General features: G+C 41.0%; 1 protein-coding gene, 1 long non-coding RNA gene and 1 pseudogene across 4 annotated transcripts; 1 reads left to right on the forward strand and 2 right to left on the reverse strand.

Moving 5' to 3' along the window:
- Positions 1-21,179: 21,179 nt before the first annotated feature.
- WDR44 (WD repeat domain 44) lies at positions 21,180-123,391 on the reverse strand. Of its 3 annotated transcripts, XM_036304952.1 has the most exons (21): positions 122,921-123,391; positions 90,413-90,576; positions 86,731-86,764; positions 78,939-79,004; positions 70,263-70,899; positions 69,578-69,705; positions 68,349-68,444; positions 66,050-66,186; positions 64,433-64,516; positions 58,678-58,784; positions 58,000-58,151; positions 55,381-55,519; positions 54,034-54,098; positions 37,224-37,337; positions 33,212-33,334; positions 28,911-29,102; positions 28,281-28,382; positions 27,960-28,075; positions 25,635-25,762; positions 25,114-25,236; positions 21,180-22,820 (listed from the first exon to the last, which is right to left on the reverse strand). In XM_036304952.1, the coding sequence occupies exons 2-21, from the start codon at positions 90,445-90,447 to the stop codon at positions 22,726-22,728; spliced, it is 2,673 nt and encodes an 890-aa protein (XP_036160845.1). In that variant the 5' UTR covers positions 90,448-90,576; positions 122,921-123,391; the 3' UTR covers positions 21,180-22,725. The 3 variants fall into 3 exon arrangements, with proteins under 3 accessions (XP_036160845.1, XP_036160844.1, XP_036160846.1); XM_036304951.1 differs by lacking the exon at positions 90,413-90,576; XM_036304953.1 differs by lacking the exons at positions 90,413-90,576; positions 122,921-123,391 and adding an exon at positions 86,951-86,970.
- On the reverse strand, positions 90,876-93,403 carry LOC118653942 (annotated as a pseudogene).
- On the forward strand, positions 122,318-125,279 carry LOC118653943. Its single transcript, XR_004966930.1, has 2 exons — positions 122,318-122,520; positions 125,034-125,279. It is a non-coding gene; the product is annotated as an uncharacterized LOC118653943 (long non-coding RNA).
- Positions 125,280-261,169: the final 135,890 nt, after the last annotated feature.

Raw genomic sequence — 261,169 nt, forward strand, 5'->3', positions numbered from 1 at the left:
CTGGGCTCTCTATTCTATTCCATTGATCTATATGTCTGTTCTTGTGCCAGTACCAGGCAGTTTTGAGAACAGTGGCTTTGTAATACAGCTTGATAACTGGTATTGAGATCCCACCTACTTTGTTCTTCTTTCTCAGGATTGCTGCAGCTATTCGGGGTCTTTTTTATTCCAGATGAATTTTTGGAGAGTTCGTTCTAGGTCTGTGAAATATGTCATTGGTATTTTAATGGGAAGTGCGTATAATTTATAGATTGCTTTGGGTAGTATGGACATTTTAATGATGTTGATTCTACCAATCCAAGAACATGGTATGTTCTTCCATCTGTTTATGTCTTCCTCTATCTCTTTTTTCAGCGTCCTGTAGTTTTCTGAGTAGAGGTCTTTTACCTCTTTAGCTAGGTTTATTCCTAGGTAGCTTAATTTTTTTGGTGCGATGGTAAATGGGATTGTTTTTTTAGTCTCTCTTTCTGTAAGTTCACTATTGGTGTATAGAAATGCCATAGATTTCGTGGCATTAATTTTGTATACTGCTACATTGCCAAATTCATGTATTAAGTCTAGTAGTTTTTTGATGGAGTCTCTAGGGTTTCGTATGTATAATATCATGTCATCTGCAAATAAAGACAGTTTTACTTCTTCTTTTCCAATTTGGATGCCTTTTATTTCTTCTTCTTGTCTAATTGCAATGGCTAATACTTCCAGTACTATGTTGAACAGGAGTGGTGAGAGTGGGAATCCCTGTCTTGTTCCTGTTCTTAAGGGAAATGGTTTTAGTTTTTGTCCATTGAGTATGATGTTGGCTGTGGGTTTGTCATATATGGCTTTTATTATGTTGAGATATGATCCTTCTATTCCCACCTTGCTGAGAGTTTTTATCAGAAATGGGTGTTGGATTTTGTCAAATGCTTTTTCTGCATCAATTGATATGACCATGTGGCTTTTTTCATTTAATTTGTTTATGTGATGTATCACGTTTATTGATTTGCGGATATTGTACCATCCTTGCATCCTGGGATAAATCCTACTTGATCATGGTGTATGATCTTTCTGATGTACTGCTGGATCCGATTTACTAAGATTTTATTGAGGATTTTGGCATCTATGTTTATGAGGGATATTGGCCTGTAATTCTCTTTCATTGTGTTTTCTTTCCCTGGTTTTGGTATTAGGGTGATGCTGGCTTCATAGAATGAGCTTGGAAGTGTTCCTTCCTCTTGAATTTTTTGTAGTAGTCTGAGGAGGATAGGTTTTAGTTCTTCCTTGAATGTTTGGTAAAACTCCCCTGTGAAGCCGTCTGGTCCTGGGTTTTTGTTTGCTGGAAGCTTTTTGATGACTGCTTCAATTTCTTCCATAGTTATTGGCCTATTGAGATTTTTAGATTCTTCCTGATTAAGTTTTGGAATGTTGTATTTTTCTAGGCATATGTCCATTTCCTCCAGGTTGTCTAGTTTGTTGGAGTAGACTTGTCCGTAGTATTTTTTAACAATCATTTGTATCTCTGTGGGATCTGTTGTTATTTTGCCTCTATCATTTCTGATTTTGTTTATTTGGGTCCTCTCTCTTTGCTTCTTGGTGAGCCTGGCTAGAGGTTCATCAATCTTGTTTATCCTTTCAAAGAACCAACTCTTGGTTTCATTAATTTTATGTATTGTTTTTCTTTTGGTCTCTACGCCATTTATTTCTGCTCTAATCTTTATTATCTCCTTCCTTCTGCTCACTCTGGGCTTTTCTAGTTGCTCTCTTTCTAATTCTTTGAGATGTAGAGTTAGATGATTTACTACCATTTTTTTTGTTTGTTTGTTTTTTGAGGTAGGCCTGTAGGGCTATAAACTTCCCTCTCAGGACTGCTTTCATTGTGTCTCATAGGTTTTGGATTGTTGTGTTTTCATTATCATTAGTTTCCAGGATGTTTTTAATTTCTTCTTTGATCTCATTGGCAACCCAATCAATACTTAATAACATGCTATTCAGCTTCCAAGAGTTTGAGTATTTTGGGTTGTATTTATTGTAGTTTATTTCTAATATTATGCCATCGTGGTCTGAGAAGATGCTTGGTATGATTTCATTCTTCTTCAATTTGGGGAGACTTTGCTTGTGACCCAATATGTGGTCTATTTTTGAAAATGTCCCATGTGCACTTGAGAAGAACATATATTCCGTGGCTTTGGGGTGAAATGTTATGAAGATGTCGATTAAGTCCATCTGATCTAGTGAGTCATTTAGGATTGCTGTTTCTTTGCTGATTTTTTGTCTAGAGGATTTATCCAGGGATGTCAGTGGTGTATGAAAGTCCCCTACTATGATTGTATTGTTGTCGATCTCTCCCTTGATATCTTCCAGGAGTTTTTTTTTTATGTATTTGGGTGCTCCTGCATTGGGTGCATATATGTTTATCAGGGTTATATCCTCTTATTGTATCAATCCCTTTAGTATTATGAAGTGGCCTTCCTTATCTCTTGTTATGGCCTTCACTTTGATGTCTATTTTGTCTGATATAAGTATTGCTACCTCAGCTTTTTTTTCATTTCCACTTGCCTGAAAGACATTTTTCCATCCCTTCACTTTCAGTCTGTGTGAGTCCCTTATTCTGAGGTGGGTCTCTTGTAGACAGCATATATATGGTTCATGTTGTTTTATCCATTCAGCCACTCGATGTCTTTTGATTGGAGCATTTAGTCCATTTACGTTTAAAGTTATTATTGAAAGGTACTTCTTTGTAGCCATTTCTTTTTTTGTGTGGCTGATTTCTTTCTGAGCTTTTTATTTCTTATTTTTACACCAGTCCCTTTAGCATTTCTTGCATTGCTGGCTTGGTGGTGATAAACTCCCTTAACCTTTTTTTGTCTGTGAATCTTCTTATTTCCCCTTCAATTTTGAATGATAGCCTTGCTGGATAGAGTATTCTTGGATTCTGTCCTTTGCTTTGCATCACTTTGTAAATTTCCATCCATTCTTTTCTGGCATGATGTGTTTCTGTTGAGAAATCATTTGATAATCTAATGGGAGATCCCTTGTATGTAACTTTCCGTCTCTCTCTTGCAGCCTTTAAGATTCTCCTCTTGTCCTGAACATTTGCCATGGTAATTATGATGTGTCTTGATGTGGGTCTTTTTGGGTTCACCTTGTTTGGGACTCTCAGTGCTTGTGTGACTTTTTTCTTCCCCACCTCAGGGAAGTTTTCTGATATTTCTTCCAACAAGGTTTTCTAACCCTTGTTCCTCTTTCTGTTATTCTGGCACCCCTATTATTCGTATGCTGTTTCATTTCATGTTGTCCCATAGCTCCCTTAGGCTCTCCTCCTGTCTTTTAATTTTTTTTCCAATTGCAGTTCAGTTTGGGTGTGTTTTGTTTCCCTGACTTCTAATTCTCTAATTCAGTCCTCCGCTTCTCCTAGTCTACTGTTGAAACTTTTGATGGTGTTTTTTTATTGCAGCTATATCACTCTTCATTTCTTCTTGGTTCTTACATAAGTTATTGATTTTTTCATCCATTTCTTTTTGATTCTTACATAAGTTGTTGATTTTTTCATTTGTTTCTTCTTGATTCTTGCATAAGTTGTTGATTTTTTCCTCCATCCGGTTTATGCACTCTAGGACCCTTAATCTGAATTCTTTTTCTGACATGTTGCATGCTACTGTTTCACTTAGCTGCTTTTCTGGGGAGTCCTCCTTTTCTTTCCTTTCGGGGTTTCTTTGTCTACCCATGTTTGATCTCACTGACAGATCTAGATGTTGAGTTGTTCAGGGGCTGCTCCTTGGGTGGCTGTGGCTCCTCGGGCTGCGGTTGCTCCTCAGGCAGTTGTGGTAGCAGTTGCTCCTCAGTTGGCAGCAGCTCCTCTGGTGGGTGCTGTTCACAGCCGTTGTGGCTCCTCTGGCTGGTGGAGGGAGGCTTCTCACACAGCTGCTGTTCCTCAGACAGAGGGTGTGCTGATCACGAGGCTGGTGTTCCTTGGATGGGGGCGGGCTACACACGCAGCTGCTATTCCTTGAACTGGGGCGGACTGCTCATGTGGCTTCTGTTCCTTGAATGGGGCCTGGCTGCATGCTGCTGTTGTTCCTCTGATGTGGTGGGCTGCTTGTGTGGCTACTGCTCCTTGGACTGGGATAGGTTGATTGCAAGTCTGCTGCTCCTTGGATGGCAGTAGGCTACTTGCGTGGCTGCTGCTCTTTGGACGGGAGTGAGCTGTACGCGTTGCTGCTCCTCCTCTCCAGGTGTCTGGTTATGTGGCTTGCTCTCTGGCGCTTTAGCCAGGCAGGGTAAAATTCACCTTAACAAGACATGACTCAAGGAGAACAAAGCATGAATGTACTCATGACATCGATATCCCCAATGTATTTGACAATCTGCGAAAAGAGAATTATGGGAGAGAAAGGAGAGTACAAATGATATCTGAGAGAGAGAGAGAGAGAGAGAGAGAGAGAGAGAGAGAGAGAGAAGATAGAGAAAAGAAAAAGGAGAATATATATATATATATATATATATATATATAGAGAGAGAGAGAGAGAGAGAGAGAGAGAGAGACAGAGAGAGAGAGACAGAGAGAGAACACCACAGAACCAATAGATAAACCAAACAAATATAAACACCAAACACCCAGTAAAGAGGGTGAGGGCAGAGTCTGTAGAGGCTGAGCTGATATACATGAAATAAGGTTAAGAATTGGATAAATATGGGGAGAACCTCACTTCAGTATAGCGGAGGTAGAAGAGGGATGAGTGTATAAGAAGAGACAGAAAGGGAACAAAATAATATATTTACAAAAAAATTGATTTTAAAAAATGGTATAAAAATAGAAAATAACAAGTAAAAATAATATAAAATTGAATGATGAAAAATTAATGTGAAAAGAAGTAGAACATAAAGCAACAAACAAAAAAGGGAAACAATGAAAAAAGCTAATAAAATAATAATAGAAAAATAAAAATGAAAAATTGAAATGTCATTCCTTTGGCTGGCTTAAGATCCCAGTTTTCTGGAGTGTCTGTGATTTTTTTTTAATATATTTTATTGATTTTTTTACAGAGAAGAAGGGAGAGAGATAGAGAGAGTTAGAAACATTGATCAGCTGCCTCCTGCACATCCCCCACTGGGGATGTGCCCACAACCAAGGCACATGCCCTTGACCGGAATCGAACCTGGGACCTTTCAGTCCGCAGGCCGATGCTCCATCCACTGAGCCAAACTGGTTTCGGCATGTGATTTTTTTTTTTTTTGCATGTTTCTCTTTTATTAGATTAGATATGTGTAACTCAATCTATCAAAAAAAATCCACATTATTAACTAGTACAACCAGTATACAATGGCCTAAAAACTGATTGCTGAAGGGAAAATAAAAACCAACTAAGCTAATTAGGCAGTGAGATCACCAGTTAGAGGTGGAAGGACTTGAACTATTCTTGTGTCCAATATCTTGTTTTGCACATAGGGAAAAAGAAGTCTAGAAAGGGGAAAGCTACTTGCCCAAAGTTAGAAAGCTAATGGCAGAGCCAGAATACATGCTACTCTTTTGCATGTCCCATCATTTTTAAAAAATATATATTTTATTTGATTTCAGAGAGAGAGGGAGAGGGAAAGATAGAAACATCAACGATGAGAGAGAATCATTGATCGGCTGCCTCCTGCACACCCACACTGCGGATCAAGCCTGCAACAAGGCATGTACCCTGACTGGGAACCGAACTGTAATCTCCTGGTTCATAGGTTGATGCTCAACCACTGAGCCATGCTGGCAGGGCATGCCCCATCATTTTAAAGATATCCTTGAAAACTTTGCTATTAAAAATAAATTTAGGAGAAGCAAGATGGCGGCATAGGTTAACGCCGGAGTTTGCTGCCTTGAACAACTACTTCAAAAGTGAAACTAAAAAAACGGAACGGACATCACCCAGAACCACAGGAACACTGGCTGAGTGGAAGTCCTACAACTAGGAGGAAAGAGAAATGCATACGGACACTCAGAGGAGGCGCAGTGCTGAAGTCAAATTCTGAGGTGCGGAGTGCGCGGAGCGGGCTGGCGGCGGAGGGCGCGGTTGGCGTTTTCAATCGGGAGGGAGTCGCAGACTCTGAGCTCCAGATACAGGCGAGTCTTTAGGGACCCAGACTCAAACGGGAGAAGCGGGACTGTCTGGCTTCTGTCAGAGCGAGTGCAGCTTTCTCTCCGAGGTTTGCAGCGGGTGCTGGGACTCAGAGAGGCAGAGCCCCTGGGGACAGGACTGAGAGCCGCCATAACTGCTCTCTCTGGCCCACCCTGTTGATCCTGTGCGACCCGCCCCGCCCAAGCCCTGCACAGAGGCATTTGCCGGATAGCCTCAGGCAAAGGCTAGATTAGCACCTCCCTAGAGGACAGAAGTTCTCTCACTGCTGACACAGCTGATTCTCATAGCCACTTGGCCTGGAGGTCAAACCCTCCCTGGTATTAGCTACAACAATCAAGGTTTAACTATAAGACTGTGCACAAAGACCACTAGGGGGTGCACCAAGGAAGCATAACAAAATGCGGAGACAAAGAAACAGGACAAAATTGTCAATGGAAGATATAGAGTTCAGAACCACACTTTTAAGGTCTCTCAAGAATTGTTTAGAAGCCGCCGATAAACTTAATGAGATCTACAAGAAAACTAATGAGACCCTCGATGTTATATTGGGGAACCAACTAGAAATTAAGCATACACGGACTGAAATAACGAATATTATACAGACTCCCGACAGCAGACCAGAGGAGTGCAAGAATCAAGTCAATGATTTGAAATGCGAGGAAGCAAAAAACACCCAACCGGAGGGGCGGAATGAAAAAAGAATCCAAAAATGCGAGGATAGTGTAAGGAGCCTCTGGGACAGCTTCAAGCGTACCAACATCAGAATTATAGGGGTGCCAGAAGATGAGAGAGAGCAAGATATTGAAAACCTATTTGAAGAAATAATGACAGAAAACTTCCCCCACCTGGTGAAAGAAATGGACTTACAGGTCCAAGAAGCATGGAGAACCCCAAACAAAAGGAATCCAAAGAGGACCACACCAAGACACATCATAATTAAAATGCCAAGAGCAAAAGATAAAGAGAGAATCTTAAAAACAGCAAGAGAAAGAAACTCAGTTACCTACAAGGGTATACCCATATGACTGTCAGCTGATTTCTCAACAGAAACTTTGCAGGCCAGAAGGGAGTGGCAAGAAATATTCAAAGTGATGAATACCAAGAACCTACAACCAAGATTACTTTATCCAGCAAAGCTATCATTCAGAATTGAAGGTCAGATAAAGAGCTTCACAGATAAGGAAAAGCTAAAGGCGTTCATCACCATCAAACCAGGATTATATGAAATGCTGAAAGGTATCCTTTAAGAAGAGGAAGAGGAAGAAAAAGGTAAAGATACAAATTATGAACAACAAATATGCATCTATCAACAAGTGAATCTAAGAATCAAGTGAATAAATAATCTGATGAACAGAATGAACTGGTGATTATAATAGAATCAGGGACATAGAAAGGGAATGGACTGACTATTCTTGGGGGGGAAAGGGGTGTGGGAGATGCGGGAAGAGACTGGACAAAAATCGTGCACCTATGGATGAGGACAGTGGGTGGGGAGTGAGGGCGGAGGGTGGGGCGGGAACTGGGAGGAGGGGAGTTATGGGGGGGAAAAAAGAGGAACAAATGTAATAATCTGAACAATAAAGATTTAATTAAAAAAATAAAAATAAAAATAAATTTAGCCCATTTTCATGCAGAAGAATTGATTTAAATTTTGTAATACTTTGTTATCCAATATATATATTTTCAGAACTTCACTTTTAGAAATGAATGGGGGGCAGTCAGTAGTTATTCCAAAAACCATATATCCCACCCCATTCCCAATTTTATTTTTAAATAACAGCTTATATTTCATATACCATAAGATTCATACCATAACTTGACAGCTACCCTCATACCTTTTTTATTTTAAATATATTTTATTGATTTCTTACAGAGAAGAGGGGAGAGGGATAGAGAGTTAGAAACATCGATGAGAGAGAAACATTGATTGGCTGCCTCCTGCACACTCCCTACTGGGGATGTGTCTGCAACCAAGGTACATGCCCTTGACCGGAATCGAACCTGGGACCCTTGAGGCTGCAGGCCAACGCTCTATCCATTGAGCCAAACTGGTTACGGTCCTCATACCTTTTATTTATTTACTAGAGGCCCGGTGCACAAAAATTTGTGCACTCGGGGGTGGGCGTCCCTCAGCCCAGCCTGTACCCTCTCACAGTCTGGGACCCCTTGGGGGATGACCACCTGCTGGCTTAGGCCTGCTCCCCGGGAGATTGGGCCTAAGCTGGCAATCAGACATCCCTCTGGCAGCCCGGAAGCCCTCGGGGGATGTCCACTTGCCAGTGGGGGGCAGACCTAAGCTGCAGTCGGACATCGTTAGTGGTGCTGAGGAGGCAGGAGAGGCTCCCACCATCACCGCTGTACTGGCAGCCATCAGCCTGGCTTGTGGCTGAGCAGAGCTCCCCCATGTGGGAGCACATCGACTACCAGAGGGCAGCTCCTGCATTGAGCGTCTGCCCCCTGGTGGTCAGTGTGTGTCATAGTGACCAGTCATTCCCAGTCCTTCTGCTGTTAGGGTCAGTTTGCGTATTACCCTTTTACTATACAGGATAGAAGCCTGGTGCACAGGTGGGGACCAGCTGGTTTGCCCTGAAGGGTGTTCTGGATCAGGGTGGGGGTCCTGCTTGGGTGCCTGGCCAGCCTGGGTGAGGGGCTGATGGCTGTTTGCAGCTGGTCACACCCCCTTCAGGGTGGGGGTCCCCACTAGGGTGCCTGGCCAGCCTGGATGAGGGGCTGAGGCCCGTTATCAGGCTGGCCGGTGACTGAAGTGCCCAGCCTCTCCTTTTTTTCTTTTTCTTTTCATTCTGGGATTTATTTACCTTCTATAATTGAAACTTTGTTGCCGTCACTGGAGCTGAGAGCCAGCTCCTACTCACTCCAGCTCTGAGGCCACGGCCTGCTAAAAGCAGGTATCTGGGGTTTGTTTAGCTTCTATAATTGAAACTTTGTGGCTTTCAGAGCTCAGAGCCAGGTTGCGGCAGGCAGGGAACCTTGGCTTCCTCCATCACTGGAGCAAGCAAGCCTCCTGCTCGCTTCAGCTGTGTGGCTGCCAGCCGCCATCTTGGTTGAGTTAATTTGCATATCACACTGTTTAGCCCATCGGAGGCATAGCGAAGGTACGGTCAATTACCATGTTTGTCTATTATTAGATAGGATTTTTAACCTTCACCCGAGGACACGTTTTTATTGATATTACAGAGAGAGGAAGGGACAGGGAGAAAGAGAAATATTGATGTAATAGAGAAATATCCATCAGTTGTCTCCTGTATGTGTTCCGAAAGGGAATCAAACCCATAATCTTTTGGTGTACAGGATGATGCTCCATCCAACCGAGCCACCTAGCCAGGGAAAGTGTACTTATCTTTAACTACAGCTGCTCCAACCCAGGATTCTCAAATTTTAGTTCTTAGCAGAATTGCTTGATAAGTTTGTAAATATGCAAATTCCTGGGCCTGACTTCTTTGATTCTGATTCAGGAGGTCTGAGGTGAGGCCCAGGACTGCATTTAAAGCACACCTGCTCCCCTCACCCCATTTGATGCTAGAGCCATGGTCAGCAAACTGCGGCTCGCGAGCCACATGCGGCTCTTTGGCCCCTTGAGTGTGGCTCTTCCTAAGCCTTAGGAGTACCCTAATTAAGTTAATAACAATGTACCTACCTATATAGTTTAACTTTAAAAAATTTGGCTCTCAAAAGAAATTTCAAGCCGAAACCGGTTTGGCTCAGTGGATCGAGCGTTGGCCTGCGGACTGAAAGGTCCCAGGTTCGATTCCGGTCAAGGGTATGTACCTGGGTTGCAGGCACTTCCCCAGTGGGGGATGTGCAGGAGGCAGCTGATCGATGTTTCTATCTCATCGATGTTTCTAACTATCTCTCTCCCTTCCTCTCTGTAAAAAATCAATAAAATATATTTTTAAAAAAAGGAAAGAAATTTTAATCATTGTACTGTTGCTATTTGGCTCTGTTGACTAATGAGTTTGCTGACCACTGTGAGGACAGTTTGCCTCTGGCCTGCAGGTATACACACATGCCCAACCACCTGTGGCTTTTTTTTCTTATCTCAGGCTGGAGGGCAGGCCTCTAAATGAGGCTAATGTAGCTGCCTAACAGGTGCTGGGTGGCCAAACAGATTGCTCATGTGTGAAGATTAGTCCACAGGCCAAAGGAGGGTTGTTTCTTTCAAGAATGGTTGCAGGCCAGGTGTGCTGGTACCAGCTTATAACACCTGTGAGGGTCAGTCATTAAATTAGCAAGCTATTTGTTAGTCATAATTAAAAATGATAATAAAGACAAAGTATAATAAAGACAACACATCACTTCCTAATTATTTCTCTACATTTTACTATCATTTATGATCTTGAGATGATTTATGTCTGTTGTGGTGGCAATGTTACATAACAGTGTACTACTGTGCGTCTCTTCTCAAGCCCACATCAGATGATGTCATACTGGTAGCTTGAAATTGGCTATGGTGAGAGTATTTACAAGATGAAAATGGCAAATGCTAGAAACTGGGGCTCTCCCTTGGAGAGCTGACTGTTAAACATTTACCAGCACACCCATCTCTGGTTGCTGGGCTTTAGCAAATCCATGGCCTTACTTGTCCGCTTTTGCCCAAATGAGTTAGCTGCTTGAACTTCCATCCCTAGCTCAGGGATTTTAAAACTTTAGGATCCAAAACAATCTACTAGAAAGTTTTTAAAAATCAATTATTGGCTCCTCCCCCCCTCCCAGAGATTCTGATTCAGTGGAACCTGGGAGTCTGCATGTTTAACAAGCTCCCAGGTGCTTCTGAAGACGGTGGAACAATCAGACCACAAATAGAGAAGTGCTGTTCCATCAGACTGAAGGGAGAGGACCTTGAAAAGGGAGAAACAAAATGTCCTGTTCTTGACATTAATGCATGAGAGCAGAATGCTTTCATGTAATTGTTTACATTTATAAGCTTAAAATAAATATGTTCCCTAATGGAGATGCCTGAAAGCCTGGCTGAGTGAACCCAGCCTCTACATGGTTTATTCCTTTGATTTACTGAATGTCCATGTGAGAGTAAAAATCAAACAAAGGAAGCCACACAATTTCCAATTTCTCTTCTATTACTCCAACCTTTTTCACATTGTACTGTGCACTGCAGCAGACTCAGATTGAGCATTTGTTGAGCACCTTATACTTGCAAGGCCCTGTGATCAGCTGTCATACACATTCTATGGGTCAATCCATAATAATCAACAATGAAGTGAAATGAATCTCTTCTGCCTTCTGTATCTATTTCACTTTCACCCTCCGGGGTGGGGGTGGGGGGGTGGGGGGGCGGATTTGAAGGCTTTCCACCACCTTCCACTATTGCCACCTGTGTCAATCCCAACTGCTACTGTGTCTGCGGTTTGTCAGCGCTCCTCCTTCCTTACACTTTGGGGTTTGTTCTTGCCACACACACCTTCATTAAGAGCAAGTGTGCCTTTATTTTTTGCTTCCCCCCAGACTCACCTTTTAGAAGACTCCTGATTATGGACTCTGACTTACCAAAGCGAGATTCAATTTAAGTTCTCATTGGCCATTATTTTAATAGTTAAATTTTACTCATATTCAACATTTTTAGAAAATAATTCTGATTTGCACTGCTTTAGTAAACACTTTTTTTGTAAATAATTTAGGTTAGTTTCATGGCTCACTAAAATATGTGAAATTTGCCCTAACCGGTTTGGCTCAGTGGATAGAGCGTCGGCCTGGAGACTGAAAGGTCCCAGGTTCGATTCCGGTCAAGGGCATGGACCTTGGTTGCGGGCACATCCCCAGTAGAAGGTGTGCAGGAGGCAGCTGATCGATGTTTCTCTCTCATCGATGTTTCTAACTCTCTATCCCTCTCCCTTCGTCTCTGAAAAAAATCAATAAAATATATTAAAAAAACAAAATATGTGAAATTTGTTTGGGGGTTCAGCAGATTAATACAGTTCATTCTTGCTTTTTGGTTCCCTCTCTGGTCTGGTCCCAGGAGAAGCAAAGTACTACCATCTGCTGCAATATTCCTCCCTACTCTCCACAACTAGGGATGGTGAAAATCTAAGGTCTTTGTTCTCCTAGCAATTTTAAGTTAAGCTTTTGCTCTTCTTATCCATGTAATGAATAAAAGCACTGTAATGATTTAAATGTTGAGTACCACCTAGAGGAGACAATATTTACTGATCCAGCAGATGAATGTATTTGGGGAAAAAACATTAGGGAAAATGCTTCTCAATATTCTGATTTGGGGAAAGGTCAGTTGAAATTAGAAATTCTAAGGGTGGAACTCAGTCACTGACTGTGCCATTCTGATGCCACCGATCAGAAGTTATAATGTCAGCATGAACATAAAGATATTATCAAGACAAAGCCTGATCTGTCCTGGCAGTTGGGTGAGACAAGTGATAGGCCTGGCCCTATTGGGGTTCCTAATTGCCATGGGCCCAATATAGTCAGCTTCAGGAGCAGGTGACGTTTCTGAAATGTAGTTTAGGGATGCTCTGACTGGGACCACTAGTGCTTGCCTCTGGTAGTTTTGGTTATTGTTGGAGTTGGCCTGTGAGTTACCAGTTTATTATCATCAACCTTGAACATACTACAGGTAAGTAACCTTGGCATAACCTTTAACAGTGATTTAGCTAGGAATACCCTACACATAAAAGTGAGGTCTGTGGAGTTTGTTTTGGGGTCTTCCTAGCTCCCATATCTGCTTCTCTTTCTTCCTTAATGGCACCTTTCAACATCTTTCCAGTGCCCTATTTTTTAAAAATATACATTTTTATTGATTTCAGGGAGGAAGGGAGAGGGAGAGGGAGAAACATCAATGATGAGAGAGAATCATTGATCGGCTGCCTCCTGCCCCCCACATTGGGGACTGAGCCTGCAACCTGGGCATGTGCCCTTGACTGAAATTGAACCTGGGACCCTTCAGTTCACAGGCTGATGCTCTATCCACTGAGCCAAACCAGCGAGTTTTCTTTATACTCAACTATTAAAATACTAGAGGCCTGGTGTATGAATTTGTGCATGGATGGGGTCCAGCCAGCCTGCCCCAATGGGGGCCCATCAGGCCAGGCTGACAGGGGAGAGGGTCCACGGGTAGTTGGTCTGCTGGCCCTGCCCCCAATCAGGGTGGGGGGGCCAATTGGGGACTGGGCTGGCTAAGGGGAGGGGCTGTGGCAGGTTGGGGGGCAATCAGGGCCCCAATCAGGCTGGTTGGCCGCTGTAGTGCATGTCATAGTGACCAGTTGTTCCGGTCACTTGGCTTTTATATATATACTAGAGGCCCAGTGAACAAAAATTTGTGCACTCAGTGTGGGGGGGGGTCCCTTAGCCCAGCCTGTACCCTCTCGCAGTCTGGGACCCCTCAGGGGATGACCACCTGCTGGCTTAGGCCCGCTCCCCGGGGGATTGGGCCTAAGCTGGCAGTCAGACATCCCTCTGGCAGCCCGGGAGCTCTCGGGGGATGCCCACTTGCCAGCGGGGAGCAGGCCTCAGCTGCAGTCGGACATCCTTAGCGCTGCTGAGGAGGTGGGAGAGGCTCCCACCACCACCGCTGTACTGGCAGCCGGCAGCCTGGCTTGTGGCTGAGCAGAGATCCCCCCTTGGGAGTGCACTGACCACCAAGGGGCAGCTCCTGCATTGAGCATCTGCCTCTGGTGGTCAGTGTGTGTCATAGTGACCAGTCATTCCCAGTTGTTCTGCTGTTAGGGTCAATTTGCATATTACCCTTTTATAATATAGGAGTGCCTGGCCAGCCTGGGTGAGGGGCTGATGGCTGTTTTCAGGCTGGCCACAGCCCCTTCAGGGTGGGGGTCCCCCCTGGTGTGCCTGGCCAGCCTGGGTGAGGGGCTGATGGCTGTTTGCAGGCTGGCCACAGCCACTTCAGGGTGTAGGGTCCTGCTGGGGTGCCTGGCCAGTCTGAATGAGGGGCTGAAGGCCATTTTCAGGCTGGCTAAGCCGCCCAGTGGGGACCCTCACCCAATGAGGGTGTGGCCAGCTTGGGTGAGGGGCTGATGGCTGTTTGCAGGCTGGCCACGCCCCCAGCCATCCAAGCTCCCAGTGGAGGCTGGCTGGAAGCAGGTATCTGGGATTTATTTCTCTTCTATAATTGAAACTTTGTTGCCATGAGCAGAGGCCACAGCCGGCTCAGGGCAGGCGGGAAGTTTGGCTTCCTCCATCACCAGGGCAACCAAGCCTCCTGCTTGCTCCAGCTCCGTGGCTGCCAGTCGCCATCTTGGTTGGGTTAATTTGCATATAGTCGCTCTGATTGGCTGGTGGGCATGGCTTGGGCCGTAGCGAAGGTACGGTCAATTAGCATCTCTTTTATTAGTGTAGATAGTAGAGGCCTGGTGCACAAAATTTGTGCATGGTGGGGGGGGGTAGGTCCTTCAGCCTTGCTTGCACCCTCTCACAGTTTGGGATGCTTGCCTGCCAGCCTTCCTGATTGCCCATCACCACTCTGCCTGACCACCCCAACTGCTCACCTGCCTGCCTGATTGCCCCTAACTGCTCGCCTACCTGCCTGATCGTCCCTGCCTTGACCCCGCCACCACAGCTTCGTCCGGAAGGATGTCTGGAATGATGTACAGAAGGTTGTTTGGCTATCCGGTCAAATTAGCATATTACAATTTTATTATAGTTGCCTTGCTCCAAGCTGTAAGGACCTGCTTGTCATAGAGATAGAAAAGTTTTAATTTTTACTCTTGATTATGGCAATTAACTAACACAGATGGCCACCAAAAAGGTGACTTACCAAAGGGTGTATAGCAAACGGTGCTGTTAAGTCCTCTTCCGCAAAAACATGCATGTTGTGCATTGTATCTGCCTGACTACACAAAAGAGTGAAGTTTCTGTCTGTCTTTGCAATCATATGAGCAAATTGTCTGAGACCCCAGCCCAGTCTGGTTTGGTGCTCACAGGATAATAGAGGTCTTTTTTTTTTTCCTTTGCTTCATTGGTGGAGATTTCCTAGAAGTTGCAGGATATCTTCCTTTTAATTTTTCCTCAACACTCTGACTTTATGTCTCTCACCTTTGCTTTCCCTCCATCCCCCACCCGCAATAGTAACTTGCTCCAGGCTCACTTTGCTCCAGTGTCTCTAGGAGATCACACAATACGTCTGCCACCAGAACTATGATTCCTGGTGCTCCCCGTGCTCTAGGCTTCCGCTTCTGGTCCTGGGGCTGCAGAAACCAAAAGGGCTCTCCCACTCTGCTCTACGGCCAGGCTTGGCATCCTGTGCTCTCTGGCCAGCTCTGTGGCTCCAGCCAGTACGGCCATCTTTGTCGTGTTAATTTTCATATTCTCTCCTTATTGGCTGTGGGCGCCATCTTTATCATGGAGTGATGGTTAATTTGCATATTATTCTTTTATTAGATAGATGTCAAGTGATAAGGAAAATGAACCAATACCAGTTTAATTAGTCTTTCCCAAGGTGAAAAACTTTCAAGATTCAAACAAATGAAGCTATGGATGTATAAAAAAGGAAGAGTTGATACATCTGGGTGTGGTGGTTGGCCTTATAGACATGTGGGGAAAGGTGAGTGATCCAACTCTGTTACTCAAACCCTTTCTCCTGGGAGTCAATTCTATTGCCAGGAATCTCATCTCTGGAAGTGAGCTCCCAGGGTTGACTTCAACAGAGTTCGCATGACTATGACTTTGCAGGAGACATAAACTACGAGTGTTTTGCAAATCACAAGTCCTCTCTTATATTTGTTGAGTGAATAAATGAACAAGAAATTGAGTAAATCCTTAGCTACAATGCCTCTGAAGAAATGCTGACAAGCATATGGACCATTAGAATTAGAAGGAATCTTAATCTAAATTAAACACTTGATGTTTGCAAAGTGAGTGAAACCTCAGTGCAGCAACAGGACAGAACTGTAAAATTGCTGCAGGATAGTGCTAAGCATCTGAAAGCAAGATAGAAAGCTGCCTACTGAAGAATGTCATTGCTTATTTACTAAATAAGTATGGCTATGTACATTATCAAATTCCAATAGATTTTATTAGAAAGATAAGTTAAGTAAATATATTAAAAAGGTAATGTGAGTGGGGGAAAAGGCACTGATTTAAGTAATTATGGAAAAGGATTTTGACTGGAAACTATGACACCAAAGACAAAGAACATAAACACTGTACTCTAGTTGGCAAAGTTGTTTCTCAGGTAGGTACCAGTTCAATTCTGAAACTGCTGAATATGTTATGCTGGGATTGAACAAATAAATGGATTATAAGTGGTGGGAATCAGGTTTCTACTATTGGATGTTACTGATAAGCAAGAGGAAGCTAGCATGAACCATGTGTTAATGGCTAGAGTTAGTAGCATTAGTACCTCTAATTTAATATATAATTACATAGAAATATTTACAGGTATGTATATACAGAGATTAAATACAGCCCCGGCTGGTGTTTCTAAGTGGCTAGAGCAGCCGTGGGCAAACTACGGCCCGCGGGCTGGATCCGGCCCGTTTGAAATGAATAAAACTAAAAAAAAAAAAAGACCGTACCCTTTTATGTAATGATGTTTACTTTGAATTTATATTAGTTCACACAAACACTCCATCCATGCTTTTGTTCCGGCCCTCCGGTCCAGTTTAAGAACCCATTGTGGCCCTCGAGTCAAAAAGTTTGCCCACCCCTGGTAGAGCATCAGCCTGTGAACCGAAGGGTAGAGGGTACGATTCCTGGTCAAGGGCATGTACTTGGGTTTTGTTTGCTTCCAGGCCCTGGTCTGGGCATGTGCACAGGCAACCAATCAAAGTATCTCTCACATCAATGTTTCTCTCTCTCTCCTCCTCTCCCGCTTCCACTTTCTCCCAATGGAAAAAATGTCCTTGGTGAGGATTAACAAAAACAAATCAAAACAAAATAGAGATTAAAAAATACACATGGATTTTCTTGCTCTATCAGCTAAGAGAGCCAAGGAGAAATGACACCTCAGTAGCAACAAGTACACCTGGTTTCTAGTACCATTCTCCAATAAAGGAACGAGGGCTAAATGGCAGATTCTAGGGCTGGGGCAGTTGAAGTGACAGAGTAAGGAAGTGCTCAAAAAAAAAAAATGAGGGCATGTCAAAGGGATATAAAAGAACTCCCAATGGCTATGGCTGGGACAAGTTGAATAACAAAATAAATGCAGTTTTGGATTTATACCTCCAAGTATAAAATAAATACCCTTAAGTCCATGCTGACATAAATGGTTGAATTTATAAATGAGGGAGAAGAGACTTGTCTTCTGTATAAAACAATCCCAAATAATTTATATAGATACTTGCCCTTAAGGGGGTGGGCCTTAACTCTTCCCCACCTCTTGAGTTTTAGTGATTCACTTCCAAAGAGGAGATTTATGTGAAAGGATAAAAAAAGTTATTTTATAGTGGAGAAACCTGACAAACACTACCTCAGCCAGGTGATGTCAAGTTGATTATGTATCTTTGATGTGATGTAATGAAAAGTGCAATTCGCCTCTGTGGTCTTCCTCCCAAAAGTCCAGAATCCTGGTCTAATGATGAGAAAAATATCAAACTCAAATTGAGGGACATTCAACAAAATACCTGACCAGTAATCCTCGAAACTGTCTAGGTCAGTGGTCGGCAAACTGCAGCTCGTGAGCCACATGCGGCTCTTTTGGCCCCTTGAGTGTGGCTCTTCCACAAAATACCGACTTCTGCGCATGGACCATGAAGTTTCAATCGCACTGTACATGCGCGCCCGCACATGGTATTTTGTGGAAGAGCCACACTCAAGGGGCCAAAGAGCAGCATGTGGCTCGCGAGCCACAGTTTGCTGACCACTGGTCTAGGTCATCAAAAGCATGGAAAATCCGAGAAACCGTCATAGCTGAGAGGAGACATGATGAGCACATGTAATGTCATATCCTGGATGGGATCCCAGAACAGAAAAGACATTAGGTACAAACTAGTGAAATCTGAATAAAGTACGGCATTAGGTAATAGTAATGTACCAATGTTAGTTTCTTGATGTGAAAAAGGTACCACATTAATGTTAAAGGTACCACAACAGGGGGAAGTGGTGCTGGTGATGTGAACACTTTGAAAACTTTTGTGAAAATCTAAAATGATTCAAAAATAAAAAATTTATTTAAATTAAGAAAGCATAATCTGTAATACTTTCAACAATAAAGATACATTTTAAAAAAGAAAGCATAATGTGCTTACATGCAATATGGGATCCTGGATTGGATCTTAGAACTGAAAAAGGACACTAGTGGAAAAACTGGTGCAATCTGAATAAAGTCTGGAGTTTACTTAATAGTAATGTACTAGTGTTGGTTTCTTAGTTTGACGAATGTACCATGGTAATGTAAGATATTAACATTAGTGAAAACTGGGTAAAGAGTATGTGGTAATTCTGTATTGTCTTCGCAATTTTTCTGTAAATCTAGTTATTTCAAAATTAAGAAATTTATCTTTATTATTGAAAGTATTACAAAGGCCTCCCTTTCCCCCCACTGACCCCTTATATCCCACCCCCACCACCCACCACCCACCCCAGCCTTTCCTCTGAGATTCCTCAGTCTGTTCCATGTTTCAATGTCTCTGGATCTATTTTGTTCATCAGTTTATTTTGTTCTTAGATTCCACATAAGTGAGATCATGTGATACTTGTCTTTCTTTGACTGGCTTATTTCACTTAGCATAATGCTCTCCAGGTTTATTTTTAAACATGTAATGGAAGGTAGCTGGATGTACAAGCTGCTTGGACCACCCTAGATAACCTACATGATGGCATTTGATTTGTTTGGGACTCTGCAGTGGCTCTCTCCCCTCATCTTAATCCAACCTCCCATACCTGTTGTATTGATCTGAATGTATTTCATGTGCATGAATCTACACGAGAACAGTGGCTGTGGTTAACAGGGGTTGTCTGGGTTCCCCAGGAGACTAGATTACTCAAATTTAGAGGACAAAATAAAATTTTTCAAGCTTCAGAAATAAAGGGAACAGAGTGCAGTTGTGGAGAAAGAGTCTGTTAAACAAGAGCTCAAAACAGAAGACAGTAAGGATTTTGGAGGAAATAAGACAATGGTTTTAGGCTGGGAGGAGGGCAGGAGACAAGGGGAAATGTTGACAGGGTGGGTGCTCTATTTTCTCTGCCTTACTTATGGCTTACTCATGAACTTTTACCCATATTACCCTTGCTACTTGTAATATTAGATGAACAAAGATTGGATTTAGAATCAAGTGGCTGCCATGAGTTACTAGGAAGGGTAGAGCAGATAGGGGTTAGGGGCAAGAAGGGGCATTTCTAAAGGCCATAGCCACAAGACAGTTCCAAGCTCTCTTATTTCTGTGGCCATCTTCTCCACCAGACTGTAAGCCGCTTCTGGGATAAGGATGTGGCCTTATTCTTCTCTAGTCCCAGCAGTGCTCTGTACACAGTAGGTGTTCAATAAACATCTGCTTAATAAATAAGGCAGGATGCTAGAAACCAGTGAAGTTGGAAATGTTTTTCCTTTGAAAACTTACGGGGAAATAGTAAATCCCCAAAATGTCTTTAACTTGAATCCCCACAATAATGACGGTACTTAAAAATATTCTGATAATTTGATTTTTTCACATCAGTGGGAGAGATCTGGCCTCTCTCAAAAATGGAATTTTGGGGGTGGATATATTAATGTTTAACATATATTTCAAAGAATAAAAAAGTCACTGCCAGCTGTATAATTTGAGGACCAGAGAAAATGGTATGCTAAATTATGCTGAGTCATTCATACTTCATTTCCAATTGAGGTAAATAAGACAAGAAAAAAACACACCATGATTCTTCAAAGAAATTTTAATGAAAATTGGTTTTAAACTTTTTCATCTAGCACAGTGGTTCTCAGCTTTTTACACAAGTCAACGATAAAATTTTAACCAAAGGAGAAATTGGAAAATAAGGTAATATGATTATTTTTTTCAAAAGCTAGGTTTATTCACTTTAATAAATCATTTTCTTGCTCTAAGATGGTAAGACTGTACTTGACTTTTTATTAGTACTAAAATGTTCTCTCTTTTTTGAACAAGTGAAAGTAGACGGTGGCAGTTTAAAAACTGTTGAGCTGGCAAAAAATCCAGTGCCCTGTGTCAATCCCTAAAATGCTATTTGTTCATGAAATCCCAATATCTAGAAAGTGCTTACACACACAGACACACACACACACACACCATCTAGTAGGGGACTCAGGGATTCAGAAGAGGCAGTTAAAAATGTATGTTTGTTGATTACTACAGCCATTGTGTAGGCACTAAACTTTATACATACACAATTTCTCAGTAAATCTTTACAATTTCAGTTAGGTATTCTCATATTACAGTTAAGGAAATGGAAATTAATATAGGATAAATAGCTTGCCCAAGGAATGTGCTAATAGAGGGAATCAAATCAAGTTTATCTGATTCTAGAATCTGCACTCCTTTCTAGAATACCACATCATTTATTAGAGTGAGTCTCTAATATTCATTTTTGGGAAGAATATTGTTCAGTTTTTCTTTGTATACATCTTGATGCTACCTTTCAACTTCACTTTCTGACTTGTAACTTTGTAGTGTATTTATATAGTGATGACAAACACTTTAAGACTCAACTTAAAAGTGTCAGTATTATTCTCTTAAGCTGGCATCCCAATTATTTTTTGCCTTTTTGTTCAAGAAACCACATAAAACCTATCTGGAAATAGTCATCTGGCAACACCCCAGTTATCTGCAGTTGAAATGACCAGCACCACAGCAGACTACAAGTCCTCCTCAGGAAGAAGTCAGTGAAAGTTGAGCTGCCTCAAAGACCTATGGACATCAAGTTCTTTGAAACTCTAGACCAGTGGTTCTCAACCTTCCTAATGCCGCAACCCTTTAATACAGTTCCTCATGTTGTGGTGACCCCCAACCATAAAATTATTTTCATTTGTACTTCATAACTGTAATTTTGCTACTGTTATGAATCGTAATGTAAATATCTGATATGCAGGATGTATTTTCATTGTTACAAATTGAACATAATTAAAGCATAGTGATTAATCACAAAAACAACATGTAATTATATATGTATTTTCTGATGGTCTTAGGCGACCCCTGTGAAAGAGTTGTTTGACCCCCAAAGGGGTCGCGACCCACAGGTTGAGAACCGCTGCTCTAGACCAATCCAGACCATGAGACCAAAAAAAAAAAAAGACTGGTCAGAAAGCCAATGGCATTACTACTCTATCTGTTGGGTAAAATACAGAAGAGTGAGCAGACAGAGATGAGAACAGGGGAGTAAGGAGAACAGAGAGGAGGGGGAAAGAGAGTACAGCATTGATAAGAGGAAGAAATCAGCACAGGGGTAAAACCTAGGCAAACAATATTCAATTTGTAACTAGAAAATCCAGACCACTCCAAGACCATGCTGATTAACAAGGATATGATCATGGCTCTCCAGCTTCTTGCTTACATACTGAAAACAAATGTAGTAAAAACATTTAAGCATACAGATAAACTCAGCAATGTTCATTTTAGAACCAGAATTAAATTTTCTTTTTTTCTCAGAGGTATGTAGCTAATGCACTATAATTTAGGGGTTTAAAATCTGGCCTTCTGCTTGCTAAAAATAAAATTATAAAACAAGACTTTGTCTTGCATTTCTCAAATTATCAATGTCATCTGAAAATAAAGTCACATTTTTAGCAGGTGTTGGTGACCAACTTTTAATAAACTATTTAATTTTCAGAAACATATGCTAATCATCAATGACATGATCAGGGTACCATTGCCCTAGATGTTATTTCCTTGGTACATTATATCAATATTTACAAAGGCTTTCAAGTTCAATAACACAAAACAAAACAGCTTAGTTTTTAAAACTACAATGTTTTAAAAAAATGTAAACAGTTCAATTTTACATTATTGTAAAAAAGAAGACTCACTCCTTAATGCGGCTTAATTTTTTTTAAGTGAGCAAAGCCTGGTGCTCATGGATAAAGAATGAAAAAAAATCTTTACATAGAAACATTGTGCTCCAGTGTGGCAAAAAAATTATATATATATACATACAAAGAAAAGAATTGTTAAGTCCACAATTTAGACCACAAACAAAATCTTGTCTCCAAATTGAGAAATTTATAAAAACCATTTACACATGGTTGTTGACCTACTGAAAACCTATATAACATTTTTAAAACAATAACTCAGTCAAAAGATACCACTTTTCTTAAAAATGAAATTTTGTGCAAAAGAAATTGTTTAAGCTAGAAATAAGACTCCTTTCCCAGTAAGAGGCCAAAAGAGTCATTGAAATAATTTAACTTTGTTAAGATTTAGTGCATGTAACCAAAAGGCACACACATGGGATTAATATATTAATATATTTTCATGCAAAAACCTGTGCATGTTCACAATTATATAACAAAAACACAAATATAACAAATGTAAAGCCTAATATTTGGCAATGTTATTCTAGCCACATTCCTTTCTAGTCTATCAGTCCAGGGTTTACTAGATCATTAACACTGCCTCTCAAAAAATATATTATATTTGAACATCTTCCCACAAAAATTAAAAAAAGGATGTTAGCCTAAAACACTATAATTTTTTTCAATTCTGATACATATAGAAAGTTACTGATGTATTTATTTAAATGGCATTTCAAATTAAGATACATTTTTCCTTTTGTTAATAAATACTTTGATTGCTCCAGTGAAGTCAGCAGAGAGAAGAACTTCTGTATTATCTGTCTTCATAATACCTTAAAAACATAAAAAAATATTTTTAGTTGATTTAAAAGGATTATTAAGTCTGCTGTTAACAATTGTCACATGCCCATGACCTTTGGGGTAGAAGATCCTCTCTCTGCCTCTTCTATCTCTTTCCTGGCTCAATCCTGTAATCCTTTCTTCCTCCTGTGCCTCTCCTCTCTGAGGTTCACTTCCACTTACCTGGTCTTTCCCTGACTTGTAGATTACAGTCCCTTGGGACCTGGAGGCCTGTATTTACTCCCAGGTAGCCTAGGCCTCTAAGTTGTCTAATGTGTCATTTTGTGGCAGGAGACTAGAGTGCTGGCTGGGCAAGTCTATTGCTAACAGGGTTCTCTAATGAGGCAGATGGCAAGGTTTATTACACAGAACACACTGCCATGAAATGAAGTACATATGATCGATTTGTGAATGCTGACAGTGCCTTTTCCCTTTACAGTCCACACTGAAGAGCTATGTAACTAGCAATGGTGAATGGGAAAAATGCTTACCTCTTGTACTACCTGTTATATTTAACAAAATTCAGTGTAAACTACTTCTATTATGCATAGACAACATTTGTGGATTTAAGGACTGAATAGTAAGGAAGAAAATAATACAAACTTTAACTGGAAAGCTGTGTACAGGATGAGTTATACAAAATGGTTTCACTTAGATTTGCTAAGAACATATCCTAAGCCTTTGAACATTCCTTCCTATCCTCGAGGCATATCTCAAAGTAGTGCTATGCAGCAGGAGCAGCAGCAAAGGACTTAGGGATATGAGAAAGGCTAGAGAAAAAAATAATTCATCATATACGATAATAATGAAGATGATAATGGTAATGCTGACTACATGCCAGGCTTTTGGTAGGCACTTTATATATGTTATTTTCAACTCTTATCACAACTTTGTAAACTGGGTATTTTCACCATTTTACACATGAGGAAAATTGAAGCTTACATTGCCAATTATATCGGGAATAAAGAGAGAGCAATCAGATATAATTTATCATATCATATCCTGGGTTTAAGAATTTATTCTTAGAATATACATTTATAGGTAAAAAACCAAACACAAATCTAACCATGACCCATTAAAAGTTGTGTCTCTTTATAAAGAAGTTCAAAGAATAGTACTTTTCATTTTTCTTCAAATTGTTTTAAAAGCTAGAATTTTCTGGGAAATGTGTAGGGGACATGTATAGATTGTTAAAAGATAACTGGGGGAAAAGAAAAGGAAAAAAAAACCCAATGACTTAAGTTAGATTTAGAAAAAAATAAAATGAAAAGAAGTATTTCCAAACAGGCACTTAGTAAAGGTTTAATAATTCTGTCATTTTATTTTTAGATCCTGTAATTTAAAAAAGTGCTAAACTGAAGTTCAGCTTTGCTATCAAAATTTTTCTTAACAGACAGAAAAAATAGTATATTTAGTATAGTGTGCAGGGCAAATAACACCATAGGGGAAATAAGTTTTAAGCATTCCAATACTTTTAGAAGCACCTTTTGTACACTGTATTGCTGTGGCTTTACAACTTTCTAAAAGGCCTGGTTGTAGTCTCTAAAGTGAGAAAACACATTTACTGAACTCTTCTGCAAGTGATTTTAATCATACAAACTTGTTTTCATTAACAACTGGTCCAAATTTACATGGTTTTATACTCTTAAGGACCATTTTTTACATAATTGGCACTCAGTATTACATGGTGGCTTCTTTTCACTTCCTAATCTGAGCATTTTATAGAGCTAGAATTAGTACTTGTTCTGAAAGCATATGCTACAAATTGCAAGAAATTACAGGCTTGTAAATAGCTACCTAAGAGAAACTATAAATTTGTGGCAAGTAGAAAAAAACACTGCTTTCATTTTGGTTTAATTCATTTATTCAGCAAATGTTTATTAAGCAGCTACTATATACAGGCAAGCACTGTGTTAGGCACTGGCACTACAACAAATAAGACATATAAACTCTCTGTCCTCACAGAAATGAGTCTAGTAGAAGAAAACATAATAAAATTTGTATTTATATGTTTTTGTTTACGTTTCTCCAAGGAAAATAGCTGCCCACAGAAGAAATTAAGAACTTTCAAATTTTTCATTTTTAATTCCCAAGTGAATTTAAAAAGAAGTAAAACTTGCAAGAACTATGTTACTGAAATGTTCACAAATCGGTATCTTAAAATCATGTTGTAAACAAAAATATTCTTCACAGTTATGAAAACCTCACAATACCCAATATTAGGTCAATTAGGTTACAAAATGCTGACTAGATAAAAAGTAGAACAAATACAATATGAGTACCTACCAGAGGGTATAGTATCTAAAACTTCAGCATCTTCACTTTCTGACTTTTCAGATTGCACATCCAAAGACAACATCAAACTTGGGTTAGGGGCAAAGATGGCTGATGTAACAACTGCATTATGTGCTGGGGAGAAAAATTTACTTCAGGATAACTAATAAATCCAATTCTAAACATCAAGACAGAGAGTAAAATATGCAAAAATACAATAGTGTATGTTACATGCAAATATCTTTTAAAACTAACATATAAGTAACTATGAACTATTTAAAACCCAAATATATTTTCTAAAGAAAATACCATATACAAGTTCTGAGATCCCATGCTTCTCAAATTTTACACAAGTATAAGTTCTTTCTTGGCATGGAAATATCCAACAAAGCCAAACACAAAGCAAAAGCACATATATCAGCCCCTTTGAAATAATGTCTATATAAATTTGCTTCTAGTACATTGCACTTTAAATTTATTCATTTTAACTTTATTCACTTATAAAAGACACATAAGAGTAGGCATTTACTTACCTTTAATACCTTCCCAAAAGTCATTACGATCTCTCCTGACTGAAGTAAACTTGCTTAGGTCATGGTAAGTACTCCAGATATAAACATATTTATCTTCTGAGCCACTAACGAGGTAACTAAAATCATGGCTAAAATTTGGAGAAGAAAAACAAACACCTCAGTAATTTTTTTAGGTCTCCCTCTATCAGAACGTCCTACTTTAAAACACATAAGAAAACACCCAGAAGAATTTTGTTGAACTATAGACTCCTATTCTCACTCTAGAGGTGATGACAGTGTAGGTTTGATATGGGGGCCAGAAGCATTAGTATTTTCACCAAAGCTCTAGGTTACTGTGCTACTGGCTAACCCACACTAGGAGGAAAGCCTCAAGAGATGAAAGAGAGAACCAGAGTATTTTACCAATTAACTTACTGGGTAATTACAATAGTCCCCCTTTTCCACAGAGGATATATTCCAAGACCGTCTGTGGTTGCCTGAAACAACACATAGTACCAAACCCTATATATCCTATGTTTTTCCTATACATATGGTCATGCACCAAATAACAATGCTTTGGTCAATGATGGTCCTCATATACCATGGTGGCCCTTTAGATTATAATGGAGTGGAAGATTTCCTATCACCTAGTGACATCATAGCTATTGCAGTGCCTTCATGCAATACATTACTCATGTGTTTGTGATGTTAGTATAAAGAAACCAACTGTCCTGCCAGACATATAAAAGTATAGCACATACAACTATGTAGAGTTCCTAATACTTGATAGTGATGATAAACAACATCACTGAGTTATTATTTACTATACTATACATTATAACATAATTTTAGAGTGTACTCTTTCTATTTAAAATAAAAACAGTATGCCATTTTACACTGGTAGCAGCTTCTTATATCTTGAGTTTATGGAGTTTCTTGATTCCATCATTTTCTTGTGGGCTTGATTTAATATCAAGTTTTATAAATTTAGTGTAGCCTAAGTGTGCAGTGTTTGTAAAGTCTACAGTAATGTCCTAGGCCTTCACATTCACTTACCACTCACTCACTGACTTACCCAGAGCAACTTTCAGTCCTGCAAGCTCCATTCATGGTAAGTGCCTATATAGGTATAGCATTTTTTAATCTTTTACACCATATTTTTACTGTACCATTTCTATGTTTAGATACACAAATACTTACCATTGTGTTATAATTGCTTACATTCCAGTATAGTAACATGCTGTACAGGTTTGTGACCCAGGGGCAATAGGTTATACCATATGGCCTAGTTGTGTAGTGGCTATATCATCTAGGTTTGCGTAAGTGAACTCAACGATGTTCCACAAGAAAATTGCCTAACAACGCATTTCTTAGAATGTATCCCTATTGTTAAGCAGTGCATGACTACAGATACCTATGATAAAGTTTAGTTTATAAATTAGGCATAGTAAAAGATAAACAACAATAGTAAAACAGAACAATTATAACAACGTATTGTAATAAGTTATGTGAATGTGATCCCTCTCTCTCTCTCTCTCTCTCTCTCTCTCTCTCTCTCTCTCTCTCTCTCTCTCTCAATGTTATTGTGTATACACAGCATGGATATGCTGAGGAAAGAAATGATTCATGTTTTTGGTGGGAAGGCACACGATTTTATCATGTTACCCTCAATGATTTACTATTTAAAACTTATTATTTCTGTAACTTTTAATATTTTTGGATCATGGTTCACCATGGGTACCTGAAACTGCGGAAAGCAAAACCATGGATAAAGGGGGGACTACTGTAGCTGGTAATTACAGAAGCAATAAGAACTTCTAAGAAAAGGAATAAAGGAAAGAGGGTTAAAAAGAGGCAGGTAATTCAAGAGAGCTTCCAGAGCCTTAAGAGTTCAAATGATAATGATATGTAAAGGTATAAATATAGAACACTGTATTTCAGGCTGTTAAAAGCTTTATTAGCTTCTGTACCTAAAAGGATCAAGATCATGAGTGGGGTGGGTGGTAAACTACCTCTAAAAAAACCCTCACATAAAAGTACAAAAGCACAAATTCTAGAGCTGGGAGTCTTCTAATTCTGGCTCTGCACTGACTAGTGCCGACTTTAGGCAAATTACTTAATTTACTGGGTTTTGGTTTCTTCGTCTGCAGATTAGGGGCAATTCTAACTCTAAATACCATACCGGTGGATTGTAAGTATTGTATGAGGATAGCATGAGATACCAGTTATAAAAGTGCAAAGAAACTAAAAACATAATATAGACATAAGGCCTAGTAGATCAATGGAAAACGGGAATGCGGGATAAATATTCTGATCTCTTTTGGGAATTTCTCATTGCCAATTTACCTGAAACTTGCTTTGATCTGGCTGCTGCTGTTGACATAACCCTTATACTTCATGGAAAGTGACAAATCTCTAAGATCATATAGTCTGATTCTGGAGTCATTTGAGGTTACCAGTATCTAAAAATAAATCAAGGGAAAAGTTAAATATATAATCTTTTAATCTAAGTTAAGCTATAATTTATAAAAAGGGTATATACACATACACAACTAGAAAAAGCAGTATCCCACAAGAAAGGGAATATATTCATAGCCAAGATATTAAGAACTAACTTTCAAGAACCTATACATAGTATGGAAAGAGATGGTTTTGAATACTTAGTACCTTATTTTCTCCTGGTAAAGGCTCAATGCCGGTAATTTTTCTTCCAACCTTGTTGCGTCCTCTAGTAGATCGTACATGTATTTGTGTGTGGTATTTCAAATGCTAAAAAGAAATGACATATTTAAAAGATCAGAAATAGAAGGAACCTCAAAGGTCATCTGAAAACTCACAGACATGGTAATATGTGCCCCAATCCTATATAATAAAACCCTAATATGCAAATCGAGTGAATGGTCACTATGATGCACACTGACCACCAGGGGGCTGATGGTCAATGCAGGAGCTGCCCCCTGGTGGTCAGTGCGCTCCCACAGAAGCCAGGCTCACAGCTGGCGAGCACAGTGGTGGTGGCCAAGAGCCTCTCCTGCCTCCATGGCAGTGCTAAGGACCCCTGGGGGGATGTCTGCCTGCTGGCTTAGGCCCAGGGAGACGTCCCAGACTGTGAGAGGGCAAGGGCTGGGCTGAAAGACTCCCCTCACCCCCACCCCCAATGCACAAATGTTGTGTACCAGGCCTCTAGTTTACAGATAAGGCAGTTAAAGTGCAGAGGGGATACAGCAACTTATTCAAAACCACAAAAGTGTTTTACTAATTATTCAATTACATAATTTATACAAGATAGTCATTTACCTCTGTATCATAGAAAATGCACCTGCCATCATATGTCCCAATCACTGCATATTTGCCATTCTGACAGAAATTTGCAGCTGTGATCAATTTTGTTTGACCATCTACTTCATTCCACAAAGCCACTTTTTTGTCAGGTATGTTCCAAAGGCGGAGCTTTCCATCCAATGAACCACTCAGAAAATACCTGTCATCCTAAAAATGTGACAAAATTTTAGAAAGCTTCATTCTACCACATCAAGAAAACTCATTAAATCAATTCATTAACTCTATTAGAAATGTTTAAAATATGTAGATTTCATTTTAAAAGTATTATTCAAGTACACATTACTTTATTCACTAAAAATCACAATTAGGCCTGGCTGGCATGGCTCAGTGATTGAGCATCAACCTATGGACCAGGAGGTTGTGGTTGGATTCCCAGTTGGGGCACATGCCTAGGTTGTGGGCTTGACCCCCGGTGTGGGACGTGCAGGAGGCAGTTAATCAATGATTCTCTCTCATCATTGATGTTTCTCTCTCTCTCCCTCTTCCTTCCTCTCTGAAATCAATAAGAATATATTAAAAAAAACAATGAGAAAACACAGTATTTTCCTGGACAGTGTGGCTCAGTTGGTTGGAGCACCAAAAGGTTGCAGGTTTGATTCCTTGTTGAGGTGTGTAGGGGAGGTAACCGATCAATGTTTCTCTCTCACATTGATGTTTCTCTCTCTCTCTCTCTGTCTCTCTCTCTCTCAAGAAAAAAAAGGAAGAAAAAAGAAAACACAGTATTTCATTTTAGAGCAGTGGTTCTCAACCTTGGCTGCACATTAGAATCACTTGGGAATCTTTTTAAAATCCTGATTTCTGGGCCTCATCCGGAAATTCTGTTTCTTTGTTATGGAGTGGGGCCACAACATTAGTAACAAAGAAACAGAATTTCCGGAGGATGAGGCCCAGACATCAGGATTTTAAAAAGATTCCTAGGTGATTCTAATGTGCAGCCAAGGTTGAGAACCACTGTTTTAGAGAAATGACATTGTGATCACTTTATCATATCCTTAAACTGCTTTTCTCAAAGTATGGATATTCATAGATAATATGTTGAAATGTATAGTGTGTAGGAGAAGGGTTCTATGATGAAATTTGAAAAACTCCGGGTTACAGAAAATTAAACAAGATTCTTAGTTCCAAAAAGGGGATAAAGTAGATAGCATTTTCCAGCTTATTTAACCATGGACTTTTTTGTGGAGAGTTGGTATAGGGTCAGGATAGGAACATTTAGCAGGGCTATTACCTTCAAGAAACATGCTTTGGGAAAAACCATCCTATAATGATACATTTGTCCATAGCCTTCTCTGGGACACATGTTAACAATTGGACAAAAGAGTAATGCCAGTTAGCCCACAGAACCAGCCAATTTTTGGTGCTCTGACACCATGTCACCAGCGAATCACTTCACTAATCAAATTTTCAATCAAATTCTCAGTTTTAAACCAGGGGTTCTAAATTAGGGGCAATATGGCCCCATAGGGAACATATAGCAGTGTCTTAAAACATTCTTTAAAAATATTTTTTATTGATTCCAGAGAGAGAGAGAGAGGAAGGCGGAGGAAGAGGGGAAGGGACATAGAGAAACATCAATCAGTGCCTCCTTCACGCACCCTGATAGGGGATTAAGTCCACAAACGGTGCACATGCCCTAACTGGGAATTGAGCCAGCGACCCTTCAGTGCATGGGATGACACTCAACCCACTGAGCCATACCGACCAGGGTTGAAGACACTTTTGATGGTCACAACTTAGGGGTGGGTGGGTGGGGTGCTACTGACATCTAGTTGGTAGAGGCCAGCAATGCTGCTAAACATCCTAGAATGCACAAAATAGCCTTCCCTCCATCTAAAACAAAGAATTATCCAGCTCAAAATGTAAACAGTGTCAAGGTTGAAAAATCCTGCTCTAAAATAAAACCAGGCATATTATTAAGCTGGCCTAATTTTTGGTAACATAAGAATTAAAGATAGCCCTAGCCTATGTGTGGTTCAGTTGGTTGGAGGGTCATCATGTACACCAAAAGGTGGCAGGTTCAGGTCCTGGTCAGGGCACCGGGTGGGAGGCAACCAATCAATCTTTCTCTCTCACATTCATGTTTCTCTCTCTTTCTCTCTCTCTCTCTCTCTCTCTCTCTCTCTCTCCCTCCCTCCCTCCCTCCCTCCCTCCTTCCCTCTCTCTAAAATCAGATAAAACAATTGGGATGCCAAAACAAAAAAACAGATTCTCTTCTCCCCTCAAGATGATTCTTCTTACCCAACTCTGAAGCCTGTCAAGGATAATCTACACAGGTTGGTTATTTTATGGCTATGGTATAGTAGGCTTGACTCAATGTCTACTAGTAGAAAAGCTTGGCCTTACAATTCAGAATTTTATTTACATCCATCCATGCATCCATCCATCCATCCGTGTATATGTGCATATGTACCTCCATTTTGCTATTTCTTTTACAACTCCACTATCTTCCTTCCAGATAACATTTAATAGAGTTATACTTCCTAAGAAAATGTCAATATCACCCCATTCTTCCCTAGAGTCTCCTAAAAACTCTTTAGGTCAGTAGACTTTTTAGAAATAGGGCTTTTCAGTTTCTAAAATAAAAGAAATAAAAGTATAGAAAAATTACTGATTAAAGAGAAACCTTAATAATAATGTACTACATAGATAAGTTCTCTCTTTCCGCTGATATATTATAGTTAGAGGTACAGGAAAGGATTTTGCTCACAGTTGCTGAGAGGGGTAAATCCATCCTTTTATTGTACTATTGGGTGACAGGTGGGGGTGTTATTCGAAAGAAGCCTCAACACGCTAGATGGTTATAACTGATAAGGTATTTACATAGATTTAACATTTTTAATTTTCAAAAGTTCTTAACTAAGTCTTTTAAAGGTTCAGAATTACTACTGCCTATGTTATAAGCTTGCCCAGGGACGGAAATTATATTGAGGGAAACAAAAATAGTCACTCTTCTCTCTTAATCTGGGGAAAAGAGGAAGAAATGTGAATATAATTAAAACATTGCATTAAAAAAACAACAGTGTGATCCTGGAAGGTGTGGCTCAGTTGGTTAGAACATCGTCCTGAGCACCAAAGGGTTGTGGGTTTGATTCTTGGTCAGGGCACATAGACGGGTTGTGGGTTTGATCCATGGTGGGGGTGTGTATGAAATGCAACAGACTGATGTTTCTTTCTCTCCCTCTCCCTTCCTCTCTCTCTCTAGAATCAAGGAAAAACATATCCTTAGGTGAGGATTAGAAAAAAGAAAGACAACAGAGTGGTGATGGCCAGAGGGAGGGAGGGCTGGTTGGGCAAAAGGGGGGGAATGAGGGACATCTGTAATAATGTCAACAATAAAAATACAGTAAAAAACGACAAAGGATGCTTAACATCCTATATAATAAAAGCCTAATATGCTAAATGTCCAGTTGTCCGTTCAACCAATCAAAGTGTAATATGCTAATGATATGCTAAGGCCACTCAACTACTTGCTATGACGTGCACTGACCACTAGGGGGCAGATGCTCTGACTGGTAGGTTAGTTTGCTGCTGGGGTCCGGCTGATAGGGACTGAGTGAGACTGGCTGGACAAGCCCTGGAGCCCTCCCGTGGTCCCTCCCCGCTGGCCAACTTCCCGTCCCTCCCTGGCCCCGATCGTGCACTGGTGGGGTCCCTTGGCCTCGCCTGCGCCCTCTCACAATCTGGGACCCCTCGGGGGATGTCAGAGAGCCGGTTTCGGCCCGATCCCACAGGCCAGGCTGAGGGACCCCACTGGTGCACAAATTCATGCCCCGGGCCTCTAGTATAGAGATAAGGACATGATTGGAAATTTAATCATACATCAACAAAGGAGAGGGAAAGTAATCATACATCAACTAGGGTCAGCTTAAGGACTCCATCTTTTTCACCTAGCTAGTGAAGCAGAATCAACATGTGACTTCCTTATGCTTATAGAATACAAAGAACTAAAACTAATTTAGTTTTATGTATGTGATGGCTCTATCCTATATGGGTAATCTGCAATTCCATGTTAGTAGACTTTTCTCCTTTAGTTGAAATCATATGAATTACTTTCTTTCCAGAGGAAAGATAGTAAAGGATTTTCTACATTGAAAATGATGCCAATTAAACTACTACTACAACCCCACAAGACTGGCTAATACATTATTTGATTGATCAGTCAAGCAGATTGACTAATACACTAATTACCCTCCAGAGAAGCCTGGTTCCCTCACCTTCCTTATAGTATAACAAAACATGTATAAACAATTACTTACTCTTGGATGAAAAGCTATGGCAGTAACAAAATCTATATGCTGAAAACAGCAAAGGCATTCTCTTCTGGAAATGTGCCATAACCTGACTGTTTTATCCATCGAAGAAGAGAGCAGAAAGTAGTTCTACGGAAAAATTGCCATTGATTATTTTATCACCATATGAGAAAAACTATGTATACAATAAAAATGAACTTTTAGTTTTTATGTACCACAATAGTTTTATTAGTATTGTTATACACAGCATCAGAAATAACAAAAGATTATCTAATTCATTTGGAAGATCCCATTTTTTGGAAATAGGTAAATATTATATTTCTTAGATTCTAAGACTTTTTCACATTACGTATTCTGGAATTGTATTGGAACTTAGCTATGAATATAAGGCATCTACTCATTTAATTGTCACTTCAGTTCAGTTACTTTCACATTGACAATACAGATGAATTTTAACTCACATGGATTCTCTGTCATTTAAAATGCCTTAAAAATATTACCCTATAATGCAGCATGAAATGAAAAGTTATTGTGTACCTGTCACACTGTAGGCAAGAAAATTAGAGAACAGAAACTGTCAAATGTTTCAGAATAGATCACAGAATTTTCAAAGCTAGAAGAGGCTAACATAATTGATTTAGACATTGTGAAGGCCCATCATCCAGGAACCAAACATCTATCTGTCAAAGGCTTCCAGCTATCAGAGCTCATTAATTTCTAAACACAATCTATTTAAGAGGAGATCAACAAGTCACACTGAATGTGAAAACCCCATTGAGATCCTAATATTCTTTGGTATGCATAAATGTGTTAAACAAATTAAAATAATGATGACAGTTAATGAGTACTTACAATGTGCTAAACATTGTTCTTAGCACTATAATGCAACCCTACAAAGTAGTTATATTATTATTCTCTTTTACAAATGAGAACACTGAGGCAAAGAGGTTAAATAATTTGTATACACAACATGTCAGTGGCAGAGTGGGTAGTCTGGCTCTAGGTCCGGGCTCTGACCACTACACTATTCTGTAGAGTGCTTGAGTAGAACACATGTTATGGAAAACAACCAGATACTTTGTCACTTATTTAAAGCAATGAAATAATCTTACATCTTTAAATGTAGAAAGACTAAGCATAAATATTGATTTGGATATGTAAATGTATTGATACATATATGCTATTTGGGCTAGTTTATAAGGTATACATTTTATGTGGTTTACCTAGTTTCATATAGATGGTGTATATTGACATTAAAAAACAGAATTTTGCAAAAGAAAAAAAAACCTTTAAAAATATATATAAAAAACAGAAAACAATAGAAAAAAACCAAGAATTTTGAAAGATTTATAATAATTTTAAAACATATAATAACAGTCCCAGCTGGTGTGGTTCAGTTGGCTGGGCATTGTCCCATGCACTGAAAGGTTGCTGGTACCATTCCTAGTCAGGGCACATGCCTGGGTTGTGGGCTCCATCCCTGGTGGAGGGCAGGCAGGAGGCAGTGGATTGATGTTTTGTTCTCACATCCATTTCTTTCTCTCTTTCTTTCTCTCTCTCTCAAATCAACTTAAAGAGTCTTAAAAAAATCTAATAACAATTATTTTTATTTTCAATATCTACTTAGTTCCAGGAAAGTTTTGAAGAGTATGTGCAGTTTAAATTATATTTCCTATTAATAACAACTATATAAAAACTGAACTTATTAGCCCTAGCTGGTTTTCTCAGTGGTTAGTGTCAGCCTGAGGACTGAAGGATCTTGGGTTCGATTCTGGTCAAGGGCACATACTGAGGTTGCAGGCTTGATCCCCGGCTCTGTTTGGGGCATGTGCAGGAGACAACCCAACTGATGTCTCTTTCTCACATTGATGTTTCTCTCTGTCTCTCTCCTCCCTTCTACTCTCTCTAAAAATCAATGGGAAAAATATCCCAGGGCGAGGATCAACAACAACAAAACAATAAAAGCAAAAACAAAACAACAAAAAAACTATGGTCTGTTGTTCACTAAAACTAACTTTATTCGCCCTAGCTGGTTTTGCTTAGTGGTTAGAGCATCAGCCTGGGGACTGAAGAGTCCCAGGTTCGATTCTAGTCAAGGGCATACGATTGGGTTTTGAGCTTGATCCCCAGCAGGGGGTGTGCAGGAGGCAGCTGATCAATGATTCTCTTTCATCATTGATGTTTCTCTCTCTCCCTCCCCCTTCCTCTCTGAAATCAATAAAAATGTATTTTTTTTAAAAGATTGACCCTTAAAAAAAACAACTAACTTTAGTCAATGCTTGCAATAGTCCATTGCTTGAAGTATATGAAAACATGAAGATAACCCTAGAAGTGAAGATGCTGAAGACATGTTAAGATTAGCTCTAATATGCCAAGAGATTTCTGTTCAATAAATACTTACTGAATAAGTAAAGTTAAATAATTTTATTAAACTAAGTATAGTTTTGGGAGTAAAAGAAATTAGATTCAAATCTAAGTTCTAACCACAACTAATTTTGTGATCTTGGATAGGCCAGAGGCCCAGTCTTCTAATCTACAAAATGAACTATTGTCTACCTCACAGTTACATTATAAGAACTAATAAGGTAATTCTTGTTACCTAGTACAAAATAAGTCTTCAAAAAAAGAAAACTCACTGTAAACACCAATTATGCTAGATATTGAAGAAAAACAATAGTAAAATAAGATCTGGTTCCTACTCTTGAGGGGCTTAGAATCTAGTTAAGTGAAAAAGAAAGTTTACTCGCCTCCCCCAACAATTGTGTGAGCCAGTTCCTTAAAATAAACCTCCTTATGTATGCACGTGCTCTTGGTTGTATTACTCTGGAGAACCCTGACTGATACAGTGGTCAGTGCAGAACTAATGTCTTCCAGTTAGTGTGACATTTCAGAAAAAAAATATTTGTTTGCTTTAATGAAGTAAAATGAGTGCAAGATTCCCAGTTATGTGCTTTGTATTTTTTGCTCCAGATGAATATGATTATCAGATTAAGAACATTTTAAATTTCCATCTTCTGACAACTCGGTCAGATTTCACACAGGGTAGGAAAGGAGTACAAAGACACAATTAGGGCCCAGTTTAAAACCAGACGACAAGGTGAGGCTCAACCTTGTTCCAGGAGGTTAGAGAAAGACATTACAACTGATGGGTTATGAAAAGCATCCAGACATCTAAACAAGTATGACAGGGACAGCAATTCATAAATAGGTGTGTTTCGAAGCTGGAGCTCAGAGAAAACCTGACTAGCCAATATATATTACCAATATCTTTGTGGGACATGAGGTTCTCTTGACATATTTAAAATATATAGGCATCAATGGTATCCCTCGTAGCATTTTGTTAACTCAGTTGACTTTTCTTAATTTAAGGCTTTTAAATATTATTCCCCCTGAATTCTTAATGTATTTTCGATTCTGATTACTGACAAATTCAATACAGATTAAATCAAAGGTACCATGCAAAACTCAAAGACTGTTTCCTGCTTCAAAGAACTTAAATCAAATTTAAAATCTCTCTTTAAATTTTCACAAAACTGCAAAAATATTTGATAAGTGGCAAAACAGAACTTCTACTTCTGGAATAATTTTGTTCTAAGGGGGAAAATCACATAATTAAGATGTATCATTGATTCATAGAATATAATTGTTAAGCCTAAATTAATAATTTCACAAATGTAGTATATTAGCCCCAAAGCAGGCTTGATTAGATAGATCAGACTTCACCTTTATAATTGAAGTCATATCCATTTTGCTGAGGATACTTTGCAAAATTATAAGAGGAAAAAGATACAGTATATAAACAGATCCAAACAGAAGTTGTCAAGTAATATAAACATTTTCTTATGAGCCTAATGTGACATCTTTTTTAACTTTAATTAATTTGTACATAGAGCCCACAAAATATATATGAACATTTAAATACTTGATAGTGTGACAATCATAGAAATAAAGCATTTGTTTTTATCCTATAGTCATAGTTACACAGAATTAACATACAATCCAAATAAAAATTTCCTACTTTAGACCATGAAAGATCAAGGAGATCAGCAGTATGTCCTTTATATTTGCAAAATGGCCGTTGTCGAAATGGTGCATTTTTATCATCAGTGTCTTCATCAGTTCCACTGCATACCTATTTAGACAAAGACAAATGTTAAAACTAGCAAAAGGAAAGCTTCCCACTCTGTCTGTTCTCTCATCATTTTGTATGATGCTTGACTGAAATCTTGATCCAGCAAAAGCAAACCACCATTTATGCTGAATCTGTTATTTATCACCTCTTTACCTCCTTGACCTAACAAATAACAAACCAGGATCATTAACTGAAGAACATCATGCTATCATAATCTTTTCCCTCCCTAACAGAGTCCGTACTTTGTCCTTTTCTGAGCATCTGTTACTACATGGGAGGTAGGAGCCAGCACCAGAGGGTGATCATGATCAGTCTAAGGTAATCAAGACAAACTCATTCCCTTTCCCAGTGATGACTGGTTTAGGAATGGGCACATGCTACAATTTTCATCCTTAGACATAAGGGAAAGTTTTTTGTGGGAGGGAGTAGGAGGGGGCTCTAAAATGATTTCCTCATTCTTAAAAAGGGCATATTAAGAGAGACCTTCCTTTTCCCTGCCTCCAAACATTGTTGTTTGCATAGGACACCTGAGAGTGTAGTAACCATTAGAGGACTATGAGGGAAACCAACCAGAGAGAACAGATAAAGAATAGCAAAGCAGGAAAATGGTAGGGCCCTGTGACCCTGATGATACTACTGAGCTGCTGAATTAGCCACTCCTGGAACTGCCTTACCTCCAGACTTGCTTCCTCATTGTTTAAGCCATTTTCAGTTGGATTTCTGATATTTGAAGTCAAATGCATCCTGACAGAGGTAGGTGAATAATAATGCCATTCTTTTGTGCAGTGAATTTAGTTTACAACATGCTTTTGTATTCATTATCTGATGAATCCTAACAACTCTAAGAGTTGGGTATTAAAATTTTGAAGATAGAGAGATTGAGATAAAAAAAAAAATCAAGGCTCAAAGAGGTTAAAATAACATATTAAAGGTAACATGGCCACCTGCAAACAGCAGAACCAAAGCAGAAATATAAGTGATTTAACATCAAGTTCAGAGGTTGTTCCTTAAATGTTTTAAAGCAGCAGTCGCCAACCGGGTGGTCCGCAGACCACTGGTGGCCCGCGAGGTCTGAAAGGCTGGCGACCACTGTTTTAGAGGATGTTAGCATGAGCAAAAAATATGGAGTGTTAGCTAAGCCTTGAATATTTAGGAAAGGATAGGTAGGATGATGAGGATAGAGAAAAAAAATATATGGAGATATAGTAGGAGATTAGGGTAGAAAGGTACTTTGAGACCAGATCATAAAGGGCCTTAAATTTGTGGCTTAGAAGGTCAGGCATTCTTTTTTTTAATTTTTAAAAATTAATTAGAGAGGGGGGAGGGAGGGAAGAAGGGAGAGGGAGAGGGGGAGAGGGGAGAGGGGAGAGGGGAGAGGGGAGAGGGAGAGAGAGAGAGAGAGAGAGAGAGAGAGAGAGAGAGAGAGAGAGAGATATCTATTTGTTATTCCATGCATTCAACATTCATTGGTGTATTCTTGCATGTGCCTTGACTGGGGATTGAACCTACAGCCTTGGCATATCAGGATGATGCTCTAACCAACTGAGCTACCTGGCTAGGGTAAAAGTTTAGACATTCTAATGCAGTGATGTTCTAATGCAGTGATGGTGAACCTTTTGAGCTTGGTGTGTCAGCATTTTGAAAAACCCTAACTTAACTCTGGTGCCGTGTCACATATAGAAATTTTTTGATATTTGCAACCATAGTAAAACAAAGACTTATATTTTTGATATTTATTTTATATATTTAAATGCCATTTAACAAAGAAAAATCAACCAAAAAAATGAGTTTGCGTGTCACCTCTGACACGTATGTCATAGGTTCGCCATCACTGTTCTAATGTAATGGAGAGCAAACACAAGGTTCTGAAAATAAAAACTAACATGTTCTGACTGGTGCTATCAAAAGAGAATGCTATTGTGTAAAAGATCATTTGAAGAAAGAAAATGGAGGCAAGAAGAGCAGTCAGTAAGTTTAAGTAAGAATAATGAGGGCTTGAACTAGGACAGTGGGCATGGGGATAGATTAAAAACTACCGGTATTATTTGTCTAGAACTTTACAGTTAATAAAAAATCTTCAGCACTAGCTGGTTTCGCTCAGTGGCTAGAGCATCAGCCTGGGGACTGAAGGGTCCCGGGTTTGATTCCAGTCAAGGGCACATGCCCGGGTTGCAGACTCGATCCCCAGTAGGGGGGATGCAGGAGGCAGCCAATCAATGATTCTCTCTCACCATTGATGTTTCTCTCTCTCTCTCCCTCTCCCTTCCTCTCTGAAATCAATAAAAATATATTTTTTAAAATCTTCACATCCACTGTGGAGATAGACCAGCAACAAAAATGTCTGACCTTTTGCCAAATACTACTAATCCTAGATAACTATAGCTACTTCCCCTAATTTTGCTGCTAGCCCAGGGAGCACTGCTGGAAGACATAAAACTAAACAGGCTTGCTTAATTACATCAAATTCAGCCTTTGCTTTAATAATAATTTACATTTCATTAACTCCTTAACATATTTCTTCTAGCAGTGATTCCAGATACTTTTTTTCCTCCTTAAATATCCATTTTTTCTCCCAATAGCAGCGGTTCTCAACCTGTGGTTCGCGACCCCTTTGGGGGTCGAACGACTCTTTCACAGGGGTCGCGTAAGACCATCGGAAAACACATATATAATTACATATTGTTTTTGTGATTAATCACTATGTTTTAATTATGTTCAATTTGTAACAATGAAAATACATCCTGCATATCAGATATTTACATTATGATTCATAACAGTAGTAAAATTACAGTTATGAAGTAGCAACGAAAATAATTTTATGGTTGGGGGTCACCACAACATGAGGAACTGTATTAAAGGGTTTCGGCATTAGGAAGGTTGAGAACCACTGCCCTATACTCTACCTTTTTTTCAAGATACTTAATGTTTTTCAGATTATAAATACATGCTCAGTATAGACAATTCAGAAAAAAAAGCCAGAAAGTAGGAAAATTAAAACCACCTATGATCTGCTAACATTTTGATATTTTCAGTCTTCCTTTTTACTATACATGAGTGTTTTCTGTATTCCACTCTTTCAAAACATGTATTAGCTGCATATGAATGCACCATAACTTAATCGTTCTCCAATATGTTGGTCATTCAGATATTTCCTTTTTTTTTTTTTACTAATATAAACAGCAATTCACTGAATAATCTGGAACATGAATCTTTATCTCTCTTTGATTAAAAAAAACCCCTAATATACATGGTCAAAAGGTTTAAACTGGAGACTTTTATTTATAGTGTCTTCTGTTGTTTGTTTTAATAAAAGCAGGTAAGCTTAAATTTTTAGAAATATAGAAGTATAACGTATCAAATAAAAGTGACTGAAAACCCTACCACCTAGAGATAACTGCGAGTAATAATTTAGTGAGTTTCCTTTAAGCTTTTTAATCTATATTCATAGATATTTTAGCCAAAATTGGGATATTATTGTATCCAATTTTTCATTCTTCTTTTTTCATTTTACATTTTAACTAGAATGTTTTTAATATCATTACATTGACGGACAACCAAGATGGCGGCCTAGGTAAACACCTGAACTTGCTGCTGCGCACAACCACATTAAAACTACAACTAAAAGACAAAACGAATATCATCCAGAACCATGGGAAGGCTGGCTGAGTGGAAATTCTATAACTAGAAGGAAAGAGAAAAGCGCATTCAGTCCGGTAGGAGGTGCAGAGGTGTGGAAGTGCAGAGGTACAGAGGCACGCGAAAGGGGCTGGCAGCTGGGTACGCTGTTGTCTTTTTCAATCGGGAGGGAGAGGCGAGAATTTGGGGACCCAGACTCATATGGGAAGAAACTGGACTGTCTGGCATCGGGCCGGAACGTGAGGGCAGCTTTCTCACAGAGGTGCTTGCAGCGGTCATTGTTCCTGCACGGGGCCACGGGACACAGAGACCTGAGGTCTTCTCCAGGGCAGGGCTGACTGGCAGCCATTGCTGTTTGCTTTGGTGATTCCCTGAGACCCCGCCCCCCCCAATTACAACTCCACCTAAGCTGTGTGCAGAGGCTTTTGCATACGAATGGCCTGGCCTTTCTCCGCCTAAAAACCTGTCAAACTGCAGCTGGGTCAGAGAACCCCAGAGGGTCCAAAAGAAGGCCTAAGGCTCTCAGCAGCAGCAGCCGGCCTTGCTTCACAGCTGTGCCTCATCTGGGCACCTCCAAACCCCAAACAAAGAGGAGGAATCTGCAGATCTCTCTGTAGCTCCTACTGGGTAGCCTCAGGCAGTGGCTGACCTTGCACCTCCTTGGAGATCCAAGAGCCAGTGTACCCAGTGGTCAGAGTGAGACCATCCAGATTACATCTCTTCACATCCGTAAGAGACACACTCAAGGGACAGACTCAGTGAGCGACAAAGCCCCACTGAAGCCAAGTCCTGCTCCATAAGGGTGTCTCCAGCACAGAAGTTCTCCCATTGTAGACACAACTGGTACAGCCAACTGGTCTGGAGGTCAATTCCTCTCAGTGATACCAACAGCAATCAAGGCTTAACTACAACAAGACTGTGCACAAAGCCCACAAAAGGGTGCACCAAGAGTGTCCACCTCAGGTAATTAGGGAGGCTGAGTCACTGGGCCCTATAGGACACATAGCACAGAAAGCCACTCTATCAACATAGGGAAGCAGCCAAAATGTGGAGACAAAGAAACAGGTCACAAATGAAAGAAATGGAGGAAAGCAAACTATTGGACATAGAGTTCAAAACCACAGTTTTAAGGTTACTCAAGAATCTTCTAGAAACCTCCGAGAAATTCAGTGAGACCCTCCAGGATATGAAAAAGGACCAATTATAAATTAAGCATACACTGACTGAAATAAAGAATAATATACAGAGATCCAACAGCAGACTAGAGGGTCGCAAGAATCAAGTCAAAGATTTGAAATACGAAGAAGCAAAAAACACCCAACTGAAAAAGCAAAAGGAAAATGGAACACAAAAATATGAAGATAGTGCAAGGAGCCTCTGGGACAAGTTCAAGCATACCAACATCCGAATTATAGGGGTACCAGAAGAAGAGAGAGAGCAAGATATTGAAAACCTATTTGAAGAAATAATGACAAAAAACTTCCCCTACCTGGTGAAAGAAATAGACTTACAAGTCCAGGAAGTGCAGAGAACCACAAACAAAAGGAATCCAAAGAGGACCACACAAAGACACATCATAATTAAAATGCCAAGCGCAAAAGACAAAGAGAGAATCTTAAAAGCAGCAAGAGAAAGACAGTCAGTTACCTACAAGGGACTACCCATATGACTGTCAGCTGATTTCTCAACAGAAACTATGCAGGCCAGAAGGGAGTGGCAAGAAATATTCAAAGTGATGAATAGCAAGAACCTATAACCAAGATTAGTCTACCCAGCAAAGCTATCATTTATAATTGACGGCCAGATAAAGAGCTTCACAGACAAGAAAAAGCTAAAGGAGTTCATCACCACCAAACCAGTATTATATGAAATGCTGAAGTATATTCTTTAAGAAGAGGAAGAAGAAGAAAAAGGTAAAGATAAAAATTATGAACAAATATATATCTATCAACAAGTGAATCTAAAAATCAAGCGAATAAATAATCTGATGAAGAGAATAAACGTGAATATAATAGAGTCAGGGGCATAGAAAGGGAGTGGACTGACAATTCTCGGGGGGAAGGGAGTGTGGGGGGTACGGGAAGAGAATGGACAAAAATTGTACACCTATGGACAAGGACAGTGGGGGGGGGGGGTAAGGGCCTGGGATGGGGTGGGAACCGGGTGGAGGGGAGCTATGGGGGGAAAAAGAGGAACAATTGTAATCATCTGAACAATAAAGATTTATTTAATAAAATATCATTACATAGTCTTTGAAAACAATTTAAGGACAGAATAATATTCTACTTGTGGGCTATCACATAGCTTTAATTTTCCAACTGTTAAAAATTTAGCTTGTTCATATTTTAGCTTTTGTGAGAACACTAAGATGAAAATCATTTTACTTACATCTTTGGACATATTTGATTCTTTCTTTTTTTTAAAAAAATATTTTTATTGATTTCAGAGAGGAAGGGAGAGGGAGAGAGAGATAGAAACATCAATGATCATAGAGAATCATCGATCAGCTGACTCCTGCATGCCCCACACTGGAGATCAAGCCCGCATCCCAGGCATGTGTCCTGACTGGGAATCGAACCGTGACCTCCTGTTTCATAGGTCAATGCTCAACTACTGAGCCATGCCAGCTGGGCTGGTTATTTCTTTATAATAGATTTTTAAAGGTAGAATTATTAAAGATAGAGAGTGTGTGTATATATATATAAATGTATGTATATATAATGCAAATTAGGCCAGGATGCCATAACGGGTCACGGCCCGACAGGAGGAGATTGCGCTTGCAGATGAGGCCCGGAGCGGAGATGGAGACAGAGATGAGGGCCTGCCTGAGCTGGCGTGGTAGCTTGTGTGGCCCTGGAGCAGACACAGGCAGGGAGGTCGGGGGACGCTGCGAGTCAGGCGTGGGTCCCGGCCCCCCTGTGGCACCTGTCCGGCCCCCCGCGGCGCTGGTCCGGCCTGACTCCCACAGCGGCTGGTGCTGTGCAAGTCAGGCGCTGGTCCTGGCCCCCCGCGGGGTGCGTCCTTGCACAGCGGGAGGCGGGACACCTTCTTGCGCTATTTAAATCGCGTGCTGGGCCTCTAGTTACTAAATAAAATATATTTAATCTAATCTATATATCTCTCTAAATAGATATCTATATCTAGGAAGATATTTATATCTCTACATACATATATAGTTACATACATAAATATATATATGTAAATATATATATATGTAAAACTGTTATGTACATTTCAAATTTACATAGAAGAGAGAATATAGTAAAAAGTATAATGAAGGGCGGGGAAAAAAAAAGGACACATATGTAATACCCTTTGTAATACTTTAAGCAATAAAACAATAAAAAAAAGAGTTTAAAAAAAAAGTATAATGAACCCCTAACATCTATTACCTTCTTTAACAATCATCAACATTTTGTTTTTATCAATCTTCCTATCTTTATGTATTTGCTTACTTTTGCTGGAACATCTAAAGCAAAGCTTAATACCATTTACCTGAATACAGTAAATACTCTATAAGTATTTCTAACTAATAAGCCCTCTTTTATTCATAACTACAATGCCATTATCACACCTAAAAATACAATTTGTATCATCTAATATATTATCCATATTCAAATATCCTGATTATCTAAAAATGTCATTTTAAAGCTGGACTGCTATGAAAACTTGTAAGCCTTTTGATATTAGCGCCTACCAGATAACTGTATTAGTTTCTTGAGATACCAAAATAAATGACATTTATCTTATAACCTATTCTCAGTATTTAAAATGTAGAATGAACCTTTTATCATGTCAGATTATGTCATTCTCTGTTGAAAAATCTATTAGCTTCCATCGTTCTCAACACAATAGCCAAAGTCATTGCAATGGCCAACATTTTATGACTGCCCCATCCACATCTCTGTGGCTTCATTTTCTATGACTCTTCCCCTGACTCATTGACTCCAGCTACTCAGGCCTTCATGCAGTTTCACTTGCTGTTCACTCTACATGGAATGCTCCCTCATCTCCTTCAGATTTTGCTCAAATGACAACCTCTTGGTGAAACTCTGCTTGTCCACCTTCTTTACCTTCTGTCATCTCTACTTTATCTGCTTTATTTTCTCCATGAAATTTATCATCTTCCAATATATTACAAAATTTGCTTATTTCTCTATCTGCCACCACTAGAATTTAAACTTCATATGAACAGCTATTTGTGTCATTTTTGTTCACTACTATATCCTTAATTCTGAGAGTAGTGATTAATAGATAGTATGCACTCAATAAATATTTGTGGACTAAATGAAGACACAGTGTCAGACTTTAAAATGCCAATTAGTGCACCATAATGGTTAAGAACATAAGCTCTAGAGCAGTGGTTCTCAACCTTCCTAATGCCGCAACCCTTTAATACAGTTCCTCATGTTGCGGTGACCCCCAATTTCATTGTTACAAATTGAACATAATTAAAGCATAGTGATTAATCACAAAAAAACAATATGTAATTATATATGTGTTTTCCGATGGTCTTAGGCGACCCCTGTGAAAGGGTCGTTCGACTTCCAAAGGGGTCGCGACCCACAGGTTGAGAACCGCTGCTCCAGAGACTGATCAGGGCTGGGTTCTAATTCTGATGCTATATCTATCATCTTTGTGAAATTGGTGAGTTACTTAAAATCTCCTCAGTCTTTTCTTCATCTAAAAACAGAGTTCTTAATAGTATCTCACAACAGTATCAGGACTGTTGTGAGGTTACAAAAGATAAGACATAAAATGCACTTAGCAAAGTACATGGCACATAGTAAGGACACATAAAATGTTAGCTGTTGTTATATAAATTGATATAGTATTATAAGTGCCTTTAACAGAAATATGGGCAAAATATAATGGGCACAATGAGGGAGCATATAAGTAATTATGCATTAAGTGAAGCAAGGAACACTTCAGCAAGGAGACCAGAGACTGAAATAAATTTACCAGGCAAAGTGGAATAGCATATGTAAATGCATGGAATCCACAAAGGGTCTGACATTTTTGTTGGGGCAACAATGAACAATTGAGTAGCTCAGAACATAAGGTTTGTGAGAGGGAAGGGTGGGAAATAACAATGAGAGCTGAGGTCAGGCTGATTTCTGAAAGGCTGAGTCAAGCTAAGGAATTTGGCCTTGATTCTCGAGAGAAAAAAAGAGCCAAAAAGAGTGCTCAAACAGGACAGTAACATGATCAGATTTGTTTTACAGGAAAGTAATTCTGCTGGCATTGTGGATGAAAGACTGGAATCTGGGAAAAAGCTCTAATGGTCCAGGTAAGAGATAAAGCCTGGATTATAGCAGTGGAAATGAAAGGAATGGCCAGATTCCAAAGACATTTCTGAGATCAAGAAGGCAGGATGTGGTAAATGAGCAGACACTGAAGGGAGGGAAAGAGTAAAAAGTGATCACAGAGTCTAACTCAGGAGATGGTATGGGTATTACACAATGAACTGGCATCAAGTACACTGTCAAAGGAGTGGTTTTCTTGGGAAAATGTTACGTACTTAATTCTGATTTGGACATATTATTAATGCCTGTCTTCCCCCGTGTATATAGATCCTTGGCATGCACTGTCCACTGCATCTTTATATTTTCAGTGCCTAACACACTGTTGACTAAACCAATGCATATTTTAAATAAAATGCTGCTTAGAATTTCACAAAAATTATCTCTCATCCCTTTACAGCTAACTCTGTTCTTCAAGCTTTTGATTCTATTGATCTTGAAGGGGATTAGAATATGTCACCCCTCAAAATACCGCTCTTCGCATAAGAATTACTTTGAGCAGAAGGCAACAAGAAAGTCTTTACTCTTCCCTTTTCTACCTGAAAACAGGGCATAAAATTCCCTCTATGAAGGTGTTTTGTCCTCACCTCTCCTTTACCAGGAAGGGGAGAATGAATCTTATCTCTGGAAATAGCTCGAGTCTTCATAAACAGGACTTTACTAAATAACTCTTTTTTTAAAAAAAAATATGTTTTATTGATTTTTTTACAGAGAGGAAGGGAGAGGGATAGAAAGTCAGAAACATCGATGAGAGAGACACATCGACCAGCTGCCTCCTGCACACCCCACACTGGGGATATGCCTGCAACCCAGGTACATGCCCTTGACCAGAATCGATCCTGGGACCTTTCAGTCCGCAGGCCGACGCTCTATCTACTGAGCCAAACCGGTTACGGCGATAACTCTTATCTTCCATTAGTTTCCTCTAATATATTAACCTCCCACAATTTACCTCCCCTAAAAGCCTAACCCCCCTTTTCTTCGTCTATTCCTTCTTTACAGACTTTTATTGCCCTTTTAAAAATGAATGATATATAAGCCACTGGGTTTAACTGGTTATTTTTTGGGGGTGGGGGGTCTGTCCTGTTTTTCTATGAAGGCCACAATATGCATACTATTTCTCTTTTTAATCTGTCCTTTGTCAGGATATTTTGTAGATCTCAGCTGCAGAACCAAAGAGGGTAGAGGAATTTTTTTTCCTTCCCTACTACCTACTTTCAAAAATTTTAAGCAGAAGTTAAATGCTATAACACCCACACTGATGTTCCACTAATCAAACCCAGCAAACATAGATTTACCCAAGAAAGGTATTAATTTTAGGTAAACAGCATACGTAACACTTCTATTGTCAAGAAGAAATTTTAAGTCACTAGCATAATGGAGCAAATTATGCATGCCACTCTTCCTTTCTGCCTTACTGAGCTACTTTTGCAAATTAACAAAAATAGAGAGTGCCCTAGCCAGTTTGATTCCGGTCAAGGACACATACTTTGGTTGCAGGTTCCTTCCCAGCCCGGGCCCTGGTTGTGGCTTGTGCCAGAGGCAACCAATTGACGTGTTTCTCTCACATCAATGTTTCTCTGTCTTTCCCTCTCTCTTCTACTCTCCCTAAAAATCAAGGGAAAAAGATATCCTTGGGTGAGGATTAACAAAAAAAACAAGATAAAACAGCAATAAAAAACCAAAAGAAAACAGAGAGCATAACACCCAGAATCCTAGCCTTGACATGACCAATGAGGAGGTGAGTGATTTTGTGTGTGTCACTGTCATTGTTGGCTTAACTGTACAGCAGATACTTTCAGGTATTCTATTTTACGGGGATTCTAAGAAGACAAGAGTGAGAATGTAGTGCAAAAGAGAACGTTATCACTATCACAAGAAAAAAGAACACACACATCAGGAAAATAAACTCCATTGTGCTTACTGTGCCTCATGGCAGCTAGCACTAGATCAAAGACAAGTGATACCAAACTCCAAAGGTATATGAACTAGAATAGAGGCTTTTTAAAACTGTCCCAATAGAATGATAGAAGTGAAAGAAGCCACAAACAAACTTTTCCTGAAAACAACGGATAGAAATGATACTCGACTATGCCAGGAAAAAAACCCTTAGTACTCCAGGGGGTCATTATATTTTGTGTTAAAGAGCTACCATGTTCCTCATTTAAAAGGCATTATGTTCAAACAAAGTTGGGGGTTACACAGGATTTTTTAGGGGGGCCTGGTTGGAAGTAGTTAAAAACCTTTAAGTAGGATTGTTGAAATAAGCATAACACAAGATGGTACAAATAGTCCCTGTTTTTTAATAGTAACCAATAACTGGAAACTTTACAGTGAATTAAACTAATAAAAGCAAACCCTTTTCCCTAAAGCAAAGCAGTTAAAAATTTCTCCACTACATTAGTCAATGAAGGTTTTCTGGAGGAAGTAGGCCTTGAAGAATGGGCAAGCTTGGAAAAGAAAGAAAAGAGATTGCAGGCATTCAGATAAGGGGAATAGGAATAAAGGCACAGAAGCAGGAATTCAACACTGATTCAGGCCTACCACAGTTAGGCATGGGGTTAGGGTCCAAGGATACTAAGATCTGTGAAGTACAGTTCTTTGCTTTAAATCAGCCCAGAGCCTAGCCAGTGATACAAACTGCCAAGAAAGACATGATGATATTAATGTCAAAGTACTTATGATGTACTGTTAGAACACAAATGAGAAACAATTCTGCCTGCTTGAATCAGGGAAAACAAAAAGAGGTAATATATTTGAGCTGAATCTTGAAGGATAAGTAGGGCTTCGCCCTATGACTAAAGGGGATAGGAAGGGCATTCCCGGCAAATCAAACAGCATGGACAAAGGTGTAAAAGTGAGTGGTTAAGGGACAGACTTAGATCCAGCAAGGCAAATAGGATACATAAGCACTAGGGAATTAGAACTGAGTTAAAAAGGTAAGATGAGGCAAAATCAGGAAGGACCTTATTCTGTAGGTTACAAGGAGCCTTCAGAAGATTTTATACCACACAGCATAGTTAGATCTGTATTTTGAAAAAATAAAATAAAAAAAACTCGAGGCAATGTAGAAAATGAATTGGGTAGAGACCAGAGGCTACAGCAAACATTTAGATGAGTGTCATGGGCCTAGATGATGTGAATGGCAATGGGAAATGAGGAGACAGATTCCATGGGCATTTGTAGATGAGGGAGAGTGGATGGGAATTTGTAGCTACTTTGATATGTAGAGTGTTTCTGACTGAGTTAAAAAGATAACTTATGAATGTTGATGCCATTAAAGAAGGTTCAAAAGAGGGGGGAAAAAAGAGTAACTAATGTAATAATCTGAACAATAAAGATTTAATTAAAAAAAAAAAGAGAGAGGGGCAGAGTTGTGTGTAGATAATCTACACTAATAAAAGAGAAACATGGTAATTGGCGTACGACCGCTACCCTTTTCATTGGCTAATCAGGGCGATATGCAAATTAACTGCCAACTAAGATGGCGGTTAACCGCCAACAAAGATGGCGGTTAATTTGCATATGTAGGCACAATGCAGGGAGGCGAAAGGGAAAGCAGGAAGAAGCCCCCTGCCACTGACAGTGATCGGAAACCCAGGGGGGAGCTAAGAGCCGTGGGGCAGGGCAAAGGCGGCCATGATCGGAGAATTGGGTGCCTTTGCCACCCTGGCCAGTGATAGCAGGAAGCAGGGGTGGAGCCAGCGATGGGAGCTGGGCACAGTCGAAGCTGGCAGTCCTGGGAGCTAGGGGTCCCTTGCCTGGGCCTAAAGCGGAGCCCGCGATCGCGGGGCCGCTGCAGCTGCGGGTCCCTGCTGCCTGGGCTGGATGCCTCAGCCAGAGGCGTCCTGCGGGGGCAGGGGCGGAGCCCGCACGATCACGGCACCGCTGCCACAGCGGGTCCCCGCTGCCCGGGCCAGATGCCTCGACCAGAGGCGTTAGGCCTGGGCAGGGGCAGAGCGGGAGATCGCAGGGAGCTGGGAGTCCCCTGCCCAGGCCTAATGCGTTAGGCCTGGGCAGGGGCGGAGCCTGCAACCGTGGGGAGCTGGGGGTGCCCTGCCCAGGCCTGACACCTCTGCTGGAGGCCTCAGGCCTGGGCAAGGGGCCGATCCGGTGATCGGCGATCGGAGGATGATGAGGGTCAACTCCTCTGGCCGAGGCATCAGGCCTGGGTGGGGGGCGGAGCTGGGGATTGGGGGGATATGACGGTCCCCTTGCCCAGGCCTGAAGCCTGGGTCAGAGGCGTCAGGCTTGGGTGGGGGGTGGAGCAAGCGATCAGAGGGAGATGGGGGTCCTGTGCCCAGGCATGATTCCTGGGCCAGAGGCATCAGGCGTGGGCGGGGGTCAGAGCCAGTGATCGGGGGGAGATGGGGGTCCCCTGTCCAAGCCTGACACCTCTGGCGGAGGCATCAGGCGTGGGCGGGGGTCAGAGCCAGTGATCGGGGGGAGATGGGGGTCCCCTGTCCAAGCCTGACACCTCTGGCGGAGGCATCAGGCCTGGGCAAGGGGCCAATCAGGCGATGGGAGGGTGATGGGGGTCGACGCCTCTGGCTGAGGCATTAGGCCTGGGCAAGGGCGGAGCCAGTGATGGGGGGAGAAGGGGGTCCCCTGCCCAGGCCTGAATCCTGGGCCAGAGGCATCAGGCCTGGGCCAGGGGCAGAGCCAGCAATCGGAGGGGGCTGGGGGCAGAACCAGTGATGGGGGGAAATGAGGGTCCCCTGCCCAGGCCTGACACCTCTGGCAGAGGCGTCAGGCCTGGGCAAGGGGCCGATCCTGCGATTGGAGGGTGATGGGGGTCAACACCTGAGGGCTCCCAGTATGTGAGAGGGGCCAGGCTGGGCTGAGGGACACTCCCCCCCCCCCGTGCACGAATTTCGTGCACCGGGCCCCTAGTCTTTCTATATAAAAGGTTAATATGCAAAGTGTTCCCTCGGGAGTTTGACCTGGAGACCAGGAGCTCGATCGCTCACTATGACGTGCGCAGACCACCAGGGGGTGGCACGGAATGAAGGAAGGCCGTGGCCGGCAGCTGGCAGCCAGGGAAGGAAGGCCCCAGCCAGCAGCTGGAAGGCCCTGATTGGCCCTGACTGCTGGCCAGGCCTAGGGACCCTACCCATGTGCAAATTTTGTGCACCAGGCCGCTAGTTAAAATATATTGGCGAGTGACTATTAACATCTATCCAGTTACACAAGCCTGACACCTGGGAATCATCCTAGGCTACTCACTTATTAGGTAGTCGTCACCACGTCCTAGAGATCCCACTTCTTTCACATCTCTTAAATTCAGCTCATCTTTATGGTTTCTAGGTCTACTGCTATCATAATCTATCATAACTGAAGTTCCCATTTCTCTCTTGGGTTAATAGTCTCTTAAGTGGTCTCCCTATACTGCAACCCCCATCTAATCTATCCTTTATAGTGCTACCACAATTTTCTTTCTAAAACAAAAATCTGAACGTTTTAATTAAACTCCTAATTGAAAACCCTCAAAGTGTCTTTCTCCCCCAGTAGCTTGCAGGACACAGCTGAAATGTCTTGGTTTAACATAAAAGGCCATTTAAAATTCCAATCCCGCCTACTTCTCCTACAACTCTCACCATGTACCCTTTGCTTCTGCCACATGGAATTTCTTTTTTTTTTTTTTAAAAAATATATTTTATTGATTTTTTACAGAGAGGAAGGGAGAGAGATAGAGAGTTAGAAACATCGATGAGAGAGAAACATCGATCAGCTGCCTCCTGCACATCTCCCACTGGGGATGTGCCCGCAACCCAGGTACATGCCCTTGACCGGAATCGAACCTGGGACCCTTCAGTCTGCAGGCCGACGCTCTATCCACTGAGCCAAACCAGTTTTGGCCACATGGAATTTCTTGAAGTACTTTTAACATACCCTGCTGTTTCAGTCTCCATGCCTTTACACTTGCTATCTGCTCTGAAATGCTCCTTCCTTCCTTCACTCATAGTTAACACCTAGTTCAAACATCAAAGCCTCCAGGAAGCTTGTCCTGACACCCTGATTCACAGGCTAAATTCCTATACGTGGGTAGTACCTTCTATAGCATATTACCGTCCAATACTGTAACTGTGGCTATATCTATTTCTCTGATCAGCAAGGTCCTTTCGGCCACAGAATATGTCTGATTTGATTTTGCAGAATCTTTTTTCCCCCTGTTTGTTAATTCTCACCTGAGGATATTTTTTCATTGATTTTTAGAAAGAGTGGAAGGGAGGGGGAGAGAAAGAGAGAGAAATGTTGATGTGAGAGACACATTGATTGGTTGCCTCCCGGCACGTGCCTGACCAGGGCTGGGGATTGAGCCTGCAACCCAATTATGTGCCTTTGACTGAAATCAAACCTGGGACTCTTCAGTCCACAGGCTGACGTTCTATTCACTGAGCCAAACCGGCTGGGGTGATTTTGCAGAATCTATTAGTGGTGTCTGGCACAGGAACCAAGCACTCAGAAAACATTTGTTGAGGGAGCTGTTTTAGACCTATTAACTGATGTGCTTGAAGAAAATATATATATATATGTTGTTATGTGAAAGGGGCAGCATGCACAATAAGATTTAATTCTTTTGTTGTTGTTGTTAATCCTCACCTGAGGGTACTTTTCCATTGATTTTTTGAGAGAGAAGAGGGATGGGGAGAGAGGGGGAGGGGAGGGGGGAGAGAGAGAGAGAGAGAGAGAGAGAGAGAGAGAGAGAGAGAGAGAGAGAGATGAGAGAGATACATCAATTGCTTCCCCCATGCACCCCAACCAGGGCTGGGGACTAAGCCTGCAACCAAGGTATGTGCCTTGGACTGGAATCGAACCCAGGACCCTTAAGTCTGTAGGCTGACACTCTATCCAGTGAGCCAAACCCGCTTGAGCAAGATCTAATTCTTGTTTTAAAAACATAAAGCTATTAAAAGGAAATGAGAATTATGGAGCTAAAGCCAGTTCAGGATTGGAGGCAGTGAGTGAGTAAGTCAATTGAGAATGGCCAAGGACAGAACCCTGAGAAACAGCAGGGGTTGAAGAGGAAGAGACAGCAGGGATATAGGAAGAGAACAAGGAAAAACAGAACCACTGAAAGCTGAGAACTATATGTTTAAAGCAGGAAAAAATTCATGTCAAATGCTACAGAGCCAGTGAAACCCCAGGAGAATACGGTTGAGAAGGTGAACATTTTAGGTTCTCTTTGTTTATATCACATTTGCCTAGATCAATACACAAGAAGCACAGGGGACAGCTTAGAATAATAATTTATGTTTTAGGTTTAAAATTGGTTATATTTAATCTTACAGCTGAGACAAAATAAAAATCTTTTAGATATTTTACACTACCTAAAACTATGATAAAGCATTTGTTAAGCCAAGAAGATGGAAAAATTAAAATATTTTAGTATCTTTTTTCTTTCCTTAATTACCTCTTATTCAAGTATCCATTATTATTTCTTAAAACACCTAACATGGATTAGAGGGGATGGGATTTTGTTTTTTTCAAGTTTACATTAGTAGTTTGGTAGCTTGAGTTAATATTCACTGTCTGACAATCTTTAAACATCACACTTTTTCATTTACCAATTCTAACAGAAGAAACTCTGCTAACACATCTTAATTTTAATTAAGTGCTTTCATGCAATTGTAATTTCTGATAAATAAGAAGGTACTTAAAAAACAAAAAAGGCGAAAGAAAACAATAAGGTACTTTATGGAAAACAAATCAAACAATAGTATTTAACAATAGTAAGTATAAAATAACAAGCATACCCCTGTATCTGTATCAGATTTTGATGAATTTAGACTTTCCTGAGAAGGTGATGGGGACACACGTCCTGAAAAACAACATAATTATAAAAAGGCATGTACATACACACGTACACATGCACGTACGCACGCGCGCGCACACACACACAATCAGAAATAATGACACAGAAACACCTAGTTAATGGTCATAGAATGTAACATTCTAGAAAACTACATGCGAAGCATTCACTCTTTGGGCACCACAATATTTGTTTTGATTATTTTTCCATAAAATCTTTATGAAATAGATGAACCATTTCCCCAATTTAATAAAGTACTGTTAAATTCTCATTATTCATAGTGAATACATTCTTGTCAATCATAACAAGCAATAAAATGAACAATTAAGGGGCAGAAAGGGTCTAGGCTGGGGTAAGTTTGAAGGGCCACTGAAAATAGTCATTTTGTTCCAGGCAGGGAAATAAAAGAAATATATAGGAAACATTTACTATATTGTCAACTCATTATCATCTTCAATTATGTATTATGTATTATAACATAAATTCATAATTGAGAGAATAGAAAGGAGGGCATATACACAGGGCTCCTAAAGTATACAGGGCCTTGCTTGCCAGTTTAGTGCATCTTCCTAGATATCAATGTTCTTCAAATTGCTGCTTCCACTATATTTTCCTATCTCCCATCCCTTAACTTCTTGTTTTCCAGCTTTGGGATGGGAAGGTGGTGTAGGGAGGGAGGGGTTTGTGGAGAAAATTTATTGCAGTTAAATAATTATAAGAAAAGAATCCCCAAAATTCAAAGCTCCTATCTATATCAACTTTATATACTTTCCTGATAACGTACCATGATATATAAATATTGTAATCATTGTGTACATACGCCATGTTCTGAGGTTTCTTTACCATTTAACTTTTTTTCACTTACCCTTTGATGAACTGACAAATCACATTTACTTTCTATGCTTCCTTAATCATTCTTTATTTACTGGATGTATATATTATTCTAATTCTCCTAGATAAATCAGAATTTCACTTTAACCTTGGATAAAAATGAAGATTGCTAAGGGAAACCAAATGACTTTGTTCTCATTAGTTGATGAAGTTACACCTGAAAGTCAAATGCTTCGTGGTAGCTTTTTTCACTGAGTTTAGATGTTTTTTTGTTTGTTTGTTTTCTTTTTCTTTTCTTTTTTTTTTTTTTGCTATTGACTTCTGTTTTACTTTTAGGTTTGTGGCTGAAAGTAGTGGTTGCTGCAAATGATTACCAGATAAACAGGCATTATTATGCCTAAAATGTGAAAATGCCAGGTGTCTTTGGATTTTTTAAAGCCCACAAATAAGTGAAAAATACCTTCAGTATTGTATTTCATTCGCATATTGTTGAAATAGTCAAAAGCATTTTTTAAAGCCCATATTCTCACTACATTGTCTTGTCCAGCTGAGGCAAGTAATCGGCCACAGTGAGAAAATTTCATGGTCCAAACAGCTCCCTATGAAAACAATGGAAGGTTTAAAGTTATTTTAAAAACTGAAACATTAAAAAATCATGCCAAATTAATACAATACATTAGGAACACCACTTAAATCCAACAGTCCAATGATGCTACAATACCACAAAGAGGGACTTCTCAAAGAAAGGCAAGATAACATAGTTATAGTTTGCCATAATGTAAACTAACAATTTCAAGATCCCAAATCATGTCCATATATTAATGGAAATGGGAGTTCTGCAGTGGCTGGAAATCTTCAATGTTGAGCACGAATCTTAGCTTTGGATCTCAGTTTCCTAGCTGACCATAAGGGGGAGTAGGTTAGGAGGAGGCAGGGCCTTTAGCATAGCACCAACTCCTAACTAAGGCTGAGAGAAGAATATGCCCACCTTAGCAGTGACCCTCATTGTATTGGGCATTTGAAGAAATGTTGGAATGGTGTGCTTTCTTCCTGTTTTTCTCCCAAGAAATAAGGTTTTGCAGTATATGGCTAGAATTTCCCAGCAGATAAAACAGTGTGTGTGTGTGTGTGTGTGTGTGTGGGAGAGAGAGAGAGAGAGAGAGAGAGAGAGAGAGAGAGAGAGAGAGAGAGAGAGAGTGTGTTTGTGTGTGCTGGGGGAGGGTTAAAGAATGTAAGCCCTTAAATTGGAAAGGCTAAAACCTACTACAACAAATACTGTTATAACTACTACTAGAGGCCCGGTGCATGGATTCATGCACTGGAGGTGTCCTTTGGCCTGGCCTGGGGGGTTCAGGTCAAAACTGGCTCTCCGTCATCCCCCAAGGGGTCCCTCCCATATTGCGAGAGGGTGCAGGCCAGGCTGAGGGACCCCACCAGTGAACGATCAGGGCTGGGGAGGGACTGTGGGAGGGCTCCAGAGCATGTCTGGCCCAACTCGCCCAGTCACGATAAGCCAGACCCCAGCAGCAAGCTAACCTACCAGTTAGAGCATCTGCCCTCTGGTGGTCAGTGTGCATCATAGCCACTGATGAAATGGTCAAATGGTCAGAGGGTCACTTAGCATATTAGGCTTTTATATATAGATAGATAGATTACAACACACATCTATGCATCTAAAAGATTATCCAAGTTAGAGGCAACAGCTCATTTACTGGAATAATACTCATTTCCACAAAATTCAAGTATGTTAAGAAATTTGTTATTTGGAGCTTACTCCTATGAGATTTTACTTAAAACTATAAATACAGTACAAGGAAATTCATCAGATTCCTTAAGGAAGTTTCTATAATCAACTTTCAAATATTTTATAACTAGATTATAAACACCAAAGTTTAAATTCCAATCTGGCTGCCATCTGATATATGTTTGTGGGTGCTTCCTTCCAGTTAGGCCAACTTTTATATTTAAAATCTAAATAGATCTGGAGATTATTATGCTAAGTGAAATGAGCCAGTTGGTGAAAGACAAATATATGATCTCATTTATACGTGGAATCTAATGAACCAAATAAACCGATGAACAAATCAGAAACAGAGGCATGGATACATGGAACAGACTGAGAGCTGTCAGAGGGGAGGAGGGAGGAGCCTTGATGAAAGAAGGTGAAGGGATTAGTCAAAGAACATAAATGCATAACCCATTGACACAGACAACATTGTGGTGATAGTCAGAGGGAAGGGGGGGTCAAGGTGGGCAAAGGGGTGGATGGAGACATCTGTAACAGGGTAAACAATAAAAACGAAGTAAAAAATCTAAATAGATAAATGCATTCCCTGATCAAGGACCCACAGTATCATTTACCTAGTTTTCATTTCATTACTTCCTTCTCTATATTCCTAGCATTTTCAGAGGCAATATAATTTGTATACTTTATATCTACTTTGGTACATTTTAACTCTGATAGAGAATTTGTATCGCTACCTCCATGTTTTAGCTGTCACACTACAAAATATATTGAGATTTAGAAATAGTTGTGTAAGTTATTCAAATATAATGGGGAACATTTTAAACATTTTTCAAAGTGATAGACTATCCTCTAATTTAACTGTTTTAAAGTTTGGTACTTTTATATAGCTTTCTTAATAATATAGGTCTAGTGTCTATTTAATTCAATAACTCACTTCTTTTTTTTTTAAATATATTTTATTGATTTTTTACAGAGAGGAAGGGTTAGAGATAGTTAGAAACTTCGATGAGAGAGAAACATCGATCAGCTGCCTCCTGCACATCTCCTACTGGGGATGTGCCCGAAACCCAGGTACATGCCCTTGACCGGAATCGAACCTGGGACCTTTCAGTCCGCAGGCCGATGCTCTATCCACTGATCCAAACCGGTTTCGGCAATAACTCACTTCTTGAAAAATAATTCAGAGATAGACTCTATTAAATTGTATTAATAGCATTTCACTCTTCTTGAGTAAAGATAGCAAATTACATAATAAAAATAGATCTGCTTTATAGATGCTCAAGTATTTCCATGAAAACAGAATCAATAATGAAAAATAAAAAAGTTGCTTACCATATGTTCACCACTAAGATCTTGTACCACTTTTATCTGATCAAAATCATAAGGTCCTTTGAAACCATGTGCTGCTTTGAATTTGACTGGTCTTGTGTATGGCATTCCTTCATCATCACTTGATGAAGGATCATCTTGATCAGTATGAAACACTAAATAGAAAAGTAACAGAAATCATCACTAGCTATGTAGATATAACTATTATATTTCATATCCACTGCTTACTGAGAAAATTCATTAAATGGAGAAGCTAAATCTGTCTATTACTAAATAGCATATTGCCTAAGAGCATACATGGAGTCTAGTGCCAGATTGCCTGGGTCCAAATCCAACTCTGTCAATTATTATCTGTATGACTTTAGGCAAGGTACCCAACTTTTCTGTGCTTCAGTATTCTCATCTATAAAACGGGGAGGCTAGTGGTACTTACCTCAAAGGGTTTTGATGAGGATTAAATGTGCTAATACAGGTGAAAGTGCTCAGAACAGTGTCTGGCACAGAATAAGTGTTTATTATACAAAACAAATGAGTACAATTATGAGAAGGGCATAGGAAATTAAGATCTGCACAAAATTAGAAAATTTACGTAAATTTGAGAATGTTTATAAAAACTAAATACTCTTACATAACTAATTTACAACTGATTCCTGAAATGTTGAAATGTTCTATTTCACTTACCTTCATCTCTAACACTTTTAACTTTATTTACAGCACGTTCACCATATTCCTCAGCAAGGTGCTTTGCTCTCTTCACTGATTTTCCTAGGAACTTCTTCAGTTGAGTCCTTACCAAAACAATAGCAAAAAACAAAAAACAAAAACAAAAACAAAAAGAAAAAAAACCCACCAAAATTATTTTTTATAAATTCAGCCAATTATAAAAATTTAATAATTCACTGATAATCTCATTAGCTGTGACTAGTAAAGCATATTATTTTGAAGGAACTCTTTTTTTTACATAAATAGGTCTTTGAGTTCCTAAATCCTTTGTTGTATAGAATACAGGGTGGGGCAAAAGTAGGTTTAAAGTTGTTCTTACGGAAAGCAATATAATAATCTACATACAATAGGTCCTCGGGTTACAATGGAGATCCGTTCCTACAGCGGAAGTAATGTGGTTTTCACCGTAAGTCAGAACCTACCTATATAAGCACCTATGTCACTCACATGGAGTACATACACAACAGTAATGAAGTGAAACCGTAAAAAAAATTTAAAGGAAAGATAACTATTATTTACCTTTACGTGTGGTAAATAAATAAAAAACATAAAGCACATATGTACATACGTCGAAATGATGGAACTTTAAAAAAAAATACTGTAAATGGGAAATGGTGATGTAACCACGAAACGGAAACAACCTACGAGTCCGATGTAACCTGAGGACTGCCTGTATATAAAAGCCTAAGCGACCAAATGACCAAACAACCGGTTGACCGGTTGCTATGACGTGCACTGACCACCAGGGGGCAGACGCTCAATGCAGGAGTTGCCTCCTGGTGGTCAGTGCACTCCCACAGCCAACCTCCCACAGTTGGCCAACCTCCCGCAGCCCCTCCCCACCATGGCCCCTCACCCCACCACCCTCTTGTGGCCCTGATCAGTCCCCATCGCCAGCCAGGCTGAGGGATCCCACCTGTGCACGAATTCATGCACCAGGCCTCTAGTAAATAAATAATACAAGAATAAACTTTGTGTTTCCTGTACTCACAAGTGTAAAACTACTTTTGCCCCACCCTGTTTATTCAAGTCAATATAGCTACAAAGGAAATATAGGCACTTCTCCCAATATACAATACTAGTGGCCCGGTGCACGAAATTTGTGCAGGGGGAGGGGGGGATGTCCCTCAACTTGGTCTGCACCCTCTCCAATCTGGGACCGCTCACAATCTGGGACTGCTGGCTCCTACCTGCTCACCTACCTGCCTGCCTGATCTCCCCTAAAAACTCTGCCTGTTGGCCTGCTCACCCCCAACTGCCCACCCCCCAACAGGCCTCATGGCCCCCAACTACTCCCCCTGCCGGTCTACTCGCCCCCAACTGCCCCCCTACTGGCCTGCTCACCCCCAACTGACCCTCCTGCCAGCCTGCTTGCCCAAAACTGCCCTCCCCCAGCCTGCTCACCCCCAACTGCCCCTGCTGCCAGGTTGATCACCCTCAACTGCCCCCCCAGCCTGCTCGCCCACAACTGCTTCCCTCACCGGCCTGATCCCCCCCAACTGCCCCCCACTGCCGGCCTGCTCGCCCCCAACTGCCCCATCTGCTGCTCTGTTCACCCCCAACTGGCCCCCCCTGCCGGCCTGTTCTCCCCCAACTTTCCTGCCCGATCCCCAGCCTGATCACCCCCAACTGCCCTACCTGCCTGGCTTAATCACCCCTAACTGCCTCTGCCTTGGCTCCGCTACCATGGCTTTGTCTGGAAGGATGTCCAGAAGGTCACCCAGTCTAATTAGCATATTAGCCTTTTATTAGTATAGATTGTATACTCTAAAGCAGGGGTGAGGAACCTTTTTTCTGCCAAGGACTATTTGGATATTTATGACATCATAGAGGGCCATACAAAATTATCAACTTAAAAATTAGCTTGCTATATTTGATCAAACATTTAATTAACTCACCCTTAATGCCTCAGCAGGGCCAGACCAAATGATTTTGGGGGCCTTGTATGGCCCTTGGGCTGGGGTTCCCCACCTCTGCTCTAAAGCAGAGGTTTTCAATGGTGAATTATAATAAGTTGGTGAATATGGGGGTGTTTAAAGCACAGACACATGTTCCCCATCTCCAGATAATCTGATTTGGAGGGTACAGGGTCAGGCCATGAATCTGCAATGAGAATTGCTCTGAGAAGATTGCCTTAGAGAGCCATCTTGAAAAACACACTTTACCCGAAAAAGAAACTAAAGATGTATTTACTTACAAAACAGAATACTTTGGTAGCTTAAGATGGCCTCTTGTCACTTCTCTTTCAGTTTGGGTATTTGCATACAATCCAGTTAGGCAGAGCTTTCCCAGTAAGGTATTCCCAAACAGTGTAATATAAGTATGCATTTCAAGCTTCCATAAATAGGACTTACTTACTGTTTTTTAATTATCTACATCTCAAATTTCATATATTAAGATTATAAAAAACAACAAAATAAAGCTCATAGTTACAACCAAACCACAATTTATAAATCTGGGGTTAATTTTTACCAATTCATGGGAGCTCATGATACTAAGGATAGAATTTTAAAAACTTGCTAAGCTATCTATACAAAGATGTTCACTACAGCATTGTTTAGAATAGGTGAAAAAGTAGAGTTAAACTGAATTCTCAACAGAGGAATGAATAAATAAGTGATTGTATATCCTTACAATGGAATGCAATAAAATAAATGAGGCAATCCTCAGTTCTTTAAATGTACTGAGCTTAGTCACCTCAGAGCCTTTGCATGTGTGGTTATTTCTGCCTAGAACACTCCTCCCCTAGCTAATTTTTACTCTTCTTTAAGTTTCAGATCAAATAGCTCTCTCTCAAAGAAGCTCTCCCTGATGCTTTAGAACAGGCTTTCCTATTATATAGTCCTACAGTACCCCTTACATTTCTTTTATAGCAATTACTATAGATTTATCTGTGTAATTACATGTTCACTGTCTGTTTCTCCTATTGAACCTGGAAGCCATATGAGGGCAGTGATTAAGATTGTCTTCTTTCTTAAAAAAAAATATATATTTTGATTGTTTTACAGAGAGGAAGGGAAAGGTTTAGAGAGTTAGAAACATAGATGAGAGAGAAACATTAATCAGCTGCCTCCTGCACACTCCCTACTAGGCATGCGCCCGCAACCAAGATACATGCCCTTGACCTGAATCGAACCTGGGACCCTTGAGTCCGCAGGCTGACGCTCTATCCACTGAGCCAAACCGGTTAGGGCAAGATTGTCTTCTTAACTGTGATATCTGCAGCACCAAACCCCCATATCTGGCTGATAGAAAGATTATAATATTATTTACTATTGGTATTTATATGAAAAGATGTCCATTATATACTATATTTTTAAAAAACAAAAAGCAAGTTCTTTTGACCCAGCAATCCCACTTCTGGGAATATATTCAAAGAATCCTGAAATACCAATCAAAAAAGAGTATATGTGCCCCTATGTTTACAGGAGCATTATTTAGAATAGCCAAGTGTGGAAATAGCCCAAGTGCCCATCAATAGATGAGTGGATAAAAAAAGCTATGGTACATTTACACAATAGAATACTACCCAGCTTAAAAAAAAAAGGAACTTTTACCTTTTACAACAGCATGAATGGACCTGGAGAGTATTATGCTAAGTGAAATAAGCCAGTCAGAAAAAGACAAATACCATATTATTTAATTAATATGTAGAATTTAATGAACAAAATAAACTAATGAACAAAATGGGGAAAAAAGCAGGTTGACAAACTATAGGGACAATATAATCCCACTTTAGTGAGAAAAATAATTCTATGGAGAATACACCTAATTATTAATATTGAGAATTTCAGGGGTGAGCATGAGATACTTTAATTTTCTATATTACAGATTTTTGTATTACTTTTGATAATCAGAAAACACACATAATAAATATTTTTATTGCTTTTAATACTCATCCAAGGATATGTTTCCTTTGATTTTTTTAGAGAAAGTAGAAGGAAGGGAAGGAAGGAAAGAGGGAGGGGGGGAGACACACACACACACACACACACACACACACACACACACACACACATCAATTGGTTGTCTCTTATACATGCCCCAACTGGAGCAGGGATCAAACCTGCAACCTACGTATGCGCCCTGACAGGGAATTGAATCCAAGACCCTTTGGTGCCCGTGCTGATGCCCTAACCACTTAGAAACACCGACCAGGGTGATGATAAATCATTTTTAAAATCATTATAGGGTCTATGGTCCTATAATTCTGAAGTCATATTTTCTGCATAACTATAGGTTTATTACTCCTTTAAGCAAGCAAACAGATAATTTAAACATTTTGGTGAGAACATCTCTAAAATATATACTTTTGTACCTTCTTCAATGGAATTTAATGATCCATACGCTTCTTTCCTTAATAAATAGACTCAGTTACCATCATTACTGTTCTTTAATATGTTTAGGGCTTTTTAAATGGTTTGCAAGTGGGCCATAATATTAGTTTCAAACCTTGAAGACAACAGGGCAGAGCACAGGGAAGCCAGACTCTGGACCAATCTCTTCTGAACATCAGTTTACTCTAGCATTCAGTGCAAATATTACCAGCTTGTATGAGTACAATAATATGAGAAAAAGTTGAAACACTGTCATACGAAATGTTTGTGTTATGTAAGAGTGCTTTTATTATTTTTCTGATTCCTCTCTTGTAACCAGAATATTATCTGACATCCTTATGTATTGAATTAAGGTTGTCATAATTTGGCGCTTCTATTTTGTTGTAAACTCAGATACCAGATTTTTAGAAATTATGTAAGAAGTATAATGGCTTTAAAAATGAGAGGTTTTTCTTTTAGAAAAATGATGAGCTTTAATGCATGTAATAAAAAATACCTTTCCTAGATATTTATTTATCTCCTGAATAATTCCTAATTCTCCAGTTCCTCATAGTTGTCATTGCTAGATAGCCATGGTCCAGATATCTGAAGGTATTATCATAGACCTGCATTGTGGGTACAAACTTTTTCCAAAAATTCTCACAGCTTTCTTTGCTACACTTTCCACATTAGGAAAAGATGAGATTCGAGTGGAGAATTTGCTTTGGGACTGAATTATTTTATATTTACATTTATTTTATATTTTAGACTGAATTACTGCCAATTATGTGACTTACGTATAATCAAGCAAAATCTATATGCCCACAATTGTGTTAGGTTTCTGTAGGGGAAACAAGAATGGCATGATCATAACCCTTTTGTAACATATGGTTTAGCTGTGTAATATCTATTTACCTTGTTGTTTTTTAAATCAGAAAACGGTTTAAGGTAATATAAAATAAAGGGCAAACATAAGTTATAGAGACTATAGTATCACTGAAATTGAGAAAAGGAAGCAATTTTCTACAAACTGAAGGAAGTTGGGAAAAATCTCATGTAGTTGGGTTTAGAAAGACAAAGAGGATTTGCACAGATAAAGAGAAAGGGAAAAGACAACTTCAAGGACAATCAAGTTCTATTAACACTTCTGGTATCTACTGTCAGAAAAATTAATATAGGCATGATGCAAAATTTATTGATCATTTACTACATATTGGATATTCTATGACCAACATAGCCTCAAATACCTCATAATCCATTGGCTGGCAGCAGGGAGTGGTGGTGGTAGATGGACTTATAAATTAGATAGAGCACAGATTTAAAACAGTATAGTAGTTCTCATATTTTTTTTAAAAAATAAAGCTTGAAATGAAGCAAAGGGATGTACTATAACTCACGTTTTCTGCTTTAACCTTCCACCATCAGTATCTGTTGGATGAGACTGTAGTTTATCTTCATCATCTGACTGTGCGGCATCATTACTACGAGGGGAAGAAGTAATTTTAAAAGAAGCCATTTCCCTAACATGTCTCAAAAATCTATATATACTTACTGTAGAATTAGCTAATCAGAGTAAAAATAAACTTTGTTAAAATGCTTTATATAAACTTAATTTAAATGATGACTGTGTGAATTTAAAGACTTGAAAGATCAAAGAAGAATCTTTAAGCAAGGTGCAATGTACAAAATGCAAATTAATGCAATTTAGGAACTTAAGAAAAACCCATGGCAAATAAGGCTTTCTGCTGGGCAAAACATGCTACCCAGAAATGACAAATTAACTTGTAAATATCTTCCTCCTCACTCACCAGGCACATCATGTATTGTACTTTAAAAGGCTTTGCTTTCACTGAAATGATTCTTTAGATCAGTAGTGGGGAACCTTTTATCTGTGCAGGGCCATTTGGATATTTATGACATTATTAGCAGGCCATATAAAATTATCCATTTAAAAATTAGCCTGCTATATATGGTCAAACATTTAATTAACTTACCCTTAATGCCTTTGCAGGCCAGATCAAATGATTCTGCAGGCCTTATATGGCCAGTAGGCCGTAAGTTCCCAACCCCCACCTTAGATTTACATATAACCCACAGTAAAGTCAATCACCATACTCTAAAGCCATTTTCTGACCCTCTAAAATCCTATCTAATAATAGACAAACAGGGTAATTGACCATACCTTCGCTATGCCTCCCATTGGTTAATCAGCACAATATGCAAATTAATCGCCAACAAAGATGGCAGTTAATTTGCATATGTAGGCTCCAAGCGGCTGAGTGAAGACTGAAGGTGAGCCAGAACCGCGAAGACAGAAGGCAGCTCTGGCTGGAGCTAAGGCCTGGGTCCCGGGAGCCGGAGGAAAACCGGTGCCGGCAGCCAGGAGAAGGGAAGGCCTATTGCACGAATCTCTTCGTGCAACAGGCCTCTAGTTTTATATATAAAATCTCTGATCCTTAAGCAAGGTTTCAGAAGAACAGCATGACTGTTTAGCTTCAATATGTTTTAATACTATCTTTAGTATAATATAAATAATTTTAAAAGAAGAGAAATCAAATATTACGGAATTGAAGATATATAATATTTTCTCCTAATAATTGTGCAGTCCTAAGAGAGAACAAAATTTAAGAATATATACATTAACTATTTAATTCCAAATTTAAAAAAGGCTGGCCCTAACCGGTTTGGCTCAGTGGATAGAGCGTCAGCCTGTGGATTCAAGGGTCCCAGGTTCGATTCAGGTCAAGGGCATGTACCTTGGTTGCGGGCACATCCCCAGTAGGGGGTGTGCAAGAGGCAGCTGATCAATGTTTCTCTCTCATCGATGTTTCTAACTCTCTATCCCTCTCCCTTCCTCTCTGTAAAAAATCAATAAAATATATATTTAAAAAAATAATAAAAAAATTAAAAAAGGCTGAATGAAACCAAATTAGGGACTATCATAGTTCATAAACAGAGAAATCTTCACCACTCTGAATGAAATACTACAAATAATAAATAACTTTAGATCATACCTTACATATTCCTTAGTCCTTCTCATGATGTGTAGAGTGAGAGGATTAATACCTGTTGGCAGTTTCTCTTCTGCAAGACTCAAAGGTATTTCTTCTCCAGTATCCAGGTTCTTAATCATTACACTGGCTAAAATTTCCTGAGGTAAAATATAACACCAAGAGAACTTATAATTTATGTATCTTTTTGAGTCTACAAAGTCCTCAAAATTTTAAGCTAAGAACTTTCTAAATACATTCAGTACTGTGTACAATAATTTTTAACATTTTTAGTGAGATACAATTCATACATTGTAAAATTCACTTATTTAAACCATACTTAATTATTAAATGATTTTGAGTATATTCAAAGAGTTGTGCAACCATTACCATTATCTAAGTTCAGAACATTTCTACTACCCCCAAAAGAAATCCTGCCGGGAGCCGGTCCATGCTTGCTGTTTCAAGGGACCTGGCATATATGGCATACTGTTCTTAATATGTTTGCTCACCTTCTTGGCACTATGTGTTTTAACCAAGGTCTCTGAGAAAGGTTGTTTCCCCAGGTAGGGATTTTCCCCTGAAGTTAGGGAGGGAATAAAACCTCTTAACTAAGTGCCAGGTGGGTAATTAATCACTTTAACTATGAACAATCATGCTTAAACTACATAATCTTTACTCCCTGGAATGGAGATAAGAAATGCCCTAACCTTTGTAATAGAGATTGATAGGATTGAATCAACTGGTATAAATACAGATGTAATAAGACAGCAAGAGACAGAACTAAGAAGACAGAACCAAAGAAGACAGAACCTACACACAGAACTAAGAAGACAGAACCGAAGAAGACAGAACCTACACACAGAACTAAGAAGACAGAACCTACACAGAACCTAGAGACAGAAGAACTTAACTGGAGAGAACATGGCAAAAGATCCTGGACAGAAACTGGCAACAGGACCTAGAGACAGAACCTAGCGAGAGAACATGGCAAAAGATCCTGGACTGAACCTGACTACAGAAATTGGCAAGAGAACCTGACTAGAACCTGGTGACTGAACCTGGCTGGAGAACCTGGACAGAACCTGGCTGGAGAACCTAGCAAGAGAACATGGACACAGAACCTGGCTGGAGATCCTAACCAGAACTTCGCTGGAGATCCAGACCAGAACTTGGCTGGAGATCCTGGCTGGAGATCCTGGCTAGGCTGCTGATCAACTGAACACTGTCTCTGTGTCCTTCCTTCTTCGCCGACTCCGTCTACGCCTTTGGGAACCCCTGGACCTGCTGGGGTTGGACCCCGGCAAAATCCCATATCCATTTGCTGTCATATCTTATTCCCCCTCTCTTTCCAATCCCTGGCAATCACTAATCTACTTTTTGTGTCTATGGATTTGCTTATGCTGGACATTTCAAATAAATTTAATCATACAGTATGTGGTCTTTTGTGACTGGCTTCTTTCACCTTAGCACTATGGTTTCAAGGTTCATCCATGCTATAACCATGTATCAGAACGTAATTCCTTTTAACTGCTGAAAAATAGTCCATGTGAATAGATATATCACATTTTATTTACCCATTCATCAGTGATGGGCGTTTATGAACTTTGGCTATTATGAACACTTGTGCATATTTTTTACGCAGACATGTGTTTTCATTTCTCTTTGGTGTATATATAGGAGTAAAATTTCTACATCGTGGTAACTTGATGTTTAATTTTTTGAAAAACTGCCAAACTATTTTCCAAAGTACAATAATTTTTTTAAAATGTTGTTTACAAGAAACAAAAAACTAAGATTTTGCTTTAAAACTTCATTCTGAATAAATTGGCCAATAGATATATAGTAAATTTTAGTGGTAAAAAGTATTGTGACTATCTACACTACATCATCTAACAAGCATGAAAACATATACATATCTATAATGTCAAGTTTTTTTAAGCCCACTTTCTATAAAATATAGGCCTTGCTTTCAATATATTTATTCCACCATAGATTGTATGAAAGGGCAAGTTTAAGTCAGAGTTGTAAACTTCAACATATTAAAAAAAACAAAACCCAAGGTGATCTTCATTTTCATTTTTTTCTTCTACATTATGACTTTTGGCCTAATAACAATAAATAAAAACTTTTAATCATAGTAAAATATAAATAATATACAATTTATCATTTAAACAATTTTTAATTGTATAGTTCAGGGGCATTAAGTATGTTCACATTGTGGTGCAACTATCATCACCATCCATCTCCAGAACTTTTTCACCTTCCCATTATGGTTTTTATATTTTATGTTTTTAAGAACAAAAAAAATATATAATTATACCTCATCAGTAAGCTCTCTCCCAGAGTTGGATCTAGGTCTCTGAGGGCCCATCACTTCACCTGCTATTGTCTGCCCATCAGGTGCTTTTCCATTTTCCTGAAATTATAATTTCATAAACAGAAAGTAGACTGAACCAATTTTTATAAATATTCAATTACTCATTACCACACACATTTCTAAAAAAATTCCGTAATTCAGATAATGGAGCCTACTGAAAACTTAAATGGAATACTCCATTTCAGCCCTTTATTACTCCCAGAATTCTGAAAAACATTAGGTACCCAAACTATTGCTGTCCATGCAATAATGTGTTAGTCTTGAAGCAAAGAAATGTTCTATTTGAACCTGACCCCAAAGTAGTTCTCTACTAGTAGAATGCTAGCACAAAGATTGCCATTGTTCAGGGCTAGATTTATAGATATCTTAATGCTTTATGTAAAGAGCCAGTTAATAAATATTTTAGGATTTTTTGCTTCACACATAGTACCTGTCACATATTCTTTTTCATAAACATCCTTGAAAAAGTAAAGACCATTCTTAACTTGGGGACCCTACAAAACAGGGCACTGCCAATCAATGCTCTAAGGCTATGAAAGGCTATATATTGTCTTATCTCCCAGTTTGCTAAACTTCCCCAATCACAGCTACCACATAAGTAAGCCTTGAGTGCCAGAATTTGGCTGTGGTAAAATTCATGTTATCAAGTCCCTTCCATTGCTTCATGTTACCAAGTCCTTTCCATTGCTTCCTATGTATGTATGTATATGTGTGTGTGTATATATATATTGTATGAAGTTTGTTTTCATGATTAGGAAAAAGAAATTATAAAAAATAAAAGTCCTCAATTTTATCCACTACAGTTCAGGTAAATGAAGATTGTAGTTGGTGTTTATTAATATCAATAATATTACAAATAGCAGCATGTGTCATTTTTTGAATGCCTGCTACATGGCCAGGTACTTGGTATACTTTATTCATGTCATCCTTGCAAGAAACCTTCAAGGAAGGTTTCCCTTCATTTTATCAATGGGGCATCTGAGACTCAGATGTTAAATAGCTTCCTGGAGTTACCCAACTACTTAGTAGCAGAGCTGGACAAGGGATGTAAGGAGTCCAGGTTTTGGGATAAGAAAATATCTGGCCTGGAGAAGAAAGTTTGATAATCCACAAGCCAGCAAGTTGAGGAAATCTGACAAAGCCTATATAAAATATAACATGAATTTACCAACCTGGGCAGTAACTATTTTATCTCCACTGGTAGCACTTGCCAAATCAAGAGAAGGCTGAGAATCCTTGACTGTACTCTCTGAAGCCATGCTCGTAGTTAGCATATGAGATGTAATATTGTCTTTGGGAACTGCAACAACAACAACAAAAATAATAATAAATACTTATATAGGACTTTATACATTAATTGAAAAGTGTTTTAACCTTTATTTGTCTGATTCTTATAACAATCCTGTGACAAAAGTGATTTTATTACTCTCATTTTATATATGGGGAAACTAGGATTCAAACAAGTTATTTAAATTCCTCAAGGCTATACAACTTATACATTAAGAGATCCAGTGCTCAATAAATTTAACTTAGAGATTAAAAAGTAAAAGAAAAAAAAAGGAGTGATCTAGGACTTGAATTCAAATCTTAACTCTCAAATACCATATTCTTTTCACCATATCACACTGGCTCTCCAATGATAACAGATTTGAAAGTTTGAAGTCTGCTGAAATGTTCAATTATAATAATGTAACTAATCACCAATATAAATGTTTTCACTTTTTAGTACTAAAATAATTTTTACAACTTGGTCATCCATGTAGTTTACATAACATAAACTAAAACAAAATAACAAATTTAAACAAGTTCAACTCAAAAATATCCTCACAAAAGTACTTATCTCTCAATAATACTTGCCATCCAGATCGGGTGTTTTAAGAGCCTCAAACTCCAATTCACTTTTCTTTTTTCTTGGTGGTGGAGCAGGTCGAGATGGAGGTGGTGGTCTAGGAGGTGGGAAATTAGTTGGAGGGGGTGGGCGTGCTGGGACAGGCTTTTTTGTACTAGCCACTATGTCAGGTTCTGGGGTAAGCTGTCTTGGGGGTTTGGCAGGAGCCAATTCTTCCACAGTAGCAAAATCTTTAGCAGATGAGGAGCTTGAGGATGCAGATTCTAGAACATCACTTGCTTTGATTTCCACTGCTTCCTTGTTCAATACTTCTGTTTCAGTTTCAATCACATTAAGCTGCTTAGTTGAACTTATTTCAGTTAACTTAGTGGTTTCATCTACTGGCTTCTCACAGGTGTCATTGGAAGAAAAACATTTTTTGGGTTCTAATTCAGTTTCTTCAGATGTATTCTGACTCTCTGCCCTTTTGGGATATTCCTGTAGAACTTGACCTGTGGCTAAAAGTCCAGGTATATTGTTAAGATCTGTTCCAGCCACGAGAGGACTGGCAGTATCCTGATCAGACTGTCCTTTTCCTTTGGAAGCCAAAGAGTCATCGTCAAGCTGAAGTACTTTCTGAGTCTCCTCAATAATACTTTCAATAATCTGATGAAAGGTTAAAAAGCAATTTTTAAAAATGAAGCCATTTACAAGAACACAGTAACAGCTACTCATTTATATAGTACTTACTATGTGTCAGACAATGCTTACTATCATCATATACAAATGAGGGAGCTAAGGTAGAGAAGAACCAAATGTTTTGTTCTAGGTCACAAAGCTTGTAAGTGATGAAGCTGGCACAAAACTAGGGAATTTGGTTCAAGAATCTGCACTCTTAACCATTATAATAGGGAATCTGGGCTAGTACATGTAATCACAAAAGCTAAATCAACATTGTATAATAAAGTTCAAACATAAATTTACATTTAGACTCTTCATGTCATAGTTCATTTACATATTTATTCCAAGTTAGTTGTAGTAACAGCCTGCTTATTTGAGCCTAGTTAACAAAATCAAGAGAAGCAAAACCACCTAGTACAAGAATTCAAATTGTTTAGCTCAAGCCTATGACAGGAAAAGCCAGTAGATACAAGGATATTAATGTTCTTAAACAGAATACACCTAATACCCTAATATTTAGAGGGATGCCAGGACCATGAAATAAATTCAAACAGCCTTGGCTGATATGGTTCAGTTGGTTTAGCATCATCCCATGCATTGAGAGGTCACTGGTTCGATTCCCAGTCAGGCCACATACCAGGTCAGGGTGCATACAGGAGGCAACCAATTGATATTTCTCCCTCACATTGATGTCTCACTCTCTCCCTCACTCTCTCTCTCCCTCTCCCTCCCTCCCTCTCTCTAAAATCAATAAAAATATTTTAAAAAAGAGTTCAAACAGCCAACTCACTATGCCTTTCCCCCACTTTGTTTCTTTTTTAAAAAACATATTTTTATTGATTTCAGAGAGGAAGGGAGAAAAACATCAGTGATGAGAGAAAATCATTGATCAGCTGCCTACTGCATACCCCTACTGGGGATTGAGCCCTGGCATGTGCCCTGACCAGGAATCGAACCATGACCTCCTGGTTCACAGGTCGACTTTCAACCACTGAGCCACACCAGCTGGGCATCCCCCTTTATTTCTTTTCTATAGCTAAAAAGTACAGATAGTCTTTCTATGCATTCTACTAACATTTGGAAGAAAATATATTTTCTACCCAGTCCTGTAATTATTGACATTAAATCTCCCAGCCCACTTATCTATCCACCATGCCCAATCATGGATGGCTTTGGCTTTCTCAATTCCTCGGCTCCAGAAAGCTAACAGAACATGGAACATGCTAACCTGAACTGTATGCTATTGCTATTGAACAATATTCCTGGTTTCTCAGCATCTCCCTTTTTTTCTCAACCTTCAAATGTTTAATACTAGACATCAATCACTTTTACCAGAGAACTATTAACTAGAGTCCACCTAATTTGACAATTAGGTGGTTACTGAGCACTGAGTGACTCAATCTTAACAGAATCTGGATTCCTGTGGGTTTAAGAATGAATAAGAAGTGAAGACATAGAGACAGGCCTGCATAGGCTACAGTTTCAAAAACTTGGCTATAAATGGAAGAGGATGCAAGAAAGTGATCCAGCATTTTTATAAACTGACGGGAAGGATCCAAGGGAAAGAATGGAAACAAAGTTCTGGAGAAGAAAAGAAAGAAGGTTTACTGTGCATTAGATCTAGCACACACATTCTCTATTTAATCATCAAATAAGCTTTGTGAGGCATAGTATCTCCTTTCTACAAAAGCAGGTATCTGAGGTAAAGGCATTAAGGCCCTGGGCGGTTTGGCTCAGTAGATAGAGCATCAGCCTGCGGACTGAAAAGTCCCAGGTTCGATTCCAGTCAAGGGCATGTACCTTGGTTGCGGGCACATCCCCAGTAGGAGGTGTGCAGGAGGCAGCTGATTGATGTTCCTAACTCTCTATTCTCCCTTCCTCTATGTAAAAAATCAATAAAATATATTTTTTAAAAAAAGAATTTTGCTCAAGGTTCTACAGCTAGTAAGCTACAAAGTCAAAACTGAAATCCAGGTTTTTCACAAAAAATCCACGATTCTTTATATCATACTACTATGGACAGGAAAATAAACTAAATTCTCAACAATGACATGAAAAAGAGGTTAAAGATGAAAACAAGCTGACAGGTAAGGGAAGTATGGGATGATGAAAAGGAGTGAATTCAGGTTTCTTAGTCTCTAAAGCAGGGGTCCTCAAACTTTTTAAACAGGGGGCCAGTTCACTGTCCCTCAGACCGTTGGAGGGCTGGACTATAGTTTTAAAAAAAAACTATGAACAAATTCCTATGCACACTGCACATATCTTATTTTGAAGTAAAAAAACAAAACAGGAACAAATACAATATTTGTATTTGCATGTGGCCCGCAGGCTGTAGTTTGAGGACCCCTGCTCTAAAGTCTACATGCAGTAAGAAACAAGGTCATCTGCTGAAAGTGAGTGGGATATTACTGGGCACAGTGAGAATGAGGTGAATGTAAATATTTGAAATAATCACTGTGCATAATGGAAAGACCCATGCTATTAGAGGGGTCCAAATGAGGTTGAAAATCATAAGACATTCCTAATCTGTTATCTGAGAACAATCTCTCCCTTCTCTGAACTCCCATCATTCTGTTTATTAGAGTATGAGCTATAATATAAATACAAGGTAGTATATGGGCTAGCTCTGTACAAATACTTACTCCACACTGGATAATTAGTTTTTGGGAAGCAAGGCCCATGCTTTCTAACTCTCCATATGCCCCCATAATACCATTTTATAGTGTCAACCTTGTATTTTTCCTCTGTGTTTTAGAAGGTAGCAAACAGGAAAAGAGTAAGAGAATGGTGAGAATCAAAACTAAGATGGAGATCATGATGCTAAAGCAACTGCTTCTTCACATTACCTCTCTGCTTCAAAGAACTAATTGCTTTCCCAGTAATTATAAAATAAAACCCAGATGTTTCAGTATGACATAAGGCATTCCCATAATCTGGCCTTACCTGTGGTCTCCAGACTTGTCCTCAAACATTTTGCACATTCATCATCTCTGTGCCTTTCTTTGGTTATTCCTTTCCTCTCCTATCTCTGCCTGCCCAAATCTTACCCATTCATCAACATATTTGCCAGTGTTATCTCCGATAAGGGTTTAATCTCCAACATTTACAGGGAACTCATACAGCTTAACAAAAGGAAGATAAACAACCCAATTAAAAAATGGGCAATGGACCTAAATAGATACTTTTCAAAAGAGGACATAAGGAAGGCCAAGAGACATATGAAAACATGCTCAAAGTCACTAATCAACCCGAGAGATACAAATCAAAACGACAATGAAACAGCCTAAGTGCCCATCAGCAGATGAGTGGATTAAAAAACTGTGGTACATCTATACAATGGAATAATGCTGCGGTAAAAAAGAAGGAATTCTCACCATTTGCAACAGCATGGATGGAACTGGAGAGCATTATACTAAGTAAAATAAGCCAGTCGGAGAAAGATAAATATCACATGATCTCACTCATTTATGGAATATAATAAACAACATAAACTGATGAACAAAAACAGATCCAGATCCAGAGAAGCATAGATCAGATGCTCAAAACTTAGAGGGAAGGTAGGGGAGGATGAGGGTAAGGGGGAGAGATCAACCAAAGGACTTATATGCAAGCATATAGGCCTAACCAATGGACACAGACAACAGGGGGGTGAGGGCATGAGTGGGGAGGATGGGGGGTAATGTGGGGATAAAGACACATATATAATAACTTAATAAAAAATTTAAAAAAAGAAACAAGCCCTAACCGGTTTGGGTCAGTGGATAGAGCGTCAGCCTTCAGACTCAAGGGTCCCAGGTTCGATTCCAGTCAAGGGCATGTACCTTGGTTGCAGGCACATCCCCAGTGGGGGGTGTGCGGAGGGCAGCTGATCAGTGTTTCTCTCTCATCGATGTTTCTAACTCTCTATACCTCTCCCTTCCTCTCTGTAAAAAATCAATAAAATTTTTTTTTTTTTTTAAAAAGAAAGAAACAAAAAAAACCCGAAAATGAGGTACCATCTCACACCTGTCAGAATGACTATCATCAACAAATCAACAAATGACAAGTGCTGGAGGGGATGTGGACAAAAAGGAACCCTCATGCACTGATGGTGGGAATGCAGACTGGTGCAGCTACTGTGGAGAACAGTATGGAGTTTCCTCAAAAAACTAAAAATGGAGCTCCCATTTGACCCAGTGATTTTACTTCTAGGAATACATCCCAAGACACTAGAAACACCAATCAGAAAGGATATATGCACCCCTATGTTCATAGCAGCACAATTTACAATAGCTTAAGATTTGGAAGCAGCCTAAGTGCCCATCAGCAGATGAGTGGATTAAAAAACTGTGGTATATCTACACAATGGAATACAATGCTGCTGTAAAAAGGAAGGGACTCTTACCATTTGCAATAGGATGGAGCTGGAGAGCATTATGCTAAGTGAAATAAGTCAGTCAGAGAAAGATAAATATCACATGATCTCACTCATTTGTGGAATATAATGAACAACATAAACTGATGAACAAAACCAGATCCACACACAGAACCTACACAGAACCTAGAGACAGAAGAACTTCGCTGGAGAGAACATGGCAAAAGATCCTGGACAGAAACTGGCCACAGAACCTAGAGACAGAACCTAGCGAGAGAACCTGGCTGAAGAACCTAGAGACAGAACCTGGCTACAGAACCTGGATAGAACATGGCAAGAGAACCTGACTAGAACCTGGTGACTGAACCTGGCTGGAGAACCTGGACAGAACCTGGCTGGAGAACCTAGCGAGAGAACCTGGCTACAGAACCTGGCTGGAGAACCTACAGAACCTGGCAATAGAACCAGGCAAGAGAACCCAACCATGCTGATCAACTGAACGCTGCCTCTGTGTCGTTCCTTCTTAGCCGACTCCGTCCACACCTTTGGGGACCCCTGTACCTGCTGGGGTTGGACCCCAGCAAGGGCGATATCTTTCTTTCTTTTTAAAATTTAATTTAATTTTTTCCATCACCATTTATGATGATATCTTTCATATCATGAGTGTTCCATGAAAATATGATGATATTAGTGATTCAAGGAAGTTCTGTTTGATGAGTTTTTCTGTCTCTATATTTAGGTCAAAATAAATAATAATTGACATTTTCTAGAGATAAAAAACAAACAAACAAACAAAAAAAACAGATCCAGAGACAGAGAAGCATCGATCAGACCGTCAAACCTCAGAGGGAAGGTAGGGGAGGGAGGGGTAAGGGGGAGAGATCAACCGAAGGACTTGTATGCATGCATATAAGCATAACACATGGACACAGTCACCAGGGGGGTGAGGGCATTAGCGGGGTGGAGGGGTGGGGGAGCAAAGGGGGGCATAAGGACACATATGTAATACCTTAATCAATAAAGAAAAAAAGAACCCAGCTCAGATGCTACTTCCTCCCTGAAGTCTTCCTCATTCCTATCCCCAAGCAGTCTCCTTTTGTGTTCTTATAATAGTTTCTAAGTTTACTTGAACACTTATTATATTACATTCAGTTTTGTGTTTATTCAGTTTCCTCTACTAAAATGTAAGCTACTGAGAGCATGGATTGTGTTCTGGTCTAGGGCAGTGACGGCGAACCTATGACACGCGTGTCAGAGTTGACACGCGAACTCATTTTTTTGGTTGATTTTTCTTTGTTAAATGGCATTTAAATATATAAAATAAATATCAAAAATATAAGTCTTTGTTTTACTATGGTTACAAATATCAAAAAATTTCTATATGTGACACGGCACCAGAGTTAAGTTAGGGTTTTTCAAAATGTTGACACGCTGAGCTCAAAAGGTTCGCCATCACTGATCTAGGGTATATCCCACAGCCTTTATTATTAATGTATGATACTTAATTCAACTGAAAAAGCTGGAACTTAAAAAGTGATACCTAGTCTTAAGCCTCACTCTCTGTCCCATGGTGTTACTCACTTTTTCAGCTTCTATAATCTACTTAAAAAATCACTATTTTTCTTATACTAACTATAGTTACCCATCTGTAATTTACCCTAAGAAAAAAATTCTCTTTTAAAGGTGATCTCCTGGTTCGTGGGTCAACACCCAACCACTGTGCCACACTGGCCAGGCAAGAAAAAAATTATTAAAAGGGGGAAAGAAAAGCTCTAGTGGAAAAAGTAGAAACATTTCAAGCTTTCAACAATAAAAACAGGCTAGACACATGTGAAAGACATTGGCCTGATGGAAACAGATAATATGTCAAATGAAAACTGAGTATTGAAATATGATGAAAATCTAAAAAATGGTGAAAGACGAAGGTAGAACACAAAATTCTATCTATACTACAATTAGGAAAAAGAATATGCAAATAGGTGAGAACCAGAAGGAAATGCTGAAAATCAAGATTGCTGTTTGTTACAGTGAATAATTTCAGATTTTTAAAAAAAGGTACCACTTGAGGATATGTTATTATTGATTTGAGAGAGAGGGAGGAATGGAGAGAAACAACAACGTGAGAGAGAAACATTGATAGGTTGCCTCCTGTATGTACCCCAGTTGGGAAGCAAACTCACAATCTAGGTACATGCCCAAATTAAACCGCAAACTTTTGGTGTATAGGACGATGCTCCAACCACTGAACCACCTGGCCAGGGGGGTGGCACCATTCATTTTTTATGTTGATACATAGTACCACAATTTCTCCCCAAAAGAAAAAAAGTCCTTTTAAAAGAAATAGTATGATCAATATTTAAATATGCAGTCCATTAGATTTTTAAATTCCATAAAGGTAGAACAATGGATCTCCATTGGGGGTGAGTTTGCTTGACACCCTCCCTAGACATTTGGTGATGTCCGGAGATATTTTTGGTTGTCATGATGGGGTGGGGGAATCTATTGGTATATAATGGTGGGAGCCAGGGAGGCTGCTAAATATCCTACAATGCACAGAACAGTCTCCCCTTCCTTCTACAAAAGAATCAGCCAGCCCCAAATGTCAATAATGTCATTGCTGAAAAACTATAGGGTAGAGAATGTGTCATCTTATTGGTTTCTGGAAACCTACTGGCTAGAACAGTGCCTAGGGTGCAGAAAACACTCAACATATATGAATGAACACACACCATCCTTTCTCCTTGGACTTTATTCTGATACTGTGAACTACCCCACTGTCAAGTTTTTTATTTTGTGCTCAGTCTCATCTAATAAACCAAATTCTGAAGCTTCATAGGATCAATTCTTTATAATGTATCAAAGGCACTATGAGTAATGACTTCTTATAACTTCCAACTTCTAAAGACATCAAAATTTGCTACACTTAGTTTTTAATACCTTTAACACTTGGTAGTTACCCGAAGAGTAGTTATAACTCATTTTAATAAAAATACAAGCATAAAAATAAAGACACATTATAAAATATTTTTCTAAGTACTGTTTCAAAACAGAGGGGAAGGAGGCTGGGGGGAGGCTGAAGAAGGTAAAGGGAGTCAAATATATGGTGATTGAAGGAGGCTAAACTTTGGGTGATGAACACAGTGTATTATAGAATTATACACTTGAAATTTACATATCTTATTAACCATGTCATTCCAATAAATTTAGTAACACAAATATGGTTTCAAGAATAAATTACCAATTATGAAATGACTTCTAAAAAGCCTGATGATCTTCAAACACAAATTCAACAGATTCAAGGAACATTTCTGAACATCCACCATGTACAGACCACTATACTATACTTAATATAGAAAATTTTCTATTTTAAATATACCATGTAAAAAAATAAAAATAAAATAGTCTGGCTGTTGTGGCTCAGTGGTTGAGCATCAACCTATGAATCAGGAGGTATGGTTAGATTCCTGGTCAGGGCACTGCTTGAGTTGTGGGCTCCATCCCCAGTAGGGGGTGTACAGGAGGCAGCAGATCAATTATTCTCATCATTGATGTTTCTATCTCTCTCTCCCTCTCCCTTTATCTCTGAAATAAAAAAAAATATTAAAAAAAATAAAATCAATAAATACACCATGTAAACAACTACTAAACTAATATTGACATAATATCTTACCACATCTTGTTTCAATTCTTGTACAGGGGACTCATTTCCAACTTTGTGTGCAGTGTTCTCTGTTTCCTATTTTAAAACAAGAGAAACAGAGACCAAATGATAACATCCTTTCTTTAAAACTCTATTTAAAATGGGTACAAATTAGAAAATACAGCATTAATAAATCAAACACCCAGCCCAGCTGGTGTGGCTCAGTGGATGATCATCGACCTATGAATCAGGAGATCAGGGTTCAATTCCTGGTCAGGGCACATGCCTGGGTTATGGACTTGATTCCCCAGTAGGAGGCTTGCAGGAGGCAGCCAATCACTGATGTTTCTATCTCTTTTTCCTTCTCCCTCTCCCTTCTTCTCTAAAATCAATAAAAGTATATTTAAAAAACAAATAAATAAAAGGCCCATAAAGGGCTCAAATGTTTGTATACTGATAGATGCCCAGAGGTTTTATGCCAACCGGGACAATATGGTTTGTATAAGAAGGTTATCAATCAGCAATTTTTAATTTTTCAACTGCAATAGAACATTTTCCTTTAAAAGTGCCTTTTTAACCTTAATAAACTGTGCAGCAGGGATGGGAAACGTCCGGCCTGCATACCATATAAGGCTGGCAAAATCATTTGGTCTGGCCCTGCCAAGCCATTGGGGGTGAGTTAATTAAATGTCTGACCAAATACAGTAGGCTAACTTTTAAGTTGATAATTTTGTATGGCCTGCAAATGATGTTATAAACATCCAAATGGCCCTTGGAAGAAAATAGGTTTCCCATCCCTGCTATACAGGAAGATAAGAACTACTAAGTACCTTCATAGCCTAAAAAGATTAAGGATTTAAGCAAAAATAACAAAGTATTGCTGCATAAATATGCATAAATATAAAAGTATATAATGCAGAAAACCACATTCAGACAATTGTTTTCTTAAAAACTCTATATTCTTTAGAAAAAAAGGAAGCAAAACTTAACCAGAAATTAAATGAAGTCCTAGAACAATAGGTGAACAAAATTAAACCCACCAAAAATACATATATATCTACGTATACATTCATATACACATACGTACATATATATATATATTTGGGAGGTTAGAGAAGGTAGAAATAGATACTGCATTTTTCTAGGAAAAATTTTGGGTGAAATAAGATAATCATGCATTTGTAAAACATAACACCATATTTTTCTCCATCTTAAGTTATCTTTATATTTATAGAATACAGCAATTTGAACACTACTACTAATACTGAGAGGAAAAAAAAAACCTCTTCATAATTCTTGGTGCACACCACAGACTTGTTAAAGAAGGCATTTTTTTTGTCAGATAAGTGACTTAAGACACACAAGAATGTATGTAAGTATTAAGGTAGCACTTCTACAAAGTATCCAGATGCTATCACAATAGGCTCCATGATATAGTTACTCCAGAGATTATTAGATTCTACTAATTTTAAGTGTTAGATAAAATTCAAAGTCTACCACAGCCCAAGAGGGCCTAACATGACATTGCCCCTGCCTTCATCTTTGACATCTTCTACATTTTCACCCTCCCTCTCCCACCAATACCCCACGATTACACTTGATGGCTCTCTACCGTCCTTAGAGTCATAGCTCCAGTGTTATTACATCAGAACAGCCTTCCCTTACTACCCTAAAATAGCCTCACCCCCTCAACTTTCAATCACATTATCCTATTTTCTTTTTCTTCTTTGAACTATCATAATCTGAAACTACCTTGTTTACTTATTTTTTTCTCTTCCCTACCCCACTAGAATGTCAGCTCCTTGTTTGTTCTGTCTACCACTACTTAACCAGCACCCTAAAACAATGCCTGGCAAAAGTAATCACTTGTTGAATGAATGTTGAATAATGCATGTTCTGACTTTTCTTCAATTAATACACATATCTTAAGTTTATATATCCTTTAATCAAATACTGACATTAAACTTATTACAAACACCTATAATCAAAAGCAATTAAAGGTGGGGGAAGAGTTAACTGGAAAAAGGTGGTCAAAAGGTACAAACTTCTAGTTAGAACAGTGATTCTCAACCTTGGCTGCATATTAGAATCACCTGGGAATCTTTTTAAAATTCTGATTTCTGGGCCTCATCCTCCGGAAATTCTGTTTCTTTGTTATGAGGTGGGGCCACAACATTAGTAACAAAGAAACAGAATGTCCGGAGATGAGGCCCAGAAATCAGGATTTTAAAAAGATTCCCAGGTGATTCTAATGTGCAGCCAAGGTTGACAACCACTGAGCTAGAAGATAAATAGGTACTAGGGATGTAACGTACAACACAATGGCTATAGCTAACACTACAGTTTAATATACAGGAAAGTTGTTGAGAGTAAAGAGTTCTCATTACAAGGAAATTTTTCCCCATTTTTTCTTTCTTTTTATTGTATCCATGTGAGAAGGTAGATGTTAGCTAAACCTATTGTGATAATCATTTCCTAATATATGTAAATCAAACCATCATGCTGTACTATTTAAACTTATACAGTGATGTGTTTCAGTTATATCACAATAAAACTTGGAAAAAAGAAACAAAAGCACAGTTAATGCATGTTAGAGAAACACCTTCAACTGCATTACAAATTAAGTATAAGTATCCAATTCTCCTCCAATAACTGTTCATGAGTAAGAAAATCAGAGGCATTGTACAACCTATATCCATGGATAGTTTCCCTAAATTAACCTAAGCAAAATTACACACTAAAAACTCTTGTACCTCATTTTAATTTGTTTGAATTAATTATAAAGATCACAGATTACTATTGTTACACTGACCAAAACTGCCAAGCAGTGATTAGACTTCTGTTTTATTTGGCTTTAATAAAACTCTCCTGGACTTTGAACTTTTGAAAGCTATCAACTCCTATAAGTTAAACTGCTATTAAGTCATAAGTTTATAAGTTTAAAGGAGTGATATGGCACCTACCAGAAGATACAATCTCTAGAGAAGTAAAATAGAAAGATTTCTTAGTAAAACCTCATTTAGTATATCTACATTTAGTATAGCTATCCTATATAATAAGAGGCTAATATGCAAATAGACCAAACTACAGAATGACTGATTGCTATGATGAGCACTGACCACCAGGGTGCAGACGCTCAAGGCAGGAGCTGCCCCCTGGTGTTCAGTGCGCTCCCACAGGGGGAGCGCTGCTCAGCCAGAAGCAGGGCTCACGGCTGGCGAGCACAGTGGCAGTGGTGGCAGAGCTAAGGAACAGGGAGCCTGGCGCTGGCGAGCACAGTGGCAGTGGCGGCAGAGCTAAGGAACAGGGAGCCTGGCGCTGGCGAGCACAGTGGCAGTGGCGGCAGAGCTAAGGAACAGGGAGCCTGGCTTCTGGCTGGTGAGCTAATTGGCAGTGGTGGGAGCCTCTCCCGCCTCTGCAGCAGCACAAAGGACCCCTTGGGGGATGTCCGACTGCTGGCTTACGGGAGTGGGCCTAAGCCGGCAGTCGGACATCCCCCAAGGAGTCCCGGACTGAGGGCACAGGCCGGGCTGAGACCCCCTGCCCCCAGTACACGAATGTTGTGCAGCGGGCCTCTAGTATCTATATAGATATGCATAGATACATATATATCTAACATACACAGTGGGACCTTGACTTACGAGTGTCCCGACTAACGAGTTTTTCAAGATCCGAGCCGTCTCTCGGCCGATTTTTTGCTTTGAGTTGCGAGCTAAAATTTGGGTTACGAGCCAGCTTCAGATACCCCACCGCTAGTTGGCGCAGCGAACATCACAGTGAATACCACAACATCAGCCCAGCATCACATGTCTCACTCGTTCACAACTGATTTGACATACGAGTAATCTGAGTTACGAGCTTTGTCACGGAGAGAATTAAACTCGTAAGTCAAGGCCCCACTGTATTTCATATATAATTCTCTCCCAGTGCTAAGATCCAGGTCCTTTCCCTAGCACCTCAATCAGGCTTTGGGGATAAAGCAATGGAAGCCAAGCATATGCTTGCAGACAACTAATACCAACTTTGCTAGACTTGAGACAGTCTTCATATATTACCCCTTCTGGATTTGGACTGCCCCATTACTGAAGCACAGTACCTACTAAATCCCAGCTTCCCATCATCAAGCCATTTCTCTAACCCCTATATATCACAACCTCAGAAACACACTTCCTTTAAAAAGTGTGGTAGATCATTCAATTGCTAGCAATTCACACCACCTCTCTTTGTGTGGGATATCAGAGCTCTGCTTGTATGCTCCTTACATTATTGAGTTATAAAACTTGAGCTTTTAAATTTTAACAAGCATATCCAATAAAAGACTAACTCAGTTTCACAAATCGTTTGTACAAAAGTGATCTACACTAAAACAAACAACAGGAAACAATTCTTAAATAGCTGTCATAGTCATCCATTCAATACTATCAACACTGTCTCTTTGTTGCTCTTATGTGTTGACATTCTAACTGCCTCTTAACAACTCTCTCTCTGCACTTAGTCTCTTTCCTCCAAATATTCTTCCACCCTTCTACCATGAATCTTTTGTTAATTCCTCAGCAAAAAACATTGGCGAGCCCTGGCTGGTGTGTTCAGTGGTTAGGGCATCTGCCCATGCACCGCAGGCTTGTGGGTTCGATTCCAAGTCAAAGGCACCTACCTGAGTTGCGGGTTCAACCCCCAGGCCCTGGTCAGGGTGGGTGTGAGAGGCAACCAATCGATGGATGTCTCTCTCCTCCCACCTCCCTTCTAATCTCTCTAAAAATCAATAGAAAAATATCCTTGGGTGAGGATTAACAACAACAAAACAAAGAAACAAAATAACAAACAAGAAAACCTTGGAGAGCACAACTGTAAGACATGTAAAAATTGATGTCTTAAATGTCTTTTGAAAGATCACATTTAAGGCTCATTAAGTCTGGCCCCAATTTTCTTTTTCAGCATTCTATAACTGAAATATTTACATGGGTCACACAGTCTTTTAATGCTCCCAGCAAATTCTGTCTTTGCACATTCATTAGTTCATACTATTGGCTAACATACAACGCTTTCTCAAATTTTCTCTATCATCTATGCAAATCTCTCTCAATTTTCAAAGCCCAGCACAAGTTTTACCTCCTTCCTAAAACTCTTCTCTGCTATTCCAGGTAACAGTGCTGTGACGGTCACTCTGTCTCTCCCTTCCTCTTCCAAACTCCATGTAGCACTTTGGGTCTATTCTATTTTACAAACATCAATACTTCATATGTCATCTCTTCACATACATGTTCTTCTGTAAGATTATAAAATAATAAAATATCGATACTATATCAAATTTTTCTTGGTTTGCTTAAGCCAGTGATGGCGAACCTTTTGAGCTCGGCGTGTCAGCATTTTGAAAAACCCTAACTTAACTCTGGTGCTGTGTCACATATAGAAATTTTTTGATATTTGCAACCATAGTAAAACACTTATATTTTTGATATTTATTTTATATATTTAAATGCCATTTAACAAAGAAAAATCAACCAAAAAAATGAGTTCGTGTGTCACCTCTCACACGCGTGTCATAGGTTCGCCATCACTGGCTTAAGCTATCAATCAATATGCCATGTATACATAATATGTACTCAATAGTCTTGAGTACATCCATGCCATAGAATACTACTTTACAGTAAAAGAGAACAAACCATTGATACATGCAACAACTTGGATAGATTTCAATCCTTTCAGCCAATCTCAAAAGGTCACACATGCCGGGCCATGTGGAGCAGTCAGTGGTTGAGCATTAACCCAGTAACCAGGAAGTTACTGGTTTGATTCCCAGTTAGGGCACATGTCTGGGTTGTAGGCTTGATCCTGGATGGGGGAGCATGCAGGAAGCAGGTGATTGATGATGTTTCTCTCAATGTTTCTCTCTCTCTCCCCACTTCCCCTCTCAAAAAAAAAAAATCAATACATAGAAATATATTTTAAAAAGTCACACACTATATGATTCCATTTACAGGACATTCTCAAATGACAAAATTATAGAGATGGAAAACAGATTAGTGGCTGCCTAGTGTCATGGATGATGTGGGGGAGGTGACAGGTGTGACTTTATAAAGGGATAGCACAGGGAGATCTTTGTGGTGATGAAGCTGATCTACATCTGAAGTATGGTGGTGGTTACACACATATACACATGTAATAAACTGACATAGAACTACATACTCACACTGTCCAATTCCTGGCTTTGATATTGAGCTCTAAATAAAATATAAGCACTGGGGAAATGGGTTAAGGATACACAGGATTTTCTCTGTACTGTCTTTGCAGTTTCCTGCGACTCTACAATTATTTCAAAATGAAAAGTAAAAAATAACAATATCCAACTTCATATTTAGCTACTAAATATGTACATTGTCTATCTAATTTTACTGAAGTTAAGGACAATCTATAATTACTGAGATAAAGTAAATTCCCAAAACCTATTTCACCTAAAAATATCTCAGAGCTAAGTGGCTTTTAAAACCTAACTATAATAATAAAAGCATAATATGCTAATTAGACTGGACAGCCTTCCAGACAAAGCTGGGGCTGTGAGGGCCTAGCCCCTTGCACAAATTTTGTGCACCGGGCCTCTAGTAAGCATAATAAAGAGCAATGATCTCTGGATATGGGGATTGAGAACATGAGTGATGGGAGGGGAGTTATATTTTCAATTATCTACTTTTGCACCAAGTAAATTTTAACCATGTCTGTATACTACTTTATTATTTTTATTAAATAGAATATAAAAGGATTTTTATAAAATATAAGGAATAAAGAATTATGATATAACCTTTCTTAAGAACTCAATTTAAGAAAAAGAACATTGTTACTATTAGTTTTCAAGTCTCTTGTATATCCTTTTTCATTTCCATTACATTTGTTGCCTCTTAGAGATGACCAATATCCTAAACTTTGTGTTTATCATTCTCCTGCTATTCTTTATAGTTTGATTATGCTTGCAATTCTAAATAATATATTATTTAATTTTGCATGCTTTTAAACTGAATATAAATGGACTCTTACTGCATATATTTTTCTGTGAATTGTTTCCACCCCACCGCCCACTTAACACTATGGTACTGAAATTCATCCATGTTATTGTATATAACTAATTCATATCCATTGCTATAGAATATTCTATATAAATATACCACAATTTATCAAAGAGACCAATATCCAATGTGTATAAAAAGAAGAAAAGAAGGTAGGGATACTGGAAGTGGAAAAAATAAAGCATGTCTGAGATTATAGATACTTATGTCTAGACATACACAACACACACAAACATATACAAACAAACACATACAGTATATATCCCATTTGATATAAAATATCAAAATCAAAGAATATCTATTTGGTGATATTCCTGTACTTAAAATGACTCTAAGTGATATGTCTTTATACCAAACTTTTTGCTTAAATATAAGGCTGGGATTGATTTTTACGTATGGTAATGATGATAATATAGGTGCCCATAAGAAGTATACAAGTGTTTTGGTTACTCCACATTTTTGCCATGCAAGTATTACTTTTGCAGTTAAAACACACACACACACATAAATACAAGTATTTTATAGTGTTTTATTCTAATAAGTATAAACCAAATAAAATTAGAACTCTAAAAAAAATTATAGTCCTTCCATATAGTACAATATATAATTAGTTATTTTACTATCTAATCACAAATACAATATTACTTAGCAAAAAATATAAACAGAAAGCAAAAGCAAGAAAATGAAGAATTACATAAAAGAGAAAAATGAATGGAAAGTGTACATTATTTGTAGAAACATAACTTTCAGAAAGCACAACTTACCTCTAATGTTGAAATTCCAACCTTTTCTGAAGACCTGTTCAGAAATAAAAGCAAGGTGGCATTGAATAGTGCAGGTGAGAAGGAAATTACTTCTCTACACAAAAAAGTCTACATTTTAAAAAACATGTATTTATTCTGTGACTGAAAAAAGTCCCTGTGCATATAGAAAAATGTAGTAAACACATAAAGAGAAGAAAATTAAACTGACCCATAATCTTACCACATAGAGATGTATTTTTTTTGTCTTCCCAGATATATACAGGGCGGGGGCAAATGTAGGTTTACAGTTGTTCATATGCAAATTTCATGCATCGGGCCTCTAGTATGACAATAATAAAAGCATAATATGCTAATTAGACCAGAGAGCCAAACGATCTTCCGGATGTCCTTCTAGATGTCGCCGCGGCAGCGGGGGCCAAGGCAGAGGCAGTTAGGAGCGATCAGGCAGGCGAGCAGTTAGGAGTGATCAGGCAGGCAAATTGGTTAGGGGCGATCAGGCAAGCAGGTAGAGTGGTTAGGGGTGATGAGGCAGGCACCCAAGCAGTTAGGGGTGATCAAGCAGGCAGAGTGGTTATGGGCGATGAGGCAGGCAGGTGAGCAGTTAGGGGCATCAGGCAGGCAGGCAGAGTGGTTAGGGGCAATCAGGCAGCCAGACAGAGGCAGTTAGGGGTGATTAGGCAGGCAGGCGAGAAGTTAGGGGCAATCAGGCAGGCAGGCAGAGGGGTTAGGGGTGGTCAGGTAGGCAGGTAGCATGGTTAGGGGCAATCAGGTAGGCAGGCAGGTGAGTGGTTAGGAGCCAGCAGTCCCAGATTGTGAGAGGAATGTCCGACTGCCGGGGGATCGGGCCTAAACCGGCAGTTGGACATCCCCAGAAGGGTCCTGGATTGCGAGAGGGTGCAGGCTGGGCTGAGGGACTCCCCCTGCTCCGTGCACGAATTTTGTGCACTGGGCCTCTAGTAATTAATAAATACTAATGCAAGAATAAACTCTGTTTCATGTACGCACAATTGTAAACCTACTTTCGCTCCACAATATATCTCTGATAATAAAAGAGTACTATGCTAATTAGACCAGACGTCATTCTGGATGTCCTTCTGGACTAAGTTGGGGCTGGAGGGAAGTCCGGGTCCCGGGTGCCAGAGGGAAGCCGGTGCCAGCAGCCGGGGGAAGGAAGGCCTACTCTTGCACAAATTTCATGCATCGGGCCTCTAGTATGACAATAATAAGCATTTCTGTAAACAAAATTTTGTACTCTTCCATGATAAATTTCTTTAAGATAAATTACACTTGAGGTAGAACTGCAGGCCAAAGGTTCAGCATTTTGAGACTTTCAGATTACCCTCTGAACAGTTGTACCAATTTACACTCCTACGTTTCTGAGTGCATGTTTCTTAGTATCCCTGCTAAAAATGAGTTTTTTAAAATTTCACAAATTTGATAGACAAAAGTATATCTCATTGTTGTCTTGATTTGTAGTGTGTATGAAGTTTTTTACACATTAGACCTGTACAGTGCTTCTGAAGAGAGTAGACCAGTTTTGTTCCCAGCTCATTTTACTACTGTATCAATACTCTATTCTTAAACAGACTATTCCAGGAATAAAAATTTTTAAAAGTAAATTTTCACACACCCCTGCCACATTTTTCTTCAAAGAGAAACAGTTTGATATCCACTACAAAGCATACCCTTATAGCTATTTAGTATATTTTAGGGTTATGCAATAAGGAACACTTTTAAATGAGTAATATTACTATGCCATTCCTAATTTTCTTTTGTTAAAATGCAATGATCACAAATGATACAACTTTATGTTGAATGGCACCTTCAAGATCATCTAACCATACAGCTTCTGCTTACAGTTAAAAACTGAGGTGCTAAGAGATTGACTAGCCCCAAAGTCACATATTTAGGGGCAGAACAAAGAAAAGCATTGAGTCCTACTACCATGCTCTTCACATGCCACACTGAGTAATCCATGTTTAGCAGAGGAATCCTTGACCTTTAATCAAAACATAAGTGTGATAAAAATTACTTTTGCCATTTAACAGAAAATCAACCCCTATATTCAACGAACATTTATGGAATACCTACTGTGTACCATGGACTGGAGATATGAAAGTGAATAAGACACAATTCTAGTTTAGGGGGGTTTAAGGCTTGTTTTACAAGGGTAGCTGTATAAAATGGTGCCTGCCCATTTAATTGCTGTGCCTGGACAATATAATTTAATATCAACAAAGGACAATTTCCAAAAATGATAATTATTATATCCCTAGTTACTTGGCTTCTCTGGAAAACCTATACTACTATGTAACAAAATCATGTTTATCCAGATGATTAGGACCAAGTACTCAGATTTTTAAAAAAATCCACACAAAGGATAGCTACAATAATACAAGTACAATGAAAACCACAAAAATAAGAAAAACAGAAATCTTGAAGGGGGCTCACATTTCCACGTGGCACATATTCTAAATGCCAATCAGGGGGAAAAAAATCACCTGCTAAGATTTTTAAAAACTTAAGCCCCATGTGAAGTAGAGAAGGGAAGAAAAAAATTCTGCCTTATCCATATCCCTTATTTTGAAAAATCTGACCAGATTTTTAGATGTCTGTCTAAAGAAACAAAAACAAATAAACAGAATAGGGAGCCACATTTATCTTCTGTATGTAACTGGTTCCATAAAGAGCACTTTCTGGCTGTTGATTCATAGGATCTAAGTTATGGGCCAATTGTTGACACACATAGAAATATTCTAGATTGCTTCTGGTGGGGCTTTACATATGGCAGTGTACAAACTACAAAGAGTAATTTATTACAGTCAAACCTCAGTTCTCAAACATCCCCCATCTCGAACAATTCGCCTCTCAACCTGACAACTCTTTTATGCTGATACTTGTATGATCATTCCCATGTCTCTTGGGCGACAAAGGAGAGTCTGAGTCAGTTTACCACTAAATCTCACGCTGTTAACATCCCAGGAAAGTATGCTGTGAATATTTTCGTGTTTTTATGCTTCTGTTGCTGCTTATTATGAAATTTTAATTTTTTACTGTACATTTTTTATTGAATTTTCATTTACATTTCATGTCCTTTTTGTTTTTAAAGTGTTTATTTATAGATTAAACAGTATATTAGACATGTACTGTATATAAAAAAGGCTAGCCCTAGCTGGATTGGCTCAGTGGATAGAGTGTTGGCTTATGGACCGAAGGGTCCTGGGTTCGATTCTGGTCAAGGGCACATGCCTGGGTTATGGGCTTGAGCCCCAGGAGGGGGTGTGCAGGAGGCAGATGATCAATGATTCTCTCATCATTGATGTTTCTATCTCTTTCTCCCTCTCACTTCCTCTCTGAAATAAATTAAATATTTTTTAAAAGGCTAAAACAAGGAATCATTTGGGGGGGGGTCTAGAACGGATTAATTCAATTCAGATTACTTCTAATGGTAAATAATGATTTGGTTCTTGAACAGCCTTCCAGAATGAATTAAGTTTGAGAACCGAGGTTCCACTGTACTTCCTTTTGAGAGACAAGGGGACATAGTGAAAAGAGTATGGATTTTTGAGCAGGTGAACCTGTTGAATATTGTTTCTACCATTTACCCTATGTGAGATCTTGACCAAATTAATTTCTCCAGGCCTCAGTCTCCTCCTCTGTAAAAGGGAGTAAAACCACCTACTTCACAGGAATACTACAAGGGTTGAGAGAATACATGGGGCACACATAATAGTAGTTTCTTCAGCAGCTTTGAATTGCTCCATTGAAAATCAAATGATGAACTTCACTAAGTTTCTCCAAGGCACTTTGGCAGTCTGTCAGTAGTGGGGAGCCTGAGGTCAATTTCTGGAACACAGAAAAGATACCCGAAAGCCTGTCAAGCTCCAGCCCACTTAACAGAGAAAACGAAAAACAAAACAAAACACAAAAACCAACCAAACAAAACAGATTATATTGAACTGATGATTAATATGGGATCCTGCTTGCATTTGATGAGGTCATTAAACAAAAAACTAATTACAAAAGACACTCATGTTCAAAATATATTTTAAATGTTACTGAATGATTAAGCACTTGTTAGGTAGGTAAAACACTTCAGACTATTATACTTTTTCCAGTCTAAATAAGCCTAAAATTGTCTCTAACACGGTAGTCTGTAAGAGCAGAATTCTGTTATGAGGTATTTTTGATCCATTTATAGAGCATTAGCATCTAGTAAAAAGTAAAAGCATGTTTATAACATTAAAGGTTGGCTAAAATGATTTGTATCATGTGCAAAGATGAGAAAAGAACAATTCACTTCACAGTAAGAAACAGTAAATCGTTATTTAGTATTCCCACAGGAAGCATTCCTAATAGGGCCCTTGTATAAAGCAAGGTTTGAAAAACTGTGCTAAGACTTGACTTGCTTTAGCTTTAGTCCTCATAACTTTCCTATGAGATAGTTATATTACCTTCACTATTTTACACAATGAAAAACTGAGGCATAGGTCAGATTAAGTAATTTAAATTGTACTGCTAGTAAATATTAGGACCAGAATTTGACCTTAGGCAGCCTGACTCTAGGGCCCACTCTCTCAAATGCCTTGCAATATTGCTTCCTTTCTAGGTATTAAAAGATGGTGGTTATAAAAATATTCTAAGTGCTGCTATGAATGAGCACTAAAGTAAAGGCAATTAGTGCTGCTTGGGTTGGACTAAACTAATTAAGTCAAAGGCTCTGAATCTTGATCTGCCTTTAACAACTACAATTAATGCCTAATTGATTTGGCACTACTAGGGAATAGAACACTAAAATGTTCCATAAATAAAATTTCCAGAAATGAAACTTCTCTTTGAGTGCCAAACTTCTTAAAGTATTTTAAATTCCAAATTTCAATAACAGCTAAGCCTTGCTGTTCAGTAATTTTTTCCTTGAAATTACTTTCTTAAACAAAGGATATACAATTGACCCTTTCTTATTGACCCAGAGTAGTTATCATGCTCAAATACAACACTATATTTTAATATTCTAATGACCTCCAGGGACCCTAAGGTGTAGAGGACTTAATTGTCTTCAGACTACAGGACCCTAGGCTACTAAGCTTGGAATGTCTGTGTTTTGCATCTTCTTCCTCTATTTGTACTCACTTCTTACAACTGGCCATGCACCCACTTTTAAGCTTTACACGCCCCTCCATTTCTAATTTTTGCTTCTGATCTGCACTGAGCTAGGAAACCAGGTTTTTATAAATGGAATTGCGAAGGAGACTAGACTGTGGGTGGTGAACACACAATAGAACATATAGATAATGTACTATAGAAGTGTATACTTGAAACCTATTTAATTAACCAATGTAACCCCGATAAAGTCAATAAAATATTTTAAAATAAAGAAATAAATATATTTCCTTTTTAAGAAAACAAAAATAAAAATGGAATTGCATGGTAAAGAATCCAGAGATTCTGAGTGAGGGTTTCCCCATGAGAAATTTTGTACATTATTTTATTGTGGACTTTATGGCACTTTTTTTTTATTTTTCAGAGGATGGTTTAAGTGATTACTTCTTTTTTCCCCCAATTTTAAAGGACTCAGTTTATTAACGGACCAGATTACAAAAATAACCATGGTAGATACCTTAGTTCACTCTTCTAATAAGCCTATTGATCTGGTCCCCCTGTTACCAGCATCTCCACCTTCTAGAAAACGGGTGGTCTTTTTCTTCATCCTACCTCGTGGAGAAGACAACTTGAAGGGCCACAGGAAGTTGTTTACTTCTTTGAAGCGCTTTCCAACAGTATAGATCTCATGAATCAGATCTCCCATGCAGATGATTTCATATTTACCAAGAGATTGAGCAATCAGAGTTATCTGTCAGGGCAATTTGTTTTTTGTTGACTTTGCCATAACCACACTTGTAGATCAATTCATTTATTGACTTCAGGTTTGGGTAACCCCATGCAATGTGTGCCTCCACATCCTCAGCTTGTTAACTGAAGCCTTGTTGAGCTTAACAAAGGTGCCTCTGAAGATCTGGAGAAGGCAAAGAAGCTGCAGCATCTTCCAGATCTTTGGGCTCACACCATTGATACTTCTAATCCTGATGACAAATGCTAATTTGGGTTCAGCAGGTACAAAGAAGTGGCCAGCTTCTCTTGTCACCCGAGCCATTCAAATCTCCTTTCTGTACATCTGCTTGTATTCCTTGTGAGAGTGCTTAGCTTTTTCATAGATGAGCTTCCTTCTTGCCTTTTAAAGCATCTTTTGGGCAAACTTCTTTCTCAGGTGCTTGATCTTCAGCTCTGTGAAATTCATTCACTTTTTCTTGAGGGTTTCTGGCACAGCAGGAACTTTCTTCTTCTCTTCTGCACCCTCAATGGCTCCAGCCAGAAAACAGCTTAAGTGATTATTTATTTCCAATTGTATCAGAGGATCATTATTACCAAAGTAGCTGCCAAATAAGTTGAGCTGCCATAAATCTTAAGCATCCCTACACAATCATTCAACTCCTCTTTGTAACTCAGTTTCTAACTTCAAAGTAGTGATAATAACATTATTCAGACTGCTGCCTAAAGAAAACTACATTTATATACTGCATAACTATGTTTTCATCAATGTTCTTAATATAGGATGATGGTCCTATCTATAGATATAAAGAGCCAGGGGCTGTCAGATCCGAAACAACCGAATGGATGACCGAACTGGCTAAGTGGGGCGACAAGGCTGCAGGGGGGTTAATGAGGAATGACCAAATGACTGAAGAGCAGGCTGTGTGGGGAGACCAGGCTGAAGGGGGGGGAGGGCAGTGAGGGGCAACCAAACAGCAGGCTGTGTGGGGTGACCAGGCCAGCAGGGGGGGGCAGTGAGGGGTGACCAGGCTGGTGGGGGGGCAGATGGGGGCAACCAGGTTGGCAGGGGGGCAGATGGGGGCAACCAGGCTGGCAGAGGAGGGCAGTTGTGGGCGACCAGGCTGTCAGGGGGCAGTTGGGGGCGACTATGCTGGCAGGGGGGACAGTGAGGGGCAACTAGGCTGGTGGGGGGGCAGTTGAGGGCAACCAGGCCGGCAAGGGGGGCCGTTAGGGGCAATCAGGTTGGCAGGCAGTGACAGTAAGGGGTGATCAGGCTGGCAGGGGGTCCAGTTAGGGGCGATCAGGCAGGCAGGCAGGTGAGCAGTTAGGAGCCAGTGGTCCTGGATTGTGAGAGGGATGTCCAACTGCCGGTTTAGGCCCGATCCCCCTAGGGGTCCGGATTGGAGAGGGTGCAGGCTGGGCTGAGGGGATCCGCCCTCCTCCCCCAGGCACAAATTTCATGCACCGGCCACTAGTAAGATTATAACAGAGCTGAAAATTTCCTATCATAAAGACCTACCTAGCACAGTGCATTACTCACATTTGTGGTGATGCTAGTGTAAACAAACCTACTACACTGCCAGTCATATAAAAGCAGAGCAGATACAATTATGTACAGTACATAATCCTTGATAATGAGAATGACTACATTACTGATTTATGTTAGTTACTATACTATAATTTTATCATTGTTTTAGAGTGTACTCTTTCTACTTGCAAAAAACCGTTTGCTGCAAAACAGTATGCCTTATTATGCTGGCATCAGCCTCTTACATCTTGTGTTTATTACCGCATCTCTTGATTGCTTCATTTTCTCTTCTGTTTGATTTAGTCTCACGTTGTTTTGTACAATGACATGCTGCATAGGCTTGTAGCCTAGGAGCAATAGGCTATACCACCTAGATTTGTATAAGTGTATTCTATGATGTTCCCACAATAATACAGTTGCCTGACAATGCATTTCTCAGAACATATCCTTTAGGTAAGTGGGGCATGACTATATTCATGTTCAAGTTTGGGGACAGAAGATATAGGAGACCAGAGGTCAAGAAAATTAAGTTCTATTTGTGGCTTTCCCAACCAAGTAGCTAGCTGCAAGACCTGTAGGCAAGGCTCTTTACAGTTCCTGTAATTTTAGAAAATTTAATTTTAAGACCCTTGATTAGTTTGGGAGTAAAGATGTAATTTATACCATAATTAATGACCTAAATTTTATACCCTCCAATTTCCCCTAAAAATATGGACATAATCTAACACACACACACACACACACACACACACACACTCATAAATGTCCAATGATGCTTTGATACATCTAGTTAACTAGAAGACTATTCCTTCAAAATATTCTGTAGATACTAAATTGAACAAATTAAACTCTTCCTTTTTACATGTTAAGGTGAGTAATTTTCCCATGAAAAAGTCCAAATGCCTAATTAAAATAACTTTTAGTACATCCCACACAAGTGAGAAATCTAAGTACTGGTGGTATTCCTTACTATAAATTAGGGGTGGGGAACCTTTTTTCTGCTAAGGGCCATTTGGATATTTATAACATCATTCGCAGTCCATACAAAGTTATCAACTTAAAAATTAGCTTGCTATATATTTGGTCAAACATTTAATTAACTCTCCCCTAATGGCTTGGCAGCCAGACCAAATGATTTCATGGGTCTTATATGGCCCAGGGGCTGGATGTACTCCACTGTGCTTTAAATAAAACCTAACAAACCAAAATAACTTCAAATGTTCATTTTTCCATTTCAAAATTTTCAACATATAGAATATTTTCAGAACTAATATTTTGACACATTTGAATATCTGAGAAACATAAAGTTTAATTTAAACAATAAATGTGCTTCTTAGAAAGTTTAACGTTTACTTATTTATCTATTTAAATCTTTATTGTTGAAAGTATTACATAGGTTCCCCCTCCCCAGGCCCTCACCGCCCCATTGTTTGTGTCCATGGGTTATGCATATATGCATATAAGTTCATTGGTTGATCTCTTCCTACCCACCCTCCCCTCCCTTCCCTCTTCCTACCCACCCTCCCCTCCCTTCCCTCGGAGGTTCAATAGTCTGTTCATGCTTCTGTGATTCTGGGTCTATTTTTGATCATCAGTTTATTTGGCTCATTAGATTCCACATATGAGTGATATCATTTGATACTTATCTTTCTCTGACTGGCTTATTTTGCTCAGCATAATACTCTCCAGGCCCATCCATGCTATTGAAAAAGGTAAGAGTTCCTTAAAGGGCTAATCCTCCACCCTGGCAGGTGTGGTTCAGTTGGTTGGAGCATCATCCAGTACACTGAAAGGTTATGGCTTCTATTCCCAGTCAGGACACATGCTCAAGTTCGGGTTTGATCCCCGGTCTGGGCCATATTGGGAGCAAGCAATTGATGTTTCACTCTCACCCTTTCTTGTTCCCTTCTTTTAAAAAAATCTTTATTGTTGAGATTATTACAGATGTCCCTTTTTTTCCTCCCATAGCTCCCCTCCACCCCAGGCCCTTGCCACCCTATTGTCTGTGTCCATAGGTACTGCATACCTACATGTAAGATCTTTTTCTAATCTCTTCCCGCACCCCCACACCCCCTTCCCTCTGAGAATTGTCAGTCTGTTCCATTTCCATGCCCGATTCTACTCCATTTACCAGTTTATTCTGTTCATCAGATTATTTATTCATTTGATTTTTAGATTCACTTGATAGCTATGTATTTGCTGTTACTTTGTTGTTCATAAGTTTTATCTATACCTTTTTCTTCTTCCTCTTCTTAAAGAATATCCTTCAGCATTTCATATAATACTGGTTTGGTGGTAATGAACTCCTTTAGCTTTTTCTTGTCTGTGAAGCTCTTTATCTGACCTTCACTTCTAAATGATAGCTTTGCTGGGTAGAGTAATCTTGGTTATAGGTTCTTGCTATTCATCACTTTAAATATTTCTTGCCACTCCCTTCTGGCCTGCATAGTTTCTGTTGAGAAACCAGCTGACAGTTGTATGGTACTCCCTTGTAGTAACTTTTTTTCTTGCTGCGTTTAAGATCCTCTGTCTTTTGCGCTTGGCATTTTAATTATGATGTGTCTTGGTGTGGTCCTCTTTGGATTCCTCTTGTTTGGGGTTCTATGCGCTTCCTGGACTTGTAAGTCTATTTCTTTCACCAGATAGGGGAAGTTTTCTGTCATTATTTCTTTTTCTTTTTTTTTTCAGTTTTCAATATTTTTTTTTCTTTTTTTTTTTAAATATATTTTTTATTGATTAAGAAATTACATGTGTCCTTATCCCCATGTTACCCCCCCCCCCCCCCGCTCATGCCCTCACCACCCCCCGTTGTCCGTGTCCATTGGTTAGGCCTATATGCTTGCATATAAGTCCTTTGGTTGATCTTTCCCCCTTACCCCCACCCTCCCCTACCTTCCCTCCAAGGCCCGACAGTCCAATCAATGCCTCTCCGTCTCTGGATCGGTCCTTGTTCATCAGTTTATGTTGTTCATTATATTCCACAAATGAGGGAGATCATGTGGTATTTATCCGCTCTCCAGTTCCATCCATGCTGTGGCAAATGGTAAGAATTCCTTTTTCTTCTTCCTCTTCTTAAAGAATACATTTCAGCATTTCATATAATGCTGGTTTGGTGGTGATGAACTCCTTTAGCTTTTTCTTATCTGTGAAGCTCTTTATCGGACCTTCTATTCTGAATGATAGCTTTGCTGGATAAAGTAATCTTGGTTGTAGGTTCTTGCTATTCATCACTTTGAATATTTCTTGCCACTCTCTTCTGGCCTGCATGGTTTCTGTTGAGAAATCAGCTGACAGTTGTATGGGTACTCCCTTGTAGGTAACTAATTTTCTTTCTCTTGCTGCTTTTAGGATTCTCTCTTTGTCTTTTGCTCTTGGCATTTTAATTATGATGTGTCTTGGTGTGGTCCTCTTTGGGTTCCTTTTGTTTGGGGTTCTCTGCGCTTCCTGGACTTGTAAGTCTATTTCTTTCATCAGGTAGGGGAAGTTCTCTGTCATTATTTCTTCAAATAGGTTTTCAATATCTTGCCCTCTCTCATCTTCTGGCACCCCTATAATTCTGATGTTGGTACGTTTGAAGCTGTCCCAGAGGCTCCTTACACTATCTTCGTATTTACGGATTATTTTTTCATTTTGCTTTTCCAGTTGGGTGTTTTTTGCTTCTTCGCGTTTCGAATCTTTGACTGGATTCTTGCGCTCCTCTGGTCTGCTGTTGGGTGTCTGTATAATATTCTTTATTTCAGTCAGTGTATGCTTAATTTCTAGTTGGTTCTTTATCACAACATCAAGGGTCTCATTAGATTTCTTGAGGATCTCACTACATTTATCGGCGGTCACACCAGTCTTTTCGAGGGCCTTACTAAGTTTATCGGCAGCTTCTAGACAGTTCTTGAGAGACCTTAAAAGTGTGGTTTTGAGCTCTATATCTTCAATTTCTGACATTTGCGTCCTGTTTCTTTGTCTCCGCATTTTTGTATCTTTTCTTGGTGCACCCCCTAGTGATCTTTGTGGGCAGTCTTGTTGTAGTTAAGCCTTGATTGTCAGCAATACCAGCGGTGATTTGACCTCCAGGCTAACTGGCTATGAGAGTCAGCTGTGTCTGCAGTGGGAGAGCTTCTGTGCTGGATCTCTAGGGCAGTGCTAATCTACCATTTGCCTGAGGCTATCTGGCAAATGGCTCTGTGCAGGCCTTGGGCAGGGCGGGTCCCTGGGGATCTGAGTATTTCACTTCAGCACTGCGCCTCCTCTGAGTCTGGGTATGATATTCTCTTTCCTCCTAGTTGTAGAATTTCCACTCAGCCAGCCTTCCTGTGGTTCTGGATGATGTCCGTTCTGTCCTTTAGTTATATCTCTGAAGTGGTTGTTCGAGGCAGCAATCTCCGGCGTTAACCTATGCCGCCATCTTGGTTTCTCCTGTATATTATTCTTTATTTCAGTCAGTGTATGCTTAATTTCTAGTTGGTCCTTTTTCATATCCTCGAGGGTCTCACTAGATTTATCAAGGGTCTCACTAAATTTATCGGCAGTTTCCATAAAATTCTTGAAAAACCTTATAAACGTGGTTTTGAACTCTATATCCAGTAGTTTGCTTTCCTCCATTTCTGTCATTTGTGACCTCTTTGTCTCCACATTTTTTATGCTTCCCTGTGTTGGTAGAGTGGTTTTGTGTGCTAGGTGTCCTGTAGGGCCCAGTGGCTCAGCCTCCCCTGTTACCTGAGGTGGACACTCTTGGAGCACCCCCTTGTGGGCTTTGTGCACAGTCTTGTTGTAGTTATGCCTTGATTGTTGTAGGATCACTGGGAGGAATTGACCTCCAGGCCAATTGGCAGTGAGAATCAGCTGTGTCTGCAGTGGGAGAACTGTGCTGAAGACACCCTTCTGGGGCAAGACTTGCTTCAGTGGGGCTTTGGTGCTCACTGAGTCTGCCCCCTGGGCGTGTCCCTTATGGATCTGAGGAGTTGTAATCCGGATGGTCCCACTCTGACCACTGGGTACACTGGCTCTTGGAGGTTACCCAGCAGGAGCTATGTAGAGAACTGCAGATTCCTCTTCCTTTTCTGGAGTTTGGAGGTGCCCTGATGAGGCCCAGCTGTGAAGCAATGCAAACTGCTGTGGGGCCTTGGGCCTTCTCTTGGAAGTGCTGGGTCTGTGGCCCAGCTGCAGTTTGTTAGGTAATTTTCAGGTTGCAAAGGGCCAGGGCATTCATATGCAAGAACCTCTGCCGCAGCCTGGGTGGGGCGGGGTCTCAGGGAATCAAAGGGCAGAGCAAGGAACTATGGTGGATTCTCAGCCCTGCCCTAAGGGGCCGCACGCGTCTCAGTGTCCTGATAATTTAATTGCTGCAAGCACCTCTGAGGGAAAGCCGCCCTCGAGTTCCGAGTTCTGCCCGCTGCCAGACAGTCCAGTTTCTCCCCGTATGAGTCCTGGGTCCCCAGAGACTTCCCAGAACCGGAGTTCAGAGCAGTCGGGAGCTTGTGACTCCCTCCCGATTCAAAAAGACAGCCACGTCCTCAGGTACCAGCCCATTTCCGCGCACTCTCGAGCCTCCGTACCTTTGCACTTTACTTCCGCAGCTCCTGACCCTCAATGTGCTTTTCTCTTTCCTTCTAGTTGTAGAATTTCCACTCCGCCAGCCTTCCTGTAAGTTCTGGATGATGTCCATTTTGTCTTTTTATTGTGTTTTGAAATTGTTGTAGGAGGCAGTAATTTCGGTGTTTCCCTATGCCGCCATCTTAGTTTCTCTCTCCTCTGTCATTATTTCTTCAAATAGGACTTCAATATCTTGCTCTCTCTCTTCTTCTGGCACCCACATAATTCAGATGTTGGTATGCTTGAAGTTGTCCCAGAGGCTCCTTACACTATCTTCATATTTTTGGATTCTTTTTGCTCTTCTGGTTGGGTGTTTTTTGTTTCTTCGTATTTCAAATCATTGACTTGATTCTTGGGATCTTCTAGTCTACTGTTGAATCCCTGTATATTATTATTCATTTCAGTCAGTGTATGCTTAATTTCTGACTGGTCCTTTTCCATTTTTTTTTTTTGGCATTCCCACTAAGATCCTTGAAGGTCTCTCACTAAGTTCCTCAGAGGTTTCTAAAAGATTCTTGAGTAACCTTATAACTGTGATTTTTGAACTCTGTATCCAGTAGTTTGCTTTCTTCCATTTCTGTCATTTGTGACTTGTTTCTTTGTCTCCGCATATTGACTGCTTCCCTGTGTTTGTTTCTATGTATTGGGTAGCTGCAAAGTCTCATTGAGTTGATAGAGTGGCCTTGTGTAATAGGTGTCCAATAGGGCCCAGTGGCTCAGCCTCCCCAATTACCTGAGGTGGACACTCTTGGTGCACCCCTTTGTGGGCTATGTGCACAGTCTTGTTGTAGATAAGCCTTGATTACTGTTGGTGTCACTGGGAGGAATTGACCTCCAGGCCAATTGCCTGTGGGGACCAGCTGCAACTACAGTGGGAGAGCTGTTGTGCAGGAGACACCCTTATGGGGCAGGACTTGCTTCAGTGGGGCTTTGGTGCTCATTGAGTTTGCCCCTTGAGTGTTTTGCTTATGGATGTGAAGAGTTGTACTCTGTTATGGTCTCACACTGACCACTGGATATACTGGCTCTTGGATCTCCAAGGAGGTACAAAGTCAGCCACTGCCTGGGGCCACCCATTAGGAGCTACAGAAAGATCTGCAGATTCCTCCTCTTTGTATTGGGTTTGGAAGTACCCAGACGAGGCCCGCTGTGAAGCAAGGTAGGCTGGTGATGGTGCCGGCCTTGGGCCTTTTATTGATAGCTTTGGGGCTCCCTGACCCAGCTATGGCTTGTTTGACTGGTTTTAGGCTGAGAAAGGACAGGCCATTCATATGCAAAAGCCATTGTGCACAGCTTGGGTGGGGTTGTAAATTGGGTGGGGCAGGGTCTCAGGGAATCTCCAGGGTGGAGCGAACAGAAATGTCTGCCAGTCAGCCCTGCACCGGGAAGGTCCCAGCACGGGAACAATGATAGCTGGAAGCATTTCCGTCTGGAAGAAAGCCACCCCTGCATTCCTGCCCCGATGCCAGACAGTCCAGTTTCTCCCTGTATCTGTCTGGGTCCCCCAGAGCCTCACCTGGCACTAGAGCTCAGAGCAAGCGGGAACCTGTAAATTTAGTTCATGGTGCCGGCCTTTTAAGAGGAGCAGCTGGGTCTCTAGCAGCCTGTGCGTCACTCAGTCCCAATCTGCAATTGTTTTTACAGTTTGTAGTTCTTACTGCCAGTAGGGACTTCTTTCCACAGCTCTGGAACCCCGGGCTGGGGGTCTGGAGTGGGGCTGAGACTCCTTGCTCCTCCAGGTGGCCTCTGCAGAGGTGATCTCCCTTTTTGCACACCCGGGTGCCAGACCAGCCCATTCAGCGCCTCTGCACCTCCTACCAGTCTCAATGCGCTTTCTTCTTTACTTCTCTAGTTGTAGTACCTCCACTCAACCAGCTTTCTCGTGGTTCTGGATGATAGTTGTTCTGTATTTTAGTTGTAATTTTGATGTGGTTGTGAGAGGCAGCAAGTACAGGTGTTTACTTATGCTGCCATCTTGGTTCCTCTCATTCCCTTCTTCTCTCTCTCAAATCAATGAAAGTATGCCCTCAGGTAAGGATTAAAAAAATGGCAAGGCTTCCTTGATTACCTAATAGTATATAAGTTTTTTTCTACATATCAATACTGATTAAAAACGCAGTAAATCTTTGATTTTTCAGCATAGTCTAAGAAATTGAAGACAATGTCTATCAATGGTACTATTAAATTTAAACATGAAAAACAAGAGATTTCTGAAACAGTTTCAAAATAAAGTCTACTTTAAGCCCTGGCCAGGTAGTTCAGCTGGTTAGAGTGTAGTCCTGATATGCCAAGGTTGTGGATTCCATCTCCGGTCAGGGCACATACAAAAATCAAACATGAATGCATAAAGAAATGCAATAACAAACCAATGCTTCTCGCTCTCTCTTTCTCTCTAATCAATAAATAAAAATTTATAAAGTGTGTTTTAAACAAATATTGTTTTTTTAAAAAAACAAACCACCGCCCTAACTGGTTTGGCTCAGTGGATAAAGCATTGGCCTGCGGACTGAAAGGTCCCAGGTTCGATTCCGGTCAAGGGCATGTACCTTGGTTGTGGGCACATCCCTGGTGGGAGGTGTGCAGGAGGCAGCTGATCGATGTTTCTAATTCTCTATCCCTCTCCCCTCCTCTCTGTGGAAAATCAATATATTAAAAAAACAAAACAAAACAAAAAAACAAACCACCACATGGCTTATAAATAAATACTAAAATAATTTTTAGTGTCGTTTCCACACAGGTTTTGAATATAAAAACAATTTTCAGATTAGTACTTCAGCAGCTTTCAATACAGATAGAATATTTCAATTCATTATATCCTGTTTTTATAAGAAAATTATTTTCACACACTCACTATGTTGAGTTTATAGTAAGAAAACTCATGTTTGAATATAAAATAATGTGACAGAGGCTTTCTCCAGTCCCTATTTATTTAGCATTTTAAATTATACTTTTCCTTCTGCAGCTAGGGTATTTGTGTTCCATACCAAGGCATTTTAATATTTGCATAATATTCATTATTTTAAAATTTCTACATAGCTTCAAAACGTTGCTTTGGTGATTTTGAAGGATGGTATAGGGATCAATTTTCTTCTATAAACTCTGACCTGATCCAGTGATGACCTTCAGATACCTGAGGCAAAATTTCATCAGAATAATAAGGGCATTACTCACAAAGGCAGGGGCTTAGTCACTGGGATTTGGATATGATGACAATAACTGCAACTTACCCAAAAGTTGCCCACCAAGGTTCCATAGGAAGCAAAATGTCAAATCTTTTATAAACTTACATAATACTACAATCGATACAGTTTCAGTGAAAAGTACAAATATGCCAGGTACACAACATTTTATTAACACTCTTAGATAGTTTGACTTTGGAATTTCCTAAACTTGACACTCTAATAAGGTAATATTGAGAACAGTATTCATTTATTTTTTGGAAACAAAACCAATCCAACAGAAATTGCAAAGCAGTAGGCTATTTTTAAGAAATTTGAATGCAGCATAACTGTGGGTTTTTTGTCACAGGTGTTAGACGTGAGCATGCTACCTATTGATGTTACCTAGCATTAAAGATATCCAGTAATTCTTTTCAAAATCCTAAAAGGATTTTAAAAAATCAGTCAGCAGGAAAGAATATTTTTAGTGTGGAAGGAAACATAAAAATCATTTAGATCAACTATCTCATTTCACATGTGAAGAAAATGAGGCCAAGAAAGGCTAAATTAATCCATTCATTTAACATTTACCTATTGCTTACCATGTACCAGCACAGTGGTTGTAGGCTGTATGTAAAGTAGTGAACAAAGCAGACATGATCTCTGACCTCCTAGAACTTATGTTAACATCAAAGGCAGAGATAGGACTAGGACCCAAGTCTCTTTGATGATTCAATAACCCATGTAGCCTGTTGATTTACTCTAATAATTCTAATATCTCTTTATGGTTTCACATAGATAGATAACCAGTCAAGTGAAACCGGCCATTTATTAAAGCCCTGAATATCTAAGCGTACCACCACAAATTTCCCAGGGAAGGCTTTAAGGTTCTAGAGACTGAAAGGGCAACTTGACATCCATCTGGAAGCAGAAGGGTTATAAATTTAGCTACATAGTAAAACAACATGAATTGGAATCAGGAAATTGGATTTTTAGTCTTGAATCTGCCCATAACAATATATATGACCATAAAAATATTTTGGGGTGGTTTTCCCAACTTTTAATTATGGCTATTCCAAACATATACAAAAATAGTAGAATAATATTATGAACCCACATGTACAACATACTGACCATGCTCAATAATAGTCAATATCAATACCTCGCCCTTCACTTCTCTGCCAGATTATTTTGAAACAAATCCCAAGAAATTATTTTATTTTTACCCATAAAATTTCAGTGTGTATCTAAAAATATTTCCCTTTAAGATTTAATCACAGTACATCAAATTTAACAAGTCCTTATTATACAGAGTCAACATTTTCCCGATTGTTTAACTTTTTTTTTTTTACAGTTGGTTCATCTCAATCAATATCCAAATAAGGTCCACACCAGTTGATATGTCTCTTTCAGTCCACAGGTTCCCCTTGATCTTTTATTTCTTACAGTTCATGTGTTGAGGAACTAGGATGTTTATCCTGAAGAAGATTTTTAGGGTAATGAAACCATTCTGTATGATACTATAATGATGGCTACATGTCATTATATATTTGTCCGAACCCATGCACACCACCAAGAGTGAACCCTAAGGTAAACTATGGACTTTGGGTGACTCTGATATATCAGCATAGGTTCATCACATGTAACAAATGTACCATTCTGGTGGGGGATGTCAATAATGGGGGAGGCTATGCATGTGTGAGGGGGAGGGGGTGTACAAGAAATCTCTGTACCTTCCTTTCAATTTTTTTGTGAACCTAAAACTCTAAAAATAGTCTTAAACAAACAAACAAACACACACACACACATTAGGTTGTTCATCCTTTAGAATTTCTCATGGTCTGAAATTTGTTGACTGCATCTCCATGGTGACATGCCATAAGAAATATTTTAAATGAAAACATACAGAAGAAATTAGAGGGATGAAATGGACACATATCCAAGAAAAAACGGCAAAAAACCTATCAGAACAGTATCAGGAAGACTGGTCTCAGAATGTGCTAGGATTTTAAAAAACGACTAGAGAAAATCTTTAATTTATATTCAGAACAAGAAAAAGAAAGTGTAGATCTGCTTATATGTGAATAAATAGTATAATGTAAAATGTTGCTTCACTTCTTTTTCTTCCAATTAAAGATTACTGATAGTCAAACCATACAGGAAAAACCAAAGTGTAAGAATGAGGAAACTGAATCCCAAAGCATTCAAGGAGATAAAAGTACCTCCCTAATCTACAAGAGCTCAGTTCTCCTGTGCCAGACAAATTATATCCCAGCATACTCTGGGAATTTACAGAGCTCAATCCCTATGTAAAACCTTTGAAGAATCAGAGAGAATGGAAGAGGACAATAAGAAAAACACTCTAATAATCAACACTGGAAAGCAGGTAGATGCTACAAACTATAAACAGATTTGCATGGTGTCAATTCTAAGCAAAATTCTTTTTAAAAAAACACATGTTTTTATTGATTTTCTTAGAGAGAGAGGGAGAGGGAGAGAAAGAAACATGGATGAGAGAGAAACATTGATCAGCTGCCTCCTGTATGCACTCCAACTGGTTCACAGGGTGACACTCAACCACCCAGCCACACTGGCCAGGCAACCCTTTCCAATTTTAAACTCAAATCTTCATCACTTAAGTGCTATAGCTTTAGGGTAATCAGGACTAAAAATTATGGTGCAAGTCTATTTTTATAAAGACCACTGAATTTCTGGGGTTTTAAAGAGCCAGATCCTATCTCTAGTTTCTCACCTTTAAGCTATAGATACTCTGCCCTTTTGGGCTTGGTGTTTCTTTACCTCTTACCTGAGGTTATCTGAAAACAAACACACACACACACACACACACACTCTGTAAGCCTTCTGAGAATAGGGAGGAAGGAGTGGGAGGCTAAACCTAACATTTAACATCTGGTTCATAGTCAACAACTAGGAACTCAAAGACCTACCTCCTAAAGTATACAAATAAAATTGAGTGATCTCACACTTAACATTTCCATCTCCTGACTTCTCATTATACTGGTTGAAAAGAATATAACAAAACAATTGGACAGCACACAGAAAAATGAACTAACAAGGTCTTCTTTATTTTTCTGTTAGTAAGAAGAGTAATTTTTTTAAGGCTCTGAGGAAGAAAGGTGGCTGGCTCTGAAGAAGCTTCTTGTCAGGCTGCAAAATTCTTGACAGACTCCAAAAGCGGTAAAAAGGGGGGGATATGGAAGGAGGGAATACAGAGTGAGTCAGCTAGAATAAATCTGGTGACTTGGGAAACATTTTTCTTATAGGAAGGTGACTACAAAGAGCTTAACAGAGAATTACCCTGTTGCCTGATTTTGTTTGTAACCCCTTCTTTTTACCTTTGTCATCAGGAAAATATAAAAGTAACATGAGCTTAAGCAGCACCTCAAGGAACTGAACCAAGCACAGCAAAGAACAGCTTGCCTATACAAAGAAGGTGCTGAGATTCTAAGGCTCTTGAGGTGAAAAGGATATGAGCAGATAAGGCCTTAGCCAGTCATTAAAGTAAGCAGATAATTAAAGGGTTTTGCTTTCTAAAGACCAGCAAGCTAAAATAGCAAGATCTAGTGTCAAACTAAAACCAACACAAAAATGTTAAATCTAAATTAGGAATCAGAAGGGTTTTGGTGCTCAGAAAACACTGACATGAAGATTTTCCCCTTACTTAGGCCAGGCAGATAAACAAAACAAAACAAAACCCCACGTAGAACAAAAAATAAAAACAGTTCAAGTTTGGACAACAAGATACTACTTTATTTTATTTTTCCATTGATTTTTAGAGACAGTAGAATGGATAGGGATAGACAGAGAGAAATATCGATGCGAGAGACACATTGACTGGTTGCCTCCTGCACGCCAGGGCTGGGGGAACCTGCAAGCAAGGTACGTGTCCTTGATGAGAATCGAACCTGGGAACCTTCAGTCTGCGGGCGGACACTCTATCCAAACCGCCTAGGGCAGTGGTCAGCAAACTCATTAGTCAACAGAGCCAAATATCAACAGTACAACGATTGAAATTTCTTTTGAGAGCCAAATTTTTTAAACTTAAACTATATAGGTAGGTACACTGTTATTAACTTAATTAGGGTACTCCTAAGGCTCAGGAAGAGCCACACTCAAGGGGCCAAAGAGCCGCATGTGGCTCGCGAGCCGCAGTTTGCTGGACACGGGCTAGGGTGACACTATTTAATTTTAAAAACCTTGCTCTAAGTACATAGTTCTTAAAATTGGAACGGAAATGCATATACTAATTTTATTAATTAGTTAGAATCTCAAGTTTTCTAGACTATATGCTAAGTGAAGAACCCCCCACCCCCATAGAACGTGGGGAGTTAAGCAGCACCTACAATCTAATAACAGTACGCAAAGAAATTAGATCTAAGAGAAAATCATCTGCTGGCCTTTCAAACTCAAATCATTTGTGACAGTACAGCACCCATTCTCATAGCCACATTTAAGCTGGGATTCTACCAACAGTGACAATCTCAACTGAACCTGAAAAGTCTAGGAAGAGCAGGAAAAATAAGTGCTAGGAAGTCATAAATGAGTCTTATTTTCATAGAACAACCTAAAATGGCATGTTTTAACTGGGCAATCAAAAAAAATAGGAATCATGCCCTGGCTAGGTTGCTCAGTTGGTTGGAGTGTCGTCCCAATGTGTCAGGGTTGTGTATTTGATTCTGGGTCAGGACACATACAGGAATCAACCAATGAATGCATAGATAGGTGGAACAATAAATTGATGTTTCTTGGGTGGCGAGGGAGAGGTCAATGGGGGAAAAAGGAGACTCATGTAATACTTTAAACAATAAATAATTTAAATTAAAAAATCGATGTTTCTCTCCCTCAAAAAAATCATTAAAAATAAATATAAATAAAAATAAATAAATAAATAAATAAATAAAAGGAATCTGCCTGGCCGGTGTGCTCAGTGGTGGAGCATTTACCTATGAACCAGGCACATGCCCGGGTTTCGGGCTCGGTGAGGGTGTGCAGGAGGCAGCCAATCAATGATTCTCTCTCATCATGTTTCTAGTTCTCTCTCCCTCTCCTTTCCGCTCTAAAATCAATAAAAAAAAAAAAAACTAAAAAATTTAGGAATCACTCAAATTTCCCTAAATATATGGCAATACTGGTTTAGTAACAAGATTAACATAAAGCCAAGGATACAGTTATGGCAATCACCTCAATAGGGAATTAGGTCAAGATGTCACATACCTTTATCATAATTTGAGATGATTTTAAGTTTTAAATACTATGAAAGCCAAGAAGTAAAATGTACCTAAAACACCTAGTAACTATTTTATAGATGATATTAATAGAAATAGATGGTGAGGAAATTTGGCATAATAGCTCTATGTTTTTAGTAAGTAGATATTGTGGCAATATTTTTAAACAATCTTTAATGAAATCAAAGGAAATTTTATGATGAAATATAAATCGAGTCACATATAAAGTAATTACAAACTTAAAGTGGACCTTTAAGCAACTATATCTTATCTAAAATGACAACCCAATTTTTCAAAACTGATTTTCGTAATTCATGCAGTTTTATGCCAAATTCTGAGAAAACAGCTTGATAATCTATTTACTGAAAAAATAACAGAAAAATATATCACCTCCCTGGGCCTACTCGAGAATTCTAAACTAAAAACATTCTACTATGTACGTTTACAACCATTAGAAAAACACCCCTATTAAAATGGTTACTCCACCCTGGCTGATGTGGCTGTTGCTTGAGTGGCACCAAGAGGTTGCTGGTTCCATTCCTGGTCAGGGCACATGCCAGAACTGTGGGCTTGATCCCCAGTAGGGGGTGTGCAGGAGGCAGCCAATAGATGTCTCCTCTCTCCCTCTCCCTCCCTTCCTCTCTCTCTCAAATTTATAAAAACATATTTTTAAAAAACAGTAACTCCAAGGTAGGGCACCTATATCACAATGTCCCAATTTGCCAACATGGGGTAGAAAAGAGTCACATCTATACTAATAATCTAAACTAATAAAAGGGTAATATGCAAATTGGTCATGACGCCCTCACAGTCACAACCAGATATGCTAATTAGTCACAACCAATATGCAAACTGACCATCACTCCAATACACAAGATGGCCACCACAAGATGGACGGCAGGGGAGGGCAGTTGTGGGTGATCAGGCCAGCAGGGGATGGCAGTTGGGGGGTACCAGTCCTGCAGGGGAGGGCAGTTGGGGGGGACCAGGCTTGCAGGGGAGGGCAGTTGGGGGCAATCAGGACAGCAGGGGAGGGCAGTTGGGGGCGACCGGGCTGGCAGGGGAGGGCAGTTGGGGGCGATTGGGCCGGCAAGGGAGCAGTTAGGTGTCGATCAGGCTGGCAGGGGAGTGGTTAGGGCAGCCGTGGGAAAACTATGGCCCGTTTGAAATGAATAAAACTATTGAAATAAAAGACCGTACCCTTTTATGTAATGATGTTTACTTTGAATTTATTAGTTCACACAAACACTCCATCCATGCTTTTGTTCCGGCCCTCCGGTCCAGTTTAAGACTCATTGTGGCCCTCGAGTCAAAAAGTTTGCCCACGGGTTAGGGGGTGATCAGGCTGGCAGGCAGCAGCGGTTAGGGGCAATCAGGCAGGCGAGTGGTTGGGAGACAGCAGTCCCGGATTGTGAGAGGGACGTCCGACTGCCCGTTTAGGCCCAATCCCAGATTGGAGAGGGTGCAGGCTGGGCTGAAGGATGCCCCCCCCCCCCAGTGTATGAATTTTTTGCACCGAGCCTCTAGTCCAGGGGTCCTCAAACTTTTTAAACAGGGGGCCAGTTCACTGTCCCTCAGACTGTTGGAGGGCCGGACTACAGTCTAAAAAAAAACTTTGAACACATTCCTATGCACACTGCACATATCTTATTTTGAAGTAAAAAAACCAAAACGGGAACAAATACAGTATTTGTATTTGCATGTGGCCTGCGGGCTGTAGTTTGAGGACCCCTGCTCTAGTCTATTAATAATTTAAAGTAATTCTAACAGCCCTAGCTCGTTTGGCTCAGTGGATAGAGTGTAGGCCTGTGGACTGAAGGGTCCGGAGTTTGATTCTGGTCCAGGATACATGCCTGGGTTGCTGGCTCAATCCCCGGTGGGGGGTGTGTGGGAGGCAGCTGATCAATGATTCTCTCTCATCATTGATGTTTCTATCCCTCCCTCTCCCTTCCTCTCTGAGGCCAGTAAAAATATATTTAAAAATAAAAATAACAATAAATAAAATTTAAAAATTCTAATAAAAATTGCAACAGAAACAGACAACTCAATATAGGATTGTCTTTAGAAGTCAGTAGTAATACAATCATACTAAATCACACTGTCATTTACTTTTAAAAGTAAACAATCAAGTTGTTGAGTTAAAAGCCAATATTACAAAAGCTAATGCGCCAATATGACTTTGTAAGTTATGTAAAACATCCAATGCTGTACTAATTTTTAAAAGTGAATGCTAATAACTTTATATAGGCTACCCTATGTAGAATTTAGAGCTCTAAAGAACCTGTCAATAGCCAGTTAGCCTGGAGGTCAAATCACCCCCGGTATTGCCGACAACAATCAAGGCTTAACTACAACAAGACTGCGCACATAGACCACTAGGGGGTGCACCAAGAAAACATAAAAAATGCGGAGACAAAGAAACAGGACAAAACTGTCAATGGAGGATATTGAGTTCAGAACTACACTTTTAAGGTCTCTTAGGAACTGTCTAGAAGCCGCCGATAAATGTAGTGAGATCCTCAAGAAATCTAATGAGACCCTCGATGTTATGATAAAGAACCAACTAGAAATTAAGCATACACTGACTGAAATAACGAATACTATACAGACTCCCAACAGCAGACCAGAGGAGCGCAAGAATCAAGGCAAAGATTTGAAATGCGAAGAAGCAAAAAACACCCAACCGGAAAAGCAAAATGAAAAAAGAATCCGAAAATACGAAGATAGTGTAAGGAGCCTCTGGGACAGCTTCAAGCGTACCAACATCAGAATTATAGGGGTGCCAGAAGATGAGAGAGACCAAGATATTGAAAACCTATTTGAAGAAATAATGACAGAAAACTTCCCCCACCTGGTGAAAGAAATAGACTTACAGGTCCAGGAAGCGCAGAGAACCCCAAACAAAAGGAATCCAAAGAGGACCACACCAAGACACATCATAATTAAAATGCCAAGAGCAAAAGACAAAGAGAGACTCTTAAGAGCAGCAAGAGAAAGAAACTCAGTTACCTACAAGGGAGTACCCATACGACTGTCAGCTGATTTCTCAACAGAAACTTTGCAGGCCAGAAGGGAAATATTCAAAGTGATGAATAGCAAGAACCTACAACCAAGATTACTTTATCCAGCAAAGCTATCATTCAGAACTGAAGGTCAGATAAAGAGCTTCACAGATAAGGAAAAGCTAAAGGAGTTCATCACCACCAAACCAGTATTATATGAAATGCTGAAAGGTATCCTTTAAGAAGAGGAAGAAGAAAAAAAAGGTAAAGATACAAATTATGAACAACAAACATGCATCTATCAACAAGTGAATCTAAGAATCAATAATAATAATCAATAAATAATCTGGTGATCATAATAGAATCAGGGACATAGAAAGGGAATGGACTGACTATTCTTGGGGGGGAAAGGGGTGTGGGAGATGCAGGAAGAGACTGGACAAAAATCGTGCACCTATGGATGAGGACAGTGGGTCGGGAGTGAGGGCGGAGGGTGGGGCGGGAACTGGGAGGAGGGGATTTATGGGGGGGAAAAAAGAGGAACAAATGTAATAATCTGAACAATAAAGACTTAATTAAAAAAAAAAAAGAACCTGTCAAACCCATTTCTTAAAACATTTAAATACGTCAATTCTTTACTTTTCTTATTCCAAGTTTACTGCTCAGCATGAAAGATGGGCAAAGAAATAAAAATCAAACCAAATCATTTATTTTGTTTCTTAAATTAAAAATATTTTACTGTTATCTGGTGCAAGGTTTGATGGGAAAGGTAGTTTTAAACTAATGACTGAATTGAGGTTTTGGTATAATTGGTTGCTTTTAATTATTTATGTTTTTCATCAATATCATGAATAATAGAAAATTGTAATATTTCAGTGAGATTTAATATTAAGCACTTTACTGTATAAATTCTATTTACGTGCTTTATGTATTTGAATTTCTACTTCTGCATTCTTTAATAAAATATGTATTAAATATTTGATGATATATTTTTAAATGTTTTTTATTTCAGAGAGAGAAACACTGATGAGAGAGAAGCATTGATCAGCTGCGTCCTGCACACCCCCCCCCCCCCACTGAGGATTGAGACTGCAACCTGGGCATGGGCCTTGATGGGGAATCGAACCAGAGACCTCTGTTGAGTGGAAGACACTCAACTGAGCCACACTGGCCAGGCAGATTTGATAAATATTTTAGAAAAAATCTAAAATTACCTAGAATGCTTATATACATAAAACATTCTGTAGGCCAAATTTATTGTTTATTATAAAAAAGATTATTTAATCTTATTTACATGTTAAAGAGTAATTACTGATATAATTTTTCTAATTGCCTACCTAGTAAAAGTGCATCTTCCCTATTAATCTGACAGCCAATAGACGTTTGATTAGGTGGAAAATATTAATAACTACCACATGCATTCATTGTGACTGTTAGAAAATACTTTTGAGGGGAAGAAAAAAGAAAAACATTGTATTTCCAATTAGTGGCTTGTAGCCAAAATATGATTCAGAATTATACCAAAAAAACCAAAAAACTTCCCCCCAAAATTGAAACACCAAATACTGTGGCCTAAGTAAACAACTGACAACAATCTATAAAACAAGTACAGAAAAAAAATCTGCGGTCAAGGCTTTTTGATGAGGCACAGAAGCCCAAATCAGCAGTGGCTTACCTCTTGATGGGTTTTCCCTTAGGGACAAAGAACATACCTTTAAAATGCAGTTAGCAGTGTCTGGGATTCCAGCTCTTTCAGTAGCAAGGTTATTTTCTGACCTAGCTACCATAACATAATGAATTCTATCAAAGCTTAGAAAGAAGAGCGTAAGAATATTGCTTTCATTATTTTAAACAGTAAATTATATATTCCTAAATGGCAGAACAGTTAGCCTCATCATTCCAATAATTCATATGTAAAATACAGCATCATAAATGTTTAGTTTACAAAAGGAAAGTAAGAAAGAACCTAATGTTTATATCTCCATTTAAAACCATAATTAGTGAAGTTCTACTTTTGCTGGCTATTCCTTATCCATTTTGAGCTAACTTTTCTTATTTGTAAAATTAGGATAATTGTTCTACCTATGTCACAAAAATTGTCCTTCAGAACAGAACTACAGGATGATCAGAAGAGGTAATGTGAGTAAAAGTACTTGGGAAACTAAACATCAACTTTAGTTGACAGTATGGCATTATCATTCTTTACATGTAACAACATGTAGAACTATAATTATCTTTCTTACTGTGAACACATTTATCACTGGGAAAAAAAGTTGGTAACAAGGAATTGATATGACTGCAGGATAACTGGCGACACCTCCCAAGGTTTCACTGTTTTTGTTTTTTTTTTAAATTAAATTTATTGGGTGAAATTGGTTAATGCAAGGCTTAACTGTTAACATTTAATATTTGCTGAGTACAGGATGTCTCCAAGTTACAAAGGTCCCATAAATATAAATCCAAACTACTGTCCTTGCCTCAGCCCCTCCCCATTTCTTCTCTCTTCACTTTGATAGGAACTGGTGTGTGTGTGTAAGAGAGAGAACCAGGAAGTTCCAAAGTAGAAGCATGAAGAGTAGTGAACGCCACAGAGCAGGGATGGGAATGTTTGGCCTGTGAGCTGTATAAGGCCCATGAAATCATTTGCCCCTGCCAAGCTATTAGGGGTGAGTTAATTAAATGTTTGACCAAATATAGCAGGCTAATTTTAAGTTGATACTTTTGTATGGCCTAAGAATGATGTTATAAATATTCAAATGGCCCTTGCCAGAAAAAGGGTTCCCCACCCCTGCCATAGAGTCTGCTTGCCTACGCACCATTCCTATCACGACTTAAATCTTTATTCTGCCACTGAAACCCTTTATCACTATTACACATCAACTGTGGACATCTTTATGCTGGGAAATAAGGAAAAGGTTAAAAGTCAACAGTTAAGAGCTATGTCCTGGGACAAACAGGGATAGTAAAGTTCACTTATAGAAAAAAAGACTGATCTCAGTCATTAGCCTTAATCTCTAAAGCCAATCCAATAAAGATAAAACACCAATTCCAAATATTGACAAACCTACTCACTTTCACTCAACAAAGGTGCTAGTTTTATCAATTCATTCTGCTTACCTATCTTCCACTAACCCAGGGGTCCTCAAACTACGGCCCGTGGGCCACATGCAAATACAAATATTGTATTTGTTCCCGTTTTGGTTTTTTACTTCAAAATAAGATATGTGCAGTGTGCATAGGAATTTGTTCATAGTTTTTTTTTAGACTATAGTCCGGCCCTCCAACGGTCTGAGGGACAGTGAACTGGCCCCCTGTTTAAAAAGTTTGAGGACCCCTGCACTAACCCAATAACCTACCCCTTCCTGTGATGCTAACCAATCCCACTTACTAATGCATGCACTATATCCAATTTAATGGATCTTTCCCTTACTCTCCCAAAGACCCACACATTATATTTATTTATTGATTGGTTGATTTAAAAAAATGTTTTTATTGATTTCAGAGAGAGGAAGGGCGAGAGATAGAAACATCAATGATGAGAAAGAATCATTGATCAGCTGCCTCCTACACGCCCCCTACTGGAGATGGAGCTTGCATCTAGCATGTGTCCTAACCAGGAATTGAACTGTTACCTCTGGGTTCATAGATTGACGTTCAACCATTGGGCAACACTGGCCGGGCCTACCCATTATATTCAATCGAGGGGTGGGGAACATCCAGACCGCAGACAGTATTAGGCTTGTGAAATCATTTAGTCTGGCCCTCCCAAGGCATTAGGAATGAGTTCATTAAATGTTTGATCAAATATAGCAGGCTAATTTTTAAGTTGATAATTTTGTATGGCCTGTGAATGTTATAAATACCCAAATGGCCTTGGCAGAAAAAAGGTTCCCTGCTCCTGATTTAAACCATCACTGTTACTTCTCAGATGTAAGGGACAATAAGTTATGTTAGAAAAAATCTCTGTACTAATGACATTGATTAAATAGGAAGGAGAAAGCTGGAGGTGAATGGGGTGGAAATGGGGCTGGGGAAAATGTTCAAACCATCTGCCATATCAATTTGATATGGGTAGATAAGCATATTTTAAAATAGAGTTTTTTAAAACACATCCAAATTGTTAATGCTACTGCTAATAACCAGAAAGATGATTCCTTCAGTCTTTCAATTTAAATAAAAAACTTTCAGGAACAAATTTAAAAGAGGACTATGGATATTAAGTCATCCATGGCTAGTCTTTCCAATTCAAAAGCAATGACAGAAAGAGCACTCCCACCCCTTCTCTTTGCCTACTTAGTAAACAGGATGTCTACTTCTGAGAAAGTGAGTTTGAATAAAGCTCTACATTCTATTTATTGGTTCTTGAGAAAGCTTGACCTGTGTTTCATAAAAATGTCCGTGGTTCAATGTGTTGGTACTGGAATAATCTATTACGATTAGTAGTGGTCAAGTAGGTCTTATACAGGAATGGCTTGCACTGTTACAGGATGCCTATTGGAAAAATATTGTTAAAGTTTTCTGTTAGAAGGTACCAAAAATTTTATGCTTCACTCTTGGCCTTTCTTTTCTTAAAACAGTTTATCGCCTCCTTCCCCCCCCCCCGCCCCACCTCCGCTTCCTCTTTAAAATTTTAAGGATTAGGGCCCTGTGGAAAAAGTAAAACTTTTTCTGCTTTTAAGACTATTTGTGCAATTAAAATAAAGTTCTCATTGGGGCATTATCAGAATTTAACCACTGTCTTGAATAGGATACACTGGTCTTACAATGAAACTATTCAAATCACAATTTCAATACAAATCCAAGGCAGGAATTTAATTTAATCATTTATGAAATTACAAGCTTACCACATACTCTTCTAATTCAGAAATATAAACACTTTTTGAAAAGCACACACAATGTCTTAAGACTAAAATTCTGATTAAAAAAATTACTTATTGTTATGTAAGAATATGGATAATGAAATCTACTAAATTATTAACAGATTAACCACCTCCAATTCAGTTAAACCAAGAGATTAACTGTGCATATTTACAAGTTATTGCTACAACATATAATATTAGCAAGCATGAGCACCCAAAACAAGCACTAACACAAACACTGATATATAAACTAATATATATCTTATTTCTTCAATAGCCTTAGTTTTAAGAAGACAACTAAATACTTATAATTTAAAACTAATTTAATTATATGAATTCTGAAGTTTTGATAAAATATGTATTTGTTAATTAAATAGAAAGACTTATAATAAAGACCTATATAACTATTCAGTCTTTTTCTTTTCCTGTTTATTCAAAGGCTACAAAAGAAAGATAACCTTTCCTCTTCAATTTCTAAACAGTTTTCCCAAATTCAAATGAATAAATCTAAAGGCCAAACATTCTTTCTATAACCTACAGAAATAATTTTTGTTAGAAACCATATTACTTATTAGGTGGTTGTTGATGAATCAAGGTGCTTTTAAGTCACTTCAGGTAGTTAGTGATGATCTGGAGTCTAAATCACATCTGCACATGTATTTCTTAAATGGTCTCTCTTTGATCTTTAAATTTATTCTTGTTGATATTACAAAGGGGCAGCCATTGAATCCAAGTGATGCAATGCATTCAATCTTCAAGACAACGACTAACAATGGAACTGAGAAAATTAGTATGAGGAAATTGTTGCCTAAATGTGTCGTTGTTAAATTCTGTATGTTTAAAATGTTTGGAGACAAAAAGGGTTTGTGGACCTAAAACCAACTGACCCTGATGGAATGCCAAACTGTAAATTGCCAGACAGCTGTAGCTGGTAATAAAATGCTAAGACCTGAAGAGCTGTAGCAGAACCTGATTATATGGTAATCCTAATATCTGAGAGAAGGCAAAAGATCTAGAAGAATAACTGATAGGCTGGTAGCTATAGTAACCAAGATAAATTTGTATACTGACTGGGGAAAAACATTAGGGTTGCCATCAGGTATGAGGCCCTCATTATGCCTTACGTGCTTTTTCCTCAAATTTGAATCATGAAATGACAGACTAACACAAAGACTGTTCAATTTGAAATAAGAAAATGAATAGGGCTCTGCTCTGAAGAGTAAGGAAAGCACCCAATTAAAGGTTTAGCTGGTTAACAGAATAACATCCAACATCTAGAGGGGAACAGACCTTATGAAAGTTGGTAGAAATTAGCTTAGCTCTGGGTAGAAAATAGAAATGTAAGTTAATTATCAATTCCAGTTAAACATCAGAAAGACATCATAAAGTACCTGCAGTTTTTATTACTTTAAATTTTGTTTGAAGTATTTCATTGGGCTATTAATTATTAATCTCTTATAGAAAGGTTTATTTAATTCACTGTGTAGCTACATATCTAAAATAGTACTAAATGGTGTTATTTGCCATATTTCAGTTATCAATGCCCCAGGGAGCAGCCTTATAACCTGCTCTCTACACAGTCTGTAGGGCTACCTTCACCACCTTCACCTCCATCCATCACCACCACCCTTAAGATCACCCACTTCCTCCACCCATACTAACCCAGGAAGTAATTAGAATTGCAGGCAGAGTATGAGGAAACAAACAGCCTCATCAAGGGGCTTCCCTGGCAAATTCACCTGACTTTGTCAAAGTTAAAACAATGGACTGAAGAGAACACACAGTTTTGTGTAATGTATATGTTACAAAATAAGTCTCAAATACCAACAGCTGGAAATTATTTTCTGTTCTGTAGGATCACTACTGAACTGTAGATATCCTAAATCTATCTAGGTTTTTAACATTTTAAATATCAAATTTTATCTACCCCACTTTATGCAGTAGATTATCACAAGAACAGAATAAAGTTTTCAGTTTATAGAAGTTTGTACAGATTCAAAGTTAGCCCCCAAACTACAATACTACTACCATTGTCCTGTCTCTATCAGTGGCCAATTGACAATTGGAGACCACTAAATTAGAACTTGAATTTACTAATTAACATGTAGGTTTTCTCACTTCAATATGATGTTACCTGGGTGTGATAAAACAGCATTTACAAATATATTCCTATCAATCCACATAGCCAACAGCAATAAAATATAATCTATGATTAAATATCAACTCATGAACAGCCATTTTTTTAGGAATCTTTCCACAAATAACCCTTATCCACAAATATTTTTTATTAAAACTTGTATCAATTTTCAACTCAGAGAGAAATGTTTATGATGCCCAAGTAAAGTGAGAAGCTGTTTTCATCAAAGGAAGCTGTGCAACTTTTTGTTTTTTAGGATAAATTCTTCAGGACAGTTTGATCTCAGTTCTTATGGTTTGAAAATCAAGATTTCACTATTACTCTAATCTACAAAGATAGACTGCAGTTGACACTAACTAGATTGCTAAAAATAAAACAAAATAAGTAACCACCACTGTTCCTAGATCAGCTATTCTGTAATCTTTGTTCATCCTGGAGAAAATTAGTAGGCAAAATTCAAGATCCTAGAACAATGTCTTCTGACAGCAAGATATGAAAAAACATAATCCAGTAGATGAGAGTAAATCATCTCAAGAGCCCTGCTAATAGGGTAAATGCCAAAAACCTACAGCAGGGATACTCAGCAAGCAATACTTTCCCTCCTTCCACAGACAAGGCAACATGGAATAAATGAGCAACCAGGAGACTGGAGTTCTAGTTCCCAGTCCGCCACTAATCAGCAATGTGTCACTTCCCTTCTCTGAGCCTAGATTTCTTCCAGTTAAATGGGAGGCCTGGATTAAATGATCTCCCAGTCTCCCTACTCTAAAAATGTTACCATTCTATCATTCCTTCCAACACCTCAAAATATTTTGGTTGCCATGAAAAAAGAATTTTAAATAAAGAATGCTCAAAATGTCACATTTATTTTTATAACATGTTCTCAGTGCCAGCCTTTAGTATGCATATGTATAATCCACAAATTAGCAGGAACATTCATCTCATATAGAATTTACCCAGTAAATCTTTAATTTGAAATCTACAGGTTTTGCATCATATCCAAATAGCATCAAGTTTGTTCACTTAAAAACTAAAATAAAATCATAGAAAGATTTCCTAAGAACAAAAGTTTATCAATAAAAGCACACTATTAAACCTCAATATGACAGACTTTTACAGTTGGGAGGGTTCTCAGAATCTCCTCAATTTAAAGATGAGGAAATGAAATGACTCATAGTCCAGGGCTTTTTTTCTATACCACACTTCCTCCTCTCCTTCCTGCTTTATCAAGACAGAATGGTAGCAGAAAAAACAATACTAGACTGAAACTAATCGAAACTAATCTGGATTATAGTCCTAACTCTGTTACTGATTTGCTGTGGCACCTTGGACAAGTCACTTTCCCTCTCTGAGCTTTGGTTTTCATAACATTTTATATGGGGTTTAACTAGATGTCCCTTCTAGCTGTAGCACACCATGATCTTATAAAATTCCTATCTGAAAAAAAAACACACAAAATACACATTCCTGAAAGAGAAAGTGGGAACCGCTAGTCAAGAGAACTGAAAAGTTTGGGCTGCTGGTTTTAAACAGATGCATCAGTTCAATTCAGCAAGTAGGTCCTAAAGCATTTTACTTCAGACACACACACACACACACACACACACACACACACACACACACACACACACACACACACAGTGTGAGGCTGCTATGATGCATTGGAAAAAATATACTAAAGTAGGAGTCTGGAGAATTGGTTTTAAATTCCAGCTCTGTCACAAGTGTTGCCTCCTAGGCCAATTCATTAACTTCTTTGAGCCTAAGGTTCCTCATATATAAAAATGGAGATAAGGCAGAAACCGGTTTGGCTCAGTGGATAGAGCGTCGGCCTGCGGACTGAAAGGTCCCAGGTTCGATTCCGGTCAAGGGCATGTACCTGGGTTGCGGGCACATCCCCAGTAGGAGATGTGCAGGAGGCAGCTGATCGATGTTTCTCTCTCATCGATGTTTCTAGCTCTCTATCTCTCTCCCTTCCTCTCTGTAAAAAAATCAATAAAATATATTAAAAAAAAAATGGAGATAAGAATAAGAAAACCTGACCTAAAGTATCAACCAAAATAAAGCATTATAAATGTGGTATATATTGCAAAGCTGATCAAGTGGAGATGATCTGCCACTGTGGAAAAGTAGGCTGCACTGGAATAAAAAGTCTCCCTATAAAAAACTGGACTGATTTTTAACTTATTAAATTTGCTTTCAAAGTGTAGAATAAAGCTGAAAATACCACTGGAGGGGAATAGAAAAAAAAAAACAGTATTAGGAAATGGATTATGTATTTGGATTCCACTAATTAACAAAAATGAAATAACTCTCAACTGCCCACTCAGTTTACTACAAATTTGGTGAAATGGTCTGTGTACTCTAGAACATACAATAGCAAGAAGCATATATTTTTTATTTTTTAAAATCCTCACCTGAGGATATGTTTTTCTTGAATTAGAGAGGAAGGGAGAGGTAGAAACGTCAATGTGAGAGAGAAACATTGATAGGTTGCCTTGCATATGCACACCAGGACAGGGGATTGAACCCCCAACCTGGTAGGTGCCCTGACCAGGAATCGAACCCCTGACCTTTCGGTGTACAGGGCAATGCTCAAACAACAAGCCACACTGGCCAGGGTGCAAGAAACATTTTTTCAAGTGCCCAAACTCAGTCTGTTAACCTCTTAGTTTGTATGTTGTGCTACTTTGGTTCACATCAAAGGACAGAAGATATTCTGATGACCAGGTATCTAGTGACCTCATCTGTTTTCACAGATCAAGATTTCTCACTGAATTTCTAGGTCTCCTCACAGTACCTTATGCAAATGACAAAACTTGTCACAAAGGATAGAGGATATGTTAATTATGCCAACCTTTGCTATCCTGGCAGTACTGTTAGTTCTTTTCAGATGCAGTTCTCCAGGTGAGTCTAATTCTCTTCCAAATCCCCTATTACAGGATGAAGCCATGAAATTGAGACTGACATAGTAGTTTTATCCATAGGGCTCAACAGGCTAAACATTTGGGCAGGTTAGAGTTAAAATTAGAACACTGGGTCCCAAGAGAGAAGTTTTTACTTTTCACCTAGTATCAAAGGATCAAAGAGCTTGAGAAGCTATATTGTCCCATGAGGGAAGAAATGACTCTATCAATTCTATCAAAATGACTCATCAGTTTAGACAAGTTAAATAGCTCCAAGTTTTGCATACTTCCTCCCAAAGTAAGCACTGTATGATGTTAATTTTGCTAATTCCAAGAAAGGAAGGAGAAGGGAATAAACATTTGAGTTCTTTCTCTGTGCCAGGTGCTAGACTTGGCAGTTTACACAGCTGCTGATATGACTGTCCTTCGAAATTAAATGTTTTATTCATTAGAAAAGAACCACTATTCACACAGTTCTAAATTGATTACAATCCTATACATCAATTGTTATTTCCCTCCCCACTCCACACATACATAAGTACTAAAGAATTAGGTTTCATTTAAACTGAACTGAAAGTTCATTACTTTGAGGGGGAAACCACAAAAATAAAATTTAATTTCAAGGGGACCCAATGTATTTGGAAATCCAAATGTATTTTCTATCCTCTATCATTTAGCTATGAACTTGTTTCAGATACTGAATTTGAAGGAGATTCAGTGAAATCTCAAGATTGGCCATTCCTACCCCCCAAATCCCCTCGTAGTGATATGAAGAAGGTATGAAGAAGGTTGTTGGAAACACACACATCAGGATTTATCTATGTACATTCTTTGACTTTATTGCTGTAATTTTTTTGGTAATACATTATATATTAGGTTTTAAAACGACTTCTAGAATGTAAGGATAACTTTGCTTGCATCAAACAAGGTCTTCCTTCCAAGGAGTAAGCTTGAAAATTGATGGCAGTTGACTATATTAGTGCCTTACATTAACATACCAATTTTACTAATTCTCAAGTTCTTACACCATGAACATATATATTTTACTGCCTCTAGTCCCACACGAGTCCATAGAAGAGTTTGGCAAAATCTCTATAAATATTATTCCAACTTGGAATAGTGGAGGAGTGGGTAAATAAAAGTCCTAGTCAAGGGAAGCATTCCAACTACTGTACTTCCTACTCAGAATCTCCCATATTAATCACCACTAAAACATCTTGCAGAATTAGATAAAAAGCACAAAGCTGTGGGTCTCCTTTCAACCACCAGATTACTCAGCATTTGTTTGTATCTCTGTAGTAGGTTGTATACATTTATGTGCGGCTACCTTTTAAGACTGCATTCTCCCTAATGGTAAAGGACCTTCAATTTCCTTTGCCTCACGGTAAGGTGGCATTTTAATAAAACACTGTTGATCTAGAGTACATCAGCTAGAGGACTTTCCTAAGTAAACACCCAACCCTTTTCGCCACTCCTTTTCTTTTTGTGCAAGGAAAAGAGGATGGTAAATCAGGCGAGTTACGGCTACCTCTAAAATAGGTAAGTTAGCGGCAAAAGAAAGAAAAAAAAAAGGGAAATGTAATTTCTTCTGTTATTGATCCTTTAATCTATGGAAATCCAAGGCCAGACGGATGTTTCAAAGGTAAGCTCTGAACCTCACAAAAACAAATCGCCGGCTTTCCGGCTTTCAGGCACGTGAGCTGTCCCACCTCGCAGAAAGCTGGGCAAGACGAAAAAGGGGTTCTCTTGGAGCCCCTGAGGCCTCTCACCAGGGAAAGGGGTTTGCCCGAGGTGGGCGATCCCCCATCCTAGACTCACTGAAGTGCTGGGGACAGGAGCAGCGGTGGCGGACACAGCGGGACCAGCGAGGGGTGAAGGGGGACGGCACAGGGGAAGCCGGGTGACCGTGACGCCCGGCTCCTGGGCCATAGCTACTTACCCTACAGGGTAGCCACCCCCTAGGTGCACATCTTCTGGGGCATCAAAGAATTCTTCGGTGTCGCTTTCCGACGCCATTTATAGGACACACCCGCGGGTGAGGGGGCCGACGCCGCCTAGGAGGGTGACTCTCGTCTCCTCGTCTTCCTCCACCTCGGCAAGACCGTGGGAGGTGAGTCCCGCGCGAGGATGAGTGAAAGGACGTTCTTAAGTGAGGAACCGGTTAGGAGCAGGGGGGCGCCGTCAGAAGCGGGGCTGCGGGAATGACCGGCAAAGCGGCCGTCTGAAGAGATGAGACAGCGTTGGGTCCAAGGACTGTTGCAGCCGCCGCTCCCCGCAATAGGTGTATAACCAGAGCAAGAGGCGGTGTCTCTCGGCAAAGGGGGAGGGCGGGCGCGCGGACTACAGCCGCTCCGGTTTCTCCCGCAGCAGCAATTACAGCAGCTGTGAGAGCTAGTTGTCCGCAAAATACGGACGCGCACCTACCCTCGCGAGATTTCGGGCGGGGGCCGGTAACGCGTGGGCGGGGCGAAGAGGGGGCGGGGGCGGTTCCAGAGGGGCAGTGCTCGGATTTCTTCGGCCCCAGAAGCCTATCAAAACGGCGCAAGCGCGTTGAGGGCGTTCAGTGAGGGCCGGAAGTAGCCTAGAAGGGTGGGGCAGAGCTCCAAAGGGAGGAGTCTAGAACCTGCGCAGGAGCGGCATGGTACCCCGGCTTTGAGGGAGCGCTCCCCGACGTAGGTGGTGGTTCGGAGAACCTTTTACCCACTAACTCTACAGCTCCTGAGTGAGGCATTTTCAGAGGGGTGATTTTTTTTTTTCTTAAGAGGAAATAGGAAACGTTGGCATTGTGGTTTGCATTTGCATTTACATCGTCTTAATTTATCCAAACCCTGAATAGCCCACCCTAGGGCATAGGCAGGTCCACCGCCTCTAGCGTTACTAGAATGGCGTGCCCTATTTACTTACAATATCTCTAATTGAGATCCCTAGATATGGTCCTATGGACCACAGGGTGGGGTCCATTAGAAATGTGGGGAGTGTACCAGTTCCTTGGAGTAATGATGGATTTGTTGTTGGAGCTGAGCCAGTTATGGCCTCCGGTAATTTTTTTCTCTATAAATATCTGTTGCTGCCCACACCTAATGTGAAGGAAATTCTTATATACTGTCCAAGATGTGCATCAGTCAAATGGTAAATGCTATATACTGAGCAGATATCCTTGCAAGGCTAAGAGCAAGTAACTATATTCTGATTCTCGACTTCCCAATATCAAGTGATGAAAATAAGTACTTTATAAAAGACTAATGTGTTCTTTCTTAAAAAACAGATCATTGACAATCAAAGTGATTGCATTAACTTTCTATATGATCGTGAAGTACATTTATTTTTATTTTTTCCATTGGCATGGCAGGAGAGCTCTCTGAGCTGTTTGGGCAGCCTCAAGTATTGCTAAGGATGGCTGCAGAAAAGATTGGCTTAGGACAGGGGCATGGCCACAGAACGGCCCAAATAGGACTGTAGATTCCCCCTTGTAAAGCAACCAGGAAAAGATCTGGCATTGTCTGGCAGACTTGTGTAAAACCAAATGCCAGGTATTGTGTACTGTAAGACGCCAGGGAGTTCAGGGAAAACACTGCATATTTAAATATGGTAATATTTCTTGCAGCAAACCATACAATTATTCATACTGGGTAAATAAATACCAGTAAATAGCCTCATTCAGTTTAGGTCAGATACTGCCAAATAAGTGTAGGTTAGATCAATTTGACTGTCAAATAAGTTACTAAAAAAATACAAAATAAAAATTTTTGGTTTCCAGAGCTTTTTGTATTTCAGAATTGTAGGAAAGGGATTTCTAAACCATTGTAAGGAAATGACTTTGGTCACACTCCAGTAATTGTTAGTTTTTAAACAGGTTAATTTCCCAGGTACAAGAATGTATCTTAAAGTACTAACTTATTATTTTGTTGCTCACTAGAAAAGATGATTTTTTCTTATGAATTATGGAGAGAGATAAATAAATAACCTACCTGAATTTACTATCTTCCTAGTTATCTAGTATGAAATTTATATTTGCTTTAAACTTTAAAGTTTGTTCTCATGTACTGTTCTAGGTGCTGAGGACAATTCAACAATGAAGAAGACAACTTAATTCTTGTCTCCAGGAGCTCACAATCTAGGAATGAAGACAAACCTGGAGTCCTAATCTGGTGCTTTTTTCACTATACCATAACACCTCTCTTGGACCTCTTAAGGTACCTTAAACATTGTACTTAGAAAAAAGTCAAAACAATAGGAATAATAAGCTGATAATATTTTTAGAGCTATTAAAGTTGTTTATTAAATTTTTTTTAGTGGTATGAGAAAGTGAATTTTTCTGGGAACGTTAAAACCTATACGTACCACCTATCATCCTTTTTTTAAAAAAATTAAATTTATTGGGATAACAGTGGTTAATAACATGATTATCATCTTTTTTAAAGGTCTGAAAAGATGTGTTTGTTTTGCTTGCGAAATCTGTTCTTGAGTGTTTAAAGCAGAAGGTATTAGGTTTAGTCCAAGGCAGTGGTTTTGAAACTTTTCTCCGTTTTAGAAATGAAACCCTTTAGTCAAACCTATTTCATGCAAAAGTCCATATGTCATAAAAATAAAAACTTCTCTAGTTGAAGCAGTGATAGTTCAGATCACTGCCTGCTTGGCCATCTCTAAGCCTCCATAGACTACTCCCAAGGCTTTATTAATAAAAAAGAAAGTGAAAACTATTGGTCCAAAGAAGGGGTTGGCAAATTATGGAACGCTGGACAAATCTTTAGTGCTGTCTGTTTTTATAAAGTTTTATTGGAACACAGCAAGGCCTTTTTGTTTATGTGTGCCTCACGAAGCCTAAAATAATTTCTCTCTAGCTCTTTACAGAAGAATGTTGCCAACCCTTGACCCGTAGGATAGTATTTTCTAGGGTACCCCAGAACTGAAAGTACTCATTATTTGAATCAGTTTCAAAACAGAATCATACTTACAGATAATAATGAGGATAATGCCTTTTCCTACCTGGCTAGTTCACAATGATTTAAAAAACTACACAGGTCTAAGACTAAGGTGGGTTTGAGGAAACTTTGTATACTTCCTTATCTGCATAGCATAAACTCTCCTTAGGAGTTCCAAAAGCTGGAGTATGGAACAACTTTGTGGTGTGTTTGCTCTCTCCTATTGGAAAGAATACAAACTGGCAGTATCCTTGCGGCCAGTTTTGTTCCAACGCATGGGTAATCACTCAGAACATCACTGACAACACTGTAATGCATGTGGGCTTTTAATGTATGGGGTTAGGTGATCTGAGATACAATATTGACATGAAAAGATTTAATACTGAAATCTCTGTGAGAGTTTTTATAGATTTTGAAGTATCATAATTAATGAAAAAATCATTTTGAAACTGGCCAAAATTTGCCAGAGCCCAGAAAAATGTCTACAATCATCAACCATCAAAACGATTTGAAAGGTCAGCTATGTTACGGATTATGATAGTAAATCATTTCTGTTTGGCTTTGGAATCTTCACATCTTTTTCAAATGAACCTCACCTTCTTAATGATGGTTTGTTTATGTTAATATTGAAATGAAATTTTAATTTCTGAGCACACAAGAACTGAAAGTTAGAGAAAGATAGTCTACATATGTGTTAAGGGACACAGAAAGGCCACCCTGGAATTTTAAATGTGTTACTCTTGTGTGATGGAATATTAAGTAGCCATATATTACTGTTCAGGACTCTGGAAGAAAGCCAACTGGAATTATCTTAAACAATTAAAAAGGGAATTTATTCACTTGCATAATCAAATACACACTGATATAACATTTGCCTGTTCCTTTTGTGATTAAAATATTAGAGAACAATTTGAGAATGAGGTAAATTTTACATTTGTTTATGTGCAATTTTGTTAGTCAGGAACACTAAGTGAAAGCAGAAAATTACACCCAGCTGAATTAAGTCATTTAGGAATACACAAAATACGCACGCCCCTCCCCACGTCTATATATCAAACATCTAGCTACCTCAGTTCTTTCCCTCTGATTTCAGATAACCTTTCTTCCATCGCTTTGCAATAACTCACAAGCATAACCCACTCTGATACCCATTTCTACAAGCAACTTTCAGGGTTTTTTTCAAAATAGAGTGCTGTATCTATTGTAGCCTTTATATATTGCTTAACCATTTAACATGCGTAAGACACTGCTACCATTTTTATTAGGTTTATATCTTTGTGTGTGTGTGTGTGTGTCACAGTTTTTAGATGTACTATTAGTCCCATTTCCCCATAAACCCAGTGAGTTTTTATTTTATTTTATTTTTTAATCCTGACCTGAGGATATTTTTCCATTGGTTTTTAGAGAGATTGGAAGAGAAAGGGAAAGACAGAGAGAATCATTGATGTGAGAGAAACACATTGATTGGTTGCCTCCGGCATGAGCCCCATGAGGGCCCAGGCCGATGCTCTATCTACTGAGCCAAACTGGCTAGGGCCCAGTGGGTTTTATTGAGCAAATCAGTGCAGTGATATTTTTTTGTTTTTGTTTTTTAATTAAATCTTTATTGTTCAGATTATTACAGTTGTTTCCTTTTTTTCTCCCCATAGCTCCCCTCCACCTGGTTCCCACCCCACCCTCTGCCCTTAACCCCCACTGTCCTCATCCATAGGTATACGATCTTTTTCCAGTCTCTTCCCGCACCCCCCACACCCCTTTTCCCCCGAGAATTGTCAGTCCACTCCCTTTCTATGCCACTGATTCTATTATATTCGCCAGTTTATTCTGTTCATTAGATTATTTATTCACTTAATTTTTAGATTCACTTGTTGATATGTATTTGTTGTTCATAATTTTTATCTTTACCTTTTTCTTCTTCCTCTTCTTAAAGGATACCTTTCAGCATTTCATATAATACTGGTTTGGTAGTGATAAACTCCTTTAGCTTTTTCTTATCTGTGAAGCTCTTTATCTGACCTTCATTTCTGAATGATAGCTTTGCTGGGTAAAGTAATCTTGGTTGTAAGTTCTTGCTATTCATCACTTTGAATATTTCTTGCCACTCCCTTCTGGCCTGCATAGTTTCTGTTGAGAAATCAGCGGACAGTCATATGGGTATTCCCTTGTAGGTAACTGACTGTCTTTCTCTTGCTGCTTTTAAGATTCTCTCTTTGTCTTTTGCCCTTGGCATATTAATTATGATGTGTCTTGGTGTGGTCCTCTTTGGATTCCTTTTGTTTGGGGTTCTCTGCGCTTCCTGGACTTGTAAGTCTATTTCTTTCACCAGGTAGGGAAAGTATTCTGTCATTATTTCTTCAAATAGATTTTCAATATCTTGCTCTCTCTCTTCTTCTGGCACCCCCATAATTCAGATGTTGGTACGCTTGAAGCTGTCCCAGAGGCTCCTTACACTATCTTCATATTTTTGGATTCTTTTTTCTTTCTGTTTTCCCGGTTGGGTGTTTTTTGCTTCTTCGTATTTCAAATCTTTGACTTGATTCTTGCGATCCTCTAGTCTGCTGTTGGGTCTCTATATATTATTCTTTTTTTTTTTACTATATTTTATTAATTTTTTTGTTTTTTACAGAGAGGAAGGGCGAGGGATAGAGAGTTAAAAACATTGATGAGAGAGAAACATCGATCAGCTGCCTCCTGCACACCCCCTACTGGGGATGTGCCCGCAACCAAGGTACATGCACTTGACCAGAATCAAACCTGGGACCTTTCAGTCCGCAGGCCAACGCTCTATCCACTGAGCCAAACTGGTTACGACTATATTATTCTTTATTAGTTGGTCCTTTTTCATATCCTCGAAGGTCTCACTAGATTTATCAAGGGTCTCACTAAATTTATCAGCGGTTTCTAGAAAATTCTTGAAAAACCTTATAACCGTGGTTTTGAACTCTATATCCAGTAGTTTGTGTTCCTCCATTTCTGTCATTTGTGACCTGCTTTTTTGTCTCCGCATTTTTTATGCTTCCCTGTGTTGATAGAGTGGCTTTCTGTGCTAGGTGTCCTATAGGGCCCAGTGACTCAGCCTCCCCAATTACCTGAGGTGGACACTCTTGGTGCACCCCTTTGTGGGCAGTGTGCACAGTCTTGTTGTAGTTAAGCCTTGATTGTTGTTGGTATCACTTGGAGGAATTGACCTCCAGGCCAATAGGCTGTGAGAATCAGATGTGTCTATGGTGGGAGAACTTCTGTGCTGGAGATACCTTATGGGGCAAGACTTGCTTCAGTGGGGCTTTGGTGCTTACTGAGTCTGCCCCCTGAGTTTGTCCCTTATGGATCTGAGGAGTTGTAATCTGGATGGTCCCACTCTGACCACTGGGTACACTGGCTCTGGGATCTAAGGAGGTGCTAATTTAGCCTCTTCCTGAGGCTACGCAGCAGGAGCTATGGAGAGATCTGCAGATTCCTCTTCTTTATTTGGGATTTGGAGGTGCCCAGATGAGGCCTAGCTGTGTAGCAATGGAAGCTGCTGTGGGGCCTTGGGCCTTCTTTTGGATGTTCTGGGTCTCTCTGACCCAGCTGCAGTTTGTTAGGTAATTTTAGATTGCAAAGGGCCAGGCCATTCATATGCAAAAACCTCTGTGCACAGCTTGGGTGGGGTGTGGTCTCAGGGAATCAACAGGGTGGAGCAAACAGCTATGGCTGATCCTCAGCCCCACCCTAAGAGGCCCTGGGTCTCAGTGTCCTGCGGTAATCGCTGCAAGCACCTCTGAGAGAAAGCCGCCCTCGAGCTCTGCCCGCTGCCAGACAGTCCAGTTTCTCCCCTTATGAGTCTGGGTCACCAGAAACTCACCCGGAACTGGAGTTCAGAGCAGTCAGGAGCTTGAGACTCCCTCCCGATTGAAAAAGACAACCGCCTCCTCAGGTGCCAGCCCTATTCGCGTGCACCTCCGTACCTCTGCACTTTACTTCTGCACCTTCTTTGAGTCTCAGTGTGCTTTTCTCTTTCCTTCTAGTTGTAGAATTTCCACTCAGCCAGCCTTCCTGTAGTTCTGGATGATGTCCGTTTTGTCTTTTAGTTGTATTTTTTAGGTGGTTGTGCGAGGCCGCAATTTCAGGTGTTTACCTATGCTGCCATCTTGGTTTCTCCCTAGTGCAGTGATTTTTAAGAAAGCATATTTTGCCTTATAGTAGCACTAACTATATAGTCTAATGCTGAATCTAGGGTACAAGATATATCAGTACTCTCTCCTCCTTTTTATTTATTGGTTGATTTTAGAGAGGAAGGAAAAGAGAAACATTGATTTGTTGTTCCACTTTATGTATTCATTGGTTGATTCTTGTATTTTCCCTGAACTGGGTTTGAACCCACAACCTTAGCATATCAGGACAACACTCTAACCAACTGATCTACCTGGCTAATGCCAATACTCTCTCTTCTTGTCCACCTCTTATTTTTGCTTATCTCTGCTTCTTTTTGTACTTTGGCTTCAATTTTCCTATCCCAGACAGCTTCTTTCTTGTAGTCAGCAAAGATGGCAATAAGCAACTTTATTTTATAATATCTTAATAAATCTCAGCCCCAAAGGATGTGAGACTTTCTCTCAGTGTTCATATATTAAATCTCAGGGACGATTAATGTTGATTGTTTTTAGGCAATCCCTCTAGCTGAGAGCATAGGGAACGCTTATTGTCAGGCCTGAGTCAGCTAATTTCCTGCCACACACCATTTGGAGAGATACTACTGTGATTGTCTTCCTCACTAGGACCACATGGAGCATGTAATGGATTTTTTTTCCCCTAAGAAAGAGTTACTAGCAGACAAGACCAATGTGCTAACCGCAAGTTATTAAGGGTTCAGTCTCTATATTCATTGACATGACAAGAACTAATGATATGTTAAATGAAAAGTTATAAAATACTGCATATGGAATAATCCCATTAATATAAATTTATTTATGTACATGTGTATATAAACATAGAGAATGGATAAATGTTTACAAATCATTGATGGTGATTGTCTTTAGTTGCTGATTAAAATAATAGTAAGAGATTTGTACCTTTATATAATGATTGAATTTTCTACAGGGAATATGTATTACTTTCTAAGAAGGGAAAAATAGTAAAAGGAAATGTCTAACCAATTGCATATAAGGTAGACTTACATAAAATTAAGACCTGAGATTGGTTCCCAATATAGTGCATGACTATGAATCCTGGTCCTATTGCTTAACTTCTGGAACTTAACTTAGCTTCTTAGATTCTGGAACATAGTTTAGCTTCTGAAACAGTTTAGTAAGTGCCACTATGAAGCTAACCTTGAAAAAAATACCCACAAAGCAAATCTTGCAATGTAATTAGTCTACCAAATAAGAAGTCATATTTTCGGCACTGTAGGCCTAATACACAAAGAGAATCCTATATAATAAAAGCCTAATATGCAAATTGTCCCCTCCACCGGGAATTCTAGATGGGGGTGGTGGTGGTGCGGCCGGCCAACGGCGGTGAAGGGAGGCCCCAGCCAGCAAACAGCAGCCACTAGGGACCCTATGTATTGCACGCACTGGGCTCTAGTCCTATCTAATAATAGACAAACATGGTAATTGACCGTACCTTTGCTACACATCCCATTGGCTAATCAGGGCGATGTGCATATTAACCGCCAACAAAAGATGGAGGCTAATTTGCATACTGCAGGCAAGGCGGGACAGTGCCATCCCGCCTGCCCTGCTGCCATCTGGGCCTGCTATCTGCGACCCGGGGTGGCGGGCATCCGTGTGCGACCCGACCCGGGGCGCCTGGGTGGTTCAGCGGCGATCGGCCAACCCACCCGGCCTCCATCGGGGCATCCCATGTGCGACCCGACCCGGGGTGGTTGGGCAGGGCAGCAGCGATCCGCAGGCCTGCCCGGGTGTCCCGTGTGCAACCCGACTTGGGGTGGCCAGGTGGGGCAGCAGTGATCTACCAGCTCTCCCGGGCGTCCCGTGAGCGACCCGACCCGGGGCGGCACCCCAACCCCCAGATCGACCCTGCCGTGTGCGCGACCCGGGTAGGCAGGGCAGGCACCGAGGGATCGGGCCTGCCATCTGCCACCTGGGGAGTGGGCCTAAGCCAGCAGGTGGTTATCTCCTGAGGGGACCCAGACTGTGAGAGGGCACAAGTGGGGCTGAGGGACACCCCTCCAACCCCCCTCCCCCGCCAGTGCACAAATTTTTGTGCTCCGGGCCTCTAGTCCTATCTAATAAAAGAGAAACATGGTAATTAGCCCTTCCTCCACTACCCTTCCCATTGGCTAATCAGGGTGATATGCAAATTAACTGCAAGCCAAGATGGCGGCTAGCAGCCAGGCAGCTTGAAACGAACATGAGGCTTGCTTGCTTCAGTGACAGAGGACTCCAACGTTCCCCGCCTGCTGCTGCCGGCCTCTGAGCTTGCAGTTTGAAACATTGTTACAAATATAGAAGCTAAACAAAACCCCAGAAACCTGTTTCAGCCAGCCGGGATCTCAGAGCTGCAGTTGAAACAGTGTTTCGATTATAGAACCCAAACAAACCAGATACCTGCTTTCAGCAGCGGAGGCCTAAGAGCTGGAGCCAAGCCTCAGAGCTAAAGCTGGCCCAGAATAAAAAAAAAAGAAAGAAAAAAAGACAAAAAGGAGCAGTTGGGAGCTTCAGTCACCCGCCAGCCTGAAAACAGCCCTCAGCCCCTCACCCAGACTGGCCAGGCACTCCAGTGGGGACCCCCACCCTGATCCAGGACACCCTTCAGGGCAAACCAACCGGCCCCCACCCGTGCACCAGGCCTCTATCCTATATAGTAAAAGGGTAATATGCCACCCATACTGGGATCAGCGGAGCCACGAGGCCTCCAGGCACCAGGATCAGTGTGACAGGGGTCAGCGCCCAAACCCCCTGATCGCCCTGCGGCTCTGTGTGTGACAGCAGGCGGGGCCACAACCTCCCTATCTGCGCTGCTCTGTTCGTGACAGGGGAAGGCACCCCAACCCCCTGATTGGCCCTGTTCTGCGCCTGATAGGGGGGAGCTCCCCAACTCCCTGATCGCTCTGTGGCTCTGTGTATGACAGGGTGCGGCGCCCCAACACCCTGATCGGCCCTGCTCTGTGTGTGACAGGGTGCGGCGCCCCAACTCCCCCCCCCCCCAACGGGCCCTGCTCTGTGTGTGACGGGGTAGAGCCATAACCTCCCCATCGGCCCTGCCCTGAGTGTGACAGGGTGTGGCGCCCCAACCCCCTGATCCACCCTGCTCTGTGTGTGACAGGGGGCGGTGCCCCAACTCCCATATCGGCCCTACTCTGTGAGTGACAGGGGGGAGCTCCTCAACCCCCTGATCGGACCTGCTCTGTGCGTGTCAGGGGGGAGCTCCCCAACCCCCTGATCTGCCCTGCTCTGTGCGTGACAGGGGGGAGCTCCCCAACCCCCTGATCGACCCTGCTCTGTGCATGACAGGGTACAGTGTCCCAACCCCCCTGATGGGCCCTGCTTTGTGGGTGACAGGGGCAGCGCCCCAACCCCCTGATTGGCCCTGCTCTGTGCGTGACAAGGGGTGGCGCAGTAACCTCCCCATTGACCCTGCCTTGATTGTGACAGGGGGCGGTGCCCCAACACCCCAATCGGCCCTACCCTGAGCGTGACTGAGGGTGGCATTGCAACCTCCCGATCTGCCCTGCTCTGTGCATGACAGGGGGTGGTGCCCCAACTCCCCAATCGGCTCTGCTCTGAGCCCGACCAGGGGCTGCACCTAGGGATTGGGCCTGCCCTCTGCCACCCGGGAGCAGGCCTAAGCCAGCAGGTCGTTATCTCCTGAGGGGTCCCAGACTGTGAGAGGGGCACAGGCCAGGCTGAGGGACCCCTCCCTCCCCCCCGAGTGCACAAATTTTTGTGCACCGGGCCTCTAGTCTATATATAAAAGCCTAAGTGACTGGGCAGTCCACTGGTAGCTATGATGCACACTGAACACCAGCGGGCAGACACTCAATGCAATAGCGGAAACCACAGGCATGGAAACATGGAATAGACTGATGAATCTTAGAGGGAAGAGGGGAGGGAAAAGGGTGGGAAGAGATTAACCAAAGATCTTGTATGCAAACTAGAGTCCTGGTGCACAGTGCTCGGCCTGGGCTGTGGGGAATCGGGTGGAAACTGGCTCTCCGACATCCCCTGAGGAGTCCTGGATTGCTGGATTGTGAGAGGACACAGGCCAGGCCGAGGGACCCCACTGGTGCACGGGGGCCTCTAGTGGTAATAATAATTTCCAAAGCATCTGTGAAATTATGAACTGGTATGGAGGTTCTAGAAAGAACGTAATATTAGAGGTTCACTTCTAACAATATGGACTAAGCATAATTTTGTTTTTCAAAACAATAAGCAGTAATATATATGGCCTGATCTAAAGAGAGAAAAACTAAGACATATGAACTTTATGATTCAAAAAATCACTCCAGTTCAAAAACTGAAGAAGAGGTTGCTTAAACTTAATCTAATGGCAAACATTTATATAGAAATGTCAATCATCAGACTAAAGTGCACGTGCACACACACTCAACAGCAACAACTAGAATTTCATAGACTCTTACAATTGAAAGGGACTTTAAACTGTTTGAAGCTTTGGATACTTAAGGCTTTGGAGCAGCGGTTCTCAACCTGTGGGTCGCGATCCCTTTGGGGGTCGAATGACCCTTTCACAGGGGTCGCCTAAGACCATCAGAAAACACATATATAATTACATATTGTTTTTGTGATTAATCACTATGCTTTAATTATGTTCACTTTGCAACAATGAAATTGGGGGTCACCACAACATGAGGGACGGTATTAAAGGGTCGCGGCATTAGGAAGGTTGAGAACCACTGCTTTAGAGGGAGAACTCATTTTTCAATTAGCTTTTTTTAAAGCCCGAGTGATGTAAGATTTCAATAAAAGTTTGCTGCTAAGATGATTGCTTTATTGAATGGATCACTAGTAATTCCTTTAAATATTGATATCTGCTGTTTGTGGAAACAGTGTAAATTCTACTTAAGTGTAAAAGAAGGCAACCTCAGATCAGCAGTAAATTATTCAATTTAGATAACATTATTTTGTTCTAGTAATCAAATTTGCCAAAGTTATTGCATCTACCCATTTAACAAGTTAAATTAAAAAATATATATATTTTGTAGTAAAGAAAATGGTCACTAGTCCCAGCCTTTATTTGATGTGTGAATTTGTTTTACAAACTTTCCTAAGTGGTCACTCAGAGATATGGAGCTTACTATTTACCCAGTCCATTTTTTTATAATTGTTAAATTTACTCATTGTATTTAGCCCAAATCTTAATTTCTATCCACTGGTTATAATTCTGGCTACTAAGACCATACAAAACCTTTAATCTACTTCAAGGGTTTTTATCAGTCCTCTTTTTGTTTTTGTTTTTTATTTAGGGAATATACACTGATGTGTTTATATTGAATGTGTTCAGAGACAAAGATAAATGATAATTTCAAGTGCACAATTAAGGTGGTATATTAAATATGTATGTGGCAAGAACCAAGATGGTGGCATAGGTAAATGCCTGTACTCACCTCCCACAACCACATCAAAATTACAACTGAGCAGCCATCATTCAGAATTGACTGAAAGCTGGCTGAAGGAAAGTCCTACAACTAGAGAAGTAAAGAAGAAATCATGAGACTGGTAGGAGGGGAGCCCAAGCTTAACGGGCTGGTACAACACCCACGTGTGCCAGTTTTTTAATGGGGAGGGATATCGTCTTTGCGGAGGCCACCGGAGAAGAGAAAGGGGTCTCAGCCCTACCAGACTCCCATCCCAGGCTCCCAGAGCTGGGAAGAGAAGTCCCTATTACTACGTGAGCTGTACAAACCAGCAGGGATTGTGCTGAGACACAGAGGCTGCTGGAGACCCAGCTATTCCTTTAAAAGGGCTGGTGCATGAACTTTCTCAGACTCGATACCTCTGAGCTCCAGCACCAGGTGGCTCTGGGGGACCCAAACACATATGGGGAGGACCTGGACTGTCTGGCATTGAGGCAGGAACCAAGGGGTGGCTTTCTCCCAAACAGGGGTGCTCACAAGGGTCATTGTTCCTGTGCTGGGACCTCCTCTGTTGCAGGGCTGACTGGTAGCCATATCAGAGTGGCCCACACAATTTGTTATGTCCTGGTGATTCCCTGAAACCCTGCCACATCCAATTTGCAGCCCCACACAAGTGGTATGCAGCAGCTTTTCCAAATGAATGGCCTGTCCTAGCTCAGGCTTTGCTAAAGTCTCTCAAACAAGCTGTAACTGGTGACAGCATGCCCCAAACCTAGCAATAAAAGGTCCAAAACCTGGCACTAGCACCAGTCTGCCTTGCTTCACAACTGGGCCTCAAATCCTGCACAGCAGCTCTCTCACTATAGTCATAGCTGGTCCTCCCAGCCAATTGACCTGGCGGTCAACTCCTCCAAGAGACAACAATAGGAATCAAGGCTCAACTACAAAACTGTGCACACAGCCCACACAGGGGTACATCTAGAGTGCCAAGCTCAGGTGACTGGGGAGGCTGAGCCACTGGGCCCTACAGGACACTTAGTACACAAGGCCACTCTACCAATTCCAGGAGACATAGTAGCTCTACCTAATACATGAAGCTAAACACAGGGAAACAGCCAAAATGAGAAGACAAAGAAACATCACAAGTGAAAGAAATGGAAGCAAGCAAACTATTAGATACAAAGTTCAAAACCATGGTTATAAGGTTACTCAAGGATCTTCATGAGACTTCCAAGAATCTTAGTGAGAAAGTCAAGGACATGAAAAAGAACCAGTTAGAAATGAAGGATACACTAACTGAAATAAAGAACAATTTACAGGGATTCAGCAGTAGAGTAGAGGATTCCAAGAATCAAAGCAATGATTTAGAGTATGAGGAAGCAAAAACACCCAATCAGAAGAGAAAAATAAGAATAAAAAATATGAAGAAAGTATAAGGAGCATCTGGGACAACTTCAAGTGTACCAACATTTGCATTATGGGGATGCCAGAAGGAGAAGGGAGAGAGCAAGATATTGAAATCCTATTTGAAGAAATAATGACAGAAAACTTCCCCTACCTGGTGAAAGAAATAGACTTACAAGTCCAGGAAGCGCAGAGTCCCAAATAAGAGGAACCCAAAGAGGCCCAAACCAAGACACATCATAATTAAAATGCTAAGGGTTAAAGACAAAGATACAATCTTAAAAACAGCAAGGGAAAATCAGTTAGTAACCAACAAGGGAGTGCCCATATGACTGTCAGCTAATTTTTAAACAGAAACTTTGCAGGCCAGAAGGGAGTGGCAAGAAATATTCAAAGTGATGACTAGTAAGGACCTACAACCAAGATTACTCTACCCAGCAAATGTCTCATTTAGAATTGAGGGTCAGATAAATAGCTTCACAAACAAGAAAAAGCTAAAGAACTTCATCACCAACAAACCAATATTATATGAAACTAGAGGCCTGGTGCACGAAATTTGTGCATGGGGGGGGGGGCAGGGGAGGGAGGAGGTCCCTCAACCCGACCTGCACCCTCTCCAATCCGGGACCACTCGGGGGATATCTGACTGCCAGTTCAGGGATCAGGCCTAAACCAGCAGTCAGATATCCCTCTCGCAATCCGGGACCTCTGGCTCCTAACCACTCACCTACCTGCCTGCTTAATGCTTCTAACTGCTCCCCTGTCTACCTGATTGCACCTAATTGCCTCTGCCAGCCTGCCAGATTGCCCCTAACTGCTCCCCTGCCGGCCTGATCCCTCTTAACTGCTCTCCCCTGCCAGCCTGATCCCCCCTAACTGCTCTCCCCTGCTGGCCTGATTGCACCCTAACCACCTCTGCCTCGGCCCTGCCACCATGGCTTTGTTTGGAAGGATGTCCAGAAGGTCGTCTGGAAGATGTCTGATCTAATTAGCATATTACCCTTTTATTAGTATAGATGTTGGAGGGTATTATTTAAGAAGAGGAAGAGGAAGAAGAGGAAAAGAGGAAGAGGAGGAGGAGGAGGATGAGGAGGAGGTGAAGAAGAAGAAGAAGATATATGAACAATAAAATGGCAACAAATAAATATCAACAATTGAATCTAAAAATCAAAATGAACAAAAAATGTAATGAACAAAATAAACTAAACAGGTGAATAAAATGGAATCAGAGGCATGGAAGCATGGAACAGATTGATGAATCTCAGAGGGAAGTAGGGAGGGTGGGGAGGGAAGATATTAACCAAAGATCTTACCTATGGACACAGACAATAGAGTGGTGAAGGCCTGGGGTGGGGTAGGAACTGGGTAAAGGGGGGTAATGGGAGAAAAAAAGGGCAATATCTGTAATACTCTCAACAATAAAGATGAAAAGAAAACATATATATGTATGTATGTGACAAATGCATACATACTAAACATGTGCACCTATGTATGGGGAATCTGTCTAATGGTATGTTCTCTATGTGTACCTAATGACATGTTACATTATATAACTACTAGAGGCCCGGTGCACAAAAATTTGTGCACTCGGGGGGGAAGGGGAGGTTCCTCAGCCCGGCCTGTGCCCTCTTGCAGTCTGGGACCCCTCGGGAGATAACGACCTGCTGGCTTAGACCTGCTCCCAGGTGGCAGAGGGCAGGCCTAATCCCTAGGTGCAGCCCCTGGTCGGGCTCAGAGCAGGGCCGATTGGGGAGTTGGGGCGCCGCCCCCTGTCATGCACAGAGCAGGGCGGATCAGGAGGTTGCGATGCCACCCTCAGTCACGCTCAGGGTAGGGCCGATTGGGGTGTTGGGGCACCGCCCCCTGTCACACTCAAGGCAGGGTCAGTGGGGAGGTTGTTGCGCCACCCCCTGTCACGCACAGAGCAGGGCCAATCAGGGGGTTGGGGCGCTGCCCCCTGTCACGCACAGAGCAGGGCCGATCAGGGGGTTGGGGAGCTCCCCCCTGTCATGCACAGAGCAGGGTCAATCAGGGGGTTGGGGAGCTCCCCCCTGTCATGCACAGAGCAGGGTCAATCAGAGGGTTGGGGAGCTCCCCGCTGTCACACACAGAGCAGGGCCCATCAGGGGGTTGGGGAGCTCCCCCCTGTCACGCATAGAGCAGTGCCCATCAGGGGGTTGGGGAGCTCCCCCCTGTCACGCATAGAGCAGGGCCCATCAGGGGGTTGAGGAGCTGCCCCCTGTCACTCACAGAGTAGGGCCAATAGGGGAGTTGGGGCACCGCCCCCTGTCACACACAGAGCAGGGTGGATCAGGGGGTTGGGGTGCTGCCCTCTATCACCCACAGAGCAGGGCCAATCAGGGGGTTGGGGTGCCGCCACTCTCACACTCAGAGCAGGGCCGATGGGGAGGTTATGGCTCTACCCCATCACACACAGAGCAGGGCCCGTGGGGTGGGGGGTTGGGGCACCGTACCCTGTCACACACAGAGCCGCAGGGCGATCAGGGGATTGGGGAGCTCCCCCCTATCAGGCACAGAGTAGGGCCGATCAGGGGGTTGGGGCACCTTCCCCTGTCAGGAACAGAGCAGGGCAGATAGGGAGGTTGTGGCCCCGCCCCCTGTCATACACAGAGCCGCAGGGCGATCAGGGGGTTTGGGCGCTGCCCCCGTCACACTGATCCCAGTGCTGGGAGGCCTCGCGGCTCCGCTGATCCCCGTTCTGGGAGGCATATTACCCTTTTACTATATAGAATAGAGGCTTGGTGCATGGGTGGGGGCTGGGTGGTTTGCCCACTGGGGTGCCTGGCCAGCCTGGATGAGGGGATGATGGCTGTTTGCAGCTGGTCACATACCCTTCAGGGTGGGGGTCCCCACTGGGGTGCCTGGCCAGTCTGGGTGAGGGGCTGAGGGCTGTTTTCAGGCTGGGACTGAAGCTCCCAACTGCTCCTTTTTTTCTTTCCTTTTTTTTTTATTTTGGGCCAGCTCCAGCTCTGAGGCTTCAGCTGCTGAAAGCAGGTATCTGGTTTGTTTGGTTCTATAATCGAAACTCTGTATCAACTCCAGCTCTGAGATCCCGGCCATCTGAAAGCTGGTTTCTGGGGTTTTGTTTAGCTTCTATATTTGTTACAATGTTTCTTAAACTGCAAGTTCAGAGGCCGGCAAGGCAGGCGGGGAACCTTGCAGTCCTTCGTCACTGAAGCAAGCAAGCCTCAAGTTCAATTTAAGCTGCCTGGCTGCTGGCCGCCATCTTGGCTGGCAGTTAATTTGCATATCGCCCTGATTAGCCAATGGGAAGGGTAGCGGTCGTACGCTAATTACCATGTTTCTCTTTTATTAGATAGGATACTTTCTGAGATAGTTTTACATTTCTTATGTCAGTTAATATTAATAAAATAATTGCTATCATTAAATTAGAGCTCGGCTCTGTATTAAGTACTTTTCATATATTATTTCACTTATTCCATACACTATATGAGGAAAATAATATTATTATCCCCATTTTGTAGGTAGGGAAACTGAGGTTTAGAAGAGTTAGGTTATGTGCCCAAAGTTTCACAGGTGGCATTTATTGGTCAGTATTTGAGCCTGTAGGGGGCTAAAAAAAAAAAAAAGAAAAGAATACTCTTCTTCTCACTTTCTACGTTCTTCTAGCTGTGCTAATAATCAAATTAACAGAGACAGATTAACAGGAGAAAATAAAATTTTAATACATGAGCATGTGAATTCACATATGCATGAAAATTCCAAAGGCAGTGAGGCAACACTGGGTATATATGACATTTTGCACAAAGAAGAAAAGGGGAGAGGATGGGGACTGAGATTCCAACAGTGAGAATGGGTGATTTACAGGGTAGTTGAGGAAGAACTAAACAAACAAAGCAGGCAAATTCTTGCTTGGCAACTCTGAAACAAAGGGACACAGTGGGTATCTAGCTAACAGGCCCTGCCTGGAGCCTTCCTATAATACCATACTTAATTCAAATTAGGCTAAGCAGCATCCTAAAATTCCCTTCCTGAAGCAGATTTTGCTATCTGAACCTCTTGGGCAAGAAAGGGGGAGTGCCAAAGTTTCATTCTGAGTCTTTTGTTTCTCAGGAACAGGCTTAAAATCAATATCCCAAAAGGCAGCTTCAGGATGGCAAACTTTGGTTCCCTTCAAGCCTAAAGTCACAGTTTATTTTATGTTATTTTTCTGCTATCTCCCTAGAGTTTGCTCTAGTTTTACTAGCTTGTAGCAAATGAGCCATGTTAATGGGTGAAGTATATAAATATTACAACAAGAAAGCTAAAGCAATTGGTTATTTCTCTTTTTTTCTTCATTTTTTATAGTATTTTTTAAATGGGTATATCTCAACATTGGGGGTTGTTGGAGGCAGAACTTTCAGATGGACCCCAAGATATCCTAGCTCACTTTCTCCTAGTTATTCAACAGCTAATCTAGGTGCTGCTGTGAAGGGATTTTGCAGTTGTAATTAAAGTCCCAACTGAGTTGACTTTAAGATAGAGAGATTATCTGGTGGATCTGACCTAATCACCTTTAAAAGCACAGTTTTCTCTGGGTGCTGGGGAAGAGGAATGCACTCTGGCTTGCCTAAAAGAAAACTTAACATCTATCAGGTGTGGAATATAGCCTCTAAGAACTGAAAATAGCTCCTTGCTGATAGTAAGGAAATAAAACCCTCTGTCCTATCCCTGCAGGGAACTGAATTCTGCCCAAAACCCAAATGAACTGGAAAAAGGACCCTTAGCTCCACGTGAGAATGCAGCCTGGCCAGCACCTTCATTTCAGCCTTGTGAAACCCTGAACAGAGCCCAGCTCTGTATTCAGACTTCTAATTTACAGAACTGTGAACTAAGAAATCAGTATTTTTTAAAGCCACTAACTTTGTGGCGATATGTTATAAAGCAATAAAAACTACTACAGGGGTAAATATCCCTATCCTCCCTCTGCCAGTTAAGAGCCATGGATCTAGGTAGGTCATGGTCAAACAAATGTACATATATCAACAGGTGATGTTTGCTTTCTGAAGTCCTTGAATGCACTTGGGAATGTAGCACTGGAGTGAACATTAAGGTGTAATGTAAAAGAAGAGAAAAGCAGTGAATTCAGAAAAAATAACAACATGCATTTAAAATATGAAAGAAGTATCTTGCTTCACATACATTATACATACACTACACTCAAAATTCAACCCCATTTGCAAAATAATCCTCCAGAATCATTTGATGTTAGGGATTGTTTGATCCTCTGCTTCTGTAGTCTTTTACCATTGAGTGAACCTGCTTGCCTTTAGAATTAGGGATTAGTTTCAGTGTTAATCTTGCTACTGACCTTCCAGTATTATTATCTGGCTTCACTGTGATTGCTCTATCTATCTATCTATCTATCTATCTATCTATCTATCTATCTATCATTTATTCATTCAATAGATGTTTATTAAGGACTTACTATGTTCCAGTCATTGTGCTATGTAATGGGTTAACAATGATATGGCTTATTTCTTCTGGGTTGAGCTTTTCATCCCTGTCATTTAGACTCTTGATTTGAGCTTTGACTTGTAGCTCTAGTATTCTACACCTGACACGAGTGACCAGATCATTTGGGGATTGGGCCCCCAATAGTCACTGCTCAGCTTCTCAATAACTAAATCACTAGTTTCTTGTTTATGACTTTTGCCTATGTATCTTATCTTTGAAGGCTAAACTTCTGAAAACCAGCTTTCTTCAGCCTGCCTTGACCACAGTCTTCCTATATTCCCTGGCTAGTGCTGAATTAGAGACTTGAAATCTAGCTAGCCATGCCAGATCTTTTTACCTACTTCAGTTGCTCTGTCCACCTTGGCTGGCTGTTCTAGTTGGTCAATATCCAATTCTTATATCCAATTCTGGTTTGACCATATACATCTTGAAGTTGAGAAATAGTAGACGTAATTTTAATTTTTCAAAATTTCTAACAAAGTTTGACAACCAAAATGACCATTTTGCCAAGAGTAGACAACATTTAAAAACAAGTTGGATCTGGCCTCAAGTCTTGGCAAAAGTCTAAAAGTCATGACCTAAAATGAGGGATGGGGAATGAAATGGGAATAATTATTTTATTCTCTATGATAATCTGGCTGGTATTTTATATTATCTCAATCATTCAATTCTCAGACCTTCCCCCACTATTTTATAGGTAGGTGCTGAGGCATAGTTGCAGGGTCAGAATTTGAACTTAGGTGAATCTGGCCCTTAAATGCGTGCTTTTATCAGTATACTGAACCAAAATGCATATTTTTATCTCTGGTTTTGCTTTTGGAGTTTGCAGAATGTCCAAACTAAGAGCCAGAATTAACAAAGCTCATGTACCAGATATACCTTCAGACTGAAGGAATGGTCTAGGCCCGTGGTCGGCAAACTGCGGCTCGTGAGCCACATGCGGCTCTTTGGCCCCTTCAGTGTGGCTCTTCCTAAGCCTTAGGAGTACCCTAATTAAGTTAATAACAATGTACCTACCTATATAGTTTAAGTTTAAAAAATTTGGCTCTCAAAAGAAATTTCAATCGTTGTACTGTTGATATTTGGCTTTGTTGACTAATGAGTGTGCCGACCACTGGCTAGGCTGACTATACATAATTTCAGATCTGGTATTCTGAAAACAAACCCCGAGGTGTATTCAAGCAATTGCACCCATAATTTTTTTGTTCCTCTTGAGGATTACATGACTTAGTACCCTGATTGTGGTCAATCCAGGATTCTGATGAGGGGAAATGAAGGGTTGGCATTAGCCTACTAAGTTTAGTAGACAGATGCTAACTAAATGTGGCCTGAATCTGAGGATTTATATATTTCACTAATTTTAGAAGATTCACCATTATCTATTAGATATTGTTTCTCTCTTATTCCCATTAGATGCACGTTGGTCTTTCTCATTATATCCTCCAAATGTCTTAACCTGTCTTTCATATTTTCCCTTGTGTGTGTTAAGGAGATTTATTTGTGAACACACATTCATAGAAACTTATTCTCTGGAGATTTTTTGAGACCTGGGTTTAAAGTGAATTCTTCCAGGGGACAGTTGCACCTACTTCTACTAATCACCAGGGACTATTGTCAAGCTAAAACTATTTTAAGCTACATTTATGGTATGAGGTGTTTTGGTTATACAGATGACATGAATTGTGACCGCAGACCTGTCTGAGTAGAGATTTAGTGTTATGACATTTAAAAGGGAATTTCCCTCCTCTTTTTTTTCTATTCTACCCAGAGGCAAACTCAACAAGCCCCCATCTCTACCATCTGCCTCTCGGTGGTGGATCCCCCCCCCCCAACTGTTTATCCATTAAGAGCATCACCCTTTGAGGAACCGACTTTCAGCAGAGAAGGAGAGGGATGGTGTGTTTCTGATACAACTTTTAACCTTGCCCCAGGATTTGTCTCTTTTGTCCCTTGTATTTGATTGATTCATTAAAACTACTTTATAGGCGTACCATAAACCAGCAGCTATCCTAAGGTAAATACCACTTTCACAGATTCCCTTTTTTTCTGGATTAGTGCTGATATTTTGCCATCATCTCACCATCAGTCTTGCATTTAAAATGACATATTCTATCTATCATATTTAACTATCATTTTAAGATGTGCTATACTAAAGATTTCTTCAGCTATCTCTTCTGCCATATTACCTAAATTAAATTCTATTCTACAGAAATAGAGGGATTTGGATAGGTGGATTAAGTTATGGTAGAATTGTCACAGAAGCAGTCTTTCAGGCAAAAATGTAAAACTGACTATACAGAAGCTCTGCCTTTGGGTTTATATTGATTAAGCCATTACATAGTTGTAGCAGTGGATATGTTGTTACCAGATTTATAGTATCTTTGAAAAAAATAAGGATGTTTGAGGTCCTGGATTAGGTAGTGTGCCATAACTATGTCCTGAAGAGGATACTTTCTGGACTAGAGATTTGCAGAAAGTGGATCAAGCATTGTTTGAGTGGAAGGTGAGACTTTTATTTTAGAAGTGTACAAGGGTATCTAGTCTACCTAGGAAGTGTGGAGATTCAATCTGCTTGGAACAGAACTACTTTATTACTGAGGAGCCATACCTTTATCTAAGAAGGAGTCATTGATTTCTTTGAGTGGAACCTGAGCCTTCCTCCTTTGGGTATATATTGGTTAGTGGACAGCTATTCAACATCCATCATTTTGGTTGAGGAATGAAAATCAATGAGGCTAGAGACAGAAACCCATTTCTCCTGGACATATACAATATCTGGGAAATTCAAAGTTCAAGCCATATTTCACACCAGCCCTGGGAAAGACTCTGAACACTATCAATTTCCGAGAATGCCCATTGTAAATCCAAAAGTCATTCTGTAGATCAAAGGTTAGAAGGCAAGAAGTGATTAAGTAGTAACACTCTGAGTTGATGCTTCCCCAGTGGTGAGGAATGGGATGGTAGTGGACGATGTTTATGATGTTAGAGAGGAAGAGTTGTGTTATGGACCTGTGTACTGAGAGAAATAGAATAATTTGTTTTCAGCTTACACTCAAAACCTCAAAACCATGAATGGCTTTCCTGAACAAAATGTAATTAAAATGCACCTCCCATGGTCACACCTTGAAGAATGCTGATTTAAAAAATAAGAGAATCCGCTAACTGTTCCAGAGAACACAGATGCAGCATGCTGGTTAGGCCAGTATTTCTCATCCTGAACTCCCCATTCCATCCACAAACTTGGGTCTTGCCAAAATCTCAAGTATTTTGGGCCCATATCAATTGAAAAAAGCTCCCCAGTTAATCTTCATATAGCTACTTCCCTCCCTACTGGCTCTTCTTTTGGAACCACCAGATTAGACATTTACAGACAGTATTGCCAATTCCAATTAACCAGTACAGTAGGCAGTCAGCTCTTTGCAGAACATATTGGAAGGAAATACAGCTTAATATAGAAATCAATTAATTCTTGACACTTAGAGCAAGTGCACTTTTGAAGATGTGTATTAAACTAGAAGGAGGTAAGAAATGCAGCCCTATGAGAGAGAGAGAGAGAGAGAGAGAGAGAGAGAGAGAGACTCAGACTCCTGGCCAGTGTGGCTCAGTTGGTTGAGCGCCATCCCTTGCTCTGAAAGGTTGCTGGGTTCTGTCCCCAGTCCGGGTGTGGGTTGCATATGGGAGGCAACCTATAGATGTTTCTCTCTCACATTGATGCTTCTCTCTCCTCTTTCTCCCTTCCTCTCTCTCTAAAATCTATAAAATATATTTTAAAAGGAGAGAAGAGAAGAGACAGAAGGCATATGGGATGATCAGAGTCAGGGATAGAAAGAAGCTTAATAGAGCTGGTACAGGAAGACCTTATTTAAGGACAGCAATAACTCCTGTGACTTTAAGCAAAACAACTTCAAAAAATAATTCTTTATTGTTGAAAGTATTACATATGTCCCCTTTTTATCCCCATTGACCTCTTCTAGCCCCCCCCATAACCCCCAGGCCTTCAGCACCCTATTGTCTATGTCCATGGGTTATGCATATATGCATACAAGGTCTTTGGTTGATTACCTCCCACCCACCCACACTCCCCTGCCTTCCTTCTGAGATTCTGCACTCTGTTCCATGCTTCCATGTCTCCGGATCCACTCCGTTCATCAGTTTATTTTGTTACTTAGATTCCATATATGAGTGCTTGTCTTTCTCTGACTGACTTATTTCACTTAGTATGATATTCTCCAGGTCCCTCCATGCTGTCTCAAAGGGTAAGAGATTCTTTTTTACTGCTGCATAGTATTCCATGGTATAAATGTACCACAGCTTTTTTATCCACTCATCTACTGATGGGCACTTGGACTGTTTCCAGATCTTAGCTATTGTAAATTGTGCTGCTATGAACATAGGGGTGCATACATTCTTTTTGATTGGTGCTTCGGGGTTCTTAGGATATATTACTAGAAGTGGGATCACTGGTCAAATGGCACTTCCATATTTAATTTTTTGAGGAAACTCCATACTGTTTTCCATAATGGTTGCACCAGTCTGCATTCCCACCAGCAGTGTACTAGGGTTCCTTTTTCTCCAGCACTAGTCATTTGTTGATTAAGCAAAAAAGCTTAATGAAACCAGTTTTCCCATAGGCTAATTGATGTAAACAAGAGTTAAGTTGTTAAGGCATCTCGTCAGTATTATAATGAAATTATGTTGAACTAAATGGCATTATTTGATGACCTCCTGCATATGATAAAAGCTGGAAAGTACTGCAGCCAGGGAAAGTCTGGAAAGAGGCAATAGAGAGAAACTGAAGACCATTCAGGATGCTATAATCTTGGGGGCAGGGACCAGAAACAATGTGGGAGCAGGGCATCTGTCACAAGCTAGGAGGAGATAGAAGCAGGACATCCTGGGAGCAGCCAGAGGAAGCCAGCCAAATGGGTGATGAGAGGTGGTCAGGAAGTTAGTGCTGTTTCAATCTGCAGCCAAAAACCATGTTTGTTGAAGGCCAGATAACAAAGGACTTTGCCCCTTGAAAGACCAAAAAGGAAGTTAAAGCTTATATTGTAATCTAGGGCTAGAATGTGGAAGGTTGGAAATTAATTAGAAAAACTAGACTTCAAGGTCGGGGTCTAGTGACTGTTGTTGCTCCGCTGTATTATGGGGAGTGTTAGTGAATACTGGAAGGACATAGTTAGTAGTTTAATCTGTGCAAAAATGAATAATACTTTGCCATCACTACAAATGTAAATAGTTGTTTCCCAAATTTTCCTCTCAGTGTTTTAAGTTTACTTGTGTCTGGAATAGACCAGGGAAGCTGGTCAGTAGAGAAAAAATGAGAAGCCCAGCTATGGGGTATTCATCCCATCTACAATCCTAATAGAGCTTTAAGTTAGAGAACAAGATGCTCACCCTTTAAGTCCTGAAAATAGAAAGAATGTTAGAAAGAACTTCCTTCTAGTTCTAGTTGTCAGTGAGAACTCTTATCTCCAAAAGCCCTCCTTAGACTAGGGATGAGGCAACAACTAGCCTTATTGCTGTCATAGCTTTATACTATGCTCCTACATAAGCATTTGTTGATATATATTTGAACTACTTTTGAACCCTGACTTTCTTGATCTGATTACACTTGCACCAAGGCACTTTCTAACTGCCAGTCCATCGTTTATCAAATATTCAGGTCCTTGCTCGTTTAGAAGGGAGTAATGGTCCTGGCCCATAAATAGCCTATGTGCATCCAGGTAAATGAGGTGAAAGGAGTTGAGAAGGCCCTTTAAAAGCACACAGCCAGCATGGCTCAGTGGTTAAGCACCGACCTATGAACCTGGAAGTCACGGTTTGATTCCCGGACAGGGCACATGCCCGATTTGCATGCTTGATCCCCAGTATGGGGCATGCAGGAGGCAGCTGATCAATGATTCTCTCTCATCATTGATGTTTCTATCTCTCTCTCTCCATTTCTCTTTCTCTTTGAAATCAATATATTTTAAAAAAGCACACTCTTGACAAAGCAGGGTTCAAGTTAGGAGAATGCATGTCCCAGACTCCACCCAGGTTAGGCCTTCACATTTCTCTATGGCCAGAGACCTCCAAACTGTAGTTAGGCATTCCTACCTAGGATAAAAGCCCAAGTTTTCAGGCCAACAAGTGTCTTCTTTGTTGTAGAATGACAACAACACATGTCCTCTATTTTTGGGTCACTCAGCTATCTCTCTTCTAATCCCAGAAATATCTTCAAGTTTTTTGGTCTGGGCTGGCTGAGCTGTCCTCAGGATGTTTTAGCTAAGCAGCTGTTGATAAGAATGTGATGGTGTAATGGAGGCATCTAGGAAAGCTGCTCTGGGGATAAATTGTCCTTGGTCCCAGGATCAAGTTCTATCTAAAAAATAAAATTTTAGGTGGTTCATTGAACTTTTTGTGTCTACTACCAGGCTCTGAAATATTGCTGCATGCCAATAGTAAATTTATCCCCACAAAATAGGACTAGCTGAAATTTTAAATAACTTTTGAAGAGACTTATTAATTCACTTATAATGGTTTTATAAAAATTACTACAGGAAGTATATCTTTGAGCAGAGTGAGGTAATTTTCAGTGAGGACAATCATTTTTTATATGATTGGTGACAATATCAGTCTAAATCAGAAAGACAAGTCTTATGGTTCTTATAAGGTAATGCTACATCATATTTTTATAAAAGAACTATATATAATTATGCTATGATGAAAATGTTAATGGAAACTTGTATTTTTATATTACTGGTAGGGTTTATTGACTCATTCATTCATGTTTTCTCCACTTATACTAGGATTGCAAAATTGAATAAAACGTGGTTTATTCCCTCAATGACCTTACAGTTTAGAAAGGAGGACAGATATGCTACAAACTGGTTGAAATACAGTATAGTGTTAGAGATATATGGTAGCAGTGGTTCTCAACCTTGGCTACACATCAGAATTACCTGGAGAGCTTTGAAAAAATCCTGATGCTCACGTGACACCTGAGTGACTACTGTGGCCTGGAAAGAGAAGGAAACCACAATAGCTGAATTTTGAAGAATGAGCTGCTCAACAGGATAAAAAGAGGAGGAAGGGAATTATAGGCAGAAGAAATAGCACTTACAAAGGCACAGATGGGGGAACTGAAAGTTTGGAGACATTAGATCTTAGCATGCAAGAGAAAGGGGCTGTGAAAGATGTGTTTGGGGAAGTAGGCAAGAGCCAGAATTTAAAGATCCTAAGAGATGTTTGTACTTTATTGTGTATGGAGCCACAGAAGGGTTTTAAGCAGGGAATTGCAATGATCATGATCAGATTTTTTTGTTTTAAAAATTCATTCTGGTGGCAGTGTTAAGGAAAGAGTAGAGGACTCCAAGCTGAGTTAGAGAGATCCCTTAGGAGGTTATTACAGAAATCCAGGTGAGTAGTCCTTTGTCTAAACCAAGACCATGGCAGTGGGGATAAAGGAATAGAAATGGATATAAGAAATATTCAGGAGGTAAAATTAGCTTAGAACACTGAGGGAGGGGACACATGGGAAAAGGACTGTGGAGTTTTTTGTTTGAGTGAGTAGGAGCATAAAATCCTTGGCAGAAACAGAAGTCAGAAAGGGAAGTCAGTTTGGGGAGGCATGTGTTTGATTTTAGTGTATGGTTAAATGTGAGGGGAAGGAAAATCAGGAAGAAATCACTAGGATGCACTTGAATATACAGAACTGGACATTTTAAAAGTATTTAAGGCAAGTGATCGAAAGTTTAGATTTGTACTCATCACAATGATAGGAACTATGGGAATAAGTGGAATCTCTGAAGTTTGAAATTTTGTTTCTTCCTTTTTTATTTACCTGACAGCCCTCTAGTGACAATAAGCACATACTACAATTCTTAAAAGTGCCTCAGCTCAGCTCATGGGATCATGAAATGTATCTTCAGAATCCTGGTTTGGTCAAAATATTATTGTATTAATATTTCAGCATTACTATGTGGCAGCACATCTATGCAGCAGGGGTCCCAACTTGAGCCTAAATTTTTTATTCATTGTATTCAGGGAGTCTCAAGATGACTTGAAATTGACCTATTTTATTCTAAAAACAGTGGTTGTCAACCTTGGCTACACATCAGAATCACTTAGAGAGTTTTTTTTAAATCCCACACCCACAATGTATACCAGACCAAGTAATCAGAACCTCTGAGGGTGGGACCTGGCCAGACATTAATATTTATTAAGTTTCTTCAGGTAATTCTTTGTGCAGCTAAGTTTGAGAACTGCTACTATAAAGAACTAGAGGCTCGGTGTATGAAATTCATGCATAGGTAGGGTCCCTAGGCCTGGCCAGAATTAAGGGCTGATCTATAGGGCAACCAGGGGGTGATTGGGGCCCCCGCTCGCACCCGCCTTGGCTGGCCTGGTATCACCCTCTTGCTGGCCTCGCCCCCCACTGCCACCACAGGTCAGGGCCTGCGGGCTAGGGACAGCTCCTGCCTTGAGCGTCTGCTCCCTGGTAGTCAGTGTGCATCATAGCGACTGGTCATTCTGCAGGTCATTCTGCTGTTCGGTCGATTTACATATCAGATGAGAGCCTAGAGATATACAGGGTTGAGTCAAGGCCTATGTGGCAGGGGACAAGTGATTCTGGGTGCAGTATGTGTCTCTCAATCAAATCACCCTTGGGTTAGCCCCCAGGGAGTCATACTTGAGGCCAAACCTGAATTGCCCTACCTGAGACTTAAGCTTAAGGAGTTATAAGATAGTAAAAATTAAAATAATGGTGTTTTCTAAAACTCAGCAAGATAGCTACTGAGTTGAATAAGGAAATTTATACTTCTAATAATAAAAGTGTAATATGCTAATTAGACCGGACATCCTTCTGGACGTCTTTCCTTCTGGACAAAGCCTCAGCAGGCAGGGGCCGAGGCAGAGGTAGCAGAGGCCCCCCCGGCCACGGCGGTGGGTGGGGGCCGGGGCCAAGGCTCTTCTATGAATTTTGTGCATCGGGCCCCTAGTATGTATATGAGGCTGAGTTCAGCACAAAAAGTCAACAGCTTTGACACTGTCAACAACATTGGTTGTACTGGTGATGATGATTCCTTCATTAAGCAAAATTTTATTGAGGACCTGTACTATGTGCCTGTCTAGGTGCTAAGGATACAAGAGGCAAACAGAATTTACAAGGTTCTCTTTGAATCATGGATTCTAGTGATTTTGTTGGTGGAGATGGACAAATTAAACGATGTCAGGTAGTGAGAAGTGCTATGTTTAAGTTCTCTGACTTAAAACAACAAAGATTTATTTCTTATTTATGTTACATGTTCCATTACATGTGAGTCAGCTGGAGGACTCTGTTCATATTACCACTCAGAGACTCAAGCTGCTACTGTCAAAAATTAGAATACATACATTAAAGATTTTGTGCAGAGTATTAAATAGAGTGATGTGATAGAGAATGAGTAGGTACCTATTTGGATGGGTAAATCAGGGAAGGTTGCTCTCTGCAGAGGGGACATTTAAGGTAAGGTATGAATGACAAGAAGGAGGTACCCATATTAAATGCAGGTAGAAGAGCATTCTAGGCAAGGGAAACAGCAAATATAATGACCCAAAGGAAAGCTTGACATGTTTGAGAGGAAAGGAGACTGGTATTGCTAGACCCGATTTTTTTTTTAAAATATATTTTATTGATTTTTTACAGAGAGGAAGGGAGAGAGACAGAGAGTTAGAAACGTCGATGAGAGAGGAACATCGATCAGCTGCCTCCTGCACATCCCCCACTGGGGATGTGCCCGCAACCCAGGCACATGCCCCTGACCGGAATCGAACCTGGGACCTTCCAGTCCACAGGCCGACGCTCTATCCACTGAGCCAAACCGGCTTTGGCCCGATTTTTTTTTTACCTGATTGATTGAGGAGAGAGCAACACTAGATGAGGTTCTAGAGGAAGACAGAGGCTAGACTAGATCATGTATGAAGAGTCTGAATTTTAATGTAAGTATAATCTAAGTAACTAATTGGTTTTAAGCAGGGAAATGATAAAGTCTAATTTACATCTTTAAAGGATCATTTTTACTACCATTGTAAAAATAGAAACAGGAAAACCAATCTGTAGGAGATATATATAGTATAGTAGTCCAAGTAAGATAGGGTGGTTGGTAGTTTGGGCCATGGTGATAATAATGGATTTGGAAAGAAGTTGGCATATTTGAGATATGTTTTGGAGGTTGAATCCATAGGACTTATAGATAAATTGGATGGATGGTGAGGGACAGATTGGTACCAAGATGATTGTGATAGTGGCAGCAACATTGGCAGCGGCGTTGTTGAGGGCAGTAGCTCTGTTGGCAATGGTACCTTCAGTATCTTTGACAACCAGCATTGGTGCCTTTAGCTCAGATATCAGCTCATGTTGCCTTCATGGGCTTTGTTGGCATGCTAGCCACTCTTGGTGATAACAGGAAGGGGTGACATTATTACTGGAGGAAAATTGGCAGGCACCACATGGCATTAAAGCAGACTCATTTACAGAGCATATGTGAGAAAGCTCTGGAGATTTATTGCTAGAAATATTTGGGAAAAACTTAAGAAGGATTATTTATAACTTCTGCAGAACAGATGGTAGTGGAGTCAGAGCTATACCATTTTTTTTATTGTGCTTGTGATTCCATATTATCCATAAGCTGCTTTGACAAAAGTAATGTGGATTACTTTTAAAAGAGGTCCCAATCAGAGCTATGCTAAATTACATGTTATCAGCCCTAACCGGTTTGGCTCAGTGGATAGAGCGTCAGCCTGCGGACTGAAGGGTCCCAGGTTCTATTCTGGTCAACGGCATGTACCTTGGTTGCAGGCACATCCCCAGTAGGGAGTGTGCAGGAGGCAGGTAATCGATGTTTCTCTCTCATCGATGTTTCTAACTCTATCCCTCTCCCTTCCTCTCTGTAAAAAATCAATAAAATGTATTTTAAAATGTTATTAAATATATATTTTTAAAAATTTCCTTACTAGCTATGCAAACATAAGCATTTTTATATTAGAAATATATAAGAAATATACAGTGGGGCCTTGACTTACGAGTTTAATTCGTTCCGTGACGGAGCTCATAACTCAAATTACTCTTATGTCAAATCTTAAAGTGAACGAGTGAGACACGTGATGCTGGGCTGATGTTGTGGAGTTCACTGTGACGTTCGCTGCGCCAACTAGCGGTGGGGTATCTGAAGCTGGCTCATAACCCGAATTTTAACTCGCAACTCAAAGCAAAAAATTGGCCGAGAGACGGCTCGTATCTCGAAAAACTCGTTAGTCGAGACACTCATAAGTCAAGGCCCCACTGTATAAGAAAACATGCTTATAAGCATTCAAACAATATAGAAGTTAAATTTTATAATTGTTAGTCTTCCTCCAGCTGCTCCTCAGTCATATTCTTCCACAAGAGGTAAACATAATGAATAGTGCAGTGAGTTTTCTTCAAAATATCTTTTAAAAATATATATTTTCATTGATATCAGAGAGGAAGGGAGAGGGAGAGAGAGATAGAAACATCAATGATGAGAGAGAATCATTGATAGGCTGCCTTCTGCACACCTACTGGGGATCCAGTCTGTAACCCAGGCATGTGCCCTTGACTGGAATCGAACCTGGGACCCTTTAGTCCACAGGGCGATGCTCTATCCACTGAGCCAAACGGACTAGGGCCAAAATATTTTTGAATGCTTTTATATATACAGGCTTTCCCTGCTATCCGAAACCTATGAAATCTTTCCTAAGCCAAAGTGACATAAAGTGAAGAAGACCTACTACATCAGTACGGTAATAGCTTAAAATTTTTTAAAATTGATGAGAGAGAGATAGAGATAGAGATAGAGATAGAGATAGAGAGAGAGAGAGAGAGAGAGAGAGAGAGAGAGAGAGAGAGAGAGAGAAAGGGAGAGAAAGGGAGAGAAAGGGAGAGAAAGGGAGAGAAAGGGAGAGAGGAGAGAAAAACATCCATCAGTTGCCTCCTGCATGGGCCCTGACCTGGGATTGACCCTGAAACCTGGGTATGTGCCCTGACCCTGAATTGAACCCAAGACCTTTTGGTGTACAGAATGAAGCTCCAACCACCTGAATTACACTGGCCAGGGCTGGTAATAGCTTTTTTCATAAAAGTGAAAATCCTATTTAGATTTCTTTTGGTTAGTGAAAACAGGTAGTAATATAGGGTTTTTCTTGTGTGGAAAATGAGGGATACCTGTATATATATGCTTTTCCCCCTACATACATACATATGTATATACACACATATAGTTTTTTCACAAATAAAATCATGCCATAAATATCGATGTACATGTTGCTTTTTAAAAATATTGTTTTTATTGGTTTTAGAGAGAGAGCAAGGGAGAGGGAGAGAGAAACATTGATGTGAGAAACATTAGTAGGTTGCCTCCCGTATGGACCCTAACAAGGGACTGAACCCACAACCTTGGCATGTGCTCTGACTGATAATCAAACCAGTGATCTTTTGGTGCATAGGATGATGCTCAACCAACTGAGCCACACTGGCCAGAGCCATATTGCTTTTTTAATGTTACAAGTCAGAAGCATTTCCCATATCAGTGTTTCTTTGTTATTTTTAGCAGATGCATACATTCCATTGTATGAATATCTTGTAATATAGTAGGTCCTCAGGTTATGTCGGAGATCCGTTCCTATGGCGCGACCTAACTCAATTTTCACTGTAAGTCGGAACCCACCTACACAAGCACCTATGTCACTCACATGGAGTACATACACAGCAGTGATGAAGACAAACAGTAAAAAAAATTAAAAGAAAGATAGCAATTCCTGACCTTTACTTGTGCTAAATAAATAATAAAAAACATAAAGCACATATGTACATAAGTTGAAATGATGGAACTTTTTAAAAAATAAATAAATGGGAGATGGCGACGTAACCATGAAACGATGTATGTCGAGTCCGATGCAACCCGAGGACTGTCTGTATATTTAATCAGTACCCTATTGATGGGCATTTTCTTTCATTCTTGTAGCTATAATTTGAACACTTATGCAAGTATGTCTGAAGGCTAGCACTCCTGAAGAGGAATTGCAGGGTTGAAAAATGTATTTAATATTTTGTTAGAAATATAACCAGATTTTCCTCTAAGAAGAATGTGTCCAATACACTCTCACCAGTAGTGTTTTTTTCCCCTTTGTTTTCTTTCTTTATATATTAAGCACCTATATATATGTATTTGTTTAAGGAAAATTGAGTAGCAAGCACTAATCTTCCTGTATTAGGAAAGAGCAATATTGCCATCTATACTAATAAAAGGATAATATGATAATTAGACTGGGAGACCTTCCGGACGTCCTTCCGGACAAAGCCATGGTGGCGGGGCTGAGGTGGTTAGGGGTGATCAGGCATGCAGGAGGCAGCAGTTGGGGGTGTGAGCAGGCCGGCAGGGGGGGCCAGTTGGGGGCAAGCAGGCCAGTGGGGGGGCCAGTTAGGGGTGAGCAGGCTGGCGGAGGGGGAGTTGGGGGTGAGAAGGCCAGCAGGGGGGGCAGTTGGGGATGAGCAGACCGGCAGGCAGAGTGGTTAGGGGCGATCAGGCAGGCAGGCAGGTGAGTGGTTAGGAGCCATTGGTCCCAGATTGTGAGTTGGACATCCCCCAAGGGTTCCCAGATTGGAGAGGGTGCAGGCCAGTCTGAGGGACACCCCCCCCGCCCGTGCACAAATTTCATACACTGTGCCACTAGTTATTAAATGAAGACTCTTGGAGGAAGAGTCTCAGGGGCAGAGCCTGTGCCTTAAGTTTATATGAATGCCTTCTGAGAAAGTTTATGTGTAAAGTCAAAAGTGAGTGCTTTTGTGTCACACAGCTGTGTGCTGGACCAGGCTTGTATTGGCTAATGATTACATTTTTAGGAAATTGATGCTTTCCTGCCAGCTTGAAATTCATCATAATAGGAATAGTTACATCATGAAAATTGACAAACTCTAAAATCAGAGCTTTTTCTTTTGATAAAAAATATTTTGGAGAGCAAGATAACCAGTAAGTCACTTGTCCTGAGAAACAGTGCTCACAGTTGTCAGGGTATTTGTCAAAGCTGTAGAAGTGTGGACTTAGTTATGAACATTCTGTAGAAATATGACCAGAGGAAATGGGCTGCCCTCTATTTTTTACGCTCACCATAGTCAACCTTCAGCTCTCAAGAATGGTCATAACACTTGTGTGTCTTTGTGTTGGAGGGAGAGGGGGATGAGAATCCTCAACTGATCCAGGCATCAGGGGTTATTTGAAATCTTGCCAGTTTAAAATGTCTTTGATATATTCATTCACTTGATTAATAGTTTGCCTGAATATAGAATTTAGTTTGGAAATAATTTTTCTTCAGAATTTTAAAGGCATTGCTGTATTATCTTTGAGTTTTCAGTGTGACATTGATATGTGGCTCAGTTATGGTAACTAAAAAGTTTAAGTTATGCTGTAAAAATAGGCAGCTAAAGTAGCCTGGAGAAAAACATCATTGGATGATTGACTAGAGGAGTTCAATGATCATCCCTGTGAATATCAAAGTCATCAAGAATGACAGCAATAGTTTTGGAGAGCAGAATATAAGACTGATGGCAAAGTATTAAGTGACCGAGGGCTAGATGTCAGCAACAAGGTGTGTAGCTGGTGACTTTTAAGGAGGAATGAGTTAGAAATTGGCTGATAGGACAATGGGCAACAAGGACAGCAATTTACCTCCAAGTCTAGTGGTATGCCTTATGTGGAAGAGACACAGCCTTCATTTGTGAGGGTTTCAGGGAAAACAGTGTGTTTAGGGAAGTGTGAGGTTTTGATGAGAACAAGAAGGTGAAGGGGACATTTATGGAAGAGGCTAAGGATATAGCAAAGTTTAATGCTGATAAAAATGGAGTTCCAGAGGACACAGTAGAAGAATTTAGAAGGGTAAGGTGAGTGAGAGATTTGGTTATCTTAGAAGAGTAAGAGATATAATTATAATAAATGAGAGGTTTGGATGGCTGGTGTGAATGAAATAAATATGATATGTAAGGTACACTATGCAGTTGCTAGATGATTGGGTATACACATGTAAAATTGTAACATAATATATAATTAATATTTTTATAAAATTTATTATAAAACTTTAATAGTAATTTGCCTTCTGAAAAGTTTGAAGCAATTTACAGTCATTCTCACCAATAGCATTTAAGAGAGTCCATTTTTCCGCACCCTCAGCAGTAGTGTTGGGTATTAACAAGTACTTGATCGTTTTCATTTTTCCCAACCTGATAGTAAAAGATTTCATTGTTTATATTTGCGTGTTTTGATTATTAGGCTGAACATTTAAAATATCTTATTGGAAATGTGTACTTATCTTTGAATGGCCTGTTTGCCTATTTTCTCTTTGGATTCTCTTATTAATTTGAAGGAACTCTATTCTTTAAGTATATTAATCCTTTAATTTATTGATATATTTTATCCCAGTTGTATTTATTAGTTTTTAGAAAAATACTTGTCATAATACATATATATATCTCCTTTCTATTCATACTGATACTCCTCCTTCAATCTAATTTAACAAGCTATTGTTTAGGGCCTGCAATTTTTAGGTAGAGTACATGAAGATACAAATGTAAATAAGATAAAGTTCTTGCTCTTGAGGAGTTCACAAGTAGTGGGTGATGGTGTTTAAATTTAACTAAATACATTCAGTAACAGTATACATAATAGAGGCTACGAGAATGATATGTATAATGAACTACTGTAGCCCAAAGGAGGAAGTGACTATTTCTGCTTTATGCTGAGTCAGAAAGGGCTGACACTTGAGCTGAACTCTGAAGGACAAGTAAATTTTTTTTAAAAATATATTTCTTTATTGATTTCAGAGAGAAAGGGAGAAGGAGAGAGAGAAAGAAACATCAATGATGAGAGAGAATCATTGATCGGCTGCCTCCTGCACAACCCCCACTGGGGATCAAGCCCACAACCCAGGCATGTGCCCTTGGCCGGAATCGAACCTGGGACCCCCCAGTCCACAGGCTGACGCTTTATCCACTGAGCCAAGCCGGCTAGGGCGACAAGTAAATTTTTTTAGATGGAAAAGGAGAGGGAGAAGAGGAATTTCTGATAGAGGAAACAGCATGAATGTTTGTCTTATATAGGGCAAAAGTAGGTTTATAGTTATGAGTACATGAAACAGAGTTTATTCTTTTTTTTTTCTGTTCATCAGATTATTTATTCACTTGATTCTTAGATTCACTTGTTGATAGATGCATATTTGTTGTTCATAATTTGTATCTTTACCTTTTTCTTCCTCTTCCTCTTCTTAAAGGATACCTTTCAGCATTTCATATAATCCTGGTTTGGTGGTGATGAACGCCTTTAGCTTTTCCTTATCTGTGAAGCTCTTTATCTGACCTTCAATTCTGAATGATAGCTTTGCTGGATAAAGTAATCTTGGTTGTAGGTTCTTGGTATTCATCACTTTGAATATTTCTTGCCACTCCCTTCTGGCCTGCAAAGTTTCTGTTGAGAAATCAGCTGACAGTCGTATGGGTATACCCTTGTAGGTAACTGAGTTTCTTTCTCTTGCTGTTTTTAAGATTCTCTCTTTATCTTTTGCTCTTGGCATTTTAATTATGATGTGTCTTGGTGTGGTCCTCTTTGGATTCCTTTTGTTTGGGGTTCTCCGCGCTTCTTGGACCTGTAAGTCCATTTCTTTCACCAGGTAGGGGAAGTTTTCTGTCATTATTTCTTCAAATAGGTTTTCAATATCTTGCTCTCTCTCATCTTCTGGCACCCCTATAATTCTGATGTTGGTACGCTTGAAGCTGTCCCAGAGGCTCCTTACACTATCCTCGCATTTTTGGATTCTTTTTTCATTTTGCTTTTCTGGTTGGGTGTTTTTTGCTTCCTCGCATTTCAAATCATTGACTTGATTCTTGCGCTCCTCTGGTCTGCTGTCGGGAGTCTGTATAATATTCGTTATTTCAGGCCGTGTATGCTTAATTTCTAGTTGGTTCCCCATCATAACATTGAGGGTCTCATTAGTTTTCTTGTAGATCTCATTAAGTTTATCAGCGGCTTCTAAACAGTTCTTGAGAGACCTTAAAAGTGTGGTTCTGAACTCTATATCTTCCATTGACAATTTTGTCCTGTTTCTTTGTCTCTGCATTTTGTTATGCTTTCTTGGTGCACCCCCTAGTGGTCTTTGTGCGCAGTCTTGTAGTTAAGCCTTGATTGTTGTAGCTAATACCAGGGAGGGTTTGACCTCCAGGCCAAGTGGCTGTGAGAGAGAGTTTATTCTTGTATTATTATTTACTAGAGGCCCAGTGCACGAATTCGTGCATGGGTGGGGTCCCGCTAGCCTGGCCCCATTTGGCAGATTGGGAGGGGGCGCCTGTCAGGAGGAGGAGATGGCGGGAGGTTGGTTGGCCGGCCCACCCCATTGGGGCCCCATCAGGGCCGGGCCGGCTGTGGGGAGGGCCTGTGGGTGGTGGGCTGGCTGCCCCTCCCCCGTATGGGTTGGGAGGGCCGATTGGGGACCAGCGGCCTGGGGGAGGGGCCATGGGTGGTTGGCTGGCCAGCCCTGCCCCTGATCAAAGTGGGTGGGCTGGTTGGGGGGAGAGCTGGCTAGGGGAAGGGTCCGCGGGCCCATTGGGATGGTGGGGGCCCATTGGGGGTGGAGCCAGCCGGGGGGAGGGTCTGTAGGAGGTTGGCTGGCCAGCCCCGCCCTGATCTGGCAGTTCGCTGGCTGCAGTGGGTGTCATAGTGACTGGTTGTTTTGGTCATTACAGCATGCTGGGTTTATATATATATATATATATATATATATATATATATATATATATTAATTATTGTATTATTTTCCATGTGAACAATTGTAAATCTACTTTTGTCCCACCCTGTATATTCATTCAAGAAGCTTTTGCTGAGTGCTTACTATGTGTCAAGCATTGTAATGGATGTGGAAGTTTAAGAAGCTCTTAGTCTCATGGGAGACACAGATACATAAGCAGATAATCACAATAAGGAATTATATAAAATATAAGTTTTTCTTTAAAAATTTTTTAAAATTTATTTCAGAGAGAGGAAGGGAGAGATAGAGACATCAATAATGAGAATCATTGATTGGCTGCTTCCTGCACACACCCTACTGGGGATCCAGCCCACAACTTGGACATGTGCAACCAGGAATCAAACTGTGACCTCTTGGTTCATAGGTTGACACTAAACCACTGAGCCACATCAGTGGGCAAGTTATTCTTTATTAGAACAGTCAGTTCACTCAATGATGTTATCCATTTGGCAAATATTTTTGTATAGAAGTTATATATGCACAATGCTAAACAGTCTTAGTCAAATTTTAGAAATTTCTCAAAATGTGTTTATGACTGGGTTTGTAGCAGATTTTCTCCATACTCCAAGGCACTTTTTCATTACTGGATTGGGGTGGGGGGATTGATTTAGCAATCAAAGGATAGAACACAGTTCATTTGTTTGCTAATTTATTCAGCAAGTATTTATTATTGTGTGCCATATATGGTTAGACCTTGAGGATACACAGTGAGGAGACAGAGCCTCTCCCTTTAAGAGGGAACTATGATCAAGTGAGTTCACCAGCCCACAAAAATATAATTATACTGCAATGAACTAAGAACTAGTTGAACTTTGCATTATATACTGTAGGAGGATGTATGAAAGATTCTTAACCCAGTCTTTGGGGAGATGGTACAAGGGAGAATTTTCTGGAGATGATGATACCTGAGGTGAGGATTTGGAGAGCATTATGCTAAGTGAAATAAGCCAGTCAGAGAAAGACAAGTACCATATGACTTCATTCATATGTGGAATCTAATGAACAAAAGAAACTAACAAGCAAAATAGAGACAGAGTCATAGATAGAGAGCAGGCTGACAGCTGTCTGGGAGGGTGGTGGTGCTGGATGGGGGATGTGGAGAGATTGAGCAAAAAAGAAAAAAATGAGAGAAAACAAAAAATAATTACGTGGGATTTAGGTAGATGAAGGCGGTGGGGGTGGCTGAGGCATTTTTAGGCAGAGAGTAGTGAGGAATCCTATATAATAAAAGGCCAGAGGCGTCGCGACTGAAACAACCAGAGACCAGACCACCACAGCCCCTCGAGGGCTGGCCCTGCCCCCAAGCAAGCGGTTAGGGCAATCAGGCAGGCAGGCAGACAGAATGGTTAGGGGTGATCAGGTAGGCAGGCAAGTGGTTAAGGGCAATCAGGTAGGCAGGCCAGCAGTTAGGGGAGATCAGGTAGGCAGATGGCCCCTGGCCGGGCTGGCCCCACCCCCAAGCAAGCAGTTAGGAGCAATCAGGCAGGCAGGCAGAGTGGTTAGGGGTGATCAGGTAGGCAGTCCAGCAGTTAGGGGTGATCAGGTAGGCAGGCGTGTGGTTAGGGGTGATAAAGTAGGCAGGCCAGCAGTTTGGGGACATCAGGTAGGCAGATGGTCCCTCACAGCGCTGGCCCCACCCCCCAGCAAAGAAAGAGGGAGGCCCAGGCCAGCCAAGTCATCGCACCCCAGCCTGTCACCTGCAGAGGGAGACCACCGGTGGCAGGAGAGCGGGGGCAGCGCTGCACAGATGGCAAGCAGTGGCAGCGGTGGGGGTGGGGCCAGCTGCCTGCAGCCGGGGGAAGGAAAGCCCCAATAGGCCCTGATTTCAGGCCAGGCCTAGGGACCCTGCCCTAGGGGTCCCGGATTGTGAGAGGGTGCAGGCCGGGCTGAGGGACCCCTCCTGAGTGCATGAACTTTCATACACCGGGCTTCTAGTTAGATTATAGAGAAGGTTGGAACATGGATGGTCTTGCATGACATGTTAAAAAATCATGATTTCGGGGGTGGTTGGGTGGAGGTGGAAGAGGGCATAGAGGGAATAAATGGTGATGGAAAAATAAAAATTGGCTCTCTCCATAGAATTAGAGTTTATTTTTAATAACTTAGGAGTTTGTTGGGGGTAATATAGACAAAGATAAAGAGAAAGGTAAACAGGTATTTCAATTGCTGACATGTTGTGGCTGCAGCCATGGACACATCAATTGGTTGTCTCTTGCATGTGCCTTGACCAGGGCCCGGGATCAACCTGCAACCCAGGGACATGTCATTGACAAGGAATCGAATCCTAAACTCTTCGATGTGTAGTCTGGTACTGTAGCCACTGGGCAACACTACCTGAGGCTATTTTTATTCTTTATTAAAAATATATTTGTATTGGTTTCAGAGAGGAAGGGAGAGGGAGAGGGAGTTAGAAACATCAATGATGAGACAGAATCATTGATCAGCTGCCTCCTGCATGCCCCATGCTGGGGATCAAGCCCTCAACCCAGACTTGTGTCCTGACTGGGAATTGAACCCTGACCTCCTGGTTCATAGGTCGATGCTCAACCACTAAGCCAAGCCAGCTGGGCTATTTTATTCTTTACAAAGAGCAACAGGACATGATTACAACTTGTTAATCATTTGGGAAATAAAGAGCCTTACTTTACATGTTGCACCAAATAAATTTGAAATGTATTACATACTTAAATGAAAACATTAAAACATGGAGTACAAAATAAAATGTAGATACAGATTCATATAATCAGTGTGTAGAAGGTTCTTGTAAGCATGAAGACAAAAACAAAACATAAAAGGAAAAAATAAGATAGATTTGATTTTGTAAGAATTTTTAAAATTCTGAAAAGCAAAAATGAATAAATAAAATTAAAAGGCAATGACAAACTTGGGTTAATATTCTTATTATGTAACAAACTCATAAATCAAGAAAAATATATAAAGATGAGCAGAATAATGGATCATGAACAGGAAATTCACCAAAGAACATGTAAATATATATTTAAAAAAAAAACACCTGTCAACCTCATTAGTACTCAAAGAAATGCATGCCAAAAGATTGAGATAACAAGATTTTGCATAACAGGTTGGCCAATTTCAATGGCCATTGCTGAAAGACTATGGGGAATGACATCTCATAAACTGCAAGTGGGAGTTTAAATTGGAACTGTATATATTTGGTAGAGTAATTCCATAATAGTATTAAGGCTTTCAAATGTATGTGACATAGATATTTTTTGAAATACCCTCAATGTGTTTCCTTTTTGGTAATCTGATAGCTTGTTATTATTAAGTCGCTGGGGAATAGAGAGTGAATGCCACCGTTAGAAGGAATATTTTATCTTGTCCAGATAGGAAGAAGAGATAAAATGTAGCCATTTCTAGTTCCTAGAAGGGCTACCTCTGGAGAAGAAGGGGGTAGTTCTAAATAAGTTTGGGAGGTTCTTAGAGCAGCAGAGACAATTCTTTGCATTCCGAAGTAGAAACTAGGAAAATGGTAAACTCCTCTAGAAAAGTATCATGTCTAACAGGATGCCACCCAGATTAGAGGTTAAAAATAGCATGATGGCATAATGAGTTAGATTAAGGAAAAATTATCCCCTAGTTTATCATGGCACTAAGAATGGCATAGCTGGGACCTGGAGAAGATTCTGGAAAGTTAATGGGGCATGGGCCAGCTTACTCCCCAAATTACACTGGCATGACATGACCTTAAGCAGAGACTTTGAGTGACCAATCTTTAGAGATGAATCATAGGGACAGTAGTTATGCTTGTGTAGGATCTCCTATAGCAATAAGCTGTGGTGGGGGTGCCACATGATAAAACCAAGAAGGTAGACATCATTAGTCTCAAATATCAGACTAGATAAAGATACCAGCATCAACTCCATGGGCTTCTGATGGTACCCAGAGACAATGTGGAATGAAAGACCAGCAGAAACCCAAAGAAAAATCAAATCAATGGCTAGGATACTGCCATAAGGAAATCTTGGGAAGGAAGAGGGAGAGAAATCTTGAAAGTCTCAACATTTATTCAAAGGAGATTATTTGAAAGAGAAAAATGTTTTTTTTTTTAAACTTCAAAAGTTAAAGGTATGTTACATAGAGAACTGACTGGTGGTTGCCAGAGGGAGGCGGAGGTTGGACTGGGTGAAAGAGGTGAAGACATTGAGAAGTACAAATTGACAGTTACAAAATAGTCACGAGGATGTAAAGTACAGCGTAGGGAGTATAGTCAATAATGTGTAGGGTGCCAACTGGGGACTGGAAATATTGAGGGGAACATTTTGTAAAGTCTAATCACTATGCTCTACACCTGAAACCAATACAAAATAATATTGAAAGTTAACTATAATAGAAAATAAATAAAGTTACAGGTATATTTAATTGGTAAGTTTATGTCTGCATGCCTCCTGTATCATTCAGAGGGGTAAGGGTTTTTGGGAAACTTTAGATAGAAAAAAATAAAGTAGCTACACATATTGCTCAATATGAACTGAAAGAATATGTTCATATTCTTTAATCCTACACATCTAGATTTTTATTCTAAAGAAATAATTGGACAAGAGTTCAAAGATGCATACTCATACACACACACACACACACACACACACAAATGTTCATCATAATATTGTTTTAAAATTTGAAAAAACTAGAAATGGCCTAAATGTTTATCATCTGAGTAATGGTTATATTATAATATACCTATATAATGAATATTAATAACTTTTATTTTAATAAGTCTTCAGTCATTACAGAGACTAAGAGAAATCTCTATATATTGGAATGGAAAACATATCTGAGTGATATTGTTAGGAGATAAAATCAGGATGGAGAATATTATGTATAGGATAATCTAATTTAGGTAAAAATCTATAGTGATCTATGTTCACATGGATATATATCCATATTCTATAGGAAAATAGAGAAGATTATATGACTGTACATAGTATGACCACATTTTGTTTAAATATGTATATGCAATACATGACATATATGTATGTATGTATATATATGTATATATGTATATATATGTATATATGAAAGTCTCAAAGTATCTGTATTATATTATTAGCCATGATTATTGGTGGATGGTGCTATTAAGTACAATTTTCACTTTTTATGAATTAATATTTTCTAATTAGAAAAATCAATAAATTTCCTTTTGAAAATAAAAACACATATATTTATTGACATGAAAATTTTAAAAATATATTAATATAGTAAAAGAGCAGATTACGAAAAATGTGATTTTTACAAAAATGAGTACATGTGCATATAAAGAGGACATATGCCAAAATATTAAGAGTGATTATTTCTGGGTCTTGGGATTAGCAAGGATTTTTATATATTGTCCTTTTTGATTAAGCATATTTTCTAATTTCCCTTTGATAAATTTTTTGTGTGAAATTGAGGGGCGAAAGCACAAAAGGTATAACGTTCTAGGTTTCTTAAAGCAGAGCTAGAGTATCTTATTGGCAGAGTTGAGCCAGTTACTGATGTGTCTTTCAGGGAAAATAGTGGTCATGCAGGACTGGCTACCTAATTGGCCAGGCCCAGTGCAAAATAATGCTTTTTTTTTTAAAGCAAGAAATATTTGTTGTTGAAAGTAACAAAATGTAAAGCTTTTATTTTCTTCCACATGTCTTCTCTGCTCACACAGCATGATCCATTGTCCCATTGAACTTCACTTATAAAACACTAGAGGCCCGGTGCATGAATTCGTGCACAGGTGGGGTTCAGCTAGCCTACCCCAATCAAGGCCGGCTGCCCCCCCGCCCCCCCCCGTCAAACTCCCAGTTGAACTCCTGGTCGAGGGGAAAATTTGCATATTAGCCTTTTATTATGTAGGATAAATTCAAAGGTAAAATTATTAAGACTTTCAAGATGGCAATAGCAGAGCAGTAAATTAAGCAGGGACCCTTCTGAGTGGAGGATCTGTTTGACTACACAGGTTGTACTTCCTTTTTTAAAATATATATTTTATTGATTTTTTACAGAGAGGAAGGGAGAGGGATAGAGAGTTAGAAACATCTATGAGAGAGAAACATCGATCAGCTGCCTCCTGCACACAACCTACTGGGGATATGCTCGCAACCAAGGTACATGCCCTTGACTGGAATCGAACCTGGGACTCTTCAGTCCACAGGCCGATGCTCTGCCACTGAGTCAAACTGGTCAGGGCTGTACTTCCTTTTTTTAAAAAAAATATTTTTAATTGATTTCAGAGAGGAAGGAAGAGCAAGAGAGAGAAATATCATTGATTGGCTGCCTCCTGCATGCCCCCTACTGGGGATTGAGCCCGTAACCTGGGCATGTGCCCTTGACCGGGAATTGAACTATGGCCTCCTGGTTCATAGGTGGACACTCAACTGCTGACCCACAGCAGCCGGGCCAAGTTGTACTTCTTTACAGCTGGCTTTGTGGTCACAAAGAGGGTGGAAGCTTGGTTCTGGATACCATTGTCAGAAACACTCTTGAAACTAGTGGCAGTTTCTCTCTCTTATTACAAGCTGCAGAACAACTTGGAGTGACATCCTTATAGTTTTCTCTTTTTGTACTATAATTTTTATATCATGGCAATACGATGATTTGAGATTTTGTAGAATTTGTGTTAATTCTTCTTTAAATGTTTGGTACAATAGTCCAGTGATCATTTGGATCTGGAAATTTCTCTTTTTTAAATTGAAGTCTTTTAAATTGCTAATTAAATTTCCCTATACCAGTGCTATTCAAATGATCTATTTCATATTGGGTTAATTGTGTTAATTTGTGTTTTTTTGAGGAATTGGTTCATTTCATCTAAATTGATAAATTTATGTGTAGAGTTGTTCATGCATTGTTATTTTTTTATGTCCACAGAGTATGTCATGTAATGTGTGTCTTTTCTCTTTTTCCTTCGTCTGTCTTACTAGAGATTTGTCAAAATTTGTTTTTAAAGAGTTTTATTGATTTTTAGAGAGAGGAACATCAATGTGTGAGTGAAACATCTATTAGTTGCCTCCTGCTCACCCCCTATCGAGGATTGCGCTGGCAACCCAGCATGTACCCTGAATGGGAATCGAACCAGTAACCTTTCAGTATACAGGATGATGCCCAACCAACTGACCCACACTGGTCAGGGCAAGGTTTGTCAAATTTTTTATCTTTCTAGAGAAAACCAGCTTTGTTTCATTTATATTTTTTCTGTTTTCAATTACATTGATTTCTTCTATCATTATTATATCTTCCCTTCTACTTGTTTTGGCTTTGTTTTATTCTTTTGCTAGGTACTTATAGTGGAACTTGGATTGTTTATTTTAGACTTTTCATTTTTTCTTTTGTATGCAATTAGTGCTATAAATTTTCTGCTCATCACTGCTTTAGCTTTGTCTTACAGATTTTGATATGTCATGTTTTCATTTCATTCATTTCAACATCAATATATTTTTATTTCCCCTGAAACTTCCATTTTGATCCATGAATTGTTTAGAAGTGTGTTGCTTAGTTTCCAAGTATTCGGAAATTTTCTTATCTTTCGGTTATTGAGTTCTAGTTTGATTCCACTGTGGTCAGAGAACATCTCTATATTATTTCAATCCTTTTATATTTGTTAAGGTTTGTTTTATGGCCTGGGATAGGGCCTATTTTGATATGTTTTCCATGGGTAAGTTAAAAGAATGTATATATTTCACTGTTGGGTGGAGTATTCTATAATGTTAATTAGATACCATTGGTTGATAGTGTAGTTGAGTTCTTCTCTTCTCTATCCTTGCTGCTTTTCTGTCTAGTTCTGTCAATTACTGGGAGAGGGGTGTTGAAGTCTCCAGCTATAATTGTGGATTTGTCTATTTGTAGTTCAGTTTTTTTGCTTTACATATTTTACAGCTCTATTTTAGTGCATACACATTTAAGATTGCTGTAGTTTAATGGATTGGCCCTTTTATCATTATGTAATATCCTCTTTCTCAGTTCAGTCTTTTAGCTCTGAAATATAGTTTATACTATACTTTGTCTTTATTTGTATAATTATTTATATATTAATATCTATTTAATTTAATAATATGTAAATAAAAACATGACCTATTATATATAACTAGAGGCCCAGTGCACGGAATTTGTGCACTGGTAGGGTCCCTAGTGGCTGGCAGCAGCCGGCTGGGTACTCCCTCTCTTCCCCCAGCTGGCCCTGCCCCCTGGTCGAACTCCCAGAAGACCTCCCAGTCAAAGGGACAATTTGCACACTATGCTTTTATTATATAGGATATGTATATATTGCTAATGTATATTAGCATACATATTTTCTTTCTATATATTCTGGGATTATTATAGCCACTCTTGTTTGTATCATATAACATTTTCCATCTCCTACTTTCAACCTAACTATAGTATTATATTTAAAGTGAATTTGTTAAAAATAAAAACCCGTCATAGATACAGATAACAGTATGGTGGTTACTGGAGAGGGAGGGGGTTAGGGAGAGAATGAAGTGGGTAAAGGGAACTCAAATATATGCTGATAAAAGAGACTAGACTTTGGGTGGTGACCACATAATACAACATACAGATGATATATTATAGAATTATACACTTGAAACTTATATAATCTTATTAATGAACTAGAGGCCTGGTGCATGAAATTCGTGCACGGGGGGGGGGGGTCCCTCAGCCTGGCCTGCACCTTCTCCAATCTGGGACTCCTTGGGGGATGTCAGATTGCCAGTTTAGGCCCGATCCTGCACCAGCAGTCGGACATCCCTCTCGCAATTCAGGACCAACGGCTCTTAACCACTCACCTGCCTGCCTGCCTGCCTGATTGCCCCTAACCACTCTGTCTGCCAGCCTGATCACCCCCAACTGCTGGCATGATCGCCCCCAACTGCCCCCCCGCCAGCCTGTTTGCCTCCAACTACCCCCTGCCACCGGCCTGATTGCTCCCAACTGCCCCCCCTCTCCAGCCTGATTGGGGTTGGGGGGCTGATTGGGGGTGGGGCTGGCCATGGGGAGAGGCTGTGGTTGGTGGGCTGGGCGGCCACCCCCCCAAATGGGGTGGGAGGTGGTGATCGGGGCCAGTGGCCTGGGGGAGGAGCCATGGGTGGTTGGCCAGCCAGCCCTGGCCCTGATTGGGGTGAGGGGGGGCAATCTGGGGTGGGGCTGGGCAAGGGGTGAGGCTGCAGGAGATTGGCTGGCCAGCCCTGCCCCCTATTGGGGTGGGGGGATCAGGGGTGGGACCAGCCTGGGGAGGGGGCTGCAGGAGGTTGGCCGCCCAGCCCTGCCCCCTCTTGGGGTAGGGGGGTGCAATCAGGGGCAGACAGCCACGGGGAGGGGCTGTGGGCCTATTGTGGTGGGGCAGGTTGATCAAGGGCGGGGCTGGCCGGGGGGGGGGGGGGGGGGGAGGGGTGGTGGGAAGAAGGGGTATTTGGCCGGCCGGCCTGCTCTTTTTTTTTTTTTCTTTTGGCAACTTCACAACTTTTACTTGTGGTGCCTGTGCTATGTCTGAAAAATACCTTCTCCCCCTGCCCGGGACAGCAATGGAGAGGGGGCAGCAAAAAATAGAAGACATCCCTCCCTATTGCACACAGACCCTATATACAGGCTCACCTGGCCCAGGCCGGTGGGATGCTTGGCACATTCTAGGATCCCTGCTCAGGGGATGGAGGGGTGACTGGTGGCAGCACACGTGAGAGGGGACCTCTGGGTGACCACTCTGGTCCTGGCTACTGGTCCTAGCACTTCCTGGTCCTCAGTTCCTTGCTGGTCCTGCCTGCAGCCCTGGTCCTCCTACCTGGCTCAGCCTCCCGTCTCCATCCTGGCCTCAGATAGCCCCCTTGGCTCCTGGGGGCTCTCTCCTCCCCTCCTAACCTGGAGATCTCAAGGAAGGTTATGGCTTCTCAGAGACTCCTCGACAGCCCTGTCACTCATGTTCACACAGGGAAGGGGTGCATGTGGCAAAAGCAGCTGTATAAATGCGAGTGCAGGGGCAAGTCCTCTGGGGTCACTTGGACAGTTTGCTGATGATGCAGATCAGGGCCACATTATCATCCTTGAGGCACTGGTTGTCAGCTCGGAGACTGGACAGGCCCTTTAGCTCCTCTTCCAGTTCAGCGGCCTTGCACTCCAGGGCCCTGCACTCAAATCTCGCCAGCTCCAGGATGGCCGGCCTCTCTGCAAAGCGCTCTTGCCTCTGCATGGTGCGCTCCAGCTCTACCTTGAGCTGCTTCAGCCACAGCATGGTCTGGATCAGGGCCTCACTAAGTCTCTTGTTCTCAATGTGCAGCTTTGCATAGAGCTTCCTGAAACTCCCTCAGGCTCTTCCAATTTGGGCTGGGGTTCTGGGTTAGGTCCTGCTGTCTCTGGACGGGAAGTGCTGGATTCTGGGCTGATGTCCACTGGCTTCACCTTCTCCCCCTCCACAGGTCCTCTCCTCTCCTTGACAACTCTGCGGTGTTCCCTGGAGGCCTGTGGTCCCTGTCCCTGCCCCTCAGGCACCTCTACTCTCTGGGCAGGGCCATCAGAATTCTCAACCCCAGGGACTTGGGGCTGCCAGGAAGGGTCCAGGCTCTGAGCGCCCTGCTCTTGTGGATGGGAGAGTCTGATCAGGGGAAGGCCTGCAGGGGGGAGGGGCTGTGAGATTGGCTGCTGGCCCCACCTCCTGATCAGGCAGTGTGCTGGCTACAGTGGGCGTCATAGCGACTGGCCCAATCAGGGCCATGATCTGCCCTCTCAACAGTCCCCAGTCCCAACACCGCTTCCACTGCCGGGCTATCAGGCCATTGGGATCACCAGCTCACGGCTCCTGCTTTCCCACAGGCCTGAGCCCCCAAGCAGCCGGGCTTGGGGGCTCAGGCCTGTGGGAAAGCAGGCGCCGGTGACTTCGCCTGCATGCGTGTGCACCCGGCGGGCAGCTGATGGAATGCACTGCCCGCTTGGGGCCGCTCACACCTGGGCGGGCAGGTCGTGGGCACTGCCGCCACTGCTACTGCCACTGCCCCTGCTGCTGCTGCTGCTGCTGCTGGGGCTTGAGGCACTGACGGAGGCTGCCGGGCATGCCTGCGACCTACCCATCCCGGGTCCGGTCGCACACGGGATGCGCGGGCGGGCCGGCTGATCGCTGCTGCTGGCCCAGGTCCAGTCGCACAGGGGATACTGGGGCAGGTGCCCGATCACTGCGGTGGCACCCGCCAGCCCCGGGTCCCCTACGGGAGGGCCAGATGAGGGTAGGGTGGGTGCCCGATCCCCAGGGTCCCATCCGCCAGCCCCAGGTCCCCTGGGGGAGGGCCAGATGAGGGCGGGGCGGGGGCCCGAACACCACGGTCCCACCCGCCAGCCCCAGGTCCCCCAGGGGAGGGCCGATGAGGGCAGGGTGGGTGCCCGATTGCCAGGGTTCCACCCGCCAGCCCCGGGTCCCCCGGGGGGAGGGCCGGATGAGGGCGGGGCGGGTGCCTGATCACCAGGGTCCCACCCTCCAACCCTGGGTCCCCCGCGGGAGGGCTGGATGAGGGCGGGGACCTGGGGACTGCCAGCCCTAGATGGCGGTGAGCTGGCGGTTGGCACTGTCCCGCCCTGTCTGCAGTATGCAAATTAGCTGCCATCTTTGTTGGTGGTTAATTTGCATATCGCCCTGATTAGTCAATGGGAAGTGTAGCGGAGGTACGGTTAATTACCCTTTTTGTCTTTTATTAGATAGGATATCACTCCAGTAAATTTAGTTTAAAAAGAAAATAGAATTTCTTATAGACAGCATATAGTTGAGTCATGTTTTTTCAACCATTCTGTCAGTCTGATTTTTAATTAGTATATTTATACCATGTAACTTAAATGTAATTACTGCTATTTTATAATTAAATCTGCCATTGTAATTTTTGTTTTTTGTCCTTTTGTATTTCTCTGATTTTTCCCTGCCTTACTGTGGGTTACTTGAACATTTTTAGAATTACATTTTAATGTATGTACTAGTATAATGATTTTGAGTGTATCTCTTTGTATATTCTATTTTATCATTGCTCTAGGTATTATATATACATAACTTATCACGGACTATCAGTGTCTTCATTTTACCAATTCAAGTGCAGTGTAGAAATTTTGCATCCTTTTATACTTCTCCATTTATAATATACTAGAGGCCCGTTGCACAAAAATTTGTGCACTCGGCGGGGGGTTCCCTCAGCCCGGCCTGCGCCCATTTGCAGTCCAGGACCCCTTGAGGGATGTCCACCTGTCGACTTAGGCCCACTCCCCAGGGGATCAGGCCTAAGCTTGCATTCAGACATCCTCTGGCAGCCAGGGAGCCCTCGGGGGATGTCCGACTAAAGGCTTAGGCCCCCAAGGGAGCTGTGATGAGGAAGCTGGGGTGACAGAGGAGCCATGCTGTCCTGCCCCACCTCCCTGGGTCAGGTCACACACGGGACGCCTGGGCAGGCTGGCCGATCGCTGCTGCCCCGCCTGGCTGCCCCGGGTCGGGTCTCACACAGGATGCCCAGATGGCGGCTGGGTGGGCCGGCCGATCGCTACTGCACCGCCTGGCCGCCCCGGGTCAGGTCACACACGGCCGCCCGCCTCCACAGGTTGCAGATAGCAGGCCCAGATGGCAGCAGGGTAGGTGGGATGGCGCTGTCCTGCCCCACTGCCCCGGGTCACAAATAGCAGTCCCAGTTGGCGATGGGGAAGGCGGGATGGTGCTGACCCACCCTGCTTGCAGTATGCAAATTAGCTGCCATCTTTGTTGGCGGTTAATTTGCATATTGTGCTGATTAGCCAATGGGAGGCATAGTGAAGGTACGGTCAATTACCATCTTTGTCTATTATTAGATAGGCTTTGTCCTAGACATTTCTTCTACATACATTTAGAACTACATTAGATAGCCTTATGATTTTTGCTTCCATTGTCCAACATAATTTGGCAGAGTCAAGAGGAGATGTTCTATTTATCAGTATTTATGATTACCACATTCTTTCTTTCTTTCTGATGTTCCAAGATTCCTTTTTAAAATGATTCCTTTTTATACTTAGAGAGCTTCTTTAACCCATTCTTTTAGGGAAGGTTTTTATTAAAAGCTATTCTTTTAATGCACCTGGTGACAAATTCTCTTAGTTTGCTTTTATCTGAGAATGTCTTGATTCCCCCTTTATTCCTGAAGGATATTTTCACTGCGTATAGGATTCAGGTTGACAGTTCTTTACTTTCAGCATGTGAAATACATCATGCCACTTCCCTCTGGCCTGCATAGTTTCAGATGAGAAATCCATTGTCATTCAAATAGTGTTATCCCTATAGGCAAGGTGTCATTTCTCTCTTGCTGCTTTCAAGATTTTTTTTGTCATTTGTTTTCAGAAATTTGGCTATCATTTATCTTGGTGTAGAATTTTGAATTTGTCTTCTTTTTGGTTATCTCACTTCTTAAATTGTATGTCTTGTGCCAACTTTGAGAAATTTTCAGTCATTATTTTTGCCTGTTCATCAGTCTTGTTTTTTTTGTTTTTTGTTTTTGTTTTGTGTGTGTGTGTGTGTGTGTGTGTGTGCAGTTAATATTCACCCAAGGATATTTTTCCATTTAGAGAGAGTGGAAGTGAGAGGGAAAGACAGCAAGAAACATCAATGTGAGAGAGACATGTCGATTGGTTGCCTCCTTCATGCACCCCAACCAGGGCTGGGAACATGCCACCAACGCATGTGCCCTTGACTGGAATCAAACCTAGGACCTTTCAGTCCATGGGCTGACACTTTATCCACTGAGCCAAACCGACTAGGGCTCATCAACATTCTTTATCATATCCTTTAAAAAACTGATAAACGTGCTTCCTAAGTTCTGTGAGCCACTCTTGCAAATTAACCTAATTTGAGGAGAGGGTCATGGGAACTTCTGATTTGTAGCCTAATCAGACAGAAGTTGTGGGTAACCTAGGTATTTACTACTTATGATTGGCATCTGAAGTGTAGGGGTTGTAGTTTTGTGGGACTGAGCCTTAACCTGTCGGATCTGACACTGTTGCCTGATAGATAGCATTAGAATTGAATTAAAATATAGGACACCTAGCTTGTGTCATCGAGAATTGCTCAGTGTGGTGTAAAACCTCTACATATTTGGTGAACAGAGGTGTCAGATATGAAGGGTTCTGTGAGTATGGTGTCTATGTAAAAGTTAAGGAGAAACACAGGAGGGAAGAATTGGGTTTTCCCTGACATAGAAAGTAGACTGAATTGAGGTTTTTCCTACATAGGAAGGAAAAAATCTGAGTTTTTTTTCAATTTGGAATTTCTCTTTTTAATCCTGTTTATGCTTTGTGCTATCTGAATTTGAGGGTTTATAAGTTTCATAAATTCTGAAAATTTCTCTGCTATATCTCTTTGAATATTGATTACTGACAAGTGCAAAACCCCCAGGGCTGTTGAAGTCTTAACATCTGCTTACTGTTCTGTCAGTTCCTTTTTTTTTGTTTTTGACCTCTGAAGATTTCCTCTTCTCTCTTCCTGGCTGAGTTATCTTATACATCAAAAAAAGTAAAAACAAATCCACAGAACTTCTATTTATTTTGTAGCAAGAGATTTTTTAGGAAATCTAGTCCTCCATATTTCTAGAAATGGAAGTCCAAAAATTTTTCCATCCCTTCATTTGTGTTTGAGACTGTATGTATGATTTTATTGTAGGTAGCATTGAAGAGTTAAATCTAAGATAACATTAAGAGTTACAGTTAAAGACTTTGAAAATATTAGGCTAGAGGCAACTGGTCCCATAAAGATGAGCTCTAGGGTTGAGGGTTGGAGATAGGTGGTAGGGAGTAGGTTGAGCAGGGTTAACCTTCATTTCAGTTTTTAAAAAAATTTTCCTTGTTTTCTTTCTGACATTTGCCAGCTGTCCAAGTGTTTGGCACATTTTTTAAAGGTATTTTAGCTTCAGTTTCATTATCTGTCTAATGAGGATAACAGCTTCAGTTTTGTAGGGCTATTATAGAATTAAGTAAGATGATGTGTAAAATGCTTGGCCAACTGCCTGGCACAAAAAAGTGTTCAAGGAATGTCAGTTCCCCTATATCTCTTAAGTAGCATCCCTTTCCTTTTCCTGTCTCCATTTGCCAGTCAGCATTTAAGGAAGGTGGAACTGGACTGGGTGGAAGAGATACTAAGTAGGAACTAGAAGAGGAGGACCCCAGTGAGAGAAGAATGAAAGGATTTAGAAATGTTGATTTTAACTCTAATGGGACAGCCTTCATATGTAATTTGGAGACATATAATCAAAGACTAGTTACCTCAGCAACATCTGAAATAGTCTGGTAATTCTTTTGTTTATAAGCAATATTTCAGTATCATGCAATTTTAATTTACCCATGTTTTTTAGAAAACAGGCATCAAAGGGGGAAAGGAGAGGACGGGAAACCAAAGAATCTAGACTTTATTCACAACAGAGAAAATAGGATATAATTTCTATTACTACTATACTTAGAATAAATGGAATATATATTTGATGACATAAAATGCTTCCTGGCATTTTATTCATTGAAAAAATATATGTTTTCAAAGGAATAACTTGCCAACTTGTCAGCTGAAAATTATTGCCTTTTACTTTAGATCAAAAGGCCTTACTCTATGTAACAGGCAATGTAAATGAAAACAAAATATACACTGATTTAGCATGGTATGTACAACACTAAGGGATAAGAGTAGAGTTTTAGTCTCATTTCTTAATTTATAAGTTTGTGGGCATTAGATTTTATAGTAATTTATATAGACTTGTTTCCTGGTTTCATTGTAACCGTATATTACTGATCCCAATTTAAATGTCAGAGACTTAGATTAAGAACCCAAAGAAAATTTAAATTATGGGCTTCTGCTGTTTTTCACTTGCCTGATTTACCAATTTCAGTAAAGCATGAATTATAGCCTTGCTATTCTCTGGAAGACCATGACCAATACTAGAAATAATAATTTTTACCACCCCTAAATCAAGAGAAAGATCATAAAAGCAGTAATTGATTTGGCATGTGAAGAGGGGTGGGAATTTGTTTCTTTTGAAGTGAGAGTGAAAAATAGGTAATTTGCATATAGTTTAGGGGAAAATATGTAGGACTGACTTTGTGATAATCAGTTGTCATTCAAGAGGAACTTTGAGAAACCTTCTAGAGATGATTTTGAAAAAGGGAAGGAGGGAGGAAGAGCCTGTGTGTAATTCAGAGATAAGAAGCAGTCCAATTGACTATTTTAGCACATAAGTCAAAAAAAAGGTCAGGATAATTGTTTCAGAATCCCTATTTTTCCCAGCTGGTGTGGCTCAGTGGTTGAGCATTGACCCATGAACCAAGAATTCATGGTTCAATTCCAAGTCAGGGCACATTCCCAGGTTGCAGGCTTGATCCCCAGTTGGGGGCATGCAGGAGGCAGCTGACAGATGATTTTCTGTCATCACTGATGTTTCTATCTCTCTCCCTCCCCTTTCCTCTCTGAACTCAATAAAAACATATATACACAAAGAATCGGTATTTTCTAATATGACAACTAAAAAGCAATAATCTGAAATATCAGTATTAGGTGTATTAACATTTAGTTAGAATTGTGTTTATTGAATATGGTATAGAATGAGGATTGTTATTCTTAGGTCTGTGAGAATTTTTAATAATTTATACGCAAAAAAGAGTTGCACCAGACTAATGTGCTCTAAGTAAGTGTACCTGCAGGCCTTTCCTGGCAAAACTCTCAGTTCAGTTTAAGGAAAACAATTTTTCCCATTTTTCTTCCTAGTCCTTGTCTATAGGAATGTACTGTTATCACTTATTTAAAGGAATCATTAAAGCTACAGTATTGGGGTGATGGTGGTGGAGTTCAGTTGTAATCTAATTAAAAGCCAGTTACAGTTACATAGAATACTGACAGAGTCTAGCCTAAGCGGGTAGTAGTGTTACTGGAGAAGCAGACTTCTTTGGGAGTGGGGCTCTTAATGATATCTTTCGACAACAATACAATCATAGTAGGGGACTTTAATACACCACTGACATCACTAGATAGGTCCTCTAGACAAACAATCAGCAAAGAAACAGCAATCCTAAATGACTAACTAGCTCAGATGGACTTAATAGACATCTTCAGAACACTTCACCCCAAAGCCGCGGGATATACATTCTACTCACGTGCTCATGGGACAGATTCAAAAATAGACCACATATTGGGTCACAAGCAAAGTCTCCCCAAATTCAAGAAGATTGAAATCATAAAAAGCATCTTCTCAGACCACGATGGCATAATATTAGAAATAAGCTACAATAAAAACAACCCAAAATACTCAAACACTTGGAAGCTGAATAGCATGTTATTAAATATTGATTGGGTTACCAATGAGATCAAAGAAGAAATTAAAAACATCCTGGAAACTAATGACAATGAAAACACAACAATCCAAAACCTATGGGACGCAATGAAAGCAGTCCTAAGAGGGAAGTTTATAGCTCTACAGGCCTATCTCAAAAAACAAGAAAAAATGGTAGTAAATCATCTAACTCTATAACTCAAAGAATTAGTAAGAGAGCAACAAGAAAAGCCCAGAGTGAGCAGAAGGAAGGAGATAATAAAGATTAGAGCAGAAATAAATGACATAGAGACCAAAAAACAATACAGAAAATCAATGAAACCAAGAGCTGGTTCTTTGAAAGGATAGACAAGATTGAAGAACCTCTAGCCAGACTCACCAAGAAGCAAAGAGAGAGGACGCAAATAAACAAAATCAGAAACGATAGAGGCGAAATAACAACAGACCCCACAGAAATACAAATGATTGTTAAAAAATACTATGGATAGCTCTACTCCAACAAACCAGACAACCTGGTGGAAATGGACAAATTCCTAGAAAAATACAACATTCCAAAACTCAATCAGGAAGAATCTAAAAATCTCAATAGGCCAATAACTATGGAAGAAATTGAAGCAGTCATCAAAAAGCTTCCAGCAAACAAAAGCCCAGGACCGGACGGCTTCACAGGGGAGTTTTACCAAACATTCAAGGAAGAACTAAAACCTATCTTCCTCAGACTACTACAAAAAATCCAAGAGGAAGGAACACTTCCAAGCTCATTCTATGAAGCCAGCATCACCCTAATACCAAAATCAGGTAAAGACAACACAATGAAAGAGAATTACAGGCCAATATCCCTCATGAACATAGATGCCAAAATCCTCAACAAAATCTTAGCAAATCGGATCCAGCAGTACATCAGAAAGATCATACCCCACGACCAAGTAGGATTTATCCCAGGGATGCAAGGATGGTACAATATCCGCAAATCAATAAACGTGATACATCACATAAACAAATTGAAAGAAAAAAAACACATGGTCATATCAATTGATGCAGAAAAAGCATTTGACAAAATCCAACACCCATTTTTTAAAAATAATTTTTATTTCTTAAAGTATTACAAAGAGCATTACATATGTCTCCTTTTTTCCCCCCCTTGACATTCCCCCAGCCCCTCCCCCTCCCCCCAGTGTCTTGTGTCCATTGGTTAATCTTATATGCATGAATATAAGTCCTTCGGTTGATCTCTAACCCCCCCCCACCAAACCCTCCCCAGGCTTCCCACTGTAGTTTGACAGTCTGTTCAATGTTGCTCTGCCTCTGCATCTACCCCTGTTCATCAGTCTATACTGGTCCCCATTATCTGTCCCAACCTCACTGGAGCAGTCCCAACCTCACCGGGGCTGTCTCAGCCTCACCAGGGCCGTTTCAACCTCACTGGGTCCGTCCCTACCTCACCGGGGCCGTTTCAACCTCACCAGGGCCATCCCGACCTCACCGGGGTTGATTCAACCTCACTGGGGCCGTCCCGACCTCACCGGCGCCGTTTCAACCTCACCGGGGTCGTCCCTACCTCACCGGGGCCATTTCAGCCTCACCAGGGCCGTCCCAACCTCACCGGGGCTGTTTCAACCTCACCGGGGCCATCCCTACCTCACCGGGGCCGTTTCAACCTCACCAGGGCCATCCTGACCTCACTGGGGCCGTTTCAGCCTCACCGGGGCCGTCCCTACCTCACCGGGGCCATTTCAACATCACCCGGGCCATCCCTACCCCACCGGGGCCATTGCAACCTCACCGGGGCCGTCCCGACCTCATCGGGGCTGCTTCAACCTGACCGGGGCCGTTTCAACCTCACCAGGGCCGTCCTGACCTCACCGGGGCAGTTTCAACCTCACCGGGGCTGTTTCAATATCACCGGGGCCGTTTCAACCTAACCGGGGCCGTCCCGACCTCACTGGGGCTGTTTCAACCTCACTGGGGCCGTCCCGACCTCACTGGGGCCGTTTCAGCCTCACCGGGGCCGATTCAACCTCACTGGGGCCGTCCCTACCTCACCGGGGCCGTCCCTACCTCACCGGGGCCGTTCCGACCTCACCAGGGCCATCTTGACCTCACCGGGGCACTCTCAACCTCACCAGGGCTGTCTCAATCTTTCCGGGGGTATCCCGACCTCACCGGGGCCGTCCCAGCCTCACCGGGGAAACACGAAGTTTGGCCCTCTGTCCCCTGCCGAGCGACTACCCACCAGACAAAATCTCCAGATGTTCCTGGTGGCTGAACATCCAGCACTCCTGCTCAGACCACGCCCTCCACCAAGTGCACAGACTGCCCGTCTGCCGTACCCCAGCGCCCCACGCCAGACTGGAACCGGTGGGCATGTTTGTGCGCCTGCTGGTACAGCGATTCCACAACGCCGGCCCAGCAGGGCCCAGCCCCGGCCTGCCCCGAACCCGACTCCGCCCCCCAGATTGCAATTGCGTCCCTCCCGGATGCGAGGAGCTGAAATCTGCAGCCTGGTGGGTTGGGCTCTGTACTTGGTGCCTCTGCACATCCTACTCAGTCTCAGTGCTCTTCTTTCTATGCGAGGAGTTGAAATCTGCAGTTTGTTGGGTTGGGCTCTGTACTTGGTGTCTCTGCACATCCTACTCAGTCTCAATGCTCTTCTTTCTATGAGAGGAGTTGAAATCTGCAGTTTGTTGGGTTGGGCTCTGTACTTGGTGTCTCTGCACATCCTACTCAGTCTCAATGTTCTTTCTTTCCTTCCAGTTGTAGAGCTTCCACTGGGCCAACTTTCCCATGGTTCCATATGATAGCTGTTTGTCCTATAGTTGATAGTTTCGATGTTGTGTGAGGCAGCACACACAGGTCTCTTCCTTACGCCGCCATCTTGGTTCTCCTGGGTCTGCTTCTTGAGTGTGTCTCCCATGGCTGCGAGCAGTTGAAGTCTGTAATTTGTTGGGTTAGGCTGCAAAAGCGCAGGAGGGTCTTTTTGTGCACCTGGCACAGCTTGGATGGGGATGTAAATTGACTAGGGCTGGGTCTCAGGGAGTCGCCATGGTGGAGCAAATAGCACTGGCTGCGTCTCCGTGGCCCCTCGCCTCTCAGGGAAACCGGGGCTTCGCATCCCCCAGTGCCCGCGAGCAGCCCCGCGTCACAGCTTCCCTCGTTTTCCAACCACTGCAAGGCCATGGCCGCCTCTCCCTGTGGGATCTGGGGCCTCAGAGACTCGCTCCAAGCAAGCCCAGAGGATTCGAGGGTTTGTAACCGCTTCCAATTGAAAAAAAACCTGCGAATCCAGTTGCAGCCCGCATGGCGTGTGACTGCGTACCTCTGTTTTTGGCGCCTCCATAGCTCCCACTCAGTCTCACTGCACTTCTTTCTTTTCTTCCAGTTGTAGATCTCGCACTGGGCCAACTTCCCCATGGTTCTGAGTGGTGGTTGTTTGCCTCATAGTTGGTAGTTTCAATGATGCTGTGAGAGAGCAGCACGCACAGGTCCACTCCCTAAACGCCATCTTCCCAACACCCATTTTTGATAAAAACTCTCAGCAAGGCGGGAGTAGAAGGATCATACCTCAACATAATAAAAGCCATATATGACAGGACTACAGCCAACATCATACTCAATGGACAAAAACTAACACCATTTCCCCTAAGAACAGGAACAAGACAGGGATGCCCACTCTCACCACTCCTGTTCAACATAGCACTGGAAGTATTAGCCATTGCAATTAGGTAAGAAGAAGAAATAAAAGGCATCCAAATTGGAAAAGAGGAAGTAAAACTGTCCTTATTTGCAGACGACATGATATTATACATACAAAACCCTAGAGACTCCATCAAAAAGCTACTAGACTTAATACATGAATTTGGCAATGTAGCAGGATACAAAATTAACGCCAAGAAATCTGAGGCATTTCTATACACCAATAGTGAACTTTCAGAAAGAGAGATTATAAAAACAACCCCGTTTACCATCGCACCAAAAAAATTAAGCTACCTAGGAATAAACTTAACTAAAGAGGTAAAAGACCTCTACTCAGAAAACTACAGGACGTTGAAAAAAGAGATAGAGGAAGACATAAACAGATGGAAGAACATACCGTGTTCATGGACTGGTAGAATCAACATCATTAAAATGTCCATACTACCCAAAGCAATCTATAAATTCAACGCACTTCCCATTAAAATACCAACGGCATACTTCACAGATCTAAAACGAACTCTCCAAAAATTCATCTGGAATAAAAAAAGACCCCGAATAGCTACAGCAATCCTGAGAAAGAACAAAGTAGGTGGGATCTCAATACCAGATATCAAGATGTACTACAAAGCCACTGTTCTCAAAACTGCCTGGCACTGGCACAAGAACAGGCATATAGATCAATGGAATAAAATAGAGAGCCCTGAAATCGACCCGAACCAATATACTCAATTAATATTTGACAAAGGAGGCAAGAACGTACAATGGAGCCAAGATAGTCTCTTCAATAAATGGTGTTGGGAAAATTGGACAGATATATGCAAGAAAATGAAACTAGACCACCAACTTACACCATACACAAAAATAAACTCAAAATGGATAAAGGACTTAAATGTACGACAGGAAACCATAAAAATTCTAGAAGAATCCAAAGGCAACAAAATCTCAGACATATGCCGAAGCAATTTCTTCACTGATACAGCTCCTAGGGCACTTGAAACTAAAGAGAAAATGAACAAATGGGACTACATCAAAATAAAAAGCTTCTGCACAGCAAAGAAACCACTAACAAAACAACGAGAAAAACCACTGCATGGGAGAACATATTTGCCAATGTCATATCTGATAAGGGTTCAATCTCCAACATTTATAGGGAACTCATACAACTTAAAAAAAGGAAGAGAAATAATCCAATCAAAAAATGGGCAAAGGACCTAAATAGACATCTTTCAAATGAGGACATTTAGAAAGCCAAGAGACATATGAAAACATGCTCAAAGTCACTAATCATCCGAGAGATGCAAATCAAAACAACAATGAGGTACCATCTCACACCTGTCAGACTGGCTATCATCAACAAATCAACGAAGGACAAGTGCTGGAGAGGATGTGGAGAAAAAGGAACACTTGTGCACTGCTGGTGTGAATGCAGACTGGTGCAGCCACTATGGAAGACAGTATGGTGTTTCCTCAAAAAATTAAAAATGGAACTCCCATTTGACCCTGTGATCCCGCTTCTAGGAATATATCCCAAGAAACCAGAAACACCAATCAGAAAGGATATATACACCCCTATGTTCATAGCAGCACAATTCACCATAGCTAAGATCTGGAAACAGCCTAAGTGCCCATCAGTAGATGAATGGATTAGAAAACTGTGGTACATCTACACGATGGAATACTATGCTGCTGTAAAAAAGAAGGAATTCTTACCATTTGCAACAGCATGGATGGAACTGGAGAGCATTATGCTAAGTGAAATAAGCCCGTCAATGAAGGAAAAATACCACATGATCTCACTCATTCATGGATAATAGAGACCATTATAAACTTTTGAACAATAATAGATACAGAGGCAGAGCTGTCTCAAACAGATTGTCAAACTGCAGTGGGAATGCCGGGGAGGGTTGAGGGGCTGGAGGGGGAGGGTAAGAGATCAACCGAAGGACTTGTATGCATGCATATAAGCATAACCAATGGACACAAGACCCTGGGGCGTAGGGGAGGCCAGGGGATTGTCAAGGGTGGGGAAAAAAAAAAGGTCACATATGTAATACCCTTTGTAATTCTTTTTTTTTTTTTTAGTTAAATCTTTATTGTTCAGATTATTACATTTGTTCCTCTTTTTCCCCCCCATAACTCCCCTCCTCCCAGTTCCCGCCCCACCCTCTGCCCTCACTCCCCACCCACTGTCCTCATCCATAGGTGCACGATTTTTGTCCAGTCTCTTCCCGCATCTCCCACACCCCTTTCCCCCCCAAGAATAGTCAGTCCATTCCCTTTCTATGTCCCTGATTCTATTATAATCACCAGTTCATTCTGTTCATCAGATTATTTATTCACTTGATTCTTAGATTCACTTGTTGATAGATGCATGTTTGTTGTTCATAATTTGTATCTTTACCTTTTTCTTCCTCTTCCTCTTCTTAAAGGATACCTTTCAGCATTTCATATAATCCTGGTTTGGTGGTGATGAACTCCTTTAGCTTTTCCTTATCTGTGAAGCTCTTTATCTGACCTTCAATTCTGAATGATAGCTTTGCTGGATAAAGTAATCTTGGTTGTAGGTTCTTGGTATTCATCACTTTGAATATTTCTTGCCACTCCCTTCTGGCCTGCAAAGTTTCTGTTGAGAAATCAGCTGAGTCGTATGGGTATACCCTTGTAGGTAACTGAGTTTCTTTCTCTTGCTGCTTTTAAGATTCTCTCTTTATCTTTTGCTCTTGGCATTTTAATTATGATGTGTCTTGGTGTGGTCCTCTTTGGATTCCTTTTGTTTGGGATTCTCCGCGCTTCTTGGACCTGTAAGTCCATTTCTTTCACCAGGTGGGGGAAGTTTTCTGTCATTATTTCTTCAAATAGGTTTTCAATATCTTGCTCTCTCTCATCTTCTGGCACCCCTATAATTCTGATGTTGGTACGCTTGAAGCTGTCCCAGAGGCTCCTTACACTATCCTCGCATTTTTGGATTCTTTTTTCATTCCGCCCCTCCGGTTGGGTGTTTTTTGCTTCCTCGCATTTCAAATCATTGACTTGATTCTTGCGCTCCTCTGGTCTGCTGTCGGGAGTCTGTATAATATTCGTTATTTCAGTCCGTGTATGCTTAATTTCTAGTTGGTTCCCCAATATAGCATCGAGGGTCTCATTAGTTTTCTTGTAGATCTCATTAAGTTTATCGGCGGCTTTTAAACAGTTCTTGAGAGACCTTAAAAGTGTGGTTCTGAACTCTATATCTTCCATTGACAATTTTGTCCTGTTTCTTTGTCTCTGCATTTTGTTATGCTTCCTTGGTGCACCCCCTAGTGGTCTTTGTTCGCAGTCTTATAATTAAACCTTGATTGTTGTAGCTAATACCAGGGAGGGTTTGACCTCCAGGCCAGGTGGCTATGGGAATCAGCTGTGTCAGCAGTGAGAGAACTTCTGTCCTCTAGGGAGGTGCTAATCTAGCCTTTGCCTGAGGCTATCCGGCAAATGCCTCTGTACAGGGCTTGGGCGGGGCGGGTCGCACAGGATCAACAGGGTGGGCCGGAGAGAGCAGTTATGGCGGCTCTCAGTCCTGTCTCCAGGGGCTCTGCCTCTCTGAGTTCCAGCACCCGCTGCAAAGCTCAGAGAGAAAGCTGCACTCGCTCTGACCGAAGCCAGACAGTCCTGCTTCTCCCGTTTGAGTCTGGGTCCCTAAAGACTCGCCTGTATCTGGAGCTCAGAGTCTGCGACTCCCTCCGGATTGAAAACGCCAACCGCGCCCTCCGCCGCCAGCCCGCTCACGCACTCCGCACCTCAGAATTTGACTTCAGCACTGCGCCTCCTCTGAGTGTCCGTATGCGTTTCTCTTTCCTCCTAGTTGTAGGACTTCCACTCAGCCAGCGTTCCTGTGGTTCTGGGTGATGTCAGTTCCGTCTTTTAGTTTCACTTTTGAAGTAGTTGTTCAAAGCAGCAAACTCCGGCGTTAACCTATGCCGCCATCTTGGTTCTCTCTGTAATTCTTTAAGCAAGAAAAAAAAATCTAATAGAATAAAAGAGAAATATGGAAATTGACCGCACCTCCGACACACCCACCAGCCACACGCACTGACCACACCCACTAGCCAGTCAGGAGCAAATATGCAAATTAACCCAAATAAGATGGCACTTAATTTGCATACTAGGCACTAGTGGCCTGGCTCCGGGAAACATCATAGGGCACCCAGGTCACTCCGAGGTAGGCCCCATGTGGGCCCTGAGCAGCTTAGGAAGGGCCTGAGCCAGGGGGCTCCTTCCCAGGCCTATGGCTCGGCCAGAGGCTTGAGGCCGGGGCAGCGGCAGACCCAGTGATTGCCCTGGGCTGGGGGTCTCCTGCCCAGGACTAATGCTCAGGCCAGAGTCCTGAGGCCTGGGCAGGCGATCAGAGTGGGCTGGGGGTCCCCTGCCCTAGCCTAACACCCCTGTGGCCTGGGCAGGGGAGGAGCCTTCGATTGGAGCTGGCTGGGGGTCTTCTGCCCAGGCCTAACGCCCTGGCCAGAGGCCTGAGGTCTGGGCAGGTGATCAGAGTGGACTGGGGGTCCCCTGCCCAGGCCTAATGCCCCTCTGGCCTGGGAAGGGGTGGAGCCTGTGATCAGAGCTGGCTGGGGATCCCCTACCCAGGCCGAACTCCCCTCTGGCTTGGACAGGGGTGGAACCTGCTATTGGAGCTGGCTGGGGGTCCCCTACCCAGGCCTAATGCCCCAGCCAGAGGCCTGAGGCATTGGCAGGGGCGGAGTCTTGTGCTCACATGGGGCTGGGGGGTCCCCTGCCCAAGCCTAGTGCCCAGGCCAGAGACCTGAGGCCTGGGCAGGGGCGGAGCCGGCAATCGCACGGGGCTAGGGGTCCCCTGTCCAGGCCTAATGCCCTGGCCAGAGGCCTGAGGCCTGAGGCCTGGGCAGGTGATCGGAGCGGGCTGGGGGTCCCCTGCCCAGGCCTAGCACCCCTCTAGCCTGGGCTGGGGCGGAGCCGGTGATCACATGGGGCTGGGGGGTCCCCTGCCCAGGCCTAATGCCCAGGCCAGAGGCCTGAGGCCTGGGCAGGGGTGGAGTCGGCGATCGCACGAGGCTGGGGGTCCCCTGTTCAGGCCTAACGCCCCGGCCAGAGGCCTGAGGCCTGGGCAGGTGATCGGAGTGGGCTGGCGGTCCCCTGCCCAGGCCTAATGCCCCTCTGGCCTGGACAGGGGCGTAGCCTGCAATCGGAGCGGGCTGGGGGTCCCCTGCCCAGGCCTAACGCCCCAGCCAGAGGCCTGAGGCCTGGGCAGGGGCGGAGCCAGCGATCACACAGGGCTGGGTCCCCTATCCACTCCTAACACCCCAGCCAGAGGCCAGAGGCCTGGGCAGGGGCGGAACCGGTGATTGGAGCGGGCTGGGGGTCCCCTGCCCAGGCCTAACGCCAGGCCAGAGGCCTTAGGCCTGGGCAGGGGCCAAGCTGGGGATGGGTGTAAACTACAGAGGAAACACCTTTTCTGTCCGCTCATTGGCTAAGCTCCCTGTATGCCACTGGTAATATTCTTAGTAACTTGGGTAATAAGAATCCAAGAAGGTGATGTAGGGTTTTTCCACCTACAAAAATGAAGGTCCTCTGCTGGAGGGCTAAGAAATGTCATATCCTTCCCTAGCCAGTTTGGCTCAGTGGATAATGCCTCGGCCTGCCCACCACAGGGTCTGGGCTCAATTCTGACCAAGGGCATGTACCTAGGTTGCAGGCTCCTTGCTGGCTGGGGCCCAGGTCAGGGCTCATGCAGGAGGCAACCAATCAAAGTGTTCCTCTTACTTTGATGTTTCTCTCTTTCCCTTTCTCTTCCACATTCTCTAAAAATCAATGGAAACAAATCCTCAGGTGAGGATAAAAAAAATAATAAAGAAATGTCATATCCTATGAAAGACACATCTTGAAAATGCCTAAAGAAAGTTGTCATTTTTTCATGGTGAAGGGACTGGAGTCTGTGTTGATGAAAACACCTTGGTGGCTGTGGTGACTGGCAGTGGCTGCAGCAGCGGGGTGATGGGGCTGGTGCCTTCCCCTGATCAGCCTGGTCACCTCCCACAAAGGGAGGCCAGACTGTGGCTTAGGCCTTATCCCCAAGGGGAGCAGGGACTGGGCCTAAGCCATCAGTAGGACATCCCCTGAGGGCTCCCAGTATGTGAGAGGGGGCAGGCTGGGCTGAGGGACCAACCCCCCCCCCAGTGCACAAATTTCGTGCACTGGGCCCCTAGTTTTCTAATATTTGCACAGGAGTATGATATGTGATAAAAGGCTTTATTTGCCTGGAGTTACATTCCTTAGGTTGTAGAGTCCCATGTCCCTTAAACCAGTCCTAAAGAAGGTGCAGCTGGAGGTCCAGCAGAGCCAAAAGGAGTGCTAGTGTCCAGAGCTTCTGTTCCATATTGCAGCTGGGCCCAGTTCAGCATCAGGTTAAAGTCCATTAGTCCAGCAGTTGCCAACCGGTGGTCCACGGACCACTGGTGCTCCATGAGGTCCGAAAGGTTGGCGACTGCTGATGTAGTCCATTGTGTGGAGCCCACATGGCCATGAGCCTCGTGGGTGAATGCAGGGGAATGTGGCTCCTGTAACAGGACTTAGGCACAAACAACAAGTGAGTCAGGGAACCAAGAGCCAAGAGAGGGAGTTCCCTTTTTCTAGGAGTTTAAATATTCAGGTTTCACGCCCTTGCAGTGGCCATGCCTGTTTTGGCCACTGACTTGTTTCCAGTATGAGACTTTACTGGGCATGCATTGAAACTGTTTTTGTCCAGTCCCCACCTCCACCACCACCCCCCATTGATCAGCTGGGAAAAGACTTGGAGAGTGTTAACTTAGCAAAGCTGTATAAATGGCATGTGTGTATTATCTAGTCTTCCCTTTATTCCTTTCCTGCTAAATAATAACCACATTATTACTTTAGGTATCATTAGGTGTCTCTCATTCATTACTGATTGATTTAGAGAAACTCCATAAACAAGAAATTCATTTAGTAAGATACAAACAGAAATCCCACTTAAATAAAATGAAGTTGCCACTGTTATATCTACTTCCTCCCTCTGTCATCAACAGAAATGCCAAATTCTTTTCCCAATCTAGTGACCGAGTTCAGGCTCTGGGATTAGTCTGGCTTCATATTAGATTCTACCACTATTGGCTATGTGATCTTTGTTAAATTACTTAGCTTCTCTGTGCCTCAGTTTCTTCTATAAAATAATAAGGCTTTCTTCCTCATAGAGTTGTTGTCAGCCTTAAGTGTGGTAATACCTATAAAACACTTCCTACACTCTTGATATAATAACATACCTTAATCAGAACAGCACCATCATTTTAACCATTAGGTTGGGAATAGTATAGTCACAACCCAATTTACTAATCATTTTTTGGACATTAATTAGCTGCCAGTCAACTGCATGTCTAAACAGACTTACTTTATGCATTGTTATTGTGGGGGCGGAAAAATAACTTTCCTCCTACCTTACTAAATTCTTCTGGTTGGATTAATAATCAAATTTGAATGAGTCAGATTAGCAGGAAAAAATGATGAAGTTTATTATATGCCTACACACTGGGGTGCCAGAAGAATATAAGACCTGGGGATACATCTGGCTGTTGAGGCTTATACACCATTCTGGACTTAAGCAGAGGGAGTCAGGGATCATGGACTTCAAAGAGAAAGTAGGCAATTCACAGGTAGATGAGAAAGAGCAACGATGTGTAAACAAATTCTTGCTGGGCCATTCTGGAACAGTGCAGATACAGAGGAGAGTCTAACAGACATTGATTGGCTTCTCCCTGTCTGCCACACTTAGTTCATATGTGCTAAGGTGAATTTGCAAAGGTTACCTTTTTGGAGCAGGTTTTTCCATCTGAATTCCTTTAAGCAGGTAAGGGGCAGGTAAAAACAGCTGCAAAACCCTATTTGAGTTGGTTGGATTTTAATTGTTTTCAGCTCAAAATAATCTGCATGCCAGAGTGGCACATTCTGAGGAGACTCATTCTGGACCCCTACATTATCTTCTCCTATCAAAACAAATTCTTTAACAGACCATACAGACTCCATCTGATGAAGAGGGGATGGTAAATCTAAAATGGAAAAATATTAGAAATTATGCAAAACTCAGCTTTCATAGTAGAATAATATATGTGGCAATGTGACCTAAGTAATCTTATTAATTACCAAAATCTCTAACTTCTGCTGTTTTGCTTTTAGTCATTCTATTCTGTGACATTTTGAGTAAAACATGTTATTTATTACTAGAGGCCCGGTGCACAAAAATTTGTGCACGACCTGCTGGCTTAGGCCTGCTCCGGGGTGGCAGAGAGCAGGCCCAATCCCTAGGTGCAGCCCCTGGTCGGGCTCAGAGCAGGGCTGATTGGGGAGTTGGGGCACTGCCCCCTGTCATGCACAGAGCAGGACGGATCCGGAGGTTGGGGCGCCGCACCCTGTCACACTCAGGGCAGGGCCGATGGGGAGGTTATGGCTCTACCCCGTCACACACAGAGCAGGGCCGATCAGGGGGTTGGGGCGCCGCAGCCTGTCACACACAGAGCCGCAGGGCGATCAGGGGGTTGGGGAGCTCCCCCCTATCAGGCACAGAGCAGGGCTGATCAGGGAGTTGGGGCGCCTTCCCCTGTCACGAACAGAGCAGGGCGGATAGGGAGGTTGTGGCCCCGCCCCCTGTCACACACAGAGCCGCAGGGCAATCAGGGGGTTTGGGCGCTGCCCCCTGTCACGTTGATCCTGGTGCCGGGAGGCCTCATGGCTCCGCTGATCCCGGTGCTGGGAGGCCTCGCGGCTCTGCTGATCCCAGTGCTAGGAGGCATATTACCCTTTTCCTATATAGGATAGAGGCCTGGTGCATGGGTGGGGGCCAGCTGGTTTGCCCTGAAAGATGTCCTGGATCAGGGTGGGGGTCCCCACTGGGGTGCCTGGCCAGCCTGGATGAGGGGATGATGGCTGTTTGCAGCTGGACACACACCCTTCAGTGTGGGGGTCCCCACTGGGGTGCCTGGCCAGTCTGGGTGAGGGGCTGAGGGCTGTTTTCAGGCTGGCGGGTGACGGAAGCTCCCAACCGCTCCTTTTTTTCTTTTTCTTTTTTTTATTCTGGGCCAGCTTTAGCTCTGGCTCCAGCTCTTAGACCTCCGCTGCTAAAAGCAGGTATCTGGTTTGTTTGGGTTCTATAATCGAAACACTGTTTCAACTCCAGCTCTGAGATCCCAGCTGGCTGAAAGCAGGTTTCTGGGGTTTTGTTTAGCTTCTATATTTGTAACAATGTTTTAAACTGCAAACTCAGAGGCTGGCAGCGTCAGGCGGGGAACGTTGGAGTCCTCCGTCACTGAAGCAAGCAAGCCTCATATTCACTTCAAGCTGCCTGGCTGCCGGCCACCATCTTGGCTGGTAGTTAATTTGCATATCACCCTGATTAGCCAATGGGAAGGGTAGCGGACGTTTGGCTAATTACCATGTTTCTCTTTTATTAGATAGGATTATTTTCGTGTTAATCACATTTTCCCCTCTAAAATATGGAATTGAAAAATTTTCTGCATTTGTAAGTATAATTTTTTTAATAACCAGGCGACAAAACTCTTTGCAGGGCAGTGTGGCTCCAATTTGGTAGGGCAAGTCAATGAAAAAAAGTATTATTTGTTCACTAAATTCTGCCCTACAGTAAACTTTTCAAAAACTTCGCAATTGTGTTGTTAGGTTATCTACGTAAACATTCATTAGCATAGTGTGTAATTACAGGGAAACCAGAAAATATGTTCTTTTACCAACACTGTGGTGTATCTAGAAATAGAGCAAGAGGTTGACAAAGATTGATGCTTCTTCCACAATTCCCTGTGGCATGCATTTGGCTCCCTCCCCCCAAAGGCTAGTGACATCTATCCTTTGCCAGCTGCTATTCAGTTGTCTGGGTTATTTTGGGTGGCAGTGGGTTCATTCCTGTGTGGAAACGGCTGTATATGTTTGCTTTTTAAAATGTCCTGTTCAAATGTGTTATGAAAAATTGGGGAGTGGAAATCATAGTCTTTCTGACACAGTTTATGTTTGAGTCCTGGGGAATTGGCCAGGTTGTAAACTTCAGAAGCCTCTGGAACATAGTACAGAAACCAATTGTACATTAATTTTAAATATCTACTGTAAAGGGGGTTTCAGAGCAGCTTAGTGAGCAAGGGAATGCTGTGGACACTGCATTAAAAATTCTGTGACATTTGGATCTTCAGATATCCTATGTGCAAGGGGAAATTGGGGGGTGCAAGTGAAATAATAGGTGATACAATAAATTGGATTGGTAGCTTATTTTTTATCAATAGGTTGGATGGAAACATGAAAACCTGCTTGCTAGATTTAAGTGAGTCATAAAGATGAAGGCAATGGATCCAGAATCAAGATACAAAAAGAGCCTGGCCGACTGGTCCTATGGGTTGAAATGATGGAATTTAATAAGGATACATTGGAAAGTCTATACTTAGGAAGGGCAATTTATTACTGATTGGCTGAATAGTCATTCATACTTTTATGCGATTGGTTCCTTTACTACCTGTGTAACATTTGGCAAGTTACTTAAACCTGTTTGAGTCTCAGTATCCTCATCTGTTAATATATTCTCATGGTAAAAAACAAATCCAATAATGCAAAGGAACCTAAAATGAAAATTAATCTCACAGGCCCCCAGTTCCTCAAGCCCTTTCTCCTGACATTAAAAACCCCCACATTCTTCGAGAGAGCGTGTGTGTGTGGGTGTACAAACCTTTTTAAAAAACATATAATATGTTCACTATTTTCCCTGCTGACTTTTTCACTTAATTTATCTTGTAGGTAATTACATGTTAGCACATATATAACCACGTTATTTTCCCTGTGATTTGCTTTATATATCTAGTTTATAGATTCAAAACACAGATTCTGAAATCACACTACCTGGGTTAAATTCCCAGCTGTGTGACCTTGGGCAAGTTACTTAACTTCTGTGTGCCTACATGTTGACTTATCCATTAGTCACAGTAGGCACAGTGCCTAGGACCTGTTATATTTTTAGGAGCACATGAAAATGTTTTAAGTTTAATTTCTTTTAAAATCAGAAGAAAACATGACTTTAAATCTAATTAATATGTAATAATGAATCCATCTTGGATTGTATTAATCTTTATATGCCAAAGCAGTTATAAAATATCACTTTCAATGTATATATATATATATATTTATATTTATATATTTATATATTTAAAATATATTTTTATTGATTTTTACAGAGAGGAAAGGAGAGGGATAGAGAGTTAGAAACATAGATGAGAGAGAAACATCTACCAGCTGCCTCCAGCACACCCCCTACTGGGGATGTGCCCACAACCAAGGTACATGCCCTTGACTGGAATCGAACCTGGGACCCTTCAGTCCGCAGGCCGACGCTCTAGCCACTGAGCCAAACCAGTCAGGGCTCACTTTCAGTATTTTTTATGGTGGAAGGGTCCCACAATGGACCAAAGCGCCCAGGGCCCACAGAAGTCATAAGGTGCCAGGTGTGCCAGGGGTTCATTTGTGAAATGGATATAACAGTAGTGCCTACATCATAGGGTGTGAAAAATACCTGAGTTGATATTTGCAAAGCTGATAGAGTTTGGCAGTACCAATTTCAACATGTTTGTTAAGTAAACAAATTTTTAAAAATAGGTACATTTTTAAATGGCTCAGTGGTTGAGTGTTGACCTATGAACCAGGAGGCCACAGTTCAATTCTGAGTCAGGGCACATGCCTGGGTGGCAGACTCGATCCCCAGCGTGTGGGGCATGTAGGAGGCAGCCAATCAATGATTATATCTCATCATTGATGTTTCTCTCTCTCTCCCTTCCTCTCTGAAATAAATAAAAATATATTTTAAAAAATAAATAAAAATAGGTAAATCACTTATACTGTATAGTAAAAAAAATTCTACTACTGAAAAGGAATACAATGATACCACTTGTATAATCACATAGATCTTTTATTTATTTAAACTATCTCCTATATGATGGGCATTCAGTTGTTTCCAATCCTTGCTATTACAAACAATACTGTAATAAATACTCCTATACATGTGTCATTTTACAAATGTGGGAGTTTAACAGTAGGATAAATTATCTGAAATATAATTGCTGGGTCAATTATTTTAAATCTTGATATATATTGCTGAATTACCTCCATACTGGTTGTACCAGTTTACATTCCTATCAGAAATGTAAGAGGGTGTCTGTTTTCCCAAACCCTCATCAAGCATAGTGTTACCAAACTTTTAGACCTTTGAAAATTTTATAGGTGAAAATGGTATCTCATTGTAAATGAGCATCTCTTTCATTAGGAGTGAGTTTCAGTAACTTTGACATGCTAAAAGCAGTTTTCATTTTTGTGAATTGTTTGTTCATATCCTTTGCCTATTTTTCTATTGGTCATTTTCTTTTTTGATTTGTAGGCGTTTTATTATATGTTAAGGAAACTAGTGCTATGACTTGTCCTTTAAAAAAATATATATATTTTATTATTGATAGTATTATAGATGTCTTGTCTGTTGACTTTGCTTGCAGTGTTTTTTCCATGCAGACTTAAAAATTTTTATGCATTCAAGTTTGTCAGTATTTTCTTTATGGCTTCTGGATTTTATGCCCTGTTTAGAAATTCTTTTCTCACATTGGGAATATATATTTAAAATTCCCACAGTATTTATTTATTTTTTAAAATATACTTTTATTGATTTTAGAGAGGAATGAAGAGGGGAGAGAGAGATAGAAACATCAATGATGAGAGAGAATCATTGATTGGCTGCCTCCTGCACACCCCACACTGGTGATGGAGCCTGCAACCCGGGCATGTGCCCTTGACCAGAATCGAACCTGGGACCCTTTAGTCCGCAGGCCGACACTCTATCCACTGAGCCAAACCAGCTAGGGCTTCACACGTTATTTTATATGATTAGAAAAAAGTTTAAACTGTGATCTATCTAGAATTATTCTGAGATAAGGAGCATTATTCATTGTAGAAATTTTAATTTTAAAAAACATATTTTTGTTGATTTCAGAGAGGAAGGGAAAGAGAGAGAAAGATAGAAACATCAATGGTCAGAATCATTGATCAGCTGCCTCCTGCATGCACCCCATGGGGAACCGAGCCTGCAACCCGAGCACGCGCCCTTGACAGGAATCGAACTCGGGACACTTCAGTCCACAGGCCAATGCTCTAACCACCAAGCAAAACCAGCTAGGGCAGAACATTTTAATTTTTAATGTAGTCAAATAAAACAATTTTTTCCTTATGGGCTTTTTAATATTATCTTTTTTTAAACGGACCTTTCTTATCCCAAGGTAATAAACATCCAGCTGATTTTTTCTAATATGTTTTAGTTTCTTAAAAACTACTCCCATCTGGAATTTATTTTGGTGCAAAGAATGTGGTAGGGATCTAGTGTACGTCTAACCAGTTGTCGCTACACCATTTGTTGAATACAACCATTTCCTCCACTGATTTGAAATATGGCTTTTATTCCTACACCAAAGTCCTATATATATTTAGCTCTATTTCTGGACTGTATTCTGTTCCGTTGCTATGTTGGTCTGTCTGTTTATGCATCAGTATTAAGCTGTTTTGAATACCATAATGTGAAGCAAGTATATATCTTATCCCTAATTTATTTAAGGGTATTTTAAATCAGCAATGGATATTGAATTTTGTCAAGTAACTTTTCAGCATCTGTGAAAACCATATTATTTTTCCTTGATCTGTTAATATAGTGAATTACTTTAATGGATTTCTAATGTTAAAAAAATTTTCTTCCAGAAATAAAACCACTTCATCATTAGTGTATTATATTCTTCCAATGGGCTTTATAATTGTATTTGTTTATAGTTTGTATAGGATTTTTGCATTGATATTCATAAATGAGATTGAGCTATAGCTGTGAAATTTGAAGGAGATGATTAGAATTTTTCTCTGTGCTATGAAACAGGTGAAATACATTGGAGTTATTCAGTACTTTAAGATTTGGTTACATTTATCTGAAATTTCTGGGTCTCATATATTGTGGGAGGCACTCTTTGACATTTTCAATTTCTATAATAGTAATTGATTGTTTATTTTCATCTTCTTGGGTTAATTTTGTTGATTCACATTTTCCTAGGAAATAACCAGGTTTTCAAATTTATTTGTATAGAGTTTAGTAAATTATTGTACAATAATTCTTTTGATTTCATCTGTTTAGGTTTACTTCTCTTTTTTCAATTTTGTGATTTTCTTTATTTCTACAAAATGAGTTTAAAAAAACAGATTTCATGCGATATAATTCACAAATATACAATTTCCCATTTAAAGTGAATACTTTAATAGTTTAATACTTTAATAGTATGTTCACAGAGATGTACAGTCAGCACCACACTTTTTAGGACACATTCTATGCCATTAGAATAAACCTTATAGCCATTAGCAGCCTAATTTTCCTTCAAGGCAACCAGGCTTAGCCAACCACTAATCTCTTTATGTCTGTATAGACCTGCCTATTTTGGACATTTCATATAAATGGAATTATACAATATGTGGTCTTCTGTGACTGGCTTCATTTACTTAGCATACATTTTCAAGGGTCATCCATATTGTTATAATTTTTTTCTTTTCTTTTCTTTATTTAAAAAAATATTTCTATTCCTCTTTAGAGAGAAAGGAAGGGAGAGAGAGAGAGAGAGAAACACCAATGTAAGAGCAGAACATGGATCGCATGTCCCCTACTCAGGATCGAGCCTGCAACAACGACATGTGCCCCGACCGGGAATCGAATCAGCAACCTTCTGGTGCGTGGGAAGACACACAACCAACTGAGCCCCACCAGCCAGGGCAAAGTTATTCTTTTTAAGAACATTTATTCTTTATTTTTGTTGTTGTTAATCCTCACCTGAGGATTTTTTTTCCCTTTGATTTTTTAGAAAGGGTGGAAGGGAAGGGGAGAGACAGAGAGTGAGAAACATTGATGTGAGAGAGACACATTGACTGACTGCCTCCTGCATGTGCCCAGACCAAGACCAGGGATTGAGCCTGTAACCAAGGTATTTGTCCTTGACCAAAATTGAAGCCAGGACCCTTCAGTCCACGGGCTGACACTGTATCCACTGAGCCAAACCGGCTAGGATATAAGTTTTAAAATGTAGATCTAAAGTTGTTTTTATAATGTCCCTTATCAGTATACCATCTGCATTAGTCAGCTAGGGCTATCATAACAAGATACCACAAATGGGTGGCATTTTAAACAACAGAAATTTATTTTCTCACAAATTTGAACTAGAAGTCCAAGATCAAGATGTAAGTAGAGTTGTTTTTTCCCTCAGGCATCTCTTTAGCTTGGAGATGGCTGTCTTCTTACTGTGTCCTATCCTATGGTTGGTGTTGTCTAAATGGCTGTGTGTCTGTGTCTTAATATCCTCTTATTATGAAACCAGTCACATTGGATTATGGCCTACCCTAATGACCTCATTTTAATTTAAATAGCTCTTTAATGACCTTGTCTCCAAATACAGTCATATACGGAAGTACTGGGGATTAGGGCTTCATAATAAGAGTTTTGACAGGATACAATTTAGTCCATAACACCATGTTAAAGAAAAAAAAATCAAACTTGTATAGCCTAGTCTGTTTCTATATATATTTTTGTTCAGTTACACTCAGTCAAAATGCTCAAAGGAGTTTGTGTGTATGTGTGTGTGTGTGTGTGTATGTGTGTGTTTGTGTGTATGCAAAATCCCAGTCTGATCATTCAATTAGGTCTAAATTTTAAATGATTTTTTTCTGATTACAAAATTAACATATGTACACTATACAAGATTCAAATGCTACAGAAATACATGAACTGAAAAGTGAAGTCTTCCATAATTGCCACAATCAACAGGTCAACAGTGTATTTACAGCTTACTCCTCGAATTTTTCTTCCTTACTTAGCAATATTAATAATGGAAAAGGAATCATATTCAACATTAAAATATTATAGCATATTCTTTTCTGTTAATATGTCATGCACATCTTTCTATGGTGCATGGATTTGTGCACCAGTGGGGTCCCTCGGCCTGGCCTGAGCCCTCTCACAATCCAGGACCCCTTTGGAGGATGTAGAACTGCTGGTTTTGGCCCAATCCCTGCAGACCAGGCTGAGGGACCCCACTAGTGCACGTGAACCAGGTCTCTAGTATGCATATAAGATCTTTGGTTAATTTCTTCCTGATTTCACCCCTCCCCCTTCCCTCTGAGATTCATCAGACTGTTCCATGTTTCCATGTCTGTGTGTTGAGCATCTGCCCCCTGGTGGTCAGTGCGTGTCATAGCTACCGGTTGAACGGTCACTTAGGCTTTTATATATAGACTAGAGGCCCAGTGCATGAAATTCGTGCAGTGGGGGTGGGGGGGACTGTCCTTCAGCCCGGCCTGCACCCTCTCCAGTCTGGGACCCCTCAAGGGGTGTCGACTGCGCACTGGGATCAGGCCTAAACGGGCAGTCGGACATCCTGCTCACAATCCAGAACTGCTGGCTCGCAACTGCTCGCCTGCCTGCCTGCCTGATTGCCCCTAACCGCTTCTGCCTGCCAGCCTGACTGACACCTAACTGTTCCCCTGCTGGCCTGATTGCCCCCAAATGCCCTCCCCTGCCGGCCCAATCACCCACAACTGCCCTCCCCTACAGGGCATCTTTTGGTGGCCATCTTGTGTCCACATGGGGGCAGCCATCTTGTGTGTTGGAGTGATGGTCAATTTGCATACTGGTTGTGACTAATTAGCATATCAGGGCTAATTAGCATATCCCTCTCTTATTGTGTTGGAGTGATGGTCAATTTGCATACTGGTTGTGACTAATTAGCATAACAGGGCCAATTAGCATACTCCTCTTATTGTGTTGGAGTGACGGTCAATTTGCATAATGCTCATGACTAATTAGCAAATCCAGTCATGACTGTTAGGGTGTCATGACCAATTTGCATATTGCCCTTTTATTAGTATAGATGTATAGCAACTGTTGTGTATATATACCATGATTTATTTAAATACCACCCTATTAATGAACATTTAAATTGTTACCAACCTTTAGTTGCTGCAAAAACACCACAAACAATCTAAACTAATAAAAGAGAAACATGGTAATTGGCGTACGACCGCTACCCTTTTCATTGGCTAATCAGCGAGATATGCAAATTAACTGTCAGCCAAGATGGCGGCCGGCAGCCAGGCAGCTTGAAACTAACATGAGGCTTGCTTGCCTCAGTGATGGAGGATTCCAACGGTCCCCGCCTGCAGCTGCAGGCCTCTGAGCTGGCAGTTTGAAACATTTTAACAAAAAAACCCCCCCCCCGAAACCAGCTTTCAGCGAGCTGGGATCTCAGAGCTGGAGTTATACATTGTTTCGATTACCTACTTTTACCAGCGGAGGCCTAAGAGCTGGAGCCTCAGAGCTAAAGCTGGCCCAGAATTAAAAAAAAGAAAAAAAAGAAAAAAAGGAGCGGTTGGGAGCTTCCGTCACCCGCCAGCCTGAAAACAGCCCTCAGCCCCTCACCCAGGCTGGCCAGGCACCCCAGTGGGGACCCCCACCCTGAAGGGTGTGTGGCCAGCTGCAAACAGCTCTCAGCCCCTCATCCAGGCTGGCCAGGCACCCCAGTGGGGACCCCCACCCTGATCCAGGACACCCTTCAGGGCAAACCAGCCGGCCCCACCCATGCACCCGGTCTCTATTCTATATAGTAAAAAGGTAATATGCCTCCCAGCACAGGGATCAGCGGAGCCGAGAGGCCTCCCGGCACCGGGATCAGTGTGACAGGGGGCAGCGCCCAAACCCCCTGATCGCTCTGCGGCTCTGTGTGTGACAGGCGGCGGGGCCACAACCTCCCTATCCGCCCTGATCTGTTCGTGACAGGGGAAGGTGCCCCAACCTCCTGATCAGCCCTGCTCTGTGCCTGATACGGGGGAGCTCCCCAACCTCTGATCACCCTGCGGCTCTGTGTGTGACAGGGTGCAGCGCCCCAACCCCCTGATTGGCCCTGCTCTGTGTGTGACTGGGTAGAGCCATAACCTCCCCATCGGCCCTGCCCTGAGTGTGAGAGTGGCGGTGTCCCAACCCCCTGATCGGCCCTGCTCTGTGGGTGATAGAGGGCGGCGCCCCAACCTCCTGATCCCTTCTCTGTGTGCATGACAGGGGGCAGCGCCCCAACCCCCGGATTGGCCCTGCTCTGTGCGTGACAGTGGGTGGCGCCGCAACCTCCCCATCGACCCTGCCTTGAGTGTGACAGGGGGCGGTGCCCCAACCCCCCAATCGGCCCTACCCTGAGCGTGACTGAGGGTGGCATCACAACCTCCTGATCCGCCCTGCTCTGTGCATGACAGGGGGCGGCGCCCCAACTCCCCAATCGGCCCTGCTCTGAGCCCAACCAGGGGCTGCACCTAGGGATTGGGCCTGCCCTCTGCCACCCGGGAGTGAGCCTAAGCCAGCAGGTCGTTGTCTCCCGAAGGGTCCCATAGTGCGAGAGGGCACAGGCCAGGCTGAGGGACCCCCCCTTCCCCCCGAGTGCACAAATTTTTGTGCACCGGGCCTCTAGTCCTATATAATAAAAGCCTAATATGCAAATTGGCCAAATGGCAGAACAACCGGTTGCTGTGATTTGCACTGACCACCAGGGGGAAGATGCTCAATGCAGGAGCTGTCTCCAGCCTGCAGGCCCCAGGCCAGCTAAGGTGGGTGCCAGTGGGGCCCCCCAACTCCCCCGCTGGTTGCCCCACAGAGGGAGGTGACCTGTGGTGGTGGGGAGTGGGGCAGGCAAGTGGGTGGCACCAGGCTTGCCAAGGCAGGTGCCAGCAGGAACGCCCCCTTCCCACCATTATCCTGCCAGTCTCCCCACAGATTGGCCCTGATCGCTGGCCAGGCCTCGGGACCCTACCCATGCATGAATTTCATGCATCGCTCCTCTAGTACTACAATAAACATCTATTGCATTCATCTTTGTGCTCATGGGATTCTGTAGAATGATTTCCTAGAATTTGAAAAGCTATAGTCAGGGGTTATAAACATTTATAATTTTAACAAATGCTGCCAAATTTCACAGTAGTTTTTTCTTGTTGTTAATTCTCACCTGAGGATAATTTTCCCATTGATTTTTTGAGAGAGTGGAAGGGAGGCTGGGAGGGGAAAAGAGAGAGAGAAATATAGATATAAGAGAGACATTTTGATTGGTTGCCTCCCACACACACCCCAACCAGGGCCTTGGATCTAGCCTGCAACCCAGGCATGTGCCCTGGACCTGGGATCAAACCCGAGACCCTTCTTTGGTGCATGGGCTGATGCTCCATCCACTGAGACAAACTTGCCAGGACCACAATAGGTTTTTTAAATTATTTTTATAATTAATTTATAGAGAGAGGAAGGGAGAGACAGTTAGAAACATTAATGAGAGAGACGCATCAATATTGATCAGCTGCCTCCTGCCTCCCCCTATTGGAGATTGATCTGGAAACCTGGGCATATGCCCTGACCAGGAATCCAACAAATGACCTCAAGGTGCATGGGTCAACGCTCAACCACTGAGCAATACTGGCCTGGCACACAGTTTTTAACTTGGAGGCAGTTCCTGCAGAGGTGGATCATGTTGGCAGAGACTACTTTTACTCCAGGTGATTCAAGAAGTTGTTTAGAGGTCCATGGTAGACCCTATTCTGTCCTATCTTTTGTAGGGGTACATTTTGGGTAATTTTTATATACATTTTTGGGAAATACTAATCTAAAATTATCTTTTAGACTTTGGCCATTAGACTTTAAAAGAAATTTAATGAGTAATGCACTACCCATGTTGGAAAAATCTATGTATTTGACATGCATTGTTTGATGCAAGTCCTTTTTTCTTTTCTTTTTTGATCTTCTAAGAGATACCATATGATTTATTTCTATCTCAACAATAGGATTATGAATTATGATTATGGCAGTTCTCCTTTTCCATTAACAATAATGAACTCACTCATGGGTACATTTTATAAAGCATGCTCACAATAATGTGCCACATAACACTGAAAGTGTACTTATCCTATGTTTCTGTTATTTACAATATATTTCTATTCAAACTATGTTCACATAGAACAATGATTACATCTCAGAACTATGATTTCTGTTTGAAATTAGACATCACACACAACATGCATGCTATCCTAAATTCATTCATGATCTACAGTAAAGTTTTTATACTTGCAAATATATAATATTTATATTAAAATAAATGTAAATATACTTGCAATCCAATGTGCAGTACATGATATCTGCCACTGGCGTTAGACACAGGCAAGAGGACTGTTCCAGTCTCTCAGCACATTTTGTTTTTTTCTTTTCCAGTTACCATGCCAGCAATCTTACAGTTTTGTTGTCACTGTAAACTACCTAGATCAGCCTTCTACTTCAAATAAACGAAGCCAGCATTATCCAATTATGGCCTAAGAATGGCCTAATCTTTAAGACCAGCTGCCATAGGATAGTATAGGCATCCCTTTAATCAAAATGATAATATCTGATTCTTTCAGTTTGCCTGTTACAATAATGGAAATGCTGAGCGAGAATACACGAAAATAACTACATTTTGCATTGATTTGTTAGAAGCTCTGCCCATCATTTTGACATAATGTACTGTAACACTAAATTTTAGTGTGTTCTTTTCCTTTTGTTTTAACTGTTGTTGCATTGAGATTTTCTTTTTGAAAAATATATTTTTATTGATTTCAGAGAGGAAGAGAGAGGGATAGAGAGATAGAAACATCAATGATGAGAGAGAATCATTGATCGGCTGCCTCTTGCATGTCCCACACTGGGGACTGAGCTTGCCAGTCAGGCATGTGCCCTGACCTGGAATCGAACCCTGACCTCCTGTTTCATAGGTTGACACTCAGCCACTGAGCCACATCAGCTGGGTGCATTGATGTTTTCTAATAAAGACTAAAGTTGTGTACACCCTTGATTTCTTTTTTATTGTCCCTACTTAAAATAATATATTTTTGTTGCCTACCATAGTAATGCATGTTTATTGTGAAACAAAACAAAATAAAAAATAGCACTATATAACAGATAGTGGAAATAGGTTATAAACCTATATTTCAGAGACAATCTTTGTTTTGTTTTATTTGTTTTTGTCTTTATTGTTGAGAGTATTACATATGTCCTCCTCTTTTTCCCCTCCTTGCCCCCCACCACCCGTTCCCCACCCCACCCCAGGTCTTCACCACACTATTGCCTGTGTTCATGGGCAATGCATATATGCATATACATTCTTTGGCTAATCTCTTTCCACCCCTGCCTTCCCACTGAGATTTTTCAGTTTGCTCCATGTTTCCATGCCTCTGGTTCTATTTTATTCATCAGTTTATTGTGTTTATTATATTCCACATATAAGTGAGATTACGTGATATTTGCCTTTCTCTGACTGGCTTATTTCACTCAGCATAATAATCTCTAGGTCCCTCCATGCTGTCTCAAAGGGTAATAAATAGATCCTTCTTCTTTGCAGGTGCATAGTATTCCATGGTGTAAATGTACCACAGCTTTTTTATTCATTTATCTATTGATGGACACTTGGACTGTTTCCAGATTTTAGCTGTTGTAAATAATGCTACTATGAACATAGAGGTACATATATTCTTTCTGATTGGTGTTTCAAGATTCTTAGGATATGTTCCAGGAAGTGGGATCACTATGTCAAATGGCAGTTCCGTTTTTAGTTTTTTTAGGAAACTCTACACTGTTTTCCACAGTGGCTGTACTAGTCTGCATTCCCGCTAGCAGTGTCCTAGGGTTCCTTTTTCTACACATCTTTACCGGCACTTGTTATTTGCTGATTTGTTGATGGTAGCCATTCTGGCAGGTGTGAGGTGGTACCTTTCCCTCCATTGGCCCCCCTCCTCTTTACCCCTGCCCTTAACCCAGGCATTCACCCCACTATTGTCTGTGTCCATGGATTATGCGTATAAGTTCTTTGGTTAATCTCTTTCTGCTCCCATCTTTCCCCTGAGAATACTCACTTTGCTGCATGCTTCTTTGTCTCTGGATCTATTTTGTCAGTTTATTTTGTTCATTAGATTCCACATATAATGAGATTATGTGATACTTGTCTTTCTCTTACAGACTTATTTCACTTATCATAATAATCTCCAGGTCCCTCCATGTTGTCTCAAAGGTTAAGAGATCCTTCTTTTTTACAGCTGCATAGTATTCCATTGTGTAAATGTACCACAGCTTTTTTATCTACTTATCTACTGATGGGCACTTGCACTGTTTCCAGACCATCACTCAAGATTTAGGTATAGTCCTGGCCAGTGTGGCTTTGATGGTTGGGCATCATCTCGTTCATTGAAAGGTATAGGGTTCAATTCCCAATTAGGGCACATGCCCTGGATGCAGGCTCGATTCCCAGTAGGTATGTGCAGGAGGCAGCCAATTGATGTTTCTCCCTCTCATTGTGAAATCAATTAAACATGTCCTGCCCTAACCAGTTTGGCTCAGTGGATAGAGCGTTGGCCTGCGGACTGAATGGTCCCAGGTTCGATTCCAGTCAAGGGCATGTACCTTGGTTGCGGGTACATCCCTGGTTGGGGGTGTGCAGGAGGCAGCTAATGGATGTTTCTCTCTCATTGATGTTTCTAACTCTATTTCTCTCCCTTCCTCTCTGTAAAAAATCAATAAAATATATTTTTTAAAAAAATAAATAAACATGTCCTCAGGTGAGGATTTAAAAAAAGGAGTTAGGTTTATAATTTCCAGAATTTTTTTGCATGCTTATTCTAACATTTATATTATTTTAATTATTCATATAAAGTAAATATAATATATATATATATATATATATATATATATATATACATACTAGAGGCCTGGTGCATGAAATTCATGCACTGGGGGTGGGGTGTCCCTCAGCTCAGCCTGCACACTGTCCAATCTGGGACCACACAGGGATCGGGCCTAAATGGGGAGTCGGACATCCCTCTCACAATCCAGGACTGATGGCTCCAAACTGCTCGCCTGCCTGCCTGCCTGATTGCCCCTAACCCAGTGGTTGGCAAACTGCGGCTTGGCAACTGTGGCTAGCGAGCCACATGTAGCTCTTTGGCCCCTTGAGTGTGGCTCTTCCACAAAATACCGACTTCTACGCATGGGTCACGAAGGGCCATGAAGTTTCAATTGCACTGTACATGCGTGCCTGCATGTGGTATTTTGTGGAAGAGCCACACTCAAGGGGCCAAAGAGCTGCATGTGGCTTGCAAGCCGCGGTTTGCTGACCACTGCCCTAACCGCTTCTGCCTGCCAGCCTGATCACCCCCTAACCACTCCCCTGCCAACCTGATCAACGCCTAACTCTTCCCCTGCTGGCCTGATCGCCCCCAACTGCCCTCCCCTGATGGGCTGATCTTGCCCTCAATGGCCCTCCCCTGCTGGCCTGGTTGCCTCCTACTGCCCTCCCCTGCAGGCCTGGTCTTCCCCAACTGCCCTCCCCTGCAGGCCCGGTTGTCCCCAACTGCCCTCTCCTCAGGCCTGGTTGCCCCCAACTGCCCTCTCCTGCAGGCCTAGTTCCCCCCAACTGACCTCCCCTGCCGGCCATCTTGTGTGTTGGAGTGATGGTCAATTTGCACACTAGTCATGACTAATTAGCATATCAGGGCTAATGAGCATATCCCTCTCATTATTGTGTTGGAGTGATGGTCAATTTGCATACTGGTTGTGACTAATTAGCATACCCCTCTTATTATATAGGATATATATATATATATATATATGTATATATGATATGTTATGCCTGCTCATCTCTTTTTAAACTCAGTTTTTAAAATATGAAGTATTTCAAACACATGCAAGAACTGCTATCACCAATTTTGTGTTTACCATTTAGACACCTGCAATATTGTGATTTATAAGAAATACATGTAGACAAAAACGGGGCGGGGGGGGGCTCTATGGAAAATAACCTCACAGGATGATCTGATCATAAATTACTAACAGGCACGGTCATGGTGGGTAGTCAGGCCCCAGGCTTATAACTCCTTTAGTGAAAGGTTTTAAGTTAGCCCAGTCTTGTTCTTGTGCATTTAGTTTAACACACTTTTGAAATACCAGAAGTAATACCCCTGGGATGGGGTATTAACTCTCAAGAGCATATATAATCTTAACTGTCCTGTTATCCAATCCTCACCTTGCTTCCTCCAATCTTTCTTACATCCCCTCCTTAATTTTAAATGCATAAAAAAGGCTGCAAAACTGTTATTCTCCAGAGCATTTGAAATCTTGTTCCTTGGCATATGTTGTCAATTTGGCTCAAATAAACTCTTATAAAAAATATCAACAGGTTTCGACATTTCATTTTTTTAAAAAAATATTTTTATTGATTTCAGAGAGGAAAGGATAGGGAGAGATAGAAACATCAATGATGAGAGAGAATCATTGATTGGCTGCCTCCTGCACGCCCGACACTGAGGATCCAGCCTGAAACCTGGGCATGTGCCCTGACCAGGAATCAAACCGTGACCTCTTGGTTCATAGGTCGACACTCAACCACTGAGTCACGCCACCCGGGCTGGACATTTCTTAAGTAGACATATATATTTAGTCATTCAGATAGTCTTCATCCAGAATTCTTCATTCACAGCTCCCCAAAATCTTGGAATTTCCCTTTGGAATTTCTTTAGTGTTGAGAGTGATAAACATGGGGTTTGTCATGTGAATTAGGTGACTTTTGGAAAGTACCTAAGGATGGGGGCTTTTTTGTTAAAACGAATAAGCCTACAGTGACACATCATAATTACCCAAAGTCCATAGTTTACATTAGGATTCATCCTTGGTGTTCTGCATTCTATGGGTTTGAGCAAATGTATAATGACATGTATCTACCACTATAGTATCTTACAGAGTAGTTTCATTACCCTAAAAGTCATTTGTGCTCTGCCTACTTATCTCTCCCTTCCCATAACCCCTGGCAATCACTGATATTTTTACTGTCTCCATAGTTTTGCCTTTCCAAGATGTCATATAGTTGGAAACATACAGTATGTATGTACCGTATTCTATTGGTGTATAAAAAGGCCATAGATTTCTGGGTGTTAATTTTGTATCCTGCTACACTGCCGAATTCATTTATTCTAGTAGTTTTTTGATGGAGTTTCTAGGGTTTTCTATGTACAATATCATGTCATCTGTGAATAATGACAGTTTTACTTCTTCTTTTCCAATTTGGATGCCTTTTATTTCTTCTTTTTGTCTGGTCGCTGTGGCTAGCACTTCCAATACTATATCGAACAGGAATGGTGAAAGTGGGCATCCCTTGTTGGAGCTTCCAGGGTTCAGAAAGCCCCACTTCAGGCATCCATTTATGCCGGGGTTCATGTCCAAGCATCAAGAAGGGTTCAGGAATCTGGAAAAGGGGCTGCGCGTAGATGACATAGAAATCCAGAGACTAATAAAGAGTCTGGAGACGAGATATAATTTTGAAAGGCACTGGGGGTCAGAGGACCTTCAGCTAAAGGAACTGAAGAGTCCCTCCATGTCTAGGACCCTTACTTTTATTAACACAATTTGTCCTAAGGCAAGGTGGAGATAATACACTTCAAAGGGTAAGGTTTCAAAAGGTACAGAAGCATTGTCAGTTTGGGGAATAGCCTACGGCTGTTTGGGTGTTTGGCCAGTAGGAGGCAATGACATGTAGATTAAGATGCCTTTTAGCTGTCTGGAAGCCACAATCAGTTTCCTATTCAGGTTTGGGAAAATGCCTTTAGCCATTCCCAACAGGTGACTACATGTGTGATGCAACCCTGTCGAGTCCCCAAGTTTCATCAACCTTTTGATGAAACCCTTAAAATTATGACACGCTAGAATTGGTCTACGGCAATCCTTGTTTTCTTTCTCTTATTAGGGGAAATGGTTTTAGTTTTTATCCATTGAGAATGATGTTGGCTATAAGTTTGTCATATAAGGCTTTTATTATGTAGAGGTATGATCCCTCTATTCCCACTTTGCTGAGGGTTTTTATCAAGAAAGGGCATTGGATTTTGTCAAATGCCTTTTCTGCATCAATTGATATGACTATATGTTTTTTATCTCTTAATTTGTTTGTGTGATGTATCACACTTAATGATTTGTGAATATTGTACCAGCCTTGCATCCCTGGAATAAATCCCACTTGGTAATGGTGTATGATCTTTCTAATGTAATGCTGGATCCAATTTGCTAGAATTTTGTTGAGGATTTTGGCATCTATGTTCATCAGAGATATTGGCCTGTAATTTTCTTTCTTTGTAGTGTCTTTTTAAAATATGTTTTTATTGATTTCAGAGAGGAAGGGAGAGGGAGAGATAGAAATATCAATGATGGAGAGAATTATTGATTGGCTGCTTCCTGCAAGCCCCACACTGGGGATTGAGCTCACAACCTGGGCATGTGCCCTTGACTGGAATCAAACCTGAGACCCTTTAGTCCACGGGCCAATGCTCTATCCACTGAGCAAAATGGGCTAGGGCTCTTTGTAGTGTCTTTATCTGGTTTTGGGTTTAGGGTAATGCTGGCTTCCTAGAAAGAGGTTGGAAATGTGCCTTCCTATTGAATTTTCTGGAATATTCTGAGAAGGATAGATTTTAGTTCTTTGAATGTTTGGTAAAACTCCCATGTGAAGCCATCTGGTCCAGGGCTTTTGTTTGCTGGAAGTTTTTTGATTTCTGTTTCAATTTCATCAGTAGTTATCGGCCTAGTCAGGTGTTTTTATTCTTCCTGATTGAGTTTTGGAAGCTTGTATTTTTCTTGGAATATGTCCATTTCGTCGTGGTTGTCCAGTTTGTTGGAGTAGAGTTGTTCGTAATATTTTTTTATAATTCTTTGTATGTCTGTGGGGTCAGTTGTTACTTCACCTCTTTCATTTCTGATTTTGTTTATTTGAGTCCTTTCCCTCTCTTTATTTGTGAGCCTAGTTAGAGGTTCATCAATCTTGTGGGTTTTTAAAAAATATTTTTATTGATTTTTTACAGAGAGGAAGGGAGACGGATAGAGAGTTAGAAACATCAATGAGAGAGAAACATTGATCAGTTGCCTCCTGCACACCTCTCACTGGGGATGTGCCTGCAACCTAGGTACATGCACTTGACAGGAATCAAACCTGGGACCCTTCAGTCCGCAGGTCAACACTCTATCCACTGAGCCAAACCGGCCAGGGCTCATCAATCTTGTTTATCCTTTCAAAGAACCAGCTTTTGGGTTTATTGATCTTTTGTATTGTTTTTTTGGTCTCTATGTTGTTTATTTCTGCTCTGAGCTTTATAATTTCCTTCCTTCTGTTTACTTTGGACTTTTCTTATTGCTCTCTTTCTAATTCTTTAAGTTGTAGGTTTAGATAATTTATTATCATTTTTTCTTGTTTTTTTGAGGTAGGCCTGCAGAGCTATGAACTTCCCTCTAAGGATTGCTTTCACTGTGCCCCATAGGTTTGTTGTTTTCATTGTCATTCATTTTCAGGATGCTTTAATCTCTTTGGTAACCCAATCATTTTTTATATCATACTATTTATCCTCCAAGTGTTTGATTTTTTTCATTGTTTTTATTGTAGTTGATTTCTAATTTTGTGTCGTGACCTGAGAAGATGCTTCATATGATTTTTATCTTCTTAAATTTGAAGAGACTTTGCCTGTGTCCTAATATGTGGTTCTATCTTTGAAAATGTCCCATGTGCACTTGCGAAGAATGTATATTCTGTAGCTTTGGGGTGAACTGTTCTGAAGATGTCAATTAGGTCCTTCTGATCTAATGAGTCATTTAGGATTGCTGTTTCTTTGCTGATTTTTTGTTTAGAGGATTTATCCAGTGGTGTCCATAGGGTACTAAAGTCCCCTAATGTGATTTTATTGCTGTCAATGTCTTCCTTAATATCTTCCAGAAGTTTTTTTAAATGTATTTGGGTGCTTTTGTATTGGGTGCATATACTAGTATCTTTACCAGAGTTATATCTTCTTGTTGAATTGCTCCCTTTAGTATTATGAAGTGGCATTCCTTATCTCTTTTTACGGCCTTCACTTTGAGGTCTATTTTGTCAGATATAAGTATTGCTACCCCAGCTTTTTTCTAATTTCCATTTGCCTGAAAAATTTTTTCCATCCCTTCACTATCAGTCTGTGTGAGTTCTTTGTTCTGAGGTGGGTCTCTTTTAGACAGCATATATATGTGTCATGTTTTCTTATCCATTCAGTTTCCCTATGTCTCTTGATGGGAGCATTTAATCCATTTATGTTTAAGTTTATTATTGGTAGTTACTTGTTTGTAGTCATTTTTATTCTTTATGCCTGTATTCCTTCTTATCTTTCTATTTCTTCTTTTTACAGCAGTCCCTTTAGCATTTCTTGCATTGCTGGCTTGGTATTAATAAACTCCCTTAGCCCTTTTTTTGTCTGTCAAGCTCCGGATTTCCCCTTCAATTTTGAATGATAACCTTGCTGGGTATTGTATTCTTGGATTTAGTCCCTTGCTTTGCATCACTTTGTATACTTCATTCCATTCCCTTCTGGCCTGTTGATGTGTTTCTGTTGAGAAATCAGTTGATAGTCTAATGGGAGATCCCATGTAGGTAACTTTCTGTCTCTCTGGCAGCCTTTAAAATTCTTACTTTGTTGTTGATGTTTGCCAATTTAATTATGATGTGTCTTAGTGTTGGTCTTTTTTGAGTTCATCTTGTTTGGGATTCCGTGTTCTTCTTGGACTTGTGTAGGTTTTTTCTCCCCAACATCAGGGAAGTTTTCTCTCATTATTTCTTCAAACAGGTTTTCTATCTCTTGCTCCACTTCCTATTTGTCTGGCACCCCTATTAGGTGGATGTTGTTTTGTTTTGTGTTGCCCTAAAGCTCCATGAGGTTCTCCTCCTGCTTTTTAAGTTTTCTTTCAAGTTGCTGCTGTGCTTGGGTGGGTTTTTTTCTACCTTATCTTCTAACTCACTGATGTGGTCCTCAGCTTCTTCTAGTCTACTGTTGAAACCTTCCATTGATTTCTTTATTGCAGTGATGTCATTCTTCAATTCCACTTTATTCTTCTTCATTTCCTCTTGATTCTTACAGATATTGTTGAATTTGTCTTCCTTCCTTTTCAGTGTTCTTTTAACCATTGCCCTGAATTCTTTCTCTGACAAATTGCATGCTTCTATTTCATTTATTTCCTTTTCTGGTGATTCCTCCTTTTCTTTTGAATGAGGGTTATTTCTTTGTCTCCTCAATTTTTGTGTTCCTTTGTGATTGTTTCTATTTATTAGATCAAACTACTATACCACCTAGCTTTTTTGTTTGTCTAGCTGTTTTGTGGGACCCAGTGGTGCAATCTATCTGGTCTTCTGGGCTAGGCAATCTAGGGATGCCTTCTTCTTGGGATATTTGGATTCTCTTGGGGTAATTGGGTCTTGAGTGTTATTGTCCCATTCGTGGATGGAGTTTCCACTCAGGGTGTCTGGTTATATGGCTCACCATCTACCACATTGACCAAACAGCACAAAATACAACTCAAGAAGACTTGACACAAAGGTAACAAAACACAAATGTACTCATGACATCAATAACTCCAATATAAGTGACCACCAGAGAAAGAGAATTAGGAGAGATTGGAGAGAGCAAAAATGATATAGAGAGAAGAAAAAAAGATAAGAGAGAAAAGAAAAAGATGAAAGAGGAAGAGAAAAAAGTATATGGGGAGGAAACACCACAGAACAAACAGATAAACCAAAAAATGCTAAACACAAACACCTATAAAAACGGAGGGGGCAGACTTTGTAGAGGCAGAGCTTATATACAGAAAGTAAGGTTAAGGAATTGAGTGAATAGGGGGAGGACCTTCATTCAGTATGGAAGAGGTAGAAAGAGAATGAGTTTATAGGAATAAAAGAAAGAAAAAAATTAAAAAATTAAAAAAAGATAAAATAAAATAACAATAAAAAATAAAAATAGGATGAAGAAGAAACAATGCAAAAAATAAAAAACAAAAAACACAGAGAAAATAAAAAAATTAAATTTTAAAAATACAATAAAATAAAAAAAGTGAAGTGTCATTTGTTTCATCCAAGTTTTAATGCCCCATGGGGGCTGGTTTAAGATCCAACTCTTCTGTTTGCCACTTCTCAGTTTCCTGTTAGATAGTCAGCACTATGTTGAAGTCCAAGCAATCCACTGCTCCTCTTTGTGTCTATCTCCATATCCTTGATTGCAAGTAGGCAGGACAAATCTGCCCACTTAGCCTGTCTGCTTCCTGTCAATCTTAATCTCTCAAGTAGCTGTTTCTGGCAGGGCTATAGGTAGGAAGAGTGCTGTATCACTTTTCGGGACTGAACGGTCTCTCTTAAACCCAGTCCGGGACGGCTCTTTGTGGCTATTCAGATTTTTTATGTCCTTTGTACTACTCAGGGTGTAGTCTCAGTGTGGCGGTATTTACTTCCTTGAGGCTGCTGTTAGGGGCTGGCTATTTAGTAGAAAAATGGCTGCTTATTTCTGGAGGATCAGGAATGTCCCAGTGCCAGACTCCTGGTCACCTCTCCATGACCTGCTCTCCTCCACAGCCTCTCTCCAAGGTCCACAAGTCTGCACCTCCACCTGCACCTCAGCACAGGTGAGTGTTTGTATTTGAAAGGTCCTATGAACTAGGTTTAGCGAATAACAGCATAGACCAAACAGAGGCAAAACAACCACACGACTGCTAGTTTTTCTTTCCCTGGCACTGCATGGCTCAGGCTCAGCCTCAAGGGGCTGTGCACTTAGATCTAGAATCACCTGCCACCAACAGCCCTGTGGACCTCCCTTCCACTGTTGGATGGTATGCCTTTCCCCAAGGGACACAGACTTGGTGCCGTGCAGCTTCCTTCCGACCCTCTTGTCTTGGTGGTCTCGCGACTTTCTCCAGCCCAGATCCCCGATCCTATCATTCTCTAGGCATCCTCTGCCCTTCCTGGCTGTGAATTGTCTCACCAGCTGAGTCTTCTTCGCCAGTTTTGGGTGGACGTTATTCGATTTAAATGCTCCTTCTATCTGCTCCGAGGTAAGTCTCAGGACGCATCTGCCTATTCGGCTGCCATTTTCCCTCCCTACGTTTTATATTTTGGTTACAATAGCTATGAACCATTTGTAGTAAGATCAAATGAGAAGTCAGTTACATATAAGGATAAATGAGTAAAAATTTTTTCCTCATATGCCTAAATAAAGCTGGAGTTGATTGGCTAAAGATCATCCTATATAATAAAAGCCTAACATCCAAATCAACCAAACGGTGGAATGACCAGCAGAATGACCGGTTACTATGATGTTCACTGACCACCAGCAGGCAGACACTCATTGCAGGAGCTTCCCCCAACCTGCATGCCCCAGGCCAGCCAAGGTGGGTGTGAGTGGAGGCCCCCCGATTGCCCCACCAGTCATGCCACAGAGGGAGGTGATCAGTGGTGGAGGTGTGAGGTGGGGCCGGCGAGTGGGCTGTGCCAGGCTGGCCAAGGCGGGTGCCAGCGGGTGCCCCCTGGTCACCCCACTGGTTGCCCCACAGATCGGCCCTGATCGCCAGTCAGGCCTAGGGACCCTACCTGTGCACAAATTTCATGCACCGGGCCTCTAGTTACTAATGTTTTCATATTAGTTTTTGTTAGATTTACAGGTATAACTTATTAACACCCTGTGATATTGTGATTAATTCTAAGAAACATATATTCAATCTTAGTCCCGGTTTCTGACACATAGCTCCTAAGACTCCTGAAATGTCCTAAATGATGACAGTGATAATGTGTCTTCATTAGTGAGGTCACTTTTAGAAAGCACCTAAGGATGTTCTTTGCCAGAGGAACCAGCCATGTGATAAGATGTTTGGAATTTTCAGTCCCATCCTGACCTCTGGGGAAGGGAGAGCAACTGGAGGTTGACTCAGTCACAAATGGCCAATGTTTTATTTAATTTACTAGAGGCCCAGTGCACGAAATTCGTGCATGGGGGGGCGGTCCCTCAGCCCAGCCTGCACCCTCTCCAATTCAGGACCCCTCGAGGGATGTCTGACTGCTAGTTTAGGCCTGATCCCACCAGCAGTCGGACATCCCTCTCATAATCCAGGACCGCTGGCTCCTAACTGCTTGCCTGCCTGCCTGCCTGATTGCCCCTAACCACTCTGCCTGCCAGCCTGATGCCCCTAACTTCTCTCCTGCCAGCCTGATCACCCCTAACCACCTCTGCCTGCTGGCCTGGTTGCCCCTAACTGCCCTCCCCTGCCAGCCTGATCGCCCTTAACTGACCTCCCCTGCTGGCCTGGGCACCCCTAACTGCCCTCTTCTGCCTGCCTGGTCGCCCCTAACTGCCCTCCCCTGCCAACATGATTGCCCCTAACTGCTCTCCCCTGCCAGCCTGATTGCCCCTAACTGCCTCTGCCTCAGCCCCCGCCATCATGGCTTTGTCTGGAAGGACGTCCAGAAGACTTCCAGTCTAATTAGCATATTACCCTTTTATTAATATAGATTACTTAAGTGATGAAGCCTCCATAGAAAGCCAAAAAAGTAGGGTTCATGGACCTTATGGGCTGGTGAACATGTGGAGATACAGGGGAGAGTGGCATGCCTGGGGAGAGCATGGAAGCTCTGTGCCCTTTCCCATTTCTTGTCTTAATGCATCTATGTAGAGCAAGAGCAGAACAGACTTTTTGGACACCTTTGACAATACAATATCGAGTAACTGTCAGTCAAGTGCTATGTCAAGACTGAGGTAATGGGTGCATTTAGGAGGGGCCCAGAATGCCCCAAATCACAAGCCTGAACCCTTGGATAAGGATTCCATATGGACATTGATGAGTGGGACCTCCACCCCTTGTGAGTTATAAGAACTCAGAGCTCTGACCACCCAGTGCTCGAGCTTGGCTGTACCATGGCTCATACTTGGAGCCCTGCTGGATTTCCACTTTACTGGCTCCATGCCACCACTGCAGCCACTGGCTTGAGAGCAATTCTCGCTTCTCTACCTGTGGACACTGCCAGTGACTGGGACTTTGCACTGGATGCTCACTCCACTCACTTCTTCTTGTTTTAATTTAATTTTTTATTTATTATGAGAGAGAGAGAGAGAGAGAGAGAGAGAGAGAGAGAGAGAGAGAGAGATCTGTTGTTCCACTTATTGATACATTCATTGATTGATCTTTGTATGTTCCCTGACCGGGAATCAAACCCACAACCTTGGCATGTTGGGACGACATCGCTCTGCACATTTCTGGGCTCCGCCTCTCTGTGTGTTAAGCTTCATGTGACTGTATTGGCTTATTGGGAAGGTCTTTCCTAATAAAACCTGGCATTGTGAAAAAACACAAACATGTATGAGTGACTCATTTCAGATATGTTCCCTCGCTCATGACAGCATCTCTTCCATCTGGCTGTTCCTGAGTTATACCTTTTATAATAAACCAGTAATATAATATGTAAAATGTTTCTCTGAGTTCTGTGAGCTGATCTAGCAAATTAAGCAAATCCAAGGAGGGGGCTGTTGGAATCCCTAATTTATAGCCAGTTGGTCAGAAGCGCAATTAACAAGCTGGACTTGCAACTGGCACTGAAGTCCAAGGAGGGTGTCCTGGAAACTTCCAATCTATATAGACTGTTGGTCAGAAACATAGGTAACAATCTGGACTTCTGATTGGCATCTGAAGTGGGAGGTAGATAGCCTTGTGAGACTGAATGCTTAAACTGTGGGATCTGATGCTGTCTCTAGGTAGTGTCAGAACTGAGTTAAATTTTAGAACACTGAGCTGATGCCAGAAAATTGCTTAGTGCTGTGGAAACCCCTTCCCTCCCCCTTTGGAATTGGGCATTCAGAATTTTGTACACCCTCTTTCAGGGCTGCTTGTGAAAGCTGTGAGAGCATTTAGAAATTTTATTTTTAAATCTTGTGCATTAATTTGATTCTAAAATGAGAACCTAATGGAGGGCGATTTTCAAAGGAAGACAGGGACAATCTAGGAAATAGTAATCCTCTATTATTGGCAGTCTCTTAGTAAGTAGCCCCAAATTTTAGTGCTCAAAGCAAAGGAGACACTCTAGACCAGGGGTGGGCAAACTTTTCGATTCGAGGGCCACAATGGGTTCTTAAACTGGACCGGAGGGCCGGAACAAAAGCATGGATGGAGTGTTTGTGTGAACTAATATAAATTCAAAGTAAACATCATTACATAAAAGGGTACGGTCTTTTTTTTCAATAGTTTTATTCATTTGAAACGGGCCGGATGCGGCCCGCGGGCCGTAGTTTGCCCACGGCTGCTCTAGACATTTATGCTGAAGTGGCAAAGACTCTCCCTTTAAAAATTTAAACCATCAAAGTGACCTGCAGTGATACCAATTTTATTACTGGTCATTGTGATGTTCAGAACTTGTTCCAAATATGGCCATCTGTCTTGTTCCAAATATGGCCATCTGTCTTGTTCCAAATATGGCCATCTGTCCCCTAATGCTGGCTGAGGGTTCTCCATTTAGGTGGTGTCTGACAAGGGATTAAGTATGAAGAGATGAGGCAGGTGTGGTTGACTGGGCTGTGCTTATTTCTAGATTCCTGAAATAGACTTATAACAGATTTCCTTGCTTCCAGTCTTCTTCCTCTGTAAATTGTCATTACTACTACTGTTACTACTCTTCCAGATTCTAAAACATGGATTTTGTTTTCATCCTCTTGCTTAGAAACTTTTGTTTTCATACTTTGATTAGAACTTTACAATTTCTGCTCAGAAACTCCACTTCCTAAAAGTTTAAGGCCGTGGTTCACAGTGTGATATTTAGTGGACTTCATAATCTTGCCTACGCACCCATTTCACTTACTTGTTCTTGAGTGTCAACCACTGGGTCCAGGACAGCTAGGTCAGAACATTGCTGAGACCAGTAGTAGAATTTTAACTGAAAAACCCAAAACGATGGGATCCAACAACAGGTATCCCCTGCTTCTGAAAGTTTGTATTATGCCACTTTGCTTTTAGTACAATAATGGAATTTTTTTGTGAAAGTGAAATTCTCATTGGATTTCTTTCAGTGTACAAAACAGGTACTGATGTATCCAGTTCCAGGATGTAAAATGGAGAGACTATTTGAAGTTTCTGTATGAAAGACTTAGAGCAAGAGGGGTAGAAGGTGTGTGTCAGGCTGGGAAGTTCAGGCCTTAGTCTTTGAACTAAGAATAAGATTAAAGTTACTGGCTGCACATTTTATGTAGTGCCTACTACTGACTGGCAGTACTAGGTATAGCTTGTGAAAGGAGCCACACTGAACAGGTCAGTACTCCCTTGCATCATCTCATGCCCCACTGCACATCCCCTTATGCCCTGTGCTGGGCAGTGTGGAGGGTGTGCTCCTTTGGACTATAACCCTACTATGGCCCAGTTACTTGGCAGACCTTAGTGGTACCAGGAGGAGCCCAAGATCTTTTTTGTATATAGACAGTCCTGGTTCCCAGTGCCCACTTCTCACCTATTAGAGGAATTTAAAGGGATCAGGAACAAATGTCAAGTGCTGGGGTATGGCAAGCCAGAGAGACCAGAACAAAAATCTTGAACAATCTGTGAGTTTGACATGCTTGATTGAGTAGGTGGTTAATAATAGTTGAATAAGGCGTAAAATATAATGGGGTGAATAGGTATTATCCGAAGACAGGTTTTATGGAGGAGGTTGGGAAGATAATGAGTTCAGGTTTTAATATGTTGAGTTTAAGGTCCCCTTGGATATGATCAACAAGCAGCTGGATATATTTTGCTTTGATATTTCCAAGATGAGTGCAGAATTAGAGGCCTGGCAGGAAATAAGTCATCAACCTATACTGATACTTGAAATCTAGGGAATGGATAATATCCTCCAAGGAGTATGGATAGAGGCTAAGAAAAAAAAAGAGGACAGCAAAAGAATTAGAAGTGCCATGGTAACTGAACTGAGAAAGAGTTTCAGTAAGGAGGGGAGTGGTCATCAGGACCAAATGCTGCGGGGAAACCAAGATAGATATGGCTAGAATTATGTCTATTGGATATGGCCATATGCAAGTCAGTGGTGGCCTCTTCAGAGTTGTTTCAGTAGAGTGATGAGATCAGTTCATATTGTTCTGAGGTGAGCAAGTAGAGAGAGAAATCTGAATTAATCATTAAAGGAATTTTGCTGTAAAGGAAAGAGAGAAGAAAATAGCTAAAAGCCTATGCAAAGTAAAGCAAGGATATTTTAAAGAAAGGAAAGACCTTAGCAGGTATATAGGTAGAGGGGAAGGGATCAGTAGAGTGGGAAGTAAAGGTTAAAGGTAAATGTCCTAGAGGAGGTGAGAAGGGTTAAAATTGAAGCATAGTTGGAGGGGTAAACAATAGCCCTAAATAAGAGGAGCCATATCCCTTCCTCTGACCAAAAGAAAGAGTGGATTACAGTTCCAGTAAAGTTTGCAAAAGTGAGAGGAAATCCAAGGCATGAACACTTTCTACCAGCCATTTCTTACTAGTTCAGATATTCTTGGCCTTATTGTTTCAGGGGCCGTTGGCTCTTGCTTCTGCCCCAGTCCCTTCTCTGAGTTGCTCTGATGGACTTACACAGTGCAACCCCTAAGCTTCTCACTGCCTGCCCTGGCACTTTCCTATGGACATTGAGACAAGACACAGTGGGACCAGCTGGGGCACCCATGAACTGTGTAGCCTGAAAATGCTGAGGAGTAAATGTAGCACAGCAGTGTTAGCAATTAAACTCTCTTTCCCCTTCTCTCAATTGATTTGAAATGCAAGTCATGTATTTACATTCTCTCTGAAAATGATTCCCTGAGTTCAAGCTTGATACCAAGATACCTTCTTATTGATTCACTAGAGGCCCGATGCACTAATTCGTGCACCAGTGGGGTCCCTTGGCCTGGCCTGTGGGATCAGGCTGAAACGGGCTCTCTGACATCCCCTGAGGGGTTCCGGATTGCGAGAGGGCATAGGCCAGGCTGAGGGACCCCACCGGTGCATGATCAGGGCTAGGGAGGGACCGTGGGAGGGCTCCAGGGTATGCCCAGCCCATCTTGCTCTGTCCCAATCAGCCAGACCACAGCAGCAAGCTAATGTACCAGTTGTAGCGTCTGCCCCCTGGTGGTCAGTGCACGTCATAGTGAGCTGTTGAGTGGCCTTAGCATATCATTAGCATATTATGTTTTGATTGGTTGAACGGCCAACTGGACGACCACTTAGCATATTAGGCTTTTATGATATGGGATTCCTCCATTTTCCCCTTTCCCTCCCTCCTGCACCCCTCCCTGGGATTGCACTCTCTAATAATGAATTAGGCTAAACCGTATTGTTTCTGTATGTCAAAATGGCTGAATTTCATGTGATTCAACAAATAGCACATTGACTGCCTTCTGGGGAACTCAGGCTAAGAAACACTTAATGGTTTTAGTGAAGTAGGAGGTATAGAAAGCCACTGAACTTGAGCTCTTATTATTAGTTATCATTTATTGAGCACCTGCTGGGTGTCAGTCACTTTGTTAATTGTTTTACATACATAATCTTATTTAACATATAAATTAGGAATTCCCATTTTACTCGTAAGGAAACAGACAAAAAGAAGATAACATGCTCAAGACCATACAGCTAGTATATGGTAAAAGTAGATTTCAAACCCAGATCTATCTTGTTTTTAAGCCTTGAATCTTATATTATTTTTAAAATTTATCTTTATTGTTCAGAGCATCACAAATGTGCCTTTTTTTTTTTTTTACCTCACTGATACCCTCCACTCCGTACCTGCCCCTCCCAGGCCTTCACCACACTATTGTCCAAGCCCAGAATTGTTTAAAGCACCATGTTGTCTTGCCTAAGATAAATGTGATAGGGAGTTAAACAAAGACCATTAAAACAGATAGACTAGAGGAAATGAGGGCCCAGCTAAGATCTAAAATCTCTAGTTTATAGTGGCTCAAATTCATTTGGTGGTACATTTTTCTCCAGCTATGTTTATTTATTTGGAAAAGGATTAGAGAAGTCTGGAAATGGAATTGATTCAGGAGTGGATTATGGCTTTGACATTCAAAGAGGTATGATGGAAAGAAGTGGGAGCAAGGAGACTGAGGGTGCTAGCAAGGGAGCAGAGTGACCATGGTGCCCAGACTGGGTAGGGAAAAGTGAGGCCAGGTGGGGGCCAACTAATTGGGAGAAAATGGAGGGATTCTGAGGTCAAAGAGCAGATTTATGGGGAGTGAACAATTGGAAAGTCTGTAGCATAGAGGTTGTGGTCAGAATGGGAAATTGGTTTGAAGTTACGAAAGGTGTAATATTTACCAAAGGAGTGGGTTGTTGAAATGGAATGGAGATGAAAGTCTTTGGAGTTGAGGAATTCAAGGCAGTGCGAGGCCATGTAGGTATATTGATCATCCTTATGGATTTCTAAATCATGCATGATGGTGGGACTAAAGATGAACTATAAACCAGATTCCAGGAACCTCAATAAACATGGCTGCACCAAGTGCTGGGTACATGACAGGAGCAAGGAGAGTTAGGGTGAGGTATATGGTTAGTGTGATTTTCAAATAAAAAAGGATTATTCCTTTTTTGCATGAGTGTGAAAGATTAATAGCTTAGAGTAGAGGTCAGAAAACTATCTGTGGTTCAAATCTGGTCTTGCTGCCTGTTTTTGTAAGTAAATTTTATTGGAACACAGCTATGCCCATGCTTTTATATACTATCTATGGCTGCTTTCAAGCTACAACAAGAGTCAGGTAGTTGCAATAAAGCCAGTTTGTACCCACAAAGCCCAAGATATTTACTGCATTAAAGGAAAAGTTTGCTGATGCCTGGTTTAGAAAATGCAGTGGATGAGTAGTGAGAATGGTGACACAGCTCTCCCCATCTCTCAGGCAAGTATGCAGGCTGGGGAAGAAAGAACAGCCTTGGGATGGCTGTATGGGACATGATGTGGGGTAGAGAGCCAGCTTTCAATTAGCAACAGGAGATGGAGTGAGTATTCAGGGAAGAAGAGGAGACAGGAGTGGACTTTGCTCACCATGGAATAAGAGTTCCAGACTGTGCTTTGGAAATCTTGGGAGAGAGGAATAGTAAGACTGGATAAGAGGATGGAGGAAGAGAGGAATGGCATCAAGAAAATTGTTACTTTGTTGATGTCTAGCCAGAGTTAGCAATTTGTGTGGTACCCAAGGATCACAGGCATAAAAAGGCAAGGAGGAATTTAACCAAGGTTCTCATTTGGGTCAGACTGACCTACTTCCAGATTGCCTCTAGCTTAGGAAGGAATTCCAACTTCCAAAGGCAAGATGCCCATGGCAGGGTGGTTTCCAGGGTAGCCCCAAGCCTCTCTAATTTCCTTGTTTTGTCAGTCTCAGAAAAATGTCATCTGCTGATTTTTGAGTATAGGGTCCAATATAATCCTATTCCCCCCCCCCATTGGAATATTCATGCATTTTACTTTCTGTCTGTGGAAAGACAAATGTTGAAAATTTACTTTTTTTGTCATGTACTTGGAGAATGTATATGCTGGTTACTCTTGTTCGAAGGTAGTACATTATATAAAAAATATCTCTAGAAGGCATCCCTGGGTCAGAGTCAACTCTCTTTTATATCTTTAATAATATTCACAATCATAAGTTTCATCAGGGCATGGAGCAATGTTTCCCAATTATCATTATTGTATTCCAAGAGCTTAGTAGTAGTAAGAGCTATATACATTTTTTGTTGGATGAATGAATAAGAAATGGTTTTTTCCTTAGTGGAAAATGGCTTTGGTATTAATGTTGAAAGTACTACAAAAATACTATTTCAGGTTTTCCATGAGAACTAGTGCTTGCTTAAACTAAAAAAAAAAAAAATTCTATAGATTTTACCAACTTAAGAAAACATAGTGTGGGCCTCATATATGGTGATGGAAGAAGATTTGACTTTGGATGATGGGCACAGCGCAATACACAGATCTTGTATCATAGAATCTATACCTAAAACTTATATGATCCTATTAATCGGTGTCACCCAAATATATTTGAGGAAATAGTACCAGACCAATTTTTTTTCTTATTTCTTTTTTTTAATTGTCTTATTGCTTAAAGTATTACAAAGAGTATTACATATGTCTCTTTTTTTTCCCGCCCTTGACAATCCCCTGGCCTCCCCTATCCCCCAGTGTCTTATATCCATTGGTTATGCTTATATGCATGCATACAAGTCCTTCGGTTGATCTCTTACCCCCCCCACAACTTCCTGCCCTCAAACCCTCCCAGGCCTTCCCACTGTAGTTTGACAGTCTGTTTGAGGTTTCTCTGCCTCTGTATCTATTTTTGTTCATAAGTTTATAATGGTCTTTATTATCCATAAATGAATGAGATCATGTGATATTTTTCCTTCATTGACTGGCCTATTTCACTTAGCATAATGCTCTCCAGTTCCATCCATTCTGTTGCAAATGGTAAGAATTCCTTCTTTTTTACAGCAGCATAGTATTCCATCGTGTAGATGTACCACAGTTTTCTAATCCATTCATCTGCTGATGGGCACTTAGGCTGTTTCCAGATCTTAGCTATGATGAATTGTGCTGCTGTGAACATAGGGGTGCATATATCCTTTCTGATTGGTGTTTCTGTTTTCTTGGGATATATTCCTAGAAGTGGGATCACTGGGTCAAATGGGAGTTCCATTTTTAGTTTTTTGAGGAAACTCCATACTATCTTCCATAGTGACTGCACCAGTCTGCATTCCCACCAGCAGTGCACGAGTGTTCCTTTTTCTCCACATCCTCTCCAGCACTTGTCGTTTGTTGATCTGTTGATGATAGCCATTCTGACAGGTGTGGGATGGTACCTCATTGTTGTTTTGATTTGCATTTCTCGGATGACTAGTAACTTTGAGCATGTTTTCATATGTCTCTTGGCTTTCTGAATGTCTTCTTTTGAAAAGTGTCTATTTAGGACCTTTGCCCATTTTTTGATTGGATTGTTTATCTTCCTTTTGTTAAGTTGTATGAGTTCCCTATAAATGTTGGAGATTGAACCCTTATCGGTGATGACATTGGCAGATATGTTCTCCCATGCAGTGGGCTTTCTTGTTGTTTTGTTGATGGTTTCTTTTGCTGTGCAGAAGCTTTTTATTTTGATGTAGTCCCATTTGTTCATTTTCTCTTTAGTTTCCAATGCCCTAGGAGCTGTATCGGTGAAGAAATTGCTTCGGCATATGTCTGAGATTTTGTTGCCTTTGGATTCTTCTATTATTTTTATGGTTTCCTATTATACATTTAAGTCCTTTATCCATTTTGATTTTATTTTTGTGTATGGTGTAAGTTGGTGGTCTAGTTTCAGTTTTTTGCATGTATCTGTCCAGTTTTCCCAACACCATTTATTGAAGAGACTATCTTGACTCTATTGTATATTCTTGCCTCCTTTGTCAGATATTAATTGAGCATATTGGTTCGGGTCGATTTCTGGGCTCTCTATTCTATTCCATTGATCTATATGTCCTTGTGCCAGTGCCAGGCAGTTTTGAGAACAGTGGCTTTGTAATACAGCTTGATATCTGGTATTGTGATCCCACCTACTTTGTTCTTTCTCAGGATTGCTGTAGCTATTTGGGGTCTTTTTTTATTCAGATGAATTTTTGGAGAGTTTTTTCTAGGTCTGTGAAATATGCTGTTGGTATTTTAATGGGAAGTGCATTGAATTTATAGATTGCTTTGGGCAGTATGGACATTTTAATGATGTTGATTCTACCAATCCAAGAACATGGTATGCTCTTCCATCTGTTTATGTCTTCCTCTATCTCTTTTTTCAACGTCCTGTAGTTTTCTAAGTAGAGGTCTTTTACCTCTTTAGTTAAGTTTATTCCTAGGTATCTTAATTTTTTTGGTGCGATGGTAAATGGGATTGTTTTTTTAGTCTCTCTGTCTGCACATTCACTATTAGTGTATAGAAATGCCATAGATTTTTTGGCGTTAATTTTGTTTCTTGCTACATTGCCAAATTCATTTAATAAGTCTAATAGTTTTTTGATGGAGTCTTTAGGGTTTTTTATGTATAATATCTTGTCATCTGCAAATAAGGACAGTTTTACTTCTTCTTTTCCAATTTGGATGCCATTTATTTCTTCTTCTTGTCTAATTGCAATGGCTAATACTTCCAGTACTATGTTGAACAGGAGTGGTGAGAGTGGGCATCCCTGTCTTGTTCCTGTTCTTAGGGAAAATGGTGTTAGTTTTTGTGCATTGAGTATGATGTTGGCTGTGGGTTTGTCATATATGGCTTTTATTATGTTGAGGTATGACCCTTCTATTCCCACCTTGCTGAGAGTTTGTATCAAAAATGGGTGTTAGATTTTGTCAAATTCTTTTTCTGCATCAATTGATATGACTATGTGGTTTTTTTCTTTCAATTTGTTTATGTGATGTATCACGTTTATTGATTTGCAGATTTTGTACCATCCTTGCATCCCTAGGATAAATCCTACTTGGTCTTGGTGTATGATTTTTAATGTACTGCTGGATCCGATTTGCTAAGATTTTGTTGAGGATTTTGGCATCTATGTTCATGAGCGATATTGGCCTGTAATTCTCTTTCATTGTGTTGTCTTTACCTGGTTTTGGTATTAGGGTGATGCTGGCTTCACAGAATGAGCTTGGAAGTGCTCCTTCGTCTTGAATTTTTTGTAGTAGTCTGAGGAGGATAGGTTTTAGTTCTTCCTTGAATGTTTGGTAAAACTCCCCTGTGAAGCCTGGGCTTTTGTTTGCTGGAGTCTTTTTGATGACTGCTTCAATTTCTTCTATAGTTACTGGCCTATTGAGATTTTTAGATTCTTCCTGATTGAGTTTTGGAATGTTGTATTTTTCTAGGAATATGTGTATTTCCTTCAGGTTGTCTCGTTTGTTGGAGTAGAGTTTTCCATAGAAATACAATCCTTTGTATTTCTGTGGGGTCTGTTGTTATTTTGCCTCTATCGTTTCTGATTTTGTTTATTTGGGTCCTCTCTCTTTGCTTCTTGGTGAGTCTGGCTAGAGGTTCATCAATCTTGTTTATCCTTTCAAAGAACCAGCTCTTGGTTTCATTAATTTTATGTAGTGTTTTTTGGTCTCTATGTCATTTATTTCTGCTCTAATTCTTATTATCTCCTTCCTTCTGCTCACTCTGGGCTTTTCTTGTTGCTCTCTCTGTAGTTCTTTGAGATGTAGAGTTAGATGATTAACTACCATTTTTTTTTTGTTTTTTTGAGATAGGCCTGTAGAGCTATAAACTTCCCTCTCAGGACTGCTTTCATTGTGTCCCATAGGATTTGGATTGTTGTATTTTCGTTGTCATTAGTTTCCAGGATGTTCTTAATATCTTCTTTGATCTCATTGGTAACCCAATCAATATTTAATAACATGCTATTCAGCTTCCAAGTGTTTGAGTGTTTTGGGTTGTTTTTATTGTAGTTTATTTCTAATATTATGCCATTGTGGTCTGAGAAAATGCTTGGTATGATTTCAGTCTTCTTGATTTGGGGGAGACTTCGTTTGTGACCCAGTATGTGGCCTATTTTTGAAAATGTCCCATGTGCACTTGAGAAGAACGTGTGATCTGTGGATTTGGGGTGAAATGTTCTGAAGATGTCAGTTAAGTCCATCTGATGTAGTGAGTCATTTAGGATTGCTGCTTCTTTTCCGCTTTTTGACTAGAGGATTTATCCAGTGATGTCAGTGGTGTATTAAAGTCCCCTACTATGATTGTATTGTTGTGGATCTCTACCTTGATATATTCCAGGAATTTTTTTATGTATTTGGGTGCTCCTACATTGGGTGCATATATGTTTATCAGGGTTATGTCCTCTTGTTGTATTGATCCCTTTCGTAGTATAAAATGGCCTTCCTTATCTCTTGTTATGGCCTTCACTTTGAGGTCTATTTTGTCCAATGTAAGTATTGCTACCCCCACTTTTTTTTTCATTTCCATTTGCCTGAAAGATTTTTTTCCATTCCTTCACCTTCTGTCTTTTGAGTCCCTTCTTCTGAGGTGGGTCTCTTGTAGACAGCAAATATATGGGTCATGTTTTTTTATCCATTCAGCCACTCGATGTCTTTTGATTGAAGCATTTAGTGCATTTACGTTTAGAGTTATTATTGAAAGGTACTTGTTTGTAGCCATTTCTATTTTTTGTGGCTGTTTTCTTTCTGAGCTTTTTATTTCTTCTTTTTACACCAGTCCCTTTAGCATTTCCTGCATCGCTGGCTTGGTGGTGAAAACTCCCTTAGCCTTTTTTTTTCTCTGTGAAGCTTCTTATTTCCCCTTCAATTTTGAATGATAGCCTTGCTCGATAGAGTATTCTTGGATTCAGCCCTTTGCTTTGCATCACTTTGTAAATTTCTGTCCATTCTTTTCTGGCCTGATGTGTTTCTGTTGAGAAATCATTTGATAATCTAATGGGAGATCCCTTGTATATAACTTTCCATATCTCTCTTGCAGCCTGTAAGATTCTCTCTTTGTCCTGAACATTTGCCATGGTAATCATGATGTTTCTTGGTGTGGGTCTTTTTGGGTTCACCTTGTTTGGGACTCTCTGTGCTTGTGTGACTTTTTTCTTCCCCACCTCAGGGAAGTTTTCTGATATTATTTCTTCAAATAGGTTTTCTAACCCTTTTTCCTCTTCCTGTTGTTCTGGCACCCCTATTATTCGTATGTTGTTTCGTTTCATGTTGTCCCATAGCTCCCTTAGGCTCTCCTCCTGTCTTTTAATTTTTTTCTCCAATTGCAGTTCAGTTTGGGTGTGTTTTGCTTCCCTGTCTTCTAATTCGCTAATTTGGTCCTCCGCTTCTCCTAGTCTACTGTTGAAACTTTCAATGGTATTTTTTATTGCAGCTATATCACTCTTCATTTCTTCTTGGTTCTTACATAAGTTATTGATTTTTTCATCCACTTCTTTTTGATTCTTACATAAGTTGTTGATTTTTTCATTCGTTTCTTCATGATTCTTGCATAAGTTGTTGATTTTTTCCTCCATCCGTTTTATGTATTCTAGGACCCTCAATCTGAATTCTTTTTTGTCATGTTGCATGCCTCTGTTTCACTTAGCTGCTTTTCTGGCAATTTCTCCTTTTCTTTCCTTTGGGGGTTTCTTTGTCTACCCATGTTTGATCTCACTGACAGATCTAGATGTTGAGTCATTCAGGGGCTTCTCCTTGGGTGGCAGTGACTCCTCGGGCTGTGGTTGCTCCTCGGGCAGTTGTGGTAGCAGCTGCTCCTCAGTTGGCAGCAGCTCCTCTGGTGGGTGCTGTTCACAGCTGTGGTGGCTCTTCTGGCTGGTGGGGGGAGGCTTCTCACACAGCTTCTGTTCCTCAGACAGAGCGTGTGCTGATCACGAGGCTGCTGTTCCTTGGATGGGTGCGGGCTACACACGCAGCTGCTACTCCTTGAACTGGGGCGGACTGCTTATGTGGCTTCTGTTCCTTGAATGGGGGCTGGCTGCACGCTGCTGTTGTTCCTCGGATGTGGTTGGCTGCTTATGGGGCTACTGCTCCTTGGACTTGGACAGGTTGATTGCAAGTCTGCTGTTCCTTGGACGGGAGTGAGCTGCACGCATGGCTGCTCCTCCTCAGACGTGGATGGGCCACTCATCCGGCTGCTGCCCATCAGACAGGTGCGGGCTGTGTGTGGCTCTGCTTCTCAGACCGGTGCGTGCTGTGCAGGGCTGCCGCTCCTCGGACGTGGGCGGTCTGCTCGTGTGGCTGCTGCTTCTTGGATCGGGGTGGGCTGCTCCTGCTCCTCGAATGGGGATGGGCTGCTCGCAGAACTGCTGTTCCTTGGATGAGGGGCATAGGCTGCTCACACAGCTGCTGTTCCTCGGATTGGGCGAGCTGCTCGAGTGGCTGCTGCTGCTTGGATGAGGGCAAGATGCTTGCGCAGCTGCTGCTCCTCAGACTAGTGTAGGGCGAGGGCTGTGCGCAGCTGCTGCTCCTCGGATGGGGGCTGGCTGCGCAGCGCTGCCGCTCCTCAGACGTAGCTAGACTGCTCGTGAGGCTGCTGCTCCTTGGACAGGTCGGACTGCTCACGTGGTTGCTGCTTCTCAGACGGGGAAGTGGGCCATTCACACAGCTGCTGCTCCTTGGACAGGGGCAGGACACATGAGGCTGCTACTCTTAGGCCTGAGGCAGGCTGCTCACGGCGCTGATGCTCCTTGGACAAGAGCATGCTGCTCATGTGTCTGCGTCTCACGTGGTTGAAAAAATAATGTGAAAAGAAGTAGGAAATAAAGCAACAAACAAAAAAAGGTGAACAAAGAAAAAAAAAAAAAAAAAAAAGAGCCACAAACAAAAAAAGGGAAAACAAAAAAAAAAAGCAAAAAAAAAGCTAACAAAATAATAATTAAAAATGAAAAATTGAAATGTCATTCCTTTAGCTGGTTTAAGATCCCAGTTTTCTGTAGTGTCTGTGATTTTTTTCTTTCTGTTGCTGGAACTCCAGACCAATTTTTTTTTTAGAAAAAATGATTTATGAAAAATTCTGATTTGAGTTGTATTAACATTGGTGGATTTTTAGAAATGTGTTATTTTCTTTTTTTCCTCCCTCCCCCACTGGCAATCACCATACTATGTCTTTGTCCATGACTTTTTTTCTCTTTTTATTTTTTGCTCAATCCCTCCACCTACCTTCTCCCAGCTCCCCCTTCAAACAGCTGTCAACTTGTTCTCTATTAGTCTGTCTCTATTTTTCGTGTTAGTTCATTAAATGTGTAATTTTCAACATTATTTTAAATGAATGATGTTGGAAGGGCCTTAAAAAGAGTGGGTTAGGAGAAGGCACAAATAAACAGCAAAGGAACACAGAATCTAGGGTCTCAGTGTCATCATCCATTCAGGCTGCTATAGCCAAAATACCATAGATTGGGTGGCTTAAAACACAAACATTTATTTTTCTGTTCAGAGGCAGGGAAGTCCAAGATCAAGGTGCTAGCAGATCCAGTGTTTACTGAGGGCCCGCTTCCTCATTCATCGAATGCTGTCTTCTTGCTGGATCCTCACATGGAGGAAGGTACAAGGGAGGACATAAATTCCATTCATGAGACGTCCCCCATTATGACCTAAGTACCTCCTGAAGGCCCCACCTTCATGTCACATTAGGAATTAAGTTTTAATGTGTAAATTTTAGAGGGACAGAGATATTCAGTCTGTAGCACTTTGCTATAATACATTATAGTCAGAATCACAAACATAATTATTGCCAGTGTAGGGAAGGAACATAGGAGGTAAGCCAAAGAATTACAAATCTGTGATGTCCATGAGAGGAGTCTTATCTTGCTTTTGCCTATTTTGAGAAAAAATGTGCATAAGACTATGGCCTCAAGTTATTTATTTTGAGAAAGACTATATCAAATTTGAGCTATAAAGAGAGGTATCATGGTGGCATGGTAGGTATAGGGTCTGGACTATAGGTATAGGTAAGGAGCTTCAAGTCCTGGCTCCACTTATTAGCTGTATGGCTTTGAGCAATTTATATAACTTCTCTAAGCCTCACTTTGTTCATCTGTAAAATGAAGTTGATAATCTTACCTATCTTATAGGGTTGTGTAAGTATTAAATTAGTATATGTGTATCACCAAATATGATAAATAATAACTACTCAATAATTGTTATCTATTAGTATTATTATGTTTGGGATCAAGTACAAGAGGTTCTAGTTGTTGTTTTACTGATTTAGGGGTAGCTTCTAATGTAGTCCAAAAATACCAGTCTAATAACCAAGATGGTTTTGTTTCATCTTAACTCAGCTTCGGTCATTTTTGCATTTTGAACATATATGGAAGAGATTTTGCAGTCTGTTGGATTATGTGATCTGCATTTTTTGTCATCGTTCTCCCTTCCCTCCCCTCCCCTCCCCTCCCCCCCCCTCCCCTCCCCTCCCCTCCCCTCCCCTCCCCTCCCTTCCCTTCCCTTCCCTTCCCTTTCCTTCCCTTCCCTTCTTTCCTCTCTTTCCTCCCTCCCTCCCTCTCTCTCCCTCTCTTTCTCTTTCTTTTTTATTTTTAAATCCTCATACGAGGATATGTTTTTATTGATTTTTAGAGACAGTGGAATGGAGAGAGAAACATCAATGTGAGAGAGAAATACTGATCAGTTGCCTTCCATAATCGCCCCCACCATGGATCAAACCCAAAACCTGGGTATGTGCCCTGATCGGGAATTCAACCCACCACCTTTTGGTATATGGGACAATGCTCCAACACACTGAGCCACTCCAGCCAGGGCTTGTCCCTTTTCTTTTTAAAAAATGTTTTTATTGATTTCAGAGAGGAAGAGAGAGGGAAATAGAAACATCAATGATGAGAGAGAATCATTGATTGTCTGCCTCCTGCGTACTGCACACTGGGGATCGAGCCTGCAACCTGGGCATGTGCCCTGACCAGGAATCAAACCCTGACTTCCAGGTTCATAGGTTGACGCTTAACCACTGAGCAACACCAGCCTGGCTCCTTTCCTTTATGAGTTTCTAGGAGGACAATTCTCAAAATCTTTTAGGTGGAGTGAGAGAGAGGGAGGATAGAAAATTTGGTATATAACAGTGGTCAGCAAACCGCAGCTCTCGAGCCACATGCGGCTCTTTGGCCACTTGAGTGTGGCTCTTCCACAAAATACCACGTGCGGGCGCGCACATACAGTGCGATTGAAACTTCGTGGCCCATGTGCAGAAGTCTGTTTTCGGCCTGGGCGAGTCTATTTTGAAGAAGTGGCGTTAGAAGAAGTGGGGGGTGTCAGTCGGTCGGGCGACGGGAGACGAGGTGCAGGCAGGCCGCAGGATACGCAGCGTGGGGGAGGTACATTGTTTTGAGGTACCTTCTCTGAGGTCGACCCCTTCCAACTTGGCTCAGTGGATAGAGCATTGGCCTGCAGACTGAAGGGTCCTGGGTTCGATACCAGCCAAGGGCATGTACCTCCGTTGCAGGTTCCTCCCTGGCCTGGGCCCTGGTCAGGGCACATGCAGGAGGCAACCAATTGATGTGTTTCTCTCTGTCTTTCCTTCTCTCTTAAAGAAACAAAAAGAAAAATACATCGCCTGGCTGGTGTGGCTCAGTGGTTGAGTGTTGACCTATGAACCAGGAGGTCATGGTACGATTCCCAGTCAGGGCACAGGCCTGTGTTGCGGGTTCAATCCCCAGTAGGGGGCATGCAGGAGCTCATCACTGATGTTTCTTTCTCTCTCTTCTTCTTCCTTCCTCTCTGAAATCAATAATATATACTGTATGTATGTATATGTATATATATATATTTTTTTTAATAATACATTATTCTTTAGCATCAGTAACATGGGGCTGCTTTTCTGTTTACAGGATCATTCATTCATTGTCTTATCCCTGGGAATACAAAGATAAATACAAATAGAATAAACATTTTCTCCTATGCTATTCAAGAACTTAAGGCATTTCCCCTTTTGGGATAAGTTTTGCTAGCCCAAAGGGGTCTATAAAATTCAACATCTAGGAGTACAAGCTACTGTCAAATGTAATAATTAAGACTCCAGGTCTGCCAGTCCAAGAGTGATAGGATTCCTTTTTTTTGTGAAATACATCATTCTCATTGTTTTCTCCTAAAAGAGATACTTAAATCTGCTTCCCACCAGGTTTGAAGCTGGTGCCTAATGTGGCTGAAAATGTTATTGAGCCCAGTGAGGAAATCCAATGACCTGGGCTGTGGACTGAATAGTGGCCTTGTTTCCAAGGGCATTCTCCTTTGTCTGCTGGGATCTCAAATGACATGTTTGGACACAAAGCCTCTTAGGTAGAAATTACTACATTTGCAGGTGTTCCTAATTTGGAGCGAGGTTTATTATTTCAAAGTCTTTTTTCCAGATTAGACTTCAGTGAAGTTTTACAGCTATGTCTCAACCCTTATTTTAACATATGTATTATTATGATGTTTATTAGTATTCTTATGGGTTGTTTTTTAAGTTTCCTCTTGGAAAGAAAGCCATCCTGCACTGAAATTTTCCGGTGAGGACTTCACTTTCTTCCCACTGAGGTCACTTCCTTAACCTCTTGGGGATGTTTATCTTTAGGAGTTTAAAACCTTTTTGTGTAGAGAGCGTAGAGAAGACAGCTGATATGGCCTAGGAAAGTCAGAGTCCTTGGACAATTGGGGGAAAGAGAGGCTAGTTTCTTAATGACTGTTATTCTTAGGTGGTAAATTACGTGGTTCCTTAGCCCTGTAGGGGTAGGTTTGGCCAAGGGTCCCAGGAGCACAGTAATCACAACCTTTGTATTTAAGAGCCAGGCTGTGGTCCCCACTCATCAACTGTATTATGCTCTACCATTACCCTCGGTATCCACCGGGGACTGGTTTCACAACCCCCTCAAATACCCAAATCTGCCAATGCTCAAGTCTCATATAAAACTAGAGGCCCGATGCATGAAATTCGTCTAAGAGTAGGTCTTCCTTCCCCCGGCTGCTGGTGCCGGCTTCCTTCTGGCACCCAGGACCCAGACTTCTCTTGCAGCCCTGGCTTCATCCGGAAGGTCGTCTGGAAGGACATCTGGAAGGATGTCTGGAAGGTCATTCAGCTGCCTGGTCTAATTAGCATGTTACGCTTTTATTATTATAGATGACATGTTATTTGCATGTAACCTATATTTGCATATAGGTATAGCAAGGTATGCCTTTATATCGCTTTATTCATTGGATTCAGTGTAGTGCTCAGCGTGTGACAAGTTAAAGTTTTGCTTTTTAGAATTGTGGGGAGTAAAGCTTTTTTTTCAATTCATGGATGTGAAACCTCCTCCTCCTCTCCCTCCTCCTCTCCCTCCTCCTCTCCCTCCTCCTCTCCCTCCTCCTCTCCCTCCTCCTCTCCCTCTTCCTCTCCCTCCTCCTCTCCCTCCTCCTCTCCCTCATCCTCTCCCTCCTCCTCTCCCTCATCCTCTCCCTCCTCCTCTCCCTCATCCTCTCCCTCCTCCTCTCCCTCCTCCTCTCCCTCCTCTCCTCCTCCTCTCCCTCCTCCTCTCCCTCCTCCTCTCCCTCCTCCTCTCCCTCCTCCTCTCCCTCCTCCTCCTCTCCCTTCTCTGGAATCGAACCTGAGACCCTTCAGTCCGCAGGCCAACACTCTATCCACTGAGCCAAACCAATCTGCGCTCTTCTCCTCTCTTCTTTTTCCCCGAGAAGAAGGAAAGGAAAAAGGCAGAGGGTTTTGACTCCGTACCAAAAGGAGGGATAAAGAACTCTACTCGGACCCAGAGCTGTCCAAGTAAGACCCCAGACGCCTGAAATAGTGTACAAGTTGGGGAATTATGATGTGTTCCAATCATAAAGTGAAAGAAAGGATAGAAGGAGATGAGGTTGGAGAAAGGGATCCCAGGCTGTCGTCACATGGAAGTCATTACAAAGCCTCTCTTTCCCACACTCCCTTTCACCAGGTTCGCCTATTTGCTTTAAAATAACCCCTCAATTGAAAATTGAAAACAATTCAGGCCTTAGTCAGGATTTTCACCTTTATCCTGAGAACAGTAGGAAATCATTTGGCGGACTTAATTAAATGAGTGGTCACAGCAGGTTTTCTTTTTAAGTTTATTCTCGGTGCTGCATTGAGAATGGTCTGAGAAGGAATGGACAAGAAAGATTTGGACAGAGCAGTCAGGTGCTGATAGGTAAGAGAGATCATGGTGAACTGAAGTGGTGGTAGCAATAAGATAGAAGGAGTATTGGACAGGTGTGGAAAGTATTTCTAAGGTAGAATTGATAGGTCTTGCTGATGGGTTGAATGATCTTTTACCCTCTCTGCATCCACCCCCTTGGGCATTTAACTTTGAAGTGTCCTCTGCCTCTGTTTCTGGACTTGACCATGTGCCTGGCTTTGGGTAATAGAATGAAGCAGAAGTACAAGTATGGTGCTTCTAAGTCTACAACTCGAGAGGCCTTGCTCTTTCTTGTGTTTCTGTCATCTCCATGAGGACATTCCTGAGGTAGCCTACTGGCATGGAACAGATACGTGGCAGAGACTTGAAGTGCCCAGTCAGCCCAGTTGAGACTCGTCTAGATCAGTGGTGGTCAAACCGCGGCTCTCGAGCCACATGCGGCTCTTTGGCCCCTTGAGTGTAGCTCTTCCACAGAATACCACGTGCGGGCATGCACGTACAGTGCGATTGAAACTTCGTGGCCCATGCACAGAAGTCGGTTTTCGGCCTGGGCGAGTCTATTTTGAAGAAGTGGCGTTAGAAGAAGTGGGGGGTGTTGGTCAGTCGGGCGATGGGAGGCAAGGCGCAGGTGGGCTGTGGCATACACATCGCGGGGGAGGCGCACACAATTCATGCACGAGTTGAGTGAGACTGGCTACAAGACGAGTGTGGATGGGAGAGTTGGAAGGGGTCGACCTCAACGAACGTACCTCAATCAGATTGAGGATGTTTTTAGCAAAGGCCAGCTTAGGAGTACCCTAATTAAGTTAATAACAATGTACCTACCTCTATAATTTAAGTTTAAAAAATTTGGCTCTCAAAAGAAATTTCAATCATTGTACTGTTGATATTTGGCTCTGTTGACTAACGAGTTTGCCGACCACTGGTATAGACTATACTCAGTGGCATTTTCTTTGGTGTACTTTAAAACATTACCATAAGGTGGAGCTCTTCCCTTACTCTAGAATCACAAACTGAAAATCAACTTTTCTTAGACTTGAGTAGATGGAGGGAGTGTAAAGAAAGCGACTTAAAATTGATTGCTATCTTGGTACACTAAAATAGTCCTGGTTTTCAAAAGAATAGAGTTTTGAAAACTTTGAAGTTTCAATATCTTGTGATAGACAAATAATTGCTTCTAAAAATCAAAACATCTATTTGAAGAGATTAAATTCAAATTGGAAGCATGAGAAATTCTTTAAAAATCATGCAGTCTAAAATAAGTTGAGCAGTAAACCACTTTACATATAAGTATCTATTGTGTTTGTATGTGTGTGTGGGGTGGGTGTAGTTACATCTACCCACACATACACACACATATCTCAATCTCTCAAAGACTGTTTAAGGGTCTCAAATTGATGTCTGAATGTGCTTGCTCTCAGGAGGATTGAAGAGATCCAGGTCAGTTGTTTGAAGTCTTTCCTTAATCTATTGCTTGTGTCTGCCCCAGGTGTCCAATATGGCTGTAGGCCTTAAAACACTGATGAGGATGATGGACTCACCTATACACCTTGTGGCCAGCATGCAATGAGAGAGAGCATTTCTAGTATTCTCACCCAGTTCATGACTAAAGTTCCAGATTTCATTCTGTGCCTAGTGGACCAAATCTAATTTCAGGGAGTATCAGGCTGACACAACTTGGATGGGTGGGGTAGTTGCCTTAAGGCTTGATCAGGAAATTGTTACCTGAGGCTGAAAAGGGCATCATCTGGGTGGTTAAATTGTGACTAATTTATTTTATCTTTTACCATTTTGTATTGGCTCCCTTTAAAATAAATCCACACAGAGCATATAGTTCTCTTGTAATCAAAATTAAATACTCAATTTCAATTTTGAAAGAACAAACAAACAAAATAAGCAAAGTTGAAAACTGGATGAGATTCAAAACTCTAGTCTTGCAGGGAGCCCGACATATCAACAAAATGGAAGGGAGTAAGTATGGGTGTGGACATTGTGGTGTGGAGCCAAGAGTCCAGGTTCTGGGTGATGAGAGCAAACATAAATGACTGATTGGAGAACACTGGGGATAGTGATGGTGGGGACCCTGAACAAGTGCTTAGAGAGAAAGGAAACCACTCCCTTGGGGTGAGCAAGGCCAAGGCTTCCCAGAGTGACCTGGGTATTGGACAAGTTCTGTGATGCGCAAGCTCTCTGACTTTGCTTCTGGTCCATAGCTCCTGAGTTGTGTGTGGGAGGCCAGTACTCAAGTTCCTGGTCTAGAGTTGTTGGGGTGGGCCTGGTCTGGGGAGTGGTAGGCCAGATGCAGGCTACTTCCTTTTCCTGGAGTACTGGGGCATTCCTAAAGAGGTGACCCTCCAGAGTTATAGTTTTATCGGCAGCATGCCTTCATTCTCCATGTTCTGGCATGCAATGATGTTATACCCGTGATATAAAACACCTGGGAATTCTGTATAGCACTCCAGAGGGGCTCTCTGGCTGGTGGAGAGGAATCACTTTGGTTAAAGGAAAATCTGAGAATATTTATCAGTCGTCCCTCCTCTCACACCCCAGGCCAGTTGTGAGTCCTAGTCTCTGAACCAGGAGAAAACCTATAGGAGAAAACCTGGAAGTTTGCTGGAGTCCCCTAGATTTGAGAGAAGTTAATTGGGGAGTGGAGAAGCAGAGTCAAATAGATATATTCATAGTCCTTCCAGCAACTGTGCCTTGGCTTTAGTCAGTTTTGCATTGAGTAAGGCTACTTGGTCCCATCACTGCATTTTTCTTCACAATGCTTTAGTCTCAGAAGTATGAAAAAATTGGACTTTTTCCATATTCCCCAGGTGCCTGATGGAAAGCACTGGAAACTTTCCTAATCTGCCTAAGTTCCCCTTTTGTGTGTGTGTGTGTGTGTGTGTGTGTGTGTGTGTGTGTGTGTGTTAGAGAAAGAGGGGAGAAAGAGAAGGAGGGAGGGAAGGAGGGAGAGAGAGGGGGGGAGAGAGAGAGAGAGAGAGAGAGAGAGAGAGAGAGAGAGAGAGAGGGGAAGGGAAGGAAGGGAAGGGAAGGGAAGGGAAGGGAAGGGAAGGGAAGGGAAGGAAGGGAAGGGAAGGGAAGGGAAGGGAAGGGAAGGAAGGGAAGGGAAGGGAAGTGAAGGGGACGGGAAGGGTAAGGGGAATAGAAGAGAGAAGAGAGAAGAGAGAAGAGAGAGAGAGAGAGAGATAGAGAGAAGAGGAGGAAGAGAGAAGGAGAGAAGAGAGAAGAGAGAGAGAAGAGAGAGAGAGAAGAGAGAAGAGAGAAGAGAGAAGAGAGAAGAGAGAAGGGAGAAGGAGAACGCAAGTCAAAGGAGCCAGCAGAATTGATATCTGGGCCAGAAAGCCAAGGTTCAAATAATAATTTTGAATGAGGCACCATGAATTATGGGGTTAGTGGTAGCTCACACAGCCAGAGAACAAATTTAGGAATCTAAAGTTAAGAAAACAAGAGAAGAAATTGGTGACAAACAGTTTAGATGACCAGGAATCTAAAGGACAGATATAAATAATATTTTAAAAATCTGTCTTTGCTGTTAAGCAGGATTTACTTAGCACATACATCCTTTTTACATAGCTGTGTTGTATTAGCCAATTACTTGTTTCCCTAACTCTACATAAATTTTATAAGAAATGGAGCTCCATCAGATAAAAGAATTGACAATGATGCCAGCTAGAGCAATCATTTTGACTTCAGCATTGAAAAGTGCCTCTATAGATCCATTGGAAAAGAAAGATGTTAGAGCCCTAACTTATTTTTCTGTTTAGATGAGAAATGTCATATCTTTGTGTAATTGGCTTTATTTCGAAACAGTTTTTTTTTTTCAGGCCAGCTTTGTTTCTCTGACCCAGTTTTTCCCTCTTTTCTGTACTTGGCTTATTTAAGACATGAAACTGGGAACTTGTGGCCTCATGATGACTATGTCACTGATTTGGTATGTGATCTTGGCCAACATGCTTAACAGAAGAGTCACAGAAAGGTTACATGGGGTTCGAAGGACTGTAAATACTGATGTGCCTCATTAAGATATTATTTAGGTCCAGTACATTTTTTTTAAAAATCCCAAAGCTAAGCAAAGCAAAGCAAAGCAAAAGAAAAAAATAAGCTATGTTTTTTAACTCCTTGTCCCTTCCTTATTCCCTATTGTCCTTCCTTCCCATATCTGCTGATCAAGTATGAGATAGAGAAGGTCCTTTTCCAAGATGTCTCTCCATCTTGGTCTGGGTTGCTGAACAGTCCAGCAGCATCTTTTGGATATATTTTTGGTGCTTGGTCTGTACAAATAGGGAATTCTTCTTGGGAAAACATAAAAATCTGTTTTAGATAATCTTGTTTTGCCTATGTAGATGTATACTGGGTATGTTGAGGGATCTAGGTTTAATCTCAGTCCTATTCATGGCTAACAATGTGCACCCAGGCCCCTTTTGAGAGGTAATAGAAGGGAAGCTGGAGGTCAGCAACTTGCTTGGGAGAAACAAGCTTGCTTGCTAAAAAGCCTAGAGGAGGACTTGGTACTTGAAATCATCTGAGAATATTCATGACCATGAGCATCAATTTATTCCTGACCCTATCGATAAAATAAGTATTAAATTATTTGTCTCTTATGTAGCTCATATGCCTATCATGTATATTAAGTTAAAAATTATAAGAAGCTATAATGTATTTGAACTCTTTGGAAATATAATTTCAAGGCACAATAAAAATAAAACAGGGTTATTGTATTATAACATCTGTTTGAAGGTCTGTCTGGTGATATAGATTGTGATTCCTGCTAATGCAGTCTATCATAGCCAGGACTCCAAATGGCTCTTTGCTGGTTCTGATTTATATGTGGAGCTATAACGAAATTTGCTAGTGGAACTATATTAGTGTTTTCTGAGTCGCTCCAAATGGTGAAATATTTTAAAGCTGTAGTTTAAAATACATAAATCTACTCAGGAGGATATTGGGGAAAGGTTCAGTGACAAATAAGAGAAAAACTCTTCTCCCAAGCACCTGGGTTGGAGATCTTGCCACCCTTGCCACCTCTTCCTTTCCCTTGCTTTCCCACTCAACTCAGATATTTCATTCACCCACTGTGGTAGACACTGCTGACCACCTCCCAATATTCATTCCCCTCTTCCTCTTTCTCTTCCTTCCTCTTCCTCTTGCCATTACCCTTCTTCATAAAAAACTGGATTTTTCAGCTGGGCATATTGTCACTCAGCTAAAAGACATGATTTCTCAGTTTTCCTTGCATGTGTTCACGTGACAAAGTTTTGGTTAATGAGATAAAAAGGGTTTTGTTATGTGATACTTCCAGGAAGTCTCCTTAAAAAGGAGAAATCACACACTTCTTCTCTTCCTCCTACAGGGGAAATAGTTTTGAGGGGAAATATAATGGATTTAATTTGAGGCATGTAAATATGAAACATTTGTATGTCACGCAGGGAGTTCCGCTCTCCTATTGTCTGGTGTTGTCATTACAATCCAGAAGACAGAGTTAGTTCTACAGAGCTGCTTTGGGAAATGTTGGCCTATACCAGAAGGCCAATAACCTTTTTACTGGTTTCCCCACTTCCAGTCCTTGCCTTTTTGAGATTATTTTATTTTTCTTTTCTTAAGAAAATTTCTTGAAACCATTTTTACCCATGCTTATTGACTAGAGTCTGATTTTTTTTAATGCTGACACTCATGGCTCTCCATAAGCTGGTCTGAATTCAATTTTCCTGTGTGTGTGTGTGTGTGTGTGTGTGTGTGTGTGTGTGTGTGTTCTCATGCACCTCATGCTTTAGTCAGAGTGATATATTCTCTTTGTCCTATTTATGCCTCATAATTTTCTCTTTTATGCCTTTGCACATACTCAGGATCATCACTTCATCACTAGCCCTTACAGGGTTAAGCAGGTAAAGGTGTCTCTTCCTCAAAACACTTTAATTCCATCTGTCAGAAAATTGTTGCAATGCTGTTAGAAAATAGCATTTTCCTGCCATCTACTAAAAAATTTTTGTAATTAACACATGTCACCCATCTTTGGAGTAACAGGAAAGTTATTAAAATATGAACATTTTCAAATAATCAGGATATCAACAATGTGAACAGTTCCCCTTAGATGTGATACTCCTTTGTAGCACATGAACTGAAGAACCATGAATGGGGCCTTGCTCATACTATTCTTTTCACCTGAAAATTCCACCCATCACCTTATTCATATGTCCAGGGACCACTCGAATGCTATTTTCACGAAGCCTTTCCTGATATTTTTCATGGTGAAAATAAACCTCCTCTTACCTTGAAAACTCAGTATATTTTATCTGGACCTGTCTCAAGATATTTATAACTCTCTGATAGCATTCTGTTTATTTATGTTCCTGTCTCATCAGTCTATTAGACTTAATGCTCTTTGATGGCAGAATGTGTTTATGATTTACTTTTATAACTTCACAATACCTGGCAGGATACCTTATACTTGGGATTACCATATGTCTCAATTTTCCCAAGACAATCTGGGTTTAAACCTGTTGCTCTGATGTGAGTATTAATAGTGCCCCCTTTCACAATCAAAATGACCCAATTAGAATTATAAATTGTATACTCACTCTACTTATGTGATATGCATTCAGTAAGTAATTGTTAGATGGACCCATGAATGAATGATAGGGATTAGGTTGCTATCTACATAGAGAAGGTAATTGAATCTGTGGAGTTGGTAAGTCCCTCAAAAGAGAGAGAATAGAAAAGATGAGGGCCATGAACAAGGACATATGGGGAATGCTTACATTTAAGGGATAGAGGAAAAAGAGTTAACAAAGGAGACAAAGCAGAAGTAGTCAAAGAGATAGGAGAACAATCAGGGTAATTTCACTGAAGCCAAGGAGAGTTTTTAAGGATTAAGTGATCAACATTGGTAAATGCTACAGCTAGGTCAAGCAGGATGAATTCTAAGGAAGTGCCATTTAATGTGCCAGTTATTAGGTCATTGCTAACTTTTAAGATAGCATTTTTGATAGAGTATAATAGAGTGGTGGTGTGGAAGCTGGATTGCAAGGGGTTAGGGAGTGAATTAATGCGAGAATGGAGTCAGTGAGCATTGAGTACATTTGTGAGAAGTTTGACTTGTGAAAGGAAGGTGAGAAATAAGATGGTAACTTGGGTCAAATTCAGAGGAGCCCTGAATGTGTTTATAGACCATGGGAAAGGAGCCACTAAAAATAGCTGATAGAACAGTTTCTCTCAGGAGTGGAGAGGGGATGGGATCAAGTGTCCAAGTAGAGTACATAGCATTGACAAGGAAAAAGTGAGATGTGGCTTTCTTTGAGACAGAGGAGTTGTGGTAGAATACAGCAAAAGCACTGTGCATGATTCAGTTGGGGAATGAGGGAACCTACGTGGCAACAGCTTTTGCAGTGAAGGAGGTGGTGAGGTCATTTGTGAGAGGACAGACAGCTGGGGTAGCACTGGGGACTTGAGAGCAATGGAAAGTTTGGATTTAGAACAACTGTTCTAAGAAATTCCAGAGGGAGTCAACAAGAGGCCTGCCAAGCTGTAGTGCAAGCCCAGCTGAGGTTCAACTTCCCATATCAAATGAGATAGTTATTTCTACAAAATCCAGAGAAAATGTATTTCGCAAGCTTATTAACAAAACCTGGGTGGGTTGGTTTTTTTTTTTCCCTCCAGGAAAAAAATAAAGGAAAAGACACTGGCAGTTTACAATATGGCAGAGAGTTATGAGAATTTGGTCTTTCTCAAAAGGCTATTGCTAGGCCATCCAGAAGCCTATAATACCCTTAGTGAAAATGAATGTTTCCACAGGTTGTTTGTGGGCAGTTAAGAACATAGACCCAAATAAAACCAAGGATCCTCTCCTGTCTGAGCCACTCAGGGACAATTCTTGAGTTACTATGCTCAGTTCAGAGCAAAGGCAAACACTGACATTTCTGTGAGATGGAGCATAAACTTGCAAATAGCCTCTGTGATAAAATCCAGTTTAACCAGGCAAAACCTTTAAGCTTACAAGCGGCCTGTTAAATCCACTAAAGACCAAATGTCAGGCGGTGCCCTTTAAAGTCCAAGTACATGACCACAGTACTGGTGGCTTAAAATGAGAAAAATTAAACATCTCACACACCCACAGGTAATCTTTCCAAATGTCGTTTAATCATATATTCATAATGACTACAGTGTTCTTTAAGGAGGATAACATTTGAAGACAACTGTTTGGCCAAAGTGTTAGGCATTATTTTCTTGAAAACAGAGTTTGCTTCCTTTGTTTCAGTGGGGAATCAGGGTGGCATTGGTCCAACAGCACAGCTGCCCAAATGCATAAACAAGTGACTGATTATTTTTCATCCACCTGTCTAAGCAAAATGCAGGATCTACACATATGCACTTAATTAAGGATATTTTCATATTTGTGTTACCAGACTCTTCCAATGACACATATCTGAGTGGTGAACAGTAAAGCAGAATATAGGTCTTAAGACAGACATGCATAAGGCACCATAAGCAATTTCACTTACATGCCTGTAAATTACTCACAGTTTCCCTCTTTTGTTTACTTAGTGAAAGGATTGTTTACTAAGCACCACGTGCATTAAATTATATGAGTATTCATTTCCTTTGGAAATAATTAGCTTGTTGTTTATGCATTTTCTTTAACCTCATCAACTGTACCATTTCAAGGGCATTATGGAGGGAGAAAAAAAGCACACCTTTTGGGAATAGTCTTTCTCAATCTCAAGGAGTATCAGTTTCTCACTTCAGCATGAAATAATTCACTTCATTAACTCTGCCATGTAATTGTGATTAGCAGTTGGATGAGGATGAGAGTGGATATAGACAAAGGAATTACTCTTCTCTCCTAGAGAGCCTGGAAAACGTAGTTACTTCAATAACAGGAATTATTATCATTACTATGGGCCCAGTGCATGAATTTGTGCACCTTGAAAGGAACTGTAGGCCACGAGACTGCAGCGGGCACAGGGGTGGGTCTTGACCCATCTTCCGCGCCCCCGCCCAGCCCTTCCTGCCATGCGCCCCCCCACCCCCGGTCCTCTGTCTGCCTGTAGTCCTGCTCCTGCTGCCGCTGCTCCCACGTGCTGACAGTGCCGGCCTTGCTCCCACATGCTGACAGCTCCGGCCTGCTCGCACCTGTGAGAGCATGGAGCTATTGGGGCTGGTGCCAGCAGCAGGTGTGAGTGGGGCCAGTGCTGTCAGTAGGAACGAGTGGCGGCTGCTGTCCTGATTGCCCCTTAGGAGTAGGGGAGATGGAGAAGCCCTGAGGGGTGATCAGGGCTGGCAGCTGCTGTTTGCACCCGCTGACGGCGCCGATCGATCAGGGCCAGCGCATGTGAGCGGGGCCAGCGCTGGCACGGGAGCAAAGAATTTTCAGTAACCACCAGAGGCTCGCCCTAATGACCACACCCCGCCTTGGTCTGGTGCCCTCGCTCACCTGCTCCACTATCCCACTGTGGCCAATGCCCGCCATGTTGTGTGGCAGAGCTGCTGAGGCCTGCCATGTCCCGCGCATGCCCCTTGGTGGTCAGTGCACATCATAGCGACCGATTGTTTGGTTGTTCAGTTCCCCCGTTTGGTCTATTTGCATATTAACCTTTTATTACATAGGATTATTACCACCAAGCATTAATTAAGTGCCATTACTATACCAAGGGTGGTGCTAAATGTTCTTTTTGCTATTTTATTTGATTTTCACAACAGCCATGTAGTGTGATTAGGAAATCTTTTTTTAAAATGAGATATCTGATGACCATAGAGGTTAAATAATTTATCCTAACATCATATAGCCAGAAAATAAGGGGAAGAGTTGGGATTTGAATTTAGGTTTATTGATAGCTATCTCTCACCTAATATTTTCAGTGTATACCTCCTCTACAATGAGTACTCATTTTTCTGCCTGCAGCTCTAGTTCTGTTCATTTTGCATATTTGTTAGTTTACTGACAAATTTGCTTTTCCTTAACTGTTACTTGTTCATCTCAGAGTTCTTATAGAAGTATAAAAAGACAACTTTGCAGTCTAAAAATATTGAAGCAGTTTACACAAATGGCTGCTCAATTCCAAAAGAGCTCTGATTTTACCAGCTAGTAATTATAGACTTAGCTATGCCAGTGGCCCAATCATAGCCGCTGAAACATAACTTCCTACAGCATATGGCTGATCAAAGATTATTAGAAGAGAGCACAGGTGCAAGTCTGTCCCCTGGGAGAAGTTTTCACCACACAGTACACAGAAAAATTATATATGCTAGCTTGCTCCAGGCTAGACTTGCAAGGGCCCCAGTTCTCTTCTATAACCTCTAGCTACTGCCACCCACACCTTACTTTTATTTTTCAGACCTCACTCTTTTTTAAAATTTAAGCCCTAATATTAAAACATTTTTTTTGAATGGATGGAAGGAGACTTGACTTGGGTGATGAAAACAAAATACAATATACAGATTGTATATTATGGAATTGTACCCCTTACTTTTTAATTTTAATTCTGCTGTTATCTGTGCAGTGGAGGGAAGAACTCCTTAGTAGTTAGGGTGAGCTAGTAGGCAAAAACTGGAGGGGTACATGATGCATTCCCCATCAGCTTCCTCTATTTTTGCAGTGACTGACTTAGTGCCTTCAGCATGCTCTGGATTGTGTTTGGACCCCTGGCCATGTTATTGATACAGAGGTTATAGTGACATGATTGTTCATTGGGTGCTCCTGCTGAATTATATTTGCACATACAAGTTATTAAGCCTTTAGATCTCTGCAGCCATTTTGTAGTTTCAAATCCTAATAGGTTACCAATAGAATGTGGATCAAATATGAAGTCTAATCGAAGAAAAAAATTGAAAGCATGAATCCTAATACCAATTTCATGAACTTTCTAGACCTACATGTGATTGGCAGACATAGACCTTAAAGGGATACAAGACCAAGAATAACAAACCAGTACAGTTTCTAGAATCACATTATTACTTACAATTTGTAGAAAATTAACAAACGTGGAGCCAAGTCATATAAACAAAGGGCAGCCTTGGAAAAGACTCTCTGCGGTAACAGATTTTCATAGACCTGAAGCATAGATCTGGTCCTCAACTATTAAAACACAGACCACAGGTTTCTCTTTGATCCAACTTCCCACTCACCCACTAATAATTGTTTTATTTTCTTCTATTATAATGTGTTAGAGGAAAAGAATAATCGTATTTCAACCCTATCACTCACTACCTATTCTATATTAATTTATACTGACATAAAGCCAGGCAAAATGCAGACTAAAAGGGGGTACTTCAAGTCTAATTACTTTGTGTCTATTGATAATTACTTTGAAACTGAAAAGTGTCTAAATTTACATCCTCACAAATACTGAGACAACACAAATATTGGAACTAAGTGTATGTATCTTAGTTACAATTCAGTGTTTACAATCAAAAGAAACATTAGGAATTTAGGAGTCCAATTCAAGTGTTTGCTCCTGTACACATAATAGAGAATACAAACAAATGTGCTTGGTAATGAATATAAGAGGAATATACATTTGTACTTTCATTGATTTATGTACAAAGTGAGGAATTGCTATTTGATATATGTGTATCAGTTACATTTATTTTGCAAAAAGCAGTGTTCACCTAGAAAAATCTCATTTAGTTCTAGTTGCTTCCATTGGTAGATAAAATTGATACTTAACACATTGCGAGCAGATCACGGGCATTCTCGTGTTTTCATATTACACAGTGTTTTACATAAATGTTAAAGGCATGCCTTAAAATTAAACACCCATTGCATTTTGAAGTTATTTATTCCATGTTCTTACAAGCTAATATCTTCTTAAAGTGTGATACTTTGTAAAACGTTTTTTTGTACTCATTCAATAGAAACTTATCTGGCCGCTGGGTAAAGCTAGCAATAAAACTACTGGTGTGCAATGTGTTAATTGTTAAAAAAGATTGACTATTTAAACATTGGATTTAAATAATATTTATAAAAATCCCATTTGTAACATAATTTGATTCTGCTTTTCATGCATTTTATTCCCTGAGTTATAGTCTTTTTATTATCTCTTTACATAATTTTACAAGTTTCATTATTGGAATATTAAAACATGTAGAAAAGAAAATAATTCAAAGCAGGATCTTGAAGAGATATTTGCACACTCATGCTTGTTACAGCATTATCCATAATAGACAAGAGGTGGAAATAATTCAATGTCCATACATGGATGAATGGATAAACAAAATGTTTTATATACATACCATGGAATGTCATTCAGCCTTCAAAAGGAAGGAAATCCTGTCACATGCTACAATATGGATGAACCTTGAGGATATTATGATTAGTGAAATAAACCAGTCACAAAAAAAAGACAAATTCTATCGAATTCTACTCAAAAGATATCTAAAGTAGTCAAACTCAGAAATAGAACATAGAATGATGGTTGCCAGGGGCTGAGGGAAAGTGAAAATGGGTATAGAGTTTCAGTTTTGCAAGATGAAAAAGTTTTAAAGATCACTTGTACAATGTGAATGCATTTAACACTACCGAACAGTATACTATTTTTCTTTTTTTTTGTTTTATTCATTTATTTTTATTGTATTTTTTTCCATCACCATTTATCCCCCCTAAACCCTCTTCCACCTACACCCACCCTTCTCCACCCTGCAATCACCAAACTGTTGTCCATGTCTATGAGTTCTTTCTGTCTCTTTTTCTTATTTCTTTTCTTTTTTTGCTCAATCCCTCCACCTCCCTAATTACCCCCCTCGCCTTGAACTGTCTGAACAGTATGCTATTAATATGGTCAGTTTTATGCTATGTGTGTTTTCCACAAAAAAATGAAAAATAAAAAAGATAGAATCATTGGTGTAAGGTGGACCCCTAAGCCAATATGTCTGGTATCCTTATAAGAAGGTGGCCACGTGAAGACATAGACACATTAGGAAAACATTATGTGATGCTGGGGGCAGAGACTAGAGTTAATGCAGCTGCAAACCAAGAAATACCAGATTGCCAGCCAACCACCAGAAACTAAGAAGAGGCAAGAAAGGACCCCCCTATAGATTTCAGAAGGAGCATGGCCCTGCCAACACTTTGATTTCAGACTTCTAGCTTCTAGAACTGTGAGACAATAAATTTCTATTTCAAGCCATCCAGTTTATAGTAGTTAGTTATGGCAGCTTTAGGAAATTAATATAAGCAGGGCTGATGTCTTTTTTTATTCAGCACCTGGCACATAGTAAGTATTCAAGAAATAATTGCCTAATGAGAAAAGAAACGTTTGCAAAAGAGACGGAGTAACAGTAGTGTGCTGGTAAACTTTAACATCCAGCTCTCAGAGAGGGAGTAGCTGACTTGTAGCATGTGTTATTTTCATGATATAAATACTTCCACCATGGCCCATTTCAAGCTACCAGCATGATTTCAGAATTCCTAAAATTCAACGATGGGCTCTTGTGAGCAGGTCTAGACAGTTCTAGCATATCACTATTAGTGTAATGAGCCCTGTGTGCTTATTACCAGCTTCAATTCTCAAGTCATGGCCAATCTTGTTTCAACTCTACCTTCACCCATTTCTCCCCACCTATATTTCAAGGCAAGTAATATGTTGATGAATTAAATTTGATGAAATAGATTTTATCAATAGTATTTCAGTATGTATTTCTATAAGATAAGGTTACTTAAAATAACCACAATACTGTTATTGCATCTAAAATGTTACAGTATCCTATATAATAAAGAGCGAATATGCCAATGGACATCATGCCATCACACCATAATGGCTCAGACACTCAACACTGGGGAGAGAGGAATGGGGAACAGCCAGGCTGTGGCCCCAGGAGAGGGACAAGCCGCCCACCCTGTGGTCCCAAGCACCAGTGGCTGCACCTGTGCCTGTGGTCCGGGAGAGGAAAAAGCCACAAACCCCACAGTCCTGGGTGCCAGTGGCTGCTCCTGCACCTGCAGCCCAGGAGAGGGACAAGCTGCATGCCGCACGGCCCCAGGCGCCAGCGGCTATACCTGTGCCTGCGGCCTGGGAGAGGGACAATCTGCACACCCCCCGGTCCCAGGTGCCAGTGGCTGCACCTGCGCCTGCAGCCCGGGAGGGGGACAAGCCACCCACCCCGTGGTCCTGGGAACCAGCGCCTGTGGCCCATCCCAGGAGTGGCACAAGCTGCCTGCCCCTGGTACCCTGCGGCTGTGGCTGGCCCGGGCTAAGCCAGCCCGGGTCCTGGGTGCCTCAGCTGGCCATGGGAGGGAAGCCCAGGTCTCAGGTGCCTGCAACTGGCCGGAGGAGGGAATCCTGGGTCAAGGCAGAAGCGGTTAGGGGTGATCAGGCCAGCCGGGGAGCAGTTAGGGGCAATCAGGCCAGTAGGGGAGCAGTTAGGGGTGATCAGGCAGGCAGGCAGGCAGAGGTGGTTAGGGGTGATCAGGCAGGCAGGTAGAGGGTTTAGGGGCAATCAGGCAGGCAGGCAGGCGAGCGGTTAGGAGCCAGTGGTCCTGGATTGTGAGAGGCAGTCAGACATCCCCCGAGGGGTCCCGGATTAGAGAGGGTGCAGGCTGGGCTGAGCCCCCCCCCCCCGCACGAATTTTGTGCACCAGGCCTCTAGTCTTAATATAGGCCCAGTGTTAATATTTAGAGGTCAGTGTTCATATTTCCAATTGTCTCAAAAGTGCCCCCTTTTTTCATTGCTTGCTTGACTCAGGATCCAAAAGAGGACAACATATTGTGATTGTTTCCTAGGTGTCTAAATTAATCTATAGGATCCCTTTCCATTTCTTAATTTATTTGTTGAAGAAACTGGATTCTTTGTCTTGAAGAGTTTCCCACTGTATTTGGTTAATTTCTCATTGAAACGCACACAAGGTCTGGTTGTCTCTTTTAGAATGTTAGTCACCCCAGCACTGATGATCAATACCTAGATGTATTATCTCATTAAGGGTTGCAAAATGGTGATGGTCCAATTCTAACATCCATTCTTTATTTTTTAGCTAATGTCCTTCTATAAAAAGTACAATTTCCTTATATCTACTATTTGATTACCCTGAGTTCCAGTGTACTAGTGTGTAGGATAAAGTGCATGAGTTCTTCCCCTTATTTACCATTTTTCAAAATAATAAATTGGTTTACCAGCATCCTTTAATAGTGGCCCATTGTTTCCCTTTAGTTTAATTGTGAACTCATGGATTTAAATATACAGGGTGAGGCAAAAGTAGGTTTACTGTTGTTTGTATGGAAAATAACACAATAATTAATGAATAACAATACAAGAATAAACTCTCTGTTTTGGATACTCACACCTGTAAACCTACTTTTGCCCTACCACTGCAGCTAATATTTTCATTGATATTATAATTGTCCCATCTATGACCATTAGGTTTTTTCAATCTGCTTCTGAGTCCTTTTGACATAGTATTAATGTCTTCTATCTTATATCTTTTTACTTTGCTAATGGTTTTTGACATACAAAGTTTTAAAAAAATTATGTAATTTATCTATCCTTTTTTGCTATTGGATTTTTGAGTCACAGGAGAGATTTCCTCACTCTCAGATTATAGAGAAATTCATCCCCATATTTTCTAGTACTGATAATGTTTGTTTCTTAGCTTCGTTTAAATCTCTTACCCATTTGGAATTTATCTTGTTCATGGTATGAGGAATAGATCCAATTTTATCTTTTCTTTTTCTTATCTCAATAGCATTTATTAACAAGTCCATATTTTCTTTGTGGATTTGAAGTGCTTCTTTTATTTGAAACTAAACTTGTAGTTGTTATTGAGTCTATTTCTGGAATTTCTATTCTGTTATTGGTCTGTCTTATTTTGTTTTATTAAGAAGTTTTATGGTATATTTTATTATCAGATGAGGCAAGTGCCCCCCTCCTCTGGGCTTTTGTTTTTCAGGGTTTTCTTACCTATTCTTATTTGTTTTTCCAAATTGACTTTGTAATTGTTAATTATAGTTTTTTAAAATATTTATTATTAATTTTTAACAAATTTTTAAATATATATTTTTATTGATTTCAGAGAGGAAGGGAGAGGGAGAGAGATAGAAACATCAATGATGAGAGAGAATCATTGATAGGCTGCCTCCTGCATGCCCCCTACTGGGGATTGAGCCTGCAACCCAGGCATGTGCCCTTGACTGGAATCGAACCTGGGACCCTTCAGTCCGCAGGCCGAAACTCTATCCACTGAGCCAAACCAGCTAGGGCTCTTATTGCTTTTTAGAGAGAGAGGAATGGAGAGGGAGAGAAAGAAGCATTGATCAGCTGCCTCCTGCATTCCCCCTACTGGGGATTGAGTCTGCAATGCGGGCATGTGCCCTGACTCAGAGTGGAACTGGCAACCTTTCTTTCTGTGCAAGGCATAATGCCCATCCAACTGAGTTATACCGGCCAGGGCTAATTACAGTTTTAATGAAGTATATTTAACCATGTTACAGGCAACCTAATGTTAATTTCTTTATTATGAAAATAAGGTAAAGTGATAACACTTTTGGCTAAGGGGGTGAGAAAGAGTTCATCTGTACTAATAAGAGGGTAATATGTAAATTAACCATCACTCCATGACAATGATGGGGTGCCCATAGCCACAAAGTTGGCGCCGACCGGAGCCACGGAGTTGGCAGAGCGGCCGGGAGGCTTGGCTTCCTTCATTGCTCCGGTGATGAAGGAAGCCTAGCCTTCCACAACAATCAGGCCAGCCGTGGAGGGAGACATGCAGGGAGTGCAGTGTGTAGGCATGTGGGGAGTAGGCGAGGTTCCCTGTCTGGGGTTTCCAAATCCGCCGTTGGTTCCTTTTACCGCTGATTCCCCTCCTCACAGGTATCCTCCATGCAAAATCCATTCCATGCAAATATATCATGTCCTAATGGGTGAATCCTAAACCGAATGAGTGTCACACCTGGGCAACCTAACTCCCATTAGAAAAATGGAAGGAGGGATTTAGGAATCAGGAAGCCATGTGACCTGCTCAGTCTCCAGAACTGCTGTCAAACACAGGCAGTCTGAGACCCTCCCAAACACCACCTGAGCTAAACCTGAGGACCAATATATTTTCAAGGCCCAAAGTTGACGGGGGTAAAGGGGCAGGGGAGCAAAGCAAGCAGAACAGCCAACTCAACCAAAGATGCAGGAGCCTAAGGTAACAGAGAGAAATGTCCTGGCCACCAATGCTCTCCTGCAGATGTGGTGCCCACACCCATCTGGGGGGAGGGGATGTGTACGTGCGGAATTTAAGGCCACCGGCAGGAGGGAAAGTGGAATCATGCCTAAGGATTTTTTGTTCGTGTCCCACAGTCGAGAAGCAGAGTCAGAATCAAAGTCTTACCTCAGTGCTGGGATGTTTAAAAGTATCTAAAAATAGCAGTTCCTTCGCTGAGTCCACTGCCATGTTTGCCCTGGACGGGAGGCGTGCGGTGGACTTCTGGGGCAGCCCTATAACCTCGGTGACAGCAGCTCTGGAGAGGGAGAGACTGCAGTACTTCCGGTGTCCAAAGTGCTAGCCCAGCAAACCTTGGCCTATCTGGAAGCTCGGTGCTGCCAGAAGTTGCTGGCTCCACCTTCTCCAGTGCAGAGGACACAGGCTATGAGAGGAGAGGCGGGTACGGTGTCTCCAGTGGTCCAAATCCTGTCATTGTCTTGCATTACCTAGCCTCGGTGCCCTCCAGGGCAGGCTCAGTGCCAGTGCAGAGGAGGCTTTGGAGAGGGTGGTGGTGAGGAGAATGCTTCTGACTCTGAAACTGCCATCAAGAGCCTTTCTAGGGCTAGCAGGAAAATGCGGCAATGAGTGAAGAATAATGTCTCAAAACGAAGAGGTTTTTTTTTTTCCATCAGCAAAATGTGAATATTACCTAACCCACAGACTTTGTGAGAATTAATTGAAATAAAATTCCAGAAATTGTATAAAGGCCAGGCTGAAGTGTATAGGTAAGTTGAGCGTGAGCATGATCCTGTGCATGGAAAGGTTGCAGATTGGGTTTCAAGTTGGATCCCTGGTCAGGGCTCCTAAGGAAGGCAATTGAAGGGATGTTTCTTACATTGATGTTTCTCTCTCTCTATCCCTCTCCCTTCCACTCTCTCTAAAAATCAATGGAAAAATGAACTAGTGCAATATCTACAAATGTGGATAATCTAAAAAAAAAGTGGGGGGCTCTAACCTGTTTGGCTCAGTGGATAGAGCATCGGCCTGCAGACTGAAGGGTCCCAGGTTCGATTCAGGTCAAGGGCATGTACCTTGGTTGCGGGCACATCCCCAGTAGGGGGTGTGCAGGAGGCAGCTGATTGATGTTTCTCTCTCATTGATGTTTCTAACTCTCTATCCCTCTCCCTTCCTCTCTGTGAAAAAAATCAATAAGATATAAAAAACAAACAAACAAACAAACAAACAGGGTAAAAGAGGTTGAATATGTACTGTATAATTTAAAGCATGTAAAATAATATAACTTTTTAGGGGCATATATGTTATCTATACTAATAAAAGGGTAATATGCTAATTAGACTGGACATCTTTCAGACATCCATCTGGACATCCTTCCAGACAAAGCCACAGTGGCAGGGGCCGAGGCAGAGGCCTTTAGGGGTGATCAGGCCAGCAGGGGAGGGCACTTAGAGGCAACCAGGCTCTCAGGGGAGGGCAGTTAGGGACGACCAGGCTGGCAGGCAGAGGCAGTTAGGGGTGATCAGACAGGCAGGGGAGCAGTTATGGGTAATCCGGCTGGCAGGGAAGCAGTTAGGGGCAACTGGCAGGCAGGCAGAGTGGTTAGGGGCAATGAGTCAGGGAGGCAAGTGAGTGGTTAGGAGCCAGTGGTCCCGGATTGCGAGAGGGGTCCAGGATTGGAGAGGGTGCAGGCCAGGCTGAGGGAACCCTCCCATGCACGAATTTTGTGCACTAGGCCTCTAGTTTTTAATAAATGGTTTCAATTTTTACATTGAATTTCTAATCCATTTGGAATTTATCCCAGTCTGTGATGGGGGAAATGGATCCAATTTTATCTTCCTTTGGAAGATTGAAAGGCAAGTTGGGATACAGGAATGAGTCTTCAAATTATTGCTGGAGTTATGTGTCAACAGAATCATTGTTAAATCTAATTTATAGAAGACACTATTAGACTTACTACCCTGTACTATCACTGTTTTTTATACCATTGCTATTTACATTTTACTCCCATTGATAAGAAACACTATTCAACAGGAAGTCCTGCAGTCTAGTCACTTCTGAAGTTCAAGCTGAATGTTTATTACTAGGGCAGGAAATGTTGACCCCAAATTCTCTTGATTTATCTTACTTGGAGTTAGAAATTTTTTTAACTTATATTTAATTTTTCTATTTCTCTCTCTTTTTAAATTGTTTTATTGCTTAAAGTATAACAAAGTGTATTATATATGTCTCCTTTTATTTCCTCCCCTTGACCTTCGCCTATTCTCCCATACCCCCCAGTGTCTTGTGTCCATTGGTTATGCTTATATGCATGCACACAAGTCCTTCGGTTGATCTCTTACTGACCCCCCCATAACCCTCCCCGGCCTTCCCACTGTAGTTTGACAGTCTGTATGAGGTTGCTCTGCCTCTGTATCTATTTTTATTCATCAGTTTATAATGGTCTTAATTATCCATAAGTGAGTGAGATCATGTGGTATTTTTCTTTCATTGACGGGCTTATTTCACTTAGCATAATGCTCTCCAGTTCCATCCATGCTGTTGCAAATGGTAAGAATTCCTTCTTTTTTACAGCAGCATAGTATTCCATCGTGTAGATGTACCACAGTTTTCTAATCCATTCATCTGCTGATGGGCACTTAGGCTGTTTTCAGATCTTAGCTATGGTAAATTGTGCTGCTATGAACATAGGGGTGCATATATCCTTTCTGATTGGTGTTTCTGTTTTCTTGGGATATATTCCTAGAAGTGGGATCACGGGGTCAAATGGGAGTTACATTTTTAGTTTTTTGAGGAAACTCCATACTGTCTTCCATAGTGACTGCACCAGTCTGCATTCCCACCAGCAGTGCACAAGTGTTCCTTTTTCTCCACATCCTCTCCAGCACTTGTCGTTTGTTGATTTGTTGATGATAGCCATTCTGACAGGTGTGAGATGGTACCTCATTGTTGTTTTGATTTGCATCTCTTGGATGATTAGTGACTTTGAGCATGTTTTCATATGTCTCTTGGCTTTCTGAATGTCTTCTTTTGAAAAGTGTCTATTTAGGTCCTTTGCCCATTTTTTGATTGGATTGTTTATCTTCCTTTTGTTAAGTTGTATGAGTTCCCTATAAATGTTGGAGATTGAACCCTTATCGGTGATAACATTGGCAAATATGTTCTCCCATGCAGTGGGATTTCTTGTTGTTTTGTTGATAGTTTCTTTTGCTGTGCAGAAACTTTTGGTTTGATGTAGTCCCATTTGTTTATTTTCTCTTTAGTTTCCAATGGCCTAGGACAGCCGTGGGCAAACTACGGCCTGCGGGCCGGATTCGGCCCGTTTGAAATGAATAAAACTAAAAAAAAAAAAAAAGACCGTACCCTTTTATGTAATGATGTTTATTTTGAATTTATATTAGTTCACACAAACACTCCATCCATGCTTTTGTTCCGGCCCTCCGGTCCAGTTTAAGAACCCATTGTGGCCCTGGAGTCAAAAAGTTTGCCCACCCCTGCACTAGGAGCTCTATCAGTGAAGAAATTGTTTTGGCATATGTCTGAGATTTTGTTGCCTTTGGATTCCTCTAGTATTTTTATGGTTTCCCGTCTTACATTTAAGTCCTTTATCCATTTTGAGTTTATTTTTGTGTATGGTGTAAGTTGGTGGTTTAGTTTCATTTTTTTTGCATGTATCTGTCCAATTTTCCCAACACTATTTATTGAAGAGACTATCTTGGCTCCATTGTATGTTCTTGCCTCCTTTGTCAAATATTAATTGAGTATATTGATTCGGGTCGATTTCTGGGCTCTCTATTCTATTCCATTGATCTATATGTCTGTTGTTGTGCCAGTAACAGGCAGTTTTGAGAACAGTGGCTTTGTAATACAGCTTGATATCTGGTATTGAGATCCCACATACTTTGTTCTTCTTTCTCAGGATTGTTACAGCTATTCGGGGTCTTTTTTTATTCCAGATGAATTTTTGGAGAGTTCATTCTAGGTCTGTGAAATAATGCCGTTGGTATTTTAATGGCAAGTGCGTTGAATTTATAGATTGTTTTTGTTAGTATGGACATTTTAATGATGTTGATTCTACCAATCCAGGAACATGGTATGTTCTTCCATCTGTTTATGCCTTCCTCTATCTCTTTTTTCAACGTCCTGTAGTTTTCTGAGTAGAGGTCTTTTACCTCTTTAGTTTAGTTTATTCCTAGGTATCTTAATTTTTTTGGTGCGATGGTAAATGGGATTGCTTTTTTAGTCTCTCTTTCTGTAAGTTCACTATTGGAGTATAGAAAAGCCATAGATATCTTGGTGTTAATTGGGTATTCTGCTACATTGCCGAATTCATTTATTAAGTCTAATAGTTTTTTGATGGAGTCATTAGGGTTTTTTATGTACAATATCACGTCATCTGCGAATATGGACAGTTTTACTTATTCTTTTCCAATCTGGACGCCTTTTATTTCTTCTTCTTGTCTTTAATTCAGTGGCTAATACTTCCAGTACTATGTTGAACAGGAGTGGTGAGAGTGGGCATCCCTGTCTTGTCCCTGTTCTTAGGGGAAACAGTGTTAGTTTTTGTCCATTGAGTATGATGTTGGCTATGGGTTTGTCATATATGGCTTTCATTATGTTGAGGTATGATCCTTCTATTCCCATCTTGCTGAGAGTTTTTATCAGAAAAGGATTTTGTCAAATGCTTTTACTGCAACAATTGATATGACTATGTGGTTTTTTTCTTTCAATTTGTTTATGTGATGTATCACGTTTATTGATTTGCGGATATTGTACCATCCTTGCATCCCTGGGATAAATCCTACTTGGTCATGGTGTATGATCTTTCTGATGTACTGCTGGATTCGATTTACTAAGATTTTGTTGAGGATTTTGGCATCTATGTTCATGAGGGATATTGGCCTGTAATTCTCTTTCATTGTGTTTTCTTTCCCTGGTTTTGGTATTGGGGTGATGCTGGTTTCATAGAATGAGCTTGGAAGTGTTGAGTGTTTCCTTCCACGACTCGCGTGGAGTAGGGTTTGGTATCTGAAAGAGGAGCCGCACAGCAAATGAGAAAAAAAGACACGAGATAATTTTGCAATATTGGGGGACCAGGCGGCAAGTCCCGAAGGACTTCTCCCAATGCTCAGGCCGCTCCAACCTTTTATTGATCTGGGATGCCCCCATAGCATAGCCCTTAGGCAGGTGACCCCCTAGTAACAAGCAGACTAGCCCATCAACAAGGATTTACATAATAATAAATGGGGGAGTAGTTTCAGCTACCACTGTCTGGACAAACAGAGGTGGCGCCTAGCTCCGACCTTTGGGAGGGCTTCAAAGGCACCCAGCCTTCGGGGGGTTCTCTGTCTATGCTTATCAGATAGTGAAGGCAATAAACAGTTTCCCACATCTCCCCCTTATTTTTTCCTTATAAAACCAGAAATAAACATATAAGAACAAAAAATATTTAAGTCCCAAAATGAATGTCCAACAGTTCTGAGTCCAAGTTTCAGTGTCCGACAGTTCATGTGTACATGCCAGCAATGAAATGCTGGTTCTGGATGGTGGACAAATGCAGGTCCGGTCCTCTCTGGTTTGGTCCTGGGCACCCTGCAGCGCCGTACACCTGCTGACTGCTAGCGTGGCAAGGCGTCTTCACCATCTCCATCTCTGAACTGTCTCTCCTGTCTTTGTGGCTGGAGCAATCTGTTCAGTTTCTCTCCTGGATCCCTTGTTGCAGGAATCCACATGGTCTTGGAGTTGTTCTCTGAAAGTATACAAACATATTCTCGACCAAAGGTTAATAATTGAAATTTTACTTGGGGAATCCTTTTTATATTTGCCCAAATGATTTTCCTTTGGCTTATTTTGACACTACATATGTTTTTCATGGGTGTCTTGCTGTTAGTATTACAAAATGAAAAAAGAAATTTTTCTAGATGTAATTTAGTTACAGGATATTTTTCCTTACATGGTATTCTTCCACTATCCCCCTTTTTTGATTTAATTAGGAGGCTTATGGAAAATATTTTAATGCAGTCTAGATAACTTTAAATATTAATTTTTTGCACAAAAAAAAAATTGAACCTGAACATGCTTCAGGTTCATAGCATGTTTACCATGAAATGAAAGTTTTTGTTAATACTTTTTGAATAATTACTTATTTCAAATTAGCCAAATTTAATTAATTTGAAAACTTGAATTTAATTAATTTGAAAACTATTTTGCTGTCAAATTTAATATTTTAACAATAATCTCAATTTACACTGTAAATATTATTGAAAAGGATCACTTTACATCCTTGTGAAGGCTCTGAGCATTCCTGTTGTTAGGCTAGATTTAGACATAGGGTCTGTTAGCCAAGCCTCCGTTTATCTGGATTCTGATTTCAGCTGGACCAAATCTCTTCTGTTATTTGGTTCCTGATCTGGGCTGGGCATGGGAAGCAAGAAGCAGCCATGGGGACAGGAGACCTTCCTCAGAAGGGGCGAGTGTTCAAGCCCGTGCACCGTTCAAGCCCGTGCACCATTGGGGGGGGGGTGAGGATCTGTGCCCCACCTTTGTTGCACCCCAAGTTTTCTCCTACTGGCCCCCAGCTGTGCCTGTCTTAGGTCGTCCCACCCTGTGGGATCTTCCCCGTCGTTGACTACCAGCTATCTCTGGGCCAAGTAGGGTGATGTGAGGTTCAGTTCTATCTCCTTGATAGCCTATGTCCCTCTGGCCTCCATGCCCAGCAACTGCCTTTGGATCCCCTCGCCTGCTGGCGGGGCCCCGGCATTGATCATAGGGAACCCAGGTTTCTCCTCCAGAGAGGGCCCAGCTTACGCCATTGGGCCAGAGACAGATCCATGGTACCAGCTTTTCATGATCCCAGCTTGAACAGAGAGCTCAGATAACAGCTGTAGGCAATTGGATTCCTCTTGGCAAAAAAAGTCAAGATAGGTCAATACAGAATGCTTAAGTGCCTTCCCCAGGAGGCCCTCCACACAGTGGAAAGGAATAAATCCCTTCATGTAAAGCATTCAAATTCATTTGTAAATTTGTTTGGGATAAATGCACAATATACTGTTATAAAGCATCAAAAATTATTAATGAAACTTGTAGAATAATACCATGTAAGAATATTCTTTGTTTTAGGTCATGACAACTTAATTTTAAACTCAAGGTTTGGAATGAGGAACCTAGTTAGCAAAAAAAAGCAATTTACAGAAGCAGAGACAGTATGCTATCTAAATTACAGTTTTGGGTTGCCAGAGCACTGAGTTGACACGCTAACTGGAGCCTTCTGAGTTTGGGATAGCTGTGCTGTCCTTCCCAGGTAAAGGATAAAAGTGCCTTCTAAGACCAGTATGAAGCTATAGTTTTTACCTGAATTAATTGTTACCATACTTCACTTTACCATGCTCCAGGTGGTCTCTGGGCTGTTGGTTGTCTGGTTTGTTTTCCTCCTGTTCCTCATCTTCAGTGGACTGCTTGGAGTCGCTGCTCTCTGTGGCTGGGGTAGTTGATTGTTTACAGCTACATGTTATGGCTCCAGGCGCAAGATCTTCAGTCTGGCTAGATTCTTGATGCAGTTTAATATTTCTAGCAGGAATCCATACGGGTTTGGAAAAATTCTCTGGGAATATACAAGTGTACCCTCTGCCAAAGGTTAATAATGGGTCAGGTCTCTTCCATAAACCAGATTCGGGATCCTTCCATTTAACTAGACCATTTTCTTTTGTTTTATTCTGACACCAATGTAGCTCCATAGGTGTCTTTCCATCAGCATCACAAGTGAAAAAATTTAGAGTAATTAAGGCTTGATGCAGCCTACCCACAGGTGATTTCTCCATCATCCCCCTTTTTTGTTTTCCAAGTTGGGATTTTTAAAAGCTGATGAGACTCTGATGCCTCTTTTAATAAAGCAACCAATTGATCAGCATGTGCATTTCCCTTAGTTAATGGACTAGGTAATATGCTGTGAGCCCTGATGTGAGTGATATAAAAAGGGTATTTTCTCTGCTGCACAATCTGCTGAACTTGCTTAAATAGTAAGAATAAACTTTGGTCACTAAACCATTTCAACTGGGCAGTTTCAATTCTACTTACTAGGCCCGAAGCATAAGAGGAATCAGAAATTATGTTAACAGGCTGTTGGAAATCTTGCAACGCAGCCTTAATAGCTTCTAATTCAATTCTTTGCACAGAAGTATGACTGGTCAGTATGACTCGATCAGAATTTATAGTATGATAGGCAGCTTTCCCATTAGATGACCCATCAGTAAAAACAGTTAAAGTTCCAGGAATTGGTTCCTGCCTAGTGTTTTTTGGTATAATGATGGAGGTCTTATATAAAAATTGTAAAAGTTTATATTTTAATAGGTGACAGCTAAGTTCCCCTGAATATCCACTTCGCCCAATTTGCCAATTTACGTCAGTTTGAAACAACATTCATTCTTTTAACTTTACTTGTCCTAAGTTATGGACAGTAAATGACATTAATTAAATTTCTGGTATTAGTTTTTAAGTAAATTTACATAAACTTTGTTTAAGGAGGCAAAACACAAATTATTTAATTTAGCTTATGAGGTCCAATATATTGATTTTTAATTTTAGTTAGACATCTGAAGGAAACCTCTTTTCATTTCCTTCCAGACAGCTTTCTTTCTCATACAAGCAACAAATGTAAGGAACATGGTTGCCTTTTGAGATTTTAACAAATGCTGTTGCAAAGCTATATATTTCAAGTGATTTTTCATTTATGGTGACTAATTATTGTCAGATTTAGTATTTTAACAACAATCTGTAAATGTTAGCAATTATATTTTTAAAGAATATACCCTTTGGCTTATTTGCATATACAGAGGAATCATGGGAAGCCTTCAGTAACCTTTTAGAAGAATTTTACTTTACTAGGATTCAATTGCTTACAAGGATTAGTAAATTCAGTAAAGTTTTATGTCTGATACACGAGGTGCAAACGCTGCCCCACCTCCAGCCTAATTTAAAATGCAGCAGTGAGGAGCTTTTGTTAGTTTAAGTAAAGACATTGCTACTAATAAATCAATTTTTTCTTTTATTTGGCAGAATTCCTTATGCAACCAAGTATATTATATTTTGAAATATTGTACTCTGGAAAAACTGTCAAATACATATCTAATTAAAAAAATTTTAACACTTAAAAACAGTTCTCAACATAATAGGATCTAGTCTTGACCATGGAATCAATTACTATTAATTTGTGTATGATATATGTATAACTGTGGTTCTACTGAGAATTTTAGATATCTTTTAAAAATGTCTCTATCTACAAGCCTTTTAAGAAATACGAGCTCTATTGTCGGCCCTTATAAAGCCAACTGTTCAAAACATTGGTCTATCATACCACTGAAATTATATTAAGACCGTGATTGCTAATTTATTAAGTATTAAAAATATCTTCTTAAAAATAGTATTAAATAAATCCGAGAGGCAAGCACACTTTTTGCCGATCCGCATTTCCACAGTAAAACTCCGCCTTAAAACTCCACCCCTGAAATCCCATCCTGCCTCAGTGAGCAGACATTCCTTTTGTGATTGTCTAAGTCAGAGGGAGGGGCTGTTCCAAGATGGCGGCCCCCAGGGGCGTGGCAGGCCATGCGGCCAACATGGCGGCTGCCAAGTCAGGCAGCTCAAAGTGGCGGCTGTCTACACTGTTCTTTGACAGAGCAAACCAAAACCCCTAAAAGGTAGATGGCCAACATTATATTGTAGACAAACAGAAATCTCATTAGCTGTTTATACCCTTTATAATTATCTTAAAGAATATTAATCAAATTTAAACTGGTTTTTGTATTAAAAATTTCAGCTGAGATCTTAAAAATTAATCCTCTTTTAAAATCAGACCAAGAAGTAACATATTTTGAATTCCTAATCATTTAAGAGAAAACACATTCTATTTTTCAAAAACAAGTTATACATTAGATATTTAATTAATTTCTCCCGATTCAATTTGCACTTTAAACTTTCAGAGCTTTAAATCTTAGGTAGCAAATTAAATGCTTAGCATTTTTCAAATCAGTACTTTTACATTTAAGGATACATTTCAAATAAAATATAAGGCATTTTCAATTAATAGATTAACTTCTATCTTCTAGACTTCATAATAGGCATACTCAGATCAACATTTCAGTATTATAAATTTTAATACTTTTAGATGATTTGAACTTAAAAGCTTTAAGTTTCCAGCCACTAAGCCTGGCATAGCTGCTAAAATGGTCACAATTTTCCTGTTGGGGAAGTCAAGAAACAAAACCATAGCTATTCACATGTAAACTTAACTATCAACTTCCTGGTGGTACTTGCCTCAGAGCGGGAAATTTCAAAAGAGCTACTTTAAATCGCCTTGGGAAACCAGCCTGTATTTCTTTCTCAGGTTCATCGCCGCCATTTTTAAGGCCAAAACAGTCTTGGGTTTTTATTCTGTACACAGCAAAAGGTCAAGTTCAGCTCAAAACTATGCGCACTCGTTTTTAAACTGGCCTTTTCCCTTTACATGTGCACAGAAATCCCGGATGCATTTATAAATTTGTAAAAGCTTTAAGTCATTAGCTGGAAAAAAAGGATAAAGATGGTGTATTTGTTCCCAAAGTCATGCTTAATTGAAAAAGACATTTTAAGTTTTCCCTATTTCGCTTTCTAAAGTCATGGCTAGCACCTAAGGTTATCTTAGCCAAAGTTTGGTTGTCATAAGATGTTCTCTGGTAATTTTTAAACAAACATTAAGTAATCTCACTGTGGGAGGGCTTATAGCTCTGCCCTTTCCTGCCACCTTTGAATCTCTCCGCACCAGAGAGAGATTCGGCAGCGGGGTTTCATTTCTTATTACAGATAGATTCCAAATACAAAGTAAGATTTTAATTTGGACAAGAAACCACATTAAGATGACCATGGCACTCTTTTTTCAGCTTGATTTAAAGGAGTACCTTTTAATATTCCAATTCCTTTATAAGTTGGCCTTTTTGCACAGGTGATTCTATTAACGGAAAATTAAACATTTCAGGATTAGGACATGGAGGTGGAGGGAGCCATGAAGGCCATTCCTCCCATTTTTTCTTTTCTTTCTGCTCCTCTTAAGGAGTGGAGGGTGCAAGGGGGAGGAGATCCATCCTCCTTGACCTCTCCTAAAGCCTCTAGGAAATGAAATGCCGTGTTCCACAAGGGGAAACAATTTTTGGCAAGTTCTGATTAACTTTTTGGCAAACTTTTAAGATCTAATGTACCTTTTTCAAGAAACCAAGGGTTATGTTCTATTAATAAATGCAAAAACTGTAAAAGATTACCTTCTAAAATTTTAACTCCTTAAGCATGCAAATCAAAAGTCTATAATAAAGTTTCTTACTTTTCTAGAAGCCAAATATACCTTTTTAAAGC

This window comes from Myotis myotis, unplaced genomic scaffold, assembly GCF_014108235.1.
Source record: "Myotis myotis isolate mMyoMyo1 unplaced genomic scaffold, mMyoMyo1.p scaffold_m19_p_4, whole genome shotgun sequence".
Classification (NCBI taxonomy): domain Eukaryota; kingdom Metazoa; phylum Chordata; class Mammalia; order Chiroptera; family Vespertilionidae; genus Myotis; species Myotis myotis.

Bases quoted from the DNA above. Each gene is read 5' to 3' on its own strand.
- WDR44 (XM_036304951.1), bottom strand. From the start codon at position 122,997: ATGGCGTCGGAAAGCGACACCGAAGAATTCTTTGATGCCCCAGAAGAT. The intron at 37,338-54,033 runs GTATGCTTGTTA...TTGTCTAAATAG, and splicing joins AATCTGATACAGATACAGGG to GTATGCAGTGGAACTGATGA. The intron at 33,335-37,223 runs GTAGGAAATTTT...ATTTTTCCGTAG, and splicing joins TTGATCTTTCATGGTCTAAA to AACTACTTTCTGCTCTCTTC.